Below are 288,358 nucleotides of genomic sequence, written 5' to 3' on the forward strand. Positions count from 1 at the left end.
GAGAAGTGTTTGCTTTTTGTGCTTTAACTTATTACTTTATTATTTTTTTTTTATTTAAGTCATGTATATTTATTTAGTTGAGTCACAGTTTTCTGATTTTCTGCTTTTTTTCTGTGTATATGTATGTACATTGTATGTATATCTACATTTCCAAGGAGATTTGATCTCTTTGGAAAACCATAAATAGACTCAGGAACAACAATATGGCATAAATCTGTTGATATAACAAGTGTGACTCTTGTTATATTATGCGTTGTTTTTCTTTGTTTCTTTGTGTTTGAGCTTCTGGGTGCATGTGTACGAGTGAAAGTTTTTATATGAACGACAGGGCAGCCTGACAGCACAAACCACCTTCCTGCTCCTCAATTGTTTGCAACTATTTTATTTTTTCATGATAAAAAAGGGAAGAATCTGGTATCTTGAAACTATGTGTCAATAAGTTATTGCCAAAATTAAAATCAGAGAAAATAATGTGTAGCATCTTTTGGGATCATTATTCAACTCATTCTAACATTTGAAAGAAGGAAAGATGTTCACACAATGCGTTTCAGACAAATCACCTTTTCTGTTGATTATTCAGCACCAGCTAATTTAGATATCAATGTATCAAAGACACACTGTGAAGAAAACCAAATGCCACCAAAAGAAACAAACAATGAAATTGTTTTTTATGTCATAACGTAATGTTGAGCAACTAAATGGATCGCTATATTGCTTTTCACTGGATTCAAATGTTAGATAAAGATATTCCTGACATACAATGCTTTAATGTAAATGTTTGCAAACTCAAGCTTCATCCAAATCTTAATTCAGACATCGGTACCTCATGTTCAGCATTGGACAACCAAAAAGAGCAACATAGGAGCACAATTTTCTAATACTGTTAATATTTTTCTCACTTAGCACTGAAATGAAAATGCAACTAGATATGTGTTCTTTGGGTATTACCCAAAAAAAAAGGCAGGACTTGTTCTTGAAAGTTTTGCTCCTAAGCCAGTAATGTACTATAATTTTGTAGCTCCTTTCGTTCTTTCTTTTGTAATGTATGTTTGTCTATGTAGTCTATTTTTGGAAACAGGTTATGAGATGTTAAGAATTTATATGTGAGAGACTATTTTGATGATACTTTTATATTTACGTGATGTAGCATATTAAAGATATTGTTTCTATACGTATGGTATTTTGAGTCTTTTCATGCTGGTATAACATTTGAATAGTGGAACAACATTGGGAAGGCAGAAAGAAAATCTCATGATAAATGAAGCATTGAATTATTTTTGGCAGTGCATGAATGTTTTTCTAAGAAAAGCATTAGCTCACTCTGTACACTCACTGCCCAAAATGCTGCTGCTGCTTCTTATTCTTTCCTCCCACCCTCTCCAGAGCACAAAGTGTCCTCCAAATTAAACAACAAAATATGTTGTGTATGTTTGTCTATGTCTTCTACTTGCAGGACATCATTTATCTTTAAGGTAAACACACAGCGGTCTCCCCTTGTTAAAGTCTGAAGTTTTATTAAATTTTATGATAATGACACCTGGTCCACCTGACAGAGAGCTTTGTCATTTAAAAGTAAATATATATCCGTTGGAGCACTTGCTGAAATGACTGATGCTGTCGTGCTGTGTTCTTGGGAGGACTCTCACAACAATGTACCTTACTAGTACTTTTGCTGTTTAAGTTTCTAATTCCTGTATTTGGTGATTGTACCTCTTGCCTTATAATATTCCATATTCTATATATATATTTAAGTTAGAACAAAACCTTTTCCACCAAATACAAGCATCCAAACTTTTTTTTTTATTTCAGTCAGCCACCTTGTGCAATAGATTATTATGTGAATGTAGCTCTGACCTTGTCACTCCCTACAAGAAAATATCAAACTCAGCACAGCAGGGAGTGATGAGTGATGATAATTACGCGCCTTGTAGGAAACATAAATTTACAGTTTACGGGTAGATGCTGGGTGGGAGGTTGGGCTTATGAAATACTAGCGCCAGCGGTGGCAGCAGTAAAAGCAAGTGAGCTGTGTGGCCACATACAAGGTGTTGGATAGACGTTGCAGTTTGAAGAGTATGCCATAGGAGTGTAGCAGCAGACATCAGTTGATTGCCTGAATAAACAGCTATTGTATGTCCATGGGTATTTTGTCTTTACTGTTCCTCCTGTTACCAATTTGTGTTATGCTGCTAATGCAGAATTTTAATTAAGGGCCCATATTTTGCTCATTTTCAGGTTTTTGCTTTTATATTTGTTTACATTCATTAATGTTCAAAAAACACATTTCTTCTCTTTCGGGAAGATGTCATGTCATCCATCTTTATATACAGTGTTAAAAACAGCCTAATGATACCTAAAGCCTGTACTACGAAGCAAGTTCAACATACCCTGCATATAGGGTTTAGTTATCAACCACAATCATGCTTAGAGGTGATACAACAGTGGTTATCAGCTCTGTAAATCAACCCAGATTTTCCCAATCTAGCCATGAGTGTGTTAACATTACGGGGAAGTGTTTGCAGTATATGACTAATCGCAAATAAGTCCACAGCTGTCAAAAACCCCCAAAACAACAGTTTTTTTATTGGCAGCTGTGCTGGGTAACTAGGCTTACTTTTGTATCTTATAACAGAACTGCCTACTTTTGGAGCGAGATTCGGTCTTGCTGAAGTTGGTGCCTTCTGTGACATTACCGACAGCAGAGATAGGGGTCAGAAAATGTTCGTTATTATTATTATTATTTAAACGTCTTGACTAACTCTTGTGTTTGTGGTCATTTTCAATGACTTGCTTTCTGCACATTCAAAAATCTATTCCACATAACACATCTGTGTTCTATGGCATTTTGACATAATCATTTAATAAGAATAAAGTCATAATATGTTTTTTTTTTTTTTAAATCTACCTGCTCTTTATGGCTACTCTGCTGCCCATGAGCCTACATTTTTGCTCTGCTAATATGGTAGTATACCCTTCACACCACATCTGTCAGACGCATAACCCCGTTTGGGACTGTACTGGGTGAAACAAGGAGGTGGAAAACCAAAACCAACTGAAAAGACTTATGATCAGGAATATATCTCACCCCAAATCCACACAAATGTTGACTACAGCACCTCCAATAAAGTGCAGCTCACAACCGCTTCAATGGGACAACAAAGGTGTCTCTAAGTGAGGGGGCAGAGACAGCAGCGTCAGAGCTACGAGTGAGAGGAAAGATGCCACACTGCAGTTTGAATTTTTTACTAGCCTAAATCACTGAAGACTGCCAGGAAATTTTAAAACATGTACATATGGCTTGAAGCAACCAATTCTGTTGTGACTTTTTCTAATTGTGGCTCTAATACTGTTTTGTAGTTACACTATAATACAGCCTTTTGGTTTATGTTTTTCTCTCACTGAATTGTGGCTGATTGTTAATCGTTTGTGTACCCAATACATACACTAGCTGCTGACGGACATGGTTAAGTTTTTTAATCAAAATTATTGCTAGGGACTGTCCCTAGATCTTTAATGCTGAGGTTAATCAATTTTGCCAGGAATGTGGTAATTATACTGTACATCATATGTAGTCATTTAGGCTATATAAACATGTAGAGTAGCCAAAGGTCTTACTCTCTGAATGTTTAACGCAGAACACAACAGAACATCACATGCTGTCACACTTTGCGCCTTTAGTCCCTCTCTTCAATATCTTACACCTTCTTAGGTAACACAAAATGCATGCATTTGTGTATAGCCACCATCTCATTGTCTTAAATGTAATGGCGTAGCCTATATAGGAACCTTCATGTGTTCATATTTAACTTTTACATGTTAAGACAGTAAAAACATTAATTAATCAATGACAGAGATATATTCATCAAAGTTGTAGTTGGCGACACATTTTACATTTTTATATTGCAAAACTCTTCCAGTTCCATTACCCTTCTGACACAGTCTGCAGTCAAGTCGGACCACTTGATTACTATCACATCATAGCTGGTGTCGCGTCAGCTGGATGCAGTTGATTCACGCAGCAATTGCCTTTATCAGTTATATGAATGTTTTTTACTGTGTGAGAAAATTGATCTGTGGCATGAAAGCATGTGCAAAGAGTGTCACGGACAATGTACAAGTACGAGGCTTTGGTGCTTGAAATAGTCTCTGTTGTTGGATGATATCGGTATATGAAAGCACAATGAATTGGCTTTGACCTTGCTTGCAGCCAACAGGGAAACAAATGAAATGAAGAAGGCAGGAGTCTAGGATGTGTAGAAAACTCCTGCTCCTGCTCATGTAAAAAATAATCAGGGAAAGGTAAAAGGGCTTTGCTGGCGTCTGAACATTCGTGACCTCATAATAGACACTCTCACAAAGTATTTTGTTGTTCTATGAATGGTGATGCAATTTTCAAAGAATTGATTGGTGTGTTATCTCAAACATAAGCTTCTCCGGAGCCACCGTCTTAATCCCGAAAACCCAGGGTCTTCTTGCTGTCTCTTTTATAATTGTCATTTATGGGCTGTTATAAAGAACAATACCGGTTTATCTGCAATTAGCTCGTATAGGCCAATGATATCGGCACGCCATTCGGTCGGGCTCTAATGTGTATCCTTGTACATGAAAACAAAATGGCAACCCATTTGTAAAAACAATGCTTCACAGCACTACTCAAAAAATCCAACTCAGACTTGACGTAATCATATATAAAGTGGGGCCATCATATTTTCTTCAGCTGCTTTGCCAGTGTAGCAAACTTATAGAGAAGTCACCACACCCGTATTCAAACCCCGGTCTACAAGGTAACAAATATGCGTGACAAATCTTTGACTGTTCTTTCTTTTCGTTACATTTGGTGTAAGAAGTGGGATGGCCTGTCATGAGGTCATTGGATGTGTGCCCAGTGTGTGAAGCATGTGAGGGACCCCCAGGGTTGGTAAAACCCTATGTGAGGGGAACTCCCTGAGTGATGTAGGATAGGGTGAAGTACCATTGGTGCCGATGTGTGGGATGCCTGTGCACATGGGTGCACTTCCCATTCGGCGTACAGTTGAGTACGTGCTCTTACTGCCATACCAACAAACCTGGCTCTTTGGTGTTGCGGCACATTTGTTATAGCTCTGGGTTTGAATCTGGGTGGGGTGACCTTTGCTACAACCCATATTAGGCTTTTCCTTTTACTTGCAAAGAAGGGCATACCTGCTCAGGGCTCACTAAGAGAAATTATGTGCCACTAGCACATGTAACTCCAATCACTGCTGCCTGCTATTAGCTGTCCCTTATTTTTGGAACTATTTTATTTTTATTCTCTGGTTACTTGAGACCATTCCTAATGTCTCATGTTAAAGTAGGCAGAAATGCACGTGGACATTTGAAACTCTCTTTCTATGATCACAGTAACCAAACATTATGATGACATAGGTACAGGGCTTGCATATTGTAGACAGGAACATATGCATGAATGCACACACCCTTGCAACATCCTGCTTACTACCCCTCTTTTTCTGGTAACAAACTCTAGGAAGTCCCACGCTACATCCCCGATTGGTTCACTTACCTTTTCACTGACTCTCTTTCCTAGAAAATAGAGGAAACGAAACAAGTCAGTCACCAATGAAACTCAGTAAAAGCACTGCTTACATCACAATTTCTATGTTACAAAATCACAGTGGCAACAGATACTCCTGTGTAGAAGTCTTCCATTGTTACTGTCAAATAACTTTGCAGAGTTTTAAAAGCAAGGTTGGGAAGAATAACCAGTGCTGACAGTAATTACAGTAGGGGGCATTGCAGGTGTTGAGGATCACATGTTTTGGTTCTTAAACACTTTAAAAATTGAACATTCATTGGAATAAGTGCTCCGAGGTCAGAAATCTTATTTGAGGTAATAGTCACAGAATTTTGCCTGTAAAGCACCTTTTTCTCAGATAAGACGTCAGCAGATTTAAAACCTGAATGTTTTTCTCGGCTTTTTTCAAGAAAACAACAGTGTATTTACGGGCACAGTAGGCATACCTGAATGCACATGAAACCCCAATATGTGATTCTAATTTGATCATTGTCCTTCACTGGCACTGAGACACACTTTCTATCAACCAAATCAACAGCACTTGTTACTGTAAGCATGGTTTGCTCTTTACCGTAATTCTCTCACAGGCTCCCTCTCTTAACCACTTTCTTTTTGCTGTGTAATGACTACCTATTCTATAGTATTTCCTCTTGTGATCTCTGCTGTGGGGGAGAACCCCACAGCTAAACACCTACACACTACTGACCAGAATAAAAACACTCATTTAATGTGCGCCGTCAAACTGCAGTGGTGACAGGAAATCCTTTTCTTATAGCATACTATCAGCAACACTGCTAGCTACATGTTTATACTATTGTGCAATTAAACAGTAGAAGCAAAGGCCATAGTTAGTTAGCCACAGAGCACGATTGGGTTGCATCAGCTAATTGTAAATCTCTACTAAGTTTGTGAGTAAGGTCCTTTCTACATTCTTACTACTTGCAAGTTTTAAACTAGTGATTTACCATATCAGGTTACACCATTAAAACTTAAGGAATGTCATTGCTAGTAAAAATCTATTATGTGCCAATTGCTTGCAAGGAGGAAACATCTGTCGCTCCAATCAAAAGCAATCAACTATGTGAACAGTAATTGTAGCATCACAAATAGTAACATAAATTATTATTTAACTGACTTATTTAAATATATACTGTATACATGGACAAATACAAGTTCATCGTTTTCGAGTGGGAAACATCTGGGTATATAGCCTTTAAACAGTAACTCAGAATCCACCTGCCCAACTCCCTCGAACCATTTATGCCTTGTGAGCCGTGTGGCCAATTCATTCTGACCAAACAAAACATTTAATGAAACACTTTTAACCTTCGTCCATTCAGCAAACATTAGTCCTAGTATATACAACTAGTATATACTGTACAACCTAGCAGCTAGAAACACACTCACTAAACATACTAGCAAAATGGCTAATATGATTTAGAAAAGATCCATATTGGACCAAATGAATTGAAAAACACTGTCAGAAGCCAACACGCTGTTTACACTTTCACCTCTGATATCTCATGACATTTGTTCTTCCCCTCTATCCAGCCCAGCCAGCCCTATGTAGTGTACTCAGTTCATGCAGCCCACTCACTATACAACACTTCACTTGCCACATAGGGTGGTTAACAGGCAAAAGTGAAAGAAAAAAGTCATTAGGTTACATTTAAGTGAATAAAAAACATTGTCTGTGGAGTTCATGTGGTCACTGGAAAAGGGATGCGAGCATTTGCATGCGCTCTGCAGTCACATAGCTGCCCATCTAGTGTGTTCGTCACAAGAAAGTTTTCTTCAGTACATGTTACAGGGTATCAATGAAAAATTCCAGGGAAGCTACATCTAACTTGCTTATAAAAAGCTTCTTCTTGAAACTGTAGATCTGACTACCAGTGGGAAGTAAAAGTTTCCAGTTTCTCTGGCTGACTGCATTTATATTCACATTATTCAATGACAATATTTCAAATTTGATACAGGTCATGTACATTACGTTTGGGTATTCCGAATTAGGAGTTATTCTGAATGTAGCATTTTTCAATCAAGACATGTGAGAAATGCCAATATTATTTGGGCTTTACGAGCATTCTTTGGACATGTAGGCTCGTTCGTAATATACATCTTAATTGGTGTTTTTACCACAATTTGTGACAAGCCTTTTGCCTGTTTACAATCAGCTTTCTTTGTTGTAGACAAAAAACTCGCATACAATTTGCATAGCTTGGGTAGAGATACATGCACAAAACAAAAGCCCACACCTACACACACCTGTTTCATAAACATTATGAAAGGGTTGGATATCAACAGGTTTTTGGATATGAACATATTCACTTTCATTCATTAGCTGTTACGCCCAGCTCCCGCACTTAGGTTATGTGTTCAGTTTTTGTCTGTTACCACTTCCTGTTGTGCTTCAGTGACTCATCTTGTGTCTCGTTCCAGGTCTTCCTCTGCCTTCCCTCCATGTGTGATTACCAGTCCCCGCCCTAATGTGCTCCACCTGTGTGCGTTCACCTCATTGTCTCCCACGTGTGTGTGTTCACCTCATCTCCCACCTCCCACCATCTGGGATTGGCTCCAGCCCCCCGCGACCCAGCTGACATCGGGCGAAAGGCGGGGTACACCCTGGACAGGTCGCCAGTCCATCGCAAGGCCACACATAGACAGACAACCACCTACACCTAAGGACAATTTTAGAGACACCAATTAACCTAGACTGCATGTGGGAGGAAGCCGGAGCACCCGGAGAGAACTCAAGCGGACACGAGAACATGCAAACTCCACACAGAAAGACCTTCTTGCTGTGAGGCGACAGTGCTAACCACTGTACAACTGCGCCGCCCTGTCTCCCCTACCCCAGTGTATATGTGCCAGTTCATCTTGTTCCCTAGTGTCAGTGTTCCAGCAATTTCTCTGTATGTTTTGGCCTCTGTTTTGTGACTACGATTACTACCCTACGATTTTGTACTACTGCCTGCAAGTTCGATCTTTTGCAACCACCTTGAGTCATGCCTTGTGAGTCCTTTACCCCGGTGTAAGCTTTGACATTAGCCATGTAAACAGATTAGTATGAACTTTGTATTTTTTGGAATAAGGACATTACCTGTCATTTAGTTTGCTTTCAGTATTCCAAAGAACAGTATGTCTTTGGGGTAAAATAGGCCTACACAGACAACTCTAACTCTTAGGGTATTCGCAGTGCAGACAAGGGTTGATATATAGGCTAATGGATGCTGTATTTAACTTATTCTGGACAGTTCAGTGTGTCATTAATTTACTTACTTCAACAGGAAATGTACAAGCATTGGACACAATTCATGTTAGCGCTTGCCACACATTAAATCCACCCCTTTTCTTATAAATAATGCTAAAGTGATTCAGTGTATTAGACAGAGGCAAAAAGAACAAAGAAAAGGAGAAAGCAGAGTTTAGAAGTCATTTATTTTAAGGAAATTGAAATCAGCTTGTTAGTTGCAATGGGAACTTTTACAAGTGCTTGTGATATAGGCCTATTAATTTTTTTACTGAAAGACCTAAATCAGTAATTAGTAAGTACAACAACCATTTCCACCGTTTCCCCTAAGTTTCATTTAGTTGCAAAGGAGTTGTTCTCATCTGCTTTGTGTTAATTGACTTTGACATTCTGAGAAAAGAGATTCATATTTATCCTAAAAAAGTATTTGACGATGGTACTGTTACTATAGCAGTGGTTACCACAGAATGAGTTAAACTATGGTGGGGCATATTTCTGTTTCCAGCAGGTTATTTCTTACCATTTTAATTCTACTTACTTCTCCACCTTATTTTCGTGATTAGTCACTACTTGAAACGCATCCCTTTAGTTCTATTTTCCCCCACACTCAAACACATCAACACCTCCGGTCTCTTGCTATGGCAACCAGCAGCGCTTGTAGAACCCGAACTCATCAACACTGGTGTGTTCACTGTTCACTATTGTTTTACCTGGTCTGCGCTTGTAAAATATGTAAAATATCCACTGTGTACATGTCTTTTAACGTAATACCAGATAACATCTCCTCTGTGGTTTGGTCCACTGCCTGCTTTCCCCCTTTATGTCAACTTCACACAAAAGTCTGTTGGGAGAGAACTGGGAGAGAACAAAGTTTGAATGGCTTCAGCAGTGGTAGAACAAGCGGCAAGGCTATTTTATTCTTTCTATTCTTATTTAACAATGTATTTCTCTGAGTTCGCTATGTTAGCCATTATTACCTAGCTTGTTTGGTATCTTTTTAATAGCTTGTTGGATAGTAAGTCACCCACTACAAGTATCATGGCGATAGGCCCATGTGTGAACTGATTAAGCTATTATTGTAGACGTTGTGTTGGGTTTTGCTCAATATGATGTAAAGTGGCAGATCAGTTGGCTTGCTGCAGTTGAATATCTAAGTAAGAGGCATCCTCTGTCCCCAACGAAACGTTAAATACTATGTGGAGGATGCAAGGTAATTTGATAATTGACCTCGTGGTCAACCTATGAACTTAACTCATATTTAAACAACTGTGGCTTTGTGTTGTTGGCCAGATAAAATTACAGAGAAAATAAAAATGGACATAAGATAAGTTTTCAGTGCACCAAAACACCAAGTAAGTAGGCTACAACAAGTTCACATATCAAGGCAATTTAGTAACATCATGGTCTCCATGCTACACTAATAGTAGCCCTTCAGAAATTGTGTTTGTGTAAGTGTTGTGCAAGAGGTATGCCATGTGTTGTGCAGTCCCAGAAAAACAATTGATCTTTGCCAACTGTGGTCACTTAGCCATATGAGAAAACTACTTAAAAATAATTCAGTAAATATGTAAAAGAGTAGGAGGGAAGTTTTAAAAAGTACTTGTTTTTATGTAAAACTTTTTACATTGAGCAAGACTACATAGTAAAATTTTAATGAAGCTCAACTTAAGTTCAACCAGGAAGACTATCTTTATGTGTCACTCATTGGCAACTCTGTCACTCTCTCTCTCTCCTACACACTTTCTTCCTGTCTCTAACTGACTATGGGCATTCTCCCCTTGTTTTCCAATCAGGTTTTACTACAATCAGCCCAGCCAATCATGAAATCACTATGATATTTCAAATCTGTTCTCTCCTCTGCAGCCAGCTGTCATTTTGGCACAAATCGCTGCTGCCCTCCCCAACCCCATTCACCTCCTGATCCGATTCAGGTCCAGTTCAAGCTCAGCAGAAGTCTTCCCTTAATCACATTCAGATCCTCAGAATTTTCTTCATCCCTTTGTCACCACCACCGCCAGTGCCTATAGACTCCATGGGGGTGATTTCTATGCTTCTGTATTACCACCCCCGTTAAATGCCACATTGTCATGATAGGGTCTAATCGCCAAATGACTTGTCACATTCTCATATTTAATGTATCACATGTCATATCATTCACTCAGTCAAGTATCTCCTTAGTGGATTAGTAAAAGATTTCTGGGTAAAGGATAAAAAGGTACATTTTTTATCAAACGGAAACATTTCCATTTAAAAGTGTACATATCCTAGCCAAGCCCTCTTGCCCTTTTACTTGGAAGAGAATTGTGTTGGATAATCACCAAATATCGTTACCATCTTATGAACAACTCCATCAACTCCTGAGCACCGCGTGCCTTTCTGTTTGATTTCAACAGAAAGATGACAAGGATGATAATGTTAAGTGTGTGTGTGTGTGTGTGTGTGTGTGTGTGTTATGTGACAAACAGATTTAGCTCCTCTGCCAATTTCTCTTTCAGTTTTAAGTTACCATACCAGAGTTTGAGACAACAAACCAACTGCCTTTACCCCCCAGTGAGTGCATGACTTGAATTGTACTTCATCTGTTCAGTGTTTGAATTTCAATTGCAGTTATTTTTTAGTCAGTAGTAAAAGCCATATTCATAGGTGTGGGGCACTGAGTACTAACACAAGGCTGTGACGCCTTAGCAATCAGCTAAATGAGTCTAAAGGTTTAACATATAAAGATAAAAGTGGTGGTTACTATAACTACTATAACTATAATAAATGAAATGCTAACAACAGACTGTGATAACTACTGTAGTTATACAATGTGACATATCTAGCACTATTATTCTTACTGTTACAGTAAAACAATACCAGCAACAAGAATGGAGTGGATGTGAACATGGTTGCTTTTCCAGCTGCCCTCGGGCCCACTGTTTTGTTAATTGTGATTTTGTTTGGGAATCTGGGAACATGCGAAACTAAGCTGACACAATAAAGGCCTTAAAGGAATACTCCAATAATACCATTTTGTAAAAGAAGAAATTGCCCTTTTACACATTGGTTTTTGTATGGAGTGAAGAAACAAAATAGATCCATTCGGATTGGTGGATTTTGTTACCATTTGTCACAGCCAGGCAAGCTACGTATTTCTTCCTGTTTCTAATGTGGTGTGTTCTTTCTTATTATCTGATCTTGAGGCCCTCTGGCCCTCATGTTATTTTCAGACAGTATACTGTGCTTACATGGTGTATGTTCCTTAATGTACTTGCAAAAACTCATATCACCACAAAGAAAACTTAGAGAGAAGATTACAATATTCCAGCGTAAGAATACTGCACACGATGCACAGAGAGAGGGGGAGGAACACGGGCTGATAGGGGCCCAGCAGCTCATCCTTGTCCCATGGCCCAGAACATATGCAGTGATCTGCCATTTTGAATGCTCAATTTTTTTTAATGCAAGGTAAAAGAGAAACAACTTATTTTGGTTTGGGCTAATGGCAATTGTACTTAAATGTTTTTACAAAGTTAAATGTATACATACTGAGCGCTGAGAAAAATAATCCAGGACTTAGAGGTTCCCATACTGTGTCCCTGGTGGTAGTACCAGGGAAATCCCAGCACAATCAGGTAGATTATGATTTCATTTTAATTACCCTCCCTATAAAAATAAGATCATGCAAGGTTATCTCTCCTTATCTCCACAACATTAAGAATGCAACCAATGCAAGTGGCTACTGTTACAATAAAGCAATACAAAGCAACTTTAGCCTTAGATCATCAAATTGATAACATTTTACAGTCACATTTGTTTTAAGTGAATTCATGACTCTCTCTCTCTCTCTTTTAAATGTGAACATACTGATCCGGAAGCATTCATTTATTGACCATTCATTGCATCAGTCAGTTCATAGTCATTTTCTTATCTAAGAAGCACACACTGGAACTGACCTTTAGCTTGCCGACTTAGATTAGAATGAGCAAGCTTGTAGCGCCACCTTGAGGTGGAGTTAGCCACATGCGTGTTAACGTGTGCACAGGCCTACCGCAGTAATTCCGTGCCCTTGCAACTGATCTGTGATCAGGTTGCAAACTGCATAGAGACCACAAGGTGACGCCGTTGATCCACAGAGATTGCATACTGTGGAGGTACACCTATTGAGGAGATAAATAAATGTAGGCTAAATAAGCTCCCAAACCTGGAAATTGCTCTGTATATTTCCATAACTGCCAAGCTTTATAATAATAATTATGGTTATTATGATCATTATTATTAGGTAAACTATACTTTGAAGTAATTTTCCTAAAGGTTTCCAATGTGTGTCCTTGCAAGTGCTCCCAGGCAGTGAAGTAATCCATTCTTTTGCAAGTAAAAGAGGTACAATGGACTAAAATACTCAATTATAAGTAAAAGTACTGAATACAAAATGTTACTTACTTATAAATACAATATTTTGCGCAAAAAGTAGGAGTATCAAAAGTAAAAGTAGCCTTCTCATTATGCGGAGTGGCTCGTTTCACAATCTTATAGCCTATCATTGTAAAATATTATAAAATATAGGCCTACAATATTTTCCTCTGAAATGGAGTAGAAGTATTAAAGCTGTACTCAAGTAGGCCCTACTGTACTAGAATAAATGGAGTGCTGGGGACATGTCATTTTTTAAAGCATAATTTGAAACGTTAAAAAAAACGTTCTGAAATATAGATTGCAGTTAAATAATAATGAAAATGCCTTTTGAAAGGTTTATTAGCACGTTAAGAAAATATGCAATGCAATTTAAAATATAGGCAAAACAAATGCGAAGTGTCCAAAAAAAGTAACTTAAGCTAAAAAAAAAACAAGCTACTTAACACAGTTTCTTTTTGGCCAAGTTTTCTGTTCTCTCCCTGTGACCATGACAGAACTGGAGGGAAGACTAAACCATGCCTACATATGTGTTGCCTCAGCAGGTATGATATTATGTGAGAAAAGGTGATCTACAGGAGAAACATATCTGAAAGCAACACAGAATGTCTGAGAGCTACACTGCATTCTACTCTAAATTCCAACATAAACTGGTGCAGAAACGTTCACCAGAACCGACTCCCCTCTCCTAGGCCTATATCTCGGCATTGAGGATATCTTTAAAACACTGTTTAAGGATCTTTTGGTGTCATTCTTGTGAACCTAATATCGCCTATCATGATGTCTGGCAAGGTAAGTGTCTCTTCACACTCCTATTTTGAGCTCCTATGTCCCCACCACTTTTCAACACAAAGTGACGCCCCTTGCTCCCAGGGGAATTCCCAGCAATACTTGAAAGAGTGATGAAATCCTGCAAGGATTTCTATATTTTTAGTCATCTGTCTCTTGTTATCTCCCATCTTCAGACATGCATCCTGTAACTATACAAGTTATATCTATTATTGACAAAATTCTTATATGACATAATCAGATTTTGTCAGGAATAGACCGATAAATCTTACTTCTCCTTGGTGTTCTTCGTCCACCAACCTTCATCAAGATGGAGACAGACATTCCATATCTGACCTAAGACACTAGACAAAAGCAGACTACCAATACAAATTAAAGTTTTTGAAACTACATGTAACACCCTGACTCATTAAGACAATAAAGTAAACAAATCAATTATTTCAAAATATTTTATTGCATTATGGTAATGGACCAAGAGGCATCGAAAAGGGTGTGTCCCTGGGTTCTGGGTGTAAGCCCTCAGGGGCGTGTCGCCACACCTGAGCTCTGTCTAAAAAAAATGAAGCAGCTGTCATATGTCAACAACTTTCATCCGTGCAGTGTTCTCCATTCCTCGACTACTTTCATCAGCTTTTAATGACCGCATCATCAACCGGAAAGCATTTGCGACTCTTTAAAATACCCGCCAGCCCTCATCTGCCCTCACTGACATCGCCCACTAGAGATGGCGAAGAGTTCATCCAGAAAGTCCCTGAAAAGTTTGTTCTCCAAGAGCGAAGCCAGCCCGGACGAATCGGTGGAGAAGGATGTGGACAAGAATGAGGGACAGAGGAAGAGGTTTCATTTCTTGAAGTTCAAGAAAAAGTCGAAGAACGGCCCTGCCTACGAGACCCCGGATAACAACCAACAGGTTGTCAGGTATGCTCGCAGAATGCTGCGAATTTTCAGTAGCCATTGTTCAAGCCTGTGCATGTGTCATATAGCTTGGCGTGGAGGAGCATCAACATAAAGCAGCTTCTGGCACAGAAGAGCTGCAAAGCTGTGGATTAGCCATAGCTGCTCCAAATGTTATATTAGACTTTTTGACTAAACACACATAATTCAGTTTTCACTTTTAGTTCGAAATTAATCCATGTTGTTGTAGTTATTGTCATTCACCAATATTAAACAAACTGTGGAAAGTTTTGGAGTTTTGGGTTCATGCTTTGTCAGTTGAGCCTTGAACACACTAAAATGAGACATCCGTGCCCAGTAGGCCTACATTAGATCTCCTCCTACTGTCTGTGCAGGCAAAAGACAATTGAACCAGTTTAATGAGGTTAATGATTGCTGAAAAGGGTTATTCCCAGCACCATGCCAAATCTGTTTACTTAGGTTAACCATAACTTTGTAGATGGTTCAATTGATGGTGATTTAAATAACCGACAAGGGCATTCCTGTCTAGACAGGACAATTGAAAGGTGAACTGTGAAATCCATGCAAATGAGTCCATTCTCTCAGTCATTTAACTGTGCAAATAAAACATGGAAAAATTAAATGTCCTTAAGTTTCCTGAAATCCTACAGAAACCTTAAGGGACATGCAGTAAGTAGCGTAGGGACAACTTTAGAAAAACGATTTTTTGAGTGAAATGTATTGAAGTCATTGCACTATTAGGCATGTAATATGTTTTAGGCAGAGACAAAATACATGATTGAATATCTATTGTTTTTCCTCATTTGAAGGGACCAGCAAAAACTAAATCTGCAACTATTTTGATAATCTATTAAAAGTAATTTTCTACAAACAACTCCCAGAAAATATCTGCTTCTAGCTTATTGAACTGCGTTTCGACCAAAGAAACTATACCCTGGAACTAGCAACCTTTGGAGGAACTTCCACCTAGGGGACCAGGGTCTAAATTTAGTTCTAGGGTCTTTTTTTTTACCCCCCAAAAGTCCCTGCTCGCGGGGTAGTACTTGCAGAGATGTCCGCCTAAGATCGTACATCGGCATTAATAAATTTATTGCTCAGAAACAGCAACCAACGTGCAGCGGTGTGTTTACAGTGAACAGCAGATGGAGTTACCCTAAATACTGGCTCCAAAGTTGTTGTTTTAAGTTTTCATCAGTCAGAAAATTTTTACACAGAGCTGAAGTCGGCCTCCTCTTCTCCAAAACAAGCGGAACCACTGATTGGAGCAGGTAATAAAGCTTGTTAAAAATCCCGATCCTCCGATGCTCAGGCGGACACACACGAGTGCTGCAGATGATCTGCAGCACGGGTACTTTTGGTTGAAACGCAGCTTTGATATTACTGTTGTCTTCTGTGATACTAAACTGAATATTAGGCTTTTGTACTATTAGTTCGGCAGAACAAGCAATTTCAATAAGTCAGCTTTGGGAAACTGTCTCAGATATTTTTCATTATTTTCTGACATTTTCAAAACCAAACTTTATTCATTGAGAAAATAATTTTGCAGATGAATCAATGTTACTTACTGTGCTAATGTTCAATGTCTAAATGGAATTGTAAACAAAATTGCAAGACAGAAAGTTGCTACAAAGTAGAGACTGTCTGAAACTGGATTTTTGGGGACTGATGTTGTTATCATCTTACAGTAAAAAAGAAGAAAGATGCAAGATAAAAGTGTGGATCAGTGAAATTTAGCCGTTAGTACATTTTTTCATGTGATGTGCTGGAGACAGGCTGTTGGGCAATAAAGTCATTATTCCAAACAGAGCTAGAAACACCATCTGCTAGACTGTGATATGCTCATTTGTAAAGAATACAGACTCAAGGACAAGCTATACAAACAATATAATCGACCATAGACTGTAAAAGAAAATTTACTTAAAATTATGACCTTAAACAAGGATCAGTGTTTCTGAATTACTACCAATATATTTGATAAGCCATTATCGGCAGGTATTCCCAACAGTCCAAACAAGCACTGATGGACCCACTCTTCATTTTTTCAGCTTTAGTTCATAATTTCTACTGTGAGTGGACTGTTCCGATAAAGCCGATATACACACCTAATATTTGCTTTCAAAACCATAAATAAAATTTTAATTCCTGTTGACATGTAACACTTGTTAGCATTAAGTATAGGCATTACTATCACTACATTCTCACAACCCCAGACAGTAGAGTGTTACAACATCTGTGCAATTGTCAAGTGCAACTTCACCCTGGAGAGACAGAGACATCTTGTAGAGTTTGACAGGTGCATAAAATGTTGGGCGTTTAGAAGTATCATACATGCAAGAAATACACAAACAATGAGTTTAGAATTGTTCAACATTTTCAGCTTTGCTGTATCGGTCTGAGATGTTTGCAGTGGAGTAAAGACACTGCTCTGTTTAAACCTTGTAAGCAAAGGAGTGTGCATAAAACACACAAGAGAGGTAGTGTGTTCATGCAAGTCACATGATAGGACAATGTAATCATGTTGTTGATGCGGTTGTAGTGACAGCTTGTGTTTGCACAGGGAGAAATATAAATGGTGGGCTGAAACTGTGAGAACCGCCTGTGCACACAGCCGCACACTGGGGTTACACGAGGGTAAAGCATAATGGCCTATGCATGGCACACATGCAGTTAAAATAATAAATGGTAACAAATAAACCTTCATATTGATATACATTTTCAGGACTAAATTATAATAAAACAGAATTGAAAGAAGTGTGTCATTAATAGCCTCTAATCCATTAATTGTTAGTCACATCACATCTTGATATTAAAATTCCTGAATTGTTGACATCATAGATGAATGTCCTAGATCAAAGTTAAATCCACACATAGACAAAATCTGTTTTTGTTGTTAGTTAAGGATTAAGTTTTAATTCTTGTCCAGGGATCAGGCAAAGACTTTTGGATTTCTGGGTCTTCATGTCATTTTGGTTTGTTTTGACTCCATAGCATTTCACACAGTTCAAGGTGATGTCAAAGGCATATTGGACTTATTTTAAACTTTAGCCCTGCTGTATGAAAATAGAGGAAATACTCCATGCCCAACACACCCACATGTTTTAGTATCTGGTAAGGCTTCCAAGTCAAGTTGAGGATTAATGGAGGTACTGTAGAGAAACCTGCCGCTCCACATGCCTATTACGTTGTCATGAAACTACTAATCATCACACACACACACACCATCATTGTGCCTAGGGATACAGGTCAGCAACATCTTACTCACAGTCGAAGCTCTGATGTCTCAACTCAACTGTGTTTAAATATCTGGCATTATTCAGAACAAATTAGTTCATAATGAGTCACTGTACTGTGAAACCTGTTGTGTTCATGTAGGAAGTGGAGTACTGGCCACATGAGTTGAGGCTGATATACACCTCCCTATAGAAATACTTGATTATTCTCAGAATTTTTTTACCAGAATAAACTATTAGTGTGACCTTGCCAAAGTGAATGTAGACTCCTGTCCTGTAAGGTTTTGGCAACAAAAACACTTTGGTTAATATTAGGAAAAGAAGATTAAATGTTAAGTCACATTTTGTCTCAGGATTCAACTCACTGTGGGGTTTTTTTGTACTAAATCAGATCATGATCTTTCACTTATCTTAAAGGTCCAATGTGTAAGCATTAAGACACCTCTTTAATTAATTCTCCACAAATATAGGGGAACATATCACATGTCAGGTCATCACTGCTGCTAACTCCTACTAGCAAATTAGCTCAGTTAGCAGCTACCTCAGTTCCGAATAGCTGACTGAGTCTTGAATGGGCACCAGAACCAGAGCAAGGCGAGTGTGCAATGGAACCGGGCTCAGCAGCCTCCCAGGCTTGACATGGAGCTACTTAGGAGTGTCTGGAGTGAGACCACACAGCACATCAGTCACGTCACACTCAGCATATCCATAAATACCCACACAACCAATCTCTTCTTTTTCGCACTTGGATTCTGCACCCCTGCCCACCAACCCTTTCTCTTTCTTCAACACCTTCTTCCTCTCCATAGGGTTATGAGGTGGTCCGTCGTGCCCGGGTACTACAGCTGATTTCCCTATTGTAGCTTCCCCACAACGCTTTCTAAATATGGCTATCCAGCAACTACAAGTCTTGCACATCTTTCTGTTAGGTTCATCAATAAATAATTTAAACATATCTATCAATGATGTGGCCCTTGCTAGTGAAAAGGCAATTTCTTTGGTGAAAAAGAGAAACTGAATACAGAAAGTGTATAGTTGTATATTTCTGTTTATTTAGGATAATAGGTGTTAGAGTTTCCAGTGTTGACATTTAGTGAGTTTATTTGGTTAAATAGATTAGACTTAAAAGCTGAAAGAGCTTGTGTAACACACTCACCAAATAACCAAACTGAAACTAGGGGGAGAGGCCTGAGCTATAATAGGTAGGTCGTGGGTGTACAGCGTGAACATGAGGGGGGGGGGGCTCCGCTGTTGAGCACTAGAGTGGAGGAGGTGTGTCTGCCAATCAGAACTGACTGGGGTCTGTTTGTGAAGAAGTCCAATATCCAGTTGCAGGGTGTTGTGTTTAAACCCAGAGTGCTGAGTTCGCTGATAAGTTTCATGGGGGAGATTGTGCTGAATGCTGAGCTGAAATCCACAAACAGAATTCTGACGTAGGTGTTGTTTTTCTCAAGGAGTGTGAGGGCTGAGTGGAGGGCAGTGGAGATGGCATCCTCTGTGGATCTGTTGGTTCTGAAAACAAACTGGTGAGAGAACCAGTTTCTCAAAGCACTTCATCAGAATGGGGGTGAGAGCCACAGGGCGGCCTCCATAATTGTCTGCCATGCTTGAGCAAGCATAGCCATGAGAGAAATTTGTTACCTTTGGACAGAGCCAGGCTAGCAGTTTCCCCATGTTTTCAGTCTCTATGCTAAGCTAACCAACTGCTGATGCGTATATTTCCAAAAATGTTAAACTTTTCCTGGAAGGTAACTGAGATGGCAGGTTTAGTCCATCTGCATACAGAAAACTTGTGGGTTGGCTGTAGCAAGTGTCTGGCAGTTTGTAGATACACATGCAAATGTATAAGTTTTACTGCAGCTCTCTCTCTCTCTCTCTCTCTCTCTCTCTCTCTCTCTCTCTCTCTCTCTCTCTCTCTCTCTCTCTCTCTCTCTCTCTCTCTCTCTCTCTCTCTCTCTCTCTCTCTCTCTCTCTCTCTCTCTCTCTCTCTCTCTCTCTGTGCGCGCAGTAAAATATGTGAAAGTACAGAAGGCACTTTCATCTCTTAGTTACATCCTGTTGAGCTTTATCCTATTCAAGACATTCTTGGTTGAAAGGAGTTGCATGTGTCTTGGTATTCTGTGTGTTGACATGTAAACGCATCACATAGGGTAGACGCCATGACTCATCCTCTTATCTCTGGAAATCTTTTCTGACTGCAGCTTATTTGTCTCACACGTTGCAGTCCCACAACTACTTGACTTATTGACAGGCTGTTGTGCATGAAAAAATACAAATACACAATATTTGGTTGCTGCTTAATTATGAAAAGGGTACTTGCGTGAGTATTTAGTTGTGCAAAGCAGCTTTTGTGTACAAAGAGGCCTCTATTTGATGTGAAGACAGCTCATGATTATTGATGGACCCTCTCTGTTGACTTTGAAGCCCCTGCAGCCTCGCACTGACACCCACGTCCCAGGAGAGGAGTCGGAAATAATTCCGATTGACTGAACAAAACCAAAAGCCTGTTGTTTCACAACAAAGTGGACAATAATTGAATGAATAATATTATTTAGGCTATAGCTACCAATTTCCTTTTTTTAGGAAATGGCAAATATAGCTTCTTGTAGTTTTTATGTTCATTAACTGTATCCTGATGGCATAATAAGCCTCTGTTCTATACAAAAGTCACATTTCAGAACACCTATAAGAAACACAAATGCACACTCTGCTTAGCTGGTTCTGTTCAACATTCCTTCAGCAATGATTCACTCTTTTATTTTGTAAGCAGCATATTTTCCCTCTTTATAAAAGTACTGAACAAACTACAGGATGGCATACAGTATGTATGGTGTTAGTCATGCACTACTTCAGCAGTATACTGTACTGTACATGGGTCATAAAAATCTCTGAAATCAGTATTTCATTTGTCTTAAGGAAATCAATTTTTTTTCCTACAGCATATCAACCAAGCCATAATTAAGATCACAATCAACATCAGTTTTATTGTACTGTTTATTAACTCATTAATTCATCATAAATCGTTGTCTCTAACTTTAAAACAGTTTTTAAAAGCATCCGATTCCAGATGGAAGCCCTTCAAAGCTCACATTGGTTACAATGGGCATATTGTTTTTTCTGTGTGTAAAGCTGATATATTTTCATGTGGATTTTGTTAGTAGAGATTCTACTAATTTAATATTTTTAACTGTGTGCCCATCAGTGATGTTGAGCCCAGTAACACTGCAGAGGATGGAGAGGCCTCGTCGGACAACATTGTTTCCAACAGCAAGCGGTCTTCTCTCTATAGCACCGCACCCAGGTCAAAGGTCAGTCAAGCTGTTTACATTGTTGACCTCACTTCACAGGTAGTTATTAAAAAGTTATTAATCAATCCAGCTTATGACTATTTCAGACAGTGTAGTCAAGCAGGAAAGAGATTTGACTGGAAAGGTGTGCGTGTGAGTGAGAGAGAGACACACGCAGACAGAAGTCAATGTGTGTTATGCAGAATGTATGTTTAGTCATCCTGGGGATCCTCATTCTTTAATAAAATATGGGCCTTAATTATACAGAACCATTACAACAACAATTATAAGCAGTAAAAATGTGTCAACTGCTCTGTCTGACCCTTTGTAGTGAAGCATCGACAATTTCCTCATTAGTTTATTCTGCTGCCACAGGTTGGGTGATTTCTGTAGTAGATATTCTTAAAGGAGAATTTATTACTGCACTGTATGCTAATAAAATGTGTCTTTAGCTCAAAATTGGCATTTGATTTGACTGATCCAGAAAGGTTTTCAGGCAAAAATGTTGAATGACTGGTTTTAAACTCTATACCTTTTCTGACACTAAGACAAGAAACATGTTTTGCTCTTGACATATAGATAAAGCAAAAACATCTGAACCTCTGAAAACTTTGTCTTCTCTTTCTGTGCTGCCTGGGAGGCTAACACGCTGATACTCAGTTGAAACCTGATGTTGATCCCTGTGGCAACAAATGTCAAGCACATGATTTGCCAAATTTAAATTTCTCAAACTGAAGCCAGCCAGGCTATGTAGTGAGTAAACCTCACTCCCTGACACCTTAAGAGACGCACTGGCGAACGACACCAGCGCCCGTGGGTTTTATCATCCACCATTGGTCACCAGTTCGACTCCGGACCGTGTAGTACGTACTCAGGGCAGCTGGTTATACTTCTCTGTAATGATATACATGGAATAATATTTAAAATGACCTAGAATGATATATCTCTTGTAGATTAGTTATTTGTTCATGGTGAAACTAATGGAGGGACATTATTTTTCTTGCTTTGACAGATCTCCTCATCCAAACATACAAGCATAAAATTTAAAACACAAAATGGCATTCTCACTCTGATTTTTTTAAGAAGTTGAAACTAGTGAACCAACCAAGTCTTATTTTATCATCCCTAAAGTGCATATGTGCATACACTTATTGCAGCATATTTTAGTTGTGTGTGTGTGTGTGTGTGTGTGTGTGTGTGTGTGTGTGTGTGTGTGTGTGTGTGTGTGTGTGTGTGTGTGTATATTCATGTTTCTGTTTTGCTCTCAGATCGCAGGACAGTCCTGTAGGTTTTCTCTCAGCGTTCTGAAGATCAGATCAGAAACTTGTCTGAACAAGAATATTCTTGACAGCATGTCTTTGAAAGATGAATAAAATTGCCTCCGTTAGGTGACTTTAATGGCAGCTGCATTCCACCTATGGTTTGTAGAATCTCCCTCGGGGTCTTGCTTGCATTATAATGACCACTTTACACTTATAAGCACATGCTCACAGATAACTCTAATATGCACTATGCAAATAAGCACAGTCACACTTATCAATTGTTATTATTTAACTATTCTCATAATCTCAGTTACACCCACAGACATGCAATTGACTGCAGGTGGCCAACATACATGACTCCTCTCTAGAGGGCACCATATCTCAAAAAGTAGCACACGCAACACGATAGGTGGTGCGTTCGAGATGACCCCGCCAGGTCACTGCAGGGGCGCGCGAAATATAACCGGCGCCGTCGAAACATTCTACCTGCGTGAGCTTACTGTGAGCTGAGATCAGTGAGTGATCAACTTTGTACAGCTGGAGAAAAGCAACTGCGTCCGCCGGAGTTGGCACCTGCAGCCGCCTTGCTCAAGCGAGGTTTTAATGTCATGTGACATCGTGACATTTTGCAGCGCCGGCGAAAGTCGGACACAATTTCTAACCAGCATGCCTTATTTTAAGTCTAGCCTGCATCACGTTCAGTCAGTGCTGCGCAGCGCCGCATGAAGTCAAACGCACCTAGTATGTCACACAGTAAACACAGCATACAAGTTAATGTTCCGATTCAATGAAGTCACTTGTGATTGTTGCTTACTGTATGTGAATAATGTAACAGTTCAATTTCATTTACAATACTCTAGCCTTGATTTCTATCTATGCCTCCAGTATATAACAGAGTTGGAGGAGCAGGTAATACACCAAATAATTGTTATTCCCTCCAGCAGAGGGTGCCATTGCTCTACTAAGCAGTAGTGTTGTGGCAGTGTTCAATTACCGGTACGTTCTGATGGATTTGTAGTTGAGACCTGTAAGACATTTAGCATGAAAAAAGCAAGTCATCCCGGTCATATGTTCTATTTTGTGAATTCGAATCCAGTGATTTAGCAGCGGCAATGTACAGGACAGCATGTGTGTTTAGTATATACTGTGTATGTGAACATAGTGATGCAGAATGAGCTTAAAGCGTGATATAACACACTTTAAAAAGAGCATTATAGCTTGTGTCAGCCAGGTGGGTTTGAGCATTACCAGTGGACCAGAATATAACATATTAAAAATCTTTGGGCCATGTGTCAGATGGTTTGAGACAGCTTTGGCCGTAAAAAGCAATGTTTGTTCACATTAAGATATGTCTACATCATAATACAGATGGGGGATGCAACAGACCTTTTAGGAACACACCATGAACTTGCAATTTTCCAAGGAGATGCATAGATTTAAACAAGAAAAGTATGTCATTGTGCAAGAATCATCTGTAATTGGATTGAGGATAATTCAGGTGAAATACATCACTTATCTCACTCCTACAATCCCTCAACAATGGCACTGAACACCCTTGAGGTGAACTCAAATGCACCATTAGTAGAAAAGAGCATCCCATTGTCTTTTGTATAGCTGATGGTCAGCTTTAACATCAACAAAGAATACTGCAGTTTCAGTGTGTTGCTATATTTATGTTGTATAATTATGTCACCAGTAATAACATAATTTAGAGGAACCTCATCGTAACTAATAAGTGCTCCGGTGGAACAGCTGTGGTTTTCGTCTTACCAACATGCTGTGTCAGGGCACATAGTGTAGTAATTTATTTAACTAAACTAATGTTAGCTAATGTAACTTTTGCTGAACAGTGGCTGCAACTGGTGCTTAAAAGCTGTGTAACAATAGTACAAGTAGTGAAGAGTCAAAGTTTGTAACTTGATCTGAAATATCAGTCACAAAGCAATATCTATCTAAAGTTTCCTAACATTCACTAACATCAGCATCCACTGGTCATACCAGACCAAATGAAGCTGTAGCATTACTGTTGTGCATTGAATTGAGCAAGGGTTTGTTTTATTGATTATAATTTCTAAAGAAGATTGTGCTATTTCTTCTTTTAAAAGGTACATAATCTCACCTTAATTTAGAAAAATACATACACTGGTTGATTTGCAGGAAAACTAGGTTGGAATAGTGGACCACAAAAAGCATACCTTAAGACTTATTTATGGACCATAATGGCATGAGAAGAAGGAATTGCAATTAACAGTGCAAAAAAGCAGATCAAATGTTTAAAAACGTAATCTGCACTAGTTTAATAGCATATGAATTCAATATTTTATTTGTAAAATGAAGATTATTTCTTCTTTGAAAAGTTCTCCCTATCTTTGTTAAGTTAAGCTGAAAACAAAGTTTTTATTGGTAGGACCTGTAGATAGGTAACTGAAGTAGTGGATTTACTGTAGTGAATAAAAAAATCAGCATTCTTTTTTAGTTTTGTGTTTTATGCACAAACACCTTAATATGGTAGTTAGACATGTCCTATACAGCGGAGTTACACTGTCCATTCACAAAGACTCCACTTTGATTGTTGTCTTTGCTTCTCATACTTTCCAAACTATTCATCACAGGAGGAAGAATTCTAGTAAACACACCCAGTTAAAAACCTGGCAGATGGCAGTGACAGACAGCTTCATGTTCCATTGTACTTTGTCATCACGTCTCAACAAAACATGCACACATAATCATGTGTCACCTTTTCAATCAGTGTTTGCCTGCACGCTTTTAGTATCTTTCCTGGGTCAGGTGCTTTCCCAAGATACTGACAAATTTTTAACTCTTTTGCACAACAGTTTTTGTAACAGTAATGACATGCAGTGTAAAGAGATGTAGATGTTTCCTATGTCGGTTATGATTTGTACTTCTACGTACATGATCGTGTTCTACTAGTCGGGTGGATCAGGTTTTTTCTACTGCTTGGAATGAAGTTAGGGTGTCAACCCTTTTTCATGTTTATAAGTGTAAGGACTCATTATCTATGTGTACTTTTTCATAGTGAAATATCCTCATCTTGCCACTGAAAGAAGCAGTGTTTAAAGGTTTATTATTAACCCATGTCAAGGGCTTAAATGGTTAGGGATTATTAGTATGTACGGTATGTGTGTTCAGATTAGATGTTATTTAATAAAAGGTAGAGTGAGCTGTAGTATGTTTTAAAAATGATTTTTATAAATAGCAAGTCATTAAAATTACACTCCCAATTATTAATCACAACGTGTTTTGTTAATTTTCCTGAGAGTTAATACATACCTTTTATATTCTATGTCTTGCATTTTGCATTTCTTCCTCCCTCTCTTCTCCTTCCCTCTCTCTTACTCTCAGGGAAAAGAACTCAGCTACTCAGAGTTGGACCTCCGTAAGCCCAAAAGGTTTTCTACATTTTCCTTTGGTCAAAAAAGGAGGAAGAAGAAAGATGAAGAGAGAATCTCTAAGAGCACGTTTGGCCTTCATAGCCCAGGAATTGAAGAGCAAAATGAGGTAACCTCATTCCCTGAGTTTTGTTGTGGCAAATAAATTTTCCTTCCTTTTTTGTCACGTTGAAACTTTAGTGCATCAACTGCCTACACAACTATATGATCATGTTGTTTTGTCTGGCTTATCCATAGCCCCAGCATGTGCCTCTCATGTATTATCATTATATTTAAGCAATTCTTTCTATTACGGTCACATGGTTAAGCATTGTTTTTTCTGAAGATGCCCCCAGGACAATCTTTAAAAAAACCCAGAAAGTTGTTTAACAACTCAGTTTTAGAGGTATATCCAGAATCATTACAGACTCCTGTGTCTATCTAGGTCAAATGACATTCCATCTGCTTCCCAATTAAAAAGATTTTTAATCTGTTTCCCAAGTTGCGACTCAAAAAAAAGATTGTAGTCAAAAATGACGATGGTGCCATGGATAACACACATGGCTTTGGTGTGAGAGACCCAGGTTCAATTCCCCACTGTGACACATCCACCAATGTGTCCCTGAGCAAGACACTTTCCTCCTAGTTGCTCCAAAGGCGCGTGACCTCTGATATATAGCAATTGTAAATAGCTTTGGATAAAAGCGTCAGCTAAATGTAATGTAAGTAAATGTAAATTTGTCCAATGTGAAGCATGTTTTTTTCCCATTACAGTATATTTTCATATTTAAACCTGCAGTGTGGAACTTTTGTCTCTCCTTCTGGCAGTGAGCGCAATTACACAAACACTGTCAATGAGTGCTTGTGACTTATTCCTACAGGTGAGATTAGTGGACTTGTTGCATTCACAATTGTTTCCACTACCCGTAGTAGCCACAAATGATTTTCCAAAAATGTTATTGCCGGTTTAAGGATTCTAGAAAGACTATCAAAGCAGCGGTAAGTGTTGTTTAACAACCATCTGGGTTTTATTAAAAGGTCACCAGGGATTTATTTTTCAGAATAACAAAATGCTTGGCCCTGTGGCTCGATTGTAATGTAAACACGAGAGAGGTACAAACTGGGGCTAACTTATCCATATGTACAAATGATTATTACTTTCTTAAAATTACTTGACTGCAAATTTTTCATTATTTCATGAGTAAACTGTAAACTGTCTTCTGCTAGACTCCTCTGCACGTCCGACAGATGGAGTTGGATCAAGCAATGTTCAGTATGTCTCAACCAGAGCTTGACATCAGCGATGCATTTGACATCCCTTCTCCTCCTCCTGTGGCCACAAACCAGTCAAAATCAAGTTTCAATCTCCCTAATCAATCACAGTCATCTGTCGCTATAAACACCCAACCAGAAGCAAAGGAGCCTCTGACAAAGTGCTCCGATCTTTTTGATGTTCATAAGGAACCTCCGAAAGCACCTATTGCCATCATTCCTGAGCTGCAGCTGGAGAATACAGCCTCATCGGAGAAAGAGAACATTCCTGTTCATGATAACTCATCCAAAAGCAATTCCAATTCATCTGCTCACATGACTCACACAGAAACCACCTCTGCGGTCGATAACCAGACTGTTCATATCCTTCCAGCTAGCCTGCCTCCAGTCAGGCTCGACACCTCAGATGAGAAAGGAGCCAACGCAGCAGTTGTTGACTCAGTCTCCAGAAACAATAACCCGTGTGACAATGAGATCCTCCAGCAGGTTAACACAAAAACAGAAAACTCTCTTACTGAATCCATCACAGTTACATCACCACATCATCAACACGATGCCCCTTTCATAGCTGACAGTACAGGTCCAAATGGCAAACCCCCCCTGGCAAATGTTCACCACACCACTTTTACAGAGTCAGCCCCTCTTCTTCACACTGACAACTCTGCTCTCAATGAAAATTCTGCTTTTATGCATGAAGAAGCCTCAATGTCTCTCACTGAGAGGTCTATTCCTGAAACTGCCACTACAACCTCAGCGGTTAGCGGTGAAAAGAGCGGTTGTCCTGTCATTCAAGATGCAGCTTATGGAGAGTTGTATGAGACACTTTTCCCCCAGAATTTTACCTCAGAGGTAATGTCATCCCTCTCAAACCTCCCACCTAAAATCCACACCGAGATAACACAAATTAACACCAAATCAGAACCTATTGTGCTTAAAACCCTTAATGAGTGCCACACCGAAACTAATGTTATTTTTTCTCGTCTGTCCACTTCCCGTGAGTTTGACCCTACTGTTTGCAGAATGGATGAAGCTGTGGGTGGATACACTAACATAAATGCCAGCTTCAGCGAGAGAAAGGTGTTTTCTTCAAGTGAGAGCTCCAGATTTACCTCTTACCAAACTTCTACTGCTTCTGAGTGTCATAGAGACTCAGAAATACATGACAGATATCTACCTTCCTCTCTCAGTTCAGGTTCTGAACCAGCTAACAGTGATAACATTCCTTACTCAAAGCTGAACCTCTCCCTTTCAGAGGTGAAATCAGACAGTTTCTGCTTCATCCAAGACACTGTCAGGTCAGTCCCTGTGGTTCAAAACTCCACCCCTCCTGTTTCTGACTATGTAACATCCCAAGGGACAGATATTCAGGTTACTGACTGTAAAAGGAGAGTGATCCTAGTCAAAGAGTTAGTCACTGATGAGGCGAGTCCTGACCCTGGCTGTCCCTCTCCCGTTCCTGAGAAGATGAGTGCAGTTAAGGGTCTAGAGATAAAAATTGAAACAACGGAGAGTTTATCTGCTCCTTCCGGGCAGATGGATGGTTATGATGGGCCTTTAAGTCCAACATATCTGAGCGCAGGATCAGATGACGCCAGTGTCACTGAGATCTACTACAGTGCTGAAGAGGACAACGCAGAGGAGAGTATGGATGAAGAGATGTACACGGTGCATGAAAGAGAAGAAATTAGCGTGGAAGACGGACTGAAAGCGGTTGTCAGTCTTTGCGAGGTATCTCCACAGAAGGGGGAGACTGCAGAAAGAGGTATGAGTAAGAGAGGTGAGGTAGAATTGAGTGTGGTAATTCTTAAAATGCAGAATGATGGAGGCAAAATGGGCAATGAAGAACAGAAAGAGGATGTCAGTTACCTATCTGAAGTGCAGCAACAACTAAGTGGTCAGAATTCAGATACTGGGACTTCTGAATTTCCTGTGAGTAATGATGCAAAGACTCAGCAGAAAGAAGTAGCTACCCCAGCGTTTGTGCAGGTGAAAGTAGACGGAAGGTTGGGGAGAAAGGAGGAGTTACCAGCCACACCGGTTCAGCAAGTAAACACACTGATGGAATGCGACTTTCCTCCACCCTCCAGTAAGCAGCATGGGCAGGGGGAGGGGTCAAAGGGAAATTGGACCGAGGGTTTGGAAACAGAAGACCACCCTTATGAAGAGAAGCAACTTCCAAGCCAAGATGTACAATATCTGGCTTACAAAGACATTAGACGTTCTGAAAATATACATTCCAGTCACACAAGAAAGGAAGACATAATCACATCCACATTTAGAGAGAAAGAAATTTTAAAAGTTTCACTTACTACAAAAGCAGACATGAGCAAAGAAAGCACAAAAGTCAACAGTTATGCTAACACAAGTGCAGTCACAGATACTCCTGGTGGAGTAGAGGTTGTCACGGGCACATTGACACACAGCGCTGAGCTGCAATCAGATGCCACAGAGGCCGAACACAATAGGACTCCACAGAGTAGTGAGTGGGTGGATACAATTACTCAGAGCACAAACGGAACCAGGACTGTGCAAAAACAGGTGGCAGTTGAGCTGTCAGCCCCGGACACAGACACACACTGTCCTGATATAGAAGCTGCACACACACACTCGGAGAGACTGGAGCATCTGGCAGGAGCCCAACCTGACCTGAATCAGGGGTAAGTGGAAAGTTTTATCACTGCAAGTGTACTGGATTTTAAGCTTGATGTAACATGAATGAACAGGTACATTAAATGTGTAACTGATAGTTTGCTGTCCATAAAGGTGAAGTTTAGGGAGCATTAATGGAAATGAGTTATTTTACACATTTTTGAATGCTGTCATCTACTAAAAAACTAAATTTGAAGGAGTCTGTGTCTATATGTTTGTATGTCGGAATGTATGTCCTTCAATCACCATTCATCCAATCGACTTCACACTTGCGGAGGAACCAGTGAAGTTCTTTGGATGGGTGGTTACCCATATGAGTAACCTTAGCTAATAATAAGAATAATAAAACTTTATTTATAGAGCACTTATCAAAACAAAGTACAAAGTGCTTCACAGAGACACAGAGAGAAAAATTAAATGAAAAACCAGAGTGAATGATCAAATGCATGAGGAGCATAATAAGAAAATAATGACGAATAAAAATAAACAGGAAGCTCAGATAAAATGAGGATATTCTTTCCAATAAAAGTGAGTTTTTAGAGGCGACACTGACCCATATAGTCTAATTTCCTCAGGCAGGTCAGCTTTGAGCCTCAGGGCCCTGATGGCAAAAACTTTGTCTCCTTTAGTTTTTCGCCTGCACTCAGGAAGAGACAGAAGGGGTTAATGGATCCAAAATATAATCTGGAGCCAGGTCATAAAGAACCTGAAAAGTCATCAAGAAGATCTTAAAGTCAGTCCTAACAGGGAGCCAATGTAAAGAGGCTAAAACAGGTGAATGGTCTGTAGTATTTTCAAAGTTTTTTGAATGATAAGGCCCTGAAATGTGTACACCTTTCATCTGATAAAGAGATCAGCACTGGATGAGCTGCCTTGTTTACCTACAGTCAAAGCTGCCTACATACCTGTGTAGTTTTGAATAAACACACCCTTTTTAATACACTGCACATTAGGTGACCAAACCCAGGATCGCTGTCGCATGCCATCAGCTTTGTGACATAACTCAGATTGATCAATCCATGTCATGATCCACACACAGTGTAAAGTTAGGAAGAAGACCACTAACAGTTAATTGATTGATTTCTGTTTTTGCATTCCATTTGTTCAACCCTAAATTATCACCCTGTACAATAAGGGTACAGGTACAGGTTGGGTACAGGTTAATCTTTGGGGGTGTAACAATGCAGTCAGTTCACAGACTGGTACAATACAGTGTTCACGGATCATTGCACTCCACATATCTTTATGCTTTATGGCATTATGTTTTTGAGTTGTCTGTTCATTCATCTGTTGTGAATGTGATATCTCAGGAATGCCTTGAGGGAAATTTGTAGCACTTTGAGATTTCGTTGAAATGTAAAGTGCATTATAAATAAAATGTATTATTATTAAATGCTTCAAATTTGGCACACACGTCCACTTAAACTCAAGGATGAACTGATTTAGATTTTGGTTGTCAGAGGCCAAGATAACTGGCCTTTTGGCTATAACTCAAGAATTGATACTTGAACATGAACATATTTGACAGTTTGTCAGACAATGAATTGGTGACACTTTACACTCAAAGGTCAAGGTCACTGTTACCTCAACATTTCATACAAAGGTTTAATCGCATACAACAATGAATTGTTGACATATTTTACCCAAAAGGTCAAAGGTCACTGTCGCAGCGAAATCATGATGTGCTTTTTTGGACTATTTTTCAATACCATAACTCAGGAACAAAATGGAGATAGTGATTATTGTTCGTGGTTTGTCGGACAGTGAATAGGGGGGCACACCCAACCTGTGACCACCAGTAGGTTTTTAGCCATAATTTTTCACATACATTGACTGTGATGGCAATGACTAAACATTAACGAGCGCAGAGAATATAAGAATCCCTCTTTACATAGTAATCAAGGACGTGTGTATCGGTTTAGCCAATACATGTATGAGAATCCTTCATTAATCAGTTGTCAACAATGTATATTCACTGGAAAAGGTACAGTAATGGTAAGGATTATTTTCTTATCTATCCCAAGGAATCTATCAAATAAAAAGATAAATAACTTAAGCAGATCATCTCCTAACACTCAATGTCTTGTCACAAGTAGTGCTTCAACTACGTTTAATCCATCAGTGTCTGTCGATCAGCGAAACAATTAACCAAAATGTTGCAACTCTTATCACACTGAGAATAATGCACTGCTTCCATGTTGCTTGTTGCTGGTGCACTTCTTTGTATTTTGGCGACATTGTGTTTGCAACTCGCTGGCCAGCAAAGAAAGAGATAATGCTGCAGGAGTGTTTGAGCTGTGTTTTGTTGTTGATGTTTGGATATTTTTTGTCATGAAAACGACATACTAATCCAATGTTAGCCACAGGCCAACCACAGCTGCTGTGTTTCATGAAGAAACACCATGTTTTTATCACCTTTCAAAGCTATAGCGGGTCAGTGTCTCTTATCGCTCTTATTCTCTGCCTCCATCTCCCCAGCCTCCTCATGCACTGGCATTTAGGTTGACAAATTCAGAGTTTTGGTCACTTACAGTATCCTGTATCCCAGGATCTACTTTAGGTGTGCTTAGAATCTATGAGACACAATACTATAAAATGCCGATACCTTTAATCAGACTTATAAAGTGTTGATCCATTTTTAGCTCCTCAACATGCCCTGTCACCTGTAGCACGGGGTCTAATGCCAGAATGCTCATTTGCATATTAACATGAATGTGTTGGCATTCCAACACAGTATTCATGTGTTTTCTTTATGCAACTCTTCATACTGTTTTTTTGTGTATGTTAAAAGTGTCAGCAGTTGCAGGAAAAGGGCATGGCTTAATTTTTTTTGCCTTGAAATAATGGATAAGATGTATTTCTCAGAAAAAAAGGTTTACAGTGGAATTTATGACACATGATGTGACAGGTGCAGATAACAGTTGCAGCCACGTTGTCTGAACACATCAGGATCTTAACCTAAAAGCTTTAATCTCCCTCACTGTATTCACAACATGGGATTTTACAGTATACACATGTATCACAAGAATTCATAAATACACACTTGTACAATATGTAAACTGCTGCGTAACTGGTTGTGTAACAGAAAATATGCGTTTAGTCTTTATATCACATAGATGTTACTGATGTCCTGGTGTGTTTTTTAAAACCACAAGATGGCAGCAAAGTCTACTTGTGAGTGGAAGACACTGGCTTGCAGATTTCCACATTGTGGTTATTAAAAAAAGGAAATGGTATAGGCTCATCAGAAAGTATGGTATGTAGTATAGTTCATATACTGTGTATGCTCAAATGTGACAATGGCTCAAAAAAGTCAGATTTGGTAAAAGTCAAAAGAAAAATGCATAAAACAATAAAAAATCCAGTGTAGGTTTTTTTGTCAAGCCACAACTTTAAATGCAATTTTATTTATTTATTATTAATTAAAGAAATTGTGTGGAACTATATATGGGTTGAATTAAGGCAATTACGTTTCATCATTTCTATAGATGTTTTAATTCCATAACCTGCCAACAAACAAGTTGTGACATTATAATTGACTTTTTCCACCATTACAATGGTTGTAACATCTGCCCCATCATAAAGGCTTCAGTCTGAAACACTAAATCAAGTCTCATTAGTTAAGGTTACTTTATTGTCTCCCATAGCCGAAAATTGTCTTGTATTCAGGGGAATGGCTGCATCAGAACAAAACATCACATTAAAAACACATTAAATATGAACACATGTGCAAACATTAGCCTGTGATAAAACAACCAAGTAAATTAGTCGCAAAGCCATTCACTCCTTTAAAATGCTAAAAATTCTAAGGCATCTTACCTCTCAAAACACACACACCCAGGTAAACAAACAACTCACTTTACATGCTTACAAGCAAACACACAATCAGTGACAATGCAGTTGTCTCCTCCCTACTCTTCTGTCTATCTCCAGGGTAGTCCTTTTTGTGTCCTTCTTTAGTGTTTTTTTCCCTTTCCTCCATCAAAATCTGAAAGAGGCACAGACATGTTTCTGGTAGGATTAGCTCTAAAGCCAGTTGAGCAACTTGTATGTTTTTAGTCACAACTAGCCATTAGTGCCACAGAGCTTTTGTCCTTTGTTTTCCGCTCATGTGTGGCTGACTAGCTGTCATCTGACTTCTTACTCGAGACACAAGTGGAATGAGAAACTTGTTGAGAATTCCCTTTTGTTGGTAGTCACCTTCTGTCATTAGAGCATGTGGATGGAGTTGAAACTGCACCTTGACCCAACAGAAGTCAGAAACACCTGGCTGTCACAAACCAAGGTCTCGGGCCAAGAATCTGTAGGGGTCACTTCTTGAGAGGTGTACATTTTGGCACACCATCTAACAAAGAAATATGCCAGTCCTCCATTTTGGATTGTCGCACAGCAGAGTCAGTTTTAGTTTAAGATGATTATGAGCACCAAGTGAATATTTTAATCTTTGCTAAAATTAACATTAGGAGAGGTTCCTACTGTATCATCTGATCTTATGAATACAGTATTTGACAAATTTTAGTAAACATGACTTTCGTTTTTGTAAATACAGGACCTTTGTGAAAAAAAGTACATCACTATCTACAGTATCATATCTCTAAAAGAGTACTCCACCGATTTAGCATTGATGTCTTCCTTTCATGTGCAACGCTTGATATACAGGTATGTCTGTGTATGTCCCTGTACCTGCAAATTAATATACTAATATACTGTTTGTGCTTACGCTCTTGTCTGTCTACCTGTCGCTTTAAGGCTCCCTGTGTCAGGTGTGACATAATTTGCATAATTTGCAGTGAAGTCTGAGAGGATGTTTAGGATCACTGCCAGAATATGCAGGTGCCGTCATAGATAGGTGTTGATCTGTTGTTTCAAAATCTCGTTTTTGCATGTCTTCATTTTGATATTTCAGGTTGACGTTCTTACATAGGTATCTCGGAACATTGTCATCTTACTGTCCAGCTGCCTAAGTCCGGATTAAAGAAGGTCTGAGTTGATAAAAATGTTGTGTATTCAAGGCTTTTTGTCGCTTTCAGTTACTGCTGTGCAGTACAGCACAGAGCTTAATGAGCAAGTGACTGCAGAATTTCCTTTGCCCTGAGTTAGCCTCTCAGGCAGACTGCCCCACCTTACAGGTCAATGTTCAAGGTTCTTTATTTGTCACATAAACAGACATACAAAGTAAACCTTGCAGTGAAATGAAGAGGATTCTCAGTTACTGTGCGAGAATATCAATAGAATCAAAAAACAATAAAGTCAGTCAATAAATTAAGTAAAATAATAGTAATAGAGTAGCTACACACTGGTTTGTGGTTTAGTGTTGTGTTGATCTAGTCATGTCGTTTAAATACAGGTGAAAATTAACCTCTCTGTCAATGTTACAATAAACACTGTCTCTATTCATTTACCTTTTAACGGAGGTCAAGGCCAGTGATACTAAAAACGTTTGTAACCATGCACATAATGGTGCTTTGCATTCCTGTGTACCGTCACTTGGAAAAAGTCCTCAGAACCTGTTATATTTCAGCACATTTTTCATGTAAAATATAAAAATATGGATTTTATATTACTCTTTTATGTAATTTTTTTTTTGGCTTTTCAATTGTGTCACTCTGAAAAAGTGATTCTGACTAATGTGCCAAACAGTTTTGGTGTCAAAGGTCAAAGTCACTGGTAGTCACCAATTAGAACAGCACAAAACCTGACTTTTGAAAGCTTCTTGACATTCAATGTAATGCTCATTTTGGTTCAGCAAACAATATTGATGGTGGTAATGAACTTTTTATAATTGTTTTTTGAGTTTAAATTACTATGAATTGTCTGCTGACAGCATCTTCCTCGTGTGCACATGAATCCTCTGAGCACAAAGACTTTGGTTTCAGGACTGTGTTTATGCAGAGTAAATCCAGCTGAAACGTTTTCTTCATTTACATTTATTTACTGTTTTCTAAACTCCTCCAGTTTCAACAAGACATTTCCAATTCTTTCAACCATGATGTTAGAAATTCAGATAGATGGATAAATAATTAGAATGGAATAGTCCAACAGGTGTTCCCATTATGAGGCCTTAGTAAACTTTATTTGATATTGCACACAAGTCAAGATTCTCAAAGTTGCTTTGTATAATTTGCATTGTTGGCATTACATGACTACCACACCCTGGAGTCAATGAGGCACTTGATACGCTGTGGACCAGTTACCATTATTAAATCCGATCGATTCTCACTGTCTGCTTTGTCATCTTTGCCTGTTTTTCTTTTTGTCTGTTTTTATCTAGGTCCCTGACCGCTTCAAGGACGCCCACTGCAGCATCAGAAGTCTTTGCTTCAGAAAATCAGCCGACTAAAGCTGACATGGAATTGGTTGACAAAATGAATTCAGGCTACAGCAGCCTGAGCACCACACTGTCCATAAAGAATCCATCTCCCCCTAAAGAAGATGAATACAAAAATCGTTTCCGTAAAGTATCTCTGGTCAGAGACACTGATACCACTGAGGTCAGCCAGGATACAGTGGACTTTGGCAGAACAAGCACAGGTATGACTGAATCCAAGGTAACAGATCTCAGCTCAGGCCTCAGATGGAAAAATAGATTTGAGGGGGTTTCTCAGTATAAACCAAACGGAACAGAGGATTCCTCTTTTTCTGATTCTTTGAGTTGGAGAATGTCTGACACTTACTCAGGCACCTCCTCCTTCTCCTCCTCTCCTGCTCTCCCAGAGGCTACAGCATACAAACAACTTGGCAACACCTTTTCCTCCTCGTCCCCCCCCCCTCCAGAGCAACACATTGCCCTTGGCAAGAGGCTGAATGACAGGGCCGAAGTTTATCTGAGCCGTGAGAGTGAGCCAGCGGGAGAGTTGAAAGATGAGTGGAGGAGAGGCATAGATGAGCAGGAGGAGCCTGCTGCACCTGCAGCTGAAAGACAGGGACAGAGAGAGGGAGGGGCAGAGTTTGGTAGAATAAAGTCACGCTGGAACTCAGAACAGCTCCTTGTGTCTGGCTCCTCCTCGCCACAAGAAACCGGCTACAGCAACATTGACAGTTTCAAAGAGGACGACTCATCCCAATTTACTGGAGTGTTTCAGGCCACACTTGTGGAGCTGGTCTCTGACCCCACAGCCCCCCCCTCCACTCCCCCTGACTCCCCCGACGCAGACTCGCTCAACCAGTTTGACATGGATAACCTGGTGGATACCCTGAAGAGCATGGGACCTTCGTTGAGGCAGAGGAACATGAGCTTACGCGGGCCTCCTCCAGTTCTGCTTTCCTCCCTGCCACCAATTGTCGAGGATGCTCCCGGCCCTGTCACCTCAGGCATCCCTGCCTCCCTTACCAGTCCCACAAAAACGATGGAAGCAACAGGCAACCCTGCTGAGTCTCTCAATGGAATTTTCACTCTGCCCGCTGACCTGGGACTGAAGAGGAACTCCACCAGAGACACTCGTTCACCACTGGAACTGATGAAGCAGAGCCAGCAGGTATGGTACATTAAGACACAAATTCAGTTAATTTTCTCTGCTTAGTGAAAACCTTCATATCTCTAAAATGGAAAGTTTTCCATGGATTTAAGTTGAAGTTGGTCACAAAAAGCACTGAACTTGCAAATCTGGCTACTGATTCAGAAAAGAGAAGTACATAAGATAGTAGATAACATTTTTAAAGCAGTTTTTTTTCCAAAGCTGTCAATAAAAATTTAGTTCACTGCGATTGAACTTATGCAAATACTACTAAAACAATCTGCATGACTAGGTGACTTTTCTAGGAACATGAGAATATGTGTTTTGTTTTTTGTGACATGGGTAAACCAACCCATAGACTTATTTACATACATTCTGCATGTGCTCTGCCCATCTGCAGGACCAGCAGCAGCCTGGAACAAGAGGCCTGTACTTGCCCCTGAGAGCATCTACTACCAACAGTATAGTAATGACAAAATCCTCTGACTCTTCTTCTGAGGACTTACTGTCCCCAGTGCTTAATGAAAACGGAGTACATCCATCTTCCAGCATTGGCTCTCGCCTAGACAACAGTGTTATCTTTGGAAGCTACAGATCAGCATCCATAGATCAGACGTTGGAAAAAAGAAACGCCCATCGCCCACTCTTCACCACCTCACTACCTGAAACAGGTCCTTCAAACGATCGAATGAGTGTAGGACAGAAGGAGAATAGTCATTTGGGCACTGGAACAGACCCAGCGGCCCGTTTTGATCGCTTCTCCTTCTTTTTGAACTCCTCATCCTCCCTGTCAAGCTCCTTGACCGGGGCTGAAGACCCCAAAGCTCGAATGAGTCAGCCTCCACTGCTGCCCATCAGCTCGCCGACCTCCAGCAACAGCCCTACCCGCCTCCTCAGCCCCACTGGCTCCATAGACCTCCACAGGCCGTTCACCACCACAGACTCCCCCATTTCTACGTTTGGCCAGTCACAGGGGATGGGGATGGGTGTAGGTAATGGGGTACTGGGCACACCCATACTACAGAGGAGCTTCAGTAGTGAAGGCACCATGGGGGTCCAGCAGACTTCACTGTTCAGCAGTGTGCATGGAGGGTCTCAGTTCCAGAGCCATGAACTTGAGCGTGAGAGGAATTTAGCGTCAAAATATAGAGCCTTCCCTGACGCCTATGTGAGTATTACTAATTTTGTGTATTTTGTCTTACCGTGTATTATTATTGTTGTTGCTTAGGTGACGTTTACATATATGACAATTCAGGTGAGAAAAGACTTAATCAGGTAAAGTTTCACAAGTTGCGCAAGCATGATTTGTGGAAAATGGGGAAATTTACAAGGAATCTTGTGTTTCCACCTTTTGGTGAAGAACATGTAGAACTAATTTATGTAAGAGCAACTCTCACGTAAGGGAAGAGATGTGAACAAATTGTATGAATAATGTATTTTTCTGCACTCCAAGGCAAAGTTAAGTGAAGAATGCAGTAGAAGAAGCATTTTCCTTTTTTTTTCATACAGATGGCTTCAATAACACCCAGTGCATACTGGTCCTTCAGTAGTCATGCATTGGCATGACCCCCACATGTCAGGAAAATGCTATTCTAACTGAGCATCACAGAATCACCACAGAAAAGGGTGTGTTACCAGCTTTGTGTATTCACTTGTTCTTACATGCAAGCATTTATGTGGGCATGTGAAAGGCTTAACTCATTAGGACATGTCTTCAAATTATTGTTATTGGCAAGAGAGGGAACGTCTACTGCACACATGGCAGCACTCACACCCTCTCTATCACTTTCCTGTCTTATCTTTTTGTCAACGCACGCACACTAACACTGAACCACGCTGTCCACTTTCAGGTGTTCTTCCTGTTTCATACCTCAGCAAGGAAATCACATAAATGTTGATTTCACACTAAACCATTATAATTAACCATTACATGTTATGAGTGCAGGTATGCCAACGGTTTGAAATCATAGCAACCGCAGAACTGACCCCTGACGGAAAGTTGTTTTTTTTTCCCAGGCATAACACATGATAGTGGTTTTATTTCTGTCCATGCAAATACAAAAGGAGTGTCAGCTGGATTCTAGAGGTTTAACTACTCTAGTCTGCCTTGTAGCAGTAGTTTAAATGCAGCTGTTTGCACAGGGTGTTTGTTCATGTCCAACCAATACTTTGTTTGCCTCTGCCACTTTCACTAGTATTGGTGCAGCGGATCCTTTTTCCAGGCCAAAGCACACAGCATGACCACATCTCATATTACTGACTGAAACTGATACTAACTTCAGATGATGGGTTTGGGCCTCTAAAGATCCGTAGGGGACCTAAACCATTTGTGGGTTGTTTTAGAGTTTTAAACTGTCCTCTCTGTCACGAATGTATTGCAGGATTAAAGAAGAATGTATGGAAAGAATGCAGACAAGTAATGTCATCATACTTGTGTTGCAAACGAAGTTGCATTCCTGCCTATGATCACTTACTAAAGAAGCAGCTGGTGACAGGTCGCCATGCCGCATTTGTTTGATCTGGATGCAAGGTCACTTGGAGTAAAAATAAAAGGCTCATTAACTGTTTACTAGTGGTTACAATGTGAGTATTGTACTATAATGTAGATTCAAATTGGGTAGAAACATTCACACACTAAATGTCTGATCTAAACAATATACTGTATACATGTATATAATATCATGCCACTGCTAGTAACCGAGTAAACATACATACACAAACTAGGCATTGATTTTATTTTTTTATTTTTTTACAGAGATAATATTACAGTCTTGTGCAAAGGGACCCAGACAATGACATTGCTTTTTTCAGCAAAAGTGTGTTGGTGTCCTATTATGACATGGGCATGAACAGGGATGTATTTTACAGCTTTATCCGTCTGTCAACTGAAAGAAAGAAGCTTATTATTATTTATAATATAATTATTGTTGTTGCTTGTAAAAAACTAACTACTCCTGGGAGAGAGGGAATTTGAAACACAAATACATGACTTCCAGAGAACGCTGCAGGACTGATGTATATCGCTCTTCCGTGCATTTAAATGATCAGTGACGGGTAAGTAAGCTGGTGGGCGTGAGGCGTCTCAGTCATTTAATTCCGGCAGAACATTTTCTCAGTGCCTTTTTAAAATTATGTCTGTTTCTCTCCGCTGGGCTCCCCACCCATTCCAGCTAACTGACTATTCCTGCAGAGACATGGCCACACCTCGCCTCTTGTATTTATTTTCACATTTCTCCCCTTGTGTGCTTGATATTTGATGAAGTAGAGTTGACAGGAAGAATTTTAAAGGTGGAAAAGTAAGAGAAGATGACAAAGGGGTTATCTGTTCCCCACTATGAGTGTATTTTTGAATATGTGATTTGCTGAAACTACACATTCCATCTGCTGTAATTAATTTTATGGGAGAGCAGATCTTTTGCCCAAGGTGCTGGGAGGGAAGGGAATGGAGGGGTGATAAATGTCTGTCGGAGTTTGTTTCAGTTGGGCATCAAGGCAGCAGTAAACACATCACTCCCCGTGAATGATGCAGTTGTTCGACCTCGTTTTGAGCTGTATAGTGAGGGAAATGCTACGTTTTAGGGTGGGACTGAACAAACACATTTTTTTAATTAAAAAAATTAGTATGATTTTTAAATGACCAGAGCTGCCAGTGCCTTAACAAGCTGTAGCAAGTGAAAGTTTAACCCGGGCATAGTTCACTAGGTAACAACAGTGTTCAATGGTCAAACGGCTATAGTGCAGAGCTGGAAAAATGTGTTATCAAAATCAAAACATTGTCAGACGTGATTTACCAGCAGTTTGTCATTTTTACCATGACTGTCCAACTATGCATCTGTTCAGTAGAGTGGAGTTTCACTTATAGATAATAATCACAATTTAAATTGTAATATTGGTCAGAAAATTGCAATGTTTTCCTCAAATCATTCAGCTTAATCTTAGACGGTAAGTCAAGTTGTGATAATGGTACAGGCGCCATGAAGTACGGTTTGTAGGTTTTTCTGCCCCCGAAAGGGGTTTTATGTGGCAGAAACTATGATTTCACGGCTATATAGTCGTATTGTTTTACAATTTCTCAGAACCAGCACTGTCCTGTAACTTGCCTGTAAGGAAAACCTGTGAGACCGACTCAAGTGTTATGATACTGTCAATGCTCCTCCATTTTCTCTGTATTTGTCACGTACTGGTTTGGATCAGGTTTGTCTAACCAAAAGCATCAACATACAGTGCACTAAACATGTTAGTGTGACGAGCTAGAGGAATGTAAATGTTGACTTTGAGTCATTGCTGATTATGTAATACGACAGCCCGTCCTATGACAGTATTGTTTAGTGAAAACATTTCCACCCGTGGTTGCATTTGTATAGAGACAAGTCAGTCAGAATTAGAAGCAGTGCATAAGATTTTGCTACATGGGAACAGTTTACAGGCATTAGTTGCAGTAGGCATGATGAATGGATTTATAGTAACATGCTGCAGCTGAAAGCTGAACTACCAACACAAGCTTCAGTTTAGAATAGAATACAACCAAGATAAAAACTGTCTTTTGCCCATTTGACAGTTCATTAAGCATATGCACACATCACATATGACAGTAAGTCCAAGTACAAAAATACAACACATAAGAAACCTTACAAAAGGGAAACAAATTCTCTATGTCAACAAAGACATCTTGTCGCCCTGGCTTTTACATTCAGGGTGGTGTTCGCATACATTTATGTAGTTTGGCCACATTGGCCCTTTGGCTCTTTGCTTTGGTAAAACACTTATTTCTTCTGCCCTGGAAAACATCAGAGAGGTAGAGCCAATATAATTTTATGTGAAAAAAGTGGTTTACACCTAGTAAATATTAAAACTTGTTTACTCAAAATGCAAGAAGAATTGCAGGACAATGACAGTGGATGGAAGGTCAAAGCTTTTTTAATTTGACTGATGCAGGGAAGCTGTTTTATGTTGTTGTCATGTGGTCTGTTAACAGTAATGAGCCACTCTTTTATTTACTAGGCCAGTGCTGACAGCCATTCAGCGCCTCAGCTTGCTTTCACTGAACATGTAAAAGGTGTTCTCTAGTCTAGAAAATGTATGCGATTGCATCCTATAAGGTTATTAAAATTGACAGAGATTGGTTATTTTAATGTATCAAATTTTAATCTTTGCTATATTGAATTAGGGCAGGGGCGGAAATTAATGAGGACGGATGAAATAAAGGCATCTGTTGTAGGCCCTTGGTGGGTAACATGATCCAGATGATAACCTTTTTCCTACACAGCTCCCAGAGAGTAGAGGCCAAGTGATACCTGAGACTACACACAAATACACACCAACCTCTCTGGTTAATGTATATGCAAATTGCACTGTACAGATTTCCAGTGCAATTTCAGAACAAATCTGAGGTGATGTCGTACTGTTGTTATCAGCTGGGGTAGTACTCGGACGCATGGGGTCAAACAGGCAGAGGGGAGGAAGGTATTTCCACATGTCAAATGTTCCTTTTTCCATCATGAAGGATTTCCTCTTTCCTTGCCTCTCTCCCTGACGCCCTCAGAGTCTGTTGAACAGGGTGCCATAAATGTAAACAATATTTGGAATGTCCAGCGTGTGTAAACAAGGTAGAAACTGGGTGTAATCTAAATGTTTGCTCAGGTTGTTACAGCATTACAATGTATATCTGGAATAATATATTGGCTTTTGTTGCTCGATTGTCTGCACTAACTCAGATGAAACCTGAAGTCAGCTTCCAATACACATGAACACAAATAGAAGTATAAATATATAAAAATGAGAGAGAGAGAGAGATAAAGTTTGCTAAAATATATAATTTTTCTTTGTCCATAGCTCACTAAAGAGAAGGAACATGGGAAGCTGAATCCTCGTCCTGGAAAGGTGAGTCACCGCCCAAAATACACTCTAGCGTACACTTCAACATGATGACAAAACATTTTATTATGTAATATTATTCTACTGCAAAATAATATACACTAGAATATTTGTGGTGATTTTCAGTCACTATGATTTAAACTGTGTCAGCAGATAACAAATGTGATTGTTGCGTAGTTTGATGTGAGCAAACTGCAAAGATGGCTGTTGGTTAGCAAATCTGCATGTGCTGCATGGTGTCATTTACACTGGGGACATGTCCCCATCATGTTTAGAAATGGCTGAATTACTTTTTGAAAGCCTTTGTTAAAAATGTACAGAAAAATAGCTTGCAATGAAATGTTAAATAACAAATAAAAATGCTTTGAGAAAGGTTTATTTGCACAATAAGAAAACATGACATGCAATGTAAATATAAAAGAAACAAATGTGCATTGTCCAAAAAAGTAACTTAAGCAAAAAAAAAACAAGCTACGGATTCCTGCATTATATTCCATTATGTTTTTATATTTAGAAATGTCACCTGCCACCTGAATTTTGTGATTCCTTTTACATAAATAAATACATTTCCACCGTAAAATGGTTCAGAAAATTTCTCCAGAATGCAGGAAATTAAATATTTAATGTTCAAAAAGTTCCCATATCCCATTCCGCTAAATAACCATGAATATTTCTTCAAAATAGTGTTAAAATATCATCTTGTCTTGTTTTCGTGAACCAAATATTGTGCATTGTCACATCTCATGAGCAAAGTGCGTGGTCACACCCTTCCTTTGAGCCCTTATGTCCCTACCACTTTTTAACACAAAGTGATGCCCTTGGTGTGCTGTTCATGTGGGGTGGAATTTGTTAGCGATCTATTCACAGAATACATAACTGGTTATGGGGAAAAGTAATTTGCACAAAACTTTCACCCACATGTATTTTTCTTTCGGTTAACCCGTGTCATCCCAGAAGCTTTTTTCAGTAGCAGTTAAATGCTTTGTTCTTCACCGGATAAACAAAATCTTCCGTGGAATTTCAGACTGAGATTGATGTTGTTAAACTGCATACCTGCTACTGTTTGTCCCAGGCCATGGACGTTATCCACTTTTAAATGTAAGGCCTGCTCCTGCATGCAGTTGAGCGTGCCTTTTCTCACTGTGTGCCTGAATGCTAGAGATAAACTGATATTCAGGTTGGACTTCTGGGTACTCTTCCATGCTGCAGGGCCCAAGACCTGAATGGATGGAACGTGTCAGTACTGATAACAAAAAAAGCTAATGCTCTCAAATTCAGCCTTAACAAACAAAGAACTTCCAAGAGGAAGAGAACACTTTGTTTCCTGTATAGAATGATTTTAGTATTGATTCATTTGTTAAATTTTTTATTTTTTTTTCTTTTATTTGTGCAGAATGGCACTCTTTCATGTAGCATATGCTACTAATACATATTCAGGACTAATGGTACTATGCAACTCTTACTATTACTTTCTACTTTGCAATTCTTGTTTCAGTTATCTTAAGGGGATTAGCATGAAATGTAAGATTCATGCATAGATATGAAACTGGAGATAATGCCATTGGATAATATTGGCTCCATTCTTAAAACATTATAAAGGATTCTTCAGCAGCACAGTTTGAGCTCTTGCCTCAAGTAATTCTTTGTCATTACTGCAGTTTTATCTGGTCTGCTATTGTATCACACTCGCTGTCCAAGTAAATGGCTTCTGGTATTAATATTTACTTTCTAGCCACCATATTTTATTTGATAAATGCGTCCCTTTGCAAAGTTTTCAGTCTGAAAAGCCACTCAGTCAGATCCTACACCTTTTTTAACAAACATCTCCCGTGCTGAAATTAGCAAAATAATGCCAATGCCCATTAATGTATGTATGTTGGTCCACATTTTCTCTAGATGTACATCTTTGACCAGCCAGGGATGTGCGGACAGAGGATCGAAGTATGCAGTGATGTCATCGATGCTACGTCCTGGGAGCTGCAGGAGACCATCTCCATCAGGGTCATCAGAGGAGGGTAAGTGGTTGAACTGCACACGTTTGCTATGTTTACATTTACAACCCCACATTTTCCCTTAAACAACCAGGTGTGGAGTCTTTTGTCGTTTCCCAATTCAATAAATACTAATTGCATACAGTATGGATGTATTATACATTACTTATCCTCGTACACTTTTGTTACAGTTAGTATAAAATACCTTTTACCAGTTTTTACAAACTGAATGAAATGACACAAGGCTTGCACAGATGCACATCAATCACATTGTAGGCTCAGGATGCATCTGCTGATTAAACTTCTCAAAGTGACAGCATAGTGTTTTTTCTAAACATTTAAAGGGAAACTATACAAGCCTTGTGTTTTACTTTCAGCAGATTCTTTTACCCATCTGCTCTTTGCTACAGTATAACTTTAGCTAATTACAGTAAACAATCCTGATAAATATGTGTCTTTCCCTCATACAACCACTACATATTTGGCACTCTATTAAACCTGAAGTTTCCTGTGATCTTCAAACTTGCAAAAGTAGCTAGGATGACACTTCCTCATCTTGTTTTTCTTGGTGTGTGTGTGTGTGTGTGTGTGTGTGTGTGTGTGTGTGTGTGTGTGTGTGTGTGTGAGATTAAACAGTTTTTTCAAAATAAACCCCACTGTCCGAATGCACTGTAGCGTCAACAGCTATTCATGCACTGAGAACATGCACATGCCTTCAATAGCTAACACACCCACACACAAGCTTAAACACACACTTGCTTCAGATGTGGAATGTTTTATCAACCACAGCCAACAGTGTGAACCTGCAGTAACCCTGATGGTACTGCTCTGAGCTGTATGTACTAACGCCAACGCTTGCTTGGCTTCCTGCAAACGGATAATTATGCCTTCAACTCACGCATCACACACTGCACCATTGCCCAAACCACAAGAGTTTATATCCCATTAACCCCCTACTTTTTTGTCTGTAAGAGGTAGTGTTGTTTCTTCTTTATCCATGGAAGGTTAAAATCAAGGGCAACTGGACTTTTCAACGTCTGAAGATGTTTCGCCTCTCAACCAAAGAGGCTTCTTCAGTCCTGACTGACTTGTAGGGAATCCCAGCTATTTAACCTCTGTGGGGTCATTGTCAATATGATCGATACAGCTTGGTTCATTAGTGCTGCTGATTCTTGTGATGACACTAGTAATGGTCATTGGAGACACCTGAGGCCAAGTCTGAATGGCCATTGTTGTCATTCTCACATGAGGCCAAATGTAAATGTTTGTTAATTTTTCTGGAAGGGATGAAAGGACAGGATTGTAAGTGGGGGGACATACACTTAAAATGCTGTCCTCTTGGATGAGTATCTTAGCAGCCTAGTCCAGTTCCCCTTGATTTTACACTTTCATATAATGAACAAAAACACAACACTTTTGTTTTTGCCCCATTCATCATGAGCTGAACTCAAAGATCAAAGACTTTCCCTGTATACACAAAAGGCCTATTTATTTCATATATTGCTCACAAATCTGTCAAAATCTGTGTTAGTGAGCACTTCTCCTTTGCCGACATAATCAATCCACTTCACAGTTGTGGCATATCCAGATGCTGATCAGACAGCATGGGTATTGCACAGGTGTGACTTAGGCTGGCCACTAGAAAATGTGCAGTTGCACACCTGTGTAGATAACTCTGACCTGGAGGACTAAGAATCTTCAGACATTTGGTTTCTTCTTTCAAAAGTTACATAATCTTATTCTAACTCTAAATTAAACAATTGTGTCTCTACATTATATATATATATATATATATATATATATATATATATATATATATATATATATATATATATATATATATATATATATATATATATATATATATATATATATATATATATATATATATATATATATATATATAGACTGTAATCTCTTCTCTTCTAGAAGCCTTACATCAGTAACACAGCAGCAGCTTGTGAGCAAAATGACAGATCAAACAGTGGCATCAGTGAGAGGAATAATAAAATGCTTTTGTTCAGGCAAATGTTCTGTAGATGCAGAACAAAATATTTACAATACATTAACAGCATCTATGAATGATGCCCAGAAGAACTGCAAAGCTGATCCTACAAAGCAGGTTGTAACCATGTGGTCATTCATTGCACCTTTTGTTTTTTTTTGTTTCTTTTTTCCCTAGATGGGTGCTATATGAGAAGCCTAATTTCAAAGGGGAGAAGATCGCGCTAGATGAGGGAGACATAGAGCTCAGCTACCCCTTTAACCCTCCCGAGGAGCAGCAGCAGAACGAAGAGAAGGAGGGTGAAGAGCAGAACGGAGAAGCAAGTGATGTGCAGACAAAGACCAAGCAAGCCAGGAGGTTCATCATCGGATCTGTTCGAAGAGCTGTCAGGGTAAGACAGGCTTTTTGTTGTTGTCACCATCCATTCAAATCTTTTATGATTTTGATATGATCTGTTATTATAAAGTATGGTGGAAATTCATTTTGAGTAAACTGAATAGTTCTCTCAGATATTTTGTACTGTAGCTTTTCAGTGACTGTGTTCTTTAACTCAGTAGCACCATCTAGTGTCTAAAGTAAGAGCAAGCACCTGTTGCTCTGACTGGGAAAAAGGGTATGAAATGTCAAATATTTTAAGTAGTGATCTGTTGGATAGATTCAAAATGCCCAAGTTAAAATCAAAGCTCTCTATCTCTATTCTTATCTTTATATCTATAGAGAGAGAGAGAGAGAGAGAGGGAATCAGAATCAGTCTTAAAAATCTATTCTTGGGTGGCCTATAAAACACACGTTAAAAAGGATCAGAAAACATTAACAACTTAGACTAAGTTGTTGTCTAATGTTAGTCTGTGTATGTCTGTCTGTAAATATGTGTTTAATAGCAGGATCCAACCATCTGATTTTGATGGTGAGACAATCATCTTGTTCACATTTGGTTTGTGATTTGTGTCTGTAACTCATTATAGTTCCCTCTGAGGCAACTACTGAACATGTTTTCTTGTTCCCGTCAGGACTGCAGCATTGCAACCATTACCTGGCATTAATGGATGCTCTCTCTCCTCCCTCAGGACTACAGTGTACCAGAAATCAGTCTTTTTCCAGAAGAGAACGCCGAAGGGAAGAAGGTCATATTCCGAGATACATCTGAAGATGCCAGGATTTTTGGCTTCCCCGTCAAGGCTAACTCTGTCATCATTAACGCTGGGCTGTAAGTTATAAATTTGAGAAAATGCATGGTTGTATTGAAATTATATTGTAAAAACTGATTTTTTTTCATTAACATTAATTAAAGAGGGGGTATTATGCTATTTGGCTTTTCCCCTCTCCTTTATTGAGTTATATATATTTTTTGTGCATGTAACAGGTTTGCAAAGTGAAAAAGTCCAGCCCAAAGGGAGTTCCCATCTCCCACAGAAAGCTCTGCTCTGAACCGCTTGAAAACAGCACGTTTGTAGTCCAGCCCTTCACTTCCTTTACTTGTGACGTCACAATGAAAACGCGTCATAAAGCTTGCCAAGTGGCTAGCGGGGGTCAGGCACGCCCTCAAACCAAGCTAGTCTGAGCGGAGGCCCTTTGGCTCGACTCGCCTTTGTTTGGTTTTCCATTGTAGAAATGTTGCACCTGTACCTGCTTCCAGGTACTTTTTTTTCACCTCACCTCCGTGGAGGTTCCAAGGCAGCTGAGGGATACTAAAATGTAACATGAAAACAGGACAGATTGCTGATTGGTAAGAGAGAATATTCTCTATTCACTGCATCATCATTACGTGCACCAGACAGAGGCCAGCAACAGAAAGTTTTATATTTTACAGTTTTCGTATGGAATTTCATCACTAAATCCACGTCTGGCGGAACAAAAATGTGTTTGAATATTTTCGGAGTTGAGGAGCAACTTCCCCTGCAGCCACTTGCTGCGGGGGAAGCCTGCGCCAACCCGCAGGAGGAGCGTGTGAGGCCGGCCAGCCGCCCGCTCACAGAGCCCTCTGCTCCCGCCGTCGCACAGACCGCTGCAGCAACAACGACAGAGGAAAATACAGCTGGAAGGTTTTTCTACCGCTTATCTGTGTTTACATTCTCAGTAATATTGAAACGTATTAACCGTAGACTGTATATATTTTAAGAGCTGTGTGGATCGGTGATGTGTGTCGCCTTTAACATTACGTCACAGCAGTTGTGTGTGGCGTCGCTATGACGAAAAGCTACGTACTATCTCTGGGACTACCTGCAATGGAAAACAGAGCAGGGCCGAGTAGAGTCGAGTCTATCGATTTGCGCTATGGTAGCATTTTTCGGCAAGGCAGCATAGATCGTCAGAACACCGGCAACAGTTCAGTGTTTAGTCCTAATGGTAAGATGTGGAACAATAATCTTGTGTGGTTGTGGTTTTGTGAGTAACTTGCACCATCTACTAGGTTACGGTTGCAGCCTGAAGCAGCTTTGCGCATGTGCAACTCCCAAAAAAGATTTTGTACAAGCAAGATGCATCACTCTGTGGCTCGAGCGGAGCGTACAACCATACAACACATAGGGTGAAAAGAGGAGCTGCAGCAATGTGCAGTATGAGGAAAAATATGGTGTTTTTTGAAAATGAGCATAATACCACCTCTTTAATGAATTAATCATTTGTCATTTGTATTTTATTTCATCTGATGGTATAATTCAAAAGATTGCTTAGCAAATCATATTTATTTTGCTTTCATTGTTTTCACTCATTATCTTTTCATCTGCTCAGATGGCTTGTGTACGCACAGCCCTTCTTCCAGGGTGTACCACGTGTCCTTGAGGTGGGGGGGTACCCCAACCCTGCAGCCTGGGGAGTGGAACAGCCCTACGTGGCGTCACTACATCCACTTAAAGTAGTAAGTGGCGCTGTTAAAAGTATTTACAAGCTTCGTTTCTTACTACTTCTGTATATATAAAAAAAAGTATATCCCCTGATTCTTTACTGTAGTTAATTATTAGTTAATTATGTGTTTGTTTTTTTTGTTTTTTTTATCAAAGGGTGAACCAAGGGTGGAAAATATGAGTGAACCAAAGGTAAGAAAGTCCACTTTTGTTGAGACTGTACAACTGCTTATCTGACAGCAGGGATATGAATGACACCTATGATTACTGACACCAAAGAAGTCAGTGTGCCCTGATTGTAAATTACACTCTTTGACTCCAGATGGTGATCTACGACAAGCCGTACTTCACTGGGAAATCAAGGACCATTACCACCAACATGAAAGACTTCATGACCAGAAAAGAAAGGCAGCAGACGGCCTTTATGTATAGTGTCGGTTCCCTTAAAGTACTGGGAGGAATGTAAGTGCTGCTTTGTAGTGTTTTGTTTAGTTACGTATTACCACCACAGAAATTAAGTGGGGAGAAATACATGGGGCAGAAAGCCATTATCAAACCGCTCCCGGCCACAATAAGTGGAGTATGATCAGTTATGCATGCTTTTAAATCCTATTCCTCTCTTTGTTGCTTCAGCTGGGTAGGCTACGAGAAGGAGGGCTTCCGAGGTCACCAGTACCTGCTGGAGGAGGGGGAATACCATGACTGGAGGGTGTGGGGAGGTCATGATTCTGAGCTGCGCTCCGTTAGGGTGATAAAAGCAGTAAGTTGCAAGGAATATTAGACAGTTAATGTTTGTTAATGATTCAAAGGTTCCTAAATCCTCAATCCAAGCTCAATCCCACTGTGTGCAAACTAAAGATTGCACACAGTGGGATAACTCACAAATCAGTCATTAGTAACATTAAGACAATAGCACCAAGCATCAATAACTTAAAACATGAATTACTACATTATACAAAAAGACATTTATTCATTTAGCTGACTCTTTTATCCAAAGCAACTTACAATTGCTATATACAGCTGCTGGTCATATAATTAGAATATCATCAAAAAGTTGATTTATTTCAGTAATTCCATTCAAAAAGTGAAACTTGGATATTATATTCATTCATTACACACAGACTGATATATTTCAAATGTTTATTTCATTTAATTGTGGCGATTAAAACTGACAACTAATGAAAATCCCAAATTCAGTATCTCCGGAAATCAGAATATTACTTAAGACCAATACAAAAAAAAGGATTTTTAGAAATGTTGGCCAACTGAAAAGTATGAGCATGTACAGCACACAATACTTAGTTGGGGCCCCTTTTGCCTGAATTACTGCAGCAATGCGGCGTGGCATGGAGTCGATCAGTCTGTGGCACTGCTCAGGTGTTATGAGAGCCCAGGTTGCTCTGATAGTGGCCTTCAGCTCTTCTGCATTGTTGGGTCTGGCGTATCGCATCTTTCTCTACACAATACCCCATAGATTTTAGCCCATAGAAGGTCAGGCGAGTTTGCTGGCCAATTAAGAACAGGGATACCATGGTCCTTAAACCAGGTACTGGTAGCTTTGGCACTGTGTGCAGGTGCCAAGTCCTGTTGGAAAATGAAATCTGCATCTCCATAAAGTTGGGCAGCAGCGGGAATCATGAAGTGCTCTAAAACTGGTAGACGGCTGCGTTGACCTTGGACCTCAGAAAACACAGTGGACCAACACCAGCAGATGACATGGCATCCCAAACCATCACTCACTGTGGAAACTTTACACTGGACTTGTGGCAATGTGGATTCTGTGCCTCTCCTCTCTTCCTCCAGACTCTGGAACCTTGATTTCCAAAGGAAATGAAAAATTTACTTTCATCAGAGAACATAACTTTGGACCACTCAGCAGCAGTCCAGTCCTTTTTGTCTTTAGCCCAGGCGAGACGCTTCTGATGCTGTGTCTTGTTCAAGAGTGGCTTGACACAAGGAATGCGACAGCTGAAACCCATGTCTTGCATACGTCTGTGCGTGGTGGTTCTTGAAGCACTGACTCCAGCTGCAGTCCACTCTTTGTGAATCTCCCTCACATTTTTGAATGGGTTTTGTTTCACAATCCTCTCCAGGCTGCGGTTATCCCTATTGCTTGTACACTTTTTTTCTACCACATCTTTTTCTTCCCTTTGCCTCTCTATTAATGTGCTTGGACACAGAGCTCTGTGAACAGCCAGCCTCTTTAACAATGACCTTTTGTGTCTTGCCCTCCTTGTGCAAGGTGTCATTGGTCGTCTTTTGGACAGCTGTCAAGTCAGCAGTCTTCCCTGTGATTGTGTAGCCTACAGAACTAGACTGAGAGGCCATTTAAAGGCCTTTGCAGGTGTTTTGAGTTAATTAGCTGATTAGTGTGGCAGCAGGTGTCTTCAATATTGAACGTTTTCACAATATTCCAATTTTCTGAGATACTGATTTTGGGGTTTTCATTAGTTGTCATAATCATCAAAATTAAAAGGAATGAACACTTGAAATATATCAGTCTGTGTGGAATGAATGTATACATTATACAAGTTTCACTTTTTGAATGGAATTACTTAAATCCACTTTTTGATGATATTCTAATTATATGACCAGCACCTGTATGTCAGAGGTCACATGCCTCTGAAGCAACTAGGGGTGTCTTGCTCAGGGACACAATGGTGGATTGGTCACAGTGGGGGATTGAACCTGGGTCTCTCGCACCAAAGACATACGTCTTATCCATTGTACCATTACCACCCTCGATTTATGTATAGTTTTTAGCTAATGCAGTTTGCAATAACCAAATGACTTAGGTAAGTTAACCCATTGTCTTGTTCTTCTGCAGGACCTGACAGATCCCTTGATGGTGATGTTTGAGCAGCCAGAAGAAGAGGATGGCATGGAGGAGGAGAACACCTTCGAGGTGACGGAGGCCATTCCTGATGTTGAACTGTTTGAGTACAAAACCTCCACACGCTCCATTCACGTACTCAGTGGGGCGTAAGTTCACAAATACTGTATTTACCACTGTTGTGATATCACTTATTTAAGTAGTACTGTACTACAATAATCAGTTTCTTGTTTGTTTTCCTTCCAGATGGATAGCCTATTCCCATGTAGATTTCTCAGGGAACCAATACATCTTAGAGAAAGGTTTCTACAATAACTGTGCTGACTGGGGTTCTCAGGAGACTCGCATCTGCTCAGTGCAGCCCATCCTACTGGTGAGTGTGATGGAAATTCCTGTAAGCGAGTCAACTCAAGAAGAAGGTTTAAGGAAACTCAGGATATCTTACACAGCATTGTTTAATGATGCCTGGCCAAGGAGAGAATGGCATCAGCAGTACAGAGGGATATTTCCTTTCGAGACCTAAAGAGATTCACTAAGTGTCCAAATAAGATTAGATTGGCTATTGGTGGAAAAAAAAGAAGACAATATGCTTAACTAAGTTAACCTAATTCATATCGGTTGTCATGAAAGTCACAGGCAACAATTTCTAAAGTAAGCCAGGTAGTCTATCTGTCTGTAATGAAACAAATAAGCTTATCTCTATATTGATTTAATGTTATTCCCATGTTTGTGTGTGTTTTTTAGGCTCCATGTGATGGCTCAAGGATGAGGAAAGAGGTGACTATAGTGCATTGACATTTTCGGTTTTATGTTGTTTAATTCACTTCAGTCAAGGGATAGTCTATGATACTTTTCATCTTGTCACTTATATATGGTATTTGGTGTGCTGGGCTTGCTACTCAGAGCATGACATGACTTTGAGAATTTATAAATTAAGGAGAAGAACACGGTAGGCAGGGTTTTTGAAACAGATAGGGCTAAATAGTACTAAATTGCGTGTGCATTCTAAAATATTGAACGTGCAATTATACCTGTTATGGGTGATTTAGTAAGAATTATTACGTAGATGGCAACAGGAGCAAACACAATGGAGGTGGCAGTATTTAAATGAGGTTTTCCGCCATGGAGAGTCGGGAGGGAAAGCAGCCATTGCGTAAAAACTTTGGTTTGTTTCATTCAGTGTGTCCCGAGTATGTGGAAATCGTATGTACCTGCCCATCCTGCCTGAGATTGCACTAAGTACTTGGGACAGCACACCTGAAATACTTATTTGTTAAACCCCAGCAGAAACGGCTGCAACAGTATGCTGCAATGACCCAGACGCGAGGAAATGCCAGCAGGTTGTGCTTCATCCAGCCAGAGGGAACAATCACCGACCGTTCGCACTGTGCCCAGTCGCTCTGCAATCTCCTGTACCTGGCCCTGTACACCCTAACGCACCCATTCCCTCTCCGATACATACATTGGGTTGTGTTGCTATTACGACCGGCTCACTGTAAACAGTCGGTGATCGTTCTGGCTGGATGAATTTTATTCATCCAGTGTGATTCATGCACTGCATGTGGGGGCTCTCCGCAGCGCCACAAAACTTTCTAAATTCTTCCATCTCACAGAGAAAAGAAGTCAGGTCGAAGCGATTGCTTTATTGGCATGAATGTTAATTCAACAGTATTGCCAAAGATAAAGGAAAATACAAAAAAACAAAACAATTCTATTCATATAGTTCATCGAAAAAATTAAATAATTGTATTTCAAGACATTGTATATAGAATAATATTATATAATATTGTTAATTTCGCTAAGTTTCCTTTAATTACGGCTGTGTCTCCTTCTGGCAACAATAACAACAACCATCTTTGCGCAACACTTGGTGGTTTGCACCTTCCTTTCAAACGTATTAAATACAGATGCGGGTGCACTCACATGAAATTGCGTTTAACTTGGTAGATCACATTGCATGTACTAAATAAATGTATTTGCTTGTTACCCTCCCACTACTTTGAACAATAATATTGAAATGCCCCAAATTGCAAATTTATTTAGGCAAAAGTACTAAATGAACAACAGGTGCTATTTTGCACTTTTGAAAGACGTCATTCTGTGCGCACATCGTTAGTAGATCAGCTTACATGTTTATGTTGCTGGTGATATCAAGTTTGCACACGTTTTTACTCACGCAAACCTTTAGTAAATCTGGCCCATACATCTCTAATGCCCAAGTGGATGCTGATTGAAGTTTTATAACTTATAAACTATGGAAAATGGCCGCAATCATTGTCCCTAAGCACAAAGGGTTAATTCGACACTTTTGGCACAAGCTGGATCATGTGCTGCATCTGTACTTTGCTCCATGCAGGGAAAACACCTTTTCTTTGTATGAAACAATCCAGGAAACTAATGTGCTTCAGACCTCATGGGTGGATTTACATTTTCCATTGAAAATTATCTTAGCCAGGACTTTACAACATTTATTCTGTCACTTGTTTTCAACTTTTTATTTAAATGATATGTAAATGTTACAAGTGAAATATTCAATAGTATGGGCAGAACACTGCATTTTAAATAGAACTTGCAATGATGTTGCCAAAACTTGGCCTATGATTGCAGAAAATAAGATAAATAATTCCTTCACAGGGACAGAGCAGCATTGCAATAGTAGCACTTTGGAAATCAGTGCTTAAAAAGCCACATTAAAAAAATAATAAAAGGCTTCAGGCTATGAATGTGGTAATCTAATCTCTGACTATCCTTTCCATTACCTCTATCTATCTATCTGTGTCAGGTAATCCTGTACTCTCAGCCAGACTTCCAGGGTGAGTGTCATATCTTTGACCACAACCAGGAAGCAGTGCCAGAAAAATTACTGACCAAGTCCTGCAAAGTGTCTGGGGGAAGGTGAGTGATTAAGCATTACAATTGTCCAAGGAGAAATGATAGCAAGCAGGAAAAGTCGGTGAAATAGAAATAGAGTAAAGAACAATGTGTAAAAAGGCCACTAATGCAAGGGTGAACAATAAAATATTCCTAATGGTGATGTACGGACGGTTGAGATTGGGGAGGATTTAAAATGCAGATAGGTTATGACTGACAGCAAATCAATAAAAAAACATAATAATTCAATTGCCTGTGTTTCAGCTGGGTGTTCTATGAGGATAAACAGTACTCTGGGAACATGTATGTCTTATCTGATGGAGAATACCCAAATTTAACCAGCATGGGATGTTCGCCTGACTGCACCATCCGTTCTTTTAAGGCTGTGCCAATGGTGAGAAAGCAATCATATAAAAAATGCAATTTATTCATTCCTCTGGCTTGCTCTGAACTGCCATCTCTCCCTGATTAGACATTCTCAGTGCCCTCCATCTCTCTGTTTGGCCTTGAGTGTCTGGAGGGCAGAGAGATAACCACAGACACAGAGATTGTCAGCATGGTTGAAGAGGGATTCAACAACCACATTCTCTCTGTCAGAGTCAATAGAGGCTGGTAAGTGGATCTCTGTCGGTTTGTGTTCGGCTATTTATGGTTTGTGTGTTTGCATTTGCCAAAGTTTATTTGCATTGACGTATTTCACAAAGTAGCTTTCTGGGTTGACTTATGAGCAACAACATCTTTTATGACAGTAAGGTAGTTAAATGAAACCACAAGTTGATAGTGGATTGAAAATTGTCTGTTAATACAACATGATAGTTAGCTCTAACAATGTAATAAAAAATTCAACCATACCAAAATGCTTGCTTTTGGTACCTGTGTATGGAAGCCCTAAGAGGCCATCCATTAACAAATTTCAGTTACTCTGTTTTCCTGTGATAATGGGATAATTCTCTTGAGATCTCCACATAACAAAATTATAGTCTAATAGATGGTTTGGCAAGTAAGTGTTTTTTTTAGGATAATTTAATAGTGGATATCAATGTCCCTGCCTAGCTCAGTTGGCAGAGCATAGGACTCAGTGTAGACACTAATTAATTATGATACCGTTTCACACACTCACAATAAAGTAGGCGCTAGAGTGTGCGTGTCCTAGCGATTGGTCCACATCCACCAACCTCTCACATTTCCTGATGGCTATTTCATAGGTGTGTCAAGTACCTTTGAAAAGTTCTGAAGGACATTCAAAAGAGTGTAGCTTGCTTAACACATCTGAAATAGCCTTCGGGAAATGCGAGATTGGATTCCCCTGAATGAGAAGCGCAGGAATTTCCTCTGCTTGGGGATTCTGGGGAAATTAAAATAAGCATCCACAGGTTGATGGATGTAGACCAATCGGTGGGACGCACACACTCATGCACATTCATTGTGAGCATATTGTGAACAGTATCTTCAAAAGAACTTTGTTGAGAATAAAAAAAATCCAGCCAATGTGCGGATCAAACACACAACCCTTAGATTGCTAGTCTTGTACGCTACCAACTGAGCCAACCTGGAACAGTGAAATAGAAACAGTCATAAAGTATCCTTAAAAAAATAATAACTGCGTCCCTGTACTAGACCTTAGATCTTTTTTTTCATAGGAAAAGGGAGTAATTAAAATGTTTGAATGGATGGCCGCTTGCCATGTGCAACAAATTATTCTCTAATTTTGTCTCTCTTTCTTTGCAGTTGGGTGATATGTGAACACAGCAACTACAGGGGGCGCCAATTCCTACTGGAACCAATTGAAATCACGAACTGGCCGAAGTTTAGCTCACTGGAGACTATTGGTTCAATGTTCCCAGTTAGACAGGTTTGTCAATAAGTCATGTTTACAGCCTGTTTTTAACAACATAGCCTTTAAGTACACATTTAGAAATGCAAAATACCCATCCTAGCCATCACAAGTTAAATTGTATTAGAGTTAAAGAGTCTTCTTGACACCTCAGAATCAGAAATACTTTATTGATCACCGAGGGGAAATTCTTTAGAAAAGAAGACGACGAACGACAGAGCAACTGCAACAGAAGTTGTAGATATTTTATCTAGGATTCTCCGTACTGTTGTGTAAAGATAAAAAAAAGTAAAGGGAATAAACCTATTGTGACTGGCTGGCTGCTCTGGTCCCAAACCTTTCTTAGACAGAATTGGTGGCTGATCAACTGAACACAAAGTTGCATATCTTGCAGAACAACTTAATTTAGAATGGATAAGAAGAATTTGATATTAAATGTTGATGATTTGCTCAAAGTGTGACATTCAACCAATTGCCAGCTTTAGACGTTTTTTAGGTGGTGGCAGAATTGTGTTATTTCACGTTAACATTCACATTAAAGTGTTGGTAAAACAGTGCAGTATCAGTTTCATGCTTTTATAAATTAACACAATGACTAGACAGAGCTTAAAATGGTGAAAATTATGTAAAACTGTGGAAAGCCAACCTTAAACCAATCTGATGTGATTTAGATATTTAAGAACATGATTTAGCTGTGAGGGGATGTCCTAAACCCGTGCAGTAGTAAGATTCACCGATGTGACTGTTTAACCACAATCCTTTTGGGTATTTTTCCTCTTGCAGAAGCGGCAATTTTTCCGCATCAAGAACAAAGAGAGGGGTCACTTCATGTCTATCCAGGGCGGGGTGGAGGAGGTGAAATCAGGACGAGTGGTGGTGACACCAGAAGTGGAGCCAATGAGCGACATCTGGTTCTATCAGAACGGCTTCATCAAGAACAAGGTAATGTGTGATTAAGAGGTTAAATTGTTGGCAGCATCTTGCAAACTAAAACCTGAACTGAATTTTCCAAGTCATCCCAGGTTTAAGCAGATTTAATCATGTACTGTATGTGTGTGTTGTAGTTGTCCCAAACGATGAGCCTTCAGGTGATGGGTAACGTTGAGCCGGCATCCAAGGCGGTTTTGTGGACAGAGACCCGGCAGCCTATCCAGACCTGGACAGCCCAGATGAGTGGCCTCATCACCAGCCTAACTTTCCCTGGCATGGTCTTGGATGTCAAAGGTATGAGAAGAAAACATGAGCATTGGCCTGACTGCATATAAACATGTATTTGCTTCCCTGTATTATTAATTGAAGTTCATCATATGATGAAGAATGAATCTTGATGAACGATTTTCTAAACAAATCTATTGCCTGTTAGTCCCTGTACGTTAATAAATAAATGTGTCAGCTGTGGTGGAAGAAGTATTCCGATTCTTTGCTTAGCTAAAAACAACAATGTAACAATGTAAAAATTACTGTAAAATTAAGAGTTCTTGAGTAAATGTACTTAGTTACATTCCCACACTCTGTGCCACTAAAAATAGTTTTGCTTTTTCAATATGGCCATTACTGCGTTGCCATGATGATGTTGACTTTTTCAATATGATTATTTTGCTTTTCCTCAGGTGGCAAAACTTACGACAAGGACCATGTGGTGATTATGCCGGAGAGCGAGGAGAGGCCAAGCCAACAGTGGGAAATAGAGCTGCTGTAACCTACTATAAAAAACTTTGCCAGGCCTTACTTAGCGGTGCATCAACAGTGCTTCTCTTTACAGCTCCAGAATATTCCCTATATATATATACTGGGAACTGTGCATTTCTATCCAGTGATTGAGTGTATGGTTTGACCTATTCTATGTCTTTGACTTTTTCACGTTTATCTGATCTGTTATTTTTTTGTCAACAATTTGAGTATTCAAACTAGAATCATCATGTTTGAATGATTCCCAGGTCATGCAAATGTCCTGAATATAGTTGATGCTCTCATAACTTTGTTTATGATGGAGCAAACAAAGTTTTAATTTCTTCTGGAAATTGTTTTCCTGGAGTGAGCAGGAAGTGGCAAACAATGCTTTATACAGATAGGAGACGAATGAAGCCAAGTGAATGTGTAGTGTGCAAGAAATGTATGCTATGCTTTTTTATTGTGTTTTTTAAAGTATTTTTGTATGGGCTGTATGTATTAATATTTGTTTTGTGGGAAATGTTGCAGTTATGTATGCAATATATCACATTGCATTGTGCAGGGCAATGAAATGGGTTGTGTGTGTCCAGTTACTCTATTTCTTGTTGTATTTTTGTTGTCTTATGAATAGTTGTTGTTTTATGTCAAATTTGTTACACGGAAATGTTACCAGCATCAGCTGTAATGTTAATATTTGATGCTAAAGATATGATGTTGAAGGTGAGGGAGGGGTTTAAAAATATGAAATAAAAAATGTTAAATAAAACAGATTTGACACATTGATTTCAAAAGATTGGATCATTTTTGTAACATGATGTGTAAATACAATCTGTTTTGACGTGTTTAAAAATACTAACTCCACATACTAAAAACCCACTTACTACAAACATTTATCCTGTTTTTTTCATTTTTATTAAAATGGAGCTGTAAAAACTGATGTAGAGCACAGCATCATCAGTTAAAACTATCATGACTTATCATGTCTCAGGTCATTGGCACTCTGTGGAGGTTACGAGGTGCCTGGAATCTCACAAATTTTCAGGGGTGACATTGTCACACTCACTGTAGTTCAGCTCCTCAACTTTCAAGTTTAACTGTTTAATTAACTTGCACCTTAAACGAAACAGCTTTCATCATTTTTTGCTTTCACCTCTCATGTGTCAATCAACACTTTTTCTGAATTTTATTCTACTACTTTTTATGCTACTTTTCCACTGCTTTCATCTCTTGTCAAATGACAATTCAATGGCTTTCAGTGGTTATACATCAACTGATATTTTAACTGCTTTCTGAATGAAGACCTAACTGCAGGACACAGACCAGGAAAGAGCTGGTAGAAAAGAGTTTAATTGCAAAAAGTGAAGGAGTTGCTGGCAGGCAAACGAGTTCACTGGCTGCTTGCATAATGCATGCATATGTTAAAAATGAATGTGCATTATTTCATGAATATCCTGACACCCCTTCAGTAATACCTTGCTTGTTAAAATATTTTTCCCATCAGCTTTTATTATGGGTACAATTAAAGTCAGAGAGTCATAGGGTCTGTCAACGAGGAACACTTTTTACATAATTCTGCGTCATTTCCATTCAGTCACATCTGAGGCTGATAATTCCTGAGTGTCGGCTTTGATAGGAGTTAAATCATTTGAATATCCCTGCAACATTTAGCCAAATAAATCATTTCCTTTGTTGCATGTCACCTCCCTCTCTCTCTCCCACATTTCCTATCTCTTTCTCAACTGTCCCATCACAAAAACAAAAGCTAAAAAGCCCCCTAAGATACTTTACAATCGTTTCCAATGTTCAAAGGACACCAAGGTAGAAATGCCTCTGAGCAGGACACAGTGTAAATATAGAATGCAGGTGTTTGTTAACAGCTACAGAGAGAAAACACTGCTGCTGCTGGGCAGTGGTAACTGATCAGAAACGGATGTTGCTTCACGTGACGCTTCAGAAGGAAAGGACGTCTCATTTATGTAAAAAAATATTTCCTCATTTCTTCTCTCTTCGCATGGTTTCATTGCCAATTGGATGTTGAGTATAGCTTATGTTACTGACGTACTGTTACTTTGTTGCTACCAAAAGTCAGAAGACCTTCCTGTAGATAATTTTCTTTGTGCTCTGCAGGTGAACAGCAGGTCTGAGCACAGAGGACTGGACAAATTAAAACTGTAAGAGGAATACATTTGTTCGGGAGGTCTCATCGGCCTTGTTTTCTGATGGAAATGACTTTAGATGGAAATGACTATACATTTGTCTGTGAGACTGTAATTTATGTGGCCTGTAATTTGTGCCTGATGAGCCTGAAAGTGAATGTGATATGTCTGTCTCTCTCACTCTCCTTTCTTCATTCTCTCTTGACTGGGGAAAAAGGGCGGATAAGAGTTTTGGAGTATCGGATTGTTATCACTTAGACAACCTTTTGTTAGCTCTTGTGACACAATTTAGTTTTCAGGTGTTTCAGGCAAAAGGCCATCAGGTTATATACATAAGCATGACCAGATCCCTGAATTCATCCTTAAACAACTTCCTTACTTACAGAGATGACTGAAAATGCTGCCTGTTGGTGTTTCTTAATCATCTTGATGAAAAGAACAGTAACAGTTCATGACTGATAATTCATTTTTGGCCTACAGCCTGCATGGTCAGGTCACAAAAAAGTTCACCTGTAAACAAACCTGACTGCCTGGATTCCTCATCTGCAAGGAATGGCAGCATTATTGCAAGTGGGTGGTCATAGTAATTCTACAGAACAATAGTGTTGACAAAACTTTGAAGACACTGTGCACCGACAAAGAGGTGAACTGCTGCAGGTGTGGCGTAGTATGGGTGGGACTAAGATACAAGGTTGATCAGAGAAGGTAGTAAAACTACTCCACTTCCGCACCTTCCCACAGCTGCCACAACATTCTTGTACAGGTAGGAAAAATATACATATTTTCTAAGCAAATATACAGGTGTTTTGGCATGTTGGGTGTCTTGGTCCCTTATAGACAAATACTTGAAGTAACATAACTGGTTTGTTGAGATAACTACTGTACTAGTTTCATGAATGAACTATCATCAAGTGATTCATTGAACAAAAATGCTAATTCAGAATGAGATTAATCTAAAGGTTCCCCTCCTACTATTCACATCACCAAACTGGGTGTCATGCTGTGCCAATGTACCATTTATTTAATTCAATTCCTGAAATAAATTCAATTTATCTCTTACTCACATTCTTTTATGCAGTTAAAATAAAGCCATGGACCCGGACTACTTCAAATCCTATGTAAGAACTTTATGCATTGTCTTCCCTCTGCTATTGCTTTATAACTCTGTTTACCAAGGCGTCACATTTGTAGGTAACTTATGCTGTCTCGTGTTCTCTGATTATGTGCATACCTACCCTTATCTACAAAAGTCACTAAGTACGCAATGCTTCCAGGCATGCTGCAAAGTGAACTTGTGTTTCAGTGCAGTGCTGAAGATGATGTTTAATATTATACTTTGTTTCCTGTTGAAGAATAGTTCAGTTCTTATGCTTTCAAACTAATTCTGCAACCTACAACTTTTCAAACCATCCCCAAACTAGTCGCAATAGAAGTAAAGAACAGAACATTTGACATCCTTTAAATTCAAACACAAAAACTGATGGATTGCTCAGCTTCTGCCAACACCTTCAAAGTATGTCTGGGCCATTGTCACCTTGCTTATTTTCTTGTACACATGCCACTTGTTCTGTGCCACTTAATCATCACACGCCTGACCAAAACAGACAGGATGTGTGTCCAATGGCAGGATTTATGCTTAATCTTCCAGTCTTGGAATTTCCAGAATTTCTTTGTCTCTCTCTCTCTCTCTCTCTCCCTCTCTCCCTCTCTCCCTTTTTATCAAATAGGATATGTGTTGGGGTACTCTTGGAACGGTGCGACCCTTCTCCAATTTCCACCAGGACCGGGATGCCATGGAGATCCAGGCAGCGTTGGAGAGGAAAGGTACTTCTGCTTGTAGATTAAAACTGGTTTGAGTGGTGTTGTTGACCTGCAATGTTTGACAAAGCTGTACACAAACCTATTTTCTTTTCCTTCTTAACATTCCTTGCTCCATCGCTAAATATTCAGTACTGCATCATAATCGAAATTCAATCACTGTGTACATGGCTCAGATGCGGGAACTCTTGTGAGAATCCTAACCAATCGGAACAATGCCCAAAGACAAGTGATCGCAAAGACCTTTGAAGAAATGACACAAAAGGTAAAGAAACAAATGACCTGAATATGTTTACAACAGCACTTCTTACTGAATTTAACAATTTACAAGATGAAAAAAAGTCTTTAGAGTTTCAAAGTTCTAATAGCCCCCCAATGAAAAATAGTCCCCAAAATAATCCATGTTATGCGATGCAACAGAATATAGAGCAATGATAATACTGTATTTCACAAATATGTATGTTTGCTCATCTGTAATTCCCAAGTGTTTGCTGATCAAACATTATTTAAACTGGTCTTACAAGGTTAAAACACACCTTTGTTTAGAGAGGGAGTAGTATAAACAATGTAGGTTAAAATAATGACATGGGGTGAGGTAGAGAATTAATAGATTAATAACCTTGTAGTAGTCCTGTAGCAGTTGTCCATCCTGCACTGTGACTGTCTCCACGGTGTGTTCAATAAAAACATGGAAAGATATAATTGTTTGTGTGGAGTGAGTTAGTTAGTTAGTTAGGCAGACTGTGTTTGTCTATTGCTGTGACTTAGATGGAAATCAGATCACATTTCTTTCTTCTTTTTTTATGCAGAAATCCAAGTAATTCCAAAGGGTTCACATACTTTTTCCTGCAACTGTACATAATTTGGTTTTATGGATATGGTGGTGGAGAGTATTGTCTTTGGTCCAAAATCTCTCATAGGTGTGAAACTGGGTTGACATCTGGTGATGTAGATATGTTTCAAATCATTTTCATACCAGTCCAGATGCACAGAAGCATCTGCATTTGATGGTTTCTCCACTCTTTTATTCAGTTTCGTTCTGTATTCTGTATTCTGTATATTTTAGGGTTGATTTACCTTTCAATCTACTTGATCGGTCTGATTGGTAAAGTGAGAGTCAACAGACAACTAGAGACAATGTCTACGATATGTGAAAACTTCAGTATTTGTTCTGACTCTGTACCAGAACCTGGCAGCTGGTGTTAAGAAAGCTCTGGCTGGAGATCTGGTGACTCTATTGTTGGAACTGCTGATGCCTCCTCTGCAATATGAAGCTCTACGCCTGCAACAGGCCATGGCGGTGAGTGGGTTTTTGATTTTTTTTCCATATTTTGGGGTGCTTGGGGTTGGTGATTCAATGTGTGTATTCATGAATACCTTGTGGGGAGGAGGGTATTTTACATTTTTCTGTCAGTCATATCCCAGGATACACATGCAGGATGTATGTGCTTCTGTGAGTGCAGGGTTTAGGCACAGATGAGGAAACACTACTGGAGATCCTGTGCACACGATCTGGAAAGCATCTTCAAGAAATCAGTACTGCATACCAACATTGTAAGTCACAGAACATCCCTAGTCCTTCCTCAAAACTGTTTTGACTGATTGTTGTGGACATTTAAACCTATAATAATCTGATGTCATATTGTTTGTGTGTCCCTCTTTTCAGTTTATAAGAAGGACCTGGAGAAGGAACTGAAAGGGGAAACCAGTGGAGACTTTGCTAAACTTGTTTTGGCTTTGCTAAATGTAATTTGGTTATTTATATTTTCGTCACCCCTCACTGTTCATATTATTAAAAACATTGGATATGAGATAATGGAGATGTAGAAATAGGATTTCTTTGACAGGTTCTTCTGAAAGACAGTTTTTTAATGTCTTGAAATTGCAATTTTGTTTTCTCACTCTTCTCTCCCAAAAGAAAGAAAATATTGCTGGTGTGGTTCAAAGAGATATTGAGGTAATATCATCCATGATACTTTTACACAAACATACTGTGGTCCAAGTGGATGTAAACAGAAATAATCCGTACTTTCTAATAGTATATAGTAGTAGATAGTATTATTGAGCAGGCACAATGCACTCCATTTACAGTGCACTATTATGGCATTTATGATACAAGCAATTGAATGCAGCATGTAGTGGTTGTAATCCAGACAGAGAGTTTTCACCCCTTTGGCTGTGTTTCTTTTCTTCCAGGCTCTTTCTGTGTCACTAAATGGGAAAAAAGCTGATGCAGGACCATGGATTGACATACTGACCTCTAGAGACTCAGACCATCTTAACAAAGGTGAGGCTGTAATGTATTATTCTTATGTAGTTTTTTCTTTTGCTATTAGAACATCTTCACTGTTTTAAAATGGAATGACTATGTTCATTGTTCTGACCTTGTCCATTACTGATAGTGCTGATGGGACTGGAGCTGGAGAGCGGAAAGATGGTGGATCAGACTGTGGAGAAGCGGTTTACAGGAGACATTCAACTGGGTTTGAAAGTTTTAGGTAAATATTGTTTGAGATACTGTGTGAGAGATGAGAATGCGCTGTCCATGTTGATGACTGTAATCACTGACATTGATGATGATATCTGTGTCGTAACAGTACAGTGCATTCAAAACCCTGATGTCTACCTGGCCAAAAGACTAACAACCATGAAGGTAAGATGCTGTCATCATCAATTATCCCTTTTATTTTTATTATTTATGGTAATTGGTGATACAATTTAGATTAATCAATGCTATGATGACGTGATTGATCATCAAACTTATAAAGACTATTATTGCAGGTGTTGTACTCATTGTTCACATGTCTAATAAAATGTCTAAAAATAATATTCTACTTATTGTTATTAATTTAGGAAAAGGGTACATTGTTTTTGTCACTTGTATGTAATATATATATATACTATATAAGTGTGTGTGTCTGTGTGTTTATGTGTGTATATATATGTACGGTATGTAAATATATATAAAATGTATATGTGTATGAAGTGTGATATGTAGATAAACATGCCTTTGCCTTTTGCCTCCTACCACAGAAAAAGCAAAACTTTGTTAAACCAATAGCTTAAGGTAAACCTATGTCGTATATATTTCACACACAAAACTTTTCACTCTTTCAGACGCCAATAGTGCAGGGGATTATGGTGTCTCACTGTGAGGAAGATCTGTTGTGTATCCGAGCTGCCTACCTTAAATTAACAGGCACTTCTCTCTACACTGCTCTGCAGGTGGGGCACACACATAATACTGTGCTAAATACAACATCTTGAAATACTTCAACAATTGTATGTGTACTGACGTGAAAATGTGTGTTTTCCAAATTAAACATTCAAAACAGCTCTTTTTAAAATGCATATCATGTTTTTATTCTTCTAAGGAAAGTACAGTCATTTTTACATGTAAACTTCATGTTTTTCCAACAGAAACAATTCAAAGGAGATCATCTACAGGCTCTGCTGGCCATCTGTCGATCTGAAGATTAAAAAAAAAGCTTTCTTGCTACTTTTCATATTTTATGAAATCTCATTCAATTGCATGCTTTGCATGTGCTTGTTTAAATGGCTGATATAAATGCACGCAATGAAATGTAACAAAAAAAGTTATGTTGGATGTTTCATTTGTGCAGTGTGGTTATTTGTTTTTATTACTTTTATCTGTCACAACACTTCCTCTTCATCCTGATGATGTGATCTATACACAGTGTTCTTTCCAAATGGCACACCTTCTCTTAATAATTTAACTGAACATTTTACTACAATGTCTGTCTTTTCTTGTAAATTATATTATATTACATTTTTAATATCTGAATAAATAAGGAGTACACATACAGTAAAACGATCACAATTCAAACAGTAGTAGCCTCAATCATCACATCACTTTCGTAATAATGATTCATTCCTGATGCCACATAGAGTTCAGATACATTACATTACATATTTATGTTAACCATAAATACTTTATGTTCATTAATATACATAGTTAATATAATAATGTAAATCTGCAAATATCATACATACTTAGCATAAAAAGGTTAGATTTTAATCAATCATTCTGTCACTTTTTTGGAGCGTATCTGCGTTCAGTTCAACTCAGTCTTCATTTACACTCAGAAATGGTGACTCAAGATTCTTTTTGCCCTTTTGGTGGGTTTTCTCAGTTACTTTTCAGGGACAGAGCGTGTAGAGCAAAGATGGCACAACAGAAAACAGCAGAAAAGCTTTGATGTCTGGGCCTCCACTGTGTGGGGTGGTGTTTTTTGTTGGTTGTCATTGTCATAGTTGTCTTTGGCGAGGTGGTTGTATTCATGGTGGTATTTGAAATTGCAGTAATGATTGGGGTGGTGATTGTAGCAGTGGTCACAGAAAGGGTTGTGGTGGTAACTGGGGAAGTGTCTCTTGGCGTTGCTGTAAGGGTGGTTGTACCACTTGCAGTGGGGGAAATGGTTGTAGCCGTTGCTGTTGGGGTGGTTGTACCACTTGCAGTACTGGAAGGGGTGGCGGTTGTAGTAGTGGTTGTGGTGACGGTTGTAGATGTGGCTGGAGAGGTGGTTTTAGCCATTGTTGTAGGGGTGGTCGTACCACTTGCAGTACTGGAAGGGGTGGCGGTTGTAGTAGTGGTTGTGGTGACGGTTGTAGATGTGGCTGGAGAGGTGGTTGTAGCCATTGTTGTAGGGGTGGTCGTACCACTTGCAGTAGAGGAAGTGGATTTAGCTGTTGTTGTAGGGGTGGTTGTACCACTTGCAGTACTGGAAGGGGTGGCGGTTGTAGTAGTGGTTGTGGTGACGGTTGTAGATGTGGCTGGAGAGGTGGTTGTAGCCATTGTTGTAGGGGTGGTCGTACCACTTGCAGTAGAGGAAGTGGATTTAGCTGTTGTTGTAGGGGTGGTCGTACCACTTGCAGTAGAGGAAGTGGATTTAGCTGTTGTTGTAGGGGTGGTTGTACCACTTGCAGTACTGGATGGGGTGGCGGTTGTAGTAGTGGTTGTGGTGACGGTTGTAGATGTGGCTGGAGAGGTGGTTGTAGCCATTGATGCAGGGGTGGTCGTACCACTTGTAGTAGGGGAAGTGATTTTAGACGTTGTTGTAGGGGTGGTCGCACCACTTGCAGTACTGAATGGGGTGGCGGTTGTAGTAGTGGTTGTGGTGACGGTTGTAGATGTGGCTGGAGAGGTGGTTGAAGTCTCAGGCGTAGTGACAGTAGGGCTATTGCTTCCTTGAGCCTGATTAGGAATAGAGAGGAAAGATCATTTAAATTAATGAGAAACAAAAACTATAGTGTAGAGATGCACCGATTGATTGGCAAGTGATCAGAAATGGTTGATTTTCAGCTTGATTGGCCATGACAGGTGACCTGGCTGGTCATTCTTAAATATCTGATTCTGTGCCGTTCAAATTTAAATGCATGTTCTGCCAGACAGTAACCGACTATTAACACAGACGCCAAAACATGTTGTCAGCGTGGATACTCCTCACCATGAGTGAAGTCCTAGAGCTCGCAGTTTGTAATATCTGTAACACCAAAATAAGTCATGTTTCCCCACACACATATTTACGTGGCCCACCCAGGTATATTAATAACTGCTGTGTGGCAGTAAGAGATAGAGATGTAAGTGTATGTAGATTACACTGTAATTCTGTGGGAAACACTGAGCTGTGTTATACTGCAGTTAATTTTAGTTGGATTTTACTTGTACAGAAAAGCTCTGTCCAGTAGCCTAACCTGGAGCACTTTTTTATTTCAAGATTTGTTTGAGTAAGAGAAGGTCCTGTAAGTTGGTACCGTTTTGGAGAAAATGTGAAAGTTATTTAATTGTCAATGTTTTATTATGAACATCCAATTGAATGGACCCCAGAAAGAATAACCAATTCTTATGCTGGTGCTAATGGGGATCCTAATGAAGAAATAAAGAAATAATATTCCAATGAAGAAAAGTTACAAAAATGTTTGTGTATGCTGTCAAGTTATTCTTCTTAGAAACAAAAAAAATCAGAATAATCTTAAATTGGAATCAGTAGGTCAGACTGACAAAGAAAATTACAATCGGTGCATATCCAACAATACTTTTATTTCCATTAACTTACTTGTTTTCAACTTTTAGGGTGACATTTTAACATTATTACTCTCTTGTCATGTTGTAATGGATTATAGGTTACTTTCTGCTTTTTTACTAACCTAGAATGTATACCATCAGCAATAGCAATTTTTTTTTTCCACAAATAAGTGAGGTTTTAAAAACAGAGGCTTCATGATTATCTGTCAGTAAGTCAGACTGGCCAAGAAAATTCCGTCTCTAGTATGAATGCCAACAATACTTCTATTTCCATTAACTTACTTGTTTTCAACTTTTAAGGTGATCTTTTAACATTATTACTGTCTAGTCATGTTTGAATGGATTATAGGTTACATTCTGCTTTTTTTACTAACCTAGAATGTATTCCATCAGAATTGTTTTATTCATGATTATCTGTTTAATTTCAGAAAATTCTAATGATCAAACAATTGGCACAACAGTTACAATAAGCATTTTTCTATCACATTAGTATCCCACCATGATGAGAAAAACAATTCATGGTAAAGTTTTTAGACATTAGTTTTATTTTCTATTAAATGGATTGGTTATGGATCATTTGTTGGAAAAAATCTTATGTGCAAAAATTCTACAGGGATAGTACTGTGTAATGGAATATTTTCATGAGGAGCAATTTAATAACTTTATAAATATTTACCTTTCCTAATGCCAGCAGAGCCAGTATGCAAAATCCCAGAGCCAGTATCTTCATGGTGGAGAGCTAAGAGGAGGCAGAGGTGCACCAGAAATAATATTGAAAATGTCCTGTTGCACAAAAGCCAGGCTGCTGGGATTTTTCGTGCTGTGAAAGTTCTCCCACTGCAACCTGATCTACTCCCACTCTCTTCTGGGAAACTGTGAGGGAATCTTTTATTCTTGCTTTTATACAAAATACCATGGTTCAATAGGTGTGAATTTATGACGTACAGTCAACCTGACTCTGGACCCAGGAAGTTTGATGGGGAGGTGCGTGTGAGATATGCATATGTGTTTATGAGAGGAAGGCATTCCTTTCCTATGCACAATTTGTAAAGCCTTATCACTGTGTACTTTGCTCACCACTCATGCTGATTCATTTTTCCTTGTTACTAAAAATACTTAAACTTAAAAATGATTTACTTGCTGCGAAGTACTAAAACACTCAAATCTCTTCGGTATCATAGCCCATTAGCTAATGTCTCAATGACTGCCCACCTTCCTTCAACCAAGTCCAACTCAAATTGGACCCCCGCAAAAGGTGGGGTACACCCTGGATAGGTTGCCAGTCCATCATAGGGCCACACATAGACACCCAAGGACATTTTAGGGTCACCAATCAACTGAGTCTGCATGCCTTTGGATGGTGAGAGGAAGACCCACACAGACATGGGGAGAACATGCAAACTCCACACAGAAAGGCTGGGGCAACAGGGGTTTGAACCCACAACCTTCTTGATGTGAGGCAACAGTGCTAACCACTGCACCACCATGCCACCCAGGGCACTGAAAATATTTTACTTCCTCACTGTAATGTTGACGCCTGGTTTAATTTATAGCCTAAATAAATGTACTGTACGTGACATGTCGCTTAACAAACTTCCCTGTACTGATGTAGCTTCATGTAAAGTGATGAAATGATTTATCCTGCCTTATTGCTCCTGGTGGATTATTGACACACTGATAAACAAATAGATTACAATATTGTTTCCCTATCTGTGACACCTTGATTGCAGGATAAAGGTTATTGCTAGGACTCATTCACAGAAATTATCATTGTGACCCTCAGTGTGTGTGGTTTTTGGTACTCTGCTACTGAGAGGCTTTAATCGGCAGTTTATGGCTGTTTGGTTTGCACCTCTCCTAATAGACAGTGACAATACTAAGATTCAGTGGTCCAGACAATCAAACAACAGAAATTTACGGTAAAAACAATAGAATAAATAAAAATAAAACCACAACACAATCATAATAAAACACATAAGTTTGCATTGAGACAGAATAATAATAAAATACTAAAGTTAACTAAAAACAGTCAATCCAAATCAGTAAAATCTAAATTAATTAAAAAGTGCAAAAGTGCGAGTGACCAGCTAAAAGACCTGCTGAATAAACATACATGTTATACAGCATAATGGCTTGAGGATTAAAGGAGTTCTTGTATCTACTTGTTTTCAGCTGTGAGTTTATTTCCCCATGGCAAGGGGCTGCTGCGACTGAATTTAGAGCAAATGGGATGCGTATTATGGTGTGAAATGTTTTCAAGTTTTTGGAGAATGAGTTTGGTGTACAGGCTGGTGGCTGTTTCTTGATCAATGACTGTGATGTTTCCCCAATTTCTTCATTTATCATTACAGCCTAGTGTGGTCCTGCACATGTTAAATAAGCACACATATAAGACCAAAAGACAAAACACTCATAATGTGTTTACTAAAATTACATTCTCTGCTGCAAATTCCTGATTTTTGAACTGGTATCCGAAGTTAAGTCTATTGTCTATTTTTGTCTATTTCAGTTCTGAGGTATATATGTTTTGACCATTTCACTCAATTTCAAAATTCAAAAGGGAAATTGTCCGCGCACCACTGCAAAAGCTGTCGTCTTTAAAAGCACAACGAGAAGCTTGCAGGAAGCCCACAATAAATTGTTTTCAAGAAAGTCACTCTGCGTATTGTTTGTATTTTCACAGAGTGAACTTAAGAATGGTAAGTCCAGTTTGGCTCAGTGGCTTCCTCACAACCTTTCACAACAACTGCATATGTTTCTGTGGACCCTTTGAGACTGCAGAGGGCAACAATGCCCAAGAAGTTACAGATCTCAGCTTAAGGTCATACCTTTTTACACATTAATTCCTTTAACATGGATTTAGGTGTCATTTTGAAACAAATCACTAGATCAACATATCTGCTGGAAATAACTAGACAAGGTCATAGTTACTTTTTTATTTTATTTTATTACTTTACTCTTGAATTAATTGTATTACTTTTATTTTACTTTGTTCTGCTTTAGCTTAGCTAAAGACGACATACCGTAGATCAACCATAATTGTTTATTTTTATTTTTTGGCATAATGTGCCAATTATATTTATTCACACACAGACTTAGACACAAACAAACCCAGTTGCCCAAAGGTCAACACAACAAGTTTGACATTTTGCATGTACAAATTAACACACGTAGTTTTTTTAATTTATATTATATTTATACATGTGTAAAATATTGATTAAATAAATATTCTCACACAAGACAATCATTAGCCCTACTGAATATACCAGGCAGTAGTAATTATGATTTAATGATATCTGCTTTTTCCTTTACACAAACAACTGAACATGTATTCCCTCCACAGCAAATATTCTACAATAAACTCATATTTGCTGTGTTTAAACAGCATTGTAGGCAGAGACTCGCTCCAGCTCTGAGCCTCAACAGGGCACTCATTGCCAAAGTGCTTGAAGAACAAATGATCCAAACAGCAGATGGACAGAGTTGAAGATGTGTCCCTGTCTGTTCTTTGTAGTCATGGTGGTCATATGGCATGTTGTGGCCAGTTACCAGAGTTCAGGTTACCAATGGGACTGGTTCCTGTGTAGTTGGATGGTTGTATTGGAGGTGTTATTGTACTTCATTGCTCCGGTACTTGATGTTGAAGTCTGTGTGGTCAGGAGGATGGAAGAGGAGACAAAGAGAGATTTATGACATAAAATGGCATTGTATTTAATGCTATACTATAAGAAGAACCTGGAGAAGGAACTGAAAGGAGAAGCAAGTGGAGACTTAGCTAAGCTTGTTGTGACTTTGACAAATGTAATTTGTGTATTTATTTTCCTCACCCCCCCTATTGTTCATATTATCAAAACAATTTATCTTGAATGTTAAATAATATAGATGTAGAAATAGGATTCCTGTGGCAGATTCTTCTGAAACACGATTTTTTAATGCCTTGAAATTGCAATTTAAAGTGTTTTCTCACTCTTCTCTCTCAACAGAAATAAAATATTGCTTGTGTGGCTCAAAGAGATGTTGAGGTGTTATTATCCATGATACTTTTATTCACAAATAGTATGGTCCAGGTGGATGTAAGCAACAGCATTCAGTACTTTCTAATAATAATATGATCAATCAGACACAGTGCACTACATTTATACATTCCACTATTATGGCATTTATGATTCAAGCAATTGAACGCAGCATGTAGTGGTTGTAATCCAGAGTTTTCACCCCTTTCACTGTGTTTCTTTTCTTCCAGGCTCTCTCTGTGTCACTAAATGGGAAAAAAGCTGAGGCAGGACCATGGATTGACATACTGACCTCTAGAGACTCAGACCATCTTAACAAAGGTGAGGCTGTAATGTATTATTCTTATGTGAATGACTGATGTTCATTGTTCTGACCTTGTCCATTACTGATAGTGCTGATGGGACTGGAGCTGGAGAGCGGAAAGATGGTGGATCAGACTGTGGAGAAGCGGTTTACAGGAGACGTTCAACTGAGTTTGAAAGTTTTAAGTAAATATTGTTTGAGATACTGTGTGAGAGATGAGTATGCACTGTCCATGTTGATGATGTAGTCAATGACATTTCTTAATATCTGAGTCGTAACAGTACAGTGCATTCAAAACCCTGATGCTACCTGACCAAAAGACTAAAAACCATGAAGGAAGATGCTGTCATCATCAATTATCCCTTTTATTTTTATGATTTATGGTAATTGGTGATACAATTTAGATTAATCAATGCTATGATGAAGTGATTGATCATCAAATTTATAAAGACTAATTATTGCAGGTGTTGTACTCATTGTTCACATGTCTAATAAAATGTCTAATAAACCACTTATTGTTAATAATTTAGGGAAAGGGTACATTGTTTTTGTCACTTGTATGTATGATTGTATGTATATATATATTAAACCAATAGCTTAAGGTAAACCTATGTCGTATATATTTCACACACAAAACTTTTCACTCTTTCAGACGCCAGTAGTGCAGGGGATTATGGTGTCTCACTGTGAGGAAGATCTGTTGTGTATCCGAGCTGCCTACCTTAAATTAACAGGCACTTCTCTCTACACTGCTCTGCATGTGGGGCACACACATAATACTGTGCTAAATACAACATCTTGAAATACTTCAACAGTTGTATGTGTACTGACATGATAATGTGTTTTTTTTCCAAATTAAACATTCAAAACAGCTCTTTTTAAAATGCATGATTTTATTCTTTTAAGGAAAGTACAGTCATTTTTATCTTCATGTTTTTCCAACAGAAACAATTCAAAGGAGATCATCTACAGGCTCTGCTGGCCATCTGTCGATCTGAAGATTAAAAAAAAGCTTTCTTGCTACTTTTCATATTTTATGGAATCTTATTCATTTGCATGTTTTGCCTGTGCTTGTTTAAATGACTGATGTGAATGCATGCAATGAAATGTAACAAAACAAGTTATGTTGGATGTTTCATTTGTGCAGTGTGGTTATTGGTTTTTACATTTAGCTGACGCTTTTATCCAAAGTGACTTACAATTGCTTCATATGTCAGAGGTTGCACACCTTTGGAGCAATTTAGGGATAAATGTCTTGCTTACGGACACATTGGCGTTCCACAGTGGATTCAAACCTGGGTCTCTCACACCAAAGGCATGTGTCTTATCCACTGCGCCATCACCAGACTGTTTTCGTTTCTTCTTTCTTTTATTACTTTTATCTGCCACAACACTTCCTCTTCATCCCTAATGATGTGATCTACACGCTGTGTTTTTTTCCAAATGGAACACATTCTCTTAGTTATTTAACTGAACTGATGACTGTCTTTTTTGTAAATCATTGTTAATATCTGAATAAATAAGGTATACACATACAGTAAAATGATCAACAATCACAATTCAAAAAAGAAAGTATTAACTAGCTCTGTGTAACATGAAGCTTTAAAACATTGAAATAGACCTCTGAGTCAGCTCCAACAGTAGTAGCCTCAATCATCACCTCACATTTGCAATAATGATTCATTCCTGATGCCACATAGAGTTCAGATACATTACATTACATTTTTATGTTAAACTTGAATAAATTACGTTCATTAATATACATACTTAGCATAAAAAGCATATCATTCAGTCACTTCTTTGGAGCGTATCTGTATTCAGTTCAACTCAATCTTCATTTACACTCAGAAACAGTGACTCAAGATTCTTTTTTCCCTTTTGGTGGGTTTTCTCAGTTACTTTTCAAGGACATAGCGTGTAGAGCAACGATGGCACAAAAGAAAACAGCAGAGAAGCTTTAATGTCTGGGCCTCCACTCTGTGGGGTGGTGGTTTTGTTGGTTGTCATTGTCATAGTTGTCTTTGGCGAGGTGGTTGTATTCATGGTGGTATTTGAAATTGCCGTAATGTTTGGGGTGGTGATTGTAGCATTGGTCCAAGAAATGGTTGTGGTGGTGACTGGGGAAGTGTTTTTTGTCATTGTTGTAGGGGTGGTCGTAACACTTGCAGTAGAGGAAGGGGTTGTAGCCGTTGCTGTAAGGGTGGACGTACCACTTGCAGAAGAGGAAGAGGTTGCAGACGTTGTTGTAGGGGTGGTCGTACCACTTACAGCGGAGGAAGGGGTTGTAGCCATTGTTGTAGGGGTGGTCGTACCACTTACAGCGGAGGAAGGGGTTGTAGCCATTGCTGTAGGGGTGGTAGTACCACTTGCAGCAGAGGAAGGGGTTGTAGCTGTTGCTGTAAGGGTGGACGTACCACTTGCAATGGGGGAAATGGTTGTAGTCATTGTTGTAGGTGTGGTCATACCACTTGCAGAAGAGGAAGAGGTTGCAGACGTTATTGCAGGGGTGGTCGTACCACTTGCAGTGGGGGAAATGGTTGTAGCCGTTGTTGTAGGTGTGTTCAATCCACTTACAGCAGAGGAAGGGGTTGTAGCCATTGCTGTAGGGGTGGTCGTACCACTTGCAATGGGGGAAATGGTTGTAGCTGTTGTTGTAGGTGTGGTCATACCACTTGCAGTAGAGGAAGAGATTGCAGATGTTGTTGCAGGGGTGGTCGTACCACTTGCAGTGGGGGAAGTGGTTGTAGCCGTTGTTGTAGGTGTGTTCATACCACTTACAGCAGAGGAAGGGGTTGTAGCCGTTGTTGTAGGGGTGGTCGTACCACTTGCAGTAGGGGAAGTGGTTGTAGCCGTTGTTGTAGGGGTGGTCGCATCACTTGCAGTACTGAATGGGGTGGCGGTTGTAGTAGTGGTTGTGGTGACGGTTGTAGATGTGGCTGGAGAGGTGGTTTTAGCCATTGATGCAGGGGTGGTCGTACCACTTGCAGTGGGGGAAGTGGTTGTAGATGTGGCTGGAGAGGTGGTTGTAGTCTCTGGCATAAACGTAGGAGTAGAAATGTTTGCCGAAACACTTGGGGCAATGGCTGCAGTGGTGGTTATCAACATGGCCGTAGTGATGTTGCTAGTATTGGTCATGGAGATGGTTGTAGCGTCTGGTTGCACAATAGTCTCTGACAAAGACGTAGGGGTAGAAATGTTTGCAGAAACACTTGGGACAATGGCTTCAGTGGTGGTTATCAACATGGCTGTAGTGATGTTGCTAGTATTGGTCATGGAGATGGTTGTAGTGTCTGGTTGCACAATAGTTGTAGTGTTAGGTGAAGCGGTGGTTGTGTTAGTGGTCACAAGCATGGTTGTACTGTTAGTAGTTCCATCCATAGAATCTGTTTCAAGAGAAATTGGTTCAGGTGTAATGACAGCCGTGGTGTTGGAGTCTTGAGCCTGATTGGGAATAGAGTGGAAAGATCATTCAAATTAATGAGAAACAAAAGCCTTAGTGTAGAGATGCACCGATTGATTGGCCAGTGATCAGAAATGGTCGATCTTCAGCTTGATTGGCCATGACAGGTGACCTGGCTGATCAGTCTTAAATATCTGATTCTGTGCCGGTGAAATTTAAATATATGTTCCGTCAGACAGTAACCGACTATTAACACAGACGCTAAAACATGTTGTCAGAGTGGATGTTCCTCACCATGAGTGAAGTCCTAGTGCTTGCACTTTGTAATATCTGTAACACCAAAATAAGCTATGTGTCCCCACACAAATACTTTACTTATGTGGCCCACCCAGGTATATTAACGGCCGTGTGGCAGTAAGAGATAGAGGTGTAGGTGTATGTATTAAACTTTAATTCTGTGGGAAACACTGAACTGTGTTATGCAGTTCATTTTCAGTTAGATTATACTTGTACAGAAAAGCTCTGTCCAGTAGCCTAACCTGGAGCACTTTTTTATTTCAAAATTTGTTTGAGTAAGAGAGGTCCTGTAAGCTAGTACCGTTTGGGGGAAAATGTTAAAGTAATTAAATAGTCAATGTTTTATTATGAACATCCAATTGAATGAAAGAATTAAAATAACCAATGCTTATGCTGGTGCTAATGGGGATCCTAATGAAGAAATAAAGAAATAATATTCCAATAAAAAACAGTTTGTCATGATTAGGCTTCGCCACCTCCCCCCTCCTTAAGTTTTCTCCCTTTTCCCTTCCCTGCTGTCTCGGTCAGTTTTGTCTGTCATGTCCTGTGTGTGTGTGTATGTATGTGTGTGTGTGTGAGTGTGTGTGTGTTTTTGGGCGTGTCTGGCTCTGGCTTCGGGCTCATCACCACCTGTGGCTCATCAAGCAATCAACCCAAGCAGTGAAATACTCGTCCACTTTTTGCCAGTTTGTCAGTTTACCTCCCGTGGTACTATTGCTTTGACCAACTCTTTTGGAAATCGTAGTCTTGTTGAGTATGTTTGTGTCTGTGTATCCTGTCAAGTTCTTCTTAGAATCAGTAAGTCAGACTGGCCAAGAAAATTCCGTCTCTAGTATGAATGCCAACAATACTTCTATTTCCATTAACTTACTTGTTTTCAACTTTTAAGGTGATCTTTTAACATTATTACTGTCTAGTCATGTTTGAATGGATTATAGGTTACATTCTGCTTTTTTTACTAACCTAGAATATATTCCATCAGAATTGTTTTATTCATGATTATCTGTTTAATTTCATAACATTCTAATGATCAAAAGTTTGTTGTTATGTTATAGGCAAAATGCAAAAAAATACTTGGATAGTAATGTGTTTTGGAATATTTTCTTGAAGAGCTATTTAAAAACATTATAAATATTTACCTTTCCTAATGCCAGCAGAGCCAGTATGCAAAATCCCAGAGCCAGTATCTTCATGGTGGAGAGCTAAGAGGAGGCAGAGGTGCACCACAAATAATATTGAAAATGTCCTGTTGCACAGTAGCCAGGCTGCTGTGTTATAGTGCTGTGAAAGTTCTCCCACTGCAACCTTGTCTACTTCCACTCTCTTCTGGGAAACTGTGAGGGAACCTTTTGTTCTTGCTTTTATACAAAAATACCACGGTTCAAAAGGTGTGAATTTATGACGTATATTCATCCTGACTCTGGACCCAGGAAGTTGGATGGGGAGGTGCGTGTGACATATGCAAATGTGTTTATGTGAGGAAGACATTCTTCTCCTATGCACAATTTCTAAAGCCTTATCACTTTGTACTTTGCAATTATTAACAAGTGCTCACCACTCATACTGATGGCTTTTTTTCTTGTTACTAAAAATACTTAAATTAAAAATTATTGACTTAAAGCAATAAAACACTCAAAATTCTTCAGTATCGTAGCCATCCCCATTAGCTAACATCTCATTGACTGCTCACCTTCCTTCAACCAAGTCCAACTCAAATTCATACTTTCTGTGCATTTTAGAACATCTAGTAACTTTAGAACACATTATATATTTAATAAATTATGTTTTATGGGGCTAACAATGTCAGAAAATATTTTATTTCCTCACTGTCTTGTTGACACCTGCTTTAAATTTTTAGCCTAAACAAATGTACTGTACATGACAAGCTGCTTAACAAACTTCCCTGTAAACTTCCCTGTAAACTTCATGTAAAGTATTTAGACATTGGTGGGTGCAATTATGTCCAACTGAGGCCATTAGATTAATCACAAAGAGAAAATTATTCATCCTGCGTTATTGCTCCTGGTGGATTATTGACAAAGTGATAAATATATACTGATAAATAAATAGGTCATTTTTCCTGGGCTTTACCCCGGGATGTTTTGATTGTAGCCCCGGATGTAACTCAACAACAACAAAAAAATTTATTATGTTAATATGCAATAATCTTCAAAGAGCGATGGTTACTCGCAATAACTGATACATTATGTTTGAAGTTCACATAACGTGACCCCCCCACCGTTCCTCAGCCTGCCTGCGCTTAGAATGAGCACGAGAGGAGAGAGAGAGCGCATTGCTCACAGCCAGGTCTTATCTGCGACTTCTGAATTGTCCCTAAATTGTAATCAATTCATTTAAATATAATTGTTGTCAGTCAGTGTATAGTCAATGTCTTTGCTACACAAACGGTTAACAGTCGCAGCAAAGTAGTGAGAGAATATGACCCCTGACGCTTTGTGTCCTGCTGTCTCTGCCCCCCTCGCTGTGAGACACTACTGTTTTACTGTCTCCAGGATGCTTCATTCCTTCTAAAGCGGCTGTGAGCTGCACTTTATCAGAGGTGCTCAAGTGAACATTTGTGGTGATATTTCTGTGTGATCACAAGACTTTTCAGTTTCGGTTTTCTCCCTCTGATGGAGAGCAGTGCACTCATCTCATCGAGTAGGCTACAAGTCAAATTATTTATTTATATTGACCAAACTGTTTTCAAAAAATGGGCCAATGATTGCCCCATAAAGCATAGGCCCATACTGACATTACGAAAAGCTTTTTGCTGGTCGCACAGACTTTACAACAGACGATAATGTTCTTTGCATCTTAGACTGTGACACAGTAATGTCAGTAGCTACTTACAGCTGTGGAAAGAACGTCTCGGGTTACATATGTAACCCTTGTTCCCCGAGAAGGGGAACGAGACACTGCGTCAGTGACGACACTATGGGAACGTCTCTAGGCATGGCAGGGCTGAATTATGAATGAGACTACTCCAATCCTATTGGTGTTGCTCGAACGGTAGCGTGGGACGGCGTAACTGGAGGCGTATAAAGCACGCTGGCACACAGGACAAACCAGCTCTTTGCTACGAAGTAAGGCGCTCCAGGAGGGGCGAGGCGAGCCGACCCAGTGTCTCGTTCCCCTTCTCGGGGAACAAGGTTTACATACATAACCCGAGATGTTCCCCTTCGAGGGAACTCGAACTGCGTCGGTGACAACACTATGGGAACGAGATACCCACTATGCCACGCCGAAAGCCTCCGCCTGCCCCAGCGTGCAGTAACCCGTAGGCACAACTAAGAGGAGAGTGCTCGGGTGCCAGGCGCAGAAGGAAGGTCCAGACTGCAAAACCGGATGAACGTGTGCGGAGTGGCCCAGCCAGCTGCACACGCATCCCGAAGAGAAGCCCCTGAGAGGAGGGCCCAAGAGGCCGCCATGCCTCTAGTAGAGTGGGCCCTCATGGCCATAGGTGAAGGCAAACCGCGCACCTGATAGGCCAGGGAAATAGCCTGAACTATCCAGTTGCTGATAGTGTGTTTAGAAGCCGGGAGCCCAACCTTGGGGAACCCAAAACACACCAGCAACTGGTCTGCTTTCCTCCACCGGGAGGACCTCAGAGTGTAAATACTCAATGCTCTGACAGGGCAGAGAAGATGAAGTCTCCCGTCCTCCGCCGTCACATGAGGTGGGGGAAACGCCTGCAGCACTGTAGACCCTGCCATACTGGACGGTACCTTTAGGGATGTAGCCCAGACAGGGGTGCAGGAAAGCCTTGACCTTCCCCGGGGAAAACACCAGGCATTGAGGAGGCACCGAGAGTGCCTGGAGATCCCCCACTCTCCTCAGAGAGGTGATAGCCAGGAGAAAGGCCATCTTAAGGGTCAGGTGCTTGGCCTCAGCCGACTCCAGGGGTTCGAAGGGGGCCCCCTGCCAACTCTTCGAGAACCTCTGCCAGGTCCCAGGTGGGAATCCTGGAGCGAGTCACGGGTCTCATCCTCCGGGCTCCACGGAGGAAGCGCACGATCAGCGGGAGCCTCCCCAAAGGTCCCTCCCTCAGAGGAGCGTGGAACACCGTAATGGCAGCCACGTACACCTTGAGTGTGGATGGCGAAAGGCCAGCAGAGAAACGCTGCTGGAGGAACACCAGTACCACAATTACCGGGCAGGTAACTGGGTCCACCGCCCGTTCTCTACACCAGGTGGAAAACACGTTCCACTTCAGGCCGTACGTCCTCCTGGATGGAGCTCTGGAGCTGAGCAGAGTCTCGACCGCTCCCGCCGTCAGGCCCGCCCCAAGGAACTGTGCCCCTTCAGGGGCCAGACCCACAGCCTCCACAGGGCAGGGCAAGGGTGAAAGACCTGGCCCTCCGCCTGAGACAGCAGGTCCCTCCGAGAACCACACTCGGGCCTGCCAAAACGGGGCTACTAACAGTAGGCTGACACCGTCCTGACGGACCCGCTCCAGAACCCCCGGGAGCAGAGCGACTGGGGGAAATGCATACAGATGCAGCCTCGGGGCTGGGGGCGAGAGGGAGAACTACAGTGGACAGTGCGTAGTCTCTTGTGACGCAAACAGGTCCACGTCTATTGGGCCGAACCTTTTGCACAATAACTCCACCACCTCGGGGGGGAGTCTCCATTCCCCGGGTCTCAGCCCCTGTCTCGACAGCAGGTTCTGGGCCCCAGGGATAAACATCGCCGTAAGAGACAACAGTCTCTGCTGGGACCACAGGAGGATCAGATGCGGCAGTCTGCACAATGGGCGCGAGCGCAGACCCCCCTGGTGACTCAAATAGGCCACCACTGCCGTGTTGTCGGTCTTGACGAGGACGTGGCGACCTCGGAGGTTGGGCAGAAAGCTCAGCAGAGCGCGGAACACCGCCAACATTTCCAGGCAATTTATGTGCCACGAGAAATGACGCTCCTGCCAGGATCCTCTCAAAAAGCGGCCGTCCATGACCGCGCCCCACCCCGTGAGGGAGGTGTCTGTCAAAATAATTGTCCAGCGACATGGCACCCCCAACGTGGGACCCTGGGACAAGAATCAAGGTTTCTTCCATACAGACAGGGAACGAAGGCACCTGCTCGTAACCTGTATCAGACAGAACAGGTTCCCCCTCGGGGAAAGCCCCTTGGTCTTCAACTACCACTGCAGGGCTCTCATATGTAGCAGGCCAGACGGTATTACACTGGATGCAGCTGCCATGAGACCCAACACCCTCTGAAAGTGTTTCACTGTGATGGTGCGGCCTAGCTTCACCACGGTTACTGAACAAAATGGACTCGACGGGTACAGGAGATAGTTAGGCTCGCATAGCCGTTGTGTCCCATACCACCCCTAGGAACGTAGTCCGTTGGGCGTGTCTTCTTCGCGTTGAGCCACAGCCCCAAACGCTGAAGGTGGCCAAGGACGACATCTCGATGCCGAACAGCCAACTCCCGAGACCGGGCCAGAATGAGCCAGTCTTCGATGTAGTTCAGCACGCGGATGCCCTGGAGCCTCAGCGGGGCCAGAGCTGTAACCATACACTTGGTGAACGTGCGAGGGGAGAGTGCTGGGCCGAACGGAAGAACCCGATACTGGTACGCCGCGCCCCCAAAGGCGAACCTCAGGAACTTCCTGTGAGAGGGACGGATGGAGATATGGAAATATGTGTCTTGTAGATCTATCGTGACAAACCAAGGGGGGACCCCGAGAAGCGACACTGTGCCTCTGGCTCTGGCGGTAGGAGCTGGACAACGGCTGGGACCGTCTCTCTGCAGCCGGCGAGGGAGATGCTGCCGGAACGCCTCTCCTTGCGTCTTGGCATGCTGGAACCTGCTGACGACGGTGTCCACCGCCTCGCCGAACAGGCCAGAGGTCGCAACCGGTGCATCGAGCAGGAAGGTCTTCTCCCTCTCCTGGATGCCCGAAAGGTTGAGCCACAGGTGCCGCTCCATGGCCACCAGCGCTGACATGGAGCGGCCTTGGTGACCCGGAGCGACAGATCCGTAGCTCTGCAGAGCTCGGTGACATCCTCCTCAGAGGGGCCCCCTCCTTGGTCCATGTCCCTCAACAGGTCGGCCTGGTACGTCTGCAGAACCGTCATCGTGTGCAGGCTCGCACCAGCCCAGCCCGCCACCATGTAAGCCTTGCCCAACAGAGCAGATGTAATGCGACATGGCTTGGTGGGCAGCGCCAGCTCTTTAAGGAACGACGCAAGGCCGGGTGAGAGATGGCTGGCCAAAGCATCCTCAAACCGGGGCATCGTCCCATAGTCGAATCCCTTAACCCCCGCAACGCTGCTGTAATCCAGGAGCGGGGGAGTAGTCAGGCGTGCTGAGAAGGGCTTGCTCCAGGATTTGCACAACACATTGTTGAGTTCGAAAATAGGCCTTAGCACCCTCAGGGGCAGGGCCTCGCAACGGCCGCAAGCAGCCCCCTTGAGAGTTGCCTGGGCATGCGGCATCCCCAGACGAGACACACACAGCTCATGAGTGTCCCCAGCCATGATGTAGCGCGGGCATGGAAAGACACATTTCCGGAACTGCTCACCAGCCATGATCTCCTCTGCAAACTTCCAGGTAGGACAAACTTCAGTGGTTATTCGTAGAGCTTCGTTCTACCAAACATATCAGAGCGCCTGCTGAATAGAAAAAAGCTGGCTCGTCCTGTGTGCCGGGGTGCTTTATACGCCTCCAGTTACGCCGTCCCACGCTACCGTTCGAGTAACACCAATAGGATTGGAGTAGTTTCATTCATAATTCAGCCCTGCCACGCCTAAAGGCGTTCCCATAGTGTCGTCACTGACGCAGTTCGAGTTCCCTCGGGAACGCCTCTCTCCCTCGTTCTCCATTCTTCATTCAGTGTTTGGCTAGCAGCTGACATTAATAACAAAATCCGGTCCCGCTGAGCTGTCGCACAGTTGTGGATTTATGTCTGGGATGGTGCGTTCAGTAATGAGTAACGCAGCGTTACTTGCCTTAGTAACTAGCAATAATATTACCGTTTTAGAAAAGTAATTAGTTACACTACTTAGTTAGGGGAGACCGGGTATGGTTGTAACATGGGGAGAGTTGTAACAACACCAATTCCACCAAATAGAGATAAGATAAGAGTTAGGTGATCATTTCAGTATTTACTCCCTGATCAGGCATGGTGGTTATCAAGTCTGGAAACAGGCATATTCAGAATATATAGAGACAAAACTGATCTTGAGGTAAGAAACTAACTTTTTTGGCCAAGACAATTTTTTGTTTAATATCTATACTATTGCAGAAAGAATTGTTTGATTTATATTAGATTGAAATATAGTTTCTTAGGCAACATGCATTTTTTCCTTTCTAATTTCAAACCACTATGGTAATACAGCTAGATAAACATTAGCTGACAGGGGTGGGGTGGGTTGTAACACTTCTTTAAAAAGTGTTACAACCATCCACGATACATAAAACTAGGTACTTTCTTGATTTTAATATTTTCCAGATTGCCCTATGCAGTCTGGGCCCACCAAACCCGCACTCCAGGGTTACCAGCATTAATTTGTCAGCACTGTGACCAGTCCTCCCCATTCACATGTTGTACACGTGTTGGCGTGTGTATCGTCACTCGACCTTTTCCATACTCAGTCTCCACCGGTGGAGAGGGTAGAAAAGTGTATGGGCAGCTTGTGAGAAGTGCCTGTGTGCAAGAAAAACTCCCGGTACGCTAAAGAGTAATATATAGAAGTGCTGGCATACCTACCCATGAATACCGGCCCATTTCAAGCACTGACTGTGACTCTGAATAAGAATATACACACATTGACACACACATACATACACCTCTTTTTAGTTAGACCTAAAGATTTACAGAGATGTTCTTTAATTAATTACATTGTAGTAGTATTTATTAAGTATACTTTTTAGTAAGTTTATTGTGTAGATAAATTTACATACACATACTGTTCATGTGCGAGTCATCAGACATAGGCTGTTACAGCAAGAGAGAAACATTGTTCTTTTATTTAACTACCTGTTTTGGAAGCATATCATATAGTGTGGCATCTATTTTTGATTCTTTTGTGTGATTGTTACAACCTACCCCAGCATGTGTTACAACCTACCCCACTACTGGGGTAGGTTGTAACAAGGGAACACATTGCATTTGACATCAACTCACGAGGTCTGTGATATTCTTGTAGAGGAGTTCCATTTGTAGTGAAAAAATGCGGGTATTTTGTATAAAAATTTGAGAACTCTGCTAAAAAATTCAGTGAGTTATAGTTACTGAAGCAAAAATTGTTACAACCATACTGGGAAAAGTAATATTATTACTTTTATACAACACTGGTTGATTCTCTTTCCCCATAGCAGGGGGCTGCTGTGATTGAATGAAGCAAAGGGGACGCGTATTATCCTGTATCATTTCGAGTTTTTGTAGGATGAGTATAGCCTACAGGCCGGTGGCTGTTTCTTGATCAATGAGTGGGATGTTTCCCCAATTTCTTCAATTGTCATTGCAGCCTGGTTTGGTCCTGTAAACACACTTATAAGACCAAAAGACAAAACACTTTAAATGTGTTATTCTAAAATTACATTCTCTGCTGCAATTTCCTGATTTTTGAAGTGGCACAGTTCCTGAAGTTCACTTCTTGGACACTGTTGCCCTCTGCAGTCTGAAAAGGTCCACAGAAACGTACAGTTTTTGTGAAAGGTTGTGAGGAAGCCAATGCGCTAAACTGGGCTTACTATTCTTAATTTCACTGTGTGAAAACACAAACAATATGCAGAGTGACTTTCTTCAAAACACTTTATTGTAGTCTTCCTGCAATCAAGCTTCTCATAGTGCTTTTAAAGACGACGTTTTTGCAGTGGTGCGCAGACAATTACCTGCGATTAAACATAAAGAAAACAAAACAGATGGAAATTGAGTGAAATGGGCAAAACATGCAAAAACCTCAGAACTGAAACAGACAATACACTTAAATTTATACATGTGTAATATATTGATTAAATAAATATTCTCACACGGGACAATAAATAGGCCTACAGAATATACAAAGTGAAAATGTGGTTTATGCCACCTTCAACTACAAATCAGGCAATAGTAATTATGATTTAATGATATCTGCTTTTTCCTTTACATATCAATGCAGAATCTGATTCACACATGTCCAAAGTGTCTGTTAGTTCATCAATAAGCTAACGCTGTCACTCTGTCATCTGTGTCACTGCTATTAGTAGGTCTTCACTGTTTTAAATTGGAATGAGTATGTTCATTCCCCTGACCTCGTCCATTACTTATAGTGCTGATGGGACTGGAGCTGGAGAGCGGAAAGATGGTGGATCTGGCTGTGGAGAAGCAGTTTACAGGAGACACTGCTTACAAGTTTTAAGTAAATATTGTTTGAGATACTGTGTGAGGGATGACTATGCACTGTCCATGCTGATGACTGTAATCAATGACCTTTCTTAATATCTGTGTCGTAACATTACAGTGCATTCAAAACCCTGATGTCTAACTGAACAAAAGACTAACTACCATGAAGGTAAGATGCTGTCATCATCATGTCTCTTTTATTCTGATGCTTTATGGTAATTGGTGATACAATTTAGATCAATCAATGCTATGCTAAGTGATTGATCATCACATTTATCATTATAAAGACTAAATAATTCTTTATCCATTATTTTTTCTGTACTGCAGGTGTTGTTCTCATTTTTTACATGTCTAATAAGCTAAAGGTACACTGTTTTTGTCTTTGTTGTAGGTACTCACAAGGGACAAGGCTGTTTATTACTGTGCTAAATACAACACCTTGAAATACTTGCACAATTGTGTGTGCACTGACTTGATAATGTGTAGTTTATTTCAAATTAAACACTCAAATCAAAGGAGCTCTTTTTGAAATACATATCATGTTTTTATTCTTTTAAAGTATAGTCATTTTTACATGTAAACTGAAAAAATTCAAAGGAAAGAGATCATCTACAAGCTTTGCTGTCCATCTGTCGATCTGAAGCTAAAATAAAAGCTACCATTTATAAGGAACTTCATTTTGAGGCATTTTGTTAACCTTAAATACCTTAAGTCCATTAATATACGTAGTTAATATAAAAATGATTTGTAAATGTCATACATAAAAAGGTTAGATTTGAATCAATCATTCAGCCACTTCTTTGGAGCGCGTCGGCATTCAGTTCAACTCAGTCTTCATTTACACTCAGAATCGGTGATCCAAGATTCTTTTTGCCATTTTGGTGGGTTATTTTTCAGGGACAGAGCATGTAAAGCAATGATGGCACAACAGAAAACAGCAGAAAAGCTTTGACTTCTGGGCCTCCACTATGTGGGGTGGTGTTTTTGTTGGTTGTCATTGTCATAGTTGTGTTTGGCGAGGTAGTTGTATTCATGGTGGTATTAGAAATTGCAGTAATGTTTGGGGTGGTGATTGTTGCGGTGGTCACAGACATGGTTGTAGTGGTGACTGGGGAAGTGTTTTTTGTCGTTGTTGTAGGGGTGGTCGTACCACTTGTAGTAGAGGAAGTGGTTTTAGGGGTGGTCGTACCACTTGTAGTAGAGGAAGTGGTTTTAGCTGTTGTTTTAGGGGTGGTCGTACCACTTGCAGTACTGGATGGGGTGGCGGTTGTAGTAGTGGTTGTGGCGACAGTTGTAGATGTGGCTGGAGAGGTGGTTGTAGCTGTAATGCTTTTGATGGTGGTCATGTCTGGTGGCCCAGCAGTTGTAGTGTTAGGCGAAGCGGTGGTTGTGTCAGCGGTCATAGGCATGGTCATAGAATTCGTTTCAAGGGAAGTTGCTTCAGGTGTAGTGACAGCCGAGGTGTTGTCATCTTGAGCCTTATTGGGAAGAGAGTGGAAAGATCATTTAAATTAATGAGAAACAAAAGCCTTAGTGTGTATTAGAGATGCACCGATTGATCGGCCCCGTGATCAGAAATGGTTGATTTTCAGCTTGATCGGCCATGACAGGTAACCTGACTTATTAGTCTTAAATATCTGATTCTGTGCCGGTCACATTTTAATGCATATTCGCCAGACAGTAACTGACCTATGTCACAGACACACAAATGCAGAAGCTAAAAAATGTTATCAGCATGGATGTTCCTCACCATGACGGAAGTCCTAGAGTTGTAATATCTGTAACACCAAAATAAGCTGCTTGTTTCCACAAACACAGAATTTACTTATGTGGTCCGCCCAGGTATATTAACGGACTTGTGGCAGTAAGAAATAGAGGTGTAGCTGTGTGTGAATTACACTGTAATTTTTTGGGAAACAATGAGCTGCATTAAACTGCAGTTCATTTTCAGTTCGATTTTTATTGTACAGAAAAGCTCTGTCCGGTTGCCTAACATGGAGCAACTTTTATTTTCAGATGTGTTTGAGTGAAAGAAGAACATCCAATTGAATGGACCCCAGAAAGAATAACCAATCCGTATGCTGGTGCTAATGGGGATCCTAAAGAAGAAGTATATTCCATTAAAGAAAACTTACAAAAATGTTTGTGTATCCTGTGAAGTTTTTCTTCTTAGAATTAGTAGAATCAGTAGGTCCGACTGGCCAAGAAAATTGCGTCTCTAATATGTATGCCAACAATACTTCTACTTCTATTAACGTACTTGTTTTCAACTTCAGCATGATCTCATAACATTATTACTCCCTTGTCATGTTGGAACGGATTATAGTTTAATCTCTGCTCTTTTACTAACCTTTAGTGTATTCCATCAGAAAAACATTTTGTTCCACAAATGTAAGTGAGGTTTTAAAAACAGAGGCTTCATGATTGTCTGTTTAATTTCAGAAAATCCTAATGATCAAACAGTTAAAATAAGCATTTTGTATTACATTAGTATCCCACCATGACACCATAATAATAAAATCACATGTCTGACCTTTTCAGGACAATAGGACAAGTAAGAGGTCTGACTCTGCCAAGTGAAAAAAATGAATTGGTTTTTGACAGTTTGTTAGTAAATTTTTATGTGCAAAGTGCAAAAAATCTAAAGGGATAGTACTGTGTTTTGGAATATTTTCTTAAAGAACTATTTAATAGCTTTTCAAATATTTACCTTTCCAAATGTCAGCAGAGCCAGTATGCAAAATCCCAGAGCAAGTATCTTCATGGTGGAGAGCTAAAAGGAGGCAGAGGTGCACCAGAAATAATATTGAAAATGTCCTGTTGCACAGTAGCCAGGCTGCTGTGATTTTTGGTGCTGTGAAAGTTCTCCCACTGTAACCTGGTCTACTTCCACTCTCTTCTGGGAAACTTTTTGTTCTTGCTTTTATACAAAAATACCACAGTTCAATAGGTGTGAATTTATGACGTACAGTCAAGCTGACTCTGAACCCAGGAAGTTGGATGGGGAGGTGCGTGTGATGCATGTGTGTTTATGAGAGGAAGGCATTCTTCTCCTTTGCACAATTTCTACAGCCTTATCACTTCGTACTTTGCAATAATAAACAAGTGCTCACCACTCACACCATTCTGGTGCTTTTTCCCCCTTGTCACTAAAAATACTTACTTACTAATGCAGCTTCATGTAAAGTATTTAGACATTGGTGGGTGCAATTTTGTCCAACTGAGGCCATTAGATTAATCACAAAGAGAAAATTATTCATTCATTATTGCTCTTGTTGGATTATTGACAAACTGACCAACAAATAGGTTACAATATTGTTTCCTTATCTGTTACACCTCAAGTGCAGGATAAAGGTTATTGTTAGGACTCATTCACAGAAATTATCATTGAGATCTTAAGTTTGTGTGGTTTTTGGTACTTTGCTACTGAGTGGTTTGGTTTGGTTTGCACATGTTATATAAGCAAACATATAAGACCAAAAGACAAAACACTCTAAATGTGTTTACTAAAATAACATTTTCTGCTGCAGTTTCTTGATTTTTGAAGTGGCACAGTCCCCAAAGTTAAGTGTATTGTCTATTTCAGTTCCGAGGTATTTGCATGTTTTGCCCATTTCACTCCATTTCCATCTCTCTTGTTTTCTTTATTTTTAATTACAGGAAATTGTCCGCGCACCACTGCAAAAGCTGTCGTCCTTAAAGGGAACCTTGATTGCAGGTAGCCCACAATAAAGTTTTTTTGAGATAGTCACTCTGCATATCGTTAGTATTTTCACCCAGTGAAATGAATAGTAAGCCGAGTTCAGCTCACTGGCTTCCTCACAAGCTTTCACAACAACTGCACATGTTTCTGTGGACATTCTGAGACAGCAGAGGGCAACAGTGCCCAAGCTGTTACAGATTTCATAAACATGGATTTATTTAGGTATCATTTTGAAACAAATCACTAAAACAACATATCTTTTGAAAGTAAATAGATAAGGTCATAGTAGTAGATTTTTTTGTTGTTTGTTCTTTTATTATTTTTATTCTTGATTTAATTGTATTCCTTTTATTTTACTTTGTTCTGCCTTTGCAAAGTGACGACATACAATATATCAACCAGCTAGAGCCTCCACTGGGAGTAGTATATTGTGAATACAAATATTACACATTACACACGAGTGATTATTTGTAATGTTTCCGACTGTTTAGTCGATGTTTATTGGTTTTTGGACATAATGTGCATATAATGATACCTAGTCACACACACTTACACACAAAAAACCCAGTTGTTCAAAGGTCAACACAACACAACAAGTTTGACATGTCTAAATTTACAAATGAACACACAATACATTCTTTAATTTGTACATGTAATATATTGAGTAAATAAATATTCTCACACAGGCCAATAAATAGGCCCACAGAATATACAAAGTGTAAATGTGATTTAGCATATGCAACTCTCAGTAGTGGCAGTAGTAATTATGATTTAAAGATATCTGCTTTTACCTTTATATATATATCAATGCAGAATCTGTTTCACATCTTTCCAAGGTGTCTGTTAGTTAATTAATATGCTGGCTCTGTCACTGTGACTCACAACTCATTTTATAATTTCATAAACACAGTGACAACAGTTTAACACAGACAACTGAAAATGTATTCCCTCTAAAGCAAATGTTTTATAGTAAACTGAGATTTGCTATGTGTTAAAACATTACAGTAATTAGAGACTTGCTCCAGCTCTGAGCCTCAAGAGAGTGCTCATTGCCAAAGTGTTTGAAGAACAAATGATCCAAACAGCAGATGGACAGAGTTGAAGGTGTGGCTCTGTCCATTCTTCCATTCTCTGCCCGTTGTAGTGGCCACGTTAACAGGGTTCTGGTTACCGATGGGATTGGTTCCTGGGTAGTTGGATGTCCTGGTTGTACTGGAGGTCTTATTGTACGTCATCGTTACAGTACCTGGTGATGAAGTCTGTGTGATCTGGAGGATGGAAGAGGTGGCAAACGAGATTTGACATAACATAACATGGCATTGTATTTGATGCTATGAAGCACAATATTATATATATAGTATTGTGAAACATACTCTACAAATGCATATTTAAATTTTGGTATTGATTTAAATGACAAAAATGCAGCAATAAATAATAAAGATACAAGGTCAGGATATTTAAAACAAAAAAGAAATTTCACTGCGATGATTTTTTCACATTTTGTTTAAATCCACCTCTCCACCTGCTTTATAGCCAGTAAAGAAGATTTTTACCTGTGCACAGACAAATCCCAGCAGAGCCAGTGAAAACAGCCCTAGGATTAGATACTTCATGTTGGATGAGAGATGATTTCCTCTTGAAGACAAGACAAAACTCACTGTTTTTATCAGCTATTTATTGTTTTGTTTTTTAGGGCCTGGCCCAGTCATACACTTGTGTATCCTTGCCGAGACTGTTAAATGTGTGTTTTCAGAGGCTGGTCCTTTATAGGGCATTCAGATATTTCACCTGATACCTGTTTCAGAAGTCTTCCCTCTGTCTACACCCCGTCTATGGACCACAAATGTAAAACTGAGCCAAGTGAAATCAGTGCAGGAGATACCTGGTCTCTGCTGTTTTTGCTCCTCCAACCACTTGGCCGCAGTTATTCCTATCCCTTTATGGCTGTGATTGACTGTTGAATTTGGTAAGAAATGTTAATAATATCTTAAATGCCTTCACCTTGTTGAATTCAGTGTTATATAGTACAGAAATTCTCATTTAGATTGCATAGTGACATGGCCCTCACTCACTCATTCAAAATTAAATGGGCTTATTTTAACAGGGACATACCCTGTTTTACATTTGTGAGACATTGAGCTGTAGTTTCAACTTGAATTGGTTTTAAATTCACCATTTATTCTTCAAAGAATATTTAGCAGCCTGACTACCAGAAAACTATATTTTCACGAAAAGATTTGAATGATTTTGGGCTAGGTCCACTGTTCGTCTACCTCATACACAACTTTTCTTACACTACTCTACTAGCATAAGACATGCTCATCATATTTCACATACTATAAAAGCCATCAGTTTGCAGTAATTATACAGATACATTCAAATGCATTGCTGTCATGTCCTAAGAACCCTTAAGCCATGTAAGAAAAACAATACAAAGCATCAAAGGTGGTTCAAGACAAACAGCCTGACATTGAACGCAGTGTTGTTTGAATAAAATTAAATATCTTTTTAATATCATTACCAAAATGCAAATGCAGTGGGAGCTTCCTCTGACAATTTCCCTAAAGGAGTTCTTATCATTTCCCTCCCAGTTGCTACTATGTTTTATTTATAAATTCTTTTTTAAAAACCATATGTCGTGTCCAATAGCATTACAATTGTATTTGCCAAAACATCCAGAGATATATCCTATGGTTATATTTGTTCATTGTGATTAAAACATAGATCTGAAGCATGGGATTATACATGATTTATTGAGACTGTGTGGAAGACTCTTGGTCAAAAGTGAAAAACAGCTCAGAGCAAACAAAGCACTTCATAACATTAATATGACAGAAGCGTGACAGTCAAAGTAAGAGCCAATAAATAAGAAGCTCTTTCAAAAATCTAACATTTCTATTGAGGAAAGGTGAATCTGTGATTTTAATTTTGGGTTACAATGTCAGTTCTATGCACCGTAGATCAGAATCGAGATCAGAGGCACCAGTAGTTGACTGCAGGACCCAAACAAAGAGGCAGACCCTCCGTTTAATGTTGTAGTTGAAGTTGTTCTAGTGTTAGTCACACCAAGAGCTGACGTGACTACAGAGCTTTGTGTTGCTCCAGAGGTCATTGTGGGCTTCTGTGTTGAAGTGATTTGAGCCGTGGAGTGCGAGGTGGAGTTGGAGGGAGGTGCTGTTGTGGTTACATTATTGTAGTTGGAGGTTACGTTAGTCGTGGTGTGAGTGGGCAGTGGTGTGGTTGCTGCTGTGGGTCTGGTGGTACCAGTTGGTTCAGTGTTGTTGCTGGTCAGTGTTGCATCTGTTCCATTTGTACAGGAGGTACAAGCTGTTACAGTTTGCTGTAAAATAGAAGAACAATTCACATTTGACTTTGGTCACCTGACTAAAGTTCAAGTGTGTAACTTCCCCTGAAACCACAAATGCAGTTTTTACGTTTCCTTTTATGAGCAAGTTAAACAAGATATGCAGCTCAGTACTTAGACACACAGACATGAAATCGATATTGACCTTCACATTTCACTCCCAAAATGTTAATAAAATAAATGCTGCTGTTTTTAAATTTTTTAAATGTATTTTAGTTCCATGATCACACAAATGGGATTCTTCAATTGTATTAGAGTAGCAGCACAAAATTCCAGACACAAATCGTTTTAAACATGGTCAAATTATCTTCATGGCTAAACAGCCACAAGAAATAAGTGAGAAAACGTAACTTGGGTGAAGCAACCCTTTATGAAACAAAAGTGTAAAAATAGAAATGGTATGAAAGAACTAAAAGTAATTAAAGAAAAACATGATACTACTACGCATTATAATATTAGAATAACAGTAATAAGACGATACAATTATATTCTTCTATGTAGCACATCACTGGTTTAAATTCTCTTTCCACTCTCTGTCCCCTTCTTCACTCAGCACCAGGTTATACTGTCATTATTTCCTGCCTGTATTATGCTATCAGTTGATGCCATAGATAAAGCTGCAGTACAGTGCATCTGAGTCTATGTATAATAGTTTGGAGCCACGCCGTATAAAGGTCAAGCGCGAGCTCTTACAGCGGAGTACATGTAGGCATTAATCACATTTTGAATATTGCTGTGGTTGATATACTACTATATATCCTACTATAGCCTACTGTACATGTCTGCCCTGCACTAACTGTCCCCTGACTACACACAGTGTATATGCATCTCGTTGTTGTATTTCATCTCCCCTTTTGTCCAAACCTATGCTTTATATTTTTTCTAATAGGTCACATGTAGATATAAGAGCATTGCTGTGGCTGACACCAAATAGCTCCCTCCAACAAAATAAAGTATTAGTGAGGGATGACAAAGTAAAGTAGGTCTAATATATTCAGTGTCACAGAATTATAGCAGTGGAGGAGCTAGAATAATCATACGTACATGTGAAACAGTTGAAATTTAACATTAGATGTCTTGTAACAAGTTTTCAGAAGACATTGTCCAAGAGGTTAATTAGAACCACTGAGTAACCCTCGTAATAATTGTAATTTGACATGCTTTAAAAAACTACTTGAATGCAATGAGCCAATTGGTAAAGTAACCAGTGTTTTTTCCATGTTTACAGTTTTATTAAACACAACATGTCAACAAAAAACACCCACTACAAACCCACAATCAACTACTGTTAACAAATGAAAGATTAAATTTCCATTTTGATGCCAACATCAATGAGAAGTCAATAAAGTGCTCAGAAAAAGCTCAAGATCAGCTACTAAATGTACCTTGTGGTTTCCAAGGTCAAGAATGATCCTCAATTTGCCTAGACTTTCAGATGCATTTAAATGCCCCATTTGCCTATACTCTTAAAGACTACCACATGAGTAAAAGAGAAAAATAGCAAGTGCTATGTGTTTAAATATCCAGATAAATCACATGTCCAGCCAGTGTCCACTAATCTAAGACTGAACTGCTCATCACTGGTCCACGACGGCCCTTTGAATGTGGACAAACTCTGGTAATTTGTCCCACATAATGTTTCACACTAGAAATCAGAAAAAGTGTCCCTTACCTCAGTGCAGTCCACTGAAATGAAGGTGAAACAGACACAGAGGACAACCATCATTGTTTTCTCCATCTTGGTCTTCAGATGTTTCCTTCGTATGTTATGGCTGTCCCCACCTTTATCGTCTTTCCTTTTATACCTGCCAGCTCTCCATAACACTGATACTGATAACTGCTCTGCTGAGCAGAAGTAATACTTCCTCAACCCCTTGACATTAAAGCTTGTTAATGAAATACTACTATCTTTATTTTTGCCAAAGATTAAAGGTTGGCGGTAGTGCAGTGAATCTTGATGGAAACAGCCACAAATCTTTTTCAAGGTACAAAGTTGTTTATTATACAGCTCAAGGCTGCATAATGAAAAGAAATTTGTAGTTCCTTCATGCTACACACACAACATTTAATTAAGTGTAAAATATGGTAACATATAAATAAAACAAATAAAATAATACAGTTTATACAGTTATTTATATGCATATCCATTTAATATTTAACTTTTCACTTTTGACCAAGCTCAGATAAACTTGAACTAAGGAAAACTTAGTTGATAAGGTAGTTTACCTAAAAATGGAATGTGAACACAGAAACCCATCACCAAAGACTTCCAGGGTTCCTCTGATAACGCAAGAATTCTATTTTGCTTACTTTGACTTTAATCCACCCCAATGGCGAGTAATTTGAGGAAATTTTGGGAAATAAGGCATGTTTGATTTCACCTTGCCTGTTGACTCGCAGAAGGATCTGTTTGAGTAAATGAAGAAAGCAGAAAGGAATGTATCCCCGTGATGTTTACTTTTTGATATTGAGCTCGTACAAATACTTGAGGTAAAACTGGCATCTTATCACTTCTATGAAACAACGCAACGATGTGACAGCCTCATGGCACGCATTAAATAAAAATAACATTTAGGTATGGTTCAATTTCTACTCAATATTACCATATAAATATCAAAATTGAAATGACAATGGAAACAGATATTTCAAATTTTAAGCTTAGCATTTTCTCTTTTGAAAAATAAATATTTACCAGCTTTGTTAAATCCAATTTATCTAACTTCAAGTTGTCTATTTTTAAGGAAAAGTAAACAGACAATCCCTCTCACTTTGACTTTATAAGGTCAAAGATGACAGAGGGAAGTGTGTGACTGAAATGCTTCATTTGATAAGTTACACATTTCTCACCTGGACTCTGTGTGGGGTATTTAAAGTACTGACTGATACTGGTTCACAAACGCAACCCACAGATTTACTACTAAACATGTACATATGCAGGTGATTAAAGGAAAAGTGCATGGACAATTAAAGTCAATTCCAAATTAAAACAAAAACATTCAAATCATAACACTTTTTTTTTGGATGATCACCACACAGCTTCAAGGACAGAGAAGGAAACAAAGTTCTTCCTCTAATAGGTTGCTCTGGTAGCTACTGTATGAGAGCACAGCCAAGCCTTTGTAGTGCTTATCAGCTGTGTTATCAATGTGCTGCGCATTTCCTGGTATCAGGCATTTTAATATCTCTTTAAGATAACTTATTGGACGCTACTGCGTATTTAATATGTGTTTGTAGGATTTACACAGAATCAATGCCCAGAGGTCAATAATCAAACATCACACTGCAGCCTTCCTTGTCTTGCTTTTATATCTAGTATGTTAATGGCCTCTTTTTGTGACATATTTCATCTGATGAGAGATGATTACATCTGTTTTATTGCCTTGGTTGGTAAATGGAAACCAGCCATAAAGATGAGAGAATGCAATTAGAAGGAGGACAGGTCTTTTAAACATTTCATATGCTCAAAAAGACAGTCACATTCATATAAACTCAAAACTCAAAACAGACAAATGAAAGTTAGAAAAACATTAACTGGGGAAGGATCCTTATCACCATGCCAACATCCTCATGAATGTGCTGCTACTGAACATAACTAACATGCAGATGTTAATGTTTACCATGTGCACCATCTTGGTTTAGCATGTTAGCATGCTTAGCATTTGCTAACTAGCACTCGTTTTATACAGTCTTTGCTAGCACTACACAAAGTACAGCTAAGGCTCATGGGAATGTCCTTAGTGTTGCAGGTAGGCCTATTTGGCCTAGGTTAATTGGTAACTCTAAATGGTCTTTGGCACTAATGGGGCCAAAAAGACTGTACTGTGCATATTGCAAATTCTAAATAGACTAAGGGTAATCGTTAAGCCCCTTGCAGAGTTGTCTACCTTTTGCTTAAAAGGTATGAGTATAGTTTTATGTATCGGTATACGTTTGAAGATCTATCAACACATTTAGTTACTAAACTAAATACAATCTATACTAACAGCTTACCTTTTTTGGTTTAATTGAGTTTAGTGGAGAGGTTTTGCTGTGAACATTACCACCAAATAAAATAAAATGTTCAAATGTATCTAATGCTTAATTATTTGATCCCTGCTGTACATTATCACTATGTCTTCCTGTGACTTCTGTCTGTCATGGAAGTCTGCAAACCAAATCTCCCTCAGGACACTAATAATTTGAAATTATACAAATGATTTATTGCAGTGACACAGAGCAGGGAAAAGTAAAATAGCTCTTATTTCAGCTTCACAATCAAAGTTCAAGGTTTTCTTTTTTCTTTTCTCGGTTCTTGCCAGTTTATTTGCATTCTGCTTAATTTGATCCATTGTGACCTGGGAGGAAATTTAAAATATATGCAAAAACATGGGGTTTTTTTCTATTCTAAAACTAAACAAGGTGCCTTTTAGTTTTATCAAATACCTTTTGACGTACAACCCACACCACATTGAAAGCAATATGTACATCCTTATGACTTCAGGCCCATGAGTGCAACCTTTGGTGCGTAAACCAAGGATTACATCAGCCGCACTTTATTTAACAATTAAAGAAAGCAGGTGATTTTCCATTACTGAATCTCATTGGGGTAGCCAGGCATTAAGTCTTGTTCACATGACTGTCGTTTAACCCCCAAACGTCTGTTACTATTGGTACTATTACTGCATGCTAGATTATATCGTGAATGTATTTTATTTTATCTAGCTATGTAAACATATCTTAGTAGGTTCTGGGAAGGTCAAAAGTCAAAAAGTTGACTAAAAATCCCATAATAAAGTATCAATGGTTGTGTAACTACAGTGTTTTAGTCACTGAACTGTGAATGGGATTTGACAACTAGAACATTACACACAGTCAGTGATGGTTTGGGGTGCCATGTCATCTGCTGGTGTTGGTCCACTGTGTTTTCTGAGGTCCAAGGTCAACGCAGCCGTCTACCAGGAAGTTTTAGAGCACTTCATGCTTCCTGCTGCTGACCAACTTTATAGAGATGCAGATTTCATTTTCCAACAGGACTTGGCACCTGCACACATTGCTAAAACTACCAGTACCTGGTTTAAGGACCATGGTGTCAAATTACATTAAACAAATAAGGTTATGGCTCTTAATATTTGCAGAATAGAATATTTGTAGAATCTATCAGTCTCACTTACTAATAGTAGCCACACTCAATGTTGCTTAGTATTTACCATGTCATCTAATGTAGCCTTGTAATAATATTCTAACTATTTGTTAAGTATATGAATACTGAATTCTTCCAAGATTGTTGTGTTGTCCTGTAGTAAGGTTGGTGTTCACAGTACATTTACTCATGAACCACTGTGTCCATCTAGTGGTGGGAAATATATACTTCTTGCCAGGAAGTGACGCAATGAAAACAATAACGTGCAGAGCTTTCTGAAAGAAATTAAATGAAAGGTCTCATTATGTCTTATTTAAAATAATAAATAAGCAAACATTAATATTTTGCTATTACTAGAGCGAATAAGAGACATTTGGACAACATATAACCAAAGGAAGTTCATTTAGGTAAGCGGTTTTCTGCACTCGCTGTTAGCTATCTAGCAGGCTAGTGGCTAACTAGCTTAACGTTACCGCTGAATGAAGCTATACATAATATTCTGTAGGCTAGCCTGTTTAGCCAACAAGATTAGCCTTTGTTCAGTAGAAGTCAGTCAGTAATATGTTGTTTATTTAGTATCTTTAGTTTAAGTTAGTGCGTACAAGAGTAGACGTTTTGATATGTCGTGTTATCAATAACACTTTGTGCAACGTTAAAACGTTTGTAGGTAGAGAAACGTTAACATTAACGTTACACTTTCAGGAAATACTCGACTTTTACTCTAGCGTTAGTAAACGTTAGTGAATAAGTTTGGAGTACCGGGGTCACAACGTGTTTAGACGCTGTCGCCTTTATTGTTACTTCTCTCAGTCGCATCCCTTTCCCGCAGATTGGTGTGGTGATGGCAGCTTCATTGCCTCAGAAGCCAGGGATGCCGCCTCAGCAGCCCCTCATGCCCCCAAGTGCTGCATCAGCCCCAGGTCAGCAGCCCATGCCCCCTCAGGGAGCCCTGAGAGAGATCTCTCCAGTGTTCCTCTGTCGGATCGGACAGGAGACTGTCCAGGACATTGTCACTCGCACCATGGAGATCTTCCAGATCACACGAGCTACGCAGGTACTGGACATAATACTGTTAGCCAAGTTAGGTAACGATAATGTTTGGAAAGGACAGGGAATGGGTCCCAAATCTCAATGTGAGAAGATGTTATGGCGTGAATGCCTGGTTTTGGAAACGTCAGCACAGACCTTCTTGTAGGATTCTTGTTGAGGTTTTGTAATAATTTTTCAAGGGAATACTTATTTTCATAATTGATTTGTATATTTTTTTGTGACAAAACAACCTCAACTCAAGGCCAACTTACTTGCATGTTGTGAAACTTCTGACCATCATTTACGGTCCACACCAGCAGATTGAGTTCCACAAAAAATGTAGATGTTCAAACGTCTGAATCTGAGCACTTCTAGTAATTTTCAATCTGCTTGGCATGCTTGTCAGCATCTGTCTTTACTCATCCTTCCATCTCTACCTGATCTGTGCCTCTATTTGTGTCTCATTGTGTTTCTCATTGTATAACTCGCCTCTTCCAGCTTGTCCTTGTCAATTACACTGAGCAAGTCTTTTCACTGCACTAAAAATTCGAAGCAAAAGATCAGCATCAGGACCATGTACTCAAAAAATGTGTGGTCTCGCATTTCACTCAGGCTTGACACATCACCATCCATATGCTTTTAAATATGATACACTTTAAAAATCAGTGAGAGAGAGAAATTCTGAACAGTGTCTTACAATATCAACCTTTTACTTTAAAGGAAATTGAGAGTAAACAAGAACAAGTAAAGTGTAAACTTCATTTTAATACTGGCTTCTGCATACCAACTAGTCTTGATAGCTGCACATTATACTGCCAACTGAACCAAAAATGTAAACGACACTTAAAACTAATGAGGTGTGTCTTTGATGTAGCTTCCTAATGGTGTGACGCAAAGTCAGGCAATGTACCAGGACCGCTTTGGGAAGCTCCAGGAACACCTACGGCAGCTCGCCTTGCTATTCAGAAAGCTCCGGCTCCTGTATGAACGCTGTGTGGAGATGACCTCTGACCTGCAGGAGGGGCCAGCAGAGGTCAGGAAGGAGCCTTATATTTCTGCTTCAAATATTCAGCTTGTTTAGGAAATAATAATAATTTGCAGAATTGTCCATGTACCTCATGCCTTTTGTTTTACTGTGCCTTCTTTCACTATCAAAACCCAGTGCATTCATAGACAGGAGGGGGAAAAACTGTTCTGATTGTATTTTGTGTCCTCAGCTTTTGCCGTATGTTGGGGAGGAGCTGGTTACTGTCAAAGTGGAGCCCTGCAGTCCTGCTGTCAACCAGGAGAGAAAAGAAGTTCTAGAGGTGTGCTCCTGTTTTCTTTTTGCCACAAGTAATAATTAGCACTTACTTCATACACAGTTTGTGCATTGGAGTCTTTTGTTCCCTGCTACAATAACCCGGCTTAATCGTCTCAGGAAACCTCACATTTTAGAGAGAGTTTTATGTTTTAGGGTGTTTTTAGTGTACTGTATGTACTGATCACATTTTTAGAATTTGTAGTTTTGTTTTTGTACTTGCTCTTCTTGACTGCAAGTCAAGTTTCCCACTTGGGATAATGAAATGAACTGAAGTGAATATGACTACCTGGCAGGTCAGGGTGACATTTCTTTTTTCTTTGCTATTAAAAAATGAAAGTGGTCTTCCCATAAGGCTTTGAAAGACACTTTGAAAACACTGAGCAAGATATCTAGATTTCAAAGTCCCCTGAAAATGCCTCTAGATGGCAGTGCTGACACAGGCCACGGGTATCCTTGGTGGCATAGGTGAAAGGCAGAAATCATGCATCAGCTTAAGCACATTTTCAAATGAAGGATGTTGTTTTTTGAGATATTATGTGTGCCTATGGAGAGAGAGAGAGAGAGCTGACAACTAATGAAAATCCCAAATTCAGTATCCGAAAATCAGAATATTACTTAAGACCAATACAAAAAAAATGATTTTTAGAAATGTTGGCCAACTGAAAAGTATGAACATGAAAAGTATGAGCATGTACAGCACACAATACTTAGTTGGGGCTCCTTTTGCCTGAATTACTGCAGCAATGCGGCGCGGCATGGAGTCGATCAGTCTGTGGCACTGCTCAGGTGTTATGAGAGCCCAGGTTGCTCTGATAGTGGCCTTCAGCTCTTCTGCATTGTTGGGTCTGGCGTATCGCATCTTCCTCTTCACAATACCCCATAGATTTTCTATAGGGTTAAGGTCAGGCGAGTTTGCTGGCCAATTAAGAACAGGGATACCATGGTCCTTAAACCAGGTACTGGTAGCTTTGGCACTGTGTGCAGGTGCCAAGTCCTGTTGGAAAATGAAATCTGCATCTCCATAAGGTTGGTCAGCAGCAGGAAGCATGAAGTGCTCTAAAACTTCCTGGTAGACGGCTGCGACCTTGGACCTCAGAAAACACAGTGGACCAACACCAGCAGATGACATGGCACCCCAAACCATCACTCACTGTGGAAACTTTACACTGGACTTCAAGCAACGTGGATTCTGTGCCTCTCCTCTCTTCCTCCAGACTCTGGGACCTTGATTTCCAAAGGAAATGCAAAATTTACTTTCATCAGAGAACATAACTTTGGACCACTCAGCAGCAGTCCATTCCTTTTTGTCTTTAGCCCAGGCGAGACGCTTCTGACGCTGTGTCTTGTTCAAAAGTGGCTTGACACAAGGAATGTGACAGTTGAAACCCATGTCTTGCATACGTCTGTGCGTGGTGGTTCTTGAAGCACTGACTCCAGCTGCAGTCCACTCTTTGTGAATCTCCCCCATATTTTTGAATGGGTTTTGTTTCACAATCCTCTCCAGGCTGCAGTTATCCCTATTACTTGTACACATTTTCCTACCACATCTTTTCCTTCCCTTCGCCTCTCTATTAATGTGCTTGAACACAGAGCTCCCAGCCTCTTTAGCAATGACCTTTTGTGTCTTGCCCTCCTAGTGCAAGGTGTCAATGGTCGTCTTTTGGACAGCTGTCAAATCAGCAGTCTTCCCCATGATTGTGTAGCCTACAGAACTAGACTGAGAGACCATTTAAAGGCCTTTGCAGGTGTTTTGAGTTAATTAGCTGATTAGAGTGTGGCAGCAGGTGTCTTTAATATTGAACCTTTTCACAATATTCTAATTTTCTGAGATACTGATTTTGGGGTTTTCATTAGTTGTCAGTTATAATCATCAAAATAAAAGGAATGAACACTTGAAATATATCAGTCTGTGTGGAATGAATGTATACATTATAAGAGTTTCACTTTTTGAATGGAATTACTGAAATAAATCAACTTTTTGATGATATTCGAATTATATGACCAGCACCTGGGGAGGGAGGGAGAGAGAGAGAGAGGGGGAGAGAGCGAGAGAGAGATCTCCTCCAGCAGGTGTAACTGTAAATATGTATGAATTATTGATTGTTTATAGTGAGTAAACTAGCTTCTGTCCTGATTGCTTAAGGATGACAAATGCTAAAGCTATGGCTCATGCACTTTAACGAGTTTTACTAATGGATGTTGTGTGTCTTGTGGTTCACCTGCAGAAGGTACGTCAGAAGAACCAGGAGATGAAGGTTCTGATGGATCAGATGAGGAACCTGCTTTGGGATGTCAACGCCATGCTGACGCTCAGGAAATGATAGTTCCACTAGAGCCACTCTCTTTTTAAGAGACGCGTTCCTTCACAGACACAAGCACTGCATAACGTCAAAGACCGGGTGAAATAAGGGAATTTCTGTTGGAATTTGAATATGGGACTTTCCAGTTAGGTACACCTCCTTTGTGTTGGCCTGTCGTCACTGAAACTCACAGTTCACTCACAGTTCACCTAACATCTGCTGTTTATTATGTATCATATTGAAGTTGTTGAGGGGGAAACTATTAATGAAATAGGAAAGGATAAGCTTGTGTCAACCTGATACACTCCAGCTCCAAGAATTGTTCTCTTTTTGTACAAGGCAGCAGACAACACAGTTATTGTCTGCCAAGTATTCTGCAATTGTTATTTGTCGCTGTGTCTATTCAGATATGTTATAGACTCCTGTTCTCATACTGTTTAAATGAGTAGAAACCTGTAATGCCTCAGGTAAAAACAACACAAAGGTTTTCTTAAAATACCATATAAATGCTGTTTTGCCCCCAGGTGCTGACTTGACACCAGACAGACTTAAATTCATTGCAGGTAATTCTTCCAGAAAGCACACACGCTGATCTTATGACTGTGTTTACCATAGGAACAATTGCCTTTATTATGCTCTGTTAGTTGTAAAAACACTATGGGTTCAGAATTCAAATTAGCCCCTTGGCAGCTATGTATCTCAGGTGATTCGAACATAAGTGTGTGTGTGTGTGTGCGCGTGCGTGCATGTGCTTAATGAGATTAGCATCCCAAGTGCTAGAAAAATGAACCCGTTTGCCTTGCTTGTGTCGAGACTTGCTCGCCTATGAATTTATTTTTGTAAACTGGGGGACAAAAGGTAGGCCTACTGGGTAGATTTCTGTTTTGTATAAATAAACTTTTTTTGAACAAAATTTCTGAACATATACTTTAAAGTCGCTTTCTAAAATACAGGATTGGCCATCTCAGACTTTGCAGTCTGCTCTCCATTGTGTTAAATTTCAACCCTAGGGGCCGATGTGGGAATGCATGATCTCCTTCACAATTGAGATTTTATATATATATATATATATATATATATATATATATATATATATATATATATAAAAAGTACATCAAGGCTTATCCACCATCTTTGGTCAAATTGCTATAAATGAAGTAGTTTCAACTTCTCAGATTTGACCATTTGGTGGTTCTATAAAGGCAAATTGAATACCTTTGGGTTTGGGACTGTTGGTTAGAAAAAAGCAACTTGAAAATGTGACCTTAATGAACCACTTTTTTTTTTTACTATTGTCTGACATTTTACAGAACAAACAATTAATTGCCAGATTAATTGATAATGTATGTGATTAGTTAGTTACAGTAACAGACTGATGGACCTGTTAATGGATAGTCAGTGTACAGTACATTCAAATATGTACACAGGATCAGAATGAAATCTAGTCTCTTGCCTATTCCTCACTTGATCAACATATGAAGAAAATGGGTGGAGTTACAGGATCAAATGTGGGCTGTTACTTTTGGCCTCACTGATATGTTTTACTACTGCAGAGTCATAAAATGGATCATAAGACAATCATGTTCCTTCATGTCTGCTGAAAATATGTCCTGTGCTTCTTTAAGTAGAGGGTGAGTGCAAAGTAGTGAAAAGAAACTCTTAACTTTATGCAGCACCATGAGTTTGCATTTATAAATCATTTATTGGTTTTACAGTTAGCATTTTGATGTGAAATGATTTGTTTCCATGGCAACAGTCCCTGCACAGAAATGCTGAGACACATTTGACAGCTGGAGTGCATGGCACCAATGCCAGTCCCTCAGGTGCTTCTGGCATGAGATAGTCATTCCTTTCTCATTGTCACAGCAATAGCACTGACATCTGAAGTGTTCACACGCGTTCCTTTTTTTGCTGTCCAATAGAGATTGTCATCTGTGAAGGTTCTCAGTCATCCAGGTCATAGTTATCCAAAGAAGGTTAACTTGGTTAGCATCGTCAACTCAGTCCAGTTGCCCTTGACGTTAACCTTCTTTGGATAATAGAGATTGTCCTGTCTCAGTGAGAGCCTAAATCGCAGGGACTCTTTCAAGGCCCCTGAATATCCTCCTCCGTTGTATCACGGAGGTACGAGAATGATTTGAAACTCCATTCAAACATTTATAGGCCCCTTTCTCTTCACATTAATGTGTTTATAGTCCAGAACAGTCAACCAGGGTCTGTCTGATGATTGTACTTTGTCCATGTCACAAATGGACCGCACTGCCACTTTGTCCACATCCCACACAGCGTAGAGTATCCCATCTTGACTGTCCACCTGTGATTGGTCCATTTGTTTGTCCAAAAGGCCACTAGATCAGACTTTATGCTTCTCAGCATATTTGTCCATTTTGTCCGCCATTTTCATGCTCTCTCCAGGTCTTTGTACTTCTTGCGTAGGACAGAAACTTGATCTTTGAAGAGCACGGGATCCAGGCGAAACTGAGAGTGGACAAGAGGCATGTAGCCAAACCAGTTGGTGAAGGTGTTGACACACTCCTGCCGCTGGTTGAAGTGCTCCGGGTTGGCCCAGGGGACACTCTTTGCACCCTGGGAGGTAGAACAACACGCTGTCATTAACCGTCACCTAGGACCTTTCCAAAACTAGACCCTCGCCACTTCCACTCCGACACGGAGTGTCCTCTGGTCGGAGTCACCCTCACAGCCAAATCGAGCTCCCTAACCCGCGTAGGGTTTAAACACAGCGACAACTTTCTGATGAACTACCCTCCCCCAGTGTAAATAGGATCTGACATTACCGCTGTTACCTAGGCCTACTCACTGCTATAATATGTGTATCAAGTAAACAGTTGTATTAAGATTCAGGATTGATGTTGAGGAAAAGTGTGGGGTTTTTGCAATAACAAAACTGAAAGCATTTGTCATTTATTCCATGTTTGTGTTTGTGTCAAATTTCTTTAAGAACGTGACTTTAGACATCATCATGAAAAAGAAATATTATATTCTTTTATGAAAACATTGATATTCATTGTAAAGAAAAGCCTAGGCTATATATTTAAACCTCTTTATCTTTAAATAACACTTCATTCATTCGTTCATTAAATATTACATTCACAAATGCAACATTTCAATATAAATCAAATCTTATATTGAAGCATTATATAGTCTGAAGTATTTAAAACAGTTGTATAAAGACTTTTTCTTTAATGGCTTTGTTGCTTGTTACTGATCCCCCTGTGTATATAGTTATGCCATGTTCTATTATGTCCTTTAATGTAGGCTATTTTATTTTCGCATGAGATAAATACAATTCAATAACAACAGTTTTATTGTCTATCTGACAAGACCCCTTTTTAATTAAACACAAGCAAAGGGTGTTTGTTACACACCTTCAACAAAACAGCATCGGTGCTCACTTGGCATCTGAGGATTTAACAACCCACTACCACTCTGCTCTCACTGGTTTTGGACGCCACTCAATGTGGCGGACCCTCCGCATGAACACGCAAACGGAGTGGAAGTAGGTAGGGAGAGGGAGGAGCAAGCAGTTTTGGAAAGGCCCCTACTGAACTGATATTTGTGTCAATAGCACAAGTGAGAAAGACAAACGGCTACCTACCTGTGGACTGGGCAACTCTTTGTACTGCTTCCTTTGAGCCACTTTGATTGGAGGCAGGTGGGTTACAGCAGAGACCAGGAAGTTCATCAGGATGTCCTCACAGTTGGAGGTGCGATCCACAAGAGTCCGCAGAGACTGTGGCAGGTAGTGGGTGAACAGGTAGTGGTAGTACCTGTGGGGCAGGTCAAAGTGTTATACAGGCATGTGTATTATTTCATTAAAATATAAAAAAGTGGATGGGACATTTGAATTCAGGGTATTCTTAATGACAGTAAACATATTACGGCACTTCGGAGGAGATAAACGACATCTGATCAGTCTTGGTAGTCACTAATTACTTCCAATAACTAGTACGGATATCACAGTTTCAATTCCCACATGAATACATGAATATATAAATACAAAATAGGACTTGAAATATATAAGTTAAAACAATTAAAGTGAAGTTAAATGATATAAAATTAGTTGTGAAAGTGTTTGTGAAACAGAGCGGATAGACTTTTCAGGTGACTTAAGCACCAGTGATTTTGCTGCAGACATTCACCACCCTGTTTAGTTCTGTTTGACAGCAAGAGAAGAATACCAACTGATAAAAGAAAATGTAACTACTGATTCTGGCATGACATCAAAGATGTGTTGACTTAAAACCTAGCCAGCTTTCTCAAACAAAAAATACGCTGCTGTGTTTTCTTGTAGATATTATTATCAAAAGTACACTTAATGTCTTATAACAGTCAAGATTTTTATCTCCTGACCATTAATCACAGTGTTACCAGGGGTAGGCTGGTGACATCTCAAATCAATACTCATCTTGTTTTTTTTTATTTCTTAAGGCTTTGCTTTAGCTTTAGAAGGGCTTGTTTTTTCAATTAAAAACTACAGGATTATGGCACATTATGGTATAAAATCATTCTTGGGCAGAAAAGGAGAAAGTACTGTGAGGTGAAAAGGGTAGGATTTAAAGAAATAAGCTGTTATTGTGTCATCATGCACCTCTATTACACATTGCTCTATTCATCTCGCAGGAATATTTTGCCAGTGTGCGAAACCAAGTTCTGTCTCTTATTAATTTCTAATCACAATTTTAGCCTCTTGTATTTGTACTCACAGTACAATAAATCTCTATAGACAAAACACATCAGCCAAAAATAAAGAATTAAACAATGTGTAACACAGCATAAAGAGATATCTACATAATTCATCACAGGTGGAGGCCAGGCAACCAGCACCAGGATGGCAGCAGGCATGGTAAAAGAAAAGAGTAGATGGTGTGATGTACACTCACTGGCCACTTTATTAGGTACACCTTGCTTGTACCAGGTTGGACACCCTTTTGCCTTCAGAATTGCCTTAATTCTTCGTAGCATACTTTCAACAAGGTGTTGGAAACATTCCATCATGCGAAATCTCCCGTTCCACCACATATTCAAGAAACCAGTTTAAGATGATTTGAGCTTTGTGACGTGGTGCATATCCTGCTGGAAGTAGCCATCAGAAGATGGGCACACTGTGGTCATAAAGGGATGGACATGATCAGCAACAATACTCAAGTAGGCTGTTGCATTCAGACAATGCATGCAACTACTAAGGGGCCCGAAGTGTGCCAAAAAATATCCCCTACACCATTACACCACCACCACCACCACCACCAGCCTGAACCATTGATACAAGACAGGATGGATCCATGCTTTCATGTTGTTTATGCCAAATTCTGACTCTACCATCTGACTGTCGCAGCTGAAATGCAGACTCATCAGACCAGGCAACGTTTTTCCAATCTTCTATTGTCCGATCTTGGTGAGCCTGTGCAAATTTTAGCCTCAGTTTCCTGTTCTTAGCTGCCAGGAGTGGCACCCGGCGTGGTCTTCTGCTGCTGTAGCCCATCTGCTTCAAGGTTTGACAGGATAAACCAGTCTGCCCATTCTCCTCTGACCTCTGACATTAACAAGGCATTTTCGTCCACACAACTGCCGCTCCCTGGATATTAACTCTTTTTCAGACCATTCTCTGTAAGCCCTAGAGATGGTTGTGCGTGAAAATCCCAGTAGATCAGCAGTTTCTGAAATAGCCAGACCAACCCGTCTGGCGACAACAATCATGCCACGTTCAAAGTCACTTAAATCCCCTTTCTCCCCCATTCTGATGCCCGGTTTGAACTTCAGCAAGTTGTCTTGACCACGTCCACATGCATAAATGCATTGACTTGCTGCCATGTGATTGGCTGATTAGCTATTTGTGTTAACCAGCAATTGAACAGGTGTACCTAATAAAGTGGCCGGTGAGGGCATGTTGATGATATGTATCTGGGACAAGTTAACCATTTAGCCAGTGGAATTTCATATTTATAGTGCACAACAAACGAAATCCCTGTAGTACAGTGTACATGTTCTTTATTCCTTCAGTTTTCAAGACTGAGAACTTTAGTGCAGCTGGTAATTTAGCATGACATTTGTCAGTTTTAGCACCTGTCACTGTCTTCTTTTAAATATGTTTGAATTGTGCTTATGCACCAACATTAACCACATGTAACTTTGTTGAAATTGATTCTGGGAAGTTGCTGCTTTTTCCTATTGGATTTTGTCATACTTAATGTTTGTTTTTTTTTTATTGTGGAAAAGCCATTTGCTGTGCCACATCACTTTCCCTTACAGTAAGTAATTACATTATTTGCATGTAAAAGACTAAACTGAGGGTTCTGACTATGAGAAATGCAGGCTTTAACTGACTACTCATTGACATTTCTCTGTTAAAGTGGCGTTTGAGGTAATGCAGATGGATCTTGTAAATATCAGCGGGCCTAACCTACAGGCCATAAAGATTCAAATTAGCATGACAAAAATGCATTTCCATAGGAACTGCTGCCAAAAAAGGCCACTTTGTTTCAAAATGTCGCATGGTTTCAAAAGTGCCCTGTCTGTGGAGTAATTACATTCATATTGTAAACAAACTCACATCCCTCTGCCATTGCAAATATCGACTTCAGGCCTTTCAAATTAATCAAACTGCTCGAAGTAATCCCAGAGCAATTCACCCTCTCCTTTTCTTTTTCTCTTGCTCACACATACACATAATTATCCTTGATACTATTTCTTTCGGTCTGATTGTCCCGTTCAGTTTTTTCACGCTGAGATCCAAGCCATGCTTGCTGCTGGTGCAATTCATCAAGTTGTCCCTTGTTTTAACCTGACCTGTTTTAACCTGCAATCTATTTTGATGTCAGTTGCATCATCAATGTCGAGTTTGTATGTGTGTGTAAATGTAGGTGTGTGCACAGTATATGCATGCATGCTTTTAAGAAGTAACAAAGTATATATACAGTATGCAGATCTACATCCTGTGTCAGCCTAAGCTAGCGATGTGGCTATAGGGATGGCAACATTGGTCAGTCGGTCAGTCCACAACTTTGCTCCAGACCATAATATCTAGTATGGATTGCTATGAAATATTGTACAGGCATTAATGATTCCTGAGGATGAATCCTAACCTATCCTGACCTCTATAATCCCGTGATGCCACTTAAAAATTTCATCAATAATTTTAACTACCTAAAAAACTAATTATACTCCCATCAGCCTTCATATTGTGTATGTTCATAAGCAACGCTTCTGTACAGTAGCTCTAAATGGCATTTTCTGTTTAGTTTGCTACAGTCTCCTGGTGTACCTGTGGTAGAAGGCAGCTCCAGTTAGCACGATGGAGTAGTCATTGGTCCATTTAGAGGTGTAGCCCCAGGCGTGCTTCAGGGGATCCCAAAAGTGGCTCCGGGGAGGGTAGCCCACGATCCGCTCAGGGAAGCTCCGCCACACCAAGAAGGCAAAGTTCACCTAAAAGTGGAGACATGGAACACTTAGATATTGTTGCAACTTTTGCAAGAATATTGATTTTTTTTACATGTGTGCACTTCTGCTGTGTGTTCATTACTAACATGTGTACACACACCTCACTGGTCAACAGGACTGTATCCTCGTCCAGACTCAGCACTGCTTCTGTCTCTATGGCAACATGAGGTAGGAACCGACTGGTGGTCTGAGGGAAAAATACAGTAGTAAATCTTAATTCTGATACTGTGGACTATATATAATCTGCCCTGTGCTTAGAGATATTTTGAGAATGAGTGAGACGCGATCATGTTACAGTAAATCATGCTGAGTGACTGAGATGAGTGAATCACTATAGATTTTGCCCTGGGACTCAAAAAAAAAAGACAGACAGTGAAAGGGAGACAGAGAAGAAATGTTCAGTGTGAGTGACATTTGTGAAAGCGAACTTCACACGGATCGGTGGACATGTCAGATGTACACGGATTTGGAGAAAGACAGAGAGAATACACATCAAGGAGAAGGACCAAAGTAATAGAGTAACAGAGATAGAGAGTGAAAGAAAGATACATAAACAGACTGAGCTACTGATAGTTTGTCATGCTGTCACTCAGACGTTGGTGTGGGCTTCAGCGTCAGTTGTGAGTGTCATAGGGCCTCACCTTCCTCCTGCCGTCTGTCACAGTAAGGGGGACGGGCATGGGAGGCCATTTGCTCCGACTGGGTGGCGGCTTCTCGTTGTTCCAGAGAATTATGATCTAGAGTAGCAGGGGAGGGGGGTTTTACATAACACATACACAGATAGACACATTAGACTTATCAGAAATAGCAGCTGCCATCAATCAACCGGTAGGGTTGGCAAAAGTACACTTCCTCATTCAAATAAGTTCAGCTCATTTCCACAGCTTCAGTATATGGTGTGGAAGACATATGTTAAAACAGTGTTTTAAAAGTTTATGGTTGTGGCTACATTTTATTTAATTATTTCATAATGTCTTTGTCTTATTCACCTGTGAGCAGTATTTTGACTTAGAGACCACCTGAAGCAGCTTCATTATTGGTTGAGACTGGGAGACCAATGCGGAGACAGCATGGATGACAGCAGTGAACTCTTGACCTGGACTGACCCCTGAACAAGGTCACAAAAAAATATTATGAGAGTTTGAATATTTATTAGGTGCTTTTCTATACAAGAAACACATAAAAGTGTATCTGTATTAGTCCATCATCATCATGAGAACAATGTATGGTATCAAGACATTGTGGTAGTGAGCAACACATGCTGTTGACATATAGACCAGTTGTTCCTACAAATAAAAACATATGCCATTAGAAAAATCTAAAAAAAGGCATAAGTCATGTAAAAATGTACACATAGTGGCTTTAAATAATAACAAACCTTATTTATAACATGTATTTTAGCATTGCTAAAAAAATGCAAAATTAAAACTAATACAGACTTTAGTGCATATTTAATTATGATTTGTTGAAATTTGATTACTCTCTTTCTCCACCTCCACAGCTCTGACATAATAGTCTCATCACCATCCTGTGCAAATCAAGATTTGCATGTTGTGCAGACTCATTTAAATGAAGTGTTTGTTTACCTAATCCCAGGTAGTAGAAAGGGAAATGTGTGAGGTGAGTGGAGTACTCTGGTAGGACCAGCAGACCTCCTGGCAGGGAGTTCCACATGTACTTGTTCCTCGATATGTGAGAGAACACACGGTCCTTGATGATCTGGGGAGGGGAAAAAAGGATGCGGTTAAATGAGGGTTGCAATGTGAGAAGCAGAGAGAACATGTCCGCTTGTGTTGTGAAGTGGCTGTTGTGCTCATCTAGTATAAGCCTGCACCACATTCATTTTTTCACCCTCTGAGCCGGTGGATGAGAGTCTCGGAGCTTCATGTAAACCCCACTGCAATTCAAGACCTGACACACTTGTGTTTGCATATTATAGCAATCCCTGATGATATGCTCTGTGTACTTCCCATTTTAGACCAACAGGAGGTGTCCACACAGCAGCAACTCTGGCATCCACTCTTAAGCCTTCTGCCTCACTGACCTCAGGCTGACTGCACAGCTGTCTCCCATGGGGAAAGGTTCCCCTCTGCAAGCTGTATGTATATAAGCAGCTTATCATCAACCTCCAGAACCTCTCCTTTATTATCTTTAGCATAAATCCCTAGCAGCAAATACAGTAGGGGCTGCTAGACTTGCCTTTATAAACATCAATGTGCAAAGCCTACTGTGTGATTTCTTCAGATTTCAGAAGGGTTAAATCTGTTGTTTCCCCACATTTATATGTGCTAAAATTGGCAGTGTGTGCAAAACCTGCTCATATAAGGAGGTTGTTATTTCTTTCCATGCATCATCTAACCCCTGGGCTAACCTTCAAATGACATTCTCTTAGCTGGAGCAACTACATTTAAAACACATCTCTTCTCAGCTTATTTAATGACAGAATGGTGAAAAGGCAGACAGAGAACAATACATGTATGAGCAAGACTGGATGCTAGAACTGTGAAAATCAGGGGCAATAATCCTAGCAGCAATCCGTTTCTTCTGTATATTTCAGTATATTTCAACTATTTCTGAATCTGATCTGTAGCGCTGAAAAAATATCTCTCACAGTCTGATAATAGCGAGCAGTGAGGCAGAAACTAGCAGGTTGAGACTGATATTTGCAACATAATGATATATCATTTCTATACATTAGGGGATTTCTCTGAGACTTCAGGTGGATCGGATGTGGACTGCTTTGAAATGTTCCATAGACCTACCGTACAACACACCTGAGATAGTAAAAGAGTAGAATGTGGACCATGGGCCAAGATCTAACCCCATAATCATAATGATAGAAGGGTGGTTTGATTCAAATGTGAAAACTCTTTTGAAAGCCTTTGTGAAAGAGGACTGATGATAGCACAGAGGCAGTAAACCACAGAGAGGCAGCAACTACTATGTGTTCAACAGAAAACCTGTGTTTACAGCAGTGGCTTCTTTTTGTAGATGTTTTCACTAGATGTTGCTGCACATTCCTGACCAGAAGTGTATGGTAGCAGAAACGCTGCATATTCAGAGACATTAGGTTTCTAGTCAATACTCAGCAGCCAAAAGCAACATTTCCCAATCATGTTTGTGAGAGATGGACAGAATTCAGAGCAGTGGCACAAAGCTTTGATATGATTTGATGCAGTCAAAGTTCTACTGACATATTACTAGATTTAAGACCAGCAAATCATTAATATATAAATCAATTCAGTGGAATATTTTGCATGAAGTTCAATTTTGGTTAACCTTTAACATTTTTGACCAATAGCAAAGCATCTTCACAGTGCTATCCTTTAAGAGAGCTGGAGACTATGAAATGGAGGAAGTTATCGTAACTTATCCGCTTTCATGGAATTCTCTATTTAACCCTCCTCTATTGTAGTATATACTGCTCCAGAAGAAGAGGAATTATTTTTAAACCGTTATCCAAAAGGACTCAATGGTGTAAATACGTCTTTTCAGTAAACTATGTGAACCATGTGAGCTTTTCCCCTCTTGTGTAAAACTCTTCATGTACAATCCCGAGAACCAAATGCCAGTGTAGGAGCTCGGGGAGCTTGTGACTGACGAGCACTAGCATGTTCCCGGGCCGGCTAGCATTTTGACACTTAGTTTGCCAGCTACAGCAATTCAATAATTAGCCCTAATCTCTTCATTCACGCTATGTCAGAAGTATGTAAAGTACAGGAAAACGTCCCGTTATTTCAAGATGGTTACACGCACTGCTAACTTTGAATTTCATTCAATTTAAATAGCTTCATTTAGCAACTTTTGCAGGGCTATGTATTTTAAGTGTTTCATTAGCAAGTGAAACCAGATAGGCTACAAACAAACTGTGTCCAGCTCAAATTTGTTCCCCCTGGACAATAACTATTTTTTTAATTAAATAATTTACGATCCTAAGAAAAAATTCCAGGGAGGAGAAACGGCACATAATAGAAAACTCTGGAAGCTATTGTGACTAGCACCAGCATGTTCCTGGCTGGCTAGCATGTTAGCAGTTAGCTCACCAGCTACAGTATACCATCTAGACCTGCAAGTAATCACTACATCACCAAGCATCTAGAACCACATATTACTCAAAGACATGTGGATGAATTTCATTGTGCCACTTTCTGTGACCAAGCCTTTATGCTGAGTGTGTTAATGCTGAGGCTGACCTCCAGTGTGGTGAGGACTATCTTGTCCACAGAGGAAAAGTAGGCTTCCCACAACATCTGGGTCCTCTGTCTGAGGGCCAGGACTCTCTCATTCCCTACTGCTCTCACTGTGGATGGCACCTAAGGACAAAAGATGACAAGAGTAAAAGATCCAGACATGGAAAAACATATTTTTTTAAAGAAGAGCAACGTGAGAGCTTTACTTGTTTTTCTCTCAGTCGTGTCTCTTAAAATAGACTGGACAAGAAAAAAAGAAGCTAACTGCATTGCAAGTGTTCAAACCTGTGTAAACTGGATCAAGTGATTGCTTAATTTGGCCCCCTAAAAAAACATTTGACACAGAGCTGATTTGGAGTCTGTTGTTCAGACTATTAGACCTTAATTAGTAGGGCTACATTAGGGTAGGGTTTCAAGTGAATCACCAAAATTGATTCAATCACTTAGAGAGTTAAGCTCAGCGGGTTAATCAAGTGGAAAAAAGCCTTGTTGAACTGAGAAAAGTGTGAGCTTGACTCCTTTAAACCTGTTTGTTTTTAAACATACAGCTAACACATTTTCTACTGAGCGCCAGTTAAAGAAGCCAGGGGGCTGCTCTCTCTCTTTTTTTTCTTGTCCTTGTTCTTTCAACCTCTCAGTTTCACTTAACATAACCTCCCTTCCCCTCATTTCAATACTTCACCTAGTTTCACCTAGCTCCCCCTTTCTCTTTCTCCCTATCCTTCCTACTTTCTCCCTTTCTTTCCCCGTACATCTGAAGGACAGCCTCACTATAGCATTGTCCTCAATTTGTCTTAGTGTCTGTCCTCCTCACTGTGAATATTTGTGTATGTTATATGTGTGTTTCTATGTTTTGCAGGTGTGCAGCAATGCCACTAATGAGGGCAGCTCATTCAATCCAATTCTGCCATAATTTGAAAATGTCTGAGCTCTCGGGAGCTTGTTCCTGTTCATTAGCTGAATGCCAATTTGTGTCCTCTATTGGTCGAGATCAAAGCGGATCAATGCAAAGGGAGACATAATATAATTTGTGTGAGGGAGAGAGATAAAGGTTGTAGCTGAGAGTGAGCCGGCTTTGCTTGCTCATTGTGTTTATTTGTGTGGATGTTTGTGTGTGTGAGATACAGACACAGAATGAGCAGGCGAGTGCCTTTGAACAGAAGCGGGATTACAACCTCTATGGGTGTTTAATCTCAAAGGGCCCTAACCTGTAACCACACTGTTTGATAAGGGTAATAGAGAGCCAAAGTCTTTACGTCATGCCCAGGCTAGGCTTGGTTTTCCTGAGGTTTACTTTCCATATTTTCCTTATATATAAGACAAATCCCATGCACTACAGCGACCCAAAATCGAAGCAAAATCTTCTGATCTACTGATCTTTTGGGTATGTTAACACAAAACCTGGTCATCACCCTTTAATAATTATTTCAATAGGTTTAGAGTCATACCTTTAGGCATCTGCTGTTCCGATGTCCCAAAACAATCAATAAACCAATCACAGTGATTTTCTGTTTTTAAAGACCAATAAAAATGTATTTCACTGTGGCTGTTCTGTGATGTTGGATTGCTCTTTGTACCCACACCTGCTGGTGACGGGATTTTCCAAGTTGATTTTTATTTTAATGTACAGTAATGGTCCACTGGAATGCTGGGGCCTTGGACAAATGCCTCTGTGTGTTACCTGTAGTAGTAATCTCTCGTCTCCCTCAATAACCGCCTGGTTCCACTGTATGACATCAGAGAACGGCAACTCCCAACCGTTACTCAGCAGCACTGGTATACACGCCGCCTGGACACACACGCACGCACGCACGCACGCACACACACACGCACACACACACACACACACACACACACACACACACACACACATTTAGAGTGTCTTAGAGAGACAGTGACACTGATAAACCAACTGATACCACGTAGAGCACAGTGAAAAATTCCACATATATTATTTTAACTGTGATGAGCTGCAGGTTGGGTTCCTCCCTTGCAGCCGGCTCCTCTTTGGCAGTAAACAACATAACATGACATACCACAGCTGCATGAATATAATACAATCTGTATGAGCTCTGTCCCAGCTACTTGGCACTGCGATATCCGAGGCTGAGCAGATAATGTGTTTAATGCTCTTGTGTGTAAATATATGTGCAGCTGAGTTTGAATGCGTAAGACCCCTATAGGGTGGCTGGAATGAGTAATAACTCATAACTCTCTTTCCCAGGAAGCTCTGGAGGTTTGTTAATAACTGTCACTCATACACATGCAAACACAGATGTGGCTGACAGGGAAGACTCTTTGTGTACTAATTAGGTACAACCACTGAGGGGACACATGCAGGGAAGGAGGTAAACTGAAGCGAGGGATGAGAGGATGGGGGGAGAATAAGAAGGAACCGGTTCATACATAGAGGCATCACGCTTTATTGAAGTTGATTTTAGATGTTGCCTTATCCCCTCATTCACTGACACATTTTTGATGTTGTTCCACTTTTTTTGCTCTCCAAGCCCTCCTCTGGTCTCCCCCTCTCTGTGTGTGGATCAGTCTCTCTCCATGTGCCACCCCCCCCATTTCTCTCCACTGCACTCTCATCCCATCCAGCCCTCTTCCTCTTGCTACTCACTGTGGTCTGGAGTGTTGATAGGTCTGGGTATTTTTTTCTCTCTTCTCACTTTTTTCTAATTAAACCACCAGAGAACAGCAGCAGCAGCCGAATTGGTGGAGATCAAACACTGTCTCCGGCCCACCGGGTCTTTCAGGCTCTTGCATTTCATGTGAGAATAGACCTGCTGAAGGACGCTCGAGCAAATAGGCCGACTTGTATGTGTGTGTGTTTGTGTCAGAATCAGCCCCAGGTTACAACAAGGTCACACGAAGACCCCCAGAGTGATAATTCAAGGCCTCTAAATTTGAAATCCAGCCTGAGGCTTGCCTGAGTCTTCTACCCAAGAGATGAGGCACTCTGAGGGCGAGTTTCAAACGTTTCAAGCCCTCCCTGCCTGGAGGTAGGGGAATATGAAAGCCTATGTGCTGTGTAGTTGTTTTTGGTTTGTTTGCATTGGGAGACAAAAATGGGGAGGCTTTGAGTAAATGTGTATGTGGGGAAGTGTGCAAATGTGTGTCTGTGTGTATATTGGAAAGCTGGCAGTACGTTTCCTACCACACTAGAAATTGCCAGTTCTTTTGTGGACTTGGCTGGCACTAAAATAAAAAATAAAAAACACACAACCGAAAAATCTTCGAAGTGCCTCGAATAGAAAAGGGAGAGGATGGCAGGGAGGAAAAAGACTAAGAGAGAGAAAGAGAGGACAAAGGAAGAAGACAGGAGGAGAAGGGGACCATGATTGCTGCCAAGCCAAGTGGGTTGTGTGTGGATTTGTCCATTCAGCAGACATCAGCGGTGGGGCAGGCTGCCACTCCTACGGATGCTTCCGGACCATTTATACACACACACAGACACATAGCCCCAGAGAGCAGTGTGGCCAGGGAGCATTGTAGCAGCCAGAGAGTTCAGTGTTTGGCAAATCTAAAAACAGCCACTACTGCTTCCTGCATTAGTGTGAGGTCGTCGACTTGGGTGGCAGAGAGAGAGCTACAGCAGACTGATTGGTTTCAACTGTTCTCTCACTCCATTGCCTGTGGTTTCTTCATTGTTGGTGTACTTGCACATTTCACCGATGAACTTAAATGAACGGTACCAGTGTTTGTATAAGTGTGTCTGTATGTGTGTGTGTGTGTGCGCATGTGCGTGTCCGTGTGTTAATGGAACCATTATAGTTTAAAAGGCCTAGCAAATAGCAAATAAAGCCTTTATGGTTAGATCTGCACTCAACACAACACAATGGTCTGGGGAAAACACTTGCACATGTGACCATTAAGGTGTCAATAACCAAAAGACTACATAAACCACGGCTCTGGAACATAAACATTCTGCATCCTGTGCACTTCCTTGTTGACTGAACTGTATATGAGCTGGATCTCACTGAATCAAAGCTGTTTCCTGTAAAAAGTGTAATTTGGTCATTCTAACAAGGGAAATGCTGCAGCTAATGTTGTTTTGATGATTGCTGTGTTGGCATGTAGAATGTAGAGATTTTAGCAGTTTATTTATGTGGGCCTCAGAGAAACTGGAGAGTCTTAAAGTACTCAGACAGGAAGAATGCTGGACTGAAGTTTTATAAAAAATATAAATCCACATTACTTGTCAGTTTTATGTTACTATATAATATGCCTATGAGTAAGTGAGTGATTTACACCTGCTAACACACAGTATTATATAATATCAATGGCGGTGTGCAAGTTACAGTAGATTTTATGATGGGCTATCCATTGTTGTGCAACTTAAAGTCCCTGGAAACTTGGTTTCACATCTTGAATTTTGCTCAATAACATTAAATATAGACAAATTGAACAATGCTGAACTGAATACATTTACACTGACAGTGGAAGCAGAGGTTTGGGTTGATCGCGGTAGGCAGTCGCCCTCTCAGACAGATGAAGTTCTGAATCAGAAATTGGTTATGACACAGGCTTTGGGATAAAATAACTTTAACGTACCGCTTCTGTCTGACCTCCACAGTCTAGATGTGAAGGCACTGTGTGGACTGACGTTAACTAAAACATAGCAGTCACTTGATTTTGATTTAAATCATAAAATTTCGGGATTCCTTGCATTGTAAGCAGGAAAAAATTATCATGTAATAAGAATCATAAAGACATGTAACTGTAAAAGTGGAATTTTGGCCAAAAAGCAAGTGGGATTATAGTGGCTCCTGGTTGATTCTTTGTCAGCATGCCACTCAGAATATGACCAAAACATGAGGATTTCATAAAGATTTGAGTGTACTTTTTTCATAGAACAGAGGCTTGTGGTTTTAACTTTACAGTAACTAGTTCTACATGATCTGCTGAACAGATTTCTTAGCAAAAGCACTTAAAAACCTAAATCATTTACATACATTACATTGTTATACAGAGGTGTACACGTGAGGTGCCACCACGCTATTACCGGCTTGTCTATGTTTACCTAGCCTGAATTATGTATTCATGATAAATGAGCAACAATCAAAGTTGCCTAAAAAACATCCTTAGTCTTTACTTATTAAGAGTTTCACATTTATAAATGCAGCTACTCTGTTTCCTCAGGACTCCTCAGGATATGTGTGTGGTTTGATCAGATTTGGTTGACAGTGCTGGCAACATAAGCAAACAACCTCACAAATGTTATCACGCTTCATTTCAAATGTTGATTAATCCTGAGTGGTGCATGGTAGTACATGACATCACATTTTACCAAATGAGTCCCACCTGCTTTGAACCAGTCAGAAGAGAATATATAAAAACGTGTACCTCTACTACAGCATGATATGGCTAACAAGTCATTAATAATGAATATCGTTAATGCATTGAATAATATATATATTCACCTGTAGCGACTCTAGGAATCGAAAGGAGCCCAGGCGTCGACCTCGAGGCACCAAACAGAAAGTGGAGTTGTGGAGGAGCTCCTGGTAATCAAACCTAACAAAGAGAAGAACAATTATAATACATTAACCATATATATTTCACTATTTCACATTTTATTTTCAAATTAATTGCAGGAAAAACAGCATATCAGGCAAAACAACAAATCTGTTTTTAAAAGTCAATACCCAATAAAAAGAATAAAGGACATAACTGAAAAGCTGCTAAAATGATGTATACAGAGACAAATTCCAGGGGCTGAGATGAGAGATTGAAAGGATCTGTTAATTATTACAATTTTGTTTCTGAAAAGGGAGATATCTGAATATAAACAGGTGTTTTTCTAATATGATATGTGATTGTATTCAAATCTTAAGAATAAGTACAGAAAAAACATCAGATCTTGAGCCAGCGATGTTATACAGTTAACAGGTAAGGGGTTAAATTCATGCGCTGTGGCTCTGATTACTTGCTCTTGGTAAAACAGTGCAAAGTAAAGATGGATAGAAGAAGGGTACGTTTAAGAGCTGTATAGTTAAAGAAAGTCAAAAGGTTTAGATTGTGAAAACACTACAGAGACATTCCAATGATTGTTTCAATACGTTCTGTTAAGAGACCACAATGAAGGATAACTGGATTTAAAAAAAACTATAACTGCATGAAAATATGTATTAGAAACAGAGTATGATATATGACCTTATCTGACTGTAAATAGATAGTTTTCTTACGTCTCTGAAAGTGCATTTTGTATGTCCCATGATATTTGAAATTCTTAACACCAGTGGATCTCTGGTTGACCAGAACAAATATAGACCAAAATTTTCTGGGAGAATGGAAATATATACATAATTTGTATTTCTTAAAAAAAAAAAAGATTTATAATCAGATGTTGTGCCTGTCCTCAGTTAAATAAGAATTTAAAGTCATGCTGTAATATGCTAATAAACAGAATAATGTTTGTACAAATTACATATTTTTGTAAACTGCAAAGTGATTATAGGAATGAAAAAAAAACTTTATTGATCTGTGGAACATGGCAACACTAAATGAGAGCAGTCACATCTAATAAACAGCCTGCCAGTGTGGTGGCACATGCTTCATATGATTTATGATATTTAACATCTGTCACACATAAAATAAACCAGGATTTTTGTGGCTTTTCATTTCTGATGTTTAGTCATAATGGCACAGATTATCTGCAGCAATAAATCTTCCCAGTTTTATTTCCCCTCCACAGAAATGTTGGCACCACTATAGATGGCTACTGTATGTTGGAAAATATATCCATCACTGCGCTCATAAGTAAATATGCCCTGATCTCTGTTCTCTATTGATTTGTGTTGTGGACAAGAGGGCCTGAACTCGTGCCAAAGTATGAAATTTTGAGTGCACTACTCCTGCTGGCTGCTGCCATACGGGTGCATACTCGTGCAATGTAAAAGAAGCCAAATGGAAACCTCTGCATCAATGCTTGCCTTCATCCGCTAAGTGGAACAGCAACGGGCGCTTGGTATAACGGTCTCATAGTAAAGAGCTGTGTTGTGAAGTAAACAGATGGGGAAACAAACAGGCTCTTATGGGAGAGTTCAACTTTCCCCTCACTCTCGCTCTTCCTCATCCCATCACCCCCACCACACACTTCCTCCTTTCTCTTATCCTGCTGTCTCTTCTCCTTCCTCCACCACCCTCCCTCGTTTCTGCATCCAGCTCTCTGCTTGTTTATTTGCAGAAGGAACATCAGTGTAAAATATGCCCGCCATTAATCTTCTCAGTCGCTGAGTCATTTATTTAACCCTCCTTGAGTGACGCAGCGCAGGCCTCTTTTGCTCCCTGGGTGAGAAAATTGGGATTTCATTGCTGATGTTGGCATCATTTAACACCGCTACACCCAGTCCTGGACATCAAGATCTGAATGGATGTCACTGTGTGAGCGTATATTCAATTTGAATGTGTCAAAACATGCCAAATAGACACACACACATACACAACACTAGCATCAGTTTACTGAAAGGCAGCCTTGTTTGGCGCTAGCAACAGTTGTGCTCTGATATTCCTCCACATTGATATCTGTTGTACGTATACATGTGTACGTAGGCGTGTGATGGATCTGTGTGCATCTGCAGTAGTGTAAATCTCCAGCGTTGATGTACATTTGAAATGAATCTCCAAGCGATAGCTAAAGAGATTTACGCAGTGTATTTCTGAGGGATTTTGTGTTCAAATCTTGTTCTGAGCTTGGGATTTAGGTAACACATTAATTTAGCTATGCATGAGTAAATGAATTTGTAAATTGCATCTGTAAAGATGCACAACTCCTCTGTGTATTCATGTCTTTGAGCAAAGGGGGTAAATAAATGTGTAATTCGTGTGTTGCATTCAAAGGTAAATATATTTACTTCTCCTCGAGTAAAATATTGTGTTTGGGTATGTTGGTGTGAGAATACATTAATATTTCCCTAGTTTTGTGTGTTTGTGTGTGTGTGTCTGTGCAAGTGCAGTGCATCTTTATGTGTGTGTCTGCATGTATAGTATCTAATGTGATACAGTGGGACCCTCTCGTATGCTGCAAATGTAGTGAGACTGAGCTGGATAATCTGACCCACTTCTATCTCTGTTCCTGCTGTTTGGGTGTGTTCGTGTGCATGCATTTAGGTGTGTTTGACGATGCATAACTAGCAGTCCGCTTGTGCATGAAGTAGTGTGTGTGTCTGTGCACGAGTTGGTCTCTCTGCAATCCAGCAGTCTAGCCAGTCAGTCTGCCTGCTGCTGTTCTTTAATGAGGGACTGTACTTAAATGGAACAAGTAAATCATTTAACAGCACTTTGTTTCTAACAACAAACGACTAGGCCTGCTGTGTCTCTCCTTCACTCTACCCCTCTCTCTCACTCCTTCTGCTTCTTCTTGTCTACCCCTTTGTCTCAGCATCTTTCTTTGCTAATGCAAGTGTCTGTCATATAGATTCCACATGAAAACAATCAGTTGCAGTGCAAGTTTGTGTGTGCATATACCTAAATATATACTGGATTATTGTATGCCAAATGACCTTGTCTATGTGTGAAATGTGTCTGTGTGTGTTAAAGGATTGGTTCACCTACATTAGAACAGATGCGATTAATTTAATGATCAAATAATCAGTCCGTAGAAAATTCAAAAATACACCCACAGATATTAAAAGGTATATCTCTGTATAATCTACAAATCCTATGATGGTTGACACATTTATACAATTTTATAGTATATGTTGTCATATCACACACCTCTAACAAGAGCTTTATAAGGAAATGTTTTTTTTTTTTGTTTATTTGGGTTAAACAGCCTTCCAGCTTACTGTACAGATGTGAAAAAAACTGAGCATTTGAATGTGTATGAGTGAATAAGTCTGTGATTGGGGGTTGGAAATAATAAAAAAGGAAACAATAACATGACTCACTGTGTATGTGATTGTATGCATGTTATTTCATATTCTATACTGCACTAGGCTACCTGCATATTATTGTGGGAAAGCATTCATACGGCATATGTACTGTAATGTACACGTACGGACCTGTACTAATGCTGTGTGCACTGGCTGGCAGTTGCATTATTGTTATCTCGAAGCCCTCATTGTGAATGTGCTCAGATCTGTGTGTGAATGTGGATTTTATTAGATTACCTTACAGAACATACTAGTAGATTACTGTTGTGTCAAAGATCATATTTGAATGAATGACAAAAGCAACATATTTCATTAAAGCTGATTATGATATTTAAATCAGTTGTTTTTGTTCAATCAACAGTCTAAAACCCAATGATATTTATTCCACCATGATATAAAAAGGAGCAAATTCTAATTACTAATATCAACAATGGATTACATGACTTTGTGTACATGAAAGGGGTAGCTTGTAGGGACAAACCCACACAGAACTAACACTCGACTCTGCAGTTCCCCTCAGCTCTAAGGAGCTTTTTAGTGCCTTTCAGCTAACTGTGTTGGTTTTACAGCCTAAAAAACGTGTTGTGTTGTGGATCACTCACATCACTCATTAAACTACCTGTCCAGAATCAAACAGCAGACTGACAAAATTTGCATCTAACTGGTTAACTTTTATTTCATGATTATATTTACTCATTTAGCTGGCACTTTTATCCAAAGCGACTTACAATTGCTATATATGTCAGTGGTCACACGCCTCTAGACACATTGGTAGATGTAGATGCAGTGAGAATCGAACCCAGGTCTCTCACACTATCCATTGCCCTACCACCACCCCTTAAGTGATTATCAATAAGCTATCTGATTAATCAACCACTGTTTTCAGCACTTATATAGTTTGGGCTAGGGATGAAACGACTACTGGTTTAACGGTAAACCATGGTAAAATTCCCGATGGTTATTATTACCATACACATTTTAATTACCATGGTAACCGGGTACGGTTAACCGCGCTATTATAATCTCATGGCAAACACTGTCCAGCGTTTCCCAGAAGCAGGCGCGTGGGTTTGTCTGGGTCAATGACAACACGGCAGAAGACAGCGCTGCAGAGATTTTTCAGTCATTCTGAAGTCTGGTCGTATTTTAGTTTTTATGAGAGTGCTGAGGGAAGCTTGTTTGAAGAAAATAACCTTATAGTGAACGCAGGGTGAGTTAACTTTTAGCTTTGGTTTGTCTGTCTGACTTGCTATCAGCATGTAAACTGAAGCTCTGTGCTCAGTGTTAGCTGCTCTTGTAAAAACGCTACACGTTGTTCTGTTGCTGTGTGCGTTGTGTGTTGGCAGTCAAGTCGTTGACTAGTCTGAAAAATTTTGAACTAGTTCGGTCAAAGTCCTTACTAGTTCGGTGCAAAGCCGAACTAGTAAGACGAAATTCCTTCAACTAGTTAACTAGTAAGAACAAAATCAGCCTTACTAGTTAACTAGTTACGCTTTTTGGACCGCACTAGTTAACTAGTACGATTATTTGTGTTGAACTATTTCACTAGTAAGGTCAAAAGTGCCTCCACTAGTTAACTAGTGGACATTATAGCTCTTACTAGTTAACTAGTAAAACATTTTTGGCCTTACTAGTTAACTAGTAAGATGAAAAAAATGCGTCAACTAGTAATACTAGTGGACATTTTGGCCTTTACTAGTTAACTAGTGCAAAATTTTTCGCCTTACTAGTTGACTAGTAAGGTCCAAAATGTGTCAACTAGTTAACTAGTGGACATTTTAGCTATTACTACTTGGCAGGACAAGGATTTTCATAGGTCAATGTTCAAACTGTGTGCTGGAGAGCCTTAAAGGGCCAGCTCTGAATTGTGATGATTTAACAGCATTCAGGGGGATATTTTAGCAGCTTACCGTGAATAAAACGTTATGTTTGATTAAAGGCAAAGTCATTAGGCTACATTATATTATTCAGGTCTTTCAGAACTATTGTCTTTTAATCAAAAAAACAGATCTACAATCTCACAATAAACCCAAATGTATTAACTGGCTGCTTAGCCGTGGCCTAAAATGTATTTTAAGACACAATAATTTGATTTTGAGAACAAAACAGACTATGGAAGTGCATTCACATGAAAACACAAGTGAAAAAAACAATATATTTAGAAGACTAATTTACACTATTATTGCAGCACTAGCAGGATCAGGACTGTCTTCCAGAAAACAGGTATATTGGAAATTGGAGTTTGCTGACCCTGAGATGAGGGACACTCTGAGTTTTCAGTTCCAGAAAGTGGGGTAACTTTGTGAACCTAACCTGCTCAATATCAGGTTTTATTCAACAGACCCTGAGTTCTCCTCCCTCTTACAGAGCCAGACAAGCTGATTAATTTCCTCATTCATTCAGTCCCAGCTGAAGTGTTAATTAGCAGAGGTTTACTGTCAGAATCTACATCCTGTCTTGAATAGCAGTTTTTGACCCAACATTCAAATAGTCTCAGCTCAGAATAAAACCTCTGCCTGTCCTTTTATAACAGTGTGACTAAGTGACTGTGACCGAGTGAGCAGGACAGTGGTGGATATGCAAAATGTAGTTTGAAAGTGAGTTTTTCAAAAATAAATAGGATGCATAGTCTGAACATGTTTTTACAGCATTTCCATGAGAATGATTAAATGTATTACATTTGTTAAAGTAGCTGAAATAAAGTCACTAAATGCTGCTGATGTAAGATACAAACAGATCAAAATCTGCTGTACATTGGTTTCACCTAAAGCAGGGGTTGGTGGCCCATGGGATAAATAAATAGCCCACTATTGGAGGTGGTAAAAAATAGATATCACATAATCACTTCCTCTTAAGTGATTGTGCCTACAAAATAAAAGCGTGAGAATGTTTTTTGCAGCAATGCTTTATTTTGAGTTGAATTGAGAGCTTTTACTTGGAAAAGACATTCAATAGAGTCTGTGGCGTGCTTGACACACCTCTAAAAATACATCAGGAAACGTAAGATTGGATTCCCTGAATGAGAAGCGCAGGACTTTCCTCTGCCTGGAGATGCTGAGGAAATGAAAATAGCATAATGGATGGATCAGTCACTGGGAGGCACACGCTCCAGCACATGCTTTATTGTGAGCATGTGAAACAGTATAGTTAATTTGTTGAAGAGGGAAAATAATATATTAGTACAAGGGGGGACTGAACACACTACCCTCTGAGTGAAAGGCCTGTTTACCACTAATTGAGCTAACCGGGAACCCAACAATAGCTTGTAAATTATCAAAATTAAAAATTCATCAGGCTTTAAAGGGTTACATTTTGCCAGGAGGGAATTCTTGCTGGACAGCCAATAGGAAGGTTTAAAATATGCCCCACTACCACCCCCTTATTAGCATTTTGTGCAACTAGTTAACTAGTCAGCATTTTAGCTTTCACTAGAACTACTAGTAGACATTTTGAGCGTCACTAGTTAACTAGTAAAGTCAAAAACAGTCCAACTATTTAACTAGTGGGCATTTTGGCTTTCACTAGTTAACTAGTAAAACATTTTAAACCTTACTAGTTAACTAGTAAGGTTTTTACTAGTTAACTAGTAAGGTTTAACCTTAGTTTTATATGTATGACCCCACACCTCCACACAATAAGTAATGTATGGAACTATGAGCGAACAATACAATATATATAATGATTTTTCATTCAAAATATGTTTTATTCTATTTAGTATTGCAATGGATTTAGACATTTTGTCTTTAGATTATTTATATGTGATTTCCAGCATAATTTATGATCTATTATAACACCTAAGAATTTATATTCATATACTCTTTTTATTTCCTCATTACTAATCTTAATTTTAACATTACTATTACTTCGTCGATTGCTAAATATTATGAACTTTGTTTTACTCAAGTTCAATGAAAGTCGATTATCATCAAACCATCTTTTTAAGGCCATCAATTCGATTTCAACCGTATTCAGAAGCTGTTCCAAACTTTTTCCCGTACAGTACAAATTTGTGTCATCAGCAAACAATACCATTTTCATATGTTTACAAAAGGTATTTGCTGTTATTTTACTTTTTATGCAAACAAAATGGCAACTTTATTTTTAGTTTTCAATATAAAACTACATTTTAATATTTTTTGGCACATTTTTACAATACCGTGCTAATACTGATAACCGGGATGATTTTGGTTACTATAATCGTGATATGAAATTTTTATACCGTTTCATCCCTAGTTTGGGGATTTGTACAATCTGCAGAAACACTGTACTTGACACTCAGTGTTTCTGAATACATTTCATCTCATTTGCATACTCTTGATTGCACATTGAGTGTTTTTGTTTTTTGATGAAAGCCTCTGATAGTGTTTACACTTATATCTGTAGATGGCAACACTTCTCTGTGTGGGTCTGTGCGTACGTTTGTGTGTTTGTGTTTCTGTCTTTGCACATGCTGCTTCCTCTCACGTTTTTCCAATTCCCCAGTCTCCCAGGAGGACAGATATAGTTAAATATTAAACATTCAATATGGAGCCAATCTATATAGAAGGATAAGAGAAGTTGATCGTGCAGTCAGGACACAGACTCGCACACAGATTAAACTTGATGTCTTAATAATGTTATCCTTTTATGTATGTTTGTCTTAGATAGTCTCAGTCACAGCCACAGTCTCATACAGAGTCAGAAATAGAGACACTGGGCACAGAGTGTCTCTCTCGCTCTCTCTCTCTCTCACACACACACACACACACACACACACACACACACACACACACACACACTACACAGCAGGCATTCTCTCTTCATGTCAAGGCTTTGGGCTCAGTGTGATACCACTGTCATCAAAGCTGTGTTTACTAAGACCATTCTGAGTCGCCAACTGCATATGTGTGTGTTCGTTTTGTGTTGTCTGATAAGCAAATCTGCTTCTCCTCAACCCTACCAACTCCCGGTCCCTTTCTCTCACCCATATGTCCATCAGCTTTACCCTTCCTGACTTGATTCTCCGTGACATTTCTTCTCACATTCTATTTTGTCTATATATGTGATTTTTTATTTATTTCTACAATACTGCAAACTGCTCTTGACTTTCCCTCTCCCTTTCTGCCTCATCCCCCTTCTGTACACTCATTCCTTGTGTATACCAAACACTGACTATATAATGAATACTGACTGTGAAAGCGGAGAGGCGAGGGATGGAGGGAAGAAGGAGGGTGGAGGCTCCTTGATTGACGGCAGCTTCTGGTCAGTTGATCTCCACTCTGCTTCCTATAAAGGTCAGGTGTCAATAGAGTGTGTGCCCTTCAGTATCTGTGTGTATGCAGGTCTGTCCCTGTTCGTGAGCACAAGTGTGTGGTTGTGGATTAGCCGCCACAGCGCTAACAGGTTTGCTGTCAATAATTTTCATTGTCATCTTCACCTCATCAAGCACAACAAGACCTGAGTGACAGAAGTGCCTGTCTTGATAATGTCAGCACACACACACACACACACACACACACACACACACACACACACTGGCAATCACGCCCACAGCACTAATCTTCACCCACAACATACTGTTGTTCCCAATACGCACCAATAACATGCACAACTTAATAATAACGAGAAAAGAAATAACGTCTCATGTTTTACACATCAATAAAACCAGACTGAATGAGAGTAAGTATGGACATTTAAAGACGGATTTAGCTTTTCTTTATTTCAGACATAAAAGACTATTACATAGTGGGCTATTGTTAAGATGCATACCATCTACTGTGATCGCAATGTCCCCAGTTTGATTCTGTCCTTGGAGTTTTCTCTCCCCGCGTTTCATGTCACCTCTTCATTGGCCTCTTTCAAATAAAGGCAAAAATACTCCCAAAATAGAAGAATATTACTACAGCTATAGTAACATACTCTACAGCTTTCCATTTGTATATTACAAAGCTTATCATTTGGCATTTTTTACATGGTGAACCCATTTAAAAATAGTTGTTGCTGGTTCCTTGTCAACTGTCAAAAACAAATGAGGTGAGAAGAAAGCCATCTGTCGTTTGAAAACTATACAAATCACACCACAAAAAAATGTTGTGTCCTTCTCTGCTGGTAAAACTCTGACTCAGGCCTTCATCTCATCCTGGCTACTGCAGTAATATGAATTTTCCAACATTCTTAAAAATCTTCATCCAGAATTCTGCTCACTCTCTCCCACTCTGGTGACTGCATCATCCCTCCAAAACAGTTCTCCACTGCCACAGTCTTTCCTGCAGTCTTAATGCCAGTCTCCTGTTTCCTCCACCAAGGACCCAGCACCAGACCTGGACCTGGGGTAACAAACCCTTCTCTATAGTCACCCCAGCCCCCTGGAACAACCACTCCAATCTTGGTCTCTTAAAACTTACTTACTGAAATGATTCATGGTTTCATTTACCAATATGCTCTACAGCACTCTCTCTACAACACTATTGTGTGTATTGTGTTATATATCTCTTTTTTAAATTGTTTTTTATGTAACTAAACCACTCTATAAATTAAATGTATTATTATTATTGTTATTTGTTTTTTACATTATTTATTTATTCATTTATGTCAATACTTTATCATCCAATTACATTCATCCATCCAATAACCACACACACAGGACAAACTATAATAAATGGCAAAGTGATCCTAACTGCTTCATGTGATAATGACTGAACTATTTTTGTCATACTGGAGCCTATGGGCTACTTAACTCTATTTCCTTTTTTCATTCATTACATTACTGGCATTTGGCTGATGCTATTACCCAGAGCAACTTACAGTGAGTTAGTAATATGATACTGTATGTCTACTGTATGATTTGAGGCAATGTGTTACGTGCATACGGTGGCCTCATGTCTCTCCTCAGCTACAAAATAAAACACCTGTACCGCATGTGAACTGACTATATGACTGCAGCTGCCATCACAGTGTTTCACTGGACAATCTGTGGGAGGGTGTCGGGATGTGTGATATAGAGTGAGGTTGGACAAACAGTGGGAGGGTGTGACAGAGAGTCAGGTGGAGGGAGGACAAAGAGATTATTTGGGAGCAGAAGAAGCTGAGAGTGAAAGATGGAGGGAGAAAAGGGATGGCAAAGGGATAGAGGGAGAGAAATGTGTGTGTAGCCAGCTGCTGCAGCCTCTGGGCCTCAGGACGAAGGGAGGGTTGGAGGACAGAAAGTCACAAAACTACAGCTCTGTCTGCAGGCAATGGGTCAGGCGCTGGCTTACAACCCAAACTAAACATGTCATCAGACAGAGGCAGAAGGAGGAGGGTCAAAAAGGATGCACATGATTCCTGTATTTTATTGTGAGAAAAGCATTATTTGGACAATATGACAAGATACCAAATTTAAAGAATGAAAATGTGAACACCAAATTGTGAAGTTAGAGGGTACGGAAAGGGAAAGGGGGGGAAAAAGATGCAGAGAAATGGAAAAAAGAGACAAAGTGAGAGACAGGAGGCTACATAGACTGTTCAGGTTTCAGTGTGCAGAGGAATGTCTACTTCTAGGATCCAGTTACTTTAAACAGAGAAAGAGAAACCAAAACAGGGAGGGAGAGATGAGCGTTAATGCTCATCTTTGTGTGGAGGACGCCTCGGTTATGTCTCACGGAAGCAAAACTGCACATAATCTTCAATCTTCCCTCATTTCTCCTCCTCCTCCTCTTCCCTTCTGTCTTCATAGTTCCTATTATTTCAGTAATATCCATGTCAAGAAAAAAAATTAGCTGCTGTTTTGCTTGTATGTGTGTGTGTGTGTGTGTGTGTGTTTGAGGCAAGTCAACAAGAGAAAGAGAAGGTATATCCAGATGTTAAATCCTATCCTGCAGCTGTTGTATGTCTCAGACAGACCCATAGTTACTTCCTATTCTCATCAACTGTCCAAGCAGATGGACAGATAAGTCATCTCTTCCAATCACTCCTTCTTTTAATCTTCTATTCTCTTGCTCTCTCTTTGCTTTTCCTCATTTTACAGCACCTTGATGGGGATCTAGTGTAACTATCCCAAAACCTAAAATTCACAAAGCTGAAATGATATGTAAAATGGTTGTAGAATAATGTATGTACATACTGTGCTTGCAAGAACATTTAATGTAAACGAAGAGCTGCCGTGTTATATTCACAGGAGCCAGCATGGAATTCTGAAATATTGAACAGTTACAAACATTTTAAATTGAATCCCAGTGCACCTAAACTGGTAAATGGAATTTATATTTAGAAAGAAATGGGGAACTATTCTGCTCACAGATCCAGCAAAGATTCGAAAGACAGGAGAAGTAACTACCACCAGACATTTCAATTTGATTGTCTGCAGGGTAATTGAAATGGTATCAAATGCTGACACTGTTGTAAGCCTGTAACTGCAACACACTGCAGTACACTACACTACAGTCCTCACAGAATCCATTAGTTCAATTACTCTTCTGTAATGAGTTACTTTTAAACACCTTCAGAATTCTAATATATTTTCTAACTGGATTAGACTGCTACTGCACTATGTAACATTGGAATCGGACAGGACATTTATCACGACAACAGTGTAATACTTTATGGCACCAAGACAACTGTTCAGCAAGCAAGCTATAAGAAGAAGCAGAAAGTATAGAATGTACAATATCAGTTCTTTGGAAAAAGCTAGCTTGTTATTCTCGGTATGGATATCATGGCAGAGGCTGCAAAAAGAGACCAAAGAAGACGGTGTAGGAGGAAGCGAGGAAGAGATAACGAGAGAGTGACCATCCAAGAGACCGTGTGGCAAGCTACCCAACAAAGCTAGACAGCAACTGGTGCAAGAGCACATTCATTGCCAAGGGGTCCTGACCAAGCGTCCATATGTGACGACTTGGGAGTGAGAATGTGTTGTTGCTTTAAGCACATAAATAGCTTTAAAGGTACTGAACATACAATGTCACTGCATCTTCCCTACTTTGAGTCCAGCTTGGGACCTTTGTTGGACTCGAGTCCCATCTTTCTCTCTCCTGATTACCTTTCAGCTGTCTACAGTCTACTCTCTTGAAAAATTGTATCTTGAAAAATAAACACAAAACATTTGTATTTGAAGCAAAAAGGAGACTTTAGCTATATAGCAGATAATTGGAAGCAGTACAAAAATGGCATTTTTTGGCCAGGGACTGAAATTTACTGGTATTTCTGTCAACATTCAGGTATTGTGAGATGCAGCATTGGTCCAATCCCCAAATCTCAACCCACTTCTTCCCTCTGTACCTCGCACTTACAGTCAAGCCCTGACCTAGACACACACATCGGCTTCACAGGAGTGTTTCAGATATTAGTCATCCACCAGGGTTCGGACATGGGGGCTAACTTTTGCCTTCTAAAAGTCATGCACAAAAAGCACAAGGAAGTTTTTTCCCCCTCATGCCTCCAGTGCAGTCTGCCTCACTGTATCAAAAGCCACTATTCCATGAGTCTCTTTGCTATCTAGCAGCAGAGTCACTAATGGATTTTCTGCCACGCAGCTTTGTCTTTCTCAGTTACCATAAGTCATTACTGTTGAGGGCTCGAATGTTGGGCTAAAAAGGAGTGATTTTTTCCCATCTTTGCATTTAAATGCAATTGGGTGAGTCATTGTTTCTTCAGGAGTGACATTTAGGCTTTTTAAAAGTTATTTGAACCCTGTTCCCTAAAAACATGTTTTATAACCTAGTTTAATAAATACATTTCTATTAATGACAAAACAAACTTCATTCATCAGCAAAAAATGGGGCTTTTAGTAAGCAGACAGGATTGCGTTAATGCAGCAACTTCCCTCCCCGTGTGACTCTGGTAAGGTATCAGTCATTTTTTAGTGTTGTTTACACTGGCCTTAACTCACATTTTCACCATTTAAATGAACACTAATTAACACCCTCCACACAAAAACCAACAACAGAATCACCTGATGCATACCTGCTACCAGAGTTGAGTCTCATCAATACACATTGCTGACAAACGTTTCTGTTTTCGTACATGCAGATGTTTGTGTCAGTTGCATTTAAGGCTTCATGCGGCCGCATTCCTGCCATGCTGCAGTTTTTTATTCCTGTTGACATTATAGAGGTCCTGAACTCTGCTAGACAAACCATATATCCAGTCCAACCCTTTTATGTCCTATCTGTTGTTGGTTCTGGACTCAGTGCTCTGCTGCACACATCCTCATCATGTACACAAATACACTGACCACCAGGCACCCTATCATTACACACAATCCCTCCTCTGCTGAGTGTGTTCCTGTGTGTGTGTGTGTGTGTATATGCACGCTGGTTTCTTTTCATACCACTCTCCATGCGTACTTACTCTCCTCTTTGCCTCTTTGTCTTTATCTGTTTCTTTCCCTCCATTAATTACAGAGACGGGAGGACTAAGCTCTCTAATCTGAAAGGATATGACCCCACTGCCAGCTGATCCCTTAACGCTGTTACTTATACCTCAATCCAGCTCTTGCACACACACAATAACAGAGCATATAAATATTTAAAAAATAAAACAAAAGGGGGATTTGTATCCTTAATCGTACACATATCATTACACAAAATGAGGGGCAGAAAGAGTGAAGGTGTCATAACTAGATTCAGATTGGGTGTTTCTTCACTTCTAAGGACCGTACAACTCTGTATTCAAGGGTAATGGTTCAGAAAAGAGAGAACTATGTCACTTGTCATTTTCTTCCATTTTTCAGTGAAAATGAAGTGGACAATATGCTGACATTTCAGGGACTGAAAAGGACTTTTTTGTATGTCCTGCATCCATTTAATAAAAAAATTGTGGTTTTATGGAGATTAAATACCATGTTCAAGTAGTTCTAGCCAGGCTTATCAAAGTGCTTTTCGCTAAATCTATTTAATGTAGCTTTATTTCTACATAAAACCAATTTGTTCATGTTTGGCTTTAAACGATTAAATAAAAAAAAGGGAAAAAGGCAGGTTTTTAGTAAAAAGCACAAAGTCACTCATCTAATATTCCTTGGTCATTAACACAGTGGTCATGTTGAAGTCAGAGAGAGGGTGTGACAGACTTTATCATGTGGGGTTGTTAGTTATATATAGAAATGGGAGCACAGCTGTCTGTCCATTAGGCTAAAAGCGCAGCACAGGAACACGAGCATGAAGTCAGTGGCCTTCTTGCTTCTGTATGACAAGACAGAGATGAGGAGGAGAAAGAGGGAAAAAGAGATCCCAACATAGCTGCTGAGAGAGATGAAGACTTGGAAAAGGGGGGGCTGAGGACAGCGGACAGAGCTGAGTTTGGTTTGAGGGATTTTAGGCATCTGTGTAACATGTAACAAATAAAGATAAGACTGACTGGAAAGGATCAAATGAGGAAATGCAACTTGATTCCTTATGAAGTGTTTTGACAAGTTGTTAAATTATTTTTTGATGGAAATTTTCAGGATGAAATTATGTCATCACACTGGCAGAAATTTGTTTTCATTTGTTTCGAGAAAATGTGTATTACATAGTAGACAAAATACCGTTGCAAGATTTTTGTCCTCTTTCTCCGTGTTTTTGATGGGGAATATCAACAGAGCAAGAGGTAAATAAGGACACAGAAACTGATAGAGAAAGCAAAGGAATACAGAGAAAGAAAATAAAAGCAGCATGCACTTTTTGCAAGAGAGGACAGAAAGAGAGAACTAGAAAAAGCTCACTGTCTGTGTGCCTGCCCACCTCCCCCTGTGTGCAGTAGGTGTTTGCTGCAAGTCTAGCGTGACTGATCTGAAATCAGGTTTTCTGCCTATAAATATAGAGCCAAGCAAGGCAAGGACTCTTCCACTTCTCCTGTTTTTCACACCGCGCAAGAGCGTAGGCCACAACTCTGCTTTCATTTTCCATTACGGCTGGATACTTTATCCAATGGGCCATTGCGGAGTGAGGGAGGGAGGACAGAGGGTCTCAGAAAACACTGAAAATGAGAGTCTTTCATTACTCTGCTTCATAAGTAATGATGTTGAGAGGGATGGATACAGGAGGGAGGGAAAGAGAGATTGGCGTAAGCTGAAAGCAGGAGCAGCAAACATGCGTCAAGGCGGTCTTTTGGGTGAGACGAGAGAGGAATTATTTATAGTGAATTTACACATCAATGACAGTTTTCCCTCTTACGATTTCTCTGCTGCATACAATATGTTGGGAACTTGGATGGATGGGATCAAAATGTAGCATTTGTGAACCTGCACGTGTGTATGAGAGAGAGAGAGAGAGAGAGAGAGAGAGAGAGAGAGAGAGAGAGAAACAGTGTTTGTTCATGTGTCATTGTATGCCTTTAATTGTTTAAACACAGAAAAGTGCAAACAAATGTTTTGTTTATTTCCTGCCTGACTGAGAATTGCCAGATTTTGGTCCTCTTAATGAGACAAGCCAACTGGCAGCTCAGTGGGTAGTCTATTAACAACAAAACACACACATTCTGTGACACACACCTACACACTCACACTCACACACACAATCACACACATGGGGCCTTTAAGCCAAACATTGCATCAGTGACAATAGGGCTGCTTTTGAGACCACGGGGTCAAGCACACTGTCATTAAAGCTATTTTAGCTCTGAACAAATACTGCTGCATATAGACAAGCAGCTGTACTAAGAGCAGTGGCTGGAACGCCCCTACACAGGTGGGGCTACAATAGGTATGGCTGTCATGTGGTGGCTCCTTTTGAAGTCAAACAAGAGAAAAAGTGAGAGGGAAAGTTTGCAGAGACTATCGGATCATTAGTGTATGTGTGTGTGTGTATATATATATATGTTTATGTGTGACCATCAGTCATATATAAAAGCCTCCTTTCATGTCCTCATAAAGCCCCTAATTGCTCTTATGTTAACATAAAAGTCATGACATTGTATGTTCTTTAGTCCATACGTAATGTTAAAATAACCAACTCAACCAAGAAGGTTTCCAGACTCAGACATTACCTATTTTCTATATTAATGAACCTTGCAAAACTAGAAAATGAATCTCATTTTGGGACTTTGGCACTGACCTTAGGTTAAAACAGTGGACGGCTGCTTGTTTTATGGAACCATCTTTAAATAGAGCCTCTATTCATAAAGCCTGCCCATTTATCATAAACCTCCACGGTCAAATAAGTGGGATTGACTCTTCCAAGTGGCTTGACAAACTTATGATTGAATGTCTTTCATTGGTATGTGTCCTGCAAAGAAGTTTTGGTTTTCCACAGAGTACTATGTATTTTGTTTGGTAACTTTCCTGCTGCAAACTAAAAATGTGAGTTGATTATTTTAATTCACTGCAGATACACTGTGAAATATGTTTATGTTGATATTAAAAATGGATCATAGACTCTTTGAAATGTGACAGGGATTTCTCTTAGTGATGAACCCACAGAGAATTCCAACTCTCCAATTTGCCTCTGCTCCATGGTGCATCAGTGCATCTTTCCGCTTATTGTTTTTATTTTATGAACTTTACTGTTTTGGTTCACTCTAATCGTTATCATCAATGTTGTTTCCACAAAGCAGACAGCTGTTTTCAGCCAAAATAAACCCCCTACATTCTACCTGCACAGCAACAAATCTACAAAGCTAGCTTGTAGCTGGTGAACACAGTGGAGCATTTAGCAGCTAAAGAGTTAAAGATATTTCATTTAGGAGTTGGTGAAGACCAAAATGGAGCTAAAAGGAGAGTGAATATTGAACACATTGATTACATCAGGTGGCCAAAAACATAAGCAAACATGTTACCCATATAAACTTTATAAGGTGATGATGTGTCCTTGTTTTGTTTATAGCCTGGTCAAAAAACATCAACTAATAAAAATTGAAAGAAATAGTTCAACATTTGGGAAATACGCTTATTTGCTTTCTTGCTGAGAGTTACATGAGAAGATGGATAACACTCTCATGTCTGTGGGATGAATAAGAAGCTACAGCTAGCTGCTTGTTAGCCTAGCACAAAGAGAGGCTTTAACACGCTATTTCTTGTTTTTTACTGGGTAAATTGAATTTGTGGTTTTACAGAGGGTTATGTGCGGGCCTATTTCCCACACATAACCCTCCATATTACTAAGCCTGAGAGGGCAGGTTTTGTAAGCTTTTGTAGGCTAGCTGTTTCCTCCGTTTCCAGTCTTCATGGTAGTCTAAACTAATCAGCAGCTCACTGTAGCTCTATATGTATCTTAAAGACATGAGAGTGGTAAGTATTCTTGCCTCACAGCAAGAAGGCTAGGGCAGGGCCTTTCTGTGTGGAGTTTGCATGTTCTCCCTCTGTTTGGTTTCCTCTGGGTGCTCCGGTTTCCCCCACCGTTAAAAAAACATGTATGTTTTGGTTAATTCTTCCAGTCAGTTCCCTTGACCAAGGAACTGGCCTAGATCTGCCGTTGGTCCCCGGGCGCTGCACAGTGGCTGCCCACTGCTTGTAATTAGGATGGTTTGAATGAGAAAGAATTTTTCATGTGTATATGTGACAACAAAATTGATTTGACTTGAACCTGTTGGCAAGAAAGCAAACAAGCATAACTACCAAAATGTTGAACTATACCTTTAAGTCTAAGCATCTGGCCATCTTATTTAATCATATTTATTTAGCAAGGATGGAAACCTCACTACGCCTCTCTTTCATGTTCATCCTCGGTGATCGTCTGCTTGCAAAACAGAAATGAAACATATGCATTGTAATTGCATGATATTAACCCAGATTGTTGTGTGTGTGTGTGTGTGTGTGTGTGTGTGTGTGTGTGGGGGGGGGGTGTTGTTATGCATTGTTGAGTGGGACTACTGAAGATCGTTGAGGAAAATTCTCTGCTGAGACTCCCTGCTGTGAACATAATCTGTCTCCCTGATATTTCATCTTCTATTAATAGTCACACGGTTTAGAGGGTTTTGCATATTTCAGAGAGCTGCATTCTGCACAGAAGACCAGCGAAAAAAACTCTGAGTCATGATCAAGCCTAGCTTAACACCGATCTGTCGATGTACACTGTTATTATTAAGCAATCTGTCTGGCTATTGCACAAGCGTGAAGTTTGGATATAGAAGCAAAAAATAACAATACAATCTGTAACTATTCCAGGATAGTGAAAACTTTAAATGACCTTCCCCAGCTAAAATGGATATTACAGCCACGTATTTCTGTTGAAATGAAGTACATCTGAAAATTTTCTGCCTGACAGTTTTCACCTGTGGAAGATATTCGCAAGATACACACACAGCCCTTATTTCAGATTGGGTTTAGAAGATATTGGAGCTTGCGGTTACCCTTTCACCTGTGAAGGATATTGAATGGACAAAAGACAGTATGAGGCGGGTCCGCTGCAGACGTGTGCAGACAAGTGGAGCAGAGAGGAGAGAATACCAACAACAGCAAAACAGCCAGCATGGGATGGGCAGAGAACAGATGTGTTCCTTCGTAAGGATCATAAACTAGAGTCATTCAACTCTGAAGATGGCTGAAGGACACCGAGAGTTGTAACCAAAAGTGTGAAGACAGGAGGTATAGGGGAATCACAGGAGGATATCAAATGCAAAAAACAAATCAAAGCCCTCTGTGATAGAGGAAGCGATAGAACAAGGTAGAAGTGGAAGAATTAAGAGAGCAGGGAGCGAAGAAGAAATAGCGGTGGGGAGGCTAAATGGTCTGTTTTCTGCAGCAAATGTGCTCACGGTGAAATTCATCACTGGAGGTACGGCTGGCAGCTCATCTACACTGCAGCCTTTGTTTTATGGCGTTGACACCACCACCGCTGCTGTGTTTTCATCAGTCAGGGCCCTGACACCACCCTGGGGAGTCGCATATGAACATGCATCTGTGTGGGGGCGAGGAGATCGGTGCATCTGCATATCTGTGTTTGTGTGTGCGTGAGCTCACACTTGTTAGTTTCTACCTATATGTCCCAACGTAGTGACTGATTTTTACAGATTAGTGAGATACTGTGCAGGGGAAAAAATAGACACTGCAGCGTTGTCGGTCCCTGATTAAATCCTTAAAATACTCAAGTAATCTGCATAAGAACCTCAGTGTGAGGCAACGGTGGATTTTTTTTCTTCTCCAGTTTGGCGGATTATATTTTTCTTTGTGGCACAGCCCTTGCAGCTCCTAGCAGTTTGTATTTCAAACAGTAATTCTTCATGCTCTAAGGACAGCAGCAATATTTCCCAAAGAAACTCCCATGGGTGTTTATTTAGGCCACAAATACAAGTGGTAGGACCATGTTCAGCAGTTACAACACTGCAGCGTTACAGTTTAGAAGAAAATGGCTTTTATATTGTGTAAGAATGTGTGTAAAGACCAAATGTGGCAACTTTAAATTTTTTGTAACAGTGGTAAAAACTCCTGTCACCAGAAAATAATCTCTTTCATATTCTTCATGTACTTGATGCATGTTTGTCTTATAATCAGAATGCACAAGTATGTTTTGGTTCCATGACTAAACAAACAACATACCACTCTCTCTTATTGGTCCAGAAACTCGCCAACAAGCAGAATGAAGCAGAAACATAAAAAAATACAGATCTAAAAATGGCCAATTCCTGCAGACTGCTGTATTTGCTCTATATCCATATCAATAAACACAGCACATTCAATTTAACATTCAAAGTTTGATTATGACACTTTCTCCCTCTTCAGCCTCTGACTTTATTTCCCCCTCTGATCCATGTATTTTTATTTAATTTTCCAGATCAATGATGTGTCCTAATTACTCACCAACAACTTCAAAATATGCAGTATGTACTTTAGATTAATTGTCATTATACTGTTTTTGCAGTTGGTATACAAAAAAGCTCTGTATTCCACCATTTTATACAAGCAGTCACATAAAACTAAAGTCAAACTGCCTGTTTTTTCAGGCACTTTGTATTAAGCGCCATGTTGTTTAACAAAACTTGATTGACAGTTAATAATGATATGACATGTACATGACATTACCTCATTTGTCCACCAGCCTTAGCCCATGAACTTTCTTTGTCCCTCCCTACACATCTGTCCCTCAGATGTGTAGGGAGGGGTGTGTATATACTGTAAAACAGCCACTTTTCCTACTTCCATTGGCAAGATCTCCTATGTTGCTTTGTTGCTGTAGCGTTCCATCCTGACTCCTAAATCTTGAAATCTGTATTCCTGTAAGTTCTCAACTTTAAGCCTGTACAGTTTCTGCATGTGGTTCTTCTTGCCTTTTGCCACGGACCTGAATTGTGACAGCCATCCGCTGGCCCTGTCTTTAATATTCGCCTGGGACCACGTTCAATTTATGACACTCTCGCAAAAATAAATAATTAAAGAGTTGTGTTTTCAGACCCAGACAGCAGGTTGAGAGGTGACCCGCGGTCCACAGGGGATGAAGGGGGCCATGGCCTTTAAGGAGTGGCTCCGTGAGAGGTGAGAATAGTTTGCTGACCAGCAAGCTTTTCAATTACTCTGACTCCTACTGTGGATGTGTGTTTTTGTGGTATGTGGATGTGGTTTAGACAGTGTAGAAGCCTCCAAAGATGCATTTTGTTCCGTCTTTGCATGCATTGGTTTGCATTTGTTTTCATGTTTTTGAGGGCTGAAGAGGTGAAATAAGTCAGTAATTTACAAGGAACTGTCTGAAAGCAAGGAGCACTAATGTGTGTGCATTTGTGTGTATATAAATGTGTGTAAACATGTGAGCATAGACAGATGTCACTGTGTATGTGACATCTGCGTAAACACAGAATGCTCAGATATATAGCAGACACAAGAGATCGTGTCAATGGAGCCAGTTGCATTTTATGTGTGTGTGTGCGAGTGTGCGTGCATGTGCTGGAGGGCAACAGTGATAGGTATGTGCATGTGTCTAATGGCATTCATGCTCACTCAGACAGTTTTACTGCTTCCAGACACAAACAATATCGCCTACTGACTCTTAAGGAGTCGCCAGCTTATCTAGATCACAACAAAAAAAACAAACACGCACACAAGCGCAAAACAGCATGACCAAACACCACACAAACACACATTATGAAGTAAACTACGAAGCATATGACCTCAATTGAGCTGGACACACAGTCAGACTCACAAACAAGTGACCTCACTTGTTTTGCCATGACCCAACCATATAACAGCGACATCACCACACACACACACACACACACACACACACACACACACACACACTTCTATGGGAGGCATTTATGGAATGTCGAGCATTTGCCTGGAATTCCTATCAAATCTCTGTGAATGTATTGTCTTCTGTGTGTGCCTGTGTAATTTGGGTGAGTGTGTGTGTGTGTGTGTGTGTGTGTTTCCTCCACTGAGAGAGATTCTAATGATAAGCACAGATATTTTAAAAGGAATAGTTGAGAGATTTTGAGAACTATTGCTTTCCAAGAGTTACATGAGAAGATCAGTACCACTCCCATGTGTGCGATGCATTTGAAGCAAGAGTCAGGAGATGGCCAACTTAGCTGGAAGTCTGGAAAAAGGGGGAAAAGCTAGCCTGGCTTTGTCTGTATTAGTAGATGTGTCGCAGTTGGAATTGAACCCAAGTCTCTCACACCAGAGGGATATGTCTTATCCATTGTTCCATTGCCACACTTTTTGTACAGATTAAGACAAACAAAGTATAACGCAATTAATTAGTGAGCTTAATGCCTTGTCCAAACTACATGACTTTCAGCGTCGGCCGATGGCCGTGCTGTTCAGACTACAAAACTTGCAGTCTTGTGACGGGAATCTTGAAGTTGCTGTGGTGTTCACACTACGTGACTGATCAGTGACAGGGGGTCACACACTACGTGAGCTGACAGCGGCTCTGTCACCCAACGCTGGTCTCCAAACCACGTTTTGTCAAGACAACACACGTGAAATGTGAAACAGGAAATGACCTGAACCTACACATAAAGCAGCTGTTGTTATTATAAAGATACCAATTATCAAGACATAAAAAAATGGGTGAAACAATGGATTGGCAGAAGCAGGTAGCAGGGATCGTCTGAGCTACAGAGAGAGCTGGAGGAGAGTAAAAAAGTGTTTTGCAGTGAAAAAGTAGCTGCCTGCTCTGCCAGGTGCCTGCTCTCATTGGCTGGATGTGGATGTCAAGTCGTCCGACTCTTCCAGATATTTGGCATGCTAAATATCTGGCAAACGTCTGCGATGTGTCAGAAATGTGTCGGGGAGCCGTTTTGACGCGTCCTTGAGTAACCACTGGCTCGCCGATCGGCAAATCGTGCTAAAAATCGTGTAGTGTGAACTAGGCTTTAGAGGTGCTGGTAGGGTGTAGGGTGACTGTTTCACCCCGCTTCCAGTCTTTATGCTAAGCTAAGCTAACTCCTGGCTTTTTTAATGCACAGGCATGAGAGTGGTAATGATTGTCTCATCTAACTGGGCATAAACTATTTCACAAAATATCAAACTATTCCTTTAATATCAAAATCTCTCATCCCTAGCTATGTTGTCTCCACAGTTTCCAAAAGATTTATAAAGTTGTGGTGGTGAAAGTGCACAGCCAGATTTAGAAAATTACAATACTTTACAAGAGAAGGCTGAAATTAAATATAGATCTAGGTGTATAATGAAAATGAAGTGCTACCCCTATGTCAGTGGGCCCCCAAAGAGATCACAAGATAAATCTGAGGAATCATAAGAAAAGTAGGAAACCTGACGCAAGAAACAATAGGAAACTGAAATCAGACAGTATTTAATCATATTCATTTTAAATTCCTCTCCTGTTTGCTTTTCCTGTTTGCTTTTTTCTCGCTTTTTACCTCTTCAGGTCTAAAAAATTATCAAGATAATCACTTTTTAGCTTACTTAGTCATAACTCATAGATACATGCAACTGTTGACGATGGGTTTCAAGTAGACGTTGCTTTATTTTAATGGGTCAAAAGCCAAAAAGGTTGGGAACCACTGCCCAAAGCCATCCCATTCTGCTTCCACCTAGCCCCAATTATTTTCACACAGTCCCTACTCTGTCCACACAGATAATGCATGAAGCGTTTGATATGTATGCTTTTTCCAATCACATCACTGTCAAGTTAGGGTCACCTTCTGCCACCTGACTGAACCTCCGCTCCAGGGTCCAGCTTCAGCCTTCTATCTGTCCCTTTTTTAGAGAGCTAAACCTCTCCTAAATAGAGCAACAATGAACCATCTGTGATTACAAGAGTAATGCAAATGTTGTTTTATAGTGGACTCAAGAAACAGTGTCAGCATCACTGGTCCAAGAGAAACAGCTATGACTGGCAAATGTTAACCAGCTCCCTGGTGAAACACAATAACTCTGCCTTTGAAGTTTTGTCTGAGCATGTTATCTCCTGGAGGACAGCAAAAGGTCAGCTCCATGGACATACATGGCTGTGTTAGCCTGGTGTTAACACAGCCATATGCTCCCATTTCCACCTCGGGACCTCTGAGAATAGCAACAACACAGGTTCCTATGGCACTTAATACCACTATTTTTATAGTGTCACACACTTTTTCAACATAGACTTTTTTAGAAAAGTCGAGTTTGACTTTGATAAATTTTAAATAAATAATACATTTAAGAGATATTGACGTATGACCAGGCAGTGGATTTTGGATCTAAAAAAAATTTCTGCATAGCATTTTGAAAATTAAACCTTTTCTGCCTTTTGGGGTTTATATATTTTTCTGTATCATCTTACTGAAGGCTTCTGAGGCTCATCCCTGACATGGATAACCTGTAGAATAGCTGCGTAGCTCCAAAATAAATAGTATTTTTCACTGCCGGTCAAACACAAGAGGGGTCTTTGTGGGGGAAAAAATGTTCTCATGTCACACTGTAATATTTTATGCAAATTGCAGGCCATCGTTTTCACCAGCACTCAAAGCCGCTCTTCATACAAAATCAGCGCTCTTCCAGTGCAGGCTCTAAAAAGGTCAGCCAGTCCTCACCAAATATTTAGGAATTCACATTTCACAACAACCAAACACTCTGCTCATCTAGTTACCTCTAACAAACAATTTCTCTTCTATGGATTCATAAATATTTTAACACTTTAACTAGTTTTGAAAGCTGTGGCTACAAACATTTTCAGCATGTGGCCCCTTAAAACAAAGCGATGTCTACCTGTAACGTCTGGTCACAGATCATGGCTTTAGTGTGGACACGTGTTATACCCCAAAGAGTGATTTTTCCTTTTTAGATTGTTTCATTTGTAGGATTTTTAGAGGTCAGAAGGAGCAAAGGTATAAACTATTTCACACACATATAAACCCTATGCTTGCCTCAGGGTTTAAGGCACTGGCCATAAACCACAACGTACCCATTTTAAGTCCGGCTGGGAACCTCTGCCAGTACTACCAGTGGTTTTTAAAAGAGCAACGGTTAAACAAGCCAGGACACTTCAGGAGTCCTACGCACACTCACACGCAAACACACATATCCATGCACGCACTCTCAGGCTTCCTTTTTGGCTGTGCCATCCTCAGCCTGTGTAGTGGGATGAGGAGACAGTGGGTGCAGTGTGGAGAGACTGGCTTCGCTCCAGTAACTCTCCAGAACATTCCATTGAGAGACCGCTGGCTGGCAGGCTGGATGGTTTCTGGTAAACAAGCTAAACAACAAACAACACCAGCTCTACATAATTCCTACAGAGAAAAAAAAAATCCACTCTGAAAGGGGATTAACCCCTGTCATATTATTCCTGTGATCTCTGACAATTCTGCCTCAATTTGTAAACACAAAAAAGACTTGATTATGCTATAAGTGGAGAGCTGCTCTGCTGATTCTATTACAGTATTTGGGAAAATGTTACAAGGATAAGTGTTCATTTTACGGCTCTCAACCAGGAGCATTGTAATGAATGCTTGTTTTAATGTTAAAAAGCCTCTATTTTAGGGTAGATTTTCACTTTGGCGCCACAATACTTGGAAATTCAGAACCTGTTGTACAGCTGTATTCCTGTCAGAAAAGGCTTGTTAAATGCAGACACTAAAAGAATAAATTATCACTGTTTTACAGCTGTCGGCCAGACAGCATCTGATTTCTTTCCAGTCGGCTTCTTCTTTAATAGTAAGTTTTTGTTTTTAAAATGCAAGCAATTCCTGGAAATCTCTTTGACAACTTGATTACATAGCAGCAGGGGTTGAATAGAGGGGGGGGGGTTGTAGTGACAGTTTTTGTGACAAATGTAGGTTCACATAACATTAAAAAAGACGTAATGAGCGTAACACTACACACAGACAATTCATTAACTTGAAAAAAATAAGTTGCTTCATATCCGTAATGGACTGGTTTTGCTGTGTAGTCGGCAGATTTTCTCAAAATCAGATTAAACTAATCAGTGAACCAGACGACCCAAAGAGACAAAGACTTGGCCCATTTCTAGTTTTGCTGACCTAGGCTCGATTGACAGCATCTGACTGACTGGAGCTCCATCCCAGCCACTGCTAGTCCACACATCAATCATGTCATCATAAGCTGAAACAGCACAGAGTGGGCGGAGAGTGCCAGCAGTCATTTCAACCTGAAAAAATAATGTGGAGAAATAGCTGGGCACTTTAGTAACACGCACGTAAGTAACACCTTGGTTTCCACAACAGATAAAACTTTTTTATGTTGACTTATTATATTAAGACCACATGGGGTTAATTTATACTGTAGGTATTGTGAAGAACAAGATTAGCAAGGGATGTGAGGCGGTTTCTAAGATTTGATATTTTTATTAAAGAAATATTTTTTTTTTTAAAAGGTGGCTAATGATTCTTTCTTGCCAGGAGTTAGATGAGAAGATTGATACCACTCTCATGTCGGTATATTAAATGTGAAGCTATAGCCAGCAGCTGGTTAGCTTAGTTTAGCATAAAGACAGGAAACAGGTGGATCCAAAGGTTACAATAAATCTGCCCACCAGCACCTCTAAAGCAATTAACATGTTATATTTCGTTTGTTTAATCTGTACAAAAGCCTAAAGTCTAGGGCTTATGGGAAATGGGGTTAGTTAAAGGCAGCTAAAAAACATCATCCAAAAAGTGTGCACACTCAGAAATACACACACTCACAGCAATTAACACATTACGCCTTTCTCGTTATCGCCGTTGTCCCTCAAACATATGTTCCTGTCTGACAGTTTAGCTGTGACCATAAGATCAAATTGACTGCAGTCTTGACATACACACACACACACACACACACACACACACACACACACACACACACACAGTCAGGTATTAAAGTATCAGTCCTGAAAAATAGTGAATGTGTTGCATGGTGGTGGTTCGCTGTGGAGAGTTGGTCAGGACTCTGTTTGCCTTTACAGAGAGTGGCTCCAATAACCAGGCCTTGGTGCAATGAGCATTTCCTTTAATTACTTACAGTATAACCTTCTGGCAATGACTAGACTTGTGGTGTCTGAAAGCCATAAACAGAATACAAAATAATATGTGAATAACAAAAGGTATACAGATAATACTTACCAGTGCTTGAAGTGGAAATAAAATACTGTGAATGCAAGGCTCACTTACATAGCTGTTTCCTGAGCTTTTGAATACAATTCCTCTGTGAATTGAATATGCAGTTTTCATGAATGTGATAGCAGGTGGTCCAGCCATATACAGGGCTGAGATCATAGCACTTTAAGTTGATCCCTGAGAATAACCATTTGAATTTACTGCTGTTTAAGGTTTGAATGTGCCAGTAAAGTCCGATTTAAATTACACTAAATTAGGCTTCTGCATTAAGAGATGACTTCACACATTTGTTCACACGCCAACATGAATAAACAAAAGACTGATTTATATTTTCCGGATGTCTGGATACAGCACAAAATGTATGATCACATGGACCATCGTAGCATGCATATATGTAAAATACAAGTAGGTACAGACCATACGGGCCAACAAACATGTGAACACATCCAAGTACACAGACAACCAATGAAGTAACAGAACAGCATGTGCATCCATGTCTGTTTTTGACAATATTCGGCCCTTAACTGAACTTTTGTGTTCAAGTTTTTAAATATGTTGCTACAGTATTCACAAAAGGAATGATGGCCAGCACTACTAAAATATGTATTGTAATAAACCTGAATTATTCTTTAAAAGCAAAGCACACACACCTGGTATACCCAAGAAAAAAGCGGTGCACACTTTCACACTCGTTCCTTTTCTGCTGAATCTTCCACCTTCTGCGGTAACACCCGGCCAATTTTTCAGTCTGCTTTTAAATATTTCACATTCATTTTAAATTATTCGCTCTCATTTTTAGCACTGGCAAATGCCACAATGCGCAGCCAAGCCCACACACACAGAGCTACACAAACACACATAAAATGAGGCGTAAAGTTAATTAGACATGGAGCTGAGAGAGAGCCTCTTCCTGCTGTGACACAATCATCTACACTGCACCTCTAGGGGAGAGAGGGGTTGGGAGTGTGTGTGTTGTGTGTGTGTGTTTTTGCCTTAATATACACACAAATACACCCACACACAAGATTATGTACATCTAAACACATATATAAATGCACGCAGAGGCAGCAAATATAAGTCAGTATACATTACGACATAAACAAACACAGATACAGAGAAAAAAACACAGTGATTCATTGCAGGTGAAACTGTCCAAACCACAGCAACACACTGAGCTGAATCATTATCAGACTCCATAAACTGCTCTCAGGTGATACATAAACATTGCAGCGAGGATATTTCATAGACTAACTCTGCTTACTTTCTCTACCTCCTTCTCTCCAACCTGTTTCCAACTTTCTTTGGATCAAGGTGAAGTGAGACCACAGCAGGTTTGTCCAATAACTTCCCGGTTTTATCTAAGCATGAACGAGCACACACACAGTTCGTCAGAAGTGATATCTAGCGATCTTGCTCTGTTTACCCTGCTCTCCCCCAGCTGAGTACAGTCTTAGCTTGGCCATGCATTGAATGCAGAGCAGCTTCTTTTAGTCTTCATACCGTATAACCCACTTGTGTGTTTGTGTGTGTGTGTGTTTGTGCATATGTGTGTCTGTCTACATATACTCAGTGTCAAAGAGTAAGACAGAGAAAAGGGTGGTTTGAAGTTCATCCCACAGATTTCTGCCTCCACCCCAATACGGTGGGGGTGAATGGACTTTTATTTGTACTGCACAAAGCTTGTAAAGTTACATTTTAAAAAAATTCAACAGTGACATACATTTCTGGAAACAATCTGCTGGTTACTCAGGAAAACCCACAGAAAACAACTGATTTTACTTTTTTTTACTTTGCTTCAGTACCACAGACAAGCAGGGGAAATTGCAAAGTACAGTGTGATGGACTAACACATTGTTAGTTTTGGTATTTTCATGGGACTTGCTGATAATGAGAAAAATATAGAATTAAAGCTGCAAGCAGCGTTGGGCAGGCCCTCGCTGCAGAGCACTTGGCACTACGATTACAAGTGAATATTGGCATGTAAATGTGTTTGGGGTGGGACAATTGTCAAGCATGCAAAGTTTGGTACAGATTTGAGCATTTACAGTTAAGTTGCAACGACTTCCTGTTTCATGGCGAAGCATGGAACTTCCCTACCCCGCCAGGGATATGCTGTTGAAGGAAATCTCACACGCTTCACAACATGATATCATCAATGTGTTGTGATAGATCTGAAGTAGATATAGCCAACCTGTAAAAACTGGTTCATCACAGCATAAACGTAGTCACTTCCTTTTGCCAGCAGGTGGCGCTATGACTACGGGTGCATTTTGGTTTGTAGATGTGTTAAGGGCGGGACTCTTATCAGACATGTAAAGTTTGGTGTAGATGTGAGCATGTAGACTGAAGTTACAACTTCTTGTTTCATGGCAAATCATTGATTTTGGCCACGAAAATCTGAAGTCAGTGATACTAATTCTCTAGGAGCACTTTGTTAAAGTAGGATGTGTGTAAATCATCCAAAATTTACCATACAATTCAAAATGGCTGACTTCCTGTTGGGTTCAGGTCATTGTCTCCAAGACGCGTTTTGGTAAGTCTGGACATGATACATGTGTTACAGATATTTCATTTATGTAGGTGAAACATCCTGTGGGGGCTGCTTCGTTGAAGGTCACTTCCTGTTGCCAGCAGGTGGCGCTATGACTTTAGGTGAATATTGGCGTATGGATGTGTTCAGGGTGGGACTCTTAATATACATGTAAAATTTGGTGCAGATGTGAGCATGTATACAGAAGTTATAACAGCTTCCTGTTTCATGGCGAATCATCGATTTTTGACAGGACGCCACGGGCAAACTGGTTGTTTGTACAGCTTTTAATTATCAACGGGTTTAGAAATTTCAAGTCGATTGGACAAATTCCCTAGGAGGAGTTCGTTAAAATACAAACCGTTAAATCCAAAATGGCCGACTTCCTGTTGGGTTTAGGCAATAGCTCCAAGAGGCTTTTTTGTAGTGCTGGACACATGTACCACAGAAATTTCATACACGTAGGTGAAACTTTGTCCAGGGGCTGCTCTGTAGGGGGCGCTAGCAAGCCATTTTGCCATGCCCATGCGCGGAACCCATAAAATACAAACATTTTCAACTCGCCTGAATTATGTGATTCATTGCAGGTGAAACTGTCCAAACCACAGCAACACACTGAGCTGAATCATTATCAGACTCCATAAACTGCTCTCAGGTGATACATAAACATTGCAGCGAGGATATGTGCACAGTTTGGTGAGTTTTCAAGTATGTTTAGGGCCCCAAACTTTGCAGAAAAAAGAAAGAAAGAAAGATCCCTTCAGTTTCAATAGGGACCTGGCAAATATACAATAAATCAGCACAGGTATATAAGCACCCACACCCCCACATGCGCAGAGAGAGAGAAAGAACTTACAAAACTATCTCACTGAAGACAAAATAAGTTATTTATGTAACTACAATATATAAAACACCAAAGAAAAAAACACCTATGAGGCATCAGTTGCCATCTGCTCCTGAGACACTGTTTCTGCTGATAAATCTCTTTAATCCCTGTCTCCTACTTTATTCCTTCTCTGCCAAAGCTCTCCTCCTATGTAAAACGGCATGTTTTGCCTTGTTGTCTAATGTCTAATTTTATTTCTATACCACTCAGGGTCACTGAGATGATAACAGAGAAAGAAATGCTTGTGTTGTCCTTGTGTAAGGAGAAGAATGGAAAGAAAAGAATAGAGCAACAGGGGAGGGGCTCAGGAGGGAGATGTCCAAATGTTTGTTTATGCTTAATTGGGCCACAGATGAGCCAGCGGCCATCTCAGATAACAGTCTATGCAGAAGGTAGCAGGAGACGAGCATGAAGGAAGGGAACTGGATGGAGATGGAGATGGAGAGGAGAAATGAGGAGTGGTGGTGGGGTTTAAAAGGGGATAGAGGAAGTAAAGAAAGAGGAAGCAAGTGCGGGTGTTTGGCTATGAGGAGAGCATATCAAGGATAGAACTGAGGAAGCAGGGATGAAAGAAGCGGAGCGAGGAATTAAAGCAGAGGCAGTGGGACCTCAGGGGAAGTGGTATCCAGTAATTAAACAACAAGATTTGTGCAGCATGTGTGGTCACACTACAAAAGTCTGTATACGGCACCCCGCAGAGCATATTCAAAACGACACATTGCTTCTAATTAGACCAACATATTGGAGCTAACATTCTCCCTGAACTTGCCTAGTGGGCTCATAGAGGTGCTCAAATACAAGCATACATAAAAGGGCAAATCCAACAAATATGCAAATATGTTTCAGTGCATTGTTAGAGAGTTTGCCCGGAGCAAGAGGTCTGACATAAATGGTAAGATCAAAGTTGGTGACAAAATGGATTTAAAAAAAAGTCAACCAAGGAATTTTAAAAAGCAAGCAATCACATGAACTCATGCCAGTGAAGTTAGTAGCCTACTGGAAACAAAGCAGGTCATTGCTGTGTACAGTAAATAAAAGTTGTGGGAAGGATTTACTCTCAATGTGACCTCAAATCAGTGTAAATGCTGGTGACCATCAGTCTGTGGTATTATCTAAAAGGCTCCGGTCCCAGTGTTGCCAGCTTGAAACAGATGTGTGTGAATAATTAGTTAACATACTGAAACAGGCACAGCAGCACATGTACCTTATGTGTGTTTACAACTATATAACTATAACTGTTAATATTAACACTGGATTTAATAACTATGTGTAATACTACACATAAAACTACATAGCGTTTTACCATCTTTCAGTTCAATGTATTACACCCCTCAACTTAAATGTTTGGGTCTAATCTCATTGTTCTCATCTGCTTCATGTCAAGCAACAGCAGTTTTCTGCCAAAAGTGCTTTGACAAATGCACTGACTACTACCTGCCAATCACCAAACAGTTGAAAACAAAGTTAGCAACTAGCTGATGACCATTGTGAAGTATTTAGCAGCTAAAGAGACAGATATTTCCATCAGGAGATGGTTGAGACCAAAAACATAGCTAAAAGGAGTGACATGCTTACATCCACACACTCATCATCATTGCACTTGCATCATCATCATTGCACTTGCATCATCTTGTCACAAGATCTCTGACGTAATTGCTGACGAAATCTGCACTCTGCGCATGCGTTGGCGTCTGTAGCCACCTGTCGGAAGCTCCGTCTTGAACCGGACTCTTATCCAGTTTTAATCCACTTTTTTCGTTACATTTTTTATATCCTTTTATTTAACTTAACTTTATTTAAGTTTTACGTGGGTTAAGGCTTTTAGTCATCCGACATGGATTTTAAGATAGATGACCGTAAAAACGCGATCAACGCTACTGATCGCAACAAAGCTCCGGTGACTATGCAAGCCGAGATAACTCTGCCCCTTGAGGACTGCTCACTCCTTAAGAAAGCGAACAAGAAGATTGCTGACCTTATGGAAGACATCCGACGACTTTCAGAGGAACTCAAAGAGAAAGATTCCCTGCTGACTGGCTTTATGGATGTAGCTTCAGTACAAGCCAAACAGATTGTTTCTCTTAGCGCAACCGCTAATATCCAGGACACCGTGTTTTGGGACCCCTCTAGTCTTCCCAGGCTTTCATCCTGCTCGACTCCGAAGCATCAGTCAACCTGGGCTGAAGTGGTGGTCCGTGGCTGCAAGAGAGGCTCGGATGGGGCTGCCTCTCCTCCGGACATCGGCCTCTCCAACCGCTATGCAGCCCTGTCTAACGACACTCCGGTCCATCCAGCGGATTCACCTGCGGCTTCGAGTCTCCCTGATACGGATCTCTTTCGGCGCACAGTGCCTGCCGACACTGTTGCATCTCCGCCACCGGCTACATCTCCTGCACTGGGCCGCCGGTCTGCCGCCGGACTTGATCGGCGGCCGTCATCCCGGTCAAAAACCTCCGCTTCCCGACGTAGGATCCTGAAGGAGGCTGTGCTCAGACGCTCCGGAGGCCGTCTCTACCCTGCACCGTCGGGTAGCCCTTCTCTCAGGTCTGTTACTGCTACTCCAACACAACACTCGGCAGCTTACACACTCTATCCTCAGTCCGCACGCAGTGTTGAAGCAGATTCTGCTCAGTCCTGCTCTGGATCCCAACAACCAGCGTCTCCTCGTCCTCTTTTCTCCCCAACCACACTAATAATTGGTGACTCCATAACCAGAAACCTCCGTTTCTTTAACGCTACCACTCGCTGCTTCCCCGGTGCCACCACAGCTGACATTTTAAAAAAACTCCAGGACCTGATGCCATCGCTCCCGTCCTCCATCACAAGAGTGATAGTCCATGTCGGAACAAATGACACAGCTCTTCGGCAGTCTGAGCTGACAAAATTAGATTTTAACCGTCTCCTTAACTTTTTAAAGCAGTGCGGAAAGTCCGTTTTTATCTCTGGTCCCATTCCCACAGTCGGTCGCGGTGCTGGCCGCTTCAGTAGACTCCTTGGCCTCCACGACTGGCTCCAGTCCGCCTGCAGGGCTCACCGTGTGTGTTATGTGGATAATTTTAATATTTTCTGGCAAAGAATGTCTCTTTTTAAGACAGACGGACTTCACCCAAACAAACGGGGCTCAGAAATGTTAGCTGCGCACATACAGCATGTGGTGCGGTCCACACATGACTTACGTGAATGACTCATCATTCATGCAGCACACCTGGACACACCACCGGTCACAGAACAGATCTCTGCCTCACTGCCACAAACAACTGTCTCCACCTGCTGGCATGTAAAGCCGTCTGCTCCCAGCGCTGTTCCACAGACTTCTATTCCTGTCATCATCACGCATAGACCAGTAAACCGAAATGTGCACATCCCACACAGAAATCATAGTAATCTCTTAAGGATTAGGACAACTGCACCAACTCCAGCACCCAGAACAAACTCATTTAAAATGGCTCTCTTCAATGTGAGATCACTTTCAAGTAAGACTTTTATCTTAAATGATTTTATCTTGTCTGCAAATCTAGATTTTATGTTTTTAACTGAATCCTGGTTGCAAATGAATGACTATAGCCAGCTAGCTGAACTGTGTCCGCCTCAATATGATTGCTTTAGTCAACCGAGGGTCAGTGGTCGTGGTGGTGGGCTAGTGAGCGTGTATAGGAAAAATTTTAAATGTCATCAAGTACGCTGTGATGAATTTAGCTCCTTTGAAGTTCTCACTCTTAAAGTTGGAGGGCTGCAACCTATCATATTTGTTATAATTTATCGCCCCCCAAAACCGCCTGGAGGATTTTTATCAGAACTTCCTACAATTTTTATCTACTCTGGTTTTAAATTATGACAGAATTGTTCTTTGTGGCGATTTAATATTCATGTTGATGACCCCAACAATGTTAATGCAACTGACTTTTTAAATTGGCCACTTCTTTTAACTTCAAACAACATGTCAAAGGGCAAACACATAACCGTGGTCATACACTGGACTTGGTTTTTACCCTGGGTGTCAGCATTTCCTCTGTGGAATTAGTGGACATGACCATATCTGACCACAGATGTATTGTTTTTAGCTGCGATTTGCCTGTTACTCATGCCGCCTCACCAAGCTCCGTGTGTTGTCGCATCTTTAATGAACAAAGTGTTTCAAAGTTTTGCGCAGTCTTTCAGAGCCAAAGCCAACACCTGTCTGATTCCAACACCAACAATCTGGTTGATCACTTCAATCATATCTGCTTGTCGTCACTAAATATTACTGCTCCTCTAAAGGTTAGGCCTACGTCTAAAGCTAGTAAGCAACCCTGGATAAATGACAGCATTCGCAGCCTAAAAAGGGAATGCAGGAAAGCAGAGCGCAGATGGAAAAAATCCAATCTCCAAGTCCATTACCTCAGTCTGAAGGATTTATTAATTAACTACAATAACATGGTTAAGGATGCGAGAACACACTATTTTTCTGAACTCATTACTACACATAAACACAATCCCAGGTTTCTGTTTAAGACTGTGGATCAGCTGGTAAACCCAACCCCTCCTTGTGCCTCAGCTGGAAGTAATGATGACTGTGAATTGTTTTTATCTTATTTTACCAATAAGGTGGTGTCAATCAGAGCCTCTATTACCCCCGTGGCCTCTTACTCAGAGGTTCCTCACCAGCAACAACAGAGTTTTAACCAGTTTTATCCCATCGACTTGTCTGAGCTTTTAAAAACAATATCACAAATGAGAGTGTCCTCCAGCCCACTTGATATAATACCTACAAAATTTTTACTAAAAGTAATAGATTCTGTTGGGCCCCATTTGATCTCTGTTTTCAACAGCTCCCTATCTACTGGTTGTGTCCCTGATTATTTTAAAACGGCTTGTCTGAACCCACTTTTAAAGAAACCTGGTTTAGATCCCTCCCTCCCACATAATTTTAGACCAATTTCAAAACTGCTTTTATTGCAAAGATTCTAGAAAGAATTGTGTCCAAACAGCTGCTCACTGTACTGGAAAATAACAAAATATTTGAAAAGTTTCAGTCTGGTTTTAGGAAGTACCACAGCACTGAGACTGCCCTGCTTAAAGTCACCAATGACCTTTTAATGTCTGCTGATGAAGGTATGTGCTCAGTCCTTGTACTCCTGGACCTTAGCGCTGCTTTTGACACCATTGATCACAACATCATGTTAGACAGACTGAGGCACTGGGTGGGGATCTCTGGTACTGCTCTAGAATGGTTTTCATCCTACCTGTCAAATAGGAAGTTTTGCGTGTCTGTAAACAACTATGTCTCTTCATTCTGTCCAGTTAAATATGGTGTGCCTCAGGGGTCGGTCTTAGGACCCATTTTGTTTTCCTTGTATCTGCTTCCCCTTGGACATATTATCTGGCATTTCTTTTCATATTTATGCTGATGACACACAAATATACTTGCCCGTCAGATCCACAGACCCTGGAATGCTGAGTTCACTTAACAACTGCCTTTGTGAAGTTAAAAAATGGATGTCAAATAATTTCCTCCAGCTGAACTCAGACAAAACAGAAATCCTGGTCATCGGGTCCCAGCAGATGGCAAATCAAATACTGCCATCTGCTGGTTCCCTAGTAAATCACATTAAGCCTGTGGCAAAGAACCTTGGTGTTTGGTTTGATAGTAATTTAAATTTCGAGCAGCACACCACAAAGCTTGTTCAATCATGTTTTTATCAACTTAGAAATATAGCTAAAATTCGATCTATGTTAACTTTTAAGGACACCGAGACCATTTTACACGCCTTCATCTCATCACGCCTGGATTATTGCAACAGCCTTTTCACCTGTTTAACCCAAAAATCTATTGATCGACTCCAGACTGTCCAGAACTCAGCTGCCAGGCTTTTAACCAGAACAAAGAAATATGACCACATTACTCCTATTTTAGCTTCATTACACTGGCTCCCAGTATGTTTTAGAATTGACTTTAAAATTCTATTGATCACTTTTAAAGCTCTTCATGGCCTCTCGCCTTGTTATATTTCTGACCTTTTAGTCCCATACGCACCAGCACGTACCTTGAGATCCTCGGGCAGAGGTCTGTTGTCTGTTCCAGAGTCTCGACTGAAAACTAAAGGGGACAGAGCGTTTGCTGTCAGGGCCCCGAGGCTCTGGAACAGCCTGCCCGAGGAAATCAGGTCGGCTGAGTCAGTGAACTCTTTTAAGTCCCTTCTTAAAACATACTTTTATAGGAGAGCTTTTCCCGATCTTATTTGACTCTATTTTATCCCTTTTATTTTATTGTATTTTACTAATTTTATATTAAATTTTCATGCTCTTATCTTTTTTTTTGTATTATTCTTTACACTTGTTAAAGCACTTTGTAACTTGTTTTTGAAAAGTGCTCTACAAATAAGGATTATTATTATTATTATCCATTACATCCAGTGATGTTTTGATACACTATATTGAAACCAGCCTTATGCATTAGTGATTCAGTCAAAAAATGGGTACATCCCCAAACTAATACAGCCAAGAATTGGTCAGTTCAAGCCAAACCAAATTTTGAAGGATAATTCCTGTTTATACAACTTGATCTTGATTAAGGCTCACTTTGTGAGCCTACTACTAACCAATCACTACCAATTGAATTGACAACCATGACAAAAATAAGAGCCCAACTGTAATGTGGAATTATTCTCTTAACTTTTATAAATGAACAGGATGACAGGCAGGGATTTGTTGACGCCCAATTCAACCAAGTCTGGCTGATTCTTTTAAACTCCATAGTGGACAGAAGAAAAACATCACTGCTCATACACAACACAGTGTCCTTTCTCTCATCTGTATGGACAGTTTGAGATTTTCCCCTCTGGACAGAGACTCACAGTACTAAAGTCCCGGCCTGACACTGTGAGAAATGTTTTCTCTCTCACCATCAAACTGTTAAATGCTCGTGATTTTTCTTTCATATAAAATCAATGGGTTGTGATGGCGAAGTCATTTTAACCACTGATGACAGAGTTGGATGATGATGGCTACATGTGCTCCAGTTTTAGTTGTGGGTTTTTAACAGTTGTTTTCCATATTTCTATTATATCTTTTATGTATTTTGAATGTTTTATGTACAGCATCTTATGTTTAGGACGTGCTTTTGTTCTTCACCTTGTTGCAACTCAAATTTCCCTTCAGGGACAGTAATGTTAAAGTTGAAAGTTAAAGGTGAAGTGGAGACCAAAAGAATGTATGTGCTTCCATTGTGCTGTCATTTTTAAGGCAAACAAAGGGGAAAAAATTGTTTTTGCCTTAGCTAGCAAATATCATTCTTAGACACTGGGTTAGTCAGAAACCTTTAAGGGAAAAAAAACATATCATTTACATTTATATTGTGCAAAATCAGCTGAAAGTGACATAAAGTACAGAAACAGGAGAGTCAAGGATTCAGATTTTGGGTGATGTTTACACAAACTATCCTGGCTCTGTAACAAACGCTGACATCAATGCACCTCCTCCCCCCTCCATCACTCCATCGGAGAGAAATTCATTACATTCCTACCCAGCTGTTCATCAACCACTCCCTCCTTGCGAGGGGGGACTTGTCTTGCTACTTTTTTTTTTTTTTTACACGTTTGTGAAAAATTACTGTTTTCACTCTCCCCAAAGCCAGCTTTCAATTTCCTGTGGGTGGCTGATGCCTGTTGGCTGTCGAAGCAGGCTGACGCCAGGTATTTGATGTCGCCGCTGTCTGGTTTGAGTGGGGCGGGCTGCGTTGGGGTGCTCTCTACAGGGACCCCAAAGCTCTTGGGAAAAAGTACAGAGAAGAGTGGGAGATTGAAGTCACTCCAATTCCCGCCTCAGAAGCTGACAGCACAGAGATTAGTGGTTAATTAAGTCAGGCGAGTTGACTGGCATGCGGGGAACAGCCCTTGAGCCAATCAGAGTTTTCCTTTGGTCGGAAAACAAGAGCAGAACAACCGCAGCCTCTGGGGAGAGCTCACTGGAAGACACTAGACTGTAGCCAAAAGCAGCACAAATTCTTCCTGACTCCCCAGTTTCTCATCCCTCTCACACATCTGGAGAGGCTAGATAAGGAACATGTAATGAAAACAAAATGGTGATTGACACCTAGCTTACTATGTGCATATTTAAAGCCATGTAAATTTACATTTTCAGGTGCAGAAGGATGCAAAAAAAAGAGGATGAGAGGAGAGGAGAGGAAGATACTGTATGTGACACATGAGAATACTAAATGAAAGAGAAGAGGAAAGGCAGATAGAGAGGAAAAGAGATTTGCATGGAGCATTTTTAAAATGTCATGCCTCAGTAGGACCATAAACACCATACTCTGACCTTGCCACCCAGCTACACACACATCTCAGTATTTCTCTAGAGGAGGACAGAGAAAGGCAAGGTCCAACCACACACTGACCACCTCACAAAACACTACAGCTTTTCCCTTTGATAGCTCCATCAAAGAGAACTCTCGGCTTTTAAAAGATATGTAAATAGCCCTTCAAAAACATCAAACAGGTCATGGAAATCACATCAAAAGCATGGGCAAGTTGAAGGTTTACTTGGTGCAAGGTCATGATGATGAAATTGTTGTCTAATTGCTCTGTTTGGTCTAATGATATTGTATGTTGTAAAACCATTGAATATTCTGACATTTTATGTTTATTCAAAGGTTTTGTTTTAGGAATACATGGACATATTGAGAAATATGCTTATTTACTATCTTGAGTGCAGAGATTGATACCACTGGTATGGCTCTCTGTTTGGTAGAGTTGAAGATATCTCCAGCAACCGGTTAGCATGGCTTAGCATAAAACACGGACATGGAAACAGTTAGCCTGCCTCTGTCCAAAGATGACAAAATCTGGATTTACACTTTTGTTTTGTATGGATTAAACCAACAAATTAAAGCATGTGAGTTTTGCAGGTGCTGGTATATGGATTTTGTTACCTTTGGATGGAGCAAGGCTAGCGGTTTCCTCCTGTTTCCAGTCTTTGTGTTAAGCTAAGCTAAGCTAAGCTAAGCTGTCTTCTGGCTGTAGCACAGGCAAGAGAGTGGTGTCAAGAAAGCAAATAAGCCTATTTCCCAAAATGTTGAACTAGGCCTATTTCTTACACTTCAAAAATTGTCAAACTGCCAAAGTAGTTTATGAAATGTTGTGTGTTGATATTTTAGAGAGCATAAGGGCAGCTAAAGAATTTTCAGGCCATGATTTACTACACTGATGCACATAAGATAGATCTTATGACTTCAATTGAACAATTCTGTCAGAATAGGATAATTTCCAAATTTTTGGTTTATCTCCACACCCAGTACTTGTGTGTGCACAATTCCATTTTTCTTAAAAACAAATGTCAATACAAAACCAAACAGATGGTACCCAAGGCTTTAAGGTCCCCAGAATGGGTTCCTTTATTTTTTTTTAAGTCTCTGCCCTTGGCAAAGTTACCACATGCACAATTCTATTGGGTTTAGTTTAATTGTAGCCACTGTGCTTAAGAGGTTGCACCACCTGACATTCAAATGATGAATGAGTTTAGAAATGAACATCCTTATGTTGCAGTGAGGGAGCAACGGACAGGAGACATCTGAGAGGGAGAGGGAGTATCAGGCCTAAGGGCTGTGTGTGTGTGTGTGTGTGCGCGTTTGTGTGTGTCGGTGTGAGTGTTTATGACAAACAGAGATAAACAAAACCCATTGCAGAAAAATACATACAAACCCAAAACTAATATTTGACTTCAAAATTTTGTTTCCCCACCCGGACAGTTGTTATCTCATTTCTTTTATCTGCACAGTATATTATTTTTTGTTGTTACTGTTCCCCTCACCTATAGTTTTTGTCTAGTTGGCTCTTTTTCCAATTGCCTGTGAGTTGCTGGTGTCAAATTAGCATGGCAATAATAACCTCAGTCTCTGTTCCTGTGCATTTTTACAATTTGCTGCATCAATCAAAGCTTTGTTGCAGCTGACGGATTCTAAAGAAGAGCTACCTAGGACTTAATGAGCAGCTTCATGATTGAACCCAAACCTCATTTGATATTTCCACACTTATATGATTTCCCGGATGAAAGCGCCAAATAATGAGGAAGGGGAAAGGCAGAGATTTCGGAGTCATCGTTAAATTTAATTTGTCTGTAGATTTCTGAAAGTTAAACTGCTGCAAAAGTTTTCCCTACAACTTTCACAATGCGCACACATTGCTGAAAGCGCCACTCATCAAATCATCACTTTTACCAACTCAGTTCACTTGGCACTTGTACTCTGGCACTGTCATCATTAGCACCACTTGCTGCTGAGACGAGTCTGCCTCGCCGTTAGCCGGCAGCAACCCTGCAGCACTAGAAGACTGAAGGGTTAAACATGTCCGGTTGGGATGCTGGTTAGAGCTGAGGGAAGCAGAGAGAAAGCTCAGAGAGAAAAGGGAACATTAGGGATGAACTAGTGCAATCAGCCCAAGGCAGAGCAGAGACTCTGCTGGGTTCAGTGAATTAGCAATATCTTTTCCCAGCATAGATCAATGGAGCATTACCGTAAAAAGAAAGAAGGAGAGATGGAAAGAGGGAGGGATGGTGAAACAGAGAAAGGGAAAAGACAAAGAGAGGGAGACGGTAATAAACTAATAATTTGTCTCTGCCTCGGGCATGCTTTCTCCCTCTATGGTTCTCTCTTTCACTTTCAAATCCCACCAGTGATATCCCCAATCAAATAGGGTGATCACAGAACCAGGATGGCAGGTTTCCAGCCGATAATCACTGAGAAAAAACACTTCAATACAAATGAAGGTCTGATTATAGGCTTAATGAATTAAGTGGCTACCAGTAGCTAATAGCACCATTGTAAACTCATGGTCAAGTAGCCCACATACATACACAATCAAATGCATTTTTCCACAATCAAATTTTCTTATGTAATCCTGACATTTGATGTCATAACTGTGACCAAAAGCCATTCATGATTTTGCTATTTTTTGGCTGTACAGCCTCCACATCACTGTACTGGCCTGTAGTTTAATAAAGCACAAGTATAACATCTTGAAATACACAAGAGTGTGGCAACAATGGTTTTAACAACAACTTCTCATTAGGGTTTGTGCCACACACCATCATCTCCTTTCCAATTTGTCTTTAGCATTAGTTTTTCTTCTCATTGTTTTAGAATAAGAAGCCTTTAGCTGACTAGATTACCAACTACAAAGTCTTGTTATAGTTCCTATATTAATTGTTATAACACCTGGTTTGATTCATATCCATGTACAAATGGCATTACAGTCACTACTTATGTCTAACTACTAGTCCCTCACAGCCACAGGGGGAAATTTAGCTCCATGAAAACAGGAAGTAACACCTCAAAAAGGGTTACTGTGCAACCTCACAATCTTTCAATAGGTGACAAATTAAAGGGAACAAAATAATGCAGGTGTCGCCATACAGCTGTACTGCATGATACAAATAAAGAAGATCTAAACGAAAAGCTGCCCTCATTCACAGGGGAGGTCACAGAAAGGTTTGATGATTATGAAAATTATGTAAATCAAATGCTAACACATTCACAGTCATCAGATCGAGAGTTAAGTATGTAACTACGGTTCTATGAATTATGGATGACCGCCACAGGCAGTGCTTAATACTGGATGTTATCTGTCTCGCGCACATGCAGATTGAGTATTTACTATCAACAAAGTCACCTGTGACCTGGGATGATGTGGGACGTAGCTTGTATAAGCCCACGTCATCATAAAAAATGTCACTACAAAATCTTCTCGCCCAGATTCTGAGTGATTTCATCCAGAATTCACAGAGCCGTAGTCACGAGGAATCCTTACCAGGAACGGCCCGAGGGCTCCTGCCAGACAGCTGCTGCTACTGCATGGGGGGCAGTGACATTGACCCTATAAAAACGGGCAAAGGTATACGGTGTTGCCCAGGTGGCCACAGGGCAAATCTCACACAGAGACAGCCCCGGCAACGCTGCCCATGAAGTCGAGACACTCCTAGTGGAGTGGCCCTGAATGTTTAGAGGCAAAGGCACTCCTTTTGACATGTACGCTCACTCGATCACCTCAACAACCCACCTGGAAAGCCTTTGTTAAGACAGGGTGTGCCCTTTCCTATGGCCCCCAATAGCAGACAAAAAGGCTATCAGAGTGGCGAAAGCCAGCAGTCACCTGCTTGTAATGCCTCAAGGCCCTCACTGGGCAGAGCAGTTCTGCTAAATTGGCTTCAGCAACCTGTGGGCATGAGGAGTCATAGGCTGCTAGCTGAATGCCCTGATTAAAGTGGATTGGAGCCAACCCCTTTGGGAGGAATTATGGGCCACTCCTGTGTCATCAGCGAGCTCCAGTGCATGCATGCTTCACTCACTGATAAGGCATGAAGCTCACTCGCTTTGCTGATGCCATTGCCAGAAGAAACGCAACCTTCACTTACAACCACTTTAGTTCTGCCTGCTCCAGAGGCTCAAAAGGAGGGAGACAAAGGGATTCCAGGACCAAAGGCAGGTCCCATGCGGGAACCATGATAGCCCGTGGGGGGTTTCGTCTCCTTCGGCTCCTTTAAGGAAGGGTGTGAGACACCACAGTCTGGTTACCCACTCTAATATGACTGGCGGAAATTTCAGCCACATAGCCCTAATGGTGGAAGCGGAGAGCTTTTTCTCTAGCAAAGACTGCAAAAAAGACGTAGTATTACCGGCACAGAGGACTTCTCAGGAGCTACTTTATGAGCTCTACACCACTCTGAAAAAAAACGGTTATCAGTGGGAATGGCAGAAAGGCATAGAGGAGACGATCTGGCCATGGGTGTGCCAGGGCATCCTGTCCCAACGGACTTGTTTCCTCCATCAGTGAAAGGGAATAGTGGGTTGTAGACTCTGAGGCAAACAGGTCCAGTTCTGCGGTGCCATATTTGCGCCATATCTCCTCTACCACCACCGGGTGGAGCCTCCACTCCCCTGAGGGAGGTGTCTGGTGAGAGATGTAGTCTGCCACATACCAGGAGTCGCTGTGCTGCCCGCAGCGACACAGACAGTTTACATGGTAGACAGCCGACGTGTTGTCGGACCGAACAAGAACATGCCTGCCTCTCAAATACGGCAGGAACTCATGCAGCGTCAAACTAATAGCACGGGCACATTTATGCGCTCCTTCCTTTCCTGGCTTGTCCAGAGGCCACTCATGCCTGCTGCTGCCACACTGCCCCCACCCCTTGGGCCAAGCGCCGGTTACCACTGCCTCCTGACGCGATGGGATCAAACCCAGTGAGATGCTCTTGGGCAAATATGCCCCATCTCTTCATGGCCGTAACACTAGTAGGCTTTGGGTGGACACCCTGACTCTCTTGGATCCGTGTAACCGTGAATCTAAATACAGGAGGCTCAGCGGCACCACTGTTGTTACAGAGGTCAATATACCCCTCAAACTGTGAAAAAGGCTGTACCTCAACCTCCTGTTCCCCTAGAAATGGCAGAGAAGCTGGAATATGGCCTCTAACCGCCGTGGAGTTTGGAAGGCCAGCATTTGGCAGGAGTCTAGGGTTAATCTAATGAACACAACCCTTTGGCTGGGTATCAGACAACTTTTGGCGTAATTGACGGTCAGGCCCAACCGTGTCACATGACATAGAAGTGAGTCAGTGTCCTGCTACGCCTGTTCCTGGCTCGGAGCACAAATAAGTCAGTCTTCCAAATATGGAAGGATCTGCATACCATTGGCTTGCATCGGGGCCAGCGCTCCCTGCATGGACCTTGTGAAGACCCTTGGGGCTAGGGAAAGACCGAATGGGAGCACCTTGAACTGATAGGCCATGCCTTCAAATGCAAAGCGCAGATCCTGCATGTGATGCAGCGCTATTGGGACGTGAAAATCCTTCAGATCAGTGGATGTGAACCAACTTTGCATCACCACGGCTTGGAGCACATCTGTTGTACGTAGCATGTATGTATTTTATTTTAACTCAAATTAAATAACTCTTAAAAAAAAAAATCACCCATATATGTAGCCGTTTAGTCTACTCTTTGCCAAAGTTAAAGTTTAACTTGACATGCTTTAATGAGGGAAAACATTTGGCAGGGAGCCTACAATCAACTAAGAATTACCACTAAGTGTGAAACAAACAGTAACAAAAGACTCAAGGAGACCCGAAAACAGGCACCAAACTGTAGATTCAACCATGCGGTTGACAGGTTTCTAGCGACAATATGACGACTATTCTTTCTTCCTTCCTTCTTTCCTTCCTTCCTTCAATTCAACCTGCATTTGCAGATTAACTGCGAGAAGAATCAAAGGACATTTTTCATGATGACGTGGGCTATAAGCTATGCCCCGCATCATCCCATGTCACAGGTATCTTTGATGATATTAAATACTCAACCTGCGCGTGAGCGAGACAGATGACATCAAGTGTTAAGCACTGTCTCAGGTGTTCAGGAAGAATGAAATAGAACAAGTCCCAGTTGAACAGCTATGGGACATTTTCTACTAACATGTTCCAGCGCTCTCCATCACCATCAATAAACAAACAAGCAAATGTGTTTTGGAAGAATTCTGTTCATCCCTCTAGTAGAGTTCCTAAGGACAATCTGAACCTATGCCACGGAGTGTTGAAGCTATTCTGGTGGCTTGTTGTGGCCCAAAACCTTACTAAGACACTTCATGTTATTTATTTTTTTCATTCATTTGACACCCATCTGTTCTGACCTTAAGAGGCCAACTTATTTTTTGTTTGTTCCACTTCTGCTTTTGACTATTAACTTCCAGTGGCTATCACCAGCTATAGGAAACACAAGTCAAAAGGCAGTCTCGTCTTGATCAGTTCACATAACCTAGCAATTTTGTCACGTTGTTAAAACATGTTCATGGGGAGATGATATGGCCTGACACTACCACATCTACCACAGGTATCTGATTAAAAATGCATCTTTGGTGCAAAGTTACCTTAGACGTTAACTTGTTAACAACTTCCTTTGTGTCATAGTAGTAGCTTGATGTTTGCTTGAGTACTGATGCTGAAGTGAACAATGCATGTTTTCCAGCTATTAATGTCATTTCCTATCTTCAGAAACGATCACTATACTAGTAAAGTTTTTAATGGTCTAGTTTTACCCAACTATATAATATGTGTAGTCATTCATAATATAATCGGCAATAATCCTCATAACAAGTACATGTCATTGGAAATTTTTTTGGAATTTTGTGTTTCCATCTGATTTATTAAACCTCATACATACTCCTCTCAGGGAAAACAAAGTATCAGAACTCCTGACCCATAGCCGTCCCGCTACATGCCCACTGGACCCGATTCCTACGAATCTCCTCCAAGCCATATCTCCTACTGTGGTCCCGGCAATCACTCATGTGTAGCATGTCTAAACTAGCTATTTTAATACATTTATGAGAATTAATACCCAATTATGAATTTTAATATTCAAAAATACATTAATCCATAAAAAGCTCTCGTTTCGAAAAAGAAGGGGCACCACCGGAGTTGTTATTATCCTAGAGTCTCCGGACCTCTAGGTAACTTTTAATAATTATACACCAGTGATCAGTTAGTTAATAATCGCTCAATTATCTTAAATCAGTCGTTCAGTCTCATATCTAAAGGGTCAATTCTCTTGGCAGGGACGTGGAAATAGGCAACACACACAATTCCTTGATTACAGTGAATTTATTAACTAACTAAAGCGATATAAAAGGGTGGTTAAATACATCAGGGAAAATAAGCAATGGCTAAACAATGAGAATGGAGGTTCGATTATGGGAAGCATTTGACTCATACGGCAGAGAACTAATGAAAGTAAGCTATGAGTTTAGGAGTTAAAAAGACAATATTAACATTATGGGACATCCCTGACCACATAATGTTTGTTGGGTCTTACTGCTTGTCGACGGCCTGCTTTGGCCTGTTGCACGGGTCCCACGCTAGCTGCCCAATCCCGGCTTTTTGCTAGGGATTCTCCGGGGTTCTCCGTGTCTGATTGAAGAAAAACCTCAAGGGTTGGCCGTCCTCCGTCTGGCAATTCGGCTGTTTTCACTTTCCTTTGTTGCCGCTGGCGAGACCACGTGGCTTGGTCTGACCTGAAAACAAGTAAAGTTGCTGGAACCGAGGGACAAATCAATGTCGCGGCACTTCGCGTGTGTAGCTTCAAGCCAAACAAAGACTTCGTTGCGCTGGTCGGAATTCTTAGGGCGTTGCCAGGAGAGGCACGCCGGACGCGTGCCGAAGCGTCCAGGGAGCAGAGCGGAAGAGAAGTGAAGAGGAGAAGAGAGCGGGCGACGTCGTGTGTCGCTCTTTTGTGGTCAAGGGCTCAGGTTACATGAGGAAAGCTTAGATTAATCCAAACAATCTTTCCGTAAAGGAATTGTGTGAGAAAGTATTGTGAACAAGCATTAGTTACACATTTGATGAAGGAGTGTCCTTAATCTTGCTGAAACACTGCAAAAGTAACTTATTTAGATTCTTTTCAGCAATAATATCAACAACAGATAGCAACAACATGGTAACATAACTACTCAAATAGAGGCAAACGTAATCAAGTAACTAAATTATTATTTAATTAAACAGTTAATGCTTTGAGTCTTTGGAGACTGCAGTCTTTGTTTACATAAAGTTCAGGGCTGTCTTGGATTTTGTCACTTATGCGTGAAGGGGGTATCCCTTTGATGGGGTAATAAAACACAGAGCAAGGTCTGTTACCACAGTTACGTGTGTGTGGGGGGGGGCAGTTTAGGGTTTCCTGCCCCTTTCTAAAGGGGAGTTCTGATAGGCTGTTCAGGGAAATGCTAATCGCTGGTTAATGTCCCTTTTGTCAGTTTAACAGTCAGGCACCGCGTTATAAGGCTGTAGAATCAAAGGTGCCAATTTTACGATCAGGCTGCTCAGGAATAGCACTTTGAGAAAGTGACCTCCACCCCCATTCTGTTGGGGTCTCTTCAGCCGTCTGTTGAAAGTTGATCTCCACCTCCCTGCTCCTCTCTCTCAGGAAGAGGGGGATAGTTTTGAGTAGTTCAAAATTATTTAATATAAAATGCACAAATCCACACTGTTGTCCCACTACACGTGATAAATACTTCTCTGGCTTCAGGAACCTTCCTGACCACTTTCAAAAGGGCTCGGGTTACACCCTTGCTTAAAAAGCCCTCGTTTCTCTACTACTATTTTTATCCAAAACTATCGAACGGGCAGTCTTCAAACAGGTCTCAGAATTCCTCTCACGGAATGAACTCCTAGATCTTTTACCTAAGTAAAAGTACCAATACCACAAAAGTAAAAGTTCCTACTTAGTAACTGCACTGTTACTAACGGTCCTGCGGTGTGCATCCATAGTCCACAGAAAGTGAGAAGCACGTCCAAACTCCACACTTCCCATAATGCAGACCCAAAAGTGCATTACCTTTGTGCTGGGCCAGCAAATTGACTGTCTCCTCCTCAGACTCTGTCCAAACAGTCCAAACACCAAAATATTGACTTTACTACCACAAGAAGAGAAGCATCAGTTTATCCCATTTGAGACACTAGAAGAAGTTCAACAAGTTTTGAAATCATTTTGCTGTTGTTGAGCCTCAGATGATGGTTCTTGATTGTCTTTTACACTGAACAACGTGTTTAATCAGCTGTTTATGAGCATTGAACAGTGGGGTTGGCTGTCCTGTGCTATACTTACTGTATATGGCTGCCTCACCGACCAGCATGCCACAGCCAGTTTTTTGACTAACCACAACCACTCGGGTGGACCTTGGTCACAAAGACCTGGTTGGGGTTAGTGAAAAGCCACTGGGAAGGCTGTAGGAAGCATTGCACTTTTTGTTAACTCTAACTTGTTTCCCCAGGTATTTACCCCATTTGTGCGATATGTGCCATTAGCGCTTACTAGTATTTATTGCTGCTTTTATTAATATGTATTGTCAATTGTAGATCTCGTGCTGTGTTTTATGCTCTGTTAATGATTGTATGTTGTTCCTCAAATGTAAGTTGTTTTGGATAAAAGCGTCTGCCAAATGAGTAAATATAAATGTAAATGTCATACCAAGATATTCATGGAAAAGGTTCAGGTGGATAAGTTTCTCTTTTTCTTCCAGCTATGCCAGTCCATAACAAAGTAAGTAGCAAAGTATTCTATACTTAAAAGGAGAAAAAATACCATCAAGAACAATAATAGCAGTGATAGTTCAACAAGTTTCCAAATCATAATATGTAACGCTTACTGAAAGAAGTTTTTTAATCAATTTAAGAGAGGTGCTGTAGTGATTACTGCTATCACCATACTTAGATATCACTGAATAAGACACTGGGTTCAACCAGGTCTGAAAACTGTCGGTAGTTCTTCCTGACCTCTAAGTATGGAGATTTTTTCTAAAGGGATCAATAAAGTCCCACATGTTTAATCATCATTTCATTTACCTAAAATGCAGCAGTGAGGGCACTCTCATAGGCAGTTGCACTTTATGGGACACTAACATATTTACTCTCTCTTGCTCATCTGCTGCAGTTGCCTTGTAGAAAGTCAATACCCACAACACTGAGAAAACCTAATCCATTCTCTCCTTTTCTTTCTCTGACTCTGTTGCTTTCCAGTGGCATGAGTCAGTGGCGGCCACGGCCACCATAAGCAAAAATTAAGAACAGGAACAGAGAGGCCGAACTCCAGACAGCAGAGATTTGGGTACACGCAATAAAAGTAGTTTTCACTGCTAATAATAATATATTAGTAAATAAATACAAGGGCACTGCTTCTCTCTTACTGCCTGGACAGCCACAAGACTATTAGGGGCTTATTTTATATTTTTATATTTATATTTCAGCCATAAGGAAACTTAATCCAACCTTTGGACAGGACCATGCCACTCAGAAAAATAAAATGAACAAGATACAAATGTTTGTGCCACTCCAAAGTGAGTACTGGTCTCAGCATGGCCACCCCTATGAAAAATGCCTGGCTCCACCACTGTCGCTTTTACTTAGCTGCTCTCTGTTACACACAGGGCTGCTAATGGATGCACACATGCACTAAACCTCCACTAAACCACTGGACCTTGTTCAGCACCTGACACACAAAGAAAAAAATGACGACATACAGACACTCGGCCTACGCAGAAAACAGTCCATGCCCCGTGGAGTTTGGATTGCATTCAAGGGAGGGTGCCTCAATAGATCACAGTACATTTATTGGCTCCATGGATTCCCTGGAGTTCATCAGGCTCCAGAGGAGGAGGAAGAAGTGCAGAGACTGAATATAGATTCACTCTGCCACTGTCTGCTGAACAGGCCCGTTTGTTCTATCAGCCTTTACCCTATTAGAGGCCATGATGGAGTGTGACAGAGTGTGTTTAAGTGCTTGCATGTGCATAGTAAGTGAGCAGAGGATGGGTACGAGTAAAGGGAGCGTAATGCACTGGACAAAAAATTAAACACAACTTCTTGCTGCAGCTGCTTTTGTATTCTTGAACTGTTTGAAATGTTGTTTTTTATATAATCCATATTTTCTCTACTGCTCTTATTGTTTTGGGGAAATCAGTATAGTATTTTATTTGAATACCCCCTCTTTCCATCATTAAAAGAGAAGAGTGCATGAAATATGTATGGTTGTTTGGTGATATATTCCACTTTATGCTACTTAATACTTCTACTACACTACATTTCAGAGATCTAGACATTGTACTCCACTACACTTATTGGAGGAACAGCTGTTCCTAGTTACTCATTGCTTTACAGATGATATATTTAACATGAGAAAACATATGATCCGATTATAAAATACAAATACAACACTGTTAAAGATGAAGCCAAGGGTTTCCAAACTATTTTGTTCGTGAAACTTTACAAAAAAAGCAACGACTAGTTAGGGTTCCTTGTCATGTTTCAGATGTCTATGTCGTTTTCAGATCCCATGAGATAGTTTCATTTAAATAACTGTTCAAGGCACAAAGAAGTAAAATGACTCCATGATGAGTCCAAAAAATGCCTAAATACAAATTTATTTAGCAGAACTTTGTTTCTTTCTTCTTTCCTCTCCCATTAATCATCGAACGACACGTAAGATTTGTCTTGTGACCACTGGAAGGATTGTGAACCACTAAATTAAAGTACCGAACTATCACCTGTACTGAACACCACCTTGACTAGCAACAGTAAATGCAATGGATGCATCAATGCATCATTGCTAATAATCTAATAATGTCATACATAGTAATGTATCAGCTTCAACAGAGCCTTTTCTGCAGAACGAGTACTTTTACTTTTGATACTTTAAGGACATTTTGCTGATATTTCTGCTGCACTGTTACTAAGTAGGAACTTTTACTTTTGTAGTATTGGTACTTTTACTTAGGTAAAAGAACACGAACACTGCTTCGACCACTTGACCCCACTATTCCTCCACTACTGAAGGAATTGCGGAGAGAAGAGGAAATTACATGAGGAAGAGAGAAGAAAAGGGAGAGGACACAGACATAATCTGCTTTTTGAAGTGCATATAACCAAGATGGTTCACACACACACACACACACACACACACACACACGGACGGACATACACACACACTCTGCACTTGATCACATTACATCCTTATGGGCAGAAAGGCAAGGGGGACAGGGAAGCAGCAGAATGACAGACAACAGTGGCGCAAAAGAATATATTCTAGAAATAAAAGTAAAAGAGGCAGATAGTAAATCCCTTTTCCTAAAGGATATAAAACAGAAAGAGAAAGTGGAAGTGCAAGACAACAAAGACACCCAAAGGAGAAAAGTATGTAAAGACTCATCTTACAGTTAGAGAAGGAAGGTCACTACATGGAGAAAGAGACAGACACAGAGTGCTCTGGTTACTGGCAGCCAGTGGACAGAGAGACAGAGAGAGTGATAACCAGGGGACAGCTGGATGGAAACACAGAAGCAGGGCTGAGCGAGCAGGGCACTGAAGGCTGGGCATACACTGAGAAACATGAGCAGGGGCGTGTGGGACTACATGCATCTTGCGTTGTGAGAACGACCAAGTGGAAGAAAGAGCAGCAGTAAAAGACAGGGAACAGTGTTTAATGGCATATGAGGGGTATGTATGTGTGTGCATAATCTGGTGCTTGGCACTGGGTGAAAGGTTGGGGATGACACTGAATGCCACTACCGGACTGTTAGAGGTCATTACAGTAGATGCCAACAGCAAGCTAATAGTAGTAATGGTATAAACATAATCATAGAAGGCAATCAGCGCACTGGCCTAAATATGAATGACTCCAGTGTAAGGAACAGGGTGGAGGAATACATAATATAGAATTTTGATTCTGTTTAACTTTTAGTGCCGTGGCTCTAGGAATAGTAATTTTGTCCGTCAGTCGGTCGATCTACCACTTTGGACCAGACTGAAATATCTCAAAAGCATTATTCCTAAACATCAGCATGTTATCATTGTCATTTTGAGCATGCTGATGTTAGCATCAAGCTTAAAACACTGCTGTGCGCTGCTGGGATGGCTGTGTTAATTTAATTGAATCTTTTAAATTATATTACATTTTAGACATCTCCTTGCATTTGACTATGCATTTTCTCTCCTAACTTGCCCTGATGCACCTGCTTGCTGAGAAATGGAGATGCACACAGATGGCTATATCATTACGAGCATGGGGCAGTGCAATGGCAGGCACTGAACTTAATATGCTTAATGGTGTGTATAATGTAAAGGAAATGAGGACTGAAATGAGCGGTGGATTGGAATGAGTCAGGGCCGGCTGCAGTGTGAAGGAGCTCAGTGTGCCGAGGTTTTAATCTAGAGAGGAAACTTTTAGGTTGAGCAGGCGGAGGCAACATAAAGTCCATTTTTCACACGGCACGCAGACCTGACAGAGTGTGTGTATATTCGGAGCAGTGCCATTTGGAGGATGACTGTTTTGTAGTGTGCTGTAGGTGAGTGTTCAGTGTAGTAGGCCATCTGACAAGGAAGTGCAGCAGGCCATACATCATGCACTTTGAAAGCAACTGTGGCTCGTAGGGTTTGTGTCTATGGTGCAGTTTTCAAGACACTACAGTGCTAAAGACATTTTGAGAGCAACTAAGTGGAAGTCTTGACTCTCACTCTCTTTCTCTCTCGACTTGTTTCTCATTCATCAAAGGTGATGAGGGGGGAAGACAGGCGAGAGGTACAGAGCGGTCCCAGCACAGCTATCATTAAATAAGAGTTCAACACCAGAACTCATGAGTAATTCATGATCATATGCACATTCTTCATTTGCTAGGTAGCAGAATAAAAGGCTCTATCTGGGGCACACACACATACTGTATTGTTGGGCTTGGCAACAGTAACACACACAAACACACTGATGCATGCTCTTTCTAACTTGTGATGAGCGCATTACATTGCAGAAAGAAGAAAGAAAACAGGTGAGGCTCCTGTAAAGTAATAAATATTCTTACTGAACCACTACTTTAGTAAAACTACAACAGAAAACAAATTTAATAAGGATCAGTTCTAATGTCTACCTCACTCAGGTTAGGTAGTGGTTTCCATCCTTCTTCTAAAAAACAATGTTAGTCAAAGAGGTGCCGGCTAAACAGCACAACAGCAGGAGTTCAGTAGGTCAGATTTCAGAATCTCTCTGACATTGCACAAGTCGGAAGGTTAAGAGAAACTGTGTGTTCCACTTACGCACAGACTGCTACAACAGGTGCCCTTTCCAAGCTGCTTACTTATTCATTTAAAAAAAAGTACCCAGTGTACTTGCATAAGATGTACGATATGTACTCCTCAAATAATGGCATGAAAGACAGGTTGGGTTCCAACAAAGTCTATGCACAAGCTGTTATCCACAACTAATGCCATTTCAAACACCTAAAGTGACGATGACGTGGAACTGAACTACTTGTTGGAAAGTGAGAAAGCAGGAGGCAGCCTGTATGTGGGCTGTCAGTACAAATAGATTCGGAAGAAGTACACTATGAACTATGAACAGTCACAAAAAACTGATTCACCAGGACATCCCTAATAGAAATATAGAAAAAGGCTCTTTGCCACTCACAGATTTATTAAACAAGCAGTGCTACAAATACTTCAATAAAGGACAATGTCTTAGTGAAATTATTAAGCAATATATATGGAGCGTTATGAAATAGTTTGCATAAAAAATACTAGTGGCTTCTTAGACACACTCTCATCCAAATCCCAGTTTAACCCTAATACCCCAAAGCGTTATTAAAAAGCGGGGTACGTAGATCATTTTAATGCTGATAGTGCAGCATATGTTAGTGAGTCCTTTGAACCCTCCAGTGGTTGGGATTATCACTATCAGTCATTCATCTCAAGACCCGCCAATCGGAGCTCTTCACTCTACATCAAAGTGAGAAAGCCTTTTCATCTTATTACAAACTTACACTACACAACATTTTCTGACCTAATTTTACATTCTATATCTCAGGCACTTTAGGGGTCCTGTGAAGAAGTGCTTGGAAAAAAACTTCTGAATGTGTTTGGGATGGCCTAATTGAGGCAAAATCTGGTCTGAATGCTCTGTGTCTGTAAGTAATGATTTGGCTGCTGGCTTATTCCCCACACTGATAGTTTGAACTTCTAAACTCTGCATTGGTTTTCTTTGTGGTAAAGTTGAGTGTTTTTTAAGCACGTTTTTGAAAAGTTAATTAGCCATAAACAATTATGCCTACCACTTTTCCCCAATATTCATTATCTTTTCTCCCTTGATATCACATAATTCCTCAAACATCAGGAACCCAACAAAGACTTCTTCCTCGCCTCGCCTTCACAGTATGTGGGGGTGAGGTCAAAAGTCAAATAGATGCCAGTAAACAAGTGAAATCCAGGCCACTCAGCAGAGGTTCAGCTCCTTAAGTGCATAAGGAATGAGAAATGTCTCCCTCCGCGTCTCCCTCTTTCTCTCTCCCAACTGCATTGTCATTGTCAGAGCTTTTTACGCTCCAGTTGGCCTGGACAAAAGCAAGCAAGGTCGCCAGAGGCTTTTCCTGCTATGATCGCTGTGGTGTTAGCCGGGGTTTATAAAGGGCCCATTAGGGCGCTGAATGGGCACCCATTAAGAGGACACCAACACTAGTGAGGGAGCCCCGGGGCCAAACGGGCTTCCTTAAGAAACCTGATAGGCACCTGACAGACTGGAGCCTCCCACTCTATACATATATACCGGAGTTTAAAAGGGAAAACAAAGCAAGAGCTAAGTTAATTGAAAAATGAGGAGCTGATGAAAAACGCATGCTGTGCCAGCGTGAAACTCATGTTACTCACAAGCAGTGGCAGCATCGGCTAATGATCTCAGGCTTGGTTATTCCACTGAAGTTCGCATATAGTACAGTTCAACCTTATCCAAACCTCAGACATCCAAACAGGCAGAAAGAATGACTGACTGAAAAACTGTAGGATGTATCCCTTCTGATTTGAGTCTGGCCCAACTAACTGCTAACAAAATGTTAAAGATCAAAGCTGTCCAGAATCCTAAAGCCTGTATTTTATAATAATAAACAAAACAACTAACAAAATTGACTGATCACTTTGCACTGATGTGACATGAACACAATAACAAAAAGGAAGTTTGCACCCACTGTATGCAAGTGAAAATGTGCCCAAATCTGACCCGAATATGTCAAGCCTATCAGGCTGGGTCAGATTGCAGACATCATTTGGAATTTGCATCCTCATAACCTCACTATTCATATTTCAACCATTGCAGCTTCTCTGTGAGTCAGTAGCCACTGAATGCACCAATCAGCCAGACTCAAGCACTACTGAGAGAAGAAAGAGGTAGACCCGTGGTTTTAGATGGGTTATTCTTTTATTCATAAACTCAAAAGTTACATTTATATATGTCAAAATAGTTTCTGTATTTAATTTGATCCGCAAAATGATAAATTGTGCCAAAATGCAGATATCGTTTGCCTGTTTCAATCTCCAGGCTATCATCAACGCCTTATGCTGCACGTAATAACATTTGGCTTTGGTTAGCCTTCCACTCAGCACTACTTTTTTTTACAATGTAATACATACTGCCAAACTACAGTCATAACTTTGAACCTAATCTGCCACATTATCAGCGAGACACAGAGCGCCTACTGTAAGCGCACAGCACTACTTATATAGTCTACCTAGACTAAATTGATCTTGAAATCCTTTGAAATAAATTGAAGTTATGCCTGACAGGATTTTTCACCAGCCATGGTTTGGGCCTTTGTGACCTGTAAGCTACAATTGCTTCCAAATTCCCTGAGACGGTGAGTAGAAAATAGATGTATTTTTAAATAACCAACAAACTTTGAAGCAGCTCGACTGTATTATCTGCACAATATAACTACATTTTATGATTTATAGGATAAAAATACCTCATAAATGAAGGCAGGTCTCTACTGACAAATCAGATGTTTCATCCCACAATTAAATGTCGCGGATAACACCTTGAAAGCATTCTTAAATGATTGATGAGCAAATGATTAATAAAATTAGTCGTAGAAATTGTTGTGCCTAGTTTTAGCACTGAGGTAGCATAGAGGATAGTATTTTTGTTTGATATTATGGGTACTACTTTCTAATGAGGCACCCCTTATAAAGACCTTATAAGCTATGACTGATGGATTTGTGATTGATTTATTAATGCTTTATATGTCAGTTATACAAAATTAAAAGAGAAAACTAAGTTGCCTGATTTTAAAAAAATGTGCACTTTTATGGGAATAGTTCTACACTACGCTTATTGTCTTTCCAGAAAGTTAGCCGTGAGCGAGCATGATCATGGGCATCGGCCAAAACATTGACGTAACATTAATAAGCCCTCTATAAAAGGTGCATTATTGGAAATTGTGACAGTTTCATGGTTAAGAAATCAATCCATCACTACACAGTGAAGTGCAGGTGATCAGCTTTAAGGGTTGCTTATAGAGAGCAACATGCTTGAGCGCAGCCAGATTTATAACCTTGTTTAACACTCTGAGACGCATATACTGTAAGACCTTTCTTCTTCTAGCCTTTCGCATGCTGTCCGCATCATCAAAACCAAAAATGAGGGTTGAGTGGTGGGGGGATGGGAAACATGGTGTCAGAGCAGGAATTCACAGACTAGCAAGTCAGAGCAAACAGGGGACTGTTCGTCAGTGTTTATGAGCATGCATATGCACATTCATGTGCATGTAACTAACACAATGGCGTGTGAGACAATTGTGTGTTACACTATAGACAGCTGCGCTGTCAAAAAAGTTCGCCTTCATGGAGAAGCAGGGGCTGTTGATAAATTATTCATACCAGAGCTAAGAAGTATGGTGGGAGGCTTGCAGTCAATTGTAGGAGAACTTTTTACAGTAAGGTATGAAAAAAGTGAAAGAGGAGGAGGACAAGATGCTGGGAAGAAAGTTATGGGGTTGTGCAGAGGATACATGCTAAGAAGGTGTAAGTCAGGGACAGAACTAATTATTATTGTAAGCTGCAAAGTCCTTACATGTGCATGTATGCATGCACAAATGCCACATTGTGTTTATCACAGTAAACAGATTTGCAGTTGTTTTAATGCAGGGATTAAAATTAATTTATGTAAAGCTTGGGTGTGGCAGATATGTCTACCAGTCATGTTCTCATGTTACATTTTCTGTTCTTGTTACTGCATGAAAAACATTGTTGAAGCTGTACAACACAAGGCCATTGAGACCTTGATGGTGTACGTGGAGATGTGGTTTTGTCACCCTGAATGCCCTCAGAATACACAAATAAATCATAAACTATCTGAAAAATGGAGAAGAGAGCCTGACGGGAATGAGAAACACAAACTGATATAGGACATTTAGGAAGTGGCGGCCTACCAATATGACTCATGTTTTTGTACAGTGAGCAGTGGTTGAGGGAACAATGAAAGGGACGAAGAATTGACCACAAACATTTAATGAGAAATAAATAGAAGGTTTTGACTGGCATGTGTTTGACCAAGAATACAAACATTCCACTTATGCAAGACTAAGTAATGAAAGTGGTGGTTTTTCTGCCTTTCAGATGAACAATCTGGGGCACTACAGTAGAAGACTCCAAAAGTCAATGTTACAGCCAAAGTCATCATTCCCCCTAAGTGACTACTAGGGACTTTGTGACCTTACAAACATGATTTCTGGATTTGAGATCCAGAAGTGTCTGCCTCCCTCATAGTTGCTGCTAAAACATAATAATGATCCAAACTCTAGAGTTTCAGTTTAGGTCAGACCCAGAACCTAAGAAATTTAACTTTCCACCAGAATTCATAGAAGCCAGATAGTGTTTGTTATGATATCTTGCATAAAAGACAACATAAAATAGCTTAGCAGCATAAAACTCATCTCTGGGTGTAATGAACTGTTCGAAATTTACTCCTGTGAGCATATTTAAACCTTTGAGATCCACCGTGACTCATTTCAAATTGTTTTAACATTCACTTGAACTAAGTTGCCAGGTAATAGGCATGGCAGAAGACAAAACATGACCAGAAAACGAAGCTTTTTCATCATTTAGACCAGCCTCTTGTTGCAACTGAGAGCGGAGAGACCAAAACATTAAAGTTGCAGGACGTAAAAACCAAAACACTGAGCTAAAATAGTACACTGTAGAGTCAGTGATAATTCTCTGTGGGCTCATCACTTCGACACGGTTCTCATTACACACTGTCATTTGATGCAATGTTAATGCAAAAATATTGATTATAGCAGCTTCGAAGAAAAACAAAAGTGAGAAAGCAGGTAAATTTCAAGCCCTCGGTACAACCTTTGCTGCAGTGTTGAAGCTCTCTGTGACTAGTATATGAAATATATTTGACCAGACTTGACAAAAGCACAGCAAGGGAGGGAGGAAGACTGATGTGTGGGAGTAGAAAGATACGAGCTGGAGAGGAGGAAAAGAACGAAGGAAGGAGTGTACAAGCGCCAGAGAATCACAAGGCTGCTCCTCATTTCCAAGTATTCTAAACAGAGACAGCGGATACGGGCCACACAAACCACACACACACACACACACACACACACACACACACACACACACACATACACACACTCAGACCACAGCATCTTCAGAGGTACAATTTCACAGGCCCTCAATTACAGTGGGCTGCGGCGTCTCTTATTTGGTGTGCCAAAATCTCAAATTGCATACACTCTCGTACAGCGTTAACAGAGAAACTGTGCATGTACAGCCCCACAAATTAATTCAAGTTGTGCATGTGCACTGTGCATGTTTGAAAGCCATAACTACACAACAATGGGAAACCTTTTTTATGTCTCCCAGTTGATAACAATGACGCTGTTTTCCTTCCTAATGCTGATTCAGTTTTCAGGCAACACACTAAAATCCTTCATAGGACAGCATTTACAACATAAAAGTCTGCAAATTTCCTGTTTAAATTACACATGCATTGGAGTATTTCCAAACCATCTCCTTCTAACTTTTACCATAGCTTATATATATATACACTATTAAATCCTTCTCTCTTGCAGTCCTCCAGTTGTTTTTGTCTGATTAGTATGCTGCATCCATCCTGAACTGTTACCCAGGTTTTAAAGTCTGATTCCTCACTCCTTCTCTTTCAGCAACCTTGAGTTCCTTCAAGGAGGGTCATGAATAATGACCCATTGGTTTCCAACACCAGCCCTTAAACCCTGAGGCCAAAGCCATTTAGGATAAAAAGAGAGGTGCAGCGTTTTGCCATGACACTCCCCGTCACCTCAGTCTTTCCCTCCCATACTGTATGGCTCTGTTCAACCCCGGTTCCCCTTCTCAAATACACACACGTTTGGTTCTCGGTTGGACCGAGAGGAACCTGAGAACTTTGTGTTTTCTGGTGTACCTTTTGTATCTCCTAAATGTCCCTCTCTTTCTCCCTCCCCTCTCTGTTTTTCACACTCTTGCTCATTTACATTCACTGTACAATGCACGTTTCTCTTCCCTTTCTTATAGAATTCTCTAAAGTGAGGGAAACTAGGCCATTAGGCTGCAGCACAGCTTCTCCGTCACTTCAAGTATCCCCTCTCTTCCAATTCCCCTTTTCTCTGCTCTGTCTTTCTCTCCCACTTTGTCACCCTCCCTCCTGCCCCGTCTCATTCTCGCTATTTCCTTAAGTTGCCTGCGGTGTCCCTCGGTCTTTTCCCCCATTTTTTGTAATCACTATCACATGACATTCTCCTTTTCTTCCTTTCTATCTTGCTGCTCTTACTGCCTTGGGTACCACAGTGTCCTACCTCCAACTTGTCCCTTTGCTACTTTGTTCTGTTTTCTCTCCTATCATCCATAATCCATGCACACGCACACGCACGCAGACTTACACACTAATTCAATAGACCAGAAAAGTATTTCCAGGCACCTTCTGTTCCTTTTCAGATTTCTTTTTCCCTATGGCAGATTTTAATGGGATTTTGGGTACCATTTACCACTCATTCTGTACTTTAAAAGTGTGAAATGATGTTAATAGAAATGGCGGGGACAAAGGTATTTTAACTTAATCTGTTTTTAAAAACTATTTTGCTAACAACCATGGAGGTATTATCACTGTTTCATAAAGCCAAAGGAGTGCACATTATGCCACTATTCAGCAGTCCAGCATAAAAACCTACAGTATGTTACATACATATTTAAAGAGAGTAGGGCAGCTTTACACTCCTGTCTTTAGTAGTGACTTTTTAGTGATGTGGGTTAAACCTGCACTCGCGGTCAGTCAATGGGTAAAGCCATGTCTTCCTGCCAACCCTGGCTTGAACATGGGTTGCAGAATACTTTGGTGAACAGGCGTCTTCGTTAGGGACGAATCAGGATAATCCACAGACCTCCTCGTGAACAGTATTTTCAACCAACACCGACAGGAAATATGCACTACGCCACCTGGTACTGCAATTGGGATGCTTTTATCAGATAACCAAAACAGATATCGAAGCAGAAGACATACTTTTTTAATCCCTTTAGGGGAAAATACATTTCTTTACTCTGTTGTTATTATTATTATACACACACAGGTCCGAAATACACATACATGCACAAACAGGACCTATACTAATGCATTAACGTAGAGATATCATAGCGAGTGGGCTGCCACAAAGTCAGGCGCCCCAAGCAGTTAGAGGTTCAAGGCCTCGCTTAAGGGCACCTTTGATTGTGCCGCAGGGGGGTGAACTGGCACCTCTCCAGCCACCAGTCCCCACTCCATATGATTGATTCATGCTGGACCTGAACCAACTACCCTCCAGTTCCCAAGCCAAGTCCACAAGGACTGGGCTACCACTGCCCACTGCCGCATAATTGTTTTAAGTTTTCAATGATGCGAGGAGCTCAAAGACATTCCATACCCCTCCACTGTATTGGAGTAAAGGCGGCAATCTCTGGTATAAAACACTTCAAAATCTGGGCAATTAAGTCCAAAACCATCTGCAACTGCTAGATACTACCAAAGGTAAGAAAGAACAGTTGTTTTTTGGGGGGGTAAACAAACACTTTCATTTTGATTGGCACTTCTGTTGTTCAGCATCTGTAAGGTATACAGAACTACAGTGGCAGAACAGTGATTCACCAACTCAGTAGGCTCACTGAAATGAAGTGCTGAAAATTGTTTCAGCACTTATTCATTTCAGTGAGCCTACAGAGTTGGTAGCTGACCTTCCGAAAATCATTATTTTGATTATCAATTAATTGTTTTCATTGTAATCAGTCATTTATCAGATTAAACGCTTCTCCAATGTGAGAATTTGTCTCTTTCCTCTGTTTGATGTCATTGCAAAAGAAAGTATCAACAGATTAATTTATAATTAATAATTGTTAGTTGCAGGCTGAAAATGACTGAGGGAGCCGTGTTTTTCTCCTAACACAATGCTGATGCGTTGCAGAATCTCCTCTAAAAGGGGTGTAGAAGATCATGTTTGTGGTGACCCTAACCCTAAATTTAATAAAAAGAAATGAAGAATATTGTAATTACAAACACAAAAGTGTTGTCCTTGGAGGCAACCACTTTACAGACCAATTAATTTTCTCATGCGTCTAAAAAGGGTGGTAGGATATTCAGGTTCAGGTTTTAATTTGAAAAAATATGTTATGATAGTCTATTGATCTGTCCCTCTGAGTCCCCCTCCCCCCTACTTCCTCCTCCTCGTGCCCTTTGTCTGTTGGTTGCTGTCTTGTCCAGGTCCCTCCGGGCTAATCTGCTGGTGTACCAGATGCATGCGCTCATTAACCTGCTGCCACCTTCTAATAGCCTCATGAGCATGAAACAGTCTCTCACAAACACACACAGTTTCTTGCACATCAGTGACAGTTTTAAAAACAAAGACACATGTGCGCTTGGTGTCATGGGCTTTTCTTTTACTATACTGGTTTTTCATGAGCAGGGTTATTGGCAAAAATAGGGGAGTGATAAAATGGAAGCAAGGGTGACCCGAACTTGGTTTTCAGACAGAAACCGTGCTCATGCAGTTTTTTAAACACTGTTTTCCTTCGTTCATTTTGATTCCACGATCTCCATGGTTTTTATGCTATCTCCCCTGAAATCTCATTCTTCTCTCCCTAAAGGGAGATCCAAAGGATGCAAAAAGAGAGATGGATCTCTCACCTTCCCTCCCTTCCTTTACCCCTACATCCCTCCTTTACACCTCTCTCTTTCCAAGGCTAAAAGCCTCCTGTTTCCAGAGAAAGAGACTTCATACAAAAGGGGAGACAGGGAGGGAAAAAAACATCATCCAGTGTTTGTGTTTTTTTCTTACAAACGGCAGCTGTCTCTCACATTGCCTCCCCCATTCACACCCTTACACCCTCAAAGCCGTTGCCATATCCAAATCTACCACAAAATACCACATGGGACCTCCCCCACTATCCTCCCCTCCCCACACCCCCCCTGCCCACCCGAGTGTCTGAGCAGGGTGTGTGGAATAAATGAGCTCATTCATACAGTGTTGAGCAGCTCGATCCCTTTGCTGCACGACCCAATGTAAACAAACCTAAGGTAGCTAGTTGCAGGCAGCAGCAGCTAGAAGTGTGCTTGGATCAGAACCACCACTGCTGATGTTGGGTTAAAACGATATTTGAAAAGTCATATTGTACAGTTAAACAACATTTTGAGCCTTCATTTCACAGCTGCTGAAAACAACTTCCACCTCCCACTGGGCTTAGATTTAAATTGGGGTTTAGCAGTTGATTTCTCTTATGCCTGAAAGGTTCAGTCAATCATAAGGAGAAGCATTTGCAGATGCAGTTAAAAAAAACACTGTACAGTGTAAAACCTTGTACAGGACTTTCTTTAATTTCCCTTCATTTCAAGTAAAAATAACTTAACAGTTGTAGTTTTAATTTAACTTAAAATAATTAGTCAGCTAACTAGTTGAGATAAATCCATCAAAAGTCACTTTTCAAGAAAAAATGCCAGACATGTTTTCAGCTAAGAATTTGCTGTTTTTACCTTGTCGTACATTATAATAAACTTAAATCTATGGGTTTTGGATTGCTGGTCTGAGAAAAGGAAAAAAAAAACACTTCAGGCTCACCTCATCATTTTCTGACCTTTAATAGACTTAACAATTAACCAAGTAAAAAATCGACACATTAATTGATAGTGAAAATACTTCCGAGATGCAGCCCTACTGCTGTGTGTTCACTTAACTGATTAAATTCCTGTTCATTTCAGTTAGCTTGCAGGGGCGAAGTAAATTCTTTAATTTAAACCTCCTATGCTGGAGTCTTAAAGGTTTGTAGACAGTTATGGCAGTACAAATACATCTCTTGACTAAACGGTGTGAATTTATAGTCCCATTAGCAATGAAGTTAACTAGCTAAGCTTTTGAGACTGACTAATGCTAGCATGTTCTCGGTTGGCTGGCATGTTACGTTTAGTGTAATTCACTAACTAAAACTAAGACAAGTCAAAAGTATTTTGAAAAATAAACACATTTTTAAAGCTTAATTTTTACGTAAAACTGTCTTGATCCTCCCCCTTGAATTACTTTTATTCTGTTTCTGTTTGTCAAAGTATGAATCAAACAAGGGATTACTGCTCCCCTGCTTTGTCCATTAATTGTCATATAAAGGAATAATGACAAAGTTAATAGTTCTTAGTTTTGCGTAGCAGTATTGTTCTATTCTCCATACACTGCAGAGGATTCTACCATGTCAGGCAAAATTTAATAGTCAGTTTGGTGTGGCTCTAACTCCTCATTCACATTCTTTCGATGTTCTTTCTTTCACTGAAATCCATCTTCTCCTGTCTACGAATGTTCTGCACCATCAGACTATCCTGCTCTTGGTATCTGTGTATGAATGGACAGGCACATACTTCATAATGAGGAGCCCTGTCAGCACTTCAGCTTCAGAGACTTTTATTGCAAAGTGTAGCAAGTAGGAGTGAAACAGAGGGGCTGTGTTATAGAGCAGTATGGTTCCACCATATCAACTATGTAATTACTACTGTAAGGAATAATAGAAGATAATGACTTTGCATGAAACTAAAGTGCAGTAGTCTTTCTCCGCCCCAGAACTCCCGCGTACAGGGTCTGCCGATCTTCATCAGCTCACAGACATCAACACTCAGCTACTAAATCCAAAACATGAGGCGGCAAAATAAAGTATATACTATTGCAATTTGATAACAATAGACAGCTATATTTATCCAATTTCCAGAGCATATGAATGACAGTTTTTACAAAAAGGTCCTATTGTGTTTTTTGAGTACATGCATCTATTTCCATCTGTTTTTAAATCACTGCTCCAATAAGCCAGTAGGAGGAAAAGCACTTGGAGGATGAGACCTGTTTACCAAGCTGCTGCTGCAAAATGCATTGTTGGCAGATGGGTGTGTGTCTTTTCTTCCTTTTCATTATTAACTCCACAATGGTGCTTAAACCACTGAAAATGCCTGTAAAGCCATTGGGCTGAAGTGGAAATATAACAGTGTAGGGCTTTGTACAAATAGTTTTCAAACCCTAGCAAATGTCACACGCAGAAATTAATTGGTTTTAATAATAAATCATTGCTTTAAGTATTGCAGACATTGCTGGAATCTCATTTCCCAATGTCTTTTATCCATTCAACCCACCATCTAAACAGCAAACTCCAAAACATAATTTAAATTAGAGCGGAAATGGAAAGCTTATCTCCCATGCAAAAACAACAGCAAGAAAACCTTTATAAAAAATGGATTGACTGATTAAAAAATAATAATCATTTACACCTTTCACCCAGGACCGGTTTATTCACTGAGGTAATCAGACAGATTTCACAAAGCCCTTCTATGTGGTGACCTTTGCTTTGGCTCATTACACAGTGTAGTTTCAGTTATAATTAATTAGCTGGAGCTATATTTATTTCTTTATTCACAATTTTTGTTAATGCTCTTATTTGTTCATCTATCATACTGTAAGATTAATTCACACTCTGAGTAGTAGAGGCGCTGAAGGTCAGCTATCACAAGTTGAGCACATTATAACCACTATTTTACTGTACGTTTAACATTTCTGGTACAACAATAAGAGAATTGCTGTAAATAGTGACCTGAATCTAAATGTCCAGAGACTTCAGTCTGTGTTTAAAATCTTTGATCTTGGAAGCAACTGCCAAACATCATAAAACTAAACAGTCAAAACATTGTGCAGCCATAATAGAGAGACAAAAATATCCAGTGGGGCCAAAAAGCTACCACTGACACTGCTTGTAGAAAATCAGTGAAACCAAAAGACTAACAAAAAAAAACGTAAAGGTTCACCTGAGAAGGCAAACAGAACAACACCACTGTGCATTTCCTAACACAAAAATTACATGACACTGTTTCCTATAAACTGTAGCACAGCATTGACTCGCACCTCGCTTCTCATTTTAACATCATCTCATTTCTGCCCTCCCCGCTGGCCATGTGACCCGTCTTACCTCTCATATTCCAGGTTGTCGTGGTCACAGCGGGCGTCTTTGTGCTTCTCCCAGTCCTTCCCGTGGCGGCACGTCGTTAGCGACACAATGTCCTTTCCATTGTGGATGTGATGAAGGGCGTTCCTGGTGTCTGAGCCGATGCCCGTCAGATAACGCTTCCCTTTGAACATCAGCAGGTACTTTCTTCTTGGCGGTATGGTGTTCCTCACCAGCCAGCCCCGCTCCCCACCCTTCTGCGGGTGATCCTTTGAGAACAGAGGGATGGAGACGTCAAAACCTGGCCTGAAATGCTCTGTGTTGAGGCTGGCTTTGGCTAAGATGGCATGGCCGATGTTGAAGCCCAGGTCCTCTGTGTAGTTAGGCCAGGTGCCTGAGTACAGGTTGAAGATTAGGTGGTTCCGCCCGTCATTCCACAGCGGGTAACCACGGATACGTTCATCCACATTGGGCACAAACTGTCCTGATAGCTGGTCCCTATCTAAGGTGTCTATCCCAAGCACGAACAGACATGCTTCGCGGGGGTCTGATGTGTAGTACCGTGACTCACCTATAGACGTCAGGATCTTCCTATAGCTCTCTGACACACGATCATTTTTCTCTGATGGATATATATACACCCTGAACCCTTCCCTGCCTCTGCGACGACACCGCGAGAAGTCAAAACAGGTCTCCATGCGGCAGCGACTGTCCTTATAAATGGCGGACCATGCCTGACGGCGCTGGCGGGGTGACTCAGCTGTCCCGGGGTCTGTCTGGAGCTCATCCAGGTGGGCATAGCGGGGCAAGAAGGCCCGGTCAGTCCAGTTGGGCCAGGGGCGCACCACTTCACCCCGCTGCCGTGTCAGCAGCCGGAGCAGACGCAGCTGGACTCCTCCACCCCAGTAAAAGAGGACCAGCCAGCAGCACGCACACAAGCCCAGCAGAACATATTTCTTACGCGCCTGCATGGGGGCCTGTCACAGTCTCTTTTTCCCGCTCTGTCTCTCTCTCGTCCTCTGTTTGTCTTCTCCTCTGCCCCTCAGCTCTGTAGCCTCACAGGGGCGGGGTACTGATTTGTGATTTCTAACAAGGAGCTTCTAACGGAGGACAATGTGTTAACAAGGACATCACTGCCTCTGTGTGTGGCCCAGTCCACACTACCATCTAGAACAACGCAATCTGAGTTACTGACTTCCGTCTCTCAATCTCTTCTTGCCTTCCCCATTTGCTCTCCACTGTGTGCTCTCAGATGTGTGCGTTAGCCTGTCTTTGCTGTGGCATGCTCTGCTGCTGCTTCTGTGTGCATTTCTTCCGTTGCCCAGCCTGGTTGAGAGTGATGAAGGGTGATTTCTCCGCTCTCTCAGGCCAAGCTTGCTGCTTCATGGTGCCTGGCACGACTGCTGTCTGCAGGGCCCCTCCTAGGGAGAAGTAAACAAACAAGAATACAGATCAGTACACAGACAAAGTTGCCATTCTGCAACCAACATGGAGACATACTCTGGGATTAGTCGTGAAACTACTGTCTCAAGAGGTGCCATAACTAACACTTTTGAAAGCCCAACGGGTATAATCTTTTATTCGCTTTTCTTTTTGGACAGATATATGTAATCAACAAACCTAATCCCATTTAATAAACATATTATCAAATAGCAATAAAGTCGCACAACTGGGTAATGTTTCACAGGCATCAGATGATTTTATACAGTCAAAATTCCTCTTCAGATTAAGCTCATGAAGATAACATTTTAAAAAAGTACAACTCAGTGCTCTCTCAAAAAGGCATGCATCCATGATAGCCACACATCAAAACCATCACTTCATGGAGTCCACCCTCTCTCTATATCTGTCCATGTCTGGTTTCCTCATTCCTGTGAAAAAGATGGATCTTTGCAGGCTCATATGTGCTGTGATGTTTACTGACTTCTGGAATAGTCTTTTGAGACAGTATGGTAAACCGGGAGCAACAGACGGGACCAGATATCATCATGCTCTTCAAGCCCGAGTTGAACTGAGCCAGATACAGTTGAGGTGCAGTGGAGGAGAAAATGAGAAAGCGTTTAGTATCTGAAATGGAGATTTGGAAACGTAGAAGGAAAACAGAGCAACTTCATGGCTCTGAAACGTCCGTTCACGTTGGAGAGACTGAGTGAAGCCTTTTTTTGTTACATATGCAACAGTTTTTCAGCTTCATATTTTTGCCACACATCCCCCCATAACTCCCCAACATGTACAGTACACTTGTGTGTGTGCGCGTGTGGAGAACACCTAACAGTGAAGGGCAGTGTTCATTCTGCCAGCTGCCACACAAAGGCAGCTTTCAGGTCTCACCTGGCCACTTTCTCTTTCTACCTCCCATTCACATTCCCCATTTCTGCCCCTTCTCCAGCCAAGCAGAAGTGATGCCTGCCTTCTTTGCTTGCAATAAAACAAAACAGCACACCGGCGATGTGGGTAAACAATGCATCCTCTGATTTCTTCACCTCAAAAAGGATAAAAGAAATAGGGAATACCTAGGATCTAAGAACATTGTTGTTTTAGCTTGACCCCCATGCATTTGTCTATTACAACTGGTTTTCAACAGGATCTGTAAACTGGAGAGTCCTTCAATTTTCTCAATCCACAAATTAGAATTAAAACCTACAATAAAGTTAAAACGCAGAGTTGTGACACTTTCAACCAACAGCAACAAATGTGTGCTCTACCAGTGTTGCATAAGTGTGTGTCTATCAATAAGCTAAGAGCTTTGTATAAGTGACAGAAAATGATTCACTAAACATTTATACAGCAAAAAATGATTCCAGCTCCTCAAATGTGAGTATTTTTTTGTGTTTTGAAATGGTTGCAAATTAAATATATTTGGCTTTTTGACTGCTGGTCAGACAAAAGAAGAAATCTTACCTTCATGTCATTTTTTGATGAGATAGCAAGATTAATCGGCAAAAAAAAGCTTACAAACCATGCATGTATAATAGGGCGGTCACTTTTTATTTTAAATTCAGACAAAAGAAAAAATCAATCCGTAATGGTCTATGGTCTGGCTGTGCCTTGTTCTCGAATAATTGACGTTCTCTTTGCAAACGCAAAACAAAGACTAGTGAGCGGTGCTGTACAGATAACCATGAAACCAAATCATCTTAGAAGTAATTTGGTGAGGAAGCATTTTGGATTTGATCAATGGCAGGACTGTTTGCTGACTTGGTAAAATGCAACTGCCTTACCGTAACGCTAGTTTGTTACTCACGTGAGGCATAGGAGGCACTGCAAATGATGGTTAGACTACATGGGTGGCTTTCTAACACATCTTGGTTTGAACAAGGGGGAGAGCCCTTGCACTTGACTGTCAAGCTTGAATGTAGCAGAAGCATCTGAGCACATGAGCCTTTCTGGAAATGCATTCTTGCAGTCCCAGTGTGTGTGAACCCAGTGTCAGCCAAACTGCACCAGATAATTCAGGTTAGCTAATCTGCCTGTGGAGATGTTTTTAGATGATTTTTGGCACCTCCCTTGTTTCTACTTCTCTGGCTACGACTGTCGCAGCCTGGGCAGCAAGCAGTCCAAGTTGGGGAGAAATAGACACTTGGGATCCTATTACATACTCCTCATCAATAATTCACATGCTCCTTTAGTTAAGGCATTGATTTTCCTTTCTTTCTTTTTTTCGTGCCTTACATCCCCTGCCACCAACCCTGTATGAGCTCTGTTCTGGTGATTTGTGGTTGTAGGGATAATTGATAGTGATGGCAAGAAGGTGTAATAGAAAAGTGATGGAGGGTATCATTATAATGATGGTAATAATGATGGGCATGAAGAATTTATTCTGTTGCCATATTTAATCTAATGTCATTAAATGGCCATTGCTTTGAAAAAATACTCTACTAAAGATATTTACATTGATTTAAGTGCATTGTGGTCTCTCTATTACTGTGGGGTCAACAATAGGAGTATCCTTTACTTGACATGCAAACACAGAACTAGCGCCCAGACTGAGCGTATTTCTATTAACTCCGCTACACTTTATTCAATTTAACTTATCGAATAGTACCAGCCCAAAGCTCAAACATGAACTGATTTCAAAATTACAATACAAAGAGAAATTTCTGAGGCATTGAGGTGTCACAGGTTTAGAGGAGGGCGGAGGATAATATGTGAATTGAACATAATCATTGAAGATAGAATTGAATAATATTACAGGATATTATAGCACAAAACTACCCATTTATATATATATATATATATATATATATATATATATATATCCACAAAAAAAACCATTCCCCCATCTTATCGCCTGACAGTTGGTTTGTGAAAGCCTCCGTTGATCACTGTTATGTTCATCCCTACCATTTTGTGTGCAAGGACAAACCGTACAATGGCAGTGTGTGGCCATTAACTAGCAGCAATAATGATGAATGTAAGCCAGTAAAACTCTGGGGCAAGCCTGGACCTGTCAAGGCCTGACAAGATCTTTAGAGCTACAAATCAGCAAGAAGACACACACGTATGGATGCACACATATACACACGTAAGTGGCTTTAAGTGGTGAGAGAAGTCCCTCTGTCATGGATCAATGATGGATCATTATGCTTGGGTGACTAGCACTGGAAAAAGCCACAAGGCTCATTGAATAGAGGGGCATGAAGGTGGAAGGACAGGGTTCAAGGAAAGGTTAGAGCAGGATTCAGAGCCCAACATTTCCACCCCTTGTCATTTGTCTCCCATCTATATGTTCTTCCCTTAATTCCTACTTGCTCTGTATTCCATCATTCCTTCCTTCTATTTTCGCCTCTCCTTTCGCCACCTTTTCCTATCCTAACTAAGCTGACTGGAGGGTTTCACATGGAAACAATACCATTTTTGCATGATTTCCATTTTTCAATTATTCCTGCTTCATCCTCAAAAAGGGGGCTGGGGGATGAAGCAAGAGGCACAAAACACTTAATCACAGACAAAAGGAATACACTCTGCATGGCCAACAATGCTTTGATCATTTGCTCGCCTTCAGTGCAAAGAAACTTCTAGGAAGGTTCATTTAGAGTCTATTGAACAAGCTATGAAATTGTGTCAACACTGCAAAGTGAAGAAAATGTAATAATGCATACTGCATTAAAACCATCTAATATAAAGTGGCAAGTGAATCACGTACTGTTTCTTCACAATGTTCCATGTCCCCAATGCAAAGAAAGTACCTCTCAAGTTGTTTGCTCAAGGTACCTTACCTTGCTAAAATGCCACAGTTTTGGAGGTACTCTCAGAGCATACTCATATTTAAAGTTAAAAGATTTTCATTGAATCCGACCCCCTTTTAGATATTATTTAAGGCGGCATTTTCATGGATTTACATTCTCTATTTAGCTGTTTATATAGTAGTTGTCATTGTTAATGGCAGACCGCCATCCCCGCGATGGGTTAAAATTGCCTTCACACGCACGAAGGATTCACAGGAAAATGGTTCATGCATGTAATTTTTCATTTTATCATGGAGATTTCAGCCTCACTGTTGATTGTTCACTCCCCTACAGCCGTACTATTCAACAGGCAAAACACGGAGTGTCTTTTAATATGACAACTTTCCTGTGCCCTGCTCCTAAACTACTTGCACCATGCAGCATGAAATCAAATCACAGGAACAATTATTATTGACTGACCTTATTAAAATATTGTGAGTTTTTTTGGTTTGTTTGGTTGGGTTTGCTGTAGTATTACCACCTTGCTAATGACCACCAGATACCAGGGTGTCGGCAAATCAACCAGGAATTAAATATTTTTAACTTGGACTTCCTGTTGAAAACAGTGGGCAGATCAGTACTTAAAGGACAGGAAGGTAATAAGTCAAGAGGAATGAAATGTTAAAGTGACATGGAAGGAGACAATGACAAGGGAGAGAAGGACTTAATGATCGATATTTCATGGATGACGGCTGGACCCAATCCATATACTTCCTGCCCTTGATCTCTTCCTCTCTGAGGGGCCTGAGCGCTTCCCTCCACTGTTTCTACCTGATGTGGTTTTACACAACTACACTATTAAGTCATTCAGGGAAATGGAATTGAAATGTGTCTTCCCATCGGTCTCCCCTGAGTTGTGTTTACACAGCAGCTTATTCAACTGTGGTTTTGCAGCCTTTGATAGAAAATGAAAACTGACATGCTCTGAAATGGATGTCACCAATGATGGCCTTCTGCAGGAAACTCAGAAGTTGTCAATTTCTGCTTTTCTCCCACCAAATGGGATATTTTTATAAAGACATTTCTGCCTTTCAGGGACAGATTGGCATTTCCCTTATTTGTTCCAATTTGCTGTTTTCTGGCCACAGCACCAGTGCTCAGCACAACTGACAATGTAAACGCTCAAAATGAAATCCACTACCATTAGAGTCATTCTCTGGGTAGCAGAGCCATTGCCACTGTATGAGAAGCAGCAGCAGCAGCAGCATTATTATGTCTGAAATGATTTGGATACTGACATAGAGCAGGTTGTAAATTGACACTGGATGGGCCAAATGCCTGGCAAAATGAGATTTCCATTCCTTCCTAAATTATATGGTTAGCTAGTGAAGACAATCAATACCTGATTGATGGAGGCCTACCATACACTGACACAAACCCTGGGTGATTGCACTATACAAATGCCAGTGTTAAGTGACAGCAGGCCTTTCAGAGACTTTCTGTGGCTGTGTGTGTGAGTCTAAACTATACTTAAACACAAATCTGGCATGTGTGTTTTCACTGGTCTAAAGCTGGCAACATATTAGTTCAGCAAAATGAAGTGTTCTGAAGAAAACACAAATCTTGTGGTGAGGTGAAACGCTCGGTCGAGCTAAAATTAAAACCCGGACTCTGTCATTGTGGGCCTGAGAGATGTGACAGTGTAACCGGGGACCACAAGATGGCCGCACTACGTTGTTTGTGTTAATGCGGTGGTTCTAAATCTTTTAGCCTTTAAAATGGAGCTACGTACACTTGTGACCCCTCAGTACGGGCTTCAGATGTAGGGGTGGTGATGGTGCAATGGAAAGCCTTTGGTGTGAGAGACCTGGGTTCAATCCCCCACTATGACCCATCCATCAATGGTCCCTGAGCAAGACACTTAACCTCTAGTTGCTCCTGAGGAGTGTGACCTCTGACATATATAGCAATTGTAAGTCGCTTTGGATAAAAGCATCAGCTAAATGAATAACTGTAATATAAATATGTCACCAAATGGAGGCCAGTTCAACTAAAGAGTAATTTTTCCTTCTGAGACTGTTTTATTTGGGAACGGTTTAAAGTTGTAATCCTTAAGATTTCAGTCCTGCTTGATTTGGTGATACCAGTGGTTACCATGGTAAAACCAAGTGCAGTTTAATACAATAGGTCCCAGACACCAGCAGGACAAGGAGTTGGTAGCCTTGCTATTAAGTAGGAGAGATGTGCTGCCTGTCGCCTGTAACTCCAAAGTAACATCTAACAAGTCACTGTAGCTGCTGCTTCTTGTTCCATGGTTGCATTCTGTACTCAAAAAAAATGCAGATTCACCATAAACGTAACCCAATGTTTTGCCAATTTGAAAATTCTAATGTGAAGCAGCTTCAACAGGAAATACTGGGTTTGCATTAGAGGTAACTTAAAACCGCTCTGCTTCCATGTAAAGAGAGTGAACAATAGTGTAGCTGTTATCAGTGAGATAACATCATGCTGAATTACATGCTGCATTGTTTCCTGTGAATCCCTCATGCGCGTGAAGGCAACTTGAATCCAGCGTGGTAATGGCGGACTCCGCCACTTGAAAAGAACTGTAATATATAGAAATAGTACCAAAATGGGGTATGATTTCATGAAAATCTCATGGATAATGGCTAGAAAGGCATATATATATATATATATATATATATATATATATATATATACATATATATATATATATATATATATATATATATATACATATATACATATACACACACACACAAACACACACACACCTATTTCACAAGCAAACAGCAAATATTAGGAAAAAACATACCTAACTTTTGTAGCAGATATAGATATTTTCTGCTTTCCTTTTCCTCATGACCCCCCACATTTAACTTCCGACGCTCAAGTTAGAAACCACTTTGTTGGTGTATGTTTCATTGTTTTAGTGACCAGAGTGGCTGGTCTAGCCAGTAAATTGTGTATGTGTTTATTAACTCTGTGTTTTTACTGGTGTGAATAGCTGGGTTGCATTTCTGCTCAGGTTGTACACAGAATATGTGAGGTTTTTCTGTTTGTCTGTTTGTACGTAGTTGTTTCAGTCAGTCTGTGGCGAGTCAAGGAAAAACCTGCTGCGGTCAAATAAAATCGAGCTGTCTACCCTGACAGACCTGCATTAAAGGCTTACAACCAGGATGTGATTCATGTTCTATTTTCTGTCCTCACCTAGCTGCCCTTTTAAATTGAGGTGCTCTTTACACTCCCCCACACCATATGCAAATATAAGCAGACACACACACACACACACACACACGTGTATTTTGGTCTTCGCTGAACAAATGGCTTTTTACTGTATAAAAAAAGAATTTCTCTTACTGTCTACACGCAGCTACTGGAGTATTTTTCCATTAGCTCGACCACCTCTGAACCATAATGGCCATAGACTTAATCAAGCGGTGGTTCTTTTACAAGGCCATTTTCAGAATATGGATAACAGCACGTTCATCTCCACCTTAATAAAACCATACTTGCTCCACGTGGACAGACATGGTTAATAAGATGTTTACCTCAACCTGAACGTGCAGCAACCGCGACCAGCTTCCCAACCGTGCTCACATTCCAATTCCAGCATAATTACAAGCCGGGTTGATTAATTATGTCTCAACAATATGCTGCACTCCAACGCCACAAGGGCTAATTAACGGAATGAACAAGATGAGTAGGAACAGTTATTAGGAGGTTCAAGCTTGCGCTCTGAATTTGGCCAAGCTCTTTACAGTCCCAGAAAACAGGCAGAAAACGTGTGGACCATGCTGTAACGCACAGAGACCAAGATCATAGGTAACACTGGCACACCGCTCTCAGCATATAGAGTGGAAACGCCTACTGAGGACATTGATAGAGCAAGAGCACTGCTCTGTGTTGAGGGTGCCTGGCTGTGCACCTGACAACACACACAGCAGAAACGGCGTGTAGTGAAATCCATCTGCCTTATTAACCAGTCCTGCTCGCAGTGCATGCTACCTGCAACTCATCTTATCTCTGCACTTTCAGCCTGGAGGCATCCCTATCGCTGAACTCAGATCAAATTGGCTTATAAGCAATCTGACCTTGACAACGTGGGGATGATATACGATCTGACACAGGCATAAGGAAGACGGGACACATTCCAGACAGTTCAATTAGTACAGTGTCCCTGACATCTAAGATTAAAGCAATCATTTTTGCAGAAAAGATTAAATTGATTACAAAGATCTTCCTCCCTCTTTTATTTTTAATGCCATTCCTTTACTCTCCAACAAGATTATTATTACATATGTTTACACAAGAACAATAAAAAAGTGCATGGAACTTTGTGATCATTATGCAGCTTTTAAGTTAGTTAATCAGTAATTAGTTTTTAAAGGTTACACGCTGATATTCACAAACCCTCTAATGAATGCCTTATTTCTGGAAATGCCCCCACCCCTGGCATATGAATATTGTCTGTATTGGCCAATACATTGACAAGACAAGATGTACGCTTTTCTTAATCACCAGGGAGGGTATTACAGAACCATCATGAATGCAAATAAGACGAGGGGGTGGCCATTAGAATAAAGTAATTTCATAAATCAGAGGAATCCATGTAGGCCCACAGCTTGCCATCAGGATCTACCTTCAGAGCCTTTTTCTGCGCGTCCATGATAATGACAGCACTTTATTTTAGATCACTGAAGACAACTCCTTTTTTTCAGCAAAAATAACTAGAGAGTTGTAATTAATCGCTGCAATGAACTCGGGCAGCCTTGTTTGTTTCTTTGGGATTCATTAACACATGGAGCACTTAGCTGGATGTGAAAGCAGGTAATTCTCTATACTCTTTCACAAGCTATTAACTATATCTTGAATGTACAACAGACATCCAATACATACAGAAGCCAGAGCAAAGCATTTACATTTGGACTGCATCAAGATGATACAGTCCTGTGGTGTATTTATATTAAATCTAAGGTGTTAGCCAGGGGTTTCAAAATAGTATTCAGGTTAATGGAAATTCCCTCCAGCTCTCACGAAATACTTTATATTTTAAGAACTAAATCTTATTTTGTTGTGCTGCCTGACTGGAAGTTCTGTCATAGTATGATAGTCTACTGTTCCCCAAATGTCTTGTACTTTCCTGTCTCTGTCTTCTGCTCACTGTCTTCTTCAGTAAGTGTGCAAAGTATTTTAAGACTTAACAAGTGGCAGCATTATTTAATATTCTTGGATGGTGGCAGAGTAATGTGCAACCCACAGCCCATCTGTCCAGTGGGAGAAACGGATCATCTGCCAAAAGATCCCAGCGTGTGTTGAAGATTTTCTCTTAACTCAGAGTTGATGTAAATCTTTGAAAAAGACCCAGAGACCACACAATTATCTACATCTGCATCAGAATTACAGTTAATCCATAGGTCCATAAATGCATCAGCCTTTCTGTGACACAGCAGCAGCATATTAGAACCCTACTTAGTCCTACGTGCGGCAGTCTCACTACGCCACCTAATCAGCCTACCTGTCACAGAAGGGTATTGTGATCCTAGGAAGGTGGCGGCAGGTTCATCCAGGTCTGAGGTGGGAAGCTCAGGTTCTCCAGTCCCCCTGAAGCAGAATCACTACAGTTGCGCACTGAACTGTTGAGCGCCCTGCTCTAGCGGCGCTGCTACAGCTCAGCCCGCCGATGACACCAGCTGTAGAGGCTTAAAACACCAACTCCTCCGCCGTACGGAGCGATCTCGATTTACGTGCCCTAATATGCTTAAGTTACAAGGCTGACAAGGCGCAAACATGCGCGTTCATAAAAATAATCTGAGGCGGAGTGTCCCGCCGCCCCCTCCTGTCTGTCCTCACTCGCCGATATGTCGGGTAGGCTACTCCTTTATTATCCAGCCTGCACCCCTCTCAGTCAGCGCACCATAGACCGTACATCACCGCGTGCTAACCCACACTGAGACAGGTTGCGTCTGTCAAACAGGCTAAACCCTATAACCTCAAGGTAAAGTGCCCCTGTTGCACTTACAATGAGTTTAGGTAATTGACATTTATTTATTAACAATACGATATAACAAAATGACTTCTAGTTTTGCTTCTGTGTATGAGGGCAACACTTGTGATTCCAATCTCAAGTAGCGTGCATCTGAGTAGCGTGAGTGACAAAGGTGCTGAGCGCCATGCAAATGATTGAGTCTACTACATCTGACGTGATCGTTTGAAAGTGTAAAACGCACTTTACAGAAACATATTCCTTATTTTACAATCGCAGCATGTGCCACTATGTCAGGAGACAATAGCGCGTTTCCTTGTATTTTTATAAGCATACATGAGCTTTGCAATGGTGATTGATTCCTTTAGACCAGAGAATAAGATCCACGTGAGCCAATTAACGAATAACCTACCCTATGACTATGAATACGGAAAATGGAACCTGCTATCTCAGCAGATACATCAGTGTAGGCCTATCCATTATTACTCAGATGCATCTATGATGAACACGTCCTGTAAACACAGACAGCAGAAATCACCCAGTACGATCCCCGCTGCGCTCCGACTTCTCCCCGACAGAGAGCTCGCCCTTACCGGGTGGCGAACCGCGCTCTTCTCCTCTCTGGTAATTTTCCTTTTCACACCACGGCCGGGCATTTGCAAATCAATTCAGCGTGCAAGCGCGAGTCTCCCCGTCGGGATATGAATGATGAATTTGCGTGTTAAATTGTCCATTTTCCATATCCTCAACAGTCCACACACGACCCGCCCCCGGGCGGTGGTGATTGGTTCATTGGCTTCTCAACGTCTTCGTCGCACCGTAAAGAAAAACACACATCTGGATGTTACCCTGCGCAACTGGGCGCTTCGGAAACACCGAATTACGCATAGGAATTCAACCGACTTGGAGGGGCGTCACGTTTCTCAAGGCTCCCTTAAAAGTAGTCTACTGTTTATTGTGGCTGATGATAGCAATCTTGTCACCTCTGCGGAAAGTGTGGTTTCAAATGCATCTCTGCAAACATTGGGCCACCATTATGATGATGATTTTGTATGAGGAACACCAGTCTGGGAGGATTTTCTTGTTTTAATAGTTGAGTTCTAGAGGGTCTCGAGTTGTCTGCTACAAACCGATGATACTAGGCTATGTCACGCATTATTACTCAAAATTAAAGTAGACTACAGTTATGTAATATCCTTAATTACTTTGGCAACAGACAAACACAAATGCGCTCCATTAAGAATCTGCAAGGGGATGGGACTCTGCATGATAATATCACTGACAGCAGGGCGCTTTCTTTCCACAGTTAAACCGGGCGCTCCCGGCATTTCTGAGACTCTTGCGCCACTCTGAGTCCGGATTGAGTCATCCTCCTTTGTCTTGCTTTGGAAGAATATCTTATCTCTGGATCTGTCTCCAGCGCAGCGCTAAACCGAGAGAGGCAGACTGTGCAGGCGAGACTAATCGCTGAGCAACAGTGCAGAGGCTTTCTGAGGATTAGTGACACCTGTCACAGTCTGAATGTGGTTTCAACATGTTTTTACAGAAACAGAAAAGGGGACAATTTCATTAAGAATCAAAATTCCATAATTGCTTTAAAAATGAAGTCGTATCAAACCCTGACAATTGAAATGTGCTACATAGCTATATTATTCAACATTATTAATGTAATTATTATTATTAGTGTTATTGTTGTTGAAGTTAAGCTTTCAAATTAGGGGTTTCACATTCAAGAGGCTGATAAGAAATAATGGAAATCCAGTTTAATCTCGACAGGATCATACTCATACTAGACGATTCTTATAGCATTACGCATTTTTAAATAAATCTTTCAATTGGAATTATGTTACCAGTAGTCCAATATGGAAAATACACCATGCAATTATAGCTAGCCGTGTAAACTTAAATTAAGCAGACACGCTGTAAAGTGGAAATGTGAGGTGACAACAACAGCCTGTTGTGGAAACGATTGTGCATTGTTCTAAAATCTATAGAGTCTGAAACGAAATTAGCTCAGCAGGCCTACTTTATCTTGGAAACCCGAATGGACCCCTTCACGGACCACTACTAGCCCCCTGACAGAGAAGAACATAGCAAATAAAAGGTAATATTTCTTGATCCTATATATCAGTAGGTATCGCTTAATTCTTTACTGGTTGGGGTGATCGGTATGCTCATATACAATCACCGTTAGGCGCAATTAGGCCTATTTAAAAGTTGAGGTAATGGTGTTAAGGAGGATAATGGTATCTCCCACGTAACTGAATGCAGCATCAGGCTCCTCCCAAACCCAGAAGTGAAACCGGGTCACTGGGTGAAATGGTACGTTTAATCCCGGAGTATCGCCTAACAGGCAGTGTTTTCTTAAAAGTCCCTCCATTTACGCCACGGTTGACCCACGAACCACCAACAGTGAGACATATGTATAATCTGACAGACGGAACTCAGGGCAAGGTATCTCCAAACACTTTCCCGTGTATTGATTGAAAAGGTTGCATGATCAACGTTGCCTCTGGTGTTACTTCTGAACAAATATCAACGTTAGCTGTCTTCATACAGGAAAGGTACGCTCTAGGTTGGAATAGATAGCCTAAACATGCGGGGTTCAGATTTTCTTTTGAAAGTAGGTTTGGTTTTATGGCAGGCGGCTCCTAGGTAAGCGTGGACTTTGAACTTGTTATTGAACGTTAGGCTGTTATAGAAATGCTTCTGGTGATAATTTGAAATATTTGATTCATTTTTATAGTATAGCTGTAAGATCTAGCCTGCTCTATTTATGTTGGAAAAGACATGTCATGGTATGCAAGATATTTTGTATTTGCACCAGGTGTTAAGTTTGGTTACTCACGTGACCAAAAAAAAAAAGCTTTTATTCCACTATATTTGACAAGTTATTCCTGAGATAAAATCATGCGGGCTAAGAGCTGCAACTTCACACTTTTCACAGTTTATTTGCACGAGTGGCCATAGATTACTCGGTATCCACCATGCATGACCTTTAACCTCAGTTCAGTCTGTTCTGGCTACAGCTGATTCTTCTGGAATTAACTACCCTTGTAGAGTAAAATGCTACTGGTTCAATAAGAATCATGGTTTAGAAATTTCATCGTAGCTCTCACACATACAATCACTGTGCAGCATTTCATATGTGTCTCCATTCTTTGCTTTCTGTCTGTCTCTCTGCTCTTTGTTATCCCCCAGTAGTTGGGGCCAGGCAAACATAACCAGCATGCTGGCACCGCAGGCGAATCGGGTCATGGCAGTCAAAGAATGGGAGGAACGCTGGCAGGAGGACAGAATTGGCTTCCATCAGCCTCATGTACACAAGTAAAGGCCCCACTTGTATCTGCCTCCTTGGTAGGATAAGGGCAAGCAAAAGTCTTGTAAATGCATGTGTGATTTAACAAGATTACATTGACCGTAAATACACTTCACCCCTCCAGCCATCGAATAAATATTACTTGTTTACAAGACACATGAGGACTATCAACTAGGCTAATTCAGTCCACACATCGCCACCTCATTCAGAGATTGTTGAGGTTTTTTCATAGAGTTAAAAAGTTTAAACTGAGTGATGATGTAACCGTAGCTATTAAAAATGAATACACAGCAATGTCTGGTGTTTTGCTTATAATAGTGTTTTTGTTTTTTGACAGGATGTTAGAGGACAATATTGATAAAGTTATTGCTGGACGGACAGGAGTTCGCTTCTTCTTCCCTCTCTGTGGGAAAGCTGTAGATATGAAATGGTATGAATAATCACACCATATCCAGTAAGGAAGATCACATTTGGTGGTTACATTTTCAGTTATCATTTCTGTGCCAGTTCCCATTACCTATGATCACAGCATGCTCCTAAATTCCTTCTACTTCCTGTGTGAATACCAGGCTAGCAGACATGGGCCATTCAGTGGTTGGGGTGGAGATATCTGAAAAGGCTATAAAACAGTTCTATGAGGAGAACAACATGACCTACAGCGAGGAGTCTATCCCTGCCATACCTGGAGCAAAGGTTTACAAGGTAGGTGAACTATACATGTGTGTAAACAGTGAGGTATCAACTTGTTTTTCAAATTTTTAGTCATAACATCTGAATGAATGTCATACCTATGCTTAACAAATAATTTCCAAAGATGACTGAAACACATTCAATATATGCAAATGTTTAAGGTGTAACCAATGCATTTTACACATTGTATTTGTTAAACTTTAAAGTTAGACCATTTATGGTTGGCAAATTTCAGCAATTGCTGTTTATGTATTTACATTATGTTTTCACTGCCGGTGGCGGAGTATGCCATTTCCATGCTGAATTCAAATATACACAAGGGATTCACAGGAAACGATGCAGCATGCAATAAACCAGTACCGTTTGTAATTTTATCTCACTGATATCAGCCTCACTGTTTTCTGTTCATCCTACAGCCGTATCAGAGCTGTATTAAGTTACTGCTAATGCAAACCAAAGGACAAGCAATGTATCAAATTACCACAGAGTAGTGCTAATCAATGAGACCCACATGAAAAACATGTTGTATTTGGATACACAGATATGGACAAAATTGTAAATCCACATTATCTTTGTTCCACAGAGCTCAGAGAGAAATATTTCCCTATATCAATGTGACCTGTTCAACTTCTCCAGGCAAGTCAACTAGAAACTGTGTGTGTGTGTGTGTGTGTGTGTGTATGTATATATAATAATCATTTTAAAGATTACCTATACATGTTAAAGTAAACTCTCCTTCGCAGTTCCATTGATGGTCAGTTCGGGGGAATTTGGGACAGGGGATCTCTAGTGGCCATCAATCCAAGAGACAGAGAAAAGTAAGGTTTAAGATTGAACCCTCCACTGAGATTTGATTTTCTTTGTTAACACTCAACATAGCAGATGTTTAATTTTAAAACACAACAAATCATCCAAAAATGAAATTAAAACATTTTAAACTATTTAAATTATTCTAAGTAATTCATATCAGGTGATTTATGAGATACAACACCATTTGGTAATATCTGGGAATAAAACCATACATATGCTCCCTGTTGTCTTACTACATTCTCTCTTACAATACCACAGGTATGCGGCTCTCATAACTTCTCTCATGGCCAAAGACTGCAGATACCTCTTGGACACTTTGTTGTACAATCCTGAATTATACGCAGGTAACTGTCTATATTGGACTTAAAGGTTCAGTGTGTTAGATTTAGTGGCATCTAGCGGTGTCCAGTCTACCACTGCCCTCTACCCTTTCAAAGACTGTAGGATAGCTACGGTGGCTGACACAGCACAAAAGGTGTCGTCTTCTAAAGGTGCTTTCAGACCAAAAGCGAAGCGAGCGTTCGGGGCGGTGAGTTTGCATACAAAGTCAATGCAAAGACGCTTAGAGCTGCAATTTCCTGTTGGGCGGCGCAAAACGACGCGAAGGGGGCGGTGCCGGCAAAGCAAAAGCAACGTTAAGGAATTCGCGTGAGTTGAATATTAGCTGCTAAACTTGGGCTAGAGGAGCAGGGAGCAGCGCTCCAGCTTTTGGACAAATAAACACCAGTGGTCGGACTGGATTATGCTACACCATTTGCTCGCGGTAAACTGCTTTTATTAAATTAGCTTTTTAATTTAGTTTTTGGGATTACAACGTTTATTTATCTTCCCTCGAGCTTCTCAACAGCTAGATTCAGTGCACATCTGGTTCCAGTACTGTTAGCGTCGTTTGGCACTACTTCATATTTATATAAAAACCGGACAAACCTGGACATTGTTGAACTACCTGGTGAGTTCAGAAAACATGTGTATGTAACTTTATTCCAGCTATCGTTGTACTTTACTGTGACCAAGACCATTAAGAAAACAAACATTTTAGAAGTTGTTGTCCTGCTGTCTTGCTGACAGACCTGACGAGGCATGAATTCATATGTTTAACAAAACTGCATCATATTGTAGTTATTTTGGCATCAGTTTGATCCGTTCATTGCTATTTAATCACAGCAAAATGTTTACTTTGGGTTCATATATCTGTATAAATGGCAAGTTGTGTTTATTCGCGTTATCGCGTTGTGTGTGAACACTCCAGGGATGTCCAGCGATAAAACCCCTGCAAGGAAAGTGTTGCATGGATTAAATTCACGCTTGGTCTGAATGCACAGTAAGACAGCAGAGAGTAGCCAGTCAAGAAATTAAGTTCATTTAGTTAGATATATTAAGAAATTATATTTACTTAATTAATTTGTAAAACCATATATTATTGTGACTCGGCCACTGACAGATAACATGGAAAATGGAAGCCAAGAGTGTGAAACATTGTCACGGTTTCTGCACCACAGTCCATTATAAACCAGATGGGTCATTTTTGTAGAGAGTGCCATTTGGACTTCATAACTTGGATAAATAAATAGTTGATTTACCTATATTTTAAAGTTCTATTATATAAAGTATTATATAAAGTAATATAACTTTATGAAAAACATATTGGTTGAGCTCAGGCACCTTTATTGTATTAAATTTAGATATATTAACAACATGTGACACACGGGAAATGTCCACCCTGTTAAGGACTTAGACATAACTGTTTAAAAGTGTTTTCAGGGTATGATTGCTACTAAAATGACAGATGAGGAATCTATAATTTTTCACAAACAGTTTTTGAAATTATTTAATTTGACTGATCTCCTCAAAACTTAGACCTAACAGGGTGAAAACGTTATGTTCAAACACATTAAACTGACTTAATAAAAATGTCAAAATCAGATAGTAAGAGAGCTAGAAAATCACACAGCTAAATGTCACCAGGTCACCTAATGAGTGTGATGTCAGTAAAAAAAAAAGTTTTCCACTTAACGTGACAGTTAATGCAGCTCAACAAGGTGGACGCCGGGGACAAACATAAAACCTTATTTGTCTGTACAAAAGTTAACAATTTCGATAAAAACATTTGATTAAATATAATTTGAACAGGAAAATTAGATAATAATGAAATTTTTAGAAATAAATATGGTTATAGTCGTTATTTTTTTATATCTAAGTTGAATGATCAACACTGGGGACATGGCAAAATCCCATAGTACCTCTTAAACCAAAACTTTTAAAATGTAAACAGAACAACTTAGAACCAAACACCATGTCAAAGATTCAAATATTATGCCTTATATTCTTACCCACCATCTAATGGTTGAAAAAATTGCTCCAATGTAAAACTTATTTGCCGACCCCTGCTGTATATTTCTTCGTCTTCACCTAAACTGCCTGAAATCTACGACGTCCGTGGAAGGGGGGACCCACAGTTATGTAGGTAGAAATGACTCATTCTAAGGTAATAAAAACATAACGATTTATTGTGTAAGGTCTTTATACACCACGGAAAACATAGTTATGAATCTTTTATTGCATTTCTGTTAAGAGATTCTCAGAAATATTACACACTGGACCTTTTAAAATAAAATATCCTGTCTATTTTCATTTATTTGCATTTTAAAATATCTGCAGGGGGGTCAGGGTGTTTGTATAAGTTTTGTGAAATATAAAAGGTATGTGTGATTATTTGTGTTTCAGGTCCTCCCTTTTTAGTGCCTAATGAACAAGTACACGGCCTGTTTGGTGAGTGTTGTTAAGAACAAAATAGCTGAGTTATGGCTGAGTGTCTCTCTGTACTTACTCAACAGCTATGTGATACTGTAGGAAAAGACTAGAATGCCTGTTAGATGTGGACTATGGAGGCTGAGAGTAATTTGTGTTTTTTTTTATGCTGCGTTTCATCCTCAGGGAACAGCTGTGATATCGAACTGCTGCAGTCGGTGGATGCCCTGACAGACAGACAGCGAGCCTGGGGGCTAGACTACCTCACAGAAAATGTACACCTCATTACTCCAAAGAGCATTTAAAAACTAACTTGTACATTTAGAGTACTCAGAAAAGCAGATGTTGGGCATTTTATTGCAAACATAGGTCCAAGGAAATGTATTTTAATGCTTAGACATCTTTTTGATACAGTGGGGGTTCATGGAAATAAAATGTCAAGAGAATCTATGCCTCTAAGAACTGTAATATTTTAAATACCTAACAAAATAAAACTTCTTTTGTAACAAGTTACCTGTGGCTTTATTGAAAACAGTTGGGGAGCTGTTGTTTATTAGGCACAATATTTACAGTTGCAAATAGGGACATTTTATATATCAATCTTACTTTTTTTTAAATAAAACTTAATTGAGAAAACAGAATTTGCAACAGATAAACTAAAAAAATGTTAAGTAAGCAATTTGAGTCATCAAAACAAGACAGCAGTTTATATGGCCTTACAGTTCTGTTTCAGGATATTAACCAATACTAAAAGTGACTTTTTTAATTTAAAAATACACTGGTATGAATATGGTGTAGCCTACTTTTTTGAAAAATCAAAAGCAGTTTAACAATGTACAATATACCATCTTTAAAATCCTTCCTTTCCCTTACTGCAAACAGTACCACGTTTATCTCAAAAGGCTAAAATATTTCTTTGCAGCTGCAGCCCCAAAACAGATTTAACTATAATCTAACTGTAGTTAGACAAAATATTTTATATTAACCCTTCATGAACAAACTGTTACAGTATAAAACTCCAGTAATATACATTTTAAGTCATTGTGGGATCTAGGAGGGTTAGTACTGCATACTAGAAAAAGCACCGTCAACACCAGTCACACATACCGCGGTGTAAAAATCTATTTAACCATGTTTTACTGCTGAGACCCCTGAGATCTCAAGCAGAAGTAGGCTATTGTGTCCATGTAGAGGGTGGGAAAGGTTTCTATGCATCTCTATTAAAATTAGGAAAAGTCATTAAGTATCAAGCTGATAAAACAATGTTAAATATGTGTTTCGAGTGGTTAGAGTACATGGGGGCTCCAGGAACCCAACAGAACCCGACGCTTGTATGTAGATGGGATTTAAATGCGTTAGCTGTTGCCTGGATACGGTGCCTAACATTGGCAAACGGCAACGAGGAAGGAGCAGAGCTAAACCTGCAGAAAGTTTTGTTGACAGAAATGCCGAAATATCCAGAGGAGCAGAGAAACGTGAGTTGCACAGACAAATTTCAAAAAGTTTTCTAAAGTTTTGAAGACGTTATGGGACAAAAAAACGTTGATGCCGTTATGATTTCACCGGTAATGTTGGGCTACTACCGGTGTTTGTGCTGCACAACCCGTTTGTTTGTATGTCCAAGTGTTTTATAAGTAACGTTAATGATAAATGTTTACAATTAATCTTAAAGTAACACATTTAAAAGGTGTAGCTGACATTAAAGGAATACCTTTCAGGTGAGTGTACCGCCTCCTGGCCACTGGGTGTGGAATGATGAAACTCAAACTGTGGAGTTTGTCAGGTGAGAGGGGAGCTGGGCCAAATTACTAGCATACTGCACCTGCTAGCAGTAAAAACACGTCATTAAAGTATATCAAAACAATAACTAAACATCTTCCCTCTTCTCTAGTTGTAGTCCAGCAGATGAGAGTGTTTTGAGGAAAAAGAGGCAAACCAATGAAAATTTCAGCGATCTTCAGCAGCGATCAGAGTGGTAACGTTAGGCCTGGGTCAACGCGCAGCTTTCAAACGTTTAATGATAAATAATATGCAGCCTATCTATTCTCATTATTCCACTGTATTTATTATTATTCTAAAGGCAGAAGAAATGTAGCCACATAATAACCTATTTTTGTAACTGCGCTTGATGTTTTGCTCTTCTACACACAACTAACCTGCACATGTTCATCCTGTTCCCTCAGGTTGGCTGAGATCTACACGTTAAACCATAGAGGGCGCCAAAGCCTTAGAAAGAGCCTGAGCCCCGCTCATCTGAACGCTTACAGGTCCTCAGTTATGAAGAGGGGAGGGGACCGCATTACCATTGATGATGTTAAACGCAAGTGTAACTGTGTTATACTCATAACAATGAGACTGCATGAACTTAAGTCAGCTGCTCCTCTCGGTTTCCTGTAAGAACAGTGGTCACTGCTGAACAGATACGAGTTTGCTATGTGTGAATATCCAGGAATCAGATTTGCATCCAAGTTGCATTTGTGATCACTTGCTCCAATACTTGGGAGTTTGCATTGGAGAAAAAAAAAAAGGCAGATTTTTTAGAGTTGTCTTCCTGGTTTATCCCACTACGCAAACCATTTCCTATTGATTGCTTTTCCAAAATTAAGATTGATCCATTAAGATAGATCTTCATATCAAAACTTTTTGGTAATGGTGATAGCATTCAGCCATAGAATGATATTTTTCCATACCTAATGAGTGCTAGATGACCTTTAACCTTGTTCTGACAAAGCTGTCTTTGTTTTAGAGGTGGCTGTCAGTTTGCTACAGGAGAATTATTCACTTCCCATTCCATTTTGCTTCTTGGCGTTATTGAAGTAAGGAATACAAGGACTTTATTATTAAAGACATACAGTTTCTATTGTTGTACATTGTATTATCATCAAGTCATACACTGATACTAATTGATTGACTGTGTTCAGGAGTAAAGAGCTTGATGAAGTCCTCACTGCCCTTCTCCTGTACCTGTCTTGTTTCTTTGAATACAAGTCTCTGGACAATAAACCTACACCTTTAATGGCGTAAGTATGCTAAGAATGGAACTATACTTTGGGCTCATGTATCTCACAGGCCAGTGATTATTGCCTTTATTTTAATGCTGCTGAATTTATTATGTGTGTTTCTTCCCCTCTCTTTATCCACCAATGTCTATTGACCTCAATTTTTTTTTATATGTTTTCTTCTTCTAATCCCTCTTTCTCTCTTCTCTGCACTGTTTTTCTGCATCTTCACTCCCTTCCTAACCAACCTGCCAGTGTAGACATCATCACAGGGCACCAGATGATGGCGGAGGCTTTGGCCAAAAAGCAGATAGCTCAAAAGAAGCTGGCTATCTGCTACTTCAGCCTAATCATGGACCTGGAGAAAGAACAGCATCAACACACATCATATCACAAGTGAGTATATGTTCAGATTCAGAACAGGTGGCAGACAGAGAAAGTATTATTCCTTTTACTCAGTCATATAGTTACCAGAGTGCATCATTCATCACACCTTTTCAAAAAACATCCTCCTACTGGATTATTTTCTGACATAGTTGATCAGCTGTGGCAATGGTTTCTTGTACACTAGTTGTGCAATTGGATCTCAGAGCTTACTTTAAATGTTGCCCCTTGTTCTCAGGTCTCTCAAAGAAAATTTTTTATGTACTGCTGAAATATAACTATCTGCTTGAAATATAGCCATGCAACTCACAGATTCTGAACCAAAATGTCAGACCTAGTGCTAAAATGAAATCATCATCCACAAATAGAGGTCAACCAATCACCAGTTGCCACAACATACCAAGCTCTTATATGTTTTTGCAGGGGCCGGCTGTCGTCAAACAGAACAGAATGGCTGCTACATGCGGTGGGTGCATTAAAAATCCTACAATGTGCTACACACATACTAATCACCATAATTGCAAATGGACCGCTCCTATTAAAATGTTTTTAAGGTTATTATGAATGTTAGGAACTGGTTAGTGAGCCTAATCGGTCCCCTCGCAAAAATCCCCTCATTTTAAAAAGCTTTGACTTGAAATTTCGTCCCTTGCAAAAACAACATGTTGAAACATTCGAAACTGTATTGCCTCATCTGCACAGAGTGAAGGCCAGTGCACCATCTGCAGAACAGAACGACATTGAGTGTAGGTTATGCCTGGTGGCCTTAATGAATTAGTTAGTGGTAGGAGATGTTGACTCAACACAGGTGCTTTGCTTTGACAGGCTCTCTCCAGTATTTAGCCAGGTGGGTGGACAGGGAGAGAAATATCACGCTCTGTATGTGACCTTTTTGGGACAAAAATAGCTGTTGTGACCTTTTAAAAACACAGATGAATAAGTGGCCGCCTGGGTTTTTAGCCAGAAAGAAGGGGAGTTGAATGTTTATGCAGTGAGTCTCTGAGCAAACGGGATGAATGTTTAACTATGAAATGAATTAAGGAATAAATCGATTTATGTGTAAAGTACCCTCAGGTGACACTCTTTACTCTCCTCCCCCCCCCCCCCACCTTTCTAGTGCTTGTACAGCTTCTTCTGCTATGCGGCCTGGGTGACGTTTGGCAGGAAGGACCTGAGGGACATCCAAGAGGAACTGGGGCGTCTTTTTTACTCTGACACCATTAACACGGCAGTGAGGGACAGGACTGATGGAGACTCAGAAATGACCTTCGCTACTGTTAATGGTTCAGTGAAGACGGGAGAAGCTGACCCCAAGGAGACGGGATATAACGGCACATTCAAGCACAGGTGAGGTAAAGGTTGGGCTGAGGTGGCATGTGATACCATCACTGTCACTGCCTCTTCAGATACTACGTAGTTCACTACAATTTGGTTCATGTCTCTGTGAATTTATCATATACATTTTTGATTGCCCCTACAGGCCAGTTTCAGAGGGTAAGCTACAATATACAGTATAATGGCCCCATGGAGTTAGTAATGTTTCAGAATTCGTCAGCCTTTTGGAGGCAGTCACATTTTGATCAACTTTTTCGAATCTTTGCTTTGTGTCTCATTTATTGTCATTAAAAACTAAATTCACAGACATATTCAGAAAATCAATTTCTGGCCAATTTTGCCTTGAGTTGACTCTGACCAGGCATTAGCCAATAGAAACACTGCTTTCTGTGATTGTGACCCTGCCATACATACAGTACACTATGTGTAGTGCTAGCAGTTTGGTCCTGGACAGGTAGCATACAGAGTTGTTTTTTTTTTTTTTGCTTTTTTTTGCTGAAAACAACTGTCATGTGATCCATTGTTAATATAATAGAAATAATACCTAACCATCAATATGTTTAACCAGTCTGATCCTGATTTGATGTATTATTGAGTAAACAACTTAACAGCTCCAGCAATAAAGTTGTCTGCGTTTGATGGATGTCATGTCAGACCTCTAACTGGAATATGATTGATGTAGACAGATTCACAACTTTGTCCGATAGGAGGGGTCTGTCTGACAGGCTGTTTCATGTTGCGCTGCTGTGTCTGACATGAGATTGGCAGTTGTGTAAGCTGTCAGAGGCCCAGCACTCTTTCCTGCTGTCAGGTTGAGACCAAACAATCAAAAGCTGGGCTTGAAGCTTGCTCACCTCCGGAGGGTGGATGTACACAACATGATTTGGACTAGCTTCAGCACCACATCCAGTTGTCGTGCAAAACATTGTGATTACATTTTTTTAATAACCATCAAACTCTATATGTTTTGTATTTGTTCTTAAAAAGGACTTTGAATTTGACTTCCATAGCATTTCTTGATTATTTAGTTCTGGATATTTGTTTCCACCATAATTACTGTAGGTATGTATGACAAAATGGAATATCTAGGGAATGTCACTTTTCAAAATGCTTATAAAGCTGTCGTCTGTGAGTGAACGAACTGCTATATAGACAGAGCATAGTGTTATATGTATTGAAAAGAAATTTGTACACATTTATTGCTGTCTGTGTTTCCTCCAATATAACTTTTTTTTACATTTGCATGTATATAATAATTTCATATAATTCTTAGGCCCTGCTCCTTGATCCAACTTCTCCCCCCCAGAACGTCCCAAAGGTGTCCTGCCCTCAGCAGTGTAGTTAATCAGCGATCCCCACTGATGGTGTGTCTGCTGCCCTCACCCAAAGAACGGTCACCCCATCTGTTCCTCGGCAGCCGGGCCAGGATGCAGGGCCCGCTGCAGACGGAGCACTGTGACACCAAGGCCCTGACGGAGGAACTCAACCAGCAGCTGGCCAGTGTCAGGTGGTCTAAAACATCATAAGAATATGTGACATATAACACACAGGAAGATGGGAATTGTTTTGATCAGGGTGTGCTGTATCTGTTTCACTACTCCCATACCCCAAATAACAGTTACTGCTTTGTGTATGATGATGTCAGGCAAATAGTCAGGGACATAAAGTGACTTGTGAACTATAGGGGGCAGGAATATTACAAAACAAACTCAGTGTAACACACCACTGATAAACTATTAGCTTATCAAGTGCTCATGGCTAACTTGTTAGTTCTCCATTTAGTCATCCAGCAGACACAGTCACTGGCAGGCATTTTAGTTCTGGTGTGTTCCACCAACTCCTAAGAAACATATCTGGGTTTTTATCTTGCTAAATGCTAGACTTTCTACACCAGCAACTTGCTGGTCAGAACCTGATTGCTAGAAAGGACCACCTGTGGTTTTATTATATATGTGGGGGAAACCTGCCATATTATCTACCATCAATGTGCGGTTGAAAAACCAAAACCATAAGCTTAAATCGCAGAGTGATAGAGCTGCAGAGTGAGATGGTACTTTTCAGTGGGTCAGGTAGTACAGTGACCCTTGATGCATTACAGGGACTCATTTCATTCTGTGATAATGTAAAAATATAGTGAATAGAGTTTGAATTTTAATGTTGCTAATAATAAGTTTAAAGGTTTTTTGTCCTGCATGTTTTGTTTCAACTTCTTAGAAATTGGTAACTAGACATATTACTAACTAGTATGGGGGGTAAAAATGTGATTTCTGTGTGTTAATACCCACTAGATATGAGTAACACAATATGCCCACTGGGGAACATTGTTAATAAAGCGCTCTTTGTCTGGTTCGAATCCAGCTCGGACCAGAGTTGTGGAGCATGGACTGGTAGCTGGAGAGGTGCCAGTTCACCTCCTGGGCACTGCCTGGTGGCTGTTTGTGTTTGTGCATGTGTGTGTCTTTCGGACCTGTGTGTAATAGGAATCTAACCAGATCTTTCATCAACTGAAAGGATAGACCAACACTTCCACATATGTAGAGACCTACATGTCAGAAATCAAACAAAAATGAATCTAATTTAACCCACCCTCTCTCTCTCTTAATTTTTTTTATTAAATCAGGTTTGGGATTCTTGGCAAGCCATTGAGACAGTTCAGCCGCAGTACCCTGATACCCTATGGAGAACCGAAAAACAACAATGCTAAGGATGACTACTACGAACCAGGGAGTGATGTTAATAACAACAGTGAGGATCATCCTGGCATCCATGTTCCAGGTAGCCGTTCGTCCTTAATGGGTCCCAAGTCGACAGGCTTTGCAAGAGATGGCAGCACCAAAAACACTAGACCAGGGATCGGCAAATAAATCTAACATCGGCCCACATTTCTTTCAAACCGTTACATGGTTGGCAGGAACATTATTTCAGTCAAATTATTTCAAACCCTTTAGTAGGCTACTTATGTGAACAATTAGCTCAGTGGGTAGAGTGCAGGACTTCCGATGGAGGAGATGTATGATCGATCTCAGGGCTGGACCGGTAATCTGGCATACTGGGCACTTTGGGGCCGGTGTAACGTAAATCATTTATTTATATTAGTGTTTTTTTAAAAACGGGCCAACGATCGGCCCATAAAGCATGGACAGTGACCCATTGGGTAATTTTCTATCCTGACATTGGACTGGCCCAATCACATCTCTTACTAGCCCCACCCCCTCTGCTCTCTGTTTCTCGCGTTGCGGGCCAAAATATTTTTCAGACGGCTGGCGCCAAATGCGCGAAAGCAAACCGAAAATAACCGATATGTTTGCTGCTGGGGCTGCAGTACCCTGCGTAGCGCAAGCAATCACCTGAAGGAGTAAAAGAGCTGTGGTGGCCACTGCCAGGCCGAGGGGGAGGCGTGTGTTAGCGAAACAGAGGGACAAAGTGATAGGGCGGAGGGAGAGAGAGAGCAAGAGGAGAGTGGCGGTGAAGCGGTAAGCATGGAGTAGGTCAACCTATCGGGAGGGAGCTGGGAGGGAGGGTCATTTACACTGGGGACGCTGGGGACATATAGCCACCACGTTTTAAAAGCATTTGTTAAAAACGTTCTGAAAAATGGCTTGCACCAAGAAATGTTGATTAACAAATAAAAATGCTATGAGAAAGGTTTATTTGCACAATAAGAAAACCTGCAATGCAATAGAAGAAACCTCTGTGTGGTCCAAAAAAAGTAAATTAAGCAAACAATAATAAGCTATTGATTACTGCATTATATTTTATTATATTTTTATATTGTGAATTGTCACCTGCCACCTGAATTTTGTACTTCCCTATATAAAAACTTTTCCACCATTAATTGGTGCAGAAAATGTCTCCAGAATGCAGAAGTGTTTAATGCTGAAAATCTTTTCCGACCCACCTATCTAGACCCCCCTATCAAATATTTAATTTATAAATATTTTTCAAAATAGTAGGCCTATTAAATATATATTCCCGTCTTGTAGTCATGGAGAACAATCTTGTGCAAATGTTACATCTCAGTGTTTCATCACACCCCTAATCTGAACCCCTAAATGGATCGATGATGTATTTTTGAGAGGTGACCGATTTTGGGGGACCGCCTCCGCCAAAAATGCCAGGGCCTATTTTTTTGCCCCAGCCCTGATCGATCCCAAAATCCGGCGGACTGTTTTTCCTCCCTTGTTAAACAAATTGATTAGCCTATAAGGACACTTTTTCACATGCTCACAATAAAGCATGTGCTGCAGTGCACGTGTATCCTGGCGTTTGATTCGCATTCATAAACCTATGGACACCAATCTTTATTTCCCTGAAGAAATTCAGGGGAATCCAATCACACCTTTACTGGCGGCTTTTACAGAGGTGTGTCAAGTAAGCCAGAGACTCTTTCGAATGTCCTTCAGAACTTTTCAAAGTAAAAGCTCTCAATAAACTCAACATGAAGCATTGCTGCAAAAAACATTCTCGTGATTTTATTTTGGAGGCACAATATCGTAAGAGGAAGTGACAATGTGAGTAACTGTTGCTGTCATGACTGAGATCTATTTCAGCATCAGCCACCAGGGGCGTTTCCAGGCTCTTGAAACATTGGGGGCTTAGCCCAGCCCAGAAATCTTTCATGTTTTCACCTATTTTAAGCCCAACCCCCCCTCCCCCCCAGCCAAAGTACAACAGTAATGACATCTACACAGTAACTCTATCAACTGTCTCATTTTCTGTCGCTACCTTGTTGTGCCATTTGTTAAACAGAACTTTGTACCTACTTTACCTATAAATCATTGAGCTACATCTTAATTATAAAATATTATTGGGCGATAGGCGGGGTACACCCTGGCCAGTGATATAAATACATTTATTATGATTTTTATAATTACTACTGATATAATTAACACTGCTAATATTAATTAGTGGGGCCAGGGGTTCCTCCCCCTGAAAAAAAAATCTGTTTTTCATTAATTGAGGAAATGTCTTTATTTATATAAAAATAAAAATATATAGTGTAATATAATGCAGTAAGGCCCTCAGGCATTCTGTATTGCTGTCAGATATGTTTCTCCTGTATATCAACTTTTCTCATTAAATTGAATCCCTGCTGAGTCTACATACATGCAGGAATGTCTGAAGTAGCCTAAAGTCTTTTTAAATGTGCATGTGGCACCTTTTAGCTTTATTAATTGGAATTCAGTTCAAACTCTTGGATTTTTATAGTGACTGTGTTTCAGCAGGTTTTCTGCTCATGCTCAAAACTTTCTGCACATTCAGAATCTCTTCTCTGACATTTGCAGAATAATATTTTGAGACAAAAGTTTTAATATTAAGACAAATAAAATCATTATCTGATGAGAATGAATTCATAATATTAACTAAATCTACATGCCCCTCTTCTCTGCATTACCCTGCGTTATTGCTTTGCTGATATGGTAGTATGTTACTCCCTTTAGACCATCTGACAGACAAGAGCCCGTCTGGGACTGTACTGGATGAGACGATCGAATTGCTCTTCATCAGAGGTAGAAAACTGAAACTGAAAACACTTGTGATCAGGCATATGACCACAAATCCACACAAATGTTAATGGTAATGGTAACAGCAGCTCTGATAAAGTGCAGTTCACAGCCGCTTCAGAGGGAATTAAGTATCCTGGAGCAGAGAGACAGTCAAACAGAGCAAAGTGTCTCAGAGCGAGGAGGACAGAGAAAGCAAAAGTCTGTGTCGCGGTCAGGTGTGTCATGTTATTCTCTTGCTACTTTGTGGCAACTGTTAACCATTTGTGTAGCAAGTACATTGATTAGACGCTGACTGACAACATTTAGCCTATATTTACATGTTTTGATTACAGTTTTGCTAGGCACAACTCCGTAGTTACTGACATGGCTGAGTAACGGTGGGGGGGCCATGTTATGTGATTTTAAACAAATTGTAGCAATATTATTGCGAGTAGCCTCCGTTTTCTGAAGACCTGCGAGACAGGCTGCTTCATAAAGATTATTGCATATTAATATGGAAAACATTTTTGATGTTGTTGAGTTACAATCGGGGCTACAGTCAAAACATTCGGAGCTAAAGCCCTGGAAAAATGACCTGGCGACGCCCCGTCTGCCGCTATCAATTTATCAAAGCAGTCTGGCCATGGGCCAGATATTATTGCTGGCGGGCCAGTTCTGGCCCACGGGCCGCCTATTGCCGGACACTGCACTAGACACTCTGCAGGCAATGACCTCAGACACTGAATGACTTGCATGTGTATGTATGACAGTGAGTGGGCATTTTTATTGGCATAACACAGACATTGCATGACCAAAAATGCATTCCTCAGTCAAGCCTACAAAGTCAAAAACAGAGAGGAAAGACTCATAACAGATTTTCCCTCGGTAGCACTTTATAATAACTACACACTATAAAGCATTAGTTAAGTATTAGTAAATACAGAATTCATAATTTATAAAGCATTATTCATACATTAATAATTACATAACTGCCTGTTTTTTGTGTAATTTCCCGAGGAAGAATATAAACAATCTCAGCATAACTTGTAAATCTACTAGTGGCAAAACTCAAAGGATGCTACTAAGACAACCCGAAAGATGCCCCAGCTACGTTACTGGGTAAAAGCCTCACCGTTACAGGCCTGGTACCGTTTCTCTGAACTCCTCGTCAGAACTCCAAGACCTGCGCTTCCAGAGATCTGCTGTGATGGGACCAGCAAAGGGTTGCTTGGATGTTCCCCAGTGCCTAGAAATGGTCTAACAGTGCACGTGTTCAACACTTATTTATACTGCAATTCATGATAATTCAGGTAGTTGCAAAGCATTTACTAATTATTAGCTAGGTACTTTGTGTGAGCTCATCTAAAGTGAGGACTGTCTATGCCTCATTAAGCATTTACAAATGAAATTTAAAGGCAATCGATATTCTCTAAACATTTGTTTAGAGAATATCGTATTAGTATTCTAGTATAAAGTATTTCATGATTAATTTGGGTAGTTACAAAGCATTTACTAGTTGTTAGTAAGTACGTTCTGTGAGCTCATCTAAAGTGAGGACTATCTATGCCTCATTAAGCATTTACAAATTATATTGTAACACAAGTACCACTTATCTTCTGAACAGAAAAAGGAAACGGACACAACACAAAGTGATACAGAACGTATTCTTTATTACAAAATGCCTTACAGCCATTCGTTCATAAAAAAACACATCTTTCTTATCTGCTAGTGTCCTGTAATCTGATGTGTCAGTCCTGTTGAATGGTTTCCAAAGCAGCTGGCCACACCATGGACCGCGCATCATCTCTGGGACTGGCTTGCCATCTGCATCCAGCTAAGAGTTGACCTCTAAGCTAACGTTACAATCCAGGCTCTCAAAAACCAGTCTGCACATAAAGGACAGAATAAATCAGATAAATCATCACAGTCAATGCTCTGCGATAAAGATCTCAAAACTCAATATCATCACCGTGTTGTCCAGGGATTCTTCTTAAGTTTTACATTTTTATACCAAAGATTTATCTCTTTATCAGGAAGCATTTAAGCAAGACATCACTACTATAAATTGATTAAATTTCTCCATCTCTCAGCATTACATTTCATTAAATTACAACCAAAAAATACTGAACAGCGTTTACACATTTTAGGTAAAGAAATTACTACTTTACCTAAAAACTGTTTTATCGTAAATACTGAAATTAAAATACCTCCTAAGGTACTACATGTGCTTACACATCCAAAAAGTAACTTACCTCCAGAGAATAGTTTGAAAACAAGTCACAACAAAATACTGTCGAACCGTTCACAACATCTTATTCACAACATCCTCCGACTGCTTTGAACCTAATATTACAGTATAACGTTATGGTTTTAACCCACCCATTTAAGCTATCATCACGCTACACTTTTAGCTCTCTCCTAAAGGTTACAAACGTTACTCACCGGAGTTTCCAGGAATAAAAACATGTCCTTCGGCATATGACGGCATTCAGAAATCCCAAGTGATGGTGTTTTTACACTTAAGACCCGCTTCTGGGCCCGTGTGATCTTGTTTTTCCAACTGCGTCTTAGCCCGCTTCTCTTCCTCGGTGCCATCTGGCGCTAAAGTGAGCGCACACTGCAGAGAGATTGCTGGATGCACTGAGGGTCAAAATAGCGAAGGCCATATTTATATGTGGGCTACAGTCTATAATAAGGAAACATGGTTGAGATGGGCGGCTTGACCAGAAACCGGACCTACACTTGTTCACTGTGACAAAAAGTCAATATCGATTTTTTTCCGTTTCCAAACGGGTTTTACTAGTTTTATTTTGAAAGTCTAACCGGACGTTGCGCATCCATTATCGCTAACTTGACCGGACGTTGCATATTTATTGTTGCTAACTTGACCGCCGTTAAAAAGCTGAGACTTAAAAAGCCTAACTGAAACTTTTTTTCAATTTAATGCTTTGTTTGGCTTAGATAGTCCTTACATTAGAGGGAAAATACTTATTAACACATTCACTATTACTAGGCCTACATGTCTAAATCATATAGCCTATAAGCGCATGCAAGTAGGTACATCTAAATAGTTCATTAATCATTTCCTTAAACTTTCTATTCATAAATGGTCGCATATATATGTAGGATATATATGTTTTTTCAATGGAATAATACTTTTTTATAAAGTATAAAATACAATCACATCATTGATGAACTGCTGGTTATAGATGATCTGTCTCAAGGATACAGTACCAGGCCTGTAACGGTGAGGCTTTTACCCAGTAACGTAGCTGGGGCATCTTTCGGGTTGTCTTAGTAGCATCCTTTGAGTTTTGCCACTAGTAGATTTACAAGTTATGCTGAGATTGTTTATATTCTTCCTCGGGAAATTACACAAAAAACAGGCAGTTATGTAATTATTCTTACACTTTCCAAATGATCTTATGAACTATTAACAACTGGTTTGTAATTAAAATAAAACTTCATTTATAAATAGTGAAACGATCATATATAAAGTATGGCCATACAATTATTAAGCACATATAGATGAGCTTATTAATAAAGAATACAACATGTATAAATAATGTTGTATAAATATGTTTATAAATGACTTACTAATGTGTATTAACGTAAGAACAATGGCTTATAAATGATGAATTAAAAATCTACTAATACTTAACAACTGCTTAATAGTGTGTAGAATAAAACATTTATAACTGTGTTTATGAATGACTTACTAATGTGTATTAATGTATGAACAATGCTTTATAAATGATGAATTCTGTATTTACTAATACTTAACTAATGCTTTATAGTGTCTAGTTATTATAAAGTGCTACCCATTCTTCTTTGCTCATGTGTGGCTCATTTTCTAAAGGATCTCCCAGGACTGTCATCACACACACCATGTTTGTTGGGATTTGCTTCTGAATTTAAATCACTGTTTTATTTACCAGCTGGTGGGGCTGTTGAATAAAATATAATGACATCCATGACAATTTTGAAGGTCTGCGCTTTCTATATGAAAATGAAGAAAGTCCAGCACATGGCATGCATAATTTACATTAGATAATATGTATTTAGGAAATTGAATTATACAATGGTCACACACAGTGTGAAGACTGATCAGATTTTTAGATCATTGTATGCTTCCCTTTAGACCACTGGGTCATTCCGTGTCCTTGTGATGCCTCACAACAGGCTAACAATAACATGAACTAGTGCCACATTGTCACATGCACACTCTCACACACCAGTCTCTAGACAGGATTGGTAGCAGAAGGGGCTTTGCCTTTGCCCTAATTGGCTGCGTAATCTGGGACACCAGGAGTAGAGTTAAGCCCTCTGAGGAGAAGGAGGAGGCCTGGGAAGCTTGTGCATTAAGATGGGGGATGGGTCTCAAGATATATTTTAAATTAGTTTCAAAAATTTGAAGTGGTCTTGGTTTAAATTTGCACTGTTCAACACCCAAAACGATTAAGTCAAGCACTCCCCTGTTTTGTCCCAATCTGGCTGGTGTCATTTAGTTTTCCTGCTGTGGTTTGTTTCCATTAAGGTCAAAGATGATGACCACTTTAATGAGGACGAAGAGAATTGTTCAGATCAAATAGGACCTGTAACTTTCTCCCTCCTGTCTTGTCTTTGTCCCCTTATGACTACTTTCACTTTGCCTCTCTGTCTCCTCCCTTGTTAGCCAGTGTGACAATGTGCATGTCAGATACTTGACAGAGTAAAATCTGCCTTATCACAAAATATAACAAAGTAATGAAAAAAACTGGACAGCAGTACTTTTCTCAAATTGTTACATAAGATTTGAACTGGTTAAGCATCTTACACCAATACCTGCTGAGCTCCACTCTTTAGAGAAATGTAATAAATTTGCCTCATCATTTTAATATCAAATGTCCAACATTAGGAGTAATACTGTGGCTTCCTTTGCTGGTGTGTGTTTCCACTCTTCTTTCATGTTGCCAACACTCTGTTCAGCTACGGCCTTATTCAACGTAGTGAACTACAAGAAGTGGTGCAGCAGTTAAGTTCTGCGACATGTACTCTTAATGCCTACTAAGTTGTTCAAAAAGGTTTTCAGCTGTTTGTAGATGATGTTCTTGAGATTGTTAATGTCTCCCTTCTTTCTGGAATCTTCCTCACATGTCTCAATCATAACACCACTGTTGAAAAAGAGAAGAAAGAGTGGTCTTTTTATTGTAATACCTTCTTATATGTTTTTTAATCTGGTATCCTATGTAATACCTATATACCTATATGTTGTTATCATGTGTTTTTGTCATGTATGATCTTTGCCTTTTTTTGTTATGCTTGCTTTTTATTTTAAAAGCACGTGCTATATAAATAAACATTGACTTGAATTGAACACACCCTTATCTCTTGACCAACTGAATAATTAAAGAGGTGCTACAGTGGATTACATCTGTAATCAGTATAAATTACACAAAAGGGCTGGCCATAATCATAACCACTGCCTTAAAGACATAATACAATGTTCGCTTTCTTGCCCCGAGAAACAGGTGAGAAGATCAATGCCAGCCTCAATTCTGTATGGTAAATATTTAGCTGTAGCCAGCAACCGGTTATCTTAGCTTAGCAGAAATACTGGCAACTGTCAGCCTTGCACTCTCCAAAGGTTAATTAATTAGTGTAAAAATGACAATTGGCTGTTTGCAGGGGCCTGGCGACCAGCGGTGACGCCCCAAAACTGATCGGTGTGAAGAAAAAGTCCTGCACATAATTGCCCTTTGATTTTTGTACAGATTCAACAAACAAGATACAATGTGCAATGAACTTTAGAAGTGCTAGTAGGTGGATTTTGTTACCTTTGGACAGAGCCATGCTAACTGTTTCCCCCTGTTTTCAGTCTTTCTGCTAAGCTAAGATAACCTCTACATAAGCTAACAGCTACATATATCTATCCAACAAATGTAAATTGTCAAACTTCTTCTTTAACTATTTAAAATAGACTTTTTATATATTTGTTTAGTTCAGAATTGTGTTACTTATATTTCGATTATGTCCAAAGAAAGAGTTACCTGTCCAAAAGAAAATGCATTACTGTTCTCTTGATCAGTAAACACAGCAGGATTTAAACCCAGTGAACTCTCAATAGACCATTCTTTTACCTGATGTTACCCTGATTTTGTCCCTGAAACGTAAACCTAAATGCTGGGTTTAAAAACATCATAAGGGTAAGCTTGGGGGAAAGTAACATAATCAGTGAGTGTCATTATTCATTGATCGCACTCCCTCTTTGCTTTGAAAAAGGACAAGCCCAACTGAAATTATTTAAAGTGCACAAGTGCCACTAATGGGTAAACTTTTTTGGCCTTTATTTGAAAGAAGTTATCTTGTATCTGCAGAACTGACTTGCAGTAGGCTATATATGATTTAAATGGTGCTTTATTTAACAAGTAAAGAGTACTATTTTCTCAATCCTTTAACACTGACTTAAATTCCCCCATTGTAATAAGCTCTGACAAGTTAAGGTCCTTCTGTACAATATTCCAGGAAGAAGGGGCCGTGTATTTAGAGCTAGATTCTGTTCTAACTCTGGGGACCAACATCTGTAGAATATTTGTGACAGTGCAGCTCATGTTGATATTGGTTTACACATGTATGTACAGAGATAAGAAGTCACCAGCCAATGGAGAGATTTATATATAAAAGCCACCCAATGTGAGCGTCTGCGGACATACAGAGGTGTCCACTTAGAAGAAGTTTGCAACGTACAGCACAAGATTTCCACAGCTAGTAATAAAACATAAAGAACAATGATATACCGTATCTAACTCCTTTATGCACTGGTCATGTGCATTCATAAAAAGCAGATCACGATAATCCAATAAAGGTTCAAAAGTTTCCAAAATCAAGTGTTTCCTTACTTTGGCATGTTTGGCAGTACTTGTGATCAGGAGAGTTGTAGGGTTTACTTTGAACAAAGGGCAGACTGTTACTGGGTGGGATTAGTGTTTTTCAAAAGGTTCTGGGAAAATGCTGTTTTTCCACTTTTGAATGGATTTTAGTGATGTGGAAATTTGACTGCAAGATAGGAAATTGTGCTGGAAAGCATGTTGTCAGAGGACCATTTGAAGGCTGCTTTGTGGAAAAATCACACCTTTATTTAAAGTATTTTAATAATTTCTAAATTGCCTCTCAAATCATGCATTAGTTGCACATGTTTTAAAGTGCACTGAAAGCTCATTTTTCTATCTAAAACATTATATAATTTAAAAAGGTGTGCTTGAAAATTGAGTTTTGTACCTGTAATCTTAGTTTTGTCAACTTGTGCATTTAAGTTTGTACCTGTAAACATGAAAGTTTGTATATGCAGGCTTCTTTTTGCAGAGGTGTGTCTGCACTCTTACAGACTTTTAATAGGTTTTGTACACAGATTTATTATTATTCGCAAGAGAGAGGGTAGGATATTGTATTATAACTTCTGACTAATCTTTCTTCAGAGCTGCTATAACCAGGGGATTCTAGCTTGATAATGGTTTAACAGGACCAGTTAAAATGACCTAATTTAAACTTAAAAATACTTACCAACCTATGGTTGTGTAAAGGTGGGCAGAGGGTGGAAATGTGCAAACATTTGACTGAGGGCACAAGCATCCAAATTGATGTTTACAGGCAGAAAACTCTTCAATCAAAAATCTTCAAAATGAGTCCTGCAAGCACAGAGCTGAATATAAAGCACACCTTTTGAATTATGTGATATTCTTTACATGATGGGGAGGGGTATTCTGGGGAGAGTTATTCATTTATACCAGCAGGGGGAGACTTTGCCCATAAATGGCAGAAGTCGGTGGGACCGGGGGGGCTTCAGAGTCATAAAACTGATGTTACTCCTTTATAGTTTATATTCCATCTGTATTCTATAGTGTATTTCTAACGGGATGTTTTGTGCGTTATTCATACATACAGAGTGGCGTGTTGATTAGTAAATGCTGAAATAGAGCAGCAATGAACGCCTAATCAGATGTGTTCACATCCTTGCGCCATAACAAACACGGGACTTGTTTGTAATTTAGTGAAAGCGAGTGATTGAAACTGTGGAATCCTCATTAGGGTGCAATTAATGATCATTATCTAGACATGGAGATAAATGGCTCAATTAGCTGAGGCTTTTCCTCAAGCGGTGTGTCATCCGACCTCCCCAGTGGAAAACATACTATAATCAATAGTAATTCCTGTAAGGACTTGCTGTGCGTAAATAGACAACACAATCGGGTTGTGATTATTGCTGTGTTATTATTGGCTTCCTTTTTTTGACTACTTTGTCTCTCTAAGTTCTCTCCCTGTCTCGCGGTGACATGGCCGAAAGGAGCGCACGCACTCAGCGGAGAGCGTCAGCGGTGCTCGTGTCTACTTTGTCCTCGTTATTTCAAGTGAGCGCTGAGGGAGAGAGGAGAGCGAGATAGGTGCGGATTTCACAGAGGCAAGGCGCGCGGAGGACTTTGCAATTAAACCGTGCTTATTTGTATACATTTTGTCTGATTTACATAGAGAGAGAGAGAGAGAGAGAGAAAGAAAGAAGTGCCTGGAGAGTGGAGGGGGGGGAGGAATAACCAAAACGCAACACGTATCCGGTGGGATCCCACTCCTGAGAGAGAGAAGCGGCAGGAGTTGGAGCGAAGGGTGCAAGGAAAGCGAGTGGGGGAAAGAAGAAGAAGAAGACTGGAAAGATTTGACATTTCGCTCGTAACAACGCGTTTTGAATTAATAAAGAGGAATAATGAGGAACGTGTGGATAATAATGACCCTCGGGCTGACCGTCTTCCTCTCCGGGGAAACGGTAAGTTTTTTGGAAAGCAAACTTAAAACGGGGTGATAGCTCTGGGGGAGAAAGGCAACTTGGGTCCACATACAGGCACTCGCTGTCTTTTTGGGGTTTTTTTGGTATTTCTTTTTTTTTTTGAAAATTCTTGGAACATTTGATAATTTATACATAGGTGTGTGTGTGTTGTCTGATTTAATGCAAAAAACAAAACAAAGCCATAATATGATGGAATAAACAATGAGAAAAATCTAATGTGTAGTTTGCCGAGGAGTCAGACTGTTCCTCCATTGGAACTCATGTGTCTGACAACTAAGCAGACTAAACTATTGCTGCCACTTTGCACACGACTTAGATTATAGCAGTGTTCTTTATAATACGATAAGGAAAAAGGAAAACACATGACGAACTCATATAGAGTCTGCAGATGTCAATGTGCTTCTCTTACTGCTCGACCATTGGCGTCAATTTTTTTGTACTTTAAAGGGACCTATATGGATGAATTATATGAACGTGCTTGTGTTTGTTAAAAATCTTTTTCAAAGCTATGATGTAAGTGCTTAACCAGTAAAGACAATTTAGAGGCAGGCCTTAGAAATAGCACATGAAATGGGCATGCTGTCGACTATATGACATCTGAAATGAAGGATATGATCATCACACTGAATATCATGGGAACAGATCACCTCTATCTCTGTGAGAGCTGTGCAGGTCCATGCTCACTGAAATAGATGCACTATTGAGAAAATGTCTTCATTTTGGAGCCATCCAGCTTACTAGATGGATATATCTTTGTTTTCTTCTTCCTTTTGGTGGCAATCATTGAATGGTTGTGAAATCTAAATGAATACTCTGGGCAGTATCCTAACTTTAATTCTCACTTTTCTATTCCCCATTTTATCATCTGTAACAATCTAGTTTTAAACCCATATATTGCTTTTCTTCCCTGTTGTTAACTTGATCCAGTTGCAGATTCAAGTCAGTGTCATGCCTCCTAACTATAGTGCACATTGCCCTGCAAATTGGCCTGGGTTGTAGGAATGACAGATTTTTGCACTTTCATGTGCAGCCCCTGTCATCATTGTCCCCTCCTGTTGTTTCTCTGTGGGTTGTGACTTGTCGCTTGGCGCAGTGCCTCCTCCTCTGTTAGAGTCGTTGTCCAATTAGCTGATTCAGACACTGTTGTTTTAATGACTCATGGTTTTGCATGAGGTCACGCATGAGTATATCTTTTAAAGTGTTTTCTGTGATCTTTTTTTCACACCAGGGCTGTGTATCTGTACACAGCACATTATTTTATTTCACTTTAATTTAATCCTATATATACAATAGCCCAATAGACAATGAGTGACCACAAAATGGGAAATATAAGAGTGGCAGTACTACACTTCTAAATTACGCCCTCAAAATTACCATTACAGTTGAATCAACACTTTTATTGTTGTGTCCCCAACAATTTAAAGTTTCACCAAGGTAGCATGTATTACAATACTACATTTGATTGCTGTGTTTATATATGAGTATAATGTGATCTTACATCCACCTTATTTTGGCAAATATATATTACAAGATTTTCCTTGCGATGGACTGGCGACCTGTCCAGGGTCTACCCCGCCTTTCGCCCGATGTCAGCTGGGATTGGCTCCAGCCCCCCGCGACCCTGTACGCAGGATAAGCGGTTGACGATGGATGGATGGATGGATATTACAAGATTACATGGCAAGATTAGCATAATTGACCATCATAATCTAGATGCCTTTACACAGACAAATGATACACACACAGACACACACTTCAACCTCATCAATATCTGGCTCTCATTTATCTGCGTCCCCTGAAGGCCTCACTGGAACTTGACATTGATTTTTAGTATTGGCACTGGTGTTGACAAGTGGTTGCTGATCTGCTTTAGGCACATCTGTCTGCGTTTTAATTACCCCATCACATCACAGAGGTACTATATAACTCTCAATGGCTTTTGAAAACTTCTAGATAAAACTCAATGCCCCCGGCTTTGATAAACTAATCATTTTGGCACAGTCCTATACGGTCATATCAAATGGTTTTGCTTTTGTTTAGAAACTGTTTATGTTCCTTACTTCTGCTTTTTTTTGTTGGCTCACCTGCTTACCAGCTTAGCTAGTAATGCTGTGGCAGTAATGCAACATGTGAGTTCTTTCTGCACTCACTGAAGCCTATAGTTGAAGGAAAATATTGTTTTGCAGAATCCCGTTGTTGGTGTGCTGTTAGGATCTCTCTCATTAGATGAGGTCAACATTTGCTGTTTTTGCACGTTTTTCAACTCCTCTGCTTCCAAGAACTTTAGTGAACCAGGAGGAAGAGATAGGCTGGGCTAAGCTAGGCTGTATATGCTCAGCCTGCCTGGCCGTGTTTCTCAGTGCACGCCACTCAGCAGATGTTGTGGTCTGTAATTTGTGTCATGTTTTGGTGGGAAGTGTGGGTGTTGTTCACCTCCCTTTACATCTGTGATTTACAGGGGGGCTCTGAGTGCTGTGTCGCGCTCTGATGCTGGACTCAAAAGCAGAACTTCAGAGGAAGGCTAGAGTGAGGCTGAAGAGAGAGGCACAGACAGAGAGGGAAATGGGAGGATGGAGGAGAGAGAGAGAGTCAAAATGACATTGAGCCAACAAAAGGAAGATTTCTCATACCTGTTTATTCTTCTGGGCATTCAAGAAGATGATGCAGGGTGAAAGCTGTCTTAGTCCTTTCTGAAAAGGGCAAGTGAGGTCGGATCGCTATGATAAACTAAGCTCAAATAGTCAAAAAGAAAAGACACGCTAAGCCTGAGAAAATCCCTTATATCATTTCAGGGGTAAAAAGGCCAAGGCACCAAATTGAAGACTTCAACTTGAAGCGTTTGATAGCTTTCGTGGGACGGGAAAAGGTGCACACTGTGTATTGTGATGAATGTATTCTCTGGGTCCTAAAGCGGTATTTGAGTTGAATTTTCTGGCTTGAATGCTGGTTTTGTATCCACTGATTTGCTGGTAATGAAATGAACAGCACAGACGCAAAAGCTGACCTTCCTCTCAATTTAAGGCTGTCTAGTGCATTTTTCCAGACAAATGCTTGTAAAACACACACACAAACACATCTACTCACGTCATTTGCTCTTAGATACGCTGAAAACAAATAACCCACTACTATTTCCTTTTGCGTGAATTGATATGAAGGCTATATGAATCCTAAAAGCATTTTATTTTCAACTGCTCTTGATGTTTTTTAATCCTCCTGACACACTCTCCAAGGCTACTGAACTGAATGTAGCGCTTCACTCGTTTTGTTGCACATGCACAAAGCTATCAGAGCCTGAATGAGGTGTGTACATAGGACATTTTCTCTTCACTCTCCAGTGATAAAAGCGATATGTTTCATCTTAAGCGTACTTCATAATGAATAAGTAAAGTATCTGTCTGCAGTTGATAGACAAAATATTTACCTACTTTTCCATCATTGTATATACAAGAGGAAGAAGTGTATAGGGAAAAAAGAAACAAGGAATAATATGCACGTCAAAAAAATCCAAAATAAATGTAATACAAGTATAAGAGGGTAATGATGGAGAATAGAAATGAAAGGATGTAGTGCCACATTGAAGCTGAGGCCAGATGCTGTGCTGCAACTGCGGCTTCTCCTGCTGTATATTTAATGATTCTCTTTTATTTTGCATTAACCTAGAATTCCTCAAACTGAAGGCACAAGCACCCCCCCCACACACCATCACCACCTTGCATGCAACTGCTTGTGTCAAACAGTGAAAAAGCTACAAACCTTTTATCTTTCTAATAAATACGCCACTGTCACACATGGGAACACAGAGTTTCTTGCTCTGCAGAGCAACCTGCCTTCTTGCTGGTGTCCAACCCTTCAGGGGGTGCATTCGGTCCCTGTCTGCCAAGCATTATGCAATCGCTAATGGACTTTACAGAAGGCAGGAGGCAGGGGCTGCTGGACCACTGAAAGCACAACAGCAACCCCCCCCCTCTTCTTTGAATTCATCTATGTCCACGCATGAACTCCTGTTTTGTCACCATGCAGGCACACATGAAGCAGTAAATGAACACACATGGTCTTTTGCCTCCCACGTGTTGTTTTTCCTCTGTCCCCCTCCACATCACTCCCCTCTTGCCACGTCTCTCTGCCAGCATGGTCAAGATGCTGCCTGTCATTACCACAGTGTCTTGGATTAGCCTGAGAACAGTGGCATTATATTTCCCTCACAGGCAGCTGGAAGAAATGAAGGGAAAGGATATATATTTATTCTTTTCACATAAGATGCACCCCATTTTTTACCCTTTCTCTAAGATGTGAGTGCTTGCATTGAATTTGCTAACATCTGCAGGACGTATGTGTGTTTGAAAGGAGCTGCCTTCCTCTTCCCTCCTCCTCCTCTCTGTTGTTGACGAGTTGGAAGAGGCTCTTACTTTGGCAGGGACTTGCATACTAAAGACTCACAAATAGTCAAAGTCTGTTGACTGTGCATGTGTTTGTGTGTGCTGGTTTGGGCATCAGTGCCCTTTTATGTCCCTCTGGAATTGTGTGTGTGTGTGCAAGTTTATAGCCACATGTTTAAAATACACTGTCATCCCAGCTACCAAGGCATAGGGAAAACACATTAGGGAGATGTGGCCATAGCAAAACCGGCGACAGCAGCTCTGTTTTATGTTGGGCCACAGCCACCTGAGCTGCAGACTATCAGAGGCTGCAGCAGTGGACAACAAAAGCCTCTGCATGTGCTTGTGGCAATCTTGATGAAAATATTTAGACATAGTAGACCTGGAACATTGCTCTCTCGCTTTCTTCCTTTTTTCCCATACTCTTTCTTCACCCTTTTCTTCTATTTAATTAGCTTAGCAAATGGAAACTTCCTTGGCAGGACTTGCGGTGGAGGGGATTGTGGTTGTGACAAAGAGAAATGGGGAAAACCCTGTGTCGTTGTGTGACGTTGATTTTCTCCCTTTCTTTACTGCCTCCTGCCTTCCAGTTTCAGTCGGTAGGAGGAAAAGAAAAGAGAGGAGTGGGGGAAGAGTGTGATCTCTTTTGGTGTTCAGGTTTTCCGAAGCCATCCAGGACCCGTCTGGAGCTTTGATGTATGAGGTGTGAAAAGTGTCTAACTTGGTATGGGATGAAATGACTGAGACAAACCCATGTGGGAAAAAAAGTGCTACTAATGGTATTTGGTATGTTACACGAGATTGGTCTGCTTTGGTAACAGTTCACGAGAATTTATGGAATCTGCCCACTCTGTTCAATTTCTATTGTAAAATGAACAAAAAATACAAGTCTGTACTCAAAAGTGTCAATACACATGGAAAAGAATAGCTTTGACTTACATACATCACTTTTAATCATAGAAATGCTACTGAACACACTGGTCCAAAATGGACATTGTGGACAATTTGGTGTATTTATATTTATAGGATTTGTTTTCTTTTGTCATGTTATTTAAAGTCAACTAAATTAATTAACAGATCATTTTCTTAATTAGTCAATTCATTGTATGGTCTTTAAAACGCCAGAATATAGTAAAAAATGCACATCATTTTTGAGACTCCAATTTTTTTTTTAAACGACCAATTGTCCACACCCCAAAGATATTCAGTATACTGTCAGAGCAAGTCAAGTCAAAGCCAGCAAATATTCATATTTGATTAACTTTCTGTCTAAATCGATACATTGACTAATCGTTTCAGCTCCACTTTGTTTTTGGGTGGGATTTATACCCACTTTGTTTTTGGGTGGGATTTATACTGTCTAGAGACATCACATAAAAATCATCGCAAGACCTGCATTATGGGGTCACTGCAATTTACTTTAAAGCTGAAATTCTGACATTAGTCTGCTTTCCCTGTTACGTTAACTAAGAATTTCTTCTTCTTTAAAGCTGTATTACACAGATTGTGGCCAGTTCAGGTTTTGTTGGTTGGCTTGTTAAAGGATGATGTGAAATCAAATGCTGCTTGTGAAACTTTCTTGTTTGACTTAGTTCTGCTGAATAGACAGCGATCTTAAGGCCAAATGTGTTCCATCTGTATACTACCCCCCCCAAAATGGCGGATATTTGAAGCCATGACGTCAGCTAGGTTTTTCCATCTGACTCCCAAGATTGCTGTGGAAAACGGCACGGCACATTTAACACATCTGTGCTCACTCATATTTACGAGCACGCTTTATCGTCTCTAAAAGGCGCCAAATTGATATCTGCACTGGCATTCCTCCAAGCAGAAAAAAAGCACTTCTAATGTCTGGTGTTTCCATTATTTCCCCCATTTTGAGTCAAAACAGCACCGAATGAGCTGAAGTGTGTAAATCATGCTTTCTATGCAGGGTGTATCACCAACCGCAAATTATACTCCATGCAGTCACTTAATTTAGAGCTGTTTTCATGAGAAACCTTTGAGACTCCAGAGGGTATTTGGGGAAGCTGATGAGCTGGAGAGGGGAATTCATTACTGAACTCCCCACATAGCACATCTTCCTCTAAATGCATGCTGGTGTGTAAACTCATCTCATTTTAGTGAAAAGCAGTGACTTTAAAGGCTCCAATTGAGCTCTCATGAATATGCATTATTGAGATGTGTTTGTCATTGTAATGGATCACATAAAAAACAGGAAGTAGATGTGTTTCCATCCCTGTCTCCACACGGGTTGTCTCAGTAGACTCCTGAATGCTACCAACTTTTAATAATTTCCTTATGAGCACATAACCTGTAATTTTATAATAAGCCAGTTTTTTCATGCTTACAGAAATGTGAATCTGTCTCCGACACTGCATATTCCTGGGGGGAAAACAAATATTTGAGTCTTTAGTGCTATTTTCATATCCTGGTTTTTAATTGTAGTTCAGTTTCAAAGGCAAAACTTTGTTGAGGTTTGCTTCATTTCCTTATTTTGATTTGGAGGAACTGTGATGTCAAGACCCTAGATCCGTGTCCAGATGTTCCTGTGTACTGTTGTGGCAGACATCCGATGTTTGGAAGTCTAAACTGTGACCACATCGTCAAACCAGTCCAGACAGTGACTCACACTGTAAGACTGAATGAGCTAACAGTGGTGAAAAAGAGGGCAAATATATAAATGGACATGGGCACTAAATTAAAAGAAATAATATTTCGAGTACAGTGAGTTTCATTTGCCACTGAGGATCAAACTGAGGGCCTTTTCACAGCAAGTCTAAAAAAAAAACATGATGATGACTTTTTACCCTCCTTAAAATGATTTGCAGTATAAACATTTCAATTCTGCGAACATAGCTCCTCCTGTGCTCTCTTAATGTTTGTTCCTTTTGTTCTGCTCTGGCTCTTTTTTCTCCAGATATAAATATTGTGAAGATTTTAAACAGTCCTGTAACCTCATCCTCTGCAAAAAAAAAAAAAAAAGAAGTAAGGACAACTAAACTCATCAGAGTGGCATGTGTATCAGCAAAGATTCCCTAGTCTCTCATGGAATGATGATTATCAGTCAGTCTTTTTCTTACAGGTTGTCTCAAGGGCTGCAACTAACAATTATTTTCATTATCTGTTAATATATTTTCTTGATTAATGTTTTAGAGCATAAATATAAAGCCCAAAACGACGTCTTCAAATCTCTTTCGTGCCCAGCCAACAGTCCACAACCCAAAAATTATTAGTTTATTCTCAAATAACATAAAGAAAAGCAGCAAATCTTCACATTTGTTTGTCAGTGTGTTCCAGCTCTAGTTGTCTTACAACTATGGAAAATGCATAACCCTCATGAATAAATGGGCTAAAACATGCACAAACTTTATAACATCCCCTAAAGAAAACCATTACTTGCCAGCATAGTTGGATTCTTTTCAACATTTGTCTGCTGTTGGCAACTCCGGTGGAGATTCTACATTTTAATATCACCAATATTCTTAGGAAATTTGACATACACAATTATCTATGCAGCCCCAGGTCAAATTGCAAGACTTATCATACCACACACTGTTTCTGTCGCTGCCCGTGGTTGATAACATGATCAGAGGCACTAATGTGGCGATTCTACCGGGTGAGTTAATCTTTACTAATGCATTCTGTTAACAGCCATCTGTGTTCTGAACAGTGACTGTAAACCCTTTCAGCAGAGCACCACGCTGCATTCAGCGCCCCAGCAGTCACTCCTCCATTACGCCGAGGGATTGGGTGTATTATTCAGCCCAGATAGGCTTTAGACCAGACTAACCGTGTCAGATGGAATCCATTTCGATTTTAAATGCAAATACCACTGAAATGCTCATTGCCGGCGTTCTCCTTTCAGGCGCAACCACATAGCCCTCTTGATGGGTGGAAATTTTCAGAGAGAGGTCCCTAAGCAAACAGAGGCTGCCAGTCAGAATGTCATGTCCACAGTCAGGTACATGGTTGACCCTTTGACACCTTTACTGGAAATCTATGTTTACGTGGTAGATCTTGTTTAGGTCTTAGGCTTTGCAGTGCCCTGGGTTTGGAATTTTGAAACTGAATATTCCCAAAAGATTTGAAAACACGTTATTAGAGTCACATACAAAAATATATGGAAATTTGAGGACATTTTTCAGCTGTCCTCATTGACCCTCTATCTCTCTTTTGGTCTGTTTCTTGCTTTTACCCTTTTTCTCCAGCTCCCCCCGTCTTACTTCCACTCCCAAAAAATAAGCCCTTTTGACAGCGACATCAGCCAAGGTCATAACTTCACTTATAATCTGTATCGTTTCCATGTTATGCTTAAACCGGTTTTCATGGTATAATGGAAGCGGGCAGGCAGGGAGCAAAGCTTGATTACTTTGAGGACAATAATTTGTTTAATCAAGTGATTGGGTGGGTGAGTGGGGATGGCTGCATGACCGCTACTCTCCAGACTCAGCAGGATATCCTATCTGACCAGACAGTCATCAGACGCTGGAGACTTCTAGCTTTTCAACACAGTCTCTGTAGGGCTTTTCAGATACATCGCAAAGAATTAAATAGTGGATGTAAAGAGAATGAGAGATCTTCAGAAGCTTTAAGCAGCTTTAAGCCTCACAACATTTTGGCAAACTTAAGCATTCCTCTCCTATATGCAGTAGTGCTGCTTGATTAACTTTTGAAACAGTTTATAAGCAAAAACAGAAGCAACTTTCTACATTTTCTCAGCCAAACTGAAGATTGCCTGTGGACATTTGGACCCATAGTAGCACTATGGAGCAATGTTTTTATGAGTGGGTCCCTGTGTAGTGTACTGTGAATGCGAACTAGGACGCACACACACGACATGCTGTTTACAAGAAAACTCAACAGCGCAGCTTTAAGCAAATACAAGAGGGACATTTCTTTATTTTCTCAGTGACAAAATTAAAGTAGTATTAGTATTAAGACCGCAACTAATAATTATTATTTTCACCAGCTTATTAATGTGCTTGTTATTTTTCCAGTTAATTGTTTCCTCTATAGAATGTCAGAAAATGGTGAAAAATGGCTGTCGCAATTTCCTATAGCCCAAGGGTACATCTTTAAGTTGCCTCTTTGCCTAATTTATTTTTCCAACTAGAAGTCCGTTTAAATATTACTGTTACATAAGACAAACAAAGCAGCAGCTCACGATTGAGGGGCTGAAACTATGTAATGAATCACTTAGTCGTAGTCAGCTGCAGTGAAGTTTCTTATCACAGGGTTAAACCCAGCCAAACTTAAAGGGGAATTCATCACATTTTGATTTATCATATCAAAATCAGTTTATTAGTCATGGAGAGAACTACTTAGAAGTAAAAATAGTAGGAGCTTTGTGAAGTCTGATAAAATATCTTGGTGTGGGCTTGTGGCGCCTGCATTACAAACTAGGCATGGAAAAAGAGAAATGTGTGTATACAGGCAGGACAAGTCTAACAAAACAATGCTATGGAGTTTGACATTATGTGATGAAAAGCCAAAATATCTTGGCCTTATCACTGACCGTTCTTTTTAAAATCTTTGTCTTCCCATTGTGTTGGAAATATTAAAATAAATTGCTGGGAACTTTCACTGAAGTTCTGAATGCTGATGAGAGCAATGCACAAGTTACTGAATTTTTAAGTACCTATAACAGTGGTTACTTAAGCTTTAGAGACTACTTTTTTATAGCCGGTTTAGAGTAACATTGTGGCATCCCATTTTACAGTGTGCATCTGATGAAGTCCACTGACCTCGCCACATCTGTGTGTGGCAGACAGAGCAGCCTACAGATTCACTGCATCCACACACAGCTCTGAGGAGTCGATTGAAGATTCCTTTTTGAAGATGATTGCTTACTGTTGCAGCCTCTGCTTTTGTTTAGTGTGGTTACACTTAGCTATGTGTGAGTTTGTGACCACAGGAGACTTTATGACAAGTTTTGTTAGACCTACAGTGCAAAAGCAGCTGTGAACATCTGTTGCCTGGTGGGTTTTTGATAGTGGTTCCTCTTTAGTGTGGGATGTACCACCACAACCTCTGTCCCCCAGCTCTCACAGCATATCTTTGTCTGTTTTGACTTTTGCATGAACACATCATCAATATGAGCTTACTGGTTTCTCCCTTGTCTCTTAACTTGTCTTTTGATTATATTAAAAATACTATGCCTTTCTTGAGGACTCCAGCATCCTCAGCCCATCAAACAGTAAGGAGGTAGTAAAGTAAAACCTGGAGCCCAGGGTGGAGCGCCAGTCTGCCAGCATCTTGTGTTGTTTCTGGACCTTTCAGGAAAGCCAGACTGCAGTCTTAAGAAAACCACACATTCTTGCAGAATTACAACACAGGGAAAAATTGAGAAAAGACTATGTAGTGAGGGAGGGAGCAGAGGTTTGGCAGACACATTAAATGTCATTTTTAGCTGCAGGAGTTTTGTTGCAGTGATCTCTATCCTGCATCCAAAGGATGGGAAAGTTTGGACTCTTGCTAATTGTGTGTACTCACAGTTGAAAGTGTTTTTTCTGTCTTGATAAATTGGCTTATTCTCCTACAAAGTCATTAAAGATTAAAAATACACCCTAGCTGTGGTTCGAATACTGGGCCTATTTTGATTGCCAGAATTCAATTATTTACATAGGATGGAACATGAAGAAGAATTTTGCCCCATGATTTCCAAATATGAGCCAGAGGCTGCAACAAACAGTCTCATAAAATATCCCAAAGGAACCTAGACAAGATGGTTTTGCTGCAACATTAGGGATGCACACCTCATCCTTAAAAGTGGGAGAGTGTTACTGTACATAGTTTATTTTAATTTAACAGAATATAAAAAGCAGGCAATCCTCAGAAGAGTCTTTCAAGACCTGGGCCTTATCAAAGCTGAACTGCAACATGTAATGCACAGTGGAGGATATCACCCAGAACGATGGGAGTTACTTACTTATGCTTACTTGTGGGCTTTCTGTTTGGTTGATAAGAGAAGAATGCATCTAGCGTCAAGCAGCTGGCCTGCATATGTTAAATATGGAAGCATTTTTCTTTTTGTTGTGGAGCAGTTTGTTTCATCAAGCAACAGGAACTGTATAGACTGAGTTGTGGTGTTTCTGTCAAACATCAGCGATACACTGAGAGACACACACAGATGTACAATTTTCCTTTTTCTGTGATGGGTGTTGAATCCCTATGGCTGCATTCCTCAAACAAAATCACATTTAGTTTATAAACTAAAGGATGCGTTCTATTTTTGCCTGGATCACTGCCGCATGTGCCACTGTTTAACTTCTTGTCACCAACCCCAGTATATACCATAATCTAATTGATTTTAGCATATGTTTATTTAAAAACTTAAAATGAGGGCTGCACATCCAAGGTGGAAACTCCACATTTCTAGCTTTTTCCAGTCAAACCGAAAGGAAATTCAATTTGCAATCATATGACAAAGAAGAGTACTTTTAGCATGTTTGCTTGTAAAATGAAATCAATTATCAAAACTATTGCAAGTAATTTTTCTGTAGAACAACTACTTGATGAATCATGTCCACTCCTACTCTAACTTGTAAGCAAGTTAAACTGGTAGTGACACTATTAAATAGTCAGACCTTGGGTTGCAGTGAGTATTGTGGTGTTTGCACACCCAGTTTGATTTAGTTTGGACTACACTGCTAAGAGGTCTGAAGCGCTCCATAGCCACAGCTAGTTAATCTTCAGAACCTGCCAGCTAAACTTCAGGTCACTCTTCAACACTACTGATCCACACCGGTAACTGTGTTACTGTGGAAATCCGGTCTGTGGCTTCATGCATTCCACTCCATGTCTAAAAAAAGTTCTTCTCCAAAGTGGAAGATCAGGATATACATACAGGTATATTAGTGTGACTATACTATCAGTGCTTTAGCTACAAATGAAGTGTCAATGACTAGATTGTTTAAAATAAGCCTTGTTTCGAGTTTAGTGCAATAATCAACTTCAGTATTTGGTACTTAAGTTCTACGTTGGTGGGCTATGCAGTACTTAAAACTTACTGTATGAATTAAACCTGTACTCTGGTAACATTGCAAAGAAAACATAAAATTTAAATGAATTCCTTTGTCTGCATGAGCATGAAGTTTTCATATATGGAGCCAAGAGATTAAAAAACCTGTGTGGTTGTGGACCCTACACTGAGTCTGGCACGCCGCTCAGCACATGCACCCATAATTAGACAGTGTCATTAATGTGCAATTACATGAGTCATGCTTTGCCCACGTTGGATCTAGTCACTGAGCCCACAGAGAGCTGTTTGTCGTGATTTCCAACTTGCCCATCACTGGAGAGAGATGTCATGCCATAGAAACGCTCAATTATAAACCTCCCAACTTTGACTTAAAAACATATAACAGAGGCTACATTTCTGAAGGCTAAAATGGTTAAGAAGACCCTGAAATAGGCTGTCTTGAGGTTTGCGCACCTGATGTTTCAGGATGATAAAGGATATACAAACTATTTTTGACAAAGAATAAATGAGAGTTTATAATCCGTTGTCTGACGTGTAAACTTGAAAATGAACTCAAGTTAGCTCCTGTCTTTTAATAATAGCATTTTAGAGAAGACAGTTTTTTTTTTTTAATGTTTGTGATAATGTGTCAGTGGTTGATGTCATATTTTGTCTTTGGCATGGGCGTAAATCTCATCTAACAGTAGGGGGGAACAATAAACATAAAATTTCTTAAGAGACATTTTTGAGGGTGACACAAATAACACAGCCAAAATTGTACTTGTATAGGATACGTGTACACAGAGAGAAGTCTTACTACTATTTTTCTGGCCAACAACACAAAAGTAATAGTTGTTTAAGTGTGACTAAGTTCATAGGTTCACCACGTGGCCACATTATCCTAAATAACTTGCGTCCTCTAGGCTACATAGTAATTTAGGTTTCTTCTGGGACAGAGGATGTCTCTTACAAACATATATATATATATATGATCTGCCACTTAACATCATAACGCGCAAAACCCAACAACGGTGGATCTACGGTATCAGCCTAATATCAGTTCACATACAGGATTATCGCTGTAGTAAGAGATGCACAGATTACAGTTTTCCTGGCTCATTCCAGTTACTGATTTTTTTAAAGGTCTGACCTGCTGATTCTAATTTTGGCTAATTCTGATTTTCTTTCTTTCTAAGAACTATAATTGACAGCATACACAAACTATTAATTGTAAAAATCTATTTTTATTAGGATCCCCATCAGCACCAGTATAAATGTTTGCTATTCTCACTGGGGTCCATTCAATTGTATGGTCATAATGAAACATTGATTATAAAATAACATTAGCATTTTCACTGGAAGGAGCTGAAAATAAATTGCACACCATTTTAATTCTTCTTAATTCTCCAATTTATTTTTGTGTTTAATCACAAACTACAGTAATCTTCTCACCTTGCTTTTCCCCTCAGACACAGAAGCTCACTCCTACAACTGTCTGTCTGTCTGTCTGTCTCTGTCTCTGACTGCTATGACTTTGTTTGTTAGCAGTTATATTTAAAAGAACCTGCGTTGGGTATCTGGTATCGTTTGGTATCACCCGCGATTCCGTTTTCACAGCAGTAGAGGAGCCACGTGTGGAGGAGGCTTGTTGTTAATTACCAATAGAGCCCACTGTTGGTATGAATGACATCGTCACCAACAGCTGTGGTCACTGTTGCTTTACCTTGTCCCTGTTTTACAATATCCACCGCATCTCTTTCTGTGTGTTTCTATGCAGATGTAAATAGTGAGCATTGCGTCTTCTTCACTCTCGTGAATAACTTCCACACACCTAAGACATGTTTTAGCCTGTGTGTGTGTGTGTGTGGCTGTGACATGAGGTTATCGTCTATGCACACACGAAACACGGTGCAGCGGAGTCTGTTTGTAACGTTCAATGTGATCGGCAGAAAACTGGATATTTGACACTGCTCGGCCCCGGTCACCGGTCAGAGCCAAGTAAGCAAAAAAAAAACCCGGCCTATTTCAGTCCCCAGCTGATCAATCTGCGCATCTCTAGCTGTAGAAGATGAGTTACAGTCCAATAAGCTGTTGAACAAGCTACCAAATAAGCTAGGTAATGTTTTAATAACTGAGTGGGCTCATGGAAGAATAATAGGTTATCATAACTTTTTTGTCATGATTTATTTATTAATGACTCAGCATCATCTGTATTAAAGACAAGAATTTGTTCATTCAATGTTTAAAGTGCATAAAACAGCTCTGCCAGCCTACTTAACATTACTGGAGTTTCACAACTACTGAAGGTTTAACTGGTTTTCTGCCACCTGACTCCTCTGATAGGGAAAGCAGGCAGTGGACCAAACCACTGTGAGGCAAGGGAGGGGGGACTGAAAATGTTTCTAAACTTACAACGCACTTTTATTGCCCTGATTGCATTTGTATTGTTACTGTTATTGTTACACACAGTTATTCTAAGTATATATCATTATATTATTTGATGGTTTTAAGGGGGTCCTGAACCCCCCCGTGATTTCCACCAATGGTCTTTGGTTTAAATAATGGGGGATTACAGTCTTTGGACAGACATTTTTTATTCTAAGGCTTAACATCTTAGCATGACACACATATATCTGCAACTACAGTCATCTGACATTATCATGTGACATGGTGGCCCAGACTGGATTAGAGTCAGAAGATAAAACCCTCTTCAAACATAACAATGCACTGATGACAGGAGTTCTCATTTGATCATTAAAGCAATAATACAAACATTGCTTTTATGTGGTCGTGCTTAGGTTAGGTTATGAACTAGTATTAAACAGTGATTTATAGGGATGCACCGAAATGAAAATTCTTGGTCGAAGCCGAAACCAAATATAATGAAAAAATTTGCTGAAAACCGAACAAGTTTCATTTATTTAGTTTTTTTCCCCCATTGTATAAATTAAATAGTCAAAATGTGCTTTTCACTCAGTGTTTCCCACAGGATTTGGAGAGACTCTGGTGGGTGGGTCTGAGGACAGAGAGGGTCTGATAAAATTACATGTGTCCATTTGCTTTTAATGGACACATGCAATATATTTTATGAAAAATGCGATTTTTGCGTCTTTCTCTGACTCTTTAAAATGCTTCCACACTGCCGACATGTCAACGTAATTGTTCGGGAATATTTCTTTGGTCTTTTGACTTATTAGGCCAAACACCGATTGAACAAAGATACGTGACCTTGAAACTGAGTTGATCTATGATCTACTTTTCATTTAGGTCTCATTGTACAGAGAGCTGAAATGGAAAGTAAACTATAACTGAAATGCTGACACCACCAGAACAGGGAGTTCTGGTTTCACTTGGGCTTTCTACATAACAGTATTTGTTTTATTGAGATCATAGTATAAGACGAAATATATAATTTATTCTAGAATTAAATTTATAATAAATATAATTCTGTGGTTATCATTCATATAAACAGAACTGCAAACAGCTCTTATTTCACCAGTGTGTTTATCAGTCGTTCTACATTTTGATACACAAACACATTGCCCCAGACATACTGGCTAGCTGACTATTAATATACCCTGTGCATGCTGTACTGTAGGTGACGGAACTTCGGACTCGCGCCGAGGCCTGCCAACTCTCATGCACTGAGCGTCAGACCCTCCCAATCGCACTGTACCTGCTGTTTCTCAAACTCGGAAAAGTTTACACCTGATTTTTATTATTTTGTGGACGCAAGCTGAGACGTGCACTGTTTCATTTGACAAGCAGCGAGCTGTCAGAAGTCTGTTGCTGAGTGAGGGTGAGATGGAAAGGAGACAGACACAAGAGAAAAAAGTCGCAATAAATGACAAAGAAATAGCGTGTTAAAACAGTAAAACTTTTGTCAAGATTCCCAGATAACTAAAACGCTAATTTGTCTCACTGAATAGACAATTAATAACATTTCAATAGACAAGCACCACACTGGCATGTCACAACTATTCATCTTGTTCAATGATGATGCTTTTTGTCTTAATTTAATTGAGATCCTTCTCTTTTAGTTGTATTATGTGCAAGTGTAATGTCTTGAAAGTGTTACACAGCTTTGTTCTAATTTATTTTAGTTAAGTAACCCTTGCCCCATTTGAACAGATCTCACGGTCAGTTTTTCCTCAAATCCGGCTTCAGGTTGACTGACAGACCTGATGCGTCAGTGAGTGTCATGCCAACAACAAAAACACACACACGCACCACCACACATACAAACACGATGACTGCTGGTCAGGATTAGCCCTGGATAATGGGCTCAGAGATCACCACCTGCCGCTCGTCTTCTGTCATCTCATCCTTCCTATGCCTCTTTATTTCCTTTATCAATTCTTTAAATGTTACAGTCCCCCTTCATGTTGCATCTCTTCTATCTGACAATGTGACTGTTATTCCTGTTATTAGCTGTCATTAACACTGCTGAAAGTGTTATGATATTTTTGTCTCGACTGAGAGCAGAATTTATACTTGAACTCTGCTTTTTATTTTACCGTCCTGGTTATTATACAGTACATTGCTTATTTATTTTCAATGCCTTTCTCCTCTATCATCCTATCATGGGTTCCTCCCCTCCTCACACTGTAGTCCTGTGGCCTGCTGATTCCCTTGAGTCCAAATCCTCTTAAGGAAGGTTTGGATGGGAATTCAATCGCTGCAACACAAGGATTGAATCAGATCAGCCAACAAAGAGGCGAAATCCCCCAACCCCCCGCCCCCACCCCCACCCCCCACATGCCCCCCCCCCCCTCTCCCCTATCGGCTTTTCTCTCTCTCTCTCTCTCTCTCTCTCTCTCTCTCTCTCTCTCTCTCTCTCTCTTTCATCTCAGGTGATAAAGGCCTATTTGTCAAAACTGTCAGCATTGAGAGACTGGTGTCCTGGATGTAGGAATGTGGCGAAATCATCATTTTTTTTCCTGTACGCTGGATGCATAAATAGCCATATGTATTAACAGGCATGAAAATATGATGTATTTGCTTGTATACTTTGGTTATCTGGATTTCCACTCTTCTACTTCCATGTTCACAATCCAGCCATCTCTTCATGACATGTAAATTGCATTATGTAAATGGAGTAGATTGTCACTGGAAACAGGCAAACAATTTCAAGTTTCCGGTTAAATAAGATAAACCAGAACAAATTTAACTGACTCATCTTGTCTTTCATGTTCTCCTTCTCATGGTGGCTCTGCGATATCAACCCACTGTAGCACTTGCAAACCGACAAAACACGAGCAAATGAAGGAACTAACACGTGCAGCATGTAAGGAAAAAAAGCAGCACAATCAAATACAGAACAGCTGCAAGTTGCACATCCGCAACAGAAATGACTTACAAAACAATTTAATTGACTTAATGGAAATAAGAGAAAAATAATTTGTTGCATGATTCAGACATTGTGTACGATTATTTGAACTGGTTAGCTAGTAATCTGCAAAAGGCTTTCGCTACATTTACAGCACATATCTGCAATAATGTCTAATTCACGCAATCAGAATCTTAAAAAAAACCCAAAAACATTAACATCATTTGCTCATTTTCCAACACCACTGACAGATGGTCAACTTAAGTAACTTCATCGACCACAAACCATGGCAACCAATAACATGTCCCGAGTTTGTAAATTTTTAGTGTCCCACTGGTTTTGTAACACATTTCTGTTGTTTTCTGTGTGGCTTCATTTCTGAATTTGGTTGTCTTTTCTTTCTCAAATTTTCAGTAGTTTGTGTTTTGTTTGTGTGCTTTTGCTTTCTAAGTTTCAGTGCGTTAAGCTTTCTGAGCCACCATACCTCCTTCTCCGATCCATCCTTTGTATCCAGGGGGTGACAGGGCAGTGGATAAGACACATGCCTTTGGTCAGAGCAAGACACTTAAGTTGCTCCAGAGGCGTGCAACCTCTGACAGATACAGCAATTGTAAGTTGCTTTGGATAAAAGCGTCAGATATAATTAATGTAATAAATGTATCTGTTGTATTTTATGTGGTGAGGAAGACATGGGGCAAACTTTGACCCCTACAGTCCTCGAGAGAGCTTTCATGTTGTGGTGTTAATGATCTGGCAATGAAAAGCTCTGGGTTTTTCTTTTCTTTTTTTGGCAACAGATTGGTTAGAGGCGCACATACCAAGAGACGGCGAAATGTGGAAAAAAGCTGGACTATATTAAGTTTAAAACTGGCTACATACTTCATCCATCAAGCAAACACGTGCACACACACACTTCCTTGTGCATCTACATGCAGCCTGTGAGCACGCACACATGCAAGCACAGATGTTAGACACACAATCACACACCTTGCCCTGGGGATTTTTACAACACCAGCGAAAAACACAGCCTTTTAAAATGCAGAGTTGATAGATACCATGCCCTTCCATTGAAAAAGTGACAGAGAAACCCAGACTGTGTGAGGTGTGAGAGACATGTTTTTTTGACACAAAGCACTAGAGATTTGTGTAGCTGGCTGCAACCACTAACAACAGAAACCAACCCATCTACTGCAACAAAAAAGCTTATATTGCAAGTTATCTTTGTTATTTACCTGAAAAAAAGTTCTCTGCATTTTTCAATTTCCTGACAAGTGATTGACTAATCGACCTCTCCTATATGGAACCAGTTGTTTTCAGTTTACACTCTTATCTGACTGAGCTGAAACTGAATTGACCCTGCACCTTGATTGTTGTAAGACGAGTTGATTAGCTTAGCTCTTGGTCTGGAGCACATGATCAGTGATTACATTGACCCCCCTCTTGAGCCAAAAACTATGTGCATGCCATTGTTTCAAAGATTAAGGGCACTGAGTTTAAAACACTTAGCAGTCCCCCTTCATGTTAGACATTACGTGCACACACCAGAGGTAAAGTTGCAAATGGGAGACTGAGGTCAAAAAGTCTCAGGTACCACATATGTATTTTTCCCCCCACATCAGACTGAACTCAAGAGCACAAAGACGTTTGGAGTATGCAGTGTTTAGCATCCAATTTACATATAGCAATACTTCAACAACTGTTTAGTTCAAGAACAAAGCGTGCAAGTACAAAGCATGCAAAGGCATCACACACATACGCAAAGCCTAATTATAGTGATAGGGTTCAAACAAAACACATTCCAGTAGTGCGTGTGCTTTGTTGACGATGTGCAGTCAGCAGTGCAGAACACGTGGCTCTGACTGACGCCATCTGCCTCTCAGGTGATAGTAAAGTATATAAAGATTGCCTCACACATATACACACACCTACACACACACACACACACACTCATATATTATATTTGCATGTGCACACAAATATTCATTTCACTTAACTCATCAAGCAGCAGCAGCACCTGTGTTAGTGCAGGGATGGTCAATATTGCAGGCCTGCTGTGGCTGGCATTCATCCCTTACCAGAGCACTGACAGACACAATGATGACGTGATGGAGGAACTGTGAGAGAGAGAAAGAGAAAGAAAGAGGGCTGTGTTTGGACACTGTATGAAGACAGGTCTAAGCAGCACAGTCTATAGTTTGCATATACATATATATATATATATATATATGAGGTGTGTGTGTTCATGTACCCAAGGCACTATATTAAGAATGTGTGTTGCCTGTGGCACAGGTGTATCCATGCACAGCAGAGGTTTATATAACAAACAGCATGACTGATCTCAGCTGGGAGCCCTGTGAAGCTTTTGAAGTATTTACTGTTGCTGAATAATGGTGGTTATTTAGGAATGTGTTTTCTAAAGCAAATAAAATATAATTTCTGTCAATCTACTCGATTTCCTCATTTATAAAAGCACCCAAAACACGTATTAATAACACTGAACTTGGAATGTTCTGCATATACAGAAACCTTTCACCTACCTTAATAAAACAGCCAATTTAGTACATGATATATGGATATAATTATAAATTGTTCAGTTATTTGTTGGCAAAAAAGTCTGGTGGTAAAAAAATCAGACTACAAATCCAAAAAAGAAACTGCACTGAGTGTGAAACAGAGACAGTTGTTTCAGAGGTCAATCCAGGATGCATTATATTTGCTGTAGATGGTTCTGGTGGAACATATTTGCAGCATGTTATCAGCAGCAGTAGTTGCCCGCTTGGAGAGCTGAACATTTCCAGAAATGAAGAGGAAGTAGTTAGATATCAAAGTCAAATGCCAAGTCAAGCTATGTGCACCAGCAAAACATTGGTGTCACCGGTGGAGGTCAGGCAACACGAGTGCATGGTTTCTATAATTGGAGACTTTGTCATCAGCAGGAGACACAGATCTTGCAGTGACTAAAGCGCTGCATTATTTCTTTTAGACCATATAGCGTATTTTTCTGGCAGAAAAGCATTGGCTTAAAAGGTGCAACAGTGATGACACCCGCGCCTTTCAGCAAAGCCTTTCAGCAAAGTCCAGAGATTTTCAACTAGAAGTGTTTAGAGAGGTCGCACAACAGAGTCAGAGTGCTGGGCATGCTGACGCATACGCTCTTTCCTCATTGGAACATATGATAAAAACGCTAGATGGACACAAGGTCACAAGAGAAATGGCTTTTTGTTCAAACACAATGCATATAAATGATTTGCCAAAGCCAAAGCAAAAATCTGCAAGGTTATTAAAATACTCCTGACCAAGGGCTACAACTAAGTATGTAATTATTTTCAGTACTGATCAATCTGTCACTTGTTTTCTGATTAATTGAATATTCGAAAATTGTGAAAAATGTCCATCACAACTTCCCAGAGTGTGATATCTATAAATTGTTAGTTTTGTATAACAGTCCAAAACTGAAAGGTTGAATTTACAATGATATACGACAAAGGAAAGCAGGAAATCTTTAGATTTGAGAAAATGGATAAATGATAAATGTCTTAAATGTATTACTCAATTATTAAAATGGTTGGCGATTAATTATCTGTCGATTGGCCCTTTTTCCTGTTGCCGAACATGACTCATAATTGCGACAGTATTATGGTAGACTGTAAGCTTGAGGTCAAGCTTCCACAAATAATTGTGGAAAGATTTTCCATCCATCCACTCCGTCCTCTTAGCACACTGGCCCAAGGACATGAGATAAAGACAGACCTGTTTTCTCTCCTGCACTCCCTTACAGATGGTCTTGGCAACCTCTGTAAGTATCCTTCCTTCCCAGCTTTTACACCAGGAGAGTCTGTCGGCTTGTCTATCGGCTGCTGACAGCAACTGAACATAGCAAAGCTTGATTTCTGGGCCACACGATACACAACCAAACCCTGTACATTTGCATCAAGGGAGCAAGAAGCCTGTTGGCACAGAGAGGTAGATAGCATTGCATTTAAATAGAGGTGGATGTATATGCACACATTCCTGCCTACTGAGCCGAGTGTTACATAGCAGGACTGAAAGATGAGAACTCTTGTACAGGCAGCGACGGGGACTGTTGTACAGGCTCTATACTCTCCTTTCTCTAATATGCAGCAGCTCCTCCTAATACACTGCAGCTCCTTGGAGAATATCTGCTAAGTTAGCAGTATAACTATTAATTTCCTGCTCTTGCATAGCCGCGAGGCTAGGGTCTCGTATAGTGCGCACCTGTGGGCTAAAAGTTAAGCTGTGCGAGTATTAATGTGATGCAGGTGAAGGTTTGAAAATCTGCTGTTTTGGGGCCAAAAGAGAAATGGGAATTCTGCACCAATAGAGGGCCAGATGTCCAATTAGTTTAATGTTATATTAAATTAAGAGCTAGTGAATGGAGAAGGGGCACTGAGACCACTTTGAGAGGATAAACTTTTGTCACAATGCTAATGTTCTCTGCAGGTTAAATGGGCACTGCAGGCTCAAACATGTTCAGCCATGATTTGGTGGGATATGAGAGAGGAAGTCCAGCTACAGGTTGCTATGAGAGCCAGAGGTGGCTGTTAATTAAAGGCTGAAACTGATGATGTGTCTATTCTGTTTCCGAGTGTTTCTCTGTTTGTGACAGCTTTAATTGCCTTTACTGGGGGCTTTCAGGAGTCCACTCTTTTTGTTGTTGCATGCATACAAACACAGGTTCCCTTGGGCCTTGTAAACTTAAATGGAAAAGTTTAAAAGTAAAAGTTATTTTTGCTATAGTAAAGTATTGTAAAGAGCTAATCAATTCTTTAAAATTAATGATTAGTTGATTGACACAAACTCTACTGGCCAATATTTTGATTAAGTAATTTTCAATAAAAAAACTAACTACTAACTACTATAGCTTTTAAAAATAGTGAAAAAGACATGATAGTAGGTTCAAGCTTCTCAAATGTGAAGATTTGCTGTTTTTCTCTGTTTCAAATTAATGGTTAATCAGTTTATCAATAAAAAAATCAATAATGAAAATGCCCTGAACCATGTCAAGTACTTTACCAAAAAAGAGACTCTATAGATATTTAAAATTTGAAAAAACTTGAAGCGACTATATTGATATTTTTATAATAACAATGTATAAAATGACAATGTGACAATGTGAAAGGGGTCTCTTGTAGTGATGAACCTACAGAGATGTTTTTAGCACACTGTTTAGCTGTACAACCCGCAAATGTATAGTTATGGTTAACTCTCACTGCTCTTGCCTGAGTATGTGGCAGCAGCAGGCAGCTGTTTTCAGTTAAGAAGCTCTAAAAACCCAAAGTAGACAACCTGCTCAACAACAAACAACAGACAGACAAAGCCACTAGTTAGTGAACATAATGGAGCATGTGGCGGCTAAAGAGCCAAATATTTCCCTCAGAAGTTAGTAGAGACCAAAAACAGAGCTAAGAGAGAGTGAATTGTGGACTAACATCAGCTGGCCAGAAACACGACTCCAAATTATTGATAATGTTGCTCTCTATCTGCTGTGCAGGTAAGCAACTGTTTGCTCGCAATATCAACTTTTAAAAAAAAGTGATGATGTATTAATAGGTGTGTTTGAGATGAATGCGGCTGACTTTCAGCAATTTAATAGTCTAACGTGAGGTGCAGGCGACTGCAGAGGCGGGGTATAAAACAGGCGCAGTCAAGTCGGACACATTCTACTTATGGATAATTGGTTTGATTAATACCATCAGGTTCAGGACCAATCGGAGTCAGATAAGGGCAAGTCTCTTGGCAGGGAGGCGAGTTGAAAAAACGGTAGCGGCAGCTCGAGAAACCCCCCGTGTCCCCTATGAAACTAAAGCGGATGCAAAAGTGCCGACAACGAGAGTGGGAGAAATCAAATTGCCTACTTGATGAGTATCAAGCCAAACTACATAATTTGTCGGCCAGTGTTCTACAGTCCCCTCCAAAAGTATTGAAACGGTAAGGCAAATTCCTTTGTTTTTGTTGTTCACTGAAGACATTTGGGTTTAAGACCAAAAGATGAGTATGAGACAAGAGTTCAGAATTTCAGCTTTTATTTCCTGGTATTCACATCTAGATGTGTAAAACAACTTAGGACACATCACCATTTGTATTAGACCACAGCATTCTAAGGTGAGTTAAAGTAATGGAACAAATAATCTTAAATAAAGTAAATAACATTTAATATTTGGTGGCATAACCCTTGCTTGCAATAACTGCCTCAAGCCTGCGACCCATCGACATCACCAAACTGCTGCATTCTTCATTTGTGATGCTATTCCAGGCTTTTACAGCAGCTTCTTTCAGTTCTTGTTTGTTTTGTTTGTTTTGTTGGCAGTGTGCTTTGCGTCATTGTCCTGCTGCATGATAAACTTCCTCCCGATTAGTTTCAATGCATTTCTCCATAAATTGACAGACAAAATGTTTCTGTCCACTTCTGAATTCATTCTGCTGCTACCATCATCAGTTACATCATCAATAAATATTAATGAGCCTGTTCCAGAAGCAGCCATGCACGCCCAAGCCATGACATTACCTCCACCATGCTTCACAGATGAGCTTCTATATACTTCGGATCATAAGCAGTTCCTTTCTTTCTCCACACTTTGGCCTTTCTATCACTTTGGCAGAGATTAATCTTGGTCTCATTAATACATATGATTGTGTTCCAGAACTTTTGCGGCTCATCTCTGTACTCTCTGTAGGTCATTGGTGATGTCACTTACTGATGTTTTGGGGTTTTTCTTCACAGCCCATCAACTACTGTTGTTTTCCTTGGCTGACCTGTTCGACATCTGTTGCTCAGTACACCAGTAGCTTCTTTCTTTTTCAGGACATTCCAAATTGTTGTGCTTGCTATGCCCAATGTTTGTCCAATGACTCTGGTCGATTTTCCTTCTTTTCTCAGCTTGACAATGGCTTGCTTTTCTCCCACAGACAGCTCTCTGGACTTTAGTTTATCCTCTTTAACAGGAAATGCAGTCTTTATAGGTTTGAACCAAGGATGAAAACTTAGATTAGACATGCAGAGCCATTTAATGTTTGGACAATCAACCTAAAAGGCAACACCTGGGCAACAAAAAACATCTATCAGTAACATGTTCCAATAGTTTTGCTCACTTGAAAAATTAGTGGGTTCAAACAAAGAGTGTTATGTCCTGAGTTGTTAAACACATCTAGATGTGAATACCACGAAATGAGAGCTGAAATTCTGAAATTTTATCTCATACTCATCTTTTGATCTTAAACCCAAATGTCGTCAGTGAACAACAAAAAACAGGAATTTGCCTTACCGTTGCAATACTTCCAATACTTTTGGAGGGGACTGAATGTGGTGCACGGTGGCCAGTCATATGGGTGACAGCATTACGAGGCAGTGTAATGATTTAATAACACGTACTAATTTTCTGATTGATCACGCTGGATTTCACATGTGGCTTATTTGTTAAGAAATATTGTTACACTGTAAATGAATCACATGCCTACATTATGGTATGATTTGTTTTTTAAGGTTGAGGTATGTAGTCAGACACATAAGCATTCATTTAATAAGAGATAACAGAGAGATACATGCTGTTTAATACACATTTCATTATCAAAATATAGTGCCTATGTTAAGAATATAAACAACTATGTGTTATGCCTGTCCAATCTATAGAACTGCATCCTTCAATACTATAGAATTAACAATAGGCTAAATAAAAAATAAAAATGGTTTTAAATTAAATTTAGAAATGTTTGTAGATAGGTTATTTATGTGTGATTTTGACAAAAATATTTGTCATTGTTTGCAGTTATACCATCCAAACAATGACAAATATTTTTGTCAAAATCTGTGTTCACACCACCCGCTCTGTGGAGCTCATTAGGAGTGAGCTTTTGATCACTGTTCATAGTTTTACTGTAGCTGTTTGACAGTGCTGCACGAGTATTGTACTTACTTAAAACACTTACTGTATAGAGGAAGTAGGCCTAATATGCTCCAATACTGCACACAAGGCCTACTACTTCTTGTCCACTGTTGTTCATGATTTTCATGGAAAATCCCTTGCAAAAGTGTTTCCAGTCAAATCATATTAAATAATTTGTTTTAGCCTATTTATAATGAAAAAATGATGGACATGATTTAATAAGTTAATAAAATACAGTTCACATCTACTTCCTCTAAAAGCCTATTTTTTTGTGATCTCGCTGTCACACATTGTTGGCCTATGTTTATTGTTGTCGTAGCTGTGTATTCAGCTATGATAACATGACCAATAGTCTGTTTTATATAGTGAGCTCACTCGCATAATGAAAACAACACATTCGGACACTACTCCTATTTTGGCGCCATTAATTACGTCATTGCCGTCAGACAATCTGTTGGTGGACTGTTTTTTCTATCAGCGCAATGCATGATGGTATATAGGGCTTGGTTAGTGACCATCGGTTTTACACTACTTTTCAAAATGCATTCTTGGATACTTTGCATGGACTAAATAGGGTATAATAATTCTCACTACACATTCGGACAGCTCTACAAAATGGCGAGCTCACTATATATATAGTCCACTATATAGTGAATAGTGGGTGATTTCGGACACAGCCTGAGTTCATCTGTTCACACTGATTTCAATAGCAGATAGCTTATTATAATGTCCATTGGTATAAATCTTAATACTTTCCTGAAAAAACTCTTGTTTTCACTCGGGGGGCCCCACTGGCACACCACTGGGGCCCCCGAGAGGTGAGGCCCCCACCACGGCAGGTGGGGGCCTTAATTTTCTGTATTGAAGGTGGCAACCCTACCCAAGTGGCCCAAAAAAATCTGTTACAGGAAAAAAGAAGTCAGTGAAGAGCTATTTTCAGGATCACAATAACTTGCTAGCTTGTACCTGGTGTAAAATAGAAGTAGGGACATTTATGATTCAGCCAGTGACAGTGGTCACTTTACGGCCAGGGAGGTATCTTCTCTACTTACAGTAGGGGGGTGGGGGTGGGGAGATTAAATGTTTGTAAAACTTATTTCCATTTATCAGCTCTTGTTAAACAAGCAGTGTCTCTTATTCATACAGATGCTCATTTCTGTGTACATGGCTCGACTCCAATTTGAGTCCCTGAGTTTGAGCCTTTTATATGTGGTATTCTTGATATGGGCCGTGCTATCACTTCCAGCTAAATGGAGAAACTCCAGATTGTTCCCATGCTGCGCCTTAGTGCTTTCGGGTTATTTGAGTGTTTGAGATACAGAATATGAAACCTGTTTTATATAACACACTTAAATATCTCTCTCTCTCTCTTACTGCGTTTGCTCTTCTCTACAGAACTCAGCTTTTCTCTTAAGCTTCATATTTCTCTCCTGTCTGGAGGGGAAAACGCTGCCGTGCTGCTGCAAATCCCCCTCCTCAGCACCAGAGATGACTGGAAGGTGAAGCCCATTTCCCAGTGTCTAGAGTTTCACAGCTGACAAAGAATCTAGGCTTTCCTTGTGTATCAGAAGCTGTTTAACGGAGCTGAGGAATTTCCCCAATTCCCAACCGGTGGACAGGCAAGCAGGGAGGCGTACAGGAGGGAGGAGAAAGGGCAGAATTTGTCGAAGGGAGCAGCAGAGCTCGCCGGGCTTGGGAATGTGCAGAGCTCCTTCTTGTGCAGAAGGCAGAAAGAAAGCCAGTTACGGTCCATGAGGCTGGATACCACGGCACTGAGGTATTCTCTAAATAGGGCCATGTTTAAGCCACATGAGCTCCACATTGTTCCGTTCTTTACGAGTATTGGCAGTGCTGAGGGAGGAATTTCACAGCGAGAAGGTTTACATTAACTTTACATTAAATCTGATCAGGGCCTCCAGACAGCCACTTGACAGGATCAGACAGCCTTTAATTTGAGTGGTGAAATATTTAGTGGTCTGAGATGAAGTCAATCAGCTGTAATGTGTTGCAGCATGTCAGGAAATCCATATTCATACAATGACGTGCTCACAGAGACTTCTAAAACAAATGCTGCAATGACATAAGAATGTTACGCTCTTTTTCATTTTTATTTATTTTCTCAGTGTTGGTGGTGGTGGCATATTCCAGATTTTCCTGCTTTAGCCTCTAAACACAGGTAAGGTTGAGAGTGAGATGGGCCCCATTGTTCACTCTTGCCCATCAGTGGATCCTCAGCATGTGTCTCTTTTTCTTGGAAACCATGAAATTGCCTGTCTTCCTGTTGGGAAGCAATACTGCAAGAGAGGAAATCATAGCCACTCCATGTTGTGTCTTTCTGGTCTGTAGGAAGGAACAAACAGAGGAGCATGTGGTGCTGGTTCAAAAGCAGCACGTTACGGTGGGCAGGGTTACAATTTTACCCATTAGTTAGAGTAATATAAAGCTAGGGATGACTCAGTAAATCCCTCTCAAGCTCTTTACTTTAACCATGGTTTTTAGATTGGACCCACAACGCTAGCACAGCTAAAATAATTATGTGGATGGTTCATTTTAGTTCCTACCCTGTCCATCAACCAAAACTCCCTCCTCAAGTTTCAGTTCTTGATGCAGAAAATGCTCTAGTTGTGCAGTGAAGAGTTAGTTTATCCGTTCATTTTTCAGAAAGTCAGTGTTTTTGCTCAGCAGTAACAAGCAGACAAGTCTTTTGAGTAGCAACATTCGCAGAAATGCCTGCTGCATTTGATGGTCCCGCAGTCGCAGACCGTTGACTAATGCACCCGTAAAAGGCTGGTCTCATCCTTTTAATAATAGTGTACAGGGAAGTGTCAGAGTAGCGAAAGGGTTATTCGTCTTTTCACCTGCATTGCAGTGTTAAAGTTTTGCAGGCCTCACAAAAGCCCAAAGATTCCGATTTTATCTTGAATGGCTATATTTATTCGTGGGAAATTGAAAAAGACAAATGTTAGGAAGTAGCTGAGAATTGCAATTTTATGCAGTTATAATTCAGTTGATTATGAGGTCATTTGCATGCAGCTGTCACCGACCCCATGATGTAAAACTGCAGCTTCCAGAAGGCAAGCTGACTGTATGCCACCTGCTACTTAGAAGCTGCTAAAGACATTCAAGCATCTAGCAAGTCAAGAGGCCCAGATGTTTTTCCTCAGGAGCTGGCAGACCACTCTATGGCTAAAACACTAGTTTTCGGACTCGCATTTAACAGGAAGTAAATGAAGATTCCTATGGGAAACACACATTGCTCTGTTTCTGTGGATGAAGTTTCTGTAGAGCAAGTGATTGTGAACATCACAGAGCCCATGTTTATTGTAATGCAGAAACAAGTCAGCCAGTGCAACTGTGTTGTTCACTAATGTGTGTAATAATTTTCAGTAAACAATGGAGCTCTGTGGTACAGAGGAATAAGGTTTTGGCTACACATACTTGTTAGTATGATCAGTCCACTCTTGGTTTTGGTCTTTTCATGCCATTTGCTGACAATAAGATAAATATAGAATATTTATTAATATTTATGCCTATTATAAGGTGTTACACCTTCAATTTTACGAAGGCCACACGTTGCACACAGCAGAGTATGGTGCAGACACCCCTAGAAGTTTGAGCTGGAAACCCCTTCTGCTCCTGCCAACCTCCTTATGGAGGGGCTTGAACCCTGTGGAATGTGGCGTATGCATTTCTGTGTCAGACGGCTGTTTGTTTTGGAATAGGAGACGATATGAATCGGTGCCAAACGCACCCACATGCTCAGCTTGTGCTCAGGTTGTTGAAGGGGGCCTTTCACCCACCAAAGCAACGTGATCTAACCTTTCAGGAGCAGGGAGAAACAGAAAAGAGTTGAAGGGTGGGATGAAATTTCCACTGCAAATTGTAAAGTGTTAAGCTTCTGAAATGAATATCAGGGAGACATCTTGTCGCAAATTTATGTAAAGCTGTTGCGTTGTGTTGACTTTATGTGACATGTTTTCTTAGATTTTGGTATTGTAAATCTGTGAGTCATGAAACGTTTTATACAAACCAGAAAGGACGACTGCATGCAAGTTATTTACAAGGTTACATGTAAGATAGGTAGGATATTGACATGTCTCGTGTCTATCATATAAGCTGAAATGCATTATTTGAGCTTTCTTGAGTTATTGAGTCAAAAGTGGGAGCTCGTGGTTAAGTGAGGAGGCGACATCCAGAGATGTGGAAGACAGTAAATGTCAACTCCAGACTACGGCTCTCTCTTTATCTTTATCTTTCGCATTTCCTCTCTCTGCTCTATGTCTGTGTCTCTCTCCCACCCACACACACACACATGCACAGAGCGACTTTTACCCACCACAACTCCACTGGAGTAGCTCCAGACCTTAAGGGCTTAGAGAGAGTTTGATTTGTGTTGACTTCCTGCAGGAACTCCCCCTCTCCTCAGCCCGTGGCTCAAAGACTATCAATTAGTTCCTTATTATGATCCCTGGGAGGGCAATAAAAGTTAGAGTGGGTTCAAAGAGCACAAAGGCAGACACACACACACACACACACACACACACACACACACACACACACACACACACACACACACACACTCTAACCTTTTTAGGCCTGTTAGAGTTACAGTCATACATCCTCTTCTACAGTGTCATAGTTGGCTGCTACTTTCGGTTCTTCTTATTAACATTTTCCAAACAATGCTCACCGCCCACATACATGACACACAGAGACCTTTTTTTTTCTTTCCATCTCAATGCCAGTTTGTTCAGTAATCAGCAGGTGTTGGTGTGACAGATTGAATGTTTGGATGTCACCAGCTCCCCCTGTCCTGTTTTGTCTTTAATAACAACACCATCCCGGATCCAGCTGTTGTTCATTCTTTTTTCCATGAAGGCAACAGCTGTCTGCTCTGTTGATGGCCAATGCTGCATGAATTCAAGGAAGCCAATTTGTCGCCCTATATAGCCATCAAAAACGCCTGTTCTCCTGTCTTTCCTTTCCCAATGTCCTACTGTCAAACATTTGGGAGTTCCCTTCCTCTCCTTCCCCAGTCGTAATAGAGTTGCAAAAGTTGGAGGCCATTTTCGTTACCACTTTAAAATCCCATTTGAAGGTTTTCTCTAAATGATATCTTTAACATTCAGCAGTATAGGTTAATGACTAAATGTTTATAGTTTTTTGTCAGTATGGTGTGGTAGATCGCTCTAAATGTCACACTAACAAACCCCAGCCGGTGTATAGCCATGGTGAAAAAAGCCAACCAGAGGTGTGAAACCAGAGTTGTTGCAATATCAGAACAATTGGGAACAACATAGTCGCTAAGCTTCTCATTAACCAAGACTCCTGCTGAAGGTATTTTCAGATTTCTAAAGCGCATAATCTTTATTTTCAGCCTACCATTATTGTTTTTATTACACACATTTTTTTTTTCTTGTTGACCGGATGTTTCTTCTTCTGCAGCGAGCTAAACACACTAAAATAATGGTCGAAGACATCAGTTGGTCTTCTGCTGGAAGGATTTGGCCAACTGAAAAAGCAGTTACTTGTATTTGCAGCACATTGGCAGCTAGTATAATAGCTAGCTTGGTTTATTATGGCAATAATAAAAAAGAATCTGCAGATAATGGGAGTAGATATCAATGGATGTAACACTGTCTGTAACTGCTGTGGAAGTGTGCCAGTGCTACTAGAAACAATGAATGATTAACGGAAACCAATGTGGAAGTAGCATACTGTAGTATGACTTCTACATAGAAGACTTCTACATACAAGTGTATGTAGAAGTCTTCTATCTTTTTTGTCAAAGGACCAGGTATTTTATTCCATGCCTTGAAAGTGCTCCAACAGCAAATCCCCTGACATTGTCAATGCAGAAAATGACTTTTACTATTGTGGGCACAACTGGTTATTCATTTTTCCCAAAGGTAATGTTACATGATTCACAGTTTGACTGCTTGAATGGGCATGCCACTCTCCCACTTAAATAATCTTCACAAAAGGTGAACAACTGCATTAGAAAATATCTGGTGCCCTGACGACAAATGAAGGTAGAAGCCTATGCAGCTAAAAATGGACATTGAGAAGTTAACTACAAGTCACATTTTGAACAGAAACATCCAGCTTAAAATGCTGTCTTGTGTGCTGATAATGGCAGGTGAAACCTCAAGATTATGTTGTTAAGAAAACCAGTAATGCAATTTTAGGTCAAGAAGGAGGTAGTGGGAGGAAGAAGAGAGTGGGCTTGTGGAGGGAGTTTGGTTTGTTAACAGCACAATGTGACATGAATGAACAGAATGTGTTGCTGTATTGACCTTGTTTATGGATCTGTAGCAGGCCGATAAAGTGTCAATCTGCCACCTTTTGCTTTCTTAATTAGAGATTAACAGGCTATTTCTCGGACTCGGCCTCTCTCTCACACTAACATTTTCAAATTGCTTGTTTTGACTGATAAACAGTCCAGATCCCTAATATATTGATTTTACACTGATATAGTGTACGGAGAAAAGCAGCTGATTTAGGTGGACATTTTGGGAATGCGATTATTGGCTTTTAAGCTACCGCCTATGGTTAGCTTAGCATAGCATAGAGACTGGGAGCAGAGAATAGGGCTCTCTGTAGAAATAGTCTGGCACATAACCTCCTGTAAAACTGCAAGTTTTCTTCTTTTTTTTTTTCAAGTACCCCTATTTAGCATTTATAAGCACTATGTAAATATTTCATTATTGGTTTATAACACACTATAATTAATGTAATTGCTGTATTTTACTAATATTATCATTGATTATCTGTTTATACACTGGCCTCCGGTTAAGAATGTCAACAGGGGGAGTTGTAGTTGCTAACAGACACATAAATAAACACTTATGACTGCTACAGTGTGTTATAAGCCATTTATAAAATGTGTACATAAATGAGCTCCACAGGCGTTGGTTTGTGGATTTTTGTAACTTTTGGACAGAGCTGTCTCCTGGGTTTCAGACTTTATGCTAAGCAAAGCTAACCTGCACCATATTTAATGGACAGATAATGGTATTGATCTTCACATCTAACTCTCATCAGGGAGCCAAATAAGCCTATCTCCCAAAACGTTTTGAAGCACTGTGCCTTATATACAGTAAGTACCCATTCTTGGAATGTAAAGAGAGCTGTTTTCTCTGTTGTGGTTCTTTCTAATCTGCTTGCAGTTCTGAGGTAGACTTAAGGAAATAGTGAAGAACCAGACATAGTAGTAGACCAATGAAGGAGGATCTGAGACGCTGTCTGTCTGCCTGCCCCCGTGCACTTGTTTTCCCCTTTTTCCTCTCCCTGAAATCAGCAATATGATGTGTGCCTGTGTATTCGTCTCACGCCTTTGAGATGTGAGAGCTGGATAAAGGGTTTGTGTGTGTGTCTGTATTGGCACATATGTGTGTCCCATGAGTGCTTTCATGGACACGCAGATGTTCAAGTGTGTGTGTGTGTGTGTCTGCATTCCTTTGAGGAACACTATTTCCCCCAGCCTGACTTGGAGTTGAGCTAATATTTGTTGTTTTAGGAGTGAGAGCGGTGTGTCAACAGTAGGAACTCAGGAGCCCAGGGTTAGTTCGGATGACCTCCATATATATATTCCCTTAGTCCCCTCCATCCATCTTTTATAGAAAGGAGGGAGAATTGCAAATATTACACTGACACAAACACATACTGTACTGTAAGCACATACAAATACAGTGCCTTTCAAGCCCCGCTAGGCATAGACATGGTGATTTTGACAGGCTTTTAGCAGAGCAACCTCCAGGCTACAGGACTGAATGCAGCAGTGGGTTTTTCCCCCTCCTTCACCCTCTTTTCTCATCCTTCATTTTGCCATTTTTGTCCACCCCCAACTCTCTCTCTTTTATCTCACACTCTCCTCTCCTCAGTACCTCCTCCTTCTCTGCCATCTATGTTTTGTCCAATCTTGGCCTGCAGCTCTTCATTTCTTCGCCGGGACTACAGATCAAAGAGACTGACAGGGAGACACAGACAGTCAGTCAGTCAGTCAGCCAGTGTGGAAGCTGCCCTCTCGCTGGCTTATTAGTTCATTAGCAGGCAAAGATGCCAGTAATAGTAGTTGAGGGCATACATCGCTAACTACAAGCTCATTATGGTAGCTTGCCCTCCGTGCTCGCTTTCACTTGCTCTCTCAGTGTCTGCCCCTCTATCTCTAAGCTTGGTCAGACTATGTAGGCTCTGCTTTTCAAGTCGTTCAAATAAGACTGGCTTTGTCTGTCTGTGTGTGTGTACCCGTGTGTGTCCTCGATTGTGGGAACTCTTAAGTTTTGGTCTCCAAAATATGTTTTGATGATTCAGAGGGTCATATACCTGCGTGTTGTGTCAGGTACTGGTGACACGATGAAATATGATTCAAAAAATCCTATAAGATCCATGAATTTGAATGTTTATCAAACACCCAAACCGTTTTTAATACTATGAAACAGGATTTTGCTTCTCTGCAAAGTTATCCCGGTGATAACCATTGTATGTTTTGTTGAGACAATTGCCGGGTTAATGGTAGAAAGTGATCTAGCAGTTTGGTTGGACAATGCAGCACCTTGATGAATATTACTATTAACACCAAGCAGATGAAGTAAGTCTTGTTTGTGTGTGTGATGATCGTATGTGTGACCCGTGGCCTTCTTTTTTTACTTTTTTCAGTGTTGCTGCACACAAGGGTGACGTGTCGCTTTGAGAATGTGTGCCTTTGTGTATGTATACTGTACTGCACACTGACTGTTACCCAGGAGCTTTGATGCTCATCCTCCCTCTGCTATAGTGCTCCAAGGCTCTTCTTTCTGAAGCGTGTCCTTTTTATATCCCTCTGCAGGGTGTATGACTCGAGCTCGAAGAATTAGCCTTGTCAAAGTAAAATCAGTCGCTCTTCATAAATAAGGCTCTGATGCGTGTAATTCTCAGAATTTGATAATGGTTGTCATAGTAAGCAGGTTTTGCAGTGTAGTTGTTAGACGATTTAAAGCAGAGACAAACCAATCAAACACCAAATATTCGTTATTACAAATTACTGTGGATTGTTAGTGATTTCTGTGACAAAACTGTGATAGTTTGGATCATATGCAAGCATACAGAGGAGATCCACCTCTCATCCAAGATTAGAGCTTGGACAGATCAGAGATGATAATGTGATTAAAACATACTGTACATACATACTTAACAGCATACCCTCATCACCAACTATACACTATCAATTCAACATTACTATCAATACAGCAACTCACTAAGCCTTTAGAAAGCTTTGTTAAGGATCCCTTCACTACAGTAGTTTATAACATCGATTGTTCGCTGCTATAAAAATGGTTTACTACTTCAAGATTTAATGCTGAATTACTGCAGGTCTCAAAGATTTTATTTCCACAGGTTTTCACAGCTGCAGCTAACGATGATTTTAGTACCCAAAGCTTCTATAGATTATTTCATCGATTCATCGATGTTTCGTTTAAGAAGTACTTTTGCTTGGCGGCGGCAGTAGAATTTCTGCAAGGCTGCATCTGTCACCTAACTTGTTTTTGGTGTCCACTCTGCTTTACTTGTCTGTGGATTGATGTCTGGTTCAGCTTAGAGTCTGTGATTAGGGCCTGAAGCAGAGACTATCTGTAAATGTCACTGGATTGATAAAGAGAAGAAAGTTTCTTGGGGCTGCTGTGTCTGCACACCCGTGTGTGTTAGTCAGTTTTGTCAAGTTTATATTATGTATACACATGCTTGCTATTGTGTTTGTGTCCCTGTGTGTTAGATAAAGTCAGTGAAGTTTATCAAGGTCAAACAGACCCTTTCCTCCTCTCAGATCTGAACTGATTTGGTGTTGCAGCGTAACTTGTACAATTGAACCTCTCTAATCCATAAAGACTTTGTTTAAACTGTGGGAACATGAAGATTGCAGAGGGGTCAGCAGACGTGTGTACCTGCAAGTCTGAAATAAACAGGGCCTCTGTATACTACCCTGAGTAAATGTAACATAACTCTCGGTTGGATTTGGCCAGTCACTGTTAAAGGAAATGTTGTGGGAAATAATAATGTTTCCCCTCTTTATGCTAACTTAATCTAACCAGCTGATATCTGTACCTTCATATTCATCTAAAGCATATTTTCCCAAAATGTCAAGCTAATTTTTAAATATTATTCCATATTTTCCATGTTTAACACCTATCACTGACCTGCCTTTTGTCTGGCTGCCCAGTAGATACAAGGTATTTTTTGGTTGTTTTTTCGAGAGTTTTTCCATTTGTCTTTCCATTAGGAGTTTATCTTGCCTGCCTCAGAGAGTTGTGACAATCACTAGAGTTTGATGTAGCCTGATTATCATTTTAGATTCAATTGGATTGTCACAGCACAGAAGACAGGTACTGAGACAATGAATTCAGTAAACCCTTGAAAAACACAAGTACAAGGAAGGTGCTTGAATGGATTTTGCATTTAAAATGTTAGATATTGTACAAAGCTAATAATGAGCAACATTTTGGATTGATGAATGTCTTTTGTAAACAACAGTCACTGGTTACAGTTACTGTAATGTGAATATTTTCAGCTTTTTTTTTAGTCCTCTATGATAGTAAACTGAATATCTTTGGTTTTTGAACTGTCGCTGGACCAAAACAAGACATTTTAAGAGCACTATTTGCTAACATTCTAACACCAAATAATGAGAAGAGAAAATAATCAGTAGATTAATCGATAATGAAATTGTTCACTGTAGCCCTTATATTGTTTCTTAAGGGATCCCTGGTTAAAGAAAAGATAAAACTGTAATTATCTACCTGCTTGTGCATCTCTATGCATATTATTCATCCATTTATTCATTTAACAAGTCAGGTGAAAGTGTTTCCATTATAATTATAATGTCTTTGAAATCTTTGTTTAATAAGTCCAATGGGAGTTTAAGCTTCATTGTTAATACTTTAGGTCTTTATGCATTACTTCACACGTTTCAATTGCTCACTCCACTCTCTGTGTATGTATAATCAATGAATCAATGAATGCTTGCATACATTTGTAAAACATGTCTACTCATGCATGCATGCGTGTGTGGCCTCTATCTCATTAGTGCCCTTTGTCACCATTCGATCTGTGGCCTTCCTCCTTTTGGTTCATTGTGCTCATATATCACCAATGCTTTAAGACCTGCGTACCACATGGACCGATTAATTGGTTTGGCCGGCTGTTGCAGTAGAAAGGGGGTTGTGTTTGGAGAAGAAGAAGGCAAGAAAGGTTAAGATAAAGTTGCTTTGAACAAATTCTCTCTTTGATCAGGGGGCTCAGCTCTGAAGGGCCTTTCTTCCAAAAGTCAGAGCCAGTTGAGAGAGGAGAGATGGAGATACGTATTGTTCTGTTTCATCTTGCCTCTGTCTTTTTTTCTCTTTCACACTGTTGTAAGCTGTGTGTACTCCCTGCTTCTTTGTTATGGAGAGTACCAAGCCTCTCTTTCATGACTCCACACAAACACACATACACATATACAATGACTTAAAAACACTATTGAACATCAGAATAGCTACTGAGTGTAATTGGAAATGCTGACATGCAGCAGGGATGTAACTCAAATAAGAGTTTTCTCTGATTTCTTGATTTAAGTGCTAAATTGATTCATTGAACATAAAATTCATCTGAAACAACTTGGATAATCAATACATTATTGAAGTAATTTATCAAGCAATATTTGTTCCAGCTTCTCAGATGTGAGGATTTGCTGGTTTTATGTATTTTCTATCACTATAAATTGAATGTATTTGGTTTCTGGATCGCTGGTCAGACAAAACAACAACAACCTGAAGATTCTACTTTGATCTCTGGGATGAAATTGTGATGGGAATATTAGCTTTTCTGACTTATTTTAACTTAAACCTTCCCCCAGGGGGGAAACTGCAGCCAGGGGAAACCCTGACACACACTTGAACATAAGATACATAAATAGTGATAAAATATATAAAGCACACAGTTTAATAAAACAAATATAAAACTGATAATGCTGAAACCCACATAAAGCATTAGTTGCAGTCCTACGAACCCTGTCCAAACAAGATTGACTAAAAACAGGCAGCGGTAATGAGATCATTTTTCTTTGCCCATTTTCTTAGCTTTCTCACAGCATGCCTGTTCTTTGTCGTTAACAAAAAAGACTTTTTTTCCTGCCAAGCTAATTGATTATTTCCTCTAATTCAACTTCATTCAGCCCCGGGTTTATCAGTACAACATCCTCAGAGCAGACCTGGAACTGTAGCAACCAGCTTAATGGGTGTAACACACACACACACACACACACACACACACACACACACATTGTGGGTCTCTCTTTTGTATTCTTTTTTCTAAAGCAGGACTATCAGTATAGAAGGGGCAGTACAGCTGACCACAGACTGGGAAAAACGAGTTGAATGGTTGTTGCCATGGATGCGTTGATAGCTATTCCAGTCACACACACCCAACACAGCACATAAATGTGTACCATACACACACTTGTATAACAGCTGTAATATTTAAGTGTCCGACATACCTCTGGCTATGCAAGCCACTAAGAGCAACAACTTTCTTATCTACTATCTCAATATAATCTCAATTTACACACCATGTGTGGAGCTCTTTTTAAACAAATAGGCACTTTTAAACTGTGGTCTTTTCAGCCAATCACTCCATTAAGCCGGGACACAAACATTCCCACCACTCAGGCATTCTGATTGGACAGTCACCTGTGCTTTATTATAGTCATAAAATGGGGGCGTGTTTCTAGCCACTCTAGCAATGTGGCTGTAGAGATGGCACTGTTAATCTAAAGCACCACTGTGCCCAAGTACAGCCTCATAGATCCTACTCAAGGAAGATCTTACAGCTCAGACCTAAAACGCAGGGTGATCTGTTGATACCAGCCATCTCTTAGGCATACACTGAAGATGAAGATTTGCATCTGCACAGCAGATACTAGAGACAGATTGTTATTTAGACACACACCGACCTCGGGAATGTCAGAATGGCAAATTTGGCAAAGATTTGTGCTATTTAAAAAGGACTGATGATATGATCTTTGAATTGATACCAAAGAGGATTTTCTGTTTGAAAATTAAAGAAATAATCACCAACTGAAGTGTTGGTCTCAAAGCAAAGAGGTTGTGATGATTGATTTCAACGCTGAAATAAAAATGTAGCCACTAGACTTTCTGAGTTAGCCGTCAGTGGTAGAACACTGAAACAGTGAATGTGTGGAGTGTGGATAAAGTTGAATGTCTTCACATGGACTTCTATAAATAGAGATGTGTAATAAAACCAACATGAGTTCTCAACACCTTTTATCTTGTTATTTTGCAGATAGCAGAAGCAGCCAAGACTTCCTCTGATGACTTGTACCTGGATGACACAGGCTCAGGAGGTTACTACCCTGAAGATGATGATGACTTTAACTCGGGGTCTGGCTCAGGTAATATACATTTACAGACAAGACAGACACGTGCACACACACACATGCAAGCTCAGCAGGCAATTACCCAGAGGCGTGATGACATTCATTTTCAAGTCTGCAGCAGTTAAATGTTATTTTTTCGTCTTTCACAGGCAGCAGACTAGATTTGTACTTATTCAGAATCATAAAGAGCTTTATTACCAAGTAGGTTTACACATACATGGAATTTGCTTTGCTTTTATATATATTATGTTTATTGTTTTTAACATAATGCGTCAAAGCACAAAGGCAGCTGTCCCTAGTGCCATCTTGATCATACGTGTGCCACCACTTCCTCTCTCTTTATCTTTCTCCTTTCTCTTCCTGTCTTTATCTATTCTTTCTTTCACCGCCTCTCTCTTTCTATGACTTGATTTCAATTGAGACTGCCTTGTTACCCAGACTGCCGTAAGCAACTATGCACATTTTACATTTTACATTTCTTTTATTATGAGTTCCTCTGCTCTACTTGCTTTAAGCACATTTGGCAATGTTCATTCCTTTGTCAAAAGTAACTCTGAGAGAGTTGTGTAACTACAGTGAGAGAAGGTCATGCTAGATGAAAGGAGACAGGACTGTGATCAATAGCCCTTCCAATACTGTATGCTCTATAACTCTGCTCTGCCACTCTGTATTCTTAGGAGATTCAAGATGTAAATAATATGTTAAAATGAAATCCTCCGAGTGTGAAGTTAAGACAAACTATGTGACTGTAGGAATAAAGTATTGATTCAACATGCATGCCCATATTTTACCTATCTGCACACAACAGACTACATATTATTTACATTTTTACATTCAGTGTATTGTCCCTATACATGTGCTCTTCTTCAACCATTTTAGACATTTTACATACTGCCCTTTAATGGAGAGACATTATTTACCTGCCACCCTCTTTCTCCCAGGTGGAAGTGAAGAAGGGTTGGATGAAACGGTGACTGTCAGTATGGTTTATATCGAGCCCAATGCAGCAGAACCCACACAGGACTCCACTAAAGACTTCACCCCCAGGGTGGAGACAGCCACGGTCAGAGAAAGGGCCAGGGACAGGGACAGCACACCCAGGAAACCGCTCAGAACAGAGGTAAGAAGTATAATGAGACCAATACAGGATTTAAAAATTAAAAAAAAATCTGATTATGAGACATCTTTGCAAAACCCATAACATAAACATTTTTTGATTGAGTTAATTTAAATGTTGACAAGGAAATGACAAGGACATTAACTGGGCAGAAAATTCTACAATTCAAAAATACTGACACTGTTTGAAGGCATATCTTTAGCCACAATCAAAATTTTTACAATTTTAAAGTATTTTTAACCACTAAAAGTATATGAAACTATTAAGATAGTTACATCCAAAAATATATTTTTTAAAACTTTTTAAAACTCTATCCGTGCTTTAGTGTAATCAGGTATATTATATTATGACATTAGGGACCTTAAGGTCATTTGTAATTACAGTGACTCATTGAAACTTTCCTGACTCACCAGAGAGCATCACAGTACTGCAGTATGTCTTTAGCTGACCCAGAATGTCATCAAATCACTTGTAATACCAGGAGCCGTGAGGTTGCTTTCAGGATAAAGATCAAGCGCTTACGTCAATTCTCAATGTTTTTTCTCCATTGCAAATTATGGAGGATTACATCTCTCTCGGATATAATCACATATTCTGGAACCATCCTAGATCTTACTTCTGTGTTGCACTCTTACTGTACTGTACTGGATACTACATCTGTTTGGGATTAGTTGTCAAGAACTCAACACCCTAAGCCAACCCTACCTGGCACTGTTCCATTTTTTTCCCATTATCCTTTAGCCTCTGTCATTCTCCCTTAGCCAAATGCACTGGGTCTGTTCCATTTTGGTCCTTTGCACCCTTGGATCCATGGGCCTGGTTCCATTATAGATGCTTCTTTTCCTAGACTTCCAGAAAAACGTCTGGGTCACTGGCTCTGTTTTCATTACCTACTTTTCTTTAGCCTTAATCTTTTTGGGCAATCTAGATTTGTTCTATTTTCTTCTCTGGCCTACCTTTATAGGTTTCACTGGCCAGGTTCCATTCTGGTGCCCATTCTGCACCTTTGACTAGACCTTCTCACTAAGTGGACCAGTTAAAATTTCACTTGTTTAATAGTAAAAGATTATTGGAAAATTCTCATTTACTTTCTTGGCAAGAGTTAAATTAGAGTATTAATACATGTCACATGTCTGTACATTGACTATGAAGCTACAGCCAGCTGCCAGTTAGCTTAGTTGAGCATAAAGCCTTGAAACAGGGGAATATCTAGCCTGGCTCTGTCCAAAGGTAACAAAATAAACCTACCAGCACCTCTAGCTCATCACAAGTTCACGCATTATGATGTATGTCGGTTGCTTAAGTCTTGTTTGTTGTGTGACTATTTCTTGGCCGGTTGCAGTGACTTCCTCGAGTGCTTGATCATCTCAGGGTGATGACAAGACTCCAGGAAATCACGGCGCCTAGCCAAGAAATAGTCCCCCTGTAAAACCACAAACTGTATTTTCAGTTTTTGTACAGATTAAACAGACAAGATTTAATGTATTAATGAGTGAGTTTTAGAGCTACTGGTAAACAGATTTTTCTTTTGGACAGAGCCAGGCTAGCTTTTTTTTGCCCTTTTCTAGTCTTTATGCTCAGCTAAACTAACCGACTGCTGACTGTAATTTCCTATTAAACAGATAGATATGAAAGTGGTTGATTAGTTCTCATCTAACTCTTGGCAAGAAAGTAAATAAATGCATTTCCAAAAATGTCAAGCTATTTCTTAAATATTAGCAATTGCATTTGTACCAGGGAGGAATTTAGGGATTATGCCTGAACACCCGAATGAACCCAAGTCTTCTAAACACACAGACAAGCAATATTGTAGAACAGAATGTGAAAGCTGTCAATAAGGCAACCTTAATCTCTCTCCCCTGTCTTGCCTTTCCCCTCCTTCTGTCTTTCTTCTCATCATGCAGGCACCAGTGCCAGTTACAGAGGACATGCAGAGGAACCAGATGACTAGTACAACTAGTGCCCCCAGCTCACCCCAGGAGACCATTGAGGTCCGCACTGAAAACCTCTTCCAGAGGACAGAAGTGTTGGCAGGTATGTGTCGTATGCCGCTGTAAACATCAAACCCTTTGATAAAAGTACTTATACACATAGCGAAACATATACTTTATGTAGCCTACTACTAATTTGACTCCAGTTTGTGTTCTAAAGTAGGTATTTTTTATATTGGACATTGGTTGGATGGTATAGCAGATTTTCCGTCAGAGACAACGCTCAGATCTGTTTTCTGTGTAGCTGAGTGAAGATATGTTGAGGGCTATTTTAAATGAATAGTTCCACATTCTAGGAAATGCTCTTATTAGCTTTCTTGCCTGTCTGCGTGGTACACATGAACCGCCAACAGCCAGTTAGCTTAGCTTACAAAAAGACCGGCAACAGGGGGAAACAGCTAGCTTGGCTCTGTCTGAAGGTAACAAAATCTACCTACCAGCGCCTCTAAAGCTCACTAATTATAAACACATTATGTCTTTTTTGTTTAATCTATACAGTGTAAAATGCATTGTGGTTTTACCGTGGATCATGTGCTAACAAGATGATGAATGCAGCCTTTCAGTTTGATGCTCCACCAATAAACGTTTATTTAGGAAGTGTTTCTGAAATTCCTATATGTTACAACATGTTGGCATATTTCTGGTAAAAAGATAAGTCTTGGAAATCTCAGAAATATTTTCCATGATGTGTCCCACCTGATCCACTTCTCAAAATAATTACTTTTAATAAACTCCATCTGCATCCCCCTGCGGGACCTTATAGAGTTCACAGCATTGTGGGTGTTTCAAGTGTGTGTTACTCGCTTTGAATACATGAAAGAGGGTGGAAAGGAAATTATCGGACTCGAAATCACTGCGCTCTCTGATGCTGTCTCTTTCCCTGCGTGACTGAGGCAAACAGTGATTGGCACCTAACTTTTACTTTGTTGTGATATCCATCTGGTGTTGGCAATATGCAGAAACAACATCAACAAGGACAAATCAGGACAGCCTTGGTTAGATGAGAACTCAGCTCACATCTCTCTCCTATTGATAGTCTCATTTCATCTTTTGTATATTATTCATGGATTGTCATAGAAAAAAATGTATTGCCTGCACAAAGTCTTTGAATAAGGCCTTAGGAAATGTATATACATATTCTATACCTGGGTCACATTGGCTCATCTCTTCCTTCATGCCTTCCCCACCTCATTCTCTTTACCCTTCTTCTAGATTATAACCATTACTCTTCATCTCCCATATGACTTCTATAAAAATAATTGCCCATAATCAAATTTTCATTTTTTCGCTCTGCATTGCGTTACTGCTTCTTGGAGCTTGGCAGCTGGGTGTGTGCCATGATCTTTACTCATGGGGACGTTGGGCCAGTCAACATGTGGAAACCTAAAGTGGAGCAGAGGGCAGATTGTTGCACCAGGAGAGACTTTAAACAGATTAAGAAGTTATAAAGAACCTCATACAGGCATAATTGGGAAGGGGAGTGAAATAAGCTCATGTGGCGAGTTAGGAGCATTACTGAGGAAAGTCAGAGTCAAAGCTGGAGGGGGGGCATTTCTTAATAAAGTCTGTGTGGATTTTAGTCAGAATTCCCTTGATGTTACATGACTTTTGGTTTACAATGTGTCCTTTACAGAAAGTTTAACCTCCAATATTTCTGCTTCCAGGGTTGGGGAGTAACGGATTACATGTAACGGCGTTACGTAATCAGGATACAAAAAAAGTAACTGTATTGCGTTACAGTACAGAAAAAATAAGTAATCAGATTATAGGTACATTCTGTAAAATCGGGGATTACTTAAAGGGATTACTTCAAGCAGAAAGTTTCCATTAAACAGAAAACGCAGTGCTATTTGTCTCTATTTTTTTTATATACAGTCTATGGTATAGGTACGTGTAACTGTAAAAACACAAAGCTAGGGAGGGACGTATTGCAGACATTGATTGGCATTTACAGGAACCTGTAGCGCCAAATGTGTGTTTATGCGCCCACCCCGTTATGCAGACTCTGTACGGACTAGTTCCAGCTCTCAGTGAAGGAAAATGGCAGCTGGCCCGGGACCAACAGAGGCCAGTTTGACCACTGAGAATACAGTACCAAAGTGGTTTTCTTGCCGGGTTTGGCTCATGGTGCCCCGGGGCTGAGTGAGCTAATAGAACCGCTAGCAGCACGGCTAATGTTAACCGACTGAGCAAACTAGCCACAGATAGCGTTACAGGCAGATAGTCTACAGTAGTCTAGTCTACAAAAAGTAAAGCTATCCATCAAGAAGCTTTGTGTAAATCATCTCAGTCCTGGATTCCCTGTTGGTCTCAGAGGCTGTGTTCAGTCCTGTTCATGCCGTGTTCACTGGGAAGCTGCTGAGCAAGGTTTCGTTGGCTGCTCGCCCAGCTCTGGTTCCCAATCAGGCGCCGCACCCCTCCATCATTCCCTGCTGGGCACCCCCCGCCCCTGTCCTGAAAACCTCCAGTGCTTGAGTAAAAGTGTAAACACCTTTATACAGTCTATGGTAACAGTTCCCCTGTGCTCTGAGATCCCAGTAGGGGCAGAGTAAGCTAATTTGACCAGTGATTGCAACTGAGCTAATAACATTTAGCTGTTAATTTCAGTAACAAGTAAAGCTATCTGTCCATCAGGAAACTCTGGGAATCACAGAGTTGAGGAAGAGCAGCCGGGGGACATCAGAGAAAAAACTAGAAAAATATTTTCTCCATATTTCTAATATTTCTCCATCAAATATGATCCACTTTCACCAAAATCAGTGAAAAAAATCTGTGTTTTTGTACAATTATCAGTGGAGCCCAGTCCCAGAAACACTATAATCCAAAAGTAACTAAAAGTAATCAGGTTACATTACTTTTATTTTGTGGTACTTGGATTATGATTACATTTTTTAACAAGTAATTAATAATTGTACCGGATTACATTTTTAAACTAATCCTCCCAACCCTGTCTGCTTCTGTCTCACTGGGATCTACGTATCATGGCCATACATGGATATCTCCCGAGCAGGAAGAATGTTGACAATTCAAACTAACGATTGCCTTTTCCATCAAGTTCCTGATGATGTCCATGCAGGACTGTGATATGTAGTAAACAGTCCTAGGGTCTATCCTAATACTACTTAATTACTACTACTACAACTTTGTGCCTTTTTATGTATTATATAAACACATGTGACACAATATGTAGCAATCAAAGAACAACAAAAGGATGTGGAGGACAGATGGCATATTGTTAGGTTGTGAAATGTCAGGCTAAGAACATAACTTCTTACATATAACATTATAATGCTAACTTTTTATCTTTTTATCACAGACTCTACTAATAAAATCAGCTACAAAAGTGATTTGATGTTTTTTTGTAATCATCCAACCAATAGAACTGATCAGAAATAAGTGTCTGTGTCACTGTCAATTAAGTGTTGTGATGAGATTTATCAGCCTGTTCAGGAATAGAAATAGGATTTAGTTCAAGCCATGCTGGACTGGTTTGCTGGTTGTTTGTCCCCATTGGATTTATCTGACCAACTGTTAAGCAAAGGAACCAATACCATCAGCTTCTTCCTCTTAAGCCCCAGTTGGCAGTCACTGATCATGTCACAGACTATGTCGAATCAACCTCACTTGGGACATCACTGCTCTTTGTACCAATCAACCATCGGAGCCTTAAAATTCCCTGAAATGGAACACTAACTTTTAAACTCACCAGCAAGACACACATTAGAAGATGAAATGAACCACAGAAAATGACTGTCTTTGCATCTCTTGAGACAAATTTCCCCATTGAAGTAACTGCATTAGTTGCCACTTGGTTTCACCATTTAATTTGCTGGTGAATTGCATTAGTATTGAAATTTGTTTCAACAATTGCAGATGCAGTTGCTAAAATGAACTGTTGTGTAATTGATTGCCCAACATAGAAGACACAATTCATCTTAGACTAAAACAAGGCAGCTCAGTTCATGAGACGTGCCATCTTTAGGACGAATTTAAAGGTTAACGTCTATATTTTTCAACCTGGACCCTATTTTTTCTATGTTTTTGTGTTTATATGACAAATTGGGACAATTTTTTAAAAACTGTTCCAGTATTGAGTGGGCAGCGAGACAGTGATGCAACGTAATCTGTTTTTGGTTAAACAAAAAGGATCCTTTAAAAAGGGTGTATCTCTGTAGGGATCATTTCCACATTGTTGTCATACACTTTTAATAATAACAATCCTAGCCTGTCAGTGATAAAAACAAACACTTTAGTGGACGTGCTTTGATGGGGCGCAATTACCCGCACGGATTATGTTGCAGCCTTGTTTCACTGCTGCCGACTGCAGTGCGCTCACCCAATACTGGACCAATTTCAAAACTGTTGATTCAATTATCACATAGACACAAAAATGTGGTATTCATTGATTTCATCATCTGAGCATTGATAGTTACCTTCCCTTTCTGTCTCTGCCTCTCTCAGCTGTTATCGCAGGTGGCGTGATCGGCTTCCTGTTCGCCATCTTCCTCATCCTCCTCCTGGTCTACCGCATGAGGAAGAAGGATGAGGGCAGCTATGACCTGGGAGAGAGGAAACCCTCCGGCGCAGCCTATCAGAAGGCCCCAACCAAGGAGTTTTATGCATAAAACCCTGCCCTCCCTTCATCAGAACGACAAATCGCGAGTGACTGTCAAAAGCACAGTCCATGACAACAGCAAACCTGTTCAAAAACAACAAGAAACAACAACAAAATGTTTTCAAGTTGATTAAGGAAAAATAGCATAAAGGAAAGCTTTTGCATAGAGTATTGTAATTAAGACCTTTTCTTTCTTCTTTTTTGAAAAATGAAAACCAAGTGTTTTTCATTTTATGGAAAATCTCAATGTATTTAAACATTTTGTGTATTATTTGAAAAATATGAAAAAACAAAAAACAGGATCTGTAAAGGCGAGGAAACTATCGCATCTGTCTTCTGTCAAAGGAGCTGTTTTTAGTCGCTGACTACTTTTAACTGTAGCAGTATGTTATTTGTAAAGAAAAAAAACAATGGAAATAATTGAATATAATTATTCTGTATCAATCTTACTTTCATTTTTTTTCTTTTTATTTTGTCCTAGCATGTCTGATGTTGATCTCTAAAGGTGTATTACATTAATTTATCTTTTCTCTGATGTTAAAAAAAATGCCTTTGTAGTTTTGATGAAGCTCTTTGGTCTTCATATTAAAGCTGTTAACGGTCAATGTAAATGTTCTCCCTTCAGGTTACAATGTTCATTATTTGCTCTCAAATCCGTTTTTTAGTCAAACGTGAGCGTTTCACTATGTCTTGTTTATTTGTTTGTTCTCTTCTCAGTGTAGCCTTTTTTCTCTCTCTCTCTCTCTCTCTCTATTTCAACAGCGTTTTATTTTCATACCAGGTCTTTAAAAGATGAAAGTAAGTGTGTCAGGGCTCGAGAAAAATCACAAATCTCGCTTCTGTTTTATGTCTCACTGAACTTTTTTTCTATTTTAAAATGCATTGACGTTCACATTGCAAATTCACTACTTTTGCTTCCCACTGCTGCTGTCACGCAGCTTTGTGTGTATGTAGAGTGTTCTGGGGTAAAGTTTCTTCTCCCCAATGTGCCCCTTGAGTTTCTGACTGCACCCAAACTCTGCTAGCACCCTTCCTCCCTCACTCGCAGCTTCTTTGTAATCAGATTGGAGCACGGCCAATTGAGTTGCCCCCCAACCCATACACTTTCTTTTTTAGCTGTATGGAACCACCCGGGTAGCCTGGTCTTATTGTCTGTGTCCCAGTGTTGATGCTCACTAAAAGCCTGCTACTGCTTGGGCGCAAACACACAAGGCCAGGGCTGAATCCCCACATGCAGAGCACATACCTCTGCAGCAAAAAACACCAGAACCTATCAGTTCCTCTTTTCTCAGAGGGACTGATAAATAAGGCTGCACAGAAAATGTAAGACTCCAGCATTAAGTCTGAATAGTCTTTGACAAGATACTCGCGTTGAGGGCTATTCATGTTTGTTTGTCAGAGCAGGCATTTGAAAAGACCTTCTGTTGAGAGATGAGGTTGTTTACCAGGTTTAAAACCTACACAGGGTGTTTGTTTTTGATACCATTTTGCATCCCCCAAATGAGATTAAAAGGCCACAAAATGGCTGATGCAAAATAGCCGTTAGCTACATCAAATGAAACAGTAGGTTACAGTGAAGTGACGACAACAAGTTACTCTCTCTCCTTTTTTTTAACATTTCGTCTACATTAACTTGCTCAAAAGAGACACAGTCTGGCAGGTGTGTGAAGTTGCCTTTTTCAGCTGTACAGTAATGTGAAGTAGATGCTGTCACATCGTCTAAACCCCTAACACCACCCACGTGAAGCTGTTCATCCCTCCACCTCTCCATCCCCTGTGCTCCTTTTCTTTCAATCTGTCTGTGATCCTTTAGTTGTCCACTTCCATTCTTTTCCCCCCTCTGTCGTCCATTCTTGTCATAGGACTTTAGGTACTGAACTATAATGAAAAACCCAAAGACTCACAGTATTTCTACTCCCACCATCCTCTCATACTCACCATCTCCACCATGGCCACATCATGTTGTTTCCTCATTCCCTTTTTCTTCACTCTTTTTTTTCTCTCTCTATTAGAGATCTGACCTTTGAGTCCAATTGCTTATTAGTATATGAAAAGATATATAAATATATATAAATGTATATTCACAAATGTTTTAAACCTTCAAAGTGCCTACCATTTGGAAATGTACTTGCTCAAGGTGAGCATGTGGCGGGTGTGTACACAAAAGAGGGGTGTAAACGACTTGACTGGCATTCTGTGAGCATGGATGACTGTAATGGTAACTTTTTTTTAGTCTTACAAAAGCTGACAGTATTGTACCTATAAGTTGAAACAACACTACTGAATAAACATTGTGGCCTAATAACTAACTGCCTCTGCCATCTTGTTTTAAAATCACCTTAGTTTTTTCCTCCCTGATCTGCTGATTTTTTGCAATTTTTTAATCAGTGAAATCCAGGTGAAAATCATTAAATTGAAACACTTTATACAATGGATTACGTCATTTATCAAGCAAAACTGCCAAACAGTCATTCATATCAGTTTCTCAGATTTGAGGGTTTGCTGCTTTTGTCTGTCTTTGATAATTGTAAGCCAAATTTCTTTGGATTTTTATTTGTCATCAGCTTTTTTCACTATTTTCTGACATATTCACTACTAAACAATAAATTAACCATATATTAATCTGAAAGGAAAACACCTGGCAACAGCAAAGTTTCAGATCATTTGATTTACACTCAAATGTGATTCAGAGTAGATTTACCCTTCAGGCATTTCTGTGATTGATCCTACAATATTTGGAAAATACTTATGCCTACTACATTTAGCAAATATGCATATTCACTTTTTTGTAGAGATGAGAAGATCGGTATCACTCATGCGCTTTAAGTAAGGTAGTTCTTTGCTTTTAGTTTGTATATTTGTTGTCTTTCCAGAAATGCCTCTGAAACCATTCCTGGGACTTGTTAGCAAATGTCTTGCTCCATGCTTCTTTAATAACTTCAATTTAACTTTTGTGTTTGTGGACAGGATAGACAAACAAGATGTGACAACATGTTAATTAGGTTTTAGAGATGCTGGTGGGCTGATCTGGACTAAGTTTGCATAGCTGGCTATTTCCCCCTGCTTCCAGTCTGTGTCCTGAACTAAGCTAACCACTCTCTTGGCTCCAGCTCCATACTTAACTGACAGAGATAATAATAGTATCAATTTGCTCATCCAGATCTCTGCAAGAAAGTGAATAAGCAGAGTTCCTAAAACTTTTCTTTACTTGAAAATACAGTTTCATATTAGTATTACTATCAATTTGTGTGCAAGTCATGCTATTGTTTTGTAATTATGGAGTTAGTAGCTTTATGTTCATATGTTTTCTATTTATTTATAAATTACATTTGAACAAAGATTTCTGCTGGGTGTTTTTGTCTTAAAAAGTTGAGAGCAGACAACTTGCTTTACGGCTCATTTACTACTTTTAAAAAACACCTCCAATAAAGTGCTCATTTGGCTAATTATTCAAAGGTTAGCCTTTCTTACAGTGGTTACCATAAAACCAAAAAATACCCCACAGCAAAACTGTCCTCAAAAAAGGGGTGTCTCTGTGTCTATAAATAGAACACAGAACATTTCAAATGTAGGGCTGCTTTTAATACTCTGCAGCACATTCGCTCTCTTAACATTACTTAAAGTCTAAGGGGATTATCAGTGTGCAGATGAGTAATCTTTATGTGGTAATGTGCTCCACCATATCATTTTAGTACCCTAATCTCACCCTGTTACAGAGAGAGATTAGAGTAACGGTGGTGATTAATCTCACACAGGATTGCACATCTTGAGTGGTTCCCTGAGTGGAATGACAAACCAGTGAGGATGACATAAACTCTGACAAAACTCTCAAGGGGGCACGTTTATTCTCAGTAACCGGTTTATTTATTCATCAGTTATCACATAAAACACATCAGGACTTGTACCCTAATGCGCTGATAAAGTCTATGCGTTTAATCTTCTCAGCGCTGCTTGTTAAGAAAAGCTAACATGCATAGACTATCTGATGTTTTTTTTTTATGAAATTTGATCCATTCTGACTTGTGATATTACAGGCTTCTTCATTACAATGGGGTTTTTCATACTCAAAAAAGTCCTGAAAGACCTTCATATGTGCAAAACCCCCTTGTGACGTTCTCTTTGAAGATGAGAGAGGATGAGAGGAACATACATGCATCAATGCATATACCAAAAGTGTGTGTGTGTGTGTGTGTGTGTGTGTGTGTGTGTGTGTGTGTGTGTGTGTGTCTGCATGGGTGCATTAGCATGTCAAACTGACTGTGTCCATGTGCATGCATTTAGTCTACTCTTGCATCTAACCTGAGGGGAGGCAGATCATTGGGGACAAGATAAAGCTACCTCGGGTTCTCGATATGTTGTTTTAAGCGAATATTCCTCTTTCTGCTCTTTTCTAAGGAATCGGGTCAGTATGTTCTAATATGGTATGTGATATTTGCCCAGAGGCAGGCTTGTACAAGACATCCCACCAGTATAGGAGGGGTGGTGCAGCAGAGAACCAATAGGAGAAGACATTTATATTGAAGCTGATGCAGTAACCAACATTTCCCAATCTGTCTGTTCCACTCTGTGTAGCTATGTTGCATGTGTTTGCCCTTTTACCCTCTAGTTTGTGTCAAAGTGCAACCAGGATTTATATGTCAGTGTTTTGTTTAGGTTAATGTAAGGGGTCAGAATGTGTTTATGTCAGGAGAGGATATGAATGTAAATCACACATAGATATAAAGGTGGATGGCTTTTAGACAAATTTGTAGCCTTTTTCTTTCTTTCTCTCACTCTTTTGCTCTATCTTTCCCTTTGTCTCTCTTTTTCCATTTTCTATCTTTTTAGCTGCAGAGCTAATTCTATAAAGCTGCCGGCCATCAACTGGTAGTGAGTGCCAAACCATGCAGAAACGTCAAGGAAATGGCATCCAAGGTAAACAGGCTGTCAGGCCTCATAAGAACTCATGGCTGGAGACTAAGCCTGGGCCCGACTCGGGAGGACACGTAGCTCCTCACTGACCCAACACAGAAGCAGTGCAAGCAGATACAACACTGCGTGGCATCAGGCCAATGTGCTTGCCCAAGCAAATAAAACTGTGATAATTATAGTATGACGAAGCTCAAGTCTTGGTCCAAGCTCCACACTCAAGTCTATATTTTTGCCGCGTGTTGGTCATAGTTGTCATTGCCACAAGCCTCAGTCTCAACTCTACCAGCTGCAGCTACTTCTGGATGATGCTTAACAGCTTCAAACAAAAAAAATACCCAATATGATTTAAAGGTGGGGTTAGCAATTCTGTGTTTGTACACAGCCCTGGCTCTGTAAATGGGAAACAAAGTAGTGGGCTGCACCCCACCACACAAGCCTATTTAAGCCATTCCAGCCATGATTTGTGTGTCAGTAAAATTAAATGACTTGCCAAAGGACTTACTTACTGTCTAGTTCACCATAACATGCTATTGTTGTGATGTTTGCTGTAGTATCAGGAGAGTAGTTAGTATTGCCGTTTGGACCTGTTGTGCTGGCTCTAGGACCCTCTCGTACTCACTGCATGTCAGCTTTGCAGCAGCAGCTTTAACAACAGTGTGCTAACTCACAACGTAGCTAACGTTTGTGACATTACTTGCTGTGTAATTGTTTGTTGTATTTAATGGTACTTGTCCTGGTGTTGGATTTCTGCAGAACTGCTTACTCCAGATTTAATTGCCTGTATGCAGAAGTGGCACCCGGTGTCGTCTTCTGCTGCTGTAACCCATCTGCTTCAAGGTTTGACGTGTTGTGCGTTCAGAGATGGTATTCTTCATACCTTGGTTGTAACGAGTGGTTATTTGAGTTACTGTTGCCTTTCTCAAACCAGTCTGCACATTCTCTTCTGACCTCTGACATCAACAAGGCATTTTCGTCCATACAACTGCCGGTCACTGGATATTTTCTCTTTTTCGGACCATTCTCTGTAAACCCTAGAGATGGTTGTGTGTGAAAATCCCAGTAGATCAGCAGTTTCTGAAATAACCAGACCAGCTCGTCTGGCACCAACAACCATGCCACGTTCAAAATCACTTAAATCCCCTTTCTTCCCCATTCTGATGCTCGTTTTGAACTTCAGCAAGATGTCTTGACCACGTCTACATGCCTAAATGCATTGATTTTCTGTCATGTGATTAGGTGATTAGCTATTTGTGTTAACAACAATTAAACAGGTACCTAATAATGTTTACCATGTTAACCTTCTTCTTCAAAAGGATCACATTAATATTCAAAACTGGTGAATGATTGTAAAACATCACACAGTTTGGATAGAAGGTCTACTAGACCGTAAGAAAGAAATACCTGGGACAGATGGGATCAGAAGTAAGCGAAGGAATCCACATGGGATGGGACAAAATTGGCAGGAGTGGGACTGGAACAAATAATGATACATAATTATACAGTATATTAATGTATTTAATGTTGGTTGACTCTGCTGTAAAGACACCTGGCATTGGCAAACCCTGTCTCTGTCATGCCTGAGTCTTTTGTTGAATGCCCTACTGAATTTAAGGTTTGACTGGTCAACGAGGACAAGGAAGATAACTGCATGAATAGCATTTCCTCAGCTTTCTTAAAGCAAAGCAGTTTCAGAGTGTAGTGTAATTCACCCCTCTGAGTGAGGTGAGCTCAGCTGAGTACTTCTTAGGATCAGAGGTTTTAGTGCCCAAAGATGCTTAGGAGGTAAATGTTGTGAAGAAACTGCTATAATGTGTGAATTTGTACCAATTTTGTGTGGGCTTACTTTCCATCAACTTTATTATCATTCCACATTTTAAAAGCTCTGAGTCATGTATAAAAAGGGTAATCTGGGTCTTGAGGTTTTAAAGCTTAATGATGCTTTTTACATTAGGCAGGGAAGCATAAACTAATTATGCAACAATTTTGCTTAGTTTGGATGATCCACCGGGAAATGTGAACAATTTTAATTCCTTGGTTGAAAGCATAAACAGAGCTGGTACAGGTTAGGAGTGCAATGCCTGGCTGTTATTCTAACTTGGTTGTTGAGTTTGTTTCAAACATTTAGCAATAAAGCCATCACTGTTGTGTAAAGAACAGCACATTTGGGATAGAAGAAGAATGTAATGACTACTCCAAATACACTCTGATGATGAAAATGGTTTCCAGCACTCTGTTAGCCAAACAAAAGCTAACATGATGCAGAAATCAATCAAAAGCAGCAAAACAACTCCTCCATTGAGACTCCTCCATCTCCCTGAAACAAGAGTCTTACTTTTGTTCATGAAAACATACTGTATATGTGGTGATTAATTCTACAACAATGAAGGCTTTTTATCTGCTACACTATTATTTACACAAGACAGAAGACTAACAGTAGCTTTTTCTCTCCTTTGTAACAGAACACAGACAGCCTAATCTTTAATAAGCACAATTTTCAAGGAGCAGAATTACGTCTTGATTCAGTTTCATCCAATTTTTTATCCATTTTCATGTATGTCTTTTCAAGTATTTAAGGTTTTTTTTGTGATTATTCTGTAAAATTAAAACTGATTTCACCCATAACACACTCAGTTAAATTTCATGATTGCACAGACTTATTTTTATAACCTCATACTTTGTTAACTGAAGACATTAAATCAGCCTTAATTGAGATTATTAACATTGATTTTTCAAGGTGAGCACACAGATTGTGAGTACATAATAGTATGTTTCACTCCTTAGCTTTGACTAAACATGTTCTACTTTGTTAGTCAATCAAAGCAGAAATATCATATCAGTATCAACAATGTTCTTAGAAATTGTGAGCAAATCTTAATATTCTGCTCCAAAACCTCCAGCTGTCCCAGTTTTTCTGACATGAGTTATTGGCATGAGTCAGAGGTATAACTATACAGGCTATGCTGTTAAATGTAGGAAAGCTCCCAACAAACACTGAGCTCTTGTACCATTTACGACAAACATGCAGAACATCCAAATGAGGACACATTAAATCTTTAATCATCTCAAACATCTAAGCAAATCAAACAAGACTAGGAGTTTACAGCCATGTTAGCAGCTTTGTGAGGCTATATTTAGGCACAGCTGTGCTTTAAGCTAAATGCTAATGTCAGCATGCTAACATCACAATGACAAAGCTAACATACTGATGTAAGTGTAATGTTTATCACGTTCACCATCTTAGTTTAGCGTGCAGGCATGCTAACATTCGCATGGAAGATTCAATCGAAACCACAAAGGTAAACCTCGAGGAAACTTGAGGAAAAGCCAGGTCATCACCAAGAAATGACTACAGTGATACATGAATGCCTGAATACATTTTGTACCAATAGATTGAGATATGTCACTGGATAAGTGAATGTTTTGACATGTATGGAAGCAGTAGATGAAAGGTTGAGGGATCAAAAATGGTAGGATTTATCTTCTGGGGAGAATGTACGTCTGTACACAATTTAATGTCAAACCATCAAGTAGTTGCTGAGATATTATTTCATTAAAACCAAAAAATGTCAATGTCATGGTGGCGCTAGAGGAAAATTCAGGGGATCACCAAAATCAGTAGGCGTTGTTCTCTGGAGACCATGAATGTCTGTCCCCAATTACATGGCAATCAATCTAATAGTTGTTTAGATATTTCACTCTGGGTCAAAGTGGTGGACCAACCAACAGGCTGACACTATTCCTAGAGTCGCGCTACTAGCATGGCTAAAGTATATACTCTCAGAAACCATCAGAAACAATGTGTGGTTGCTACAAAACTCTTGGTGCTGGTGGGATAGTGCATGTTATAAAACCCTGACTGGTACAATTTAAACATGGCTAGTCTAACCTTCCACCCACACAACAAACTCAATTTAGAGAAACGACAAGCCGCTCACTTGGCCACTTAATCACAGAGTTTCTTGATTAAACGCTGTCTGATAATGAATGCCAATGTGCCACCTTGCTTCCTCTTGATAGGATTTGGAAATCATTTCATTCCCCTAGCTCCCTCGTATGAACACACACCAACACACACACACTTCCCATTGCTAGACTTCTCATCTTCCCTGGCTATAGCCTGCAACATGATATTACCATCGTTTCATTTAAATGCAGCCCGCTCATTGGAGGTCCATTGAGGGAAAATGGAAGTTTTGTTTTTGATTAGAGAGCCTGTGATGGGAACATTTATAACCATTATATACTAATTAGATCTGAAGCTACGTGGAGGAAAAGTCATATGGATTTGTGCTCAGAGCCCATGGGAACTCTCCATTTTCTGGGACTGGAATACCTATTTGGATGATAGTTTGAATTATGTTTTTTAATAGTGTTAAGACCCTGTAACAAAGACTGCATCTGCACTCATTCCCTGAACACTCCATTGAGATTCTGTGTGTATGCAGTACAGTGAATACCGAATGATTTCAGACATATCCATACTGTTCTCGTAAAGATCAAGGCTACAATGTATGCATGCTGAACCCATTTCTTTATGGTTTGATTATATATTCATCACAGAAAGAGGATACTTTTCAGCCGATGAATTCCGGCAGACCTTTACGAAGACCTGGCTTTGCACTGCTGCTTTTGTTCTCATAATCACTGCAGCACTGTATGGTGAAAGCCTCATATCTACAAATGAATCATCTTTCCAGGACGTTAAAGGTTCGGTGTGTAAGTATTAGTGGCATCTAGTGGTGAAGGTTAACCAGCGGCTCACAGCGCATTCACGTGCTCCTCAGATTGTCCCATTTCCCGATTTGTGAAGTCGTTCATGTGCTCTTAAGTCAGAATATGGAATCAACATGGACACTACTACAAAGATTTGTTGGATGTGCAAACTTCTAGTTCACTCTACATGGAAAGCAAACTAACCGTTAATAACCATATTACAAATTACATGTTTATGATATATGTATATGCAATACATGGTGCAACATGGCAACGTCCATGTAAGAGGAGCCGCGGTGTGTGTAGATAAAAATGGCTCATTCTAAGGTAATAACAATATAACGGTTCATTATGTAGGGTCTTTATACACCACTGAATGTTTTCAGTGGTGTAACTTATTTTGCATGTCTGTCAATAGATCCTCCTAAATATTTGATACTGAACCTTTAAAGCCAAGGGGCAAGGAAGCGGATGTGTCTTTCAAGTCAAATCTGGATGGAGAAAAGCAGGGGATGATGTACACTAGTGTAGTGGCCAGACTAAATATTTGTTAATGCTTAAATTACTATGTAAATTACTTATTTGCAGTCATGTTGAGAGACGATCCTGATGAGAGCAGTTGGCGGCAGCTGGGCTCAGGAGAAGTCCCATCACATTAGTCTGCTGGTGATGGATGCAGTGATGCATGGCCGACACTGCAGGCCACTTCTGTGAGGCAAGGATGTTTTCAGTGAGGACACACTGGACAGATCATTAACTGCTTAGGCTCCCCCCAACTGTTAATAATCTGTCCATTCCTCCCTGCGGTTAAAAGCTGCAAAGAATCTGTGGAGCTACTGGGCCTCAGAGACACTGTGCTCTATAAAGCTCTTCCATATCTCATGCATTCAAATGGCATCTGACACCACGTTCAGATTTGGACTAGTACCTGACGAGCAGCAGCTGCATCCTGGCATCATCAGCCAGATTTGGGTTTACTTCAGTCTGTGGAAGTGGAGCATTCACTGCTTCTCCGTCAGCCAGAGCAGGAACCCACCCTTGGTTGTGGACTCGCAATGGGTCAAAAAGTGTATTTTTGCTTTCACATATTAAATATGACAAGGGGTGAGTCATTTACCGTAAAACCATTTAAACTGGTCTGGTTTTTATAGAAGCTGTATGTATAAAACCTCTTAAACCCTGCCGGGTCGCTCGCTTTAGCTGCTTCTAAGCTGCTTAGATCGTTAATACAAATATTAATGTTTAAACTTATGATCAATATGTCAATATGGACATGCTACACATCGTTAGATCAGTTATATTCTCCACAATTCAATTGTTCAGTTCATTTAACGGAAACAACAAGCCCCAAAGTCTAATTCTTAATAGATTTACCAGAGTCTTGGTGCAAGAGATGAAAAGAAAAAGAAAAGTGCCGACTCCTGTTACCTTTGAAGCACTCGTTAAGTCTGAATGTGTCCGTTTCTTGATTATGCTACCTACAAAATAAAAGTGCAGAAGCCATCTGTTGGAAGTAGATCAAATGAATGACGTGTATTTGATATAATTTGATCATTTTTAAACAAGTAATTTTCATACTGTTTGAAATACATAAACGGTTTCATAGTAGCCTATATCAGTTTTGTGCAAAAGGAATTAAAGGCCTGTCCCATATGGATGCCTTTCCCACATATAGGCAGGGTCAATTCAGTGATTTTAGCAAATAAAAGCCTGTGCTATTATTCAAAGCTTTACGCTATTAGAACTAAGGTTAACACAAATCAAACTATGGAATGTGTAGATCAAAAATGAAAACAATGCATGAATGTGTGCATGATGAGCTGTGGAGGTGCTGAAGGTGCAAACCAAAAGAATGTCATGCAGAGTTGATATAAGCTGTAGGAAGACAGAGACAGAGAGAACACCTCAAGCGAGTTCAGCACTGACAAAATGTAGCAAAACGTTTTTTTTCAGTGGAAACAGTGGTGCCTTGAACACCCTGATGTGCAGCAAGTGCAATGCATTTGACTGCCTTTTTAACACTGTTGTGTTTACAACCTTGCCGCAGCTGATTGGGTAAGACCTGTGACACGCCCACCAAACGGGAGAAAACATTCCTTGAAGCCCATTGTGGAACGTTACAAACTGTTGCAAAACATTTTAAGATTGAACTCGCCCCTGCACTAGCCTTTAATGGCCCAGGTGTGCTCAATCAGCTGACAATATTCCCATGTTAGCCCATTGCTGGCTGAGGCTGACAGGCTCCAAGACAGTGGGATGGGCATCAGACACCTCACAAGGGAAAGAGTTGCAAACCTGTGATTTTTATTAACCACCCTAGCATATGGCAATCCTTCTATCTAGCACCTCCTGTCCATTACTGTAGTGCATTGCCATGAAATGTAGTTTTTTGCTAGAGGATGAATCCTACTGACTTGACATTCACCTGACTTTTCCTCTAGTGCCACCATAAAGCTGAGGATACACAGGGCAACTTTTTGCTCTAAATTGTTCTAAAAGCTGTATATCACTGTGTATCATCAGCTTTAGTTTCACATTTGTGGTTTTGTCTGAAATGTCTTGACAACTATTGGTTGGATTTCCATGATGTTTGGTACAGATGAATAAATTTGTCAAAATTTTAATTTGTCTAGTACTTTGGTTTCTAGGCAAATTCCTGCAAAACTTATGACATTCCCATTAACCTACTTTGCGCTTAATTCTAATTAGTAAATGTTGCGTGCTAAACTAAGATGGTGAACACAGTGAACATGAAACATGCTAACCATTTGAATGTTAACATTGTCATTATGGGAATGTTAACATGCTGACATTAGCATTTAGCTCAAAGTACTGCGCCAATGTACAACATCAAAGACTTGAACAGAAACCTCAGAAACCTCAGTTTGTCCCAGATGCTGTGAGATACATCTGAGAAACATCAACACAGCCTGGCCCTGAGCTCACAAACACATTGGCAGAGCCTGAAATATAGAATATCTGATGAAAATGATGACACACTGAAAGAAACACTCAAAATTCACATACACCTGAATGCTAATAGTTGGTGAGGTGAAGGGAGTTAAATTTGCTAAATTAAGTGCTGTAGCAGCAATGATGCGGTGCTAAGCACTGCAATATGCAGATAGAATGATTGCCAAATATTCATTTTTTTATGGACTAGCCCACCTAATATTAGAGATATGTTGAGAGAGGTATGTAAGTCACATTTTATTACATGGTAAACAAAGCATATGATTATAAAACAACTTCTGTGACTGCCTGAACTACTGAGAACTACTATATAAAGTTGACAATATATTTTAATCAAACTTCTTACCTGAAGCAACTGTAATGCATTACATCAATATTATATGTTGAGAACAGCTTTGATGCCTGTACTTCTGATTAGTTGAGCTGACAACACTTGAATCGTATACCCAGACTGCTTCTGATGTGACAGCCTGAGCAAACATTCAAGCAGCGATGCAAAAATTGGCTCCTGGCAATTCAGCTATATCATTCTCTCATTAGATTGTGTCTGTGGTTTTAGAGCTCTCTGTCACTGCTTCCATCGTGGCTAGTGATGCATTTTCATCATTTGTGACAGACAGGGTCTGTCTGCAAAGGAAACGTGTTTTTTTGTTATTCCGCCTGACAGATGTCCACGCCTGCACAACCAATCAGAACAAAATGACACTTTCTTTTTCTTTTGATTCACTATCTGTAGACTGAAGTGTCTCTCAGGGGGATCCACTATATGTGTAGTCTTCATCCTACTTATGATCAGCTATGCTGTGCTCATTGATTGGACCTGATGTGTTCACTTCATGTCTAAAAGCAGTGATCAAAGACATCAGCAGCACTGAACACATATGTGTGCATTCATGTATGCAGCATCAAAGGTGATTATTATTTTACAATGATTAATTTAGTCCAAATTCTGGAGTATTTTAATGGATGAAATTTTGTGTCAAACGCATTCACAAAAATCAAAATTCTTAAGTCCAGAGGCTGACTTTTTCTGCATTTTTATTTATGTCAGTTGTGTGACACAGCATCCTGCCAAGGCAGGCTTCAAACATTGTGACTCTGTTTCTATTCTAATTCTTCACTCAAGCCTGTGCACACCTTTTCATCCGTCTCTGACTCAACCATTCAAGCTGTAAAGAAGAAGAGCAAGACAATATCGCTGATTGAGCTGGAGCAACAACAAAAGAAGATAGATTCTAAGAAAAGACATTGCCCGTTCTGTTGTCTGCATGGCTGATCTTTCTCCCTTTGTGTCCTTTTGTCTCCTCCTCGGTCTTCTTCTCTTTCACTCGCTTCTCTACCTGCTGTTTTTAATGGCTGAGTGGAGGCAGGGAAGAAAAAGAGAGTGAGTGAGACAGACAGTGGAAAAAAGAAGGATGAGGAGGATGAGGATGGAAGGGATTGGGGGAGGGAGGGCTCCCATCTCCAGGCAGGGCTTTAATGAAGAGCCTTTGAAGTTTGCTGTGATTGAGCAGCACCCGTGTCCTCTTCAAAAGGGACCAGCACCTCTCCGAAGACATGCCGTCATTTCCTCTCCCTTTCCATTTTCCATCTCTCCCTCTTGATTTCCCTCCTTTTGTCTTTGTCAATTCCATGTGAGATCTTCACCTCCTTTCTCCTCTCTCCTGCAACTGCCTCCTTTCACCACCACCACCCCCCTCACCAACCCCCTTCACATCATGTCCTCCTCTGTGATCAGGACATGGAACATGTCTTTACTTAACTAACCATGGTGGTCCCATCCCATTAGCTTCAGAACTTTGAACCCAAGACTGCTGGATGGTGAGGGATGGGGTGAGGGATGGGGTGAGGGATGGGGTGAGGGATGGGGTGGGGGGGTGGGGGGTCATGTCAGTGGTGTTTGCATGTGTTTTACCCTGGTTGCCAAGGTATATATCTACAGTATATGTGCACACATTCAGTAATACACATGCATGCCTCCAGCCCCGTCCCATCACCCCACTGCACTAAAACTACTGTGTTATCTCAACAAAGTGGCTCCGTGGGCGATTTCACCGCTGTCCACCCATCAATCCAGCCCTCCTACGCTCTTCTACTTCCTCCTCTTCTTCTTGCAGGTCATCCTCTTTTCTTGCTTTCTTTTTTGCAGTGCCTCCCCATTTACCGCTCTCCCAGCTAATTGATCTATACTCCACGGTGGTGGGCTTCTGTCATGTACAGTCTAAGACTCCTGCCCGAAGCGATCTATTAAGGCGTTGTGTGTTATCAAAAGGAGGATATACACATGCATGCACACACATAATTGCCATGAAATAGGGAACCTACACATGTGCACACATACACATATACAAAATATGTAAAATTATTGTAATGTAATTTTTACATCATCATGTATGACAATGTCACTATTTAACATTTACTAATTTTAACTATTGTACTCTTGTCATTGATGATATGTTTTGACCTTTGCGTTTTTGTATTGTCCCTGTCAAATAATAAAATAACTAATAATAAAAAAATATATACTATTTTGTGATGTGTGTAGCAGCCATTAAAAGGACTAGGTTTGACCAGTCTTAACTCATGTACATGTAACCAGTGGTGGAAAGTAAAAGTACATTTACTTAGTAATTACTGTAACTTAAGTTCAATTTTGAGGCTACTTTTTGTATTTGTATTTAGATTTAATCTTGTATTTCCATTTTCTGCAACTTCTTACCTCTAATCCACTACAATGCAGACTCTGAATATACTCTGCTACATTTATTTTATAGCATTAGGTACTTTACAGATTCTGATTAATAATACATAATATAGTAATAACAGTATTATAATCCAATGTTATTCTGCATAATAAGTACTTTGATACTTTGTTTATGTCTATTGTTATGCTAATACTTCGTATTATTATTGAGTAAAATTTGGATTCAGGCCTTTTACCTATAAGAGTGTTTCTGCACTGTGGTATTAATACTTTTACTTTTGGGGGGTGTGCAATTCTGAAGAAATCCATTAACAGGACGAATACCTTGATACAAGAGCGAACAACGACATAGCAAGTTATATACCTAACGTCAACTAGCCTAAGTTGTGGGTTAGCAAACTGTTCATATAGTTGGAGCTGCTAAGCTAATATGCAAAGAGGATAAGACTGTCCCAGAGTCCGCACACCAGCTCCAGACAGTGATACTCACAACTCTCTTGCTACTATAACTAACATCACAACAACAGCATATGTTGCACATGAGTGAGCTGAATGTCTGGGGGCAAGTCATTTAACGTTGCCTGACACACAAATCATGGCTGGAAAATGTTTATTTTGTTTGGTTGTTTCCCATTTACAGAGCCAGGTCTGTGTACAAAAACCAGATTTTCACCAGAGGCAGTGGTAGTTTTGCAATTTAAAAATGTAATAACTGAGGCGCAAACTCTGTTTGGGACTGTGAGCTGCATTTTGTTGGGGGTGCTTAAGTTAACATTTGTGTGGATTTGTGGTGAGATTTCTGCCTGATCACAAGTGTTCAATTATTTTAGATTATTTTTGCTTGTCTCATCCAGTTCTGTGTCTGTCTGACTGTATCAGCCGAACAAAGACACAAAAGAGGAAAGACACTCCGTAGGGATTTTCTTTAATGAGAAAAATTGATCTACAGGAAAAAAAACATATTTAAAGGCAATAGCTGGAGAATGACTGAAGGCCTTACTGCTTTATATTCTATTAATTGTTTATATTTTGAATTTTCACCTGTGGCATGAATTTTCACCTGTCCCTTTATATAAATATAGACATTTACACCATAAATTGATGCAGAAAGCAGATATAAATTTTTACCTAGGGCTCCAACATTTCCAGGGCCAGCCCTGCCCCTAATAGTCACTTAAACCATTAGTCGATGATAAGAGTGTTAGAAAATGGATGTATAAAGGTGTACTAAGAATTGACATGTATTATTAATATACGTACATTGCACTGCTAACTGTAGGCTCTGCCATTAGCTAGTTACAGAGTCCACGGCCAGTTTGACGACAGGGAATACAGTACTGAGGGTATTTACAGTGGACTGTGGGCACAGGAAAGGCTTCAAGCATTTGTTGTCATGATGTTGGAAATGATTTATTCTTGTATGAAATGTATTGAAATAAATCATTACCTCTTGTTAACTGGTTGCTTCATGTCCCTTGTAAAATGTGTATTTTCATGGTCATTATTATGGTTTTGCATTGCAGCAAATGCTTCGTATAGCACCTATCTAGTCTTTTTGACCACTCAAAGCGCTTTTACACTACATCCACACACTGAGCCTAAGTGCTCAAACAGAAACTAACATTCACACACTGATGGAACAGCCAGGGTCAGGGTTCAGTATCTTGCCCAAGTACACTTCGACATGCAGCCTGGGGGAGCCAGGACTGAACCACTGACCTTCCGATTAACAGCCAACCTGCTCTACCTCCTGAGCCACAGACACCCCAGTACGGTGTTAACGATATGTTAATGTTTCTCCTTTTAACATTATTTCTCAGCCCTGAAACTCAAACCATTTTCTGATGCCCAAAAATACATATTTAAATAATTAAATATCATATATGTGCAACGACTAGTTATCTAATTGAATTAACATCTACTAGTCAACAGTAGGCAAATCTTTAGTGTAGGTCATTGGTTTCCATTTATCTTCCATTTATCGATTTGCAGTCATTGATTTTTATTTAGATAGATTATCAATCTAAATAAAATAAGTTCTGCATTATTATTGCATGGTAATGCAACAGAAACCTCTTAAATTGCATTACCAACCAATGATATAGAAACACTGACAAAAATTCATGTATACTTCAGGTTCACTGTGATGGAATTTAAGCAAGTTGCAATTGTCATACCATACCAGGATACTTTATACATCCAAAATTTTTTAAATATCTGACATGCATTTAAAACGGTCAGCAAAAATCTAAAGAAAATGTGACTTGAAGTTAACATGAAAAGCAGAATTTTGCTGCCCTTTCTGGTTGAATGTTTCAGTCCTGTTTCGCCTGTTGCACCTTTAACCATAACCAACTGTGATGCGATGAGGTCCTGGCGTACACCTGTACATCACTGCAGCAAGGTGAGATGTTAAATCACTGGAGATCAGCAAAAACAACATTTTCAGGGGGCGTTAAGTTGCGCTTTAGGGAGCTAAAACTAAACACACTGGCATGGTCCTATAAATAAAGGTACCCTGTGAAGTTTTTGACCACTAGTAGCGCAATGAAGCAGTGTTTTTATGAGAGTGCCACCTTTGGACATATGTTCACACACATTAGGTGTATTCCTGCCAAAGGTTTCAAGCTACTCCATATACTGCTGGAAAACTAAATGTTTAAAAAAGTCAAGTCTCAAGTCACTGAGCTAGAGTCCAAGTCAAGTCTCAAGTCACTCGGGGGTATAATGAATGTTGTATCACCTGCTGTGTTCAAACCAGGCTGCTTATAACTCTGCAAAGCTATAATGGATTCTATAACCTGTTTTTCACCTACAGAGCCAGACACCCATGTAATGTGCAATGCCTTTAATGATAGCTTATAAACTACTGTAAGTCAACACATTCCCCAGACTCTCAAACCTAGCGTAACGTTATAACGTTTGCCCACTGAGAAAGAAATGATCAGTCTATAATTTTAATGGTATGTTTATTTGAACAGTGAGAGACAGAATAACAAAA

The 288,358-nt window shown here is 40.1% G+C and overlaps 12 protein-coding genes and 1 long non-coding RNA gene across 22 annotated transcripts in view; 9 read left to right on the forward strand and 4 right to left on the reverse strand.

Annotated features, from left to right (window-relative positions):
• Positions 1-37, forward strand: part of LOC119908082 (PR domain zinc finger protein 1-like) — a 9,595-nt gene extending 9,558 nt beyond the window's left edge. For both annotated transcript variants that reach the window (XM_038725822.1, XM_038725821.1), the window contains one exon: positions 1-37. This exon is cut by the window's left edge and continues 857 nt beyond it. The gene's annotated coding sequence lies outside the window, so the exon portion shown is untranslated.
• Positions 38-14,560: 14,523 nt separating this feature from the next.
• Positions 14,561-60,153, forward strand: crybg2 (crystallin beta-gamma domain containing 2). The gene is made up of 24 exons (XM_038725321.1): positions 14,561-14,900; positions 21,330-21,435; positions 26,040-26,195; positions 27,293-29,994; positions 36,258-37,461; positions 37,841-38,608; positions 43,273-43,320; positions 45,211-45,329; positions 47,488-47,701; positions 48,378-48,517; positions 50,041-50,167; positions 50,310-50,345; positions 50,476-50,615; positions 50,787-50,913; positions 52,981-53,135; positions 53,233-53,359; positions 53,731-53,763; positions 55,769-55,881; positions 56,122-56,251; positions 56,330-56,469; positions 57,586-57,709; positions 58,475-58,633; positions 58,756-58,915; positions 59,302-60,153. Exons 1-24 carry the CDS (start codon positions 14,707-14,709, stop codon positions 59,388-59,390), a joined length of 7,311 nt encoding a protein of 2,436 aa, XP_038581249.1. The 5' UTR covers positions 14,561-14,706; the 3' UTR covers positions 59,391-60,153.
• A 2,015-nt stretch (positions 60,154-62,168) lies between these two features.
• anxa14 (annexin A14) lies at positions 62,169-66,948 on the forward strand. Its single transcript, XM_038725499.1, has 13 exons — positions 62,169-62,281; positions 62,597-62,636; positions 63,246-63,342; positions 63,513-63,601; positions 64,523-64,636; positions 64,800-64,890; positions 65,003-65,082; positions 65,255-65,293; positions 65,533-65,623; positions 65,739-65,834; positions 65,934-65,989; positions 66,454-66,561; positions 66,757-66,948. The coding sequence occupies exons 2-13, from the start codon at positions 62,610-62,612 to the stop codon at positions 66,814-66,816; spliced, it is 948 nt and encodes a 315-aa protein (XP_038581427.1). The 5' UTR covers positions 62,169-62,281; positions 62,597-62,609; the 3' UTR covers positions 66,817-66,948.
• A 538-nt stretch (positions 66,949-67,486) lies between these two features.
• On the reverse strand, positions 67,487-70,238 carry LOC119907761 (mucin-2-like). The gene is made up of 2 exons (XM_038725450.1): positions 70,059-70,238; positions 67,487-68,551 (listed from the first exon to the last, which is right to left on the reverse strand). Exons 1-2 carry the CDS (start codon positions 70,110-70,112, stop codon positions 67,487-67,489), a joined length of 1,119 nt encoding a protein of 372 aa, XP_038581378.1. The 5' UTR covers positions 70,113-70,238.
• A 3,202-nt stretch (positions 70,239-73,440) lies between these two features.
• On the forward strand, positions 73,441-74,704 carry LOC119907763 (annexin A9-like). The gene is given in 7 exon segments (XM_038725452.1): positions 73,441-73,455; positions 73,626-73,716; positions 73,789-73,884; positions 73,981-74,001; positions 74,004-74,044; positions 74,352-74,459; positions 74,645-74,704. Coding segments are annotated over 7 exon segments (432 nt in total).
• Positions 74,705-78,019: 3,315 nt separating this feature from the next.
• Positions 78,020-88,843, forward strand: LOC119907814. Of its 4 annotated transcripts, none has more exons than XR_005445138.1 (5): positions 78,020-78,194; positions 78,554-78,842; positions 86,658-86,746; positions 86,849-86,899; positions 88,747-88,843. It is a non-coding gene; the product is annotated as an uncharacterized LOC119907814 (long non-coding RNA). The 4 variants fall into 4 exon arrangements; XR_005445136.1 differs by having other exon boundaries at positions 78,037-78,194; positions 78,551-78,614; XR_005445137.1 differs by having other exon boundaries at positions 78,041-78,194; positions 78,554-78,614.
• On the reverse strand, positions 87,253-89,622 carry LOC119907813 (integumentary mucin C.1-like). Its single transcript, XM_038725500.1, has 2 exons — positions 89,441-89,622; positions 87,253-88,208 (listed from the first exon to the last, which is right to left on the reverse strand). The coding sequence occupies exons 1-2, from the start codon at positions 89,492-89,494 to the stop codon at positions 87,624-87,626; spliced, it is 639 nt and encodes a 212-aa protein (XP_038581428.1). The 5' UTR covers positions 89,495-89,622; the 3' UTR covers positions 87,253-87,623.
• Positions 89,623-93,115: 3,493 nt separating this feature from the next.
• On the reverse strand, positions 93,116-95,626 carry LOC119908116 (mucin-13-like). Its single transcript, XM_038725868.1, has 2 exons — positions 95,470-95,626; positions 93,116-93,773 (listed from the first exon to the last, which is right to left on the reverse strand). Exons 1-2 carry the CDS (start codon positions 95,533-95,535, stop codon positions 93,381-93,383), a joined length of 459 nt encoding a protein of 152 aa, XP_038581796.1. The 5' UTR covers positions 95,536-95,626; the 3' UTR covers positions 93,116-93,380.
• Positions 95,627-99,152: 3,526 nt separating this feature from the next.
• On the forward strand, positions 99,153-104,461 carry zgc:114119 (uncharacterized protein LOC619273 homolog). The gene is made up of 5 exons (XM_038724800.1): positions 99,153-99,323; positions 99,746-99,970; positions 100,820-100,978; positions 101,163-101,252; positions 103,474-104,461. The coding sequence occupies exons 2-5, from the start codon at positions 99,758-99,760 to the stop codon at positions 103,567-103,569; spliced, it is 558 nt and encodes a 185-aa protein (XP_038580728.1). The 5' UTR covers positions 99,153-99,323; positions 99,746-99,757; the 3' UTR covers positions 103,570-104,461.
• Positions 104,462-105,226: 765 nt separating this feature from the next.
• LOC119907162 (exostosin-1c) lies at positions 105,227-197,577 on the reverse strand. Of its 2 annotated transcripts, none has more exons than XM_038724799.1 (12): positions 197,370-197,577; positions 185,626-187,022; positions 120,620-120,713; positions 116,875-116,982; positions 115,197-115,316; positions 112,590-112,722; positions 111,993-112,111; positions 111,645-111,740; positions 111,104-111,190; positions 110,828-110,988; positions 107,165-107,336; positions 105,227-106,134 (listed from the first exon to the last, which is right to left on the reverse strand). In XM_038724799.1, exons 2-12 carry the CDS (start codon positions 186,570-186,572, stop codon positions 105,949-105,951), a joined length of 2,223 nt encoding a protein of 740 aa, XP_038580727.1. In that variant the 5' UTR covers positions 186,573-187,022; positions 197,370-197,577; the 3' UTR covers positions 105,227-105,948. The 2 variants fall into 2 exon arrangements, with proteins under 2 accessions (XP_038580727.1, XP_038580725.1); XM_038724797.1 differs by having other exon boundaries at positions 196,309-197,577.
• A 1,524-nt stretch (positions 197,578-199,101) lies between these two features.
• Positions 199,102-204,856, forward strand: LOC119907875 (probable thiopurine S-methyltransferase). Of its 5 annotated transcripts, none has more exons than XM_038725566.1 (9): positions 199,102-199,230; positions 199,978-200,103; positions 200,433-200,525; positions 200,665-200,797; positions 201,369-201,421; positions 201,529-201,603; positions 201,854-201,939; positions 204,320-204,364; positions 204,530-204,856. In XM_038725566.1, the coding sequence occupies exons 2-9, from the start codon at positions 200,006-200,008 to the stop codon at positions 204,646-204,648; spliced, it is 702 nt and encodes a 233-aa protein (XP_038581494.1). In that variant the 5' UTR covers positions 199,102-199,230; positions 199,978-200,005; the 3' UTR covers positions 204,649-204,856. The 5 variants fall into 5 exon arrangements, with proteins under 5 accessions (XP_038581494.1, XP_038581491.1, XP_038581489.1 ...); XM_038725563.1 differs by having other exon boundaries at positions 199,185-199,340; positions 199,981-200,103; XM_038725561.1 differs by having other exon boundaries at positions 199,191-199,340.
• Positions 204,857-205,105: 249 nt separating this feature from the next.
• LOC119906689 (protein phosphatase 1 regulatory subunit 36) lies at positions 205,106-214,018 on the forward strand. The gene is made up of 11 exons (XM_038723996.1): positions 205,106-205,818; positions 206,062-206,126; positions 206,235-206,318; positions 206,527-206,663; positions 207,090-207,159; positions 207,265-207,363; positions 207,598-207,738; positions 208,150-208,192; positions 208,844-209,073; positions 210,368-210,568; positions 211,682-214,018. Exons 1-11 carry the CDS (start codon positions 205,606-205,608, stop codon positions 211,923-211,925), a joined length of 1,527 nt encoding a protein of 508 aa, XP_038579924.1. The 5' UTR covers positions 205,106-205,605; the 3' UTR covers positions 211,926-214,018.
• Positions 214,019-222,854: 8,836 nt separating this feature from the next.
• Positions 222,855-272,361, forward strand: sdc2 (syndecan 2). The gene is made up of 5 exons (XM_038724085.1): positions 222,855-223,338; positions 262,240-262,348; positions 263,275-263,453; positions 265,355-265,484; positions 269,903-272,361. The coding sequence occupies exons 1-5, from the start codon at positions 223,279-223,281 to the stop codon at positions 270,064-270,066; spliced, it is 642 nt and encodes a 213-aa protein (XP_038580013.1). The 5' UTR covers positions 222,855-223,278; the 3' UTR covers positions 270,067-272,361.
• Positions 272,362-288,358: the final 15,997 nt, after the last annotated feature.

Source organism: Micropterus salmoides, unplaced genomic scaffold (assembly GCF_014851395.1).
Source record: "Micropterus salmoides isolate LMB-PRFRI ecotype aquatic unplaced genomic scaffold, ASM1485139v1 Ms_hic_scaffold_17, whole genome shotgun sequence".
NCBI classification, from domain to species: domain Eukaryota; kingdom Metazoa; phylum Chordata; class Actinopteri; order Centrarchiformes; family Centrarchidae; genus Micropterus; species Micropterus salmoides.

Bases quoted from the DNA above. Each gene is read 5' to 3' on its own strand.
- LOC119908116 (XM_038725868.1), bottom strand. From the start codon at position 95,535: ATGGAGAAAACAATGATGGTTGTCCTCTGTGTCTGTTTCACCTTCATT. The intron at 93,774-95,469 runs GTAAGGGACACT...TCTATTTTACAG, and splicing joins TTTCAGTGGACTGCACTGAG to CAAACTGTAACAGCTTGTAC.
- crybg2 (XM_038725321.1), top strand. From the start codon at position 14,707: ATGGCGAAGAGTTCATCCAGAAAGTCCCTGAAAAGTTTGTTCTCCAAG. The intron at 47,702-48,377 runs GTAAGACAGGCT...CTCCTCCCTCAG, and splicing joins CTGTTCGAAGAGCTGTCAGG to GACTACAGTGTACCAGAAAT. The intron at 50,168-50,309 runs GTAAGTGGCGCT...TTTTTATCAAAG, and splicing joins CACTACATCCACTTAAAGTA to GGTGAACCAAGGGTGGAAAA.
- LOC119907761 (XM_038725450.1), bottom strand. From the start codon at position 70,112: ATGAAGATACTGGCTCTGGGATTTTGCATACTGGCTCTGCTGGCATTA. The intron at 68,552-70,058 runs GTAAATATTTAT...ATTCCTAATCAG, and splicing joins CTCTGCTGGCATTAGGAAAG to GCTCAAGGAAGCAATAGCCC.
- LOC119907813 (XM_038725500.1), bottom strand. From the start codon at position 89,494: ATGAAGATACTTGCTCTGGGATTTTGCATACTGGCTCTGCTGACATTT. The intron at 88,209-89,440 runs GTAAATATTTGA...CTTCCCAATAAG, and splicing joins CTCTGCTGACATTTGGAAAG to GCTCAAGATGACAACACCTC.
- LOC119907875 (XM_038725561.1), top strand. From the start codon at position 199,273: ATGATCAACGTTGCCTCTGGTGTTACTTCTGAACAAATATCAACGTTA. The intron at 200,526-200,664 runs GTATGAATAATC...TGTGAATACCAG, and splicing joins AAAGCTGTAGATATGAAATG to GCTAGCAGACATGGGCCATT. The intron at 200,798-201,368 runs GTAGGTGAACTA...TTTGTTCCACAG, and splicing joins CTGGAGCAAAGGTTTACAAG to AGCTCAGAGAGAAATATTTC.
- zgc:114119 (XM_038724800.1), top strand. From the start codon at position 99,758: ATGGCAGCTTCATTGCCTCAGAAGCCAGGGATGCCGCCTCAGCAGCCC. The intron at 100,979-101,162 runs GTCAGGAAGGAG...TTGTGTCCTCAG, and splicing joins TGCAGGAGGGGCCAGCAGAG to CTTTTGCCGTATGTTGGGGA. The intron at 101,253-103,473 runs GTGTGCTCCTGT...GTTCACCTGCAG, and splicing joins AGAGAAAAGAAGTTCTAGAG to AAGGTACGTCAGAAGAACCA.
- sdc2 (XM_038724085.1), top strand. From the start codon at position 223,279: ATGAGGAACGTGTGGATAATAATGACCCTCGGGCTGACCGTCTTCCTC. The intron at 262,349-263,274 runs GTAATATACATT...TCTTTCTCCCAG, and splicing joins TAACTCGGGGTCTGGCTCAG to GTGGAAGTGAAGAAGGGTTG. The intron at 263,454-265,354 runs GTAAGAAGTATA...CTCATCATGCAG, and splicing joins GGAAACCGCTCAGAACAGAG to GCACCAGTGCCAGTTACAGA.
- anxa14 (XM_038725499.1), top strand. From the start codon at position 62,610: ATGGACCCGGACTACTTCAAATCCTAT. The intron at 65,624-65,738 runs GTGAGGCTGTAA...CATTACTGATAG, and splicing joins CTCAGACCATCTTAACAAAG to TGCTGATGGGACTGGAGCTG. The intron at 65,990-66,453 runs GTAAGATGCTGT...TCACTCTTTCAG, and splicing joins AAAGACTAACAACCATGAAG to ACGCCAATAGTGCAGGGGAT.
- LOC119907162 (XM_038724799.1), bottom strand. From the start codon at position 186,572: ATGCAGGCGCGTAAGAAATATGTTCTGCTGGGCTTGTGTGCGTGCTGC. The intron at 120,714-185,625 runs GTAAGACGGGTC...TCTCTTTGTTAG, and splicing joins GACAACCTGGAATATGAGAG to GTTTGATTACCAGGAGCTCC. The intron at 107,337-110,827 runs GTACACCAGGAG...CCTGCCCCACAG, and splicing joins GGAGCTGCCTTCTACCACAG to GTACTACCACTACCTGTTCA.
- LOC119906689 (XM_038723996.1), top strand. From the start codon at position 205,606: ATGTTAAATATGTGTTTCGAGTGGTTAGAGTACATGGGGGCTCCAGGA. The intron at 207,739-208,149 runs GTGAGTATATGT...ATGTTTTTGCAG, and splicing joins CAACACACATCATATCACAA to GGGCCGGCTGTCGTCAAACA. The intron at 210,569-211,681 runs GTGGTCTAAAAC...TTATTAAATCAG, and splicing joins CAGCAGCTGGCCAGTGTCAG to GTTTGGGATTCTTGGCAAGC.